General features: G+C 37.1%; 8 protein-coding genes, 1 long non-coding RNA gene and 1 other non-coding gene across 34 annotated transcripts; 7 read left to right on the forward strand and 3 right to left on the reverse strand.

Annotated features, from left to right (window-relative positions):
* The first annotated feature begins 2,482 nt into the window (after positions 1–2,482).
* TDRD12 (tudor domain containing 12) lies at positions 2,483–39,791 on the forward strand. Its single transcript, XM_075161332.1, is given in 33 exon segments — positions 2,483–2,503; positions 3,707–3,868; positions 4,177–4,313; positions 5,767–5,886; positions 7,500–7,555; positions 9,018–9,103; positions 10,243–10,441; positions 11,081–11,157; positions 12,692–12,750; positions 13,512–13,572; positions 14,711–14,815; positions 15,212–15,397; positions 16,071–16,224; positions 18,372–18,499; positions 20,241–20,432; positions 21,468–21,596; positions 23,413–23,530; positions 24,396–24,529; positions 24,621–24,841; positions 25,600–25,699; positions 27,721–27,908; positions 28,224–28,434; positions 28,976–29,068; positions 30,342–30,511; positions 31,175–31,184; positions 31,911–31,938; positions 31,941–31,962; positions 34,658–34,776; positions 35,868–35,913; positions 37,516–37,629; positions 37,715–37,868; positions 37,958–38,024; positions 38,361–39,791. Coding segments are annotated over 33 exon segments (3,753 nt in total). The 3' UTR covers positions 38,447–39,791.
* Positions 39,792–41,872: 2,081 nt separating this feature from the next.
* SLC7A9 (solute carrier family 7 member 9) lies at positions 41,873–53,829 on the reverse strand. Its single transcript, XM_075161333.1, has 12 exons — positions 53,670–53,829; positions 52,295–52,442; positions 51,115–51,357; positions 50,379–50,504; positions 49,951–50,050; positions 48,087–48,131; positions 47,630–47,753; positions 45,558–45,661; positions 44,609–44,705; positions 43,651–43,800; positions 42,956–43,130; positions 41,873–41,984 (listed from the first exon to the last, which is right to left on the reverse strand). The coding sequence occupies exons 1-12, from the start codon at positions 53,766–53,768 to the stop codon at positions 41,920–41,922; spliced, it is 1,476 nt and encodes a 491-aa protein (XP_075017434.1). The 5' UTR covers positions 53,769–53,829; the 3' UTR covers positions 41,873–41,919.
* Positions 53,830–68,110: 14,281 nt separating this feature from the next.
* CEP89 (centrosomal protein 89) lies at positions 68,111–111,583 on the reverse strand. Of its 19 annotated transcripts, none has more exons than XR_012675401.1 (20): positions 111,444–111,568; positions 109,476–109,582; positions 108,040–108,195; positions 107,219–107,420; positions 105,938–106,043; positions 104,299–104,327; positions 103,034–103,088; positions 101,429–101,647; positions 100,903–101,045; positions 100,500–100,550; positions 99,312–99,395; positions 98,252–98,359; positions 94,523–94,634; positions 92,745–92,925; positions 91,667–91,834; positions 90,870–91,011; positions 87,878–87,967; positions 80,942–81,010; positions 74,825–74,994; positions 68,111–68,386 (listed from the first exon to the last, which is right to left on the reverse strand). XR_012675401.1 is itself a non-coding variant. In XM_075161338.1 (20 exons), exons 1-20 carry the CDS (start codon positions 111,480–111,482, stop codon positions 68,149–68,151), a joined length of 2,319 nt encoding a protein of 772 aa, XP_075017439.1. In that variant the 5' UTR covers positions 111,483–111,568; the 3' UTR covers positions 68,111–68,148. The 19 variants fall into 19 exon arrangements, 18 of the variants coding, with proteins under 18 accessions (XP_075017439.1, XP_075017447.1, XP_075017451.1 ...); XM_075161338.1 differs by lacking the exon at positions 80,942–81,010 and having other exon boundaries at positions 107,219–107,319; positions 107,401–107,420; XM_075161346.1 differs by lacking the exon at positions 80,942–81,010 and adding an exon at positions 109,952–110,084 and having other exon boundaries at positions 104,299–104,346; positions 111,444–111,535.
* Positions 83,297–84,022, forward strand: LOC142087274 (E3 ubiquitin-protein ligase RNF182-like). The gene has a single exon (XM_075161360.1). It carries the CDS (start codon positions 83,297–83,299, stop codon positions 84,020–84,022), a length of 726 nt encoding a protein of 241 aa, XP_075017461.1.
* Positions 111,584–111,625: 42 nt separating the features above from the next.
* FAAP24 (FA core complex associated protein 24) lies at positions 111,626–115,349 on the forward strand. Of its 3 annotated transcripts, none has more exons than XM_075161361.1 (5): positions 111,626–111,926; positions 112,553–112,704; positions 113,365–113,504; positions 113,811–113,963; positions 114,622–115,349. In XM_075161361.1, the coding sequence occupies exons 2-5, from the start codon at positions 112,593–112,595 to the stop codon at positions 114,862–114,864; spliced, it is 648 nt and encodes a 215-aa protein (XP_075017462.1). In that variant the 5' UTR covers positions 111,626–111,926; positions 112,553–112,592; the 3' UTR covers positions 114,865–115,349. The 3 variants fall into 3 exon arrangements, with proteins under 3 accessions (XP_075017462.1, XP_075017463.1, XP_075017464.1); XM_075161362.1 differs by having other exon boundaries at positions 111,626–111,886; XM_075161363.1 differs by having other exon boundaries at positions 111,626–111,785.
* Positions 115,350–116,871: 1,522 nt separating this feature from the next.
* On the reverse strand, positions 116,872–147,429 carry RHPN2 (rhophilin Rho GTPase binding protein 2). 4 transcript variants are annotated; one of them, XM_075161358.1, is made up of 16 exons: positions 147,256–147,358; positions 146,626–146,687; positions 136,479–136,594; positions 133,106–133,234; positions 130,094–130,169; positions 128,987–129,064; positions 128,186–128,310; positions 127,083–127,249; positions 124,589–124,776; positions 123,121–123,277; positions 122,553–122,672; positions 122,261–122,455; positions 121,925–122,001; positions 120,988–121,134; positions 119,953–120,108; positions 116,872–118,662 (listed from the first exon to the last, which is right to left on the reverse strand). In XM_075161358.1, exons 3-16 carry the CDS (start codon positions 136,505–136,507, stop codon positions 118,411–118,413), a joined length of 1,896 nt encoding a protein of 631 aa, XP_075017459.1. In that variant the 5' UTR covers positions 136,508–136,594; positions 146,626–146,687; positions 147,256–147,358; the 3' UTR covers positions 116,872–118,410. The 4 variants fall into 4 exon arrangements, with proteins under 4 accessions (XP_075017459.1, XP_075017457.1, XP_075017458.1 ...); XM_075161356.1 differs by lacking the exon at positions 146,626–146,687 and having other exon boundaries at positions 147,256–147,429; XM_075161357.1 differs by lacking the exons at positions 146,626–146,687; positions 147,256–147,358 and adding an exon at positions 146,030–146,582.
* Positions 121,117–130,557, forward strand: LOC142087278 (uncharacterized). The gene is made up of 3 exons (XR_012675402.1): positions 121,117–121,179; positions 128,820–128,886; positions 130,446–130,557. It is a non-coding gene; the product is annotated as an uncharacterized LOC142087278 (long non-coding RNA).
* Positions 147,430–150,227: 2,798 nt separating the features above from the next.
* GPATCH1 (G-patch domain containing 1) lies at positions 150,228–169,904 on the forward strand. Of its 2 annotated transcripts, none has more exons than XM_075161334.1 (21): positions 150,228–150,354; positions 153,840–154,379; positions 155,464–155,598; positions 155,880–155,965; positions 156,393–156,553; positions 156,906–157,003; positions 157,166–157,224; positions 157,561–157,806; positions 158,619–158,766; positions 159,477–159,556; positions 160,602–160,806; positions 161,457–161,744; positions 163,541–163,722; positions 164,013–164,140; positions 164,416–164,549; positions 164,886–165,055; positions 165,737–165,941; positions 167,005–167,115; positions 167,597–167,721; positions 168,241–168,386; positions 169,601–169,904. In XM_075161334.1, exons 1-21 carry the CDS (start codon positions 150,309–150,311, stop codon positions 169,620–169,622), a joined length of 3,315 nt encoding a protein of 1,104 aa, XP_075017435.1. In that variant the 5' UTR covers positions 150,228–150,308; the 3' UTR covers positions 169,623–169,904. The 2 variants fall into 2 exon arrangements, with proteins under 2 accessions (XP_075017435.1, XP_075017436.1); XM_075161335.1 differs by having other exon boundaries at positions 163,544–163,722.
* Positions 169,905–170,856: 952 nt separating this feature from the next.
* On the forward strand, positions 170,857–186,999 carry WDR88 (WD repeat domain 88). Its single transcript, XM_075161365.1, has 11 exons — positions 170,857–170,965; positions 171,627–171,737; positions 175,133–175,218; positions 177,074–177,137; positions 177,606–177,744; positions 178,655–178,784; positions 180,273–180,457; positions 181,862–181,944; positions 184,183–184,251; positions 184,647–184,739; positions 186,203–186,999. The coding sequence occupies exons 1-11, from the start codon at positions 170,858–170,860 to the stop codon at positions 186,338–186,340; spliced, it is 1,206 nt and encodes a 401-aa protein (XP_075017466.1). The 5' UTR covers position 170,857; the 3' UTR covers positions 186,341–186,999.
* A 2,125-nt stretch (positions 187,000–189,124) lies between these two features.
* Positions 189,125–189,198, forward strand: TRNAT-AGU (transfer RNA threonine (anticodon AGU)). The gene has a single exon. It is a non-coding gene; the product is annotated as a tRNA-Thr (tRNA).
* The last annotated feature ends 22,161 nt before the right edge of the window (positions 189,199–211,359 follow it).

Genomic DNA, 211,359 nt, shown 5'->3' on the forward strand with positions numbered 1-211,359 from the left:
AAAGCCTAAATGTACAACAGAGCGAATTAAAAAAAAAGGAAAAAAAGTAGCTGCTGCATCACAGAGATTGAGATGCGAGAGTGAACATTTTCTTTAAGCCCTAAATGCTACGGGACATCTACAACAGCTGTTTTCTGTTGTGGATATGTATATATTCAAGTAGCATAGCTGAACTCCAATAGGGAAGTGCCAGGTGCTCTTTCTCCCCATCTGCTTAATTTTACACACCTTTCAAGAACACGCTCCGCTTCAGACTTTGTGGCCTCCAGGAAAAACGCTTGCCGCAGAAGCCCTGGCTGCTACCGCCTCACGGTGCGGGATGCACCCTGCCTCGCGAAGACACCGCCACAGGAACAACGCCAGCCCGCTGCTTTCCAGCTGCTCCACCACGTTCTTGCCCGGCCCCTTCCCTCCTCAGCCTGAGGCACCACGCGTGCTGCACAGCGAGTCTCGCCCCTCCGGCCCGGGGCAGGAACAGCAGAAAGGCAAGACGCTCATTTACCACAACAATACACTTAGAGTCAAGAACGCGCGCGCCACTACAGTGCTCTAACCCCGCTCCGACGACACGCTTCCTCACCTCCGCCCACAACCCGACGTCTCCTCAGCGCGATGCGCCGCACGCGGAGCAAACACAACGCAGGTCGCGGGGCGCGCACCGCCCAACTGCAGTCTGCGGCCTGCGTACGCATGCGCACTGGGCGGAACTGCGCTTGCGCAAGGGGCGTGATTTTGGGGGCGGGAAGGCGGGCTGTTTCTGGAAGCTTCTAAGGAGAGCAGCAGGGACTTTGTGTAGGGCTGTGTTTAGGAGCCTACGGCCGTGATGATGTTGGTGACTAAGGTTAGGGGCTTTATTTTTATGAGGAAGAGTGTGAAACTACGGCAGAATATGAAGGAAGCTGGGGGGGTAGGGAATAAAGTAGAAAAACCCATAGTTTCTTAACAGTTTCTTGCTTTTTACCGTGCTCTTCTTTCCTTGTACTGTGCCTATTAGATGTGGGTTTTTTAGCTGGAGTAAGACTGACTAGCGGGAGAGAGGCTGGGGTAGCGAGGTCGTTGTTTTTTGTAGAAGTGTTTGTGTCAGACTTGTGTTGCTGGAGTGGCATCCTTTTACCTTCTCCTGTGATGTTTTTCTTAAGGTAGCAGTTACGGATTATATATGTTTTGTCATTTCTTTTAGGTGTTTCTATTGGTTTCATGAGGGGTTTAATGACCTCTTGTATCTTTACAAGGTAAATATCCTTAGCGTTGGGTATAGGATTTGAGCAAACACTTGCGTTATTGCTTAGTTCTTAATAACAAAGTGGGTATGTTGTTATTGGGAATATATTAGGAGAGCTAGCCTTTTATGTGGGTGTGCTTTATCCTTGGTACTGTGATAGGTCATTTATTGGTTTTGTACTTCTCAAACTGAGAGATTAGGAGAGGTTATTTATGCCTTGCACATGTTATTCCTGAAATAAAAGTGTATGTTTTTTAAGTGTCTAAGGCAGCACTATGTATCTCATGTTACGGTATATTACAGTGCAGTGTTAAGAGACTTATGTGTAACCTGGATGGTATGCTTGTGTCATATGATATTAGGTAAGGCTAAAACAGTTTCAGCTGTTTCATTGTGGTTTCAAACTGGTAATAGTTAGTACCATCTCTTAGTAAAGCATGTTGCTAGTTATGACCACAGTGTAGCTGTATTGCTTCCTATTTAGCACTGGCTTGTTCAACACTAGCTTTGGAAGTGGAAGGTCAGTGTTTTGACTTTCTGCTCCCAAAACATTTTACTAGGCACCTACTTCCAGTGTGAATTCTTTTAAGTGGTAAGCTAGATACTGCAGTGATGATATCGTGGTGTGCTGGTTTGTGCCAAAATGAAATGTAAATTACTTCAGTGTGTAGGTAGGTTTTTATTCCGTTGTAATTCCTAGGTATGATACATACTATTGCAGATGAATCTAATGTGAAATACCAGTAAAAATCTCTGTTACGTTAAAATTGTTTGCTAAGGTTGGAACTCTTTTGTGTTAGCTTTGTTTTGTTTTTTTTTTTAAATAATGCAAGCATTTCCCTCTGGTGTTTCTGTCCATTTGGTCATGTAGCTAGATTGTAGCAGCCCTTGTCTTCAATCAGCCTGTTTCTGTTGGCCTTTGAATGTAATACAGGCAGCTGTATGCTGTAAGTAGGTTGAGGATAACGGGTGTGTTTTGGTATGCTAAAAATTGATGTGGTTGCGTGTAAATAAGTATGGATGGCAAATCTTAATTAGGATTTAACATAATGCCTCATTAAGAAGGCTTGTTTGAACCCTTTAATATGGGTAAATCAGTTGCCTAGACTAGTACTCCTGAGACAAGTAGCAAAAATCTATAGGCTTGCGTTAGGTGTACGCTTTTTAGATATGCCTCAAAACAAATGACGACTTTAAAAATGGTTAATCAAATGTTTGTTTTTCTTTTACAATAGTGTTGAGGAAGACTAGCTGACAAACATGGAAGTCTTGGTATTAGAGGTATGCTGGTGTTTTTTAAAGTCTAAAGGATTGCTGTTTGTTTATTTCAGTGCAACTCTCTGGAAGTCAGATTTACAAATGAGATGATGCCTCTGCATTTCCATTTAGCAGCACGTTATTACACATCTGGGGTCATATATGGATTATATACGTTTTGTCATTTCTTTTAGGTGTTTATATTGGTTTCATCTCAAAAGAGGCCAGTAGGGATGCAGCTAAAATCTAAAGTGGAAGATGTGCAACATAATTGTAAATAGAGTGTAGTATAATACTAGGTTCTACCAAATTCCACAAGATCACAGAAAAATTGTTTTCCCAGAGTACAGGCAGGACAGCTGACCCAAGGGATATTCCATACCATATGATGTCATGCTCGGCAATAAAAGCTGTGTGGGGAAGGAGGAAGAAAGGGGGATATCTGTGGTTATCAAATTTGTTTTCCCAAGTCAGCGTTATGTATGATGAAGCCCTGTTTTCCTGTAAATGGCTGAACATCTGCCTGCCAATGCGGAACAGTGAATGCATTCCTTATTTTGCTTTGCTTGCGTGTGCAGCTTTTGCTTTACCTATTAAGCTGTTTTTATATCAACCCATGAGTTTTCTCACTTTTACCCTTCCAATTCACTCAGTCATTCCACTGCAGAGGAGTGAGGGAGCAGCTATGTGGTGTTTAGCTGCATAGTGGGATTAACCCATAACAACTGGGAACCCCAATCAGCTGAAAGACTGGTTTATAAAGGCTGAGTAGAAAGCTATGACCTCATTTTAAAGAAACTGTCTGTCTGGTAGACTCTGAGCATGAAGAAAAGTCCATTGGTGGGGTTTGTTGTGTGTTTTGGGTTTTTTATACATGCTTCTTGAGGACAATATGGAAGTAAAAAGCTTCATGTCTTTGCGCTTTACCCACTGTTTGGTTTAACCAACTTTTTAGATAATGCTTTTAGAATACCCATGCTGTTAATTGCAGTGCTAAAGAAACTTGCAAGCTGAGAAGCCATTTAATGAACTAATGGTCTGAAGTTGGAAGATGTTTTGCTTGTCAATATTCTGTATGCTAAGTATCAGTCACCATAATTTTTAAGGTGCCTCACTAAAGATTTTAAGTTTTATTTTTACATTTGCTGCTCAGATGTTCTTAAAAACATCCTATTGTTTTAGCAGGAACTTATAGTATTTGCTATTGTTATCTACCCCTTGCCCCAGATTGAAGATCCAGGTTGCTTTTGGGTTACTATGAAAGGATGTGGGCCTTACATAGTCGATGAAATAGAATATAAAAACCTGAATGCTGAAATGAATCAGTTCTATGACAAATCTTATAAAGATGTGGATGAAGTAAAACCACTAATGGTGGAAGAAGGCCAGGTAAACTCATTGCTATATTGTGTAGATAGAGAGAAATAATCTGTTATTTGCATTGGTTTGGGGGTGAAGTATCCAAGATATGCATTAATCTTTTTTTAATATTGCTATGTAGAAAAGTAGTTAATGGCATGTATATGGGTTATAGCTTCTTATCTGTAAACTTCGTAACTACATAAGTTGAAATGCTTGCATTTTAAAAAGAAAATGGAGGGCTGTCTAATAAATACTACATTCTTGCCTCTAAAAAAACTTCTTAGTGTAATTTACTCCATTTACAAGAACCTACTGTCTTGTTCTTTCTTTTTCAGATTTATGTGGTTTTCAGTGAGGAACTCAAATGCTGGTGTAGAGCGGTTATTAAGTCAATCATGTACTGTACAGATCATTATCAAACAGAATGTTTTCTTGTGGATTATGCCAAATACATTTTTGTTAAATCAAAGGAGTAAGTGTTTGGGTTTTTTGACACTATAACTGAAATGTATTTGTTAGTTAATGCATACAGATATTATTAATATTTATTTAGACTGAGAGTGACAGGGCTTTGGTTGAATTGAGGTTGGGTCCACAAGAAACTGCTAGCCATATGATAGGCTCTTGCAAGTGTGGATGCAAACCAGGCTTTGTTTTGTGAATTTTTAAAGATGCTTTCTCTTGTAGGTTTTGGGTTTTTTTAAAGATTTGAAATAGAAATAATGTCAGTTTGTTATGATTGAAATGTATGATTGCCAGTTAACATTATTTATATATACTTTCCTCCCTTATTAAGTGATTATATACTAAAAAATTAAAAAATTATAACCAGTGAAGATCATTCACAAAGTGTATATAGAAGCAGAGTTTCAATTGCTGAAACAGCTTTTGATGTCTAAACGCAAATATGTGGGTTTCTTCCCACTGCAGTTTACTCGCTTGTTTACTTTACTAAGAACTGACAGTCTGTCTTGGTATGGTGCAAAACAGGTGAGTTTTCACAGGTTCTGAGTTTTTAATAAAATCACGATGAAACCTACTGTTTCTAAAATCTTGAAATGTGTGTTCTAAAAAAATAACTCTTCCAGCTTTTAGCAAGATTTAAAGTTCAATTCTCTAATAAAATACGCAACTTTGAGTACAAGAAACTTTACCAAATGTTTTTTGTAGTATTCCACAAAATTAAGAGAGCTTATTTAAAATATTTTAAAATAAATCTTACGTTAAATAATGTTTTTAAATTGAATGTTGCTGTATTGGAAAACAACTTGACATGCCCTGAGTTTAAAATATGTTCAACTAGAATTAAATGTGTGATTTGCTGCTTTTTCATTGTAAAAGAAAAAATTGAACAAAAGTGATAAATACATGGATCTTAAAAGCTTGCTATATACGGCATCTTGCTGGTTATTAAAAGTCTCCAACCAAACCAAATGTAAAGGATAAGTTTAACACTCTAGTGATACCTTTATGAAGAATAAATTCTTTTTAGGAAAATAAGTACAAATGCAAATTAGTTTATTGATTAGATTTCCTTCTTGCTGTTGTTAATCGTACCTGGTTTCTCACACAGAAGTAATAACTGCAAAATGGAATATGCACTGCTAGGTGGTATATCTGGTAGCATGAGGGCTAAATATGATGAAAAAGCTTCAAACTGTAGTGGGGAAGGATCAGAAAGATTTCAAGTAAATAGGAACTGTATTCATATCCATAGCGAATCTGTTCACTAATTGCTCCTGGTAGCACCTCTCTTGGAGAGAAAAATAAAACAATGGTTCCAGAGTGTTTCGCAGTGGGAGCGAAACTTTTGGAAGAACTGTGTTGTCAGATGCAGGGTAACGGAAGGATGTGTATGATACCAATGACTGCTGGCAAATAAAATCTGCGCTGTAAAATGAGATTATTTCTGCTTTGTTTTTAAGCATTCGAGTTGCACTGGAAGCATTTATGCAGATCCCATATAGAGCAAAAAAGTGTAGACTGTATCGCACAAAGCCGGTGACGTTGCGTATCGACTTTTGTGAAGATACTGCAAAAATAGTGTAAGTAGAGTTTAATAAATGTATTATATTCATAAATTTCTTAAGTGTGAAGTTCTATTGCAGAAATTTTTTTTAGAAGAGATTATGAAGAACATAGGAAATCAGATTTGGAAAATACTTTCTATTTTGGAGGAGCAATTCTTGAATGGAACTGCTTCTGTAATGATTCTTTCTTAATGATTTGGATTTTATTATTCACCTGTTTGAATCTTTTGATATTTATTTTAAAACCTTTGGAAGTTTAGACAAGTTTCTGGCAGTTCTTGCCCTTTGTGTATCATCTCAGAGCTGTGTTTCTTGATTCCTAGCTCATGAACTTCTTTACTAATCTATCTTTGTGTGCCCTTTCTTGCAGATGCTCATCTTACTCCTGATACTTTTTTTTTTGTGGTAGTTACATGCATAGCTGAACTGAATTTCTATAGCTGTTTATAGGTAGCTTTGTTTTTCCCCATTCTGTCTTTTTTCTTGGTACATCTTGGATTCCTATTGTGCTTTCCTTATATTCATGTCAGTTTTTTCTCACTGCAGTTTTGAAGGACTTGAATAAGATTTTCACTGGGGTCTGGTGGTAAAGAGAAATGCTTTTGTATTTTTGAGTTCAGGATGCTTTTGTCAAAGATCCTGCCACCTTGAGTGGAACATGATTAGATCACTGGGGAATACAGCTCCACAGCAAGAAAGCTACTTTGGTTTGTGTCATTAAAGAATATTGAAAACTATATGTGGTCAAGCGGTGTATTTCTTTTTTTATACTCTGGAAGAAGAAATTAGTATTTGACTTCCAATATTCTGACAGAACAAATATTAGCATAGTTTGAAGAGGAATAGTGTGTATCTCGAGTGGGCCATCATTGCGAATTATCAAAAAAAAAGTAGTAGATTGCTGTATCTTGTTTACGGTGCTCTTCATTTGATTCTTTTTTATTTTATACTTAAAGTCGCAGAAGATGGTAAAGAGTGAACTTGATTTTCTGCTACAGACCTTTGTCTTCAGCGCTTCAGTGTTTGTTAAGTGCTTGTTAAAAATTGCCTAATGCCTATTTAATATGTTCCACAAGTGGATTCTTGCTTTATTTTTGGTTATTCTGTTTCATTTCTAATCATCATATTTTATGTTGGATGTAAGCCACCATACCTTGACAAAGCAATATCCAGTAATTTTTGATCAGTTCATTTTATTGGCCTCAAGTTGCACCAAGGGAGGTTTAGATTGGACATTAGGAAAAATTTCTTTACTGAAAGGGTTGTCAAGCCAGGGAACAGGCTGCCCAGGGAAGTGGTTGAGTCACCATTCCTTGAAATATTTAAAAGACGTGTAGATGAGGCGCTTAGGGACATGGTTTATTGGGCATGGTGGTATTGGGTTGACGGTTGGACTCGATGATCTTAGAGGTCTTTTCCAACTGTAATGATTCTATGATGGGCTGAAACAATATTATCAAGACTGAAATTACATTCTAAGTAGTAAGATTCTGCTAATGGGTCTGGTTGGTGCACTTAAGATTTGGCATGACTTGAAATAATTTCTTTACATGCATCCAAAGTTTTTTCCAAAATTACCATTTTAATTTTTGATGATGTGGGATAACTGGTTGTGCTTATTTCCCTAGACCAGCCAAAAGATGGGATAGTGCTGCTACTCGGTATTTTCAAAACCTTCTCAAAGGTAAATAAAACATCCTGCTAAAATCATGATTGGCACTTCTATTTTGGGAAAAATAAACTGTTAGAGAAATGTAGTACTTGTGTTTATGTATCTGATTATATTTGAGAATGTTGTGTATTAAAGAGAAAGGAGCTATATAAGATTTTTTTTGCATGGACTGACTAAGGCAAAAATATTTGTGGAGCTGCATCTTGAGTACTGTGGGCTTCCATGCTGCATAAATTTTGATAGTTGGCTAGATGGTATCTGGCTCTTGGACAGGCTAAATAAGGTAGCACTCATGTAACATTTGTTTTGAACAGTGGAGCCTTTCTGTGTATTTAGCTTAAATCTTTGAATCTGTATTACAGCTGTAGTTTTGTAGTTTTTTAGAGATGGCAAGATCTGGCTTAGGAGTTTACCCTTCCAGTTGTTTTTTTGATAAGGATGTAAGTACCAGCCCAGAAGAGGAATATTACTGTAGTTGTTAACAAATAGATTGAGCTCCAAGTAGTTATTCAGTAAGCTAGAACTGCCTTTTCTCCAGGTCCTTTCCCATGTTTGCTGTTTCAGTAGGTCATCCAGTCTTTTTCATATCAAGCCTCCTATTTTGATACAAGACAGCTTTTGGTCTTGCTAGAAAAGCAGCTCTTTACTGAGATTTTGTAATCTTCTTGCTTAGATGCTTGTACCTGAAAAACTACCTACCTGCTTACTCAAAGTATAACAAACTCCACATAAAAGGTATTTGGGGAGGAGAGGATGAGTTTATGAAAGCAATAAAGGGTCTTTAGGCTGATAACTTCACACACTAACTGGGACATAGCACTTCTCACAATTTACCTTTTTTTTTTTCCTTTTCTTTCCCCACTCATCTAAGTGTCACTGTGCAAAGTAAAGGTTAGTAGGGACTAACTTAAATTAACATTAAATTTAATTTAATAGATATTCCCAGACTGTACCATAAGTAGCAATAAATACTTTTTTTAATTGCTAGCACGTTGTTAGCGTTTGCAGAAGTGGTGCTTCAGAATTTACTAACGGACTTTTATCAGCTATGTTTGCTTGAATAAAGAGCCTAACCGAGCTATACAAATGTGCAAATAAACTTCTTTCAAGAAAAGTAAATGTCAAATTTGCAAAGTATGCATTTGTACTACAGATTGTCTGAGTCAAAAAGATAAACTAAGACTTCCAGTGTAGAGCTAAGACTTTGTGTGGAGAGGTCATTAATCTGTTTTGGCTCTCAATCTTCTTTCAAAGGCTAAGGACAACTTCATTTTCGTAACTTTTTTTATTGGCATGTACTTTCTTGTTTCATTTAAAAGTTACTAGATTTGTACTAGCTTCTCTAAAGAAATAGGTTACACATCTAATTGTGATTTCTGTTTTTGTCTGTCTTGGAAAGTACAAGTGAAAAATACTGATAATTTGATAAGGGTTTAATCTTTTTACTTGTTCTTGTGTTTATTACTACATTTAGCAACTACCCAAATGAAAGCCAAGTTATGTGCGGTAGAGGATAACACATTTGATGTTTTTCTTTATGTGACAGTAAAAGATGAAAAGGTAAGATACTTTTATATCTACAAACCTACTCACGGACTTTGCTGTGCAAATTACAACTTTGCGATTAGTTTAAGACGGAAAAGCATTACTTGCAAGTGAGTTTTGTAATTTCTGTCAGATACAGTAGAAGCTAAATCATTAGAGGTTTTGTTGAATATTTCTGTTGCTTGTAAACTTCTGGAGGCATTCCAAGAGGCAGAAATCCCATTTTTCTTTATGTGAACCTCTTTTTGGAAGGCATTGACAAGCAAGTGAAGTCCAGCAAGTACTTCAAACGAACAACTATGTGAATTAATTAGTGTGCTTTTGCACCTTTTTGTGGTATCATGCTTAAAGATGTTTCAATGAGGCAGTTGCATAGTAGTATAAAAACAAATAGAACTTGCTTTTGCATAAGACTGAGTCCTCAAACTGTTGAAGGAAAAAAAAAAACACCACAAAACAAAAAAAAACCACACAAACAAAAAACCCCCTCAACAACAAAAAAACAAAACCAAAACAAAAAAAAACCCACAAAACAAAAAACCACAAAACTAGTTCCACTGTCGAAAATGTGTAACTTGTGCTAAATCTCTGCTGTTATGGTACATACAAATGAGTTTATTTGAATACTGCTTCTACTTGGAGTGCTTTAGCAAGGGTTTTAACACTGGAGCTGTGGTCTTTGCCATAGACAATAACTTTGAAGGTACATATTAATTTGAATATTTTCTCTCAGTTCAGACTCCCAATTGGCAATAGTGTCACTGATCTATGAGCCAATGGAGTTTAAGAAGTTTTAGGTTTAATATTACTTTTTTCTGCCAGATTTTGATGCACGCTGAATCAAAAAGAAACCATTTTTTTTTTTAAACTAGCAGGGTTTTTTTAAAATTTTTAGGTCTCATAAAAAAGTTAATTGAGTACAGAATTTTAGGCAGAAGCATGAAACTGACAACTAATTAACACCTGTTCAGAGAACATACAGGAAGATATGAATGACTTTCCTATTCTGGAGTTAATATTCTTCAGAAAGCATTTACTGATACTGCTTATGTCTTACTGCTGTTGTTTAAAGCTTCAAATAAATTATAAACAAGTATGTGGTGGTGTAGCTTATTGCTTGTTGATACTGGTCAATAAAGATCTTGGTTTTGTAGGTATGTGTTAATGATGATCTTGTCTCGAAGAACTTTGCTCGTTTTGAGGAAGCTAAAGAGAATACAGGGAGTTCTGCAGATTATCAGGAGAACCAAACGTCATTAAATGTTGAGTCTCTTCCAGTGAAAATTGTTAATCCTGCACTTGCTTTCAGGACAGTGCTGTTTCAGGAGAAGGTATCAACAAATCTTGAAACAGGTGGGAACCATGTGTGTTGGAAACAATCACACATGCAATGCATCATGTGTCTTTAATTGGATATATTGAACATGAACCTACTGTCTTGGTTCGAATCCAACAATTAGATCAAATTATATCCTTCTAACAAACGATGCTTATGTATCAGACTTTACAAAGACCAGTCAAATCATCAGATGCAGGAATACTGTAAAGCTTTTTGTACTGTGTAAGACAAAGGAAGGCTGAGGGTGAGTTACACAGGCATTTGTTGATATGCTTAATAGCATTAGATATTATTGAAATTACTTGTGGCATTGATCAATGATGCATTACTGGTTTTTTTGAATTTGGAGGGATTTATTTGAACAGAGGTACTTTTAAAACGACCGTTTACTGTGAGTTGTCTCATTTATAGTGATTCAGGTCTGTCTTTTTAAAAGTATGCAACTTTCCATCCTCTGTCCTTGTTCACTCAGTTTGTCTGCATAGTTATCTTTATGTAAAGACAACCAATTTTTTGATTGTTCTTTCTGCCATTGGGAAATGGTATAAGCAACTAAACAAGTCAGTCGCAACCCACTGTAAATAAAAATACTGGCCCTTTATGTGTTCAGATAATCAGAAATGTGTTTTTGCATTTTTTGCTTATCTTTCTAGGTCTTGCTGTTTCCAGTTCCATTCTTGAAGAGACATACCAAAGGTCAAGCACAGATCTAAATGAAAATACTGCGCCTGTAAGTATTACACTTTGTATTAAATTGTCGAAGATGAACTCAATTAAACATACGTAGGACAGATTAGGAATACTGTAGCCATCTAGCTTGTTCTTCTATGTAACATAGATCTGGGGGACTGCGCTAATTCTTCTTCAGTTTCTTTTTTTAAATTGCAGAAAATTTTTTAAAATGTACTACAGTCCTTGAAAGGGTTGTGCCTCCTTTTGCATTCCTTTGCTATGCTTTTATGAAGATGATAGCTGTCTACACTACACAGTTTTCTGAATATATAAAAATGTAAATTTTGTGTTTCCCTGAAAACAGAACAGTCCTTATGCTGTACCATGGTAAACGTTCATTGAAGTGTCTTATTTGTGGAGTTGTCTAATACATTAAATATCTCATCTGGTTTCTTGCTATTTTCTCTTTTTTTGCTTGCTGTTCTTTTCTGAAGCATTTTCAAAAGGTCAGCGCTCATTCTTGAGTGTTAAATTGTGTACTGAATTGCACAGTTGGAGCTGTTACAATGTCCATGGGAGGAAAGGAGAATGAACTGGTAGATTCTAGGCAGATAATCACTGTTGAGTGTATGCAATCTTAGCTTTTTTAAAGAGCCCGTGTGCTGTTCCATGTCCTCTTCAGCCAGATGCTTTAAAGGAGAAATTTGCTTCTGTGATAGCAATGGAACTACTGCTACTGTCAGGTCAGGGGAAAAGAGGAGTTTTACAGAAGTTATTTTTTAGCTCTGCTGAGAATTGAAGGATGACAACCATTCGTGAACCTGAACTGTAATATCTTACTGAAATATTTTGGAAAGAATAATGATGAAGGTAGTAGTGTGGATTGTTACTGAAGCAGAGCAGGATTACCTTTATACCCTTCTGCAAAGAGTCAGCTGAATTACCTTTATCAGCACTTGAGTGATGCAAGTCTGACCAAGTCATGCCTGTTGATTGCTGGTGACTAATGATGAACACTAGAAAATCGCCAGTTCAGAACCAGGCATCTTTGAGGTAACTCTGGATCTAGTATCTGCTACTGGTTACTCCCTTGAGGATTTGCAGTGTTGTTCAATTTAAGTTTATGTGCATTGTCTTTGTAAGTGTGCAGCTGGGTAATCTGTTTTTGTTTTTCCTCCTGTCTGTGGTGTGCAGGCTTTCCGTGATTTTTCTTAATTTTGTTTTAAAAATGAAAATGTTTAAAAACTAATCAGTATGTGTTCATACTAGCTCAGGTCCCCAGTATAGCTTGAGATGTGACCATGAACTAATTTTTCTTTTGTTTGGGTGATGTTCTTGTCGCATGCTTGGTTGTTAGTAAAAAAAAATACTGTTCTGTAACAAGTTAATTTTCTGAAGATCGTTTCATCAAAATTGTTGCCTTATTCAGACAAATTTACAATTTGTACAAAAATTCTCCAAAATATTTGGAGAATCCTTCAGTTAGGTAAGAAAACCACTTCCAACTCAATAGACTAAAGAAATAATTTTTCTAAAATGTTGCTCTTGAACAGTATTTTAGTGCTAAAAATGTGTTTGTTTTTTCTTGATAGATTGTTAAAGCAATTCCAGGTTTGCCTTTCAAGGAAAATACAGCAATTCAGACAGACAGGTATGGTGCTGCATGTTAAATATTTTAAATGGTTATGTAATCAGATAATGAGGAGCTGTAGCATGTTTCCAGTTACTATTCTTGGGCAGCTAAAAGGGCTGATGGTAAGAGAAGATGCATACACGTACTTTTGGGGAAGAAGGGAATTTGAAGCTGCTGATACTTACCCAGACTACAATAAAAATAGCAGTTCTTTCTAAACAATAGCTTGACAACAAGGATGTGATGGGGAAGTATTTTTTCTGCACATGTTAAGTTGCCTTATTTTATTCTTAGTGTGATTTATAGTTTTCAAACTTAATGAAAAATGACTACGAATTGATTTGTGCAATGCTTTTACTATGCTGCGTGTCAGTTGACACCGTATGTAATAAACCCAAGGAGTGTTATTTAATTCAGTTTCCAACTGATGCAAAGATATATTATTTCACTTTTTGAAACTTTAAGAAACCTTTTTCCTACAATCCAGTCTGATTTTCTTCTGAAGTTGAGGGACGTACCAATTATCTTTGTTAAAAAAATTCCTTAGGATTATTTTCAGATACTTAAATGTTATAAAATTTGATATGAAATTTGTTTTCAGAATGGTACTTTTTTATTTCTTCTTTCATGTTTGAGGGTTTTCCTCCTTGGCTTAGGTAATATATTAGAAATATTTTGCAAGTGAATTGCTTCATGATGTTTTAGAAATATTGGTGGTATTTATAATTTACATTTTACTTTTGCATTTATGTTGGCTTTAATATTTGTATGTTTCTCAGGCTTCAGCAGTTCTTAAATTCTGATCCTCTGAAGACACGCATAGTTGAAGATGACCAACAGGTATTTCAAGCATTAACTTTCTTTTAAGTTCTCTTGTGCAAATATATTGTGTGTATGTGGAAGGTTTTGGTAGTTTGGGGACTGCAGTAGTGGTCTTTGTGGAAGGAGGTCACGTCCAGCCACGTCAGCAACAAGACCCACTGCAGGTCAAAGCTGAGCCAGCCAGCAAAGTTGGTGGTGCCTCTGTGAAAACATATTTAAGAAAGGGCAAGGGGAGGGCACAAAAAAAAGAGTGAGAAACAGAGGCAGTGCCAAGGTCAGAGGAGTAGGAGGTGCTCCATGCCGGAGCAGGTGTACCTGAAGGGACTACAGTTTGTGGAGGACCCACACTGGAGCAGAGGAAAGAAGTGAGAGGGAAGGAGCAACAGGGAGAAACTGCTGTGTTCCGACTGCAGTCCCTGCCTTGGGCTGCTCATTGCCTCAATGGTGGGACTGAGTGTACCCTGCACTGATTGTAAGGGGAGAGGAGAGGAGTTTGGAGTGAAGTTAGCCTGGGAGTGGGAGAGGTGTTTTTCTGAAGTATGTACATGTTTGTTTCTTTCTTCGTTTCTGTTTCCCAATAACCAAATCAGTAATCATGTGTATTAATTAGCAACAAATTAAGTTGACCTAAAGTTGAGTCTGATTTGCCTGCATCAGTAATTGTTAAGTAACAACCCTGTCTCTATTTTAACCTGTGGATCTTCTTGCTCACTCTTCCTATTTTTCTCCCCCATCCCTCTGGAAAAGGAGAGTGAGTGAGCAAGTGGCTGTGTGAGTGCTTGGCTATGAGCCAAGGCGAACCCACCACAGCAAATTTTACTAGTCTCTTTTAATTGTATTTTGATTTTGTTGTAGCTGAGTCCTAGCTGTACACAGAACATCTAGTGCATTCTCTTGAGTGGTTTAAGACAGTTGTGTTAAGACAATCTTCATAAATCTTTCTTTAAGAAATACTAATAATGAGTATTTGTCTCACCACTGGTCTGTGAGACTTATAAGTATGTAGGACTCATATTTAAAATGTATTTACAATTTTTTCAGCTATTTTTCATCAAAATACCATTTTTTAAATACAATAAATGCTTTTGAGTCATGTGTAAGCTAGAACCCTTTTATTAAGTATTGCCTTTGTCATCTATTTGTCATATGGTTTCAGAGTTTTCAGAATCTTAGTGAAGAAAGAAACTTTGTCTTTCTTAGCAACAAAATTGAGCCATCGTCAATTCTGGAAACAGCACCACTTTTTGATGGTCTGAAAAAGGTAATGCTAATGTATATATTACATTGAATATCTTTTTAAGGCTAGTATCATACCCCAACTTTAGATACTAAATGTTATAGTAACACTTAATTTTGATTGAGGAATGTCTAGGATGTCATTCATGTGGTTGAAATAAATGAAGCTTCAGAGATATACTGTAAGAATTGTACACATTTCTTCTGGTATATCAGTCACTGCCACAAGTCATGGGATTTGAATTTTAATACAATAATTTAACTCCTCAGCCCAGAAGAACTTTTTCATATTGCGTGTTAAGGACATTTATTGTGTAGTGGGTGAAAAGCTTTTAAATCACTCAGTGTTGTGTTTTGTCTTGTTTTGTTAGTGTTCAAATACACAGTTTTCATGTGGAACTCTTAATTTCTCTTTCTGTAGGAACTTACTCAGAAAAAATTTTTGGGCCCTAACTTCACAGAATCTTACTGTTGGCCGCCAATAGCTCGAGGATGTGATGTAGTTGCCATCTCTGATCAGGGAAATGATCCGTTCTTATATATTCCACCAGTTCTTACATTTCTGCAGTCTGGAAGTTGCTACAAAGCCTTGCCAAACAGGAATGGAGTACGTATATATTAGAGTAGTAACAGGTTTTCTGTTCTAAAGTGCAGATGTAGAATAATGATCCAAAATAGTGGATGTTTAGAATGTATATGTTTAATGTGATCTTAATGTATCTTCACGATGCTTGCCCTCTGCATTGAGGCTTACAGAGATGGACTACATGAATGTGGGAGTCTAAAACTTATTTATCAAGTAATATCTAACAAGTGGTTAATGTCATATCATTTTGATACTTGATGAAGCTTTGTTTTTAAGGGGGTAGTATGTAGTCATTAAATTAAAATTTGTATTAGCTGTTTTAAATATTGTAATTCACTTTCTAACTCGTATTAGATCACAGAAACATAGAATTATCAAGGTTTTAAGGGACCTCTGGACATTGCCTAGTACAACCCCAAGTAAAACAAGATGCTCCTGCTTCTGTTAAATTTTTGGACCTCTTACTGTGTGTTGCTGCATGCATCTTTTTTGTCTCCAGGTAACCTGGTGTATGATTGGGTCTGTAACATCTGTATTTAGGAGGTGATACAGTACTAAAAGCTTCAGTTTTGAAGTACTTAAAGGCCTGTGTTGCAGATTTTGGTTTTGCCCTAAATGCTGTAGTAGTACAATTCTTAAGATTCTGAACTCTTGTCTAATACTACGGTGTAAAATTTTGTACATATGTATGTAGCCTCTAGCGCTTATTTTATGTCCTGGGTGGAAGAAGGCACAACTTGTTTTTGAGCTACTGAAAACATACGAGAGATGCTCCAGGCAGCTTCGTCCAATGTTGATAATACTTGGGCAGAACAAAGAAGAAGCTAGAAGTGTGAAAATCCGAGGATGTAAGAATACTTTCTATCTTCTTAATTATGCTTGAAAACAATGTGGGCTGTCTTAATTGCAAGAAATTGTGAAAGAAGCAATTTATGCTACTTAAGTTTTTTTGTTCTCTAAAGTGATAATTCTGTTTCTTTAATGCTGTAACTCTGTAGTGATACATGAAGCTTCAGTAGTGCTATTTAACCCTGAATGGTATTAAAGCTGTTAAAATATCTACATGTTCAGCATCTTTTTTGTAAGTTCCATAACAGTCATTTTTGAGCCAAATTACTGGTAGGGATTTGCTGAAGATTGTGCTGAATTAGGATTAATCGTACACTTTCTTGATTTAGAACCAGATTTTATAATAGCTTTTTTTGATACATGAGCACCCATTGCTGGAGAGAGGTACTGGGTCTGTCAAGGGATGGAGTTAATTCTCTTCATAGTCTGTATGGTGGTGTGGTTTGGATTTGTAGCTGGAACAGTGTGGATAACGCACTAGTGTTTTGGCTTTTGCTGAGCACCACTGGCACGGCATCAAGAATTCTCTTTTTCCTGGTCTGCCACCCGGTGAGTAGGCCAGGGTTGGGCAAGAAGCTGGGAGGGGACGCAGCCTGGACAGCTGGCCGACAGCTGACCCCAATTGACCAAAGCAATATACAATACTGCATAATGTCATGTTCAGCAATAAAAACTTGAGGGGTGGGGATGATCTGATGAGTGGCTGGGCATCTGTCTGCTTGTGGGATGTTGTCAGTGGTTGCATTTGCATCGCTTCCCCCCCTCCCTCCTTCGCTTATTACACTGTCTTTTTCTCAACCCATGAGTTTCCTCACTTTGGCAGTTCTTCTTCTCCCCCTGTCCCACTGGGGGTAGGGGGAGTGAGTAAGCATCTCTGTGCCTTTTAGCTGCTGGCCGCAGTCGGCCCACCACAGTAATGCATATGTGTATGTTCTAAAAAATATTTTTAATAAATATATAAATATTTCAGGTACATGGTTTTTAAAATTAACAAATACTTGGGGGACATTTACTGCTTATATATGCTTAACACAGTTCTTCTCTACTTTTAATTTTAAAAGAATATTGGAGAAGTGAAGGATTAAAAAGAAGGTAATAGTTATCTGCAGACAAAGCTGCATAAAGGTCCAAGTGAAATTTTAGTTGGAAGTCATTCTTTTATTAAATGGTGGTTTCCAACTTGCTTATTGCAAGAAATTCTAAATAATTTGTGCATTCCATAGAGAAGCAGCATAGAAGTAGTGTAAGAAGTAATACAGGGAGAGTTGCCCTACTTAAGTGTATTTACTTAAACCACTTAGTTTTACTATTCTTGTTTGGTCTTTTTGTTAAGCTTTAATTGATAACTGTATTTTTAAAAGTGTCTGTTTCTGCCAAGGAAACAAGAAATACGGATAAAATGATGAAGGCTTGTGTAAAACTTTCAGTTTCAGAAGTTTGTATTCTTACATCCATCATTCACGTTTAAGAGCCTGGTGGATGAATTCAGATCTTTTATTAGTAGAGCTGTTGGTATCTTTGCACAGATTAAGATTGGTGTGTTTGTATTTATATGTATGTACACACATATATATTCATGTGTATATATGTGTATAGATATCTAAGCTACAATGTGTGCTTTATTCCATTTTTAAAACTGAACTTTTTTAAAGGCTGCTCTTGCACGTAATTAAATATTTACCTTATGTCTATCTGGTTCTGAAGTTCTTATCTCTACTTCCATTACCTTATTGGAAAACGAAATGGCATCCTGCTTTGTAAACTCGTTAACATTCAGACCTTTCACTCTTTCAAAAACTCAGAGTTTTACCCACTCAGGTCTTGAAGATATGCAGGGGTAGAAAAATACAAGCAAACTAAAAATGACTGCTGGCCAGAAGTCAGAAAATGGAATTCAGTATTCTCTATTTAAAAAACAAAAACAAACAACAACAAAAAAAAAACCAAACAAAAACCAAAAAACCAAAAACCAAAAAACCCACACCCAAAACCAACCAAAAAGCCTACCCCAACTTCAAGATGATGCATCTGAAATGCAAATATGGCCTTTTTAATAAAACTACCATGTCCTGTGATGTCTTAGTGTCTTATTAATATTCTTTCAAGTTGGAAGTTAATGTTAACAGTCTCTTCTTCCTATTTGTAGGCGAAGTAATCGTGACTACACCCTATAGCCTCCTGAGACTGTTTGAACATCAGAGTTTATTATTTTGTAGACTTTGCCATCTTGTTCTTGATGAGTTTGAGGTACTGTTCTCTGATGCTACTGAACAGGTAAATGGTCTTGTTCTGTTCTACGCTACTGCTCCATTATGCTGTCTTCCTTTGCTGTGGATGGTTTCCCAAGGACTTGCATTTTTTTTCAACTTGGTAGCAGTAGTTTCAGTGTAGGGGTCTTTAACCTACTTTAAAGACTTGCATCATCTGTCTGTAGGGAACTTCCTTTTCCCTCTTGTCAGTGCTGTTTGAACAGCTTCAGTCCAAGAATCATCTTTATTGGTAAGCTCCTCAGTCTCTGTAGAATGAAAGGCAGAAGCGAATGATCAAATAGTCTTGGAAGCAATCATACAAACTTTCCTTGGGCCGTAATGATAGTGCAGGCAAAAGGAGAAGCTGATCCTAACTCAAAGAATCTTGGAAGAGGAACAGCATTAACTTCCATGTTGACAAGGATGAATGTATTGCATCAGTTTTAAAATGATGACTTATAATTCAAGTTTGAGAAAATTCCATTTTTTTTTATTGCTGCTTTGAAGCTTCATAGGACAGATGCTTTGTGGTAGTATTACAGCACATCACATCATCAGTATGCAAAAACCAGTTTACACACCTTTTTTCACTGCCATAGATTTTTTTTTTAATCATTAACTTATTAATGTTACCTGTTTAAAATTTGGTGATAAGACTAAAGGGCTGAGTTTCTAACCGTGAAAAGCCAGAGAAACTTCTTAATGGAGATAGATTGCCCAATTTGCTATATGTGAAGCTGTAAATGTGCCTTTGTAGCAGCAAATCTCAAGTCATAAATTAGATGAAATGTCGTACTTATCTAGTAGGATACTTTATGCAGTGGGACATACCTTTTTGTCTGTTCAGGCTGTTCCTTCTCTTTTGTTCCTGCACTTCATGAGGCAGAGTGCAGGTGTACCATGTGAAGATTGTCAGAAAATTAGTTTGTAAAATACTGTGCATGTATCTGCCATTTTTGTAGGATCTTCTCAGCTTCTCGAAAGCATCAGTCTTGAATAGAAAAAAGAAGAGATGCTGTTTCAGATGGAAGTGATCATTTGATAATGTTCGGATTATTATAGCTCTCATAAGGCATTATATTACAGAAATGTTTTATTTTTAAAAATACTGCTGTTATGGGTAAGTTTAGTGTCAGGTTGAGAGAGATCTCTTAGAAATTGTGCCAGAGCCCTAAAATATTTCTTAGTATGGTAGTGCTTTGCAAGAAAGCACTGATGTGGTTCCGCAACTGGACTGCTTGTCACTTATGTAAGGTGATGTCATGAGGAATATATTTATTCTGTCTTAGTGGTTTTTATTTTTTACGAATGATTTTATGGCACACCCTCTTTTTTTTCTTTTTTTGGCAAATTATTGTATTGGCAGGTTAGGCTTATCTTCTACTTCCCTCCTAGTTTTTGCTGACTGCTTCTGACCTCTGGATCTACTTTTGCCTAGGCTTAGTATTTTTCAGATTTGAACAGATCCTTTTCCTGAGATTTCCATCTTCTCTGGGCAGAATCCTGCATTACAGTCCTCTGTGTGTGCACATGCTGTTCCTTCATGCTGTCCTGTCACTTTCTTCTTGCTTCAGAAATTTTTCAAATAATAGGGTAAAAGTGCACAAACCAAACACTTTGTTTTGGGATGTAAAATTTATGTTTTGCTGTGGTGGTGTTTTTGTGACTGGAAAAAACAGTGTGCTGAAACAGTGTACTTTTCACTGCTGTTACATACTCATTGGAATAGGATAAGACGATAGAAAAAACTTTTTTTTTCTTCATAGGTTTTTACTATATTAGATTGTTACAAGAAAGCCAGTATTACTGAAGAGTGGGAGTATTCACCGCATCAGATTATTGCTGTAGGAACTCATTGGAATAAACATACAGCACACTTGATAAAGGAGTTCATGAATGATCCTTACGTTGTGATAACAACCATGGAAGAAGCTTCCATCTATGGAAACGTGCAACAGGTAAAAATTTGGGGATGATGTCGCTATTTCTTTACTGAGATATTTTTCTGTTTGTACTGATCAAGGTCAGTATATGTGGCTGCTGATTGTTTATTTTAAGAGGGTAGTGCTACAATCCTAACTCGGACTGTTCAGGTGCACCTCCCATGTATGAACTGAGGCGACTCTTAGAAGAGCTGTGCAAGTTAATCACTGAACGAGCTGAAGGTCTTTTCACCTTGCTTTGTAGGACTGAGGTGAAGATGTTCCCTTGAGTATTTCATTGTTAGTGCAAATGAATCTGCATTTTATGTGAAGTGTTTGCAAATGGTATAGTTTGTGACCAGAATTTTATCAGAGTGTTTTTGCAATTGTTAATTGTGAGTAGCAGAACTGCAAGGTAAGTTATCCCAAGACAGAACTTAATTTGACCTAAAGTTTCCAGAAAGTTACTCCTTTAATTTCCAGTCAATGTGATGTAGCCCTTAAAAATAATACAAAATGTTGTAAGTATGATCTGAATTCTGCTGTGTCTCAAAATGTAATAATTTGGGGATTGAGAATGTTGGGAAATCTCGAAGACTAGGCATTCTGAACATGACACGAAACTGGGAAAAAAAAACCCAATACTTTTTGTGAGAAGTCTAATTAATGGTTTGGCAGGACTGAAAGCGTCAGTGTCTTGATGCTTTAGTTACTAAGAGTATTTCAGGTGGTGCAGTATGCTTTTGGAGTGTGGAGCTTTTTTTAGTGGTACTTGAAAATGCCAAACTTTAAATCACCTAAAATTAAATGAATGAAAAATCTTAACGTGGGATTTTGATTATGTGTTGGATTTTAATTATGCTTCTGAAAGCTGTCCTAAATGTGTACCTTTTGTGAGAGTTGTATTTTCTGCAAGTTTAACGGAAGACCTACCACTTACTGGAGCTACCATTTACTGGATTCTTTTTGGTATTATATAACAATGCTTAGTGCTTATTAAAAGGAAGAATTACATGGTAAAAATGTATAGATTACATGAATTATCAGCCCTCTGCTTTGTATCTACTTTAGGTCGTGCAGCCTTGCACGAACAGCGAGAGAACTGCTGTGTTACTCAAAATACTGGATTTTACCCACAGTCATCTTCAGAAGGTGCTGGTATTCACTAATTCAGTAAATGAAGCAGAAATGGTTCATAAGGTAAGAAGGTATTTAAATTTACATAGATAAGTGCCTTTTTTTAATTGTTAAGGTATGACAAACTAAAATATCTTGGCTTCTGAGAATGAAGAAGGTGTGTGAATTTGGAAGTTAATTATTTCTGCTAAAAATAGCCCCAACCCCGCTCTTCTGCCAACTAGAAGAAAGCCTAACTGACAGGAATGTCTGGCATAGAATGCATTCATTACTAAATTCTTAACTATGTTCTCTCTGTCAGGTTGGAACTTTGAGTTGAATCAAACCGGCTTTTTTCCAGTAAAAGTTCTGTCAGTTTTCTTAATTTTATTTTTTTACTGTTTCCAGGAGTGGTATGGGGGGAGAAATCTTAAGCCACCGTGTTAAGAAGTTCTGTTCTGTTGCTTTCTACTCTGGAGTAGTTGAAATTGTAGAAGGCTGTTTCTCTGATTTGAAAGAAACATTTTCTGTCATCCTGTGAAAGTCTACCAGAATTTAATTAAGCTTCAAGTCATAAGGCATGGGGGGGGAGATAACATGTTTAATATGTATTTTCTTAAAAACTGGCGTAAAACTGCTTCAAAATTATCTGTAATAGAACATGCTCCAGTTTTCCACCTTTTTTGTGGGATTGTATACTCAGCATTTCAGAGGTGGAGACTAAGAAGGAGTTTCCCTGCAGTAGTTCTTTCTTCAGATATTATAGCAATGAGTATATAAAACAACATAGCAATAGAAAAATGTCTTCTGTGCTTTTGTTGTCTTTTTGCTGCTCCTCCAACAGTGCGAAGTAAGAGGAGTGCACTCTGATTTGACTTGGAAGTAAGAGATGGGAAATAGTTCTGTTAAACCTGGATAGGGTGATGTGCATGATGGGGATGATATTGCTAAAGGAGGCAAGCTAGGAGGATATCAGAATTAAAACCTTTAGTGATAGCTTCAAGGATGGGATAGCAAAAGGATGTGTGGCTGGATTGTTCAGATGTCATAGGAAGAGATACGTCAGTCCTGAAACATGGGAATGTATTCCCTTCCAGAAGCCAGAATAGATCCTGTGGTATTTAAAGGATTCTTCTTACGTAAATGTTAGTGTATCTGGAATGTTTAATCTTTGACGATTGTTAATAGAAGCAAATCTGGTTTTGTCTCGTCACTTTCTAACACATTTTCCTTGAATATTTGAGAGTTAAGTTCTTCAAGCATATCAAAACCAACCCCACCACCACTTAAAAGAAGAGTGTTTATTGATGCTAAAGGAGTATTGAAGCTGTTTGTAGTAATCCGTGTGTACACCAACTTCAAATATCTTAAGTGTCTACAAAAATATTTTAAGTGTTAACTTAGTTCATTAGGCATGCCAGTTTACCAAATAACCAAGGTTTTTGTAGTGATTAATATGTGAACCTTGAACTTGACAAATACGTAAAGCCTTTTGAGAATACTGCATTCATGCAAGTTAAGTACGGGTAGATCAGTGAGGGGGGTTTAGTGCCTTTTCTGAGAAACTGAAACTTGAGCCTGCATGTTGTTAGATGATAGAATCGACTTAGAATAGAGAGGACACCTTAATGGTGGGAAAAGCTTCAAATGGAATTTGTACTTTCTTAAACATCTGTTTAATGTATTAATCCATTGGAACCTGAGCTTTATTAGGTTTTTTGTACAGGAAATTAACAAGCTTAATATCCATACTCTCAATTTTCTTTTTTTTTTTCATTAACTCTTTTCCTTGGCTCTGTTTCCAGTAGCTAGGTATGCTAGATACTAGTAAGTTATACTATTTATTAGAGCAGTTATTGCTGTATTGGAAGAATGTATAACTTTTCACTTTGTCATCCAGGCATTGAAGAGCAATTCAATATTTTCCTTGCAAATACATAAAGAGAGCGAGTTTAATTTCAAATATATCCTAGAGCAGTGGACAAAAAAGTATAGTTCTGGCACTCCTGTTGTGTTAGGTGAGTATTTTCTTTTTGTCTAGTTGTGATTCTGTCTTCATGGTGACTCATGTTTTACACTGAATATTTATACTAGGTTATCTCATCACTTCCACAGGGTCAGTTCCCTGTGAATTCTTTCTAGTTATCCCTTTACTTATTAGTGTTACAGCAAGTCTTTTTTTTTTTTTTTTGTGGTGGTGGTGTTGTTCATGGATCCCAGAATTAACTGCTGCAAGGGAAAACCTTACTTATTAGAAGGAACATAAAGGAGTTTGCTTTTTGGTTTTTTTTATGCATTAGTTAAAAGAACTACTAGTACTTTCAGAGAATTTCCTTGATTTCACAATTGTCTCCTACTACAGAGGATATTTTCAGTTTGAAATAATTTAGAAACTCTGAAGACTTACTGTAATCATTTCCCATATGTTCTGGTAGAATTTTATTTTTCAAGTTGTTTGCAGACTCCTACCCAGTTTCAAACTTATTTTTTCCATTTTCTACGTCAAAAGCAAGATTGACGTAATTGCATCTGCTTTGTAGGTTCATACAAAGGAGTTAGCGTTCCTGCATTATTCAAGTGTTTTCTATCTTAGTCCTGTGAAGTATTTGGCTGTGAGCAATTTTGTGATACTGATATGAGATATAGAGTTACACTAGATTATTAGAGACTTAACATGAAATGCTGTTTCTGCCATATTCTTAGGAAGTATATGGACTTGAAGAAATATAATGCCTTATGTAAGTGTATTGGGAAAAGACCTTTTTCTTCATTCTTAAGTCAATGGATGGGGAGAAGGAAACAGGAGTTGCTAATACGATGTAATACTTCACATGCTTGAAGTATTACAGTTATCTGATATGAGTGTATAAACCATGTGCTTAGTTTTAACAGATGACTGTATGCAGTCTTTGGGAATTACAGATGCAACTTGCGTGATACATTTCAGTTTTCCTTCTCCAAGAATCTTTGGACAGCGTCTACGCAGCATGTCTGACAACTTCTGTAATGTGATAAAGGTTTGAGTAAATCTTTAACAAGTTAATATTATGTTTGATTATGAAGTAGTGGATACATAAAAGCTTTTAAAAAAAAAAATATTTTTTTTAGGATTCTTCTGTAGATCAGGAATACACAAAGGCAAGGTCAGTCATTTTGCTAACAGAAAACAGTGCATGTCATGCACTTAGGATCCTGCGCTATTTGCAGCACGCAGAAGCTGAAATTCCACCAGAATTGCATGGTTTTACTTCCAAGATGCTAGAAGCTGAAGAAGATAAGAAATTTTCAAGGCCACTGTGTGCCTATCTTAAAACATTTGGGATTTGCAAGTAAGGAAATACCAAGTTTTCTTGACATCCGTACTGATGTAGCAAGGCATTCTGTGCCCTGAATGATGACTGCTTCTACTTCCTTGATGAATTTTCCTTTGAATACTTTTATTCAAATCAGGTTTTGCTCGTGATTCCCCCCCTACCCTGTTCAGTATTGCATCTGTTTCACTCTTCTTAGGTATTTTTATGAAAACAAAAATATTAACATTGTTATGGAGACCAATCATACATAGTCTGACATAGTAGCATAACTACAACTCCTGCCTAGATGTACTTTAGGGAACTTTAAGCCATTGTTTTGATTAGTATTCTAACCATAATTGCATAAGATTTATGCTGTGCTTTACTCTCTCCCCTGTCGTTTCCTGTCCCTCCAGAGTGGGTAAGTAGATGATGACTTCTGAGCTGTGTGTAACTGGATTGTAAGTAGTACCTGAAGGAGGAAGCTAAAGTGTTCTCAGGTATGAATTCTAGTGTAGATCAGTGTTGTTGCAAGTAACAAAAAATTCAATGTTAGTGTTTGTTTTACTCTGAAACAAGTTCTCTGGTGTTTTTTGTTTTGTTGTACAAACTCTTCCACCAAGAGCTTTTTGCTTGTTTCTGTCTAACCCCGAGAGTCATTGATGCTGTTTGAGACAAATTGAATATTGAGGGCTGATGAAATTTTAGTGTTTAAAGCTGTTGTAAGTCACATCAAAATAGTTTACAACTGAAAACAAAGGACTTTTTTCTAAAACAGTTTTCTTAATACGTAGGAATAGAACAGTGTGTCCAGATCGTCATCAAATTAATTTACAAATAGATGTGCCCCAGAATGTACTAGATAAAATTATACGAACGCCTGGATGTGTGACAGTAAGTTGTTATTACTTACCTTGGTTTTGGGTACCAAGAAGACAGGTCTTAATAGCTACTTAGCATGTTACTTATATTTTTGTATGACATTAATATTACTGTAGTATGTATACTGTACCTCTTGGATATTTGTTATTTTTTAGCTTTTTCTTCTCTCCCTTGCATAAATAAATGTGCCAGATTTTCCCTTAATCCTTAGCTTGAATTGAAATTGTTTTGCAGGTGATTCTGAGTTTACATCAGATTTTCTTCTGCATTGAAGATTCCCGTTGTATGGGAAGAGGGCTTATGTTCTGTTTATTCCTTCCCTCTGTAAATTGAGACCATATACTGAAATTAACAAAGGTTAAAGTTCTTCTAAACTTCAATTATATTTACTATAGAGGAAACACAAATTAATCTCTTGGAGTGAAGAGAAGTTGAAGTGGAAGATAGTGCATGTTTTGTTGGAAGTGAGGATTTTTTCTTAGCTGACACGTTCATGCAAACTTGCTGAAAAATAAGCATATTCTGGCCTTGTCATTTTAAACTTGTATTTTCATTTGCAGTATTCACAGAAAATGGGATACAGCTCCTCCCTTATCTTCTAGATGTAACAGTTATTTCCTACTAAGATGTCAATGCTTTTTGAAAACCATCTTGATAGAGAGTGCTCTTCTAATTGGACTTTTTGTTTTTTAATAGTTTCACAGTCATGAAACCTTCATGCTTACTGGGTTCACTTTGCTATGGTGGTTCTTCACATCCTAGTAACAGTTTGTATCTTCAGCTCCCTTCACCTGGCTTTTCAGTCCCTTCTATACTGGAGTACTGTACAGTCTCTCTATTGTCTCCTTGTTGGACGATGATTGCTGAGGACAAGTGTGTAGACATGGGTGCTTCCTTCCGAAGTTAGCACTTGGATCTAAGAAGTGCTGGATGCCTTCTGTTTGGATGAGCTGCTTCCACCTTCTTCCTGTCCTGTCTTTTCCAGAACTCAGGTGGCTTCAGGTCGTGCAGTTAATGAGTGTAATCTATTCCCAAAAGTCATAGATTGTGAGAATAGAAGATAAGGAGAACTGGGTGGATTCTTTCGTGTCACTCCATTTCTGCCTAATAAATAACCTTGGTTGGTAGGTGTGAGTTCAAACCCTTTGACAACTTACATGTATCCGTTTTTAGCGTCGGATGCATTTGCCGTGTTTAGTGGACAGATTTCATGACACTCCTATTAGAAACTTGCGCTTACCTGTGGTGCACTCAAGACAGCAGTTGTGGCCTCTTCCATTTCCTCATCTACTTCTGCTTCTCCTGACTGCAGAGCCTGGGTGCCTGTCTTACAGATCAGTTACCGCTTTGATAAGTATTCACTTTCTTTTTTGTTTGGAACCCAGTATAATGTTTCCTTCCTTTAAGAACCTCAAGTCACATTGTGCATTTCTAGGATTTTTATTAAGTGGAAATTACCTTTCTGGTCCTCTTACTATCCTATCTGGCCTCTTACACCCAGCGGTATCTCAGTACTTCTGCCTGGCATGACCCTTTGGACAGAATGCACCCAGCATTTTATGCACTGGTGTTGATAGTATATTCGTAGCTTTTCATTTAAGTAATTTTAGTGCAAAAAGAGTGAAGGCCTCGTGCTTCCCCGGTCAGTTCTTCTAAAACCCACTGTAAGGTTGGAGAATAGTTAGAATTAAGTTTCAGTGGTGTGGAATGCCTTAGTGGTTAGTAGCTTGGCAGGTAATAGTATAGATCACTGCTGCTCATTTAAGTGAAATACCACCAACTGAGACCTAACAGTTCTTGCTCTGTAAATTTCTGTACACTGTTGACTGGACTATGGGTAATTACTATTATTCATAAGATTATGAATAATATAGTGATAACTCATAATTTTCTGAAATGTGTGTATGTAGCAGCATCTCTGCCACATCTTTGGGCTGGAAGGAGGTAGGTGATCTTGAATATGAAAACTTACATTGCATTAATTTAAGAAATAATCCAGTCCTCCTTTTTTCTAATGTATTTTATGCTTTCAGATACTGCCTCTCCACATTGTAAATGCAACAAACTACTTCGGTCGAATAGTAGATAAACAAAAGGACCAATATACAATTCTTGCTGAAGAAATTAATAAGTATTTTAAGGAACCTAGTAATAGAATTTCTGTTAAAAACGTGGAAAAGCTAGCATTTTATGCATTATGTGAGAGAACACTTTTTCACAGGTAAAAATGTTGTGTTTTTAAATTATTCATGTGCACTTTTTATACAAAGTAATTTAAAACTTTTACTGTTTAGTTAAAAAAAAAAAAGTCAACCCACCCTCAAAACCAGCACAAAATCACTGCTATTCAAATAATTCTTTAAAAAGCTATCACATACTCTAAGTTACCAAAAGGAAAACAGAATGAGTACCCACACATACAATTAGATATTTTGCTATGAAAATACCTTTTTTTTTAAACAAGAGTAGATTAAAAAACTTTCTACAACTGCTTATATGAATAATAATTCTGTGTTTTCTCTCCTACTGTACGAAGGGTTCAGGTGGTAGAGATTTCCCCAAAAGAGGAGGAAAATTTGTTCCTTAACGTCAAAATTAAATATATAGATGAAGGCAGAACAAGTCAAGTTAAGAGCTATCAGCTGCTTCACTTACCTGCAAGGTTTCAGTGTCTGCCACCTCAGGCTGTGGAATTTGTAGTTTGTAGAGTGAAACCCATTGATAATGAAATTGAATGGAACCCACAGGTAATATTTATCAGGTTTTTCATGGATTTACTTTAAGTTCTTTAATTTCTCTCTGTGTGTTATTTTCTACAAGAAAATAGTTATGAACTGCAAATTCAGTTACTAAATTTCATTGCTTATTAGTATTACCAATAAAAATCTGCTATTGGGCCAGAGTCTTAAGAAGTCAGTTTTCTTGTTTGTTTTCCTACAAAATAATAAAGTGAAATTTATGGGATTTACTTCTCTATAATTTAAATGGCTTCTTCCAGAACAAGTTATTGCTGCTTTTGAATCTGTGCGGAGTAACAGGGGAAGGGCAGCCTCTGTAAATTGACCTGTGTTTGAGTATTCTTCCATTAAGGAAGCTCCTTTCTTAAAGGCTAATACTGTTTTAACCTACAGTAAAGTTGGAATATTTCACTAGTTTACTCAAAACTGGTTTTATTTATTGAATACCCTTTTCATTGTTAAGCTCAGAAGATTGTTTCATTATAATTAAAATAACTATGAAGTTACGTTGGTTTACATCTCAAGCGCAGTGAAAATTTGCTTTTCCTAGGTAACTCATTATATTCGTCACAAAATTAAAGGAAAACTACATGAAGCAAAAATAGTATATACCTTGGGAAATACAACCTGGGTTGACCCAATGGTAGGTATAGAATTGTAGCATTACAAAATATTTGTATCTAAACTTCTTTATAATAAGAGCACCCATTCTTCTCTTTCCTTCTGTCTGTTCCTATTTTAATTTTATTCTAAGTGGTATTCACATAATACTGTTGGCTAATTTACTGTGATGGTGTCTAAGCAGAGTTGACTTCTTAGGTTTTCCTGAAATTAAAATGTTATGGTCAGTGCCATGTTTGTATTGTTCTTCTGTCAGTTCCCTGGCCCATAAGAAAGGCAATACTGGCCCGGACCAAGTATTCCTGTTGGTAGTGCTGACTGGAAGGTGATAGCTAGGGAAAAGTTAGGGAGTGTGTCATCCATGTGATGATGTTTCCGCTGAGTATTCTCCTATTCTCCCAAAACTGTGCAGATAGGAGATTGCCTTAGGGCTGTATTTTATTTGAAAGGCGTTTTTTTTGAAAGGCGGGAATCTATTCTGACGGTTATATCAAAGGACAAAAGAATCAGGTGGCTTTTAAGCCTTTACTAATGGCATGAACAAGCTAATTGCATTTTTGATGTCTGTTAAGAAATAACCTCATTTTATGAGCAAGGAGTTCTGTGAAGAATTGTTACCAAAGGTAGCTCACAAGTTGAGGGAATTTTTTTTTTTATGGTCTGGACAAGTTCATCAGAAGGGCTTCCCTATATCTCAGGATCGTGATGGGCCTCTTGAGGCTGCTTGGTCCTGCCAAAGAGTACAGTAAGTTACTCCTGTGCTTTGGAATGTATCATGCTATGTTTTCCATCCAACCATTCAGTCAGCTGAAAAATAAAGTGGAAAGAGAAAATGATCTGGAAGCAATTCTCCTTAGTAGCTTCCTTTCCCATATGGCATATCCCAACCTTTCTCCAATTTCTATGCTTTTGTTTTCGTTTAGGGTTTTTCTTACCATGCCCCCCCTAGCAGTTTTATTGTTATTTGGGTCTAGAAGTTATTCTAACTATGTGGTGTGTATTTTGGCTGTAATTTGTGTAATCAAGGCTAGGATTATTTACTTTATTACCATCTTGGTTCTGTTGGATGGGACTAGCTACTAGTTACTTGAACCATAATCACAATGAAAAAGATGGTGATGCTCTGAAAACAATTAAACATGGGTAGGTTCTCGTTTGAAAATCAGAGAAAACAAATTGCTTACAGGTATAAATAAACGGGGATATGTTTGAAGTTTTATCTGAAGAACAGCTTAGAGTTGGGGAGAGACCATTTATGAACTATGGTTTCCATTTAGTATGTTTTGTAATTCAAGGTCCAGGTTACCAGGTTTTCAGATTTGAAGATGTCTGTCAATGAATACAACGTTCGATCTGAGATTCTGTCTACGGGTCTGGGAACTGACAATCCAGAACATATAACACAACTTCAGAAGTTGTGCAGACACATGAAGGTATTAAATCATGCAAAAAACTTGGAGCCTTTGTAAGTGTTTACAAATTTTTTTCAGCATATACTTTACTAGGAAAAAATTCCATTATTTGATTTTAACTAGATGTTTTCATGATTAATATTACTGAACATGATTTTCATTTAAACACGAAGACAGTAGTGTTTATGATATGTCTGCTTTCCTTTAACTATTCTTCAGCCACATAAACATCATGGAAAGAAAAATATCAATTCTAGAAAATGTTAAACTAGTATTTGATGCAGATAGTCAAGTTTATCTTAAAAATATGGAGTCTGAATTCAAATTCTGTTTGAATTTGAATTGAATAAAATTTCTTTTATTATGGTCAGTGGCTTTTTTGAACGCTTACCAGTCAGTAAATAGTACCAGTCAGTACAGTAGAGCATATTGTTGGTGTTTGTACAGCTGCAGAGTTCAAGCTGGAAAATTTAAACAGTTATTTTAAAAGGATTAGGGCTATACATTTCATGAGTATGGCTACATGATGTTTTTTGCAGTAACAGCACTGTGTGGTGGTTTTTTTCCTTGCCTTGTAAACTTTTACAACTGAGTGGTGGTAAACTTCGGTGATAAACTGAGTGGTGGTAAACTCCTACAACTGTATATGGTGGAAGGGCACATCTCACTGCGGTCTGTGCCGGATCCTAGGACTCTTGATTTAAAATGCTTATGAGCAAGACATCTGTAGCTTTTTTGTTCTGGCCTCTCTGTGGCACCTTGTTCAGGATTTTGTTTAGCCACTTACTCTTCAGTTTGGAGAGCCATCGTTGAAAAGATAATTTAAATGCTTTTGTCTGACCGACCAACTTTTTTTTAATATTTACAAGGAAGAGAGAAATCTCAAATATTTTCGTTCAGAGAGCAAATATTGCTTCATAAACAAAAAAGTCCCTGAAGTAGCAACATGGGCACTGTATGTGTTATCTCAGGGTTGGGCAAGTTAATTAAGGCTGTTGTTCCTCTGACTTAGCCAGTCAACAAGATGAGGAAGCCTAACCCCCTGCAAAGTCCATTTCCATCTTAGATTGAGGTTCCTGGATTTCTACCTAGATCTGTACCAGAGTTTAATCTTAACCAAAGGATTTGGTTTTTCCCATATTTTGTATAACCTTAAAAATCAGTATTTGAGAACAGCGTTTGCACTGTTGATGCCTGGAAGGCTTTTCTTCTGGTTTTATTACTCACAGAGGACTCTTGGGCTCTGAGGTTTCTGCTACCTCGAGCACAGCCTTTTTGAATTTATTTCTTGTTTCATGCTGTTACTGAACAGGAAGGTTGGTAACCTCCTAATGGTCACCGAAGCATGTAATGCCAGAAACCAGACAACTTTATCGTGGTGCTGTGTGCAACAGTTCCATCTCAAATATCTGTAATGCAACTGCTTGGATTACTTTTTGCGGATTCACTAAGCCTGATACTACTGTTGAAACATTCAGAACTGACTGCAGTCTTTTTTAGTAAGGTACTAGTTAAATAAAGGAGACTCAGAGAACTCCTGTAAGGTGAAGTTAACTGAGTAACTTCATTTGTGTTTTTTGCAGGAATATCTTCTCCCTGTTGTGGAATATGCATATTTACATGCTAGTTATGCAGATTTCAGATGCTCCATTGCAGATTTAAATTTTATAAAAGAAATTTATACTTCTTAGTATGTGGCAGATCACTTTGCCTCCCTTTAATCTGTGCTAGTTCGTCAAGCATTCTGTATTAATCTGTTTTTTCTTTAGGATTTGTGTGTGCAATGTGGTAATATCTTACCTATTGTCTTCATGGCTATGAGTATGGCTCATTGCTTAACAGGTACCCATGATACTTATCATCCTACTTTTCTCTGGTCATGATAATTGCATCAAAGAACGCTTCTGCCCAGTGAAAGACTTTTAGAAAATAACACAAAGATAAAGGCTACTTTCCATGCTATTTTTAAAACAGTCATTTTTCTCTGAAGTACTTGGCGAATTGCCTACATTGCAGAACTCTTGCCCAACAGCAGCAGCCCAAACCACCTCCCATTAGTGCATCAAGCAGCACTCAGTATAGCGGGTAAGTTTTCTGTTCTTGTGCCTCAACCATTCACTTCAATTATATGTCCTTGCTATAGAGTGCTATTCTTTTTGTGATTGTTCATCAATCTCCTTCTTTAAGTTCAAAAGCCAACAAGTTTCTTCAGTTAATTAAATACTCGTGGTTTGTCAAGTGCAGTGCAAGGATCTTACTACCTCTGTGACCAGAATGCAAGCGGTGTTCTACTTCTCCCACAGATATTAACAGTCTTCTAAACCAGTGGACCTTAGCGTATATAGGCTGTACAGCCTTTCAGGCAAGCTTGGCATAGCTAGAATTTTTTATGTTGTAAACAGCACTTGCCAGCAAGACCAAGTTCAATCTTAATTGCCTTAAGAAACATTTTTGTCCCGGAAAGAAAAAGGCTCAAATCTTCATCTCCAAGATGACTTGGTCTATACCATATAAGCGGTATCCTTGCTTTCAGATAATCCATCAGTTATGAATAAAGCCACTCTGTCTCTGGGCCTTCTCTCCACACCTTTTTGATGATAATGGAGGAGGTTGTGGCCCACCTCTAATGCATAGGCATCTCTCTTTTTTACTACCTTGTTGACTGTTCAATAAATGCACAATCAAAGCACTAGATCATTCAGTCTCTTTACATGATCTTTGGATATCGTCCCATGAAGACTTGGCAAATACTCCAGTCATTCCGGATTAATGGTGTTTGAGAAACACAGGCTATCCTTCATTGCAAGTGTTTCCACAGTTCGAGAGGTACTACGCCTAGGCTGAGAAGTGGGGTTCTTTGCAGGAGTTGTTCCTTGTTGCAGAATATGCAGTTACATGTTGGTTGTGTGGATTTTGGGTGCTTCATTGCAGACTTCGTATACAAAGCTTTTGTCTAACTTCATACTCTATTTGCCCAGTTTTCAGGCCCGTACCTTTCAAGTCCTTCTTCAGCTTGTGAGGCACTTTCTTGCTTGGTGGCTGTTTTTTAGGGTTTCTGTGTGGCGCATGAATAATTAAACATTTTTGTAGAACCTTGTTTGCTTTAAGGTAAGGTTAGATTCTTTTGGATTTCGGCTTTCCCAAGCTGTTCAGTAAATCATAGGAGACTTGACTTTTTTAAAAGTGTTTGATTACTTGAAGTCCGTAACTCAGAAATCGTTTCTAAAAAATACTATTAAATTGAACTTTCTGTGCTGTATTTTACCTAGCCTCAAAGAACTGTTTAGTTGGAATTATTTGGAAGAGTTGATAAGCATTTTTTAAAGGCTTAATCTTACTAGTTTACCTCCAAAGTAATTAAGGTGAGCTGTGTCAGTTCTGAATAAAGATGACTGCATAGGTATTTAATACTAAATCTTCAATATGGATTAATTTAAAAGTTAGTGTTTATTTATGCAGTCTGAAGCATTATGTGATGGCTTACTAGACTGGATTCAGTCCTTTTATGCCACTAGGTGTTTGGAGGTAATGGAAGAAAGTGTTTTTCATTTGGACAGATGATGACTCAGTGTTTCAAAAATTATGCAGCGCTGTGTTCTTCTCAATAATGTTTTGACGGAGACTTCCTAGGCTGTTGCAGAATATAGGGTTGTGGTGCCTATCTCTAAACTCTCAAGTAGATTGACTCTGTTGCGATGTTTCCTGAATCTTGAGTCCAGCTAGTGAAGCCCCTAGCTGTACAGCTGGAAAGCCAGGGCTCTCTTACTAATAAGTGAAGAACTTTGACTATTCTGAAATTTTTACTTTTTCCAAGTCGGAATGAAATACGACCAAAAAGCCCACAAACCTACTGGAATTCTTTATGAAAGGGAATAATTTTCTTATCTAGGTCTGTCACACACAGTAAGGCAATAGCTTTTTATAATCCTCTTTTTATAAGAGGAAATGCTGGTACCATCAGAATTTTAAATATTCTCCTAACTTGGATTTCCGTATAAATGCTTCTTATTGAGTTACTGAAGTTCAGCAACCCTGTAGTGAGATTTATGGTTTGCTAGAAGTGCATTTTAGTGTATTTTTTTTCATACATTAAGATGCAAAACTTAACTTCAAAAGGATTTCAAACTATGATTAGGAATCCTTTAAATATTAAACATATTTAAACCATTTCTTTTAAAAATGCCTTTTTCTCGGTTCAGAAGCAAAAAGGAAGATACAGCTGGTCCAGAAAATGCGTCTGATCCACAGAATATGTCAATACAAGAAAATTCTACTGAAAATTGTAATTCTTCTAAAATGACTTTTGGGAATCATCCATGTGGTAAACCTCTTTCATAATTTCCAAAAATTTTAAAACTTCAATTAAAGTTAGGTGCTTAAATGTCAACCTAAAAGTCATTTTACCAAATGCAGACTTCTCTGAGTATACAGAATAGCACCATGTAGTTAATATTTACAATAAGCCACAAATACTTTATAGTTAGCAGCCTGGAGATGCTGTGAGAGTAAGAGAAATTATTATGTCTTGGGAAATATTCTGTCCTTGAGACACTCAGAATTGTTTAGCTCTGAATGCAATGTGTGAGCAGGAAATCTCTCCTGTAGATAGGACGAGCATTTTGCTGTCAAAGGCCATAGGATTTAAGGAAGTTGAAATCTGTTGAAATATGAGGTAAATAACAGCATCATTCTCTGGGAGGCTTTTCTTTTTTTTTTCCTGAGATTCAGGACGGTAGAAAATGGCTACTTTTTTTTTGCCTTTTTAATCTAATGCTCAAGGATGTGGTATTCAGTCAGTAGAGGCTTAAAAACACATGGCTTTGTCACTCATAGAAGGGGGACAGAGGATGATCTGGCAGCAGCTGGCACTTGAGTTTGGAGTAATGAAAGCTGAGTGATTAAAAAGTTGCAGCAGACAAAAGTCAGATAAGATCCTGGAGTGCTTATCATAGAACGCTTTTTTTCCTGGAATAGTAGAGTGACTGTAATGCCATGTTTCAAGTTGTGATGGTAACATCAATATTAGTTGTTTTCATCCCTGAAACTCTTAGTCAGTTACCTAAATAGTCAGTTACCTAAAATGTTTCAGGTTTCAGATCATGTTTTGAAACTGGAAAAACCTTTACCTGACCTGGAAAACTGCATTTTTGGTGGTTTTTAAGATATTTTTTTTTTAATACCAACTACAATACTCTTTTTAGTTAAAATTTTCAGTTGAATTATTAACTTCATGAGATCTTTCCAAATAGGAGATACCCAATATAAATGCCAAATATAGTCTTGCAGTAGTAATTTGATTGCTAGCAAGTTATTTTTATTATGGTACTGGGATATTCTGAAGTATCTGGTTTCTATAACATAGATAAGTATCAAATATCTTTTTGGATTTCTTCTTTTTAGATGGGGTAGGTCAAGCTAAGGAAGCGGAAGACTCTACCCTGCATCAGCATAAATGGTACAAAAATTCAGAGTGATTTGTTCCCATGCCTGCTTTTTTTATGTGAACTGCCAAACAGGATAATCATCCTTACGGAAATTATCTGTTTTGTGAGTAAATAGGTATAATACAGGTAGAATATCACTGTTGAGTTTGAGAGATTACTGTTGCAGTTAGATACATATGTATATACACACATCATCTTGTGAATCCCTTAAGTAATTTAAATTGCTCTTTTGCTTACTCCTGAAAGCTAACACAATCTGTTGAAATTATATAATCTTTGATTAGACACCATAGTGCTAGGAAGTGAATGAAAACAAACACTTTTTCAGTTCACTCCATGGGTATAAAATACCAGCTCTGACTTGCACTTGTCTGGATTATGTTTTAACCAAAGACTATTTGAGGTCTAAATTGTAACTCCTAGCCTTCTGTCTCTGCGTATTGGTATTTAATGAGATGAATCAGTTTTGTGTCTGTCCCCTTAATGCGATTCTGTTCTTGGCGGGGGAAAAAAAAAAAAAAGAAAATCTGATTTTGTTTTGAGAATGTGTCCGCAACACAGAATTATGGCCCAGTGCCTTTTCTTTCTTTTTTTTTTTTCCTTTTTTTTGTTTGTTTGTTTGAAAGTGGATCCGTTATCCTTATTCCTTTGTGGATAGGACAATTTCTGTTGATAAATAATTTGAGAAGCATGCAGTAGAAATGAATGCTGGGTTTGTTTGTGATTATGAGTATGCTGAAGGACATCTCAGGTGTCGTGAGTAAAGTCAGCAGATAGTGGATCCTGAGGAGTTTTTAAATTTCTTACACACTTCCAGACTAGGCAGTGCTTTCCTTTGACTTACTCTTTTTCTTCTACCTATTAATGCTAGTTATGGGTAAATAACATTTTTTGTGAACTACCAGAGGTATTTTGTATTTTAGCCCATTGGAAAAGTTCTTGGTAGAGTGACTGAATCCACATGTATCTCCTACTGCAGCTTGGCTAGCACAGTTTAAGATCTTCTTTATGTAATACATGCTGAGGTATGGCTTAGCAGTTAAATTAATGGGGGTTTGGATATAACTGGGGGTATGATGAGGGGAAGTAACCTGAATGGACAGATACTGCAGTCTGCTAATAGGATTTATCTTTCACTGGTTAAAACCTTTCAGCATTTGGGGGAAGTTTGAGGCATAACAACTATAGAGTAAGCAGTTGAAAACCTTGATGAGAAATGTGTATTTGTGTCTATGGTCAGTTGAAAAGTTTGTCTTTCAGAGGTTGGTCTTGCTGCTGGTACCTTTTCCTCTGTCATTTCAAGATTAGGCTATGATAGCATCCTTAAATGAGGCAGTAAGTTTGATTCCTTTGGATATCAAATTTCATGGAGTGTCTCTCCTTCAAAGACTGAGATCGCAGTGCTTCTATGGAAAGCTTGGCTGACATCTATCACGTGCTTTCCTGACACTGCTATTCAGTGTCAATTATTATGGTTGAGTACAACTACAGATGCTGAAACTCAGCTGGTTTGTAACTAAATGGGAAAATTCTGGCTGTATATGAGACAGCTTGTCTAAAACTCGGGGTTTTTTTCCGTTGGAAAAAATCCAATTAAACTTTCTTTATTTTAGCTTTTATCCAGAAATAAAATGGTTTCAAAATGAAGAGACTGTTACAGTGAAGGTAAAAATAGCAAGTGTAGCTGACTGTAAATGTGAATTCTCTAAAGAGAAGGTCGTTTTCAGGTAGGTTTAAGAAATTTAAGTAAAATAAACATAACATTTGACTGTCAGCTTGCATTTAATTTTTTTAAACTTTTTTGTGATGTAGTGCTTGTTCAGGAGACAAACTTTATTTGGCTGACATGGAGCTGCATCAATATATACTTGCAGAAAAGTCTACGTGTGTGATTAAGGATAAAGAGGCTATTATTGTTCTCGCGAAAGAGAAAAAAGGAGCATGGTGCAAATTATTGAAGAACAAGGTGAAGTGGAAATTAATTTGAGAATTACTGAATGTTCTGAACGTATTCACTGTGCGTCAGTGCAGATATTTCAATGTTTTTGTCAACAGAATCCTCACGTGTCTTTCGATTTTGAACACTGGGAAGATTTTGAACATAAAAGCCCTTTTCCAGTTGGTAAGTAATGAACGAGTCGGTGTTTATAATGCATAAAATTACTAGCTTCCTCATTTTTGAATAGGCTTTATCTGAAATTCTCTGGCTTGCTCAAATTCTCTGAAAACAGGGGAGAGGACCTCTAATAGAAAAATACCCTGCTGCCTATAGTTTGCTATCGGAATAGCACAGACAAACAAAAGTTTGAAATAGTTTTTAGTGTTTTGGTCTAGTTTTTAGTCTAAAGTGAGGGTTTTTTGTTGTTTTGGTTTTTGGTTTATGTTAATACTACCACATATTTGTTCTGAAGCTCTTGTTTTTTCTTTATAAATGTTACACTTTGTTAATTACTTCTAGGTACTAAAAAATTGTATTGCACTGCTGCAGTAACTGAAGAATTGGTTGACTCTTCAGAAGACAGTGGAACAGAAAGTGATGAGTAATTTGGAGACAGATCTTTTTCCTCTGATAAGAATTATGCTTCAAAATAGTGTCTCTTGCATGAGTATTTCCACTAAAATTGATAAAACTAAACATATAAGTTGCAGAACTGTCCTTAATTTTAGGAGGAAAATAGTGAACAAAGTCCTTACCTCTGGGTGCTGAAAATCTGAAGAAATACTCTATAGAAGAACAATATATATGTTTTCCAGTGCCTTCACTTTAAAATTGTTGGCTTTAATGATGATGTGCACATATGTACATGTGCTATCCAAACAGTAAAATCTAAAGATTAAACTTGGGTTGTGAAGCAGTTGAATTTATTAGTAATTACAGAGCTTCTAATTTACTTATCTGAGTGACTTTGCTGTGTTAGCAATAGTAATTAAGTTTCACAAATGCTGATCATCTGTCAATTGTTTCTACCATATCCCTCACATTCATACAGTATCCGTTTGTTGGCAGTCATCACATTGTCAGTTCTGCATCAAGAAATGATGCCTCAACTCCAATGGCAATTTTTGTTACTTGATTGGAAATACATTGACTTGGTATGAAATACTGTACAGTGCAGCTCATTGTAGTAACTAACTGCTGTACAGCTTTTGTGGAACGAGCGCTGTGATAGTAGATTCAGTATTTGTTTTCAGTTTGTCATTTTCACTTTTCATGAATGCTTATTTCATTCCCCCTCACTTATCTAAAACTCTTTTCTCCTTTGCAAATGAACAATAAAATCTTGTCTGTTTAGCCCTAAGGCTTTGCCTTTTAATATACTATTTTTCAGTAAATAATTTTTCACTGCTAAATTTTTGCACATCCAGAACACCTTGCAATGAAGTAATAATGTAAAAGATATTTATAATAAATGAATCTGGTATAGATCTCTTTGCATCTCTAGATTTTAAAGCACACTAGTTTCCCCAACATAACTGTATGGTGATTTAGAATAGAGACTTAACTGTACAGATGTATTTTAAGAAGCCTAAAATTTTGTTGTATTCTTGACTGGGAAGAATATACTTGCTTGTTGGGGATTATTCTTTCAAGAAACATTGGGATGTCTTTACTTCAAGAGTGGGAGGAGGGCTGTATTAATATGTTTACACTGACAGCTACAATTTTTCTAGTATTAGCATATAATAAAGCTGCGTCTTTCTGAATATTTAAGAATATTGATGATGCCAGTGGAAAACTGCTGTATGACAGAAACAGTTGGAATTATTAATGTATGGTAAAAAAATTAGTGCTGTTGGGAACCTGACTATAACTGAGCTTAATTATAACCTTCACCTGAGTACAGGTACTTTCAAAGCTGTAATTGTTGTAAAACTACTTAAGGAAATAACTAATGTAACTGTATTTTGGTCTTGCTCTGCATTGTGAAATTGAAGACTCAATTGAAAAGAGTGATTGGGCAGGATGTTTTCCTTCATGTGTTTTGTTCTTCTTTGACTTGTCTGATATCTAAATATAACGTAAGGCAATTTTTCTGCTGGTAGATAAATCTAGTGGGTTATTTAATAGACACAAATTATCTGTAATTTTGTTTGAAAAGTAAGACATCTTAATATAAGGTAGAAGCAAAAGCTGGTTTTAGCCATACATTCTTAGCAGCCGCCAAGAGCCAGTTTATAAAGAACAGTGTAAAAAATGTAGCAGTACATTCCAAGAATATTCTCTTGGCCTCAAGCAATTTTTGATCAGGGTCTTCATGAGGAAGAGGTTTTCTGTGGAGTTCTTACTTGAAAATTAGTTCAGTTGAATTTTGGAATCTACGTCAACTTCTAACATTTCTCCTGCACTAAGGAAGTCAGTAGTCAAACAACATATTTTGTGAAGAAAGATTTTTCTTTTTCCTGTGTTTTTTAAGCCATCCCTGCTCTGTCTGCTTGACATCCTGTACCCTCAAAGTGTAATAGGAACAGATAGCTTGCTTTTCCCATTTTCTTGTCACTATGGTCCTCTGTCACCTTTTTTCCCCCAGTTGGGTGTCTCTATTTCAGCCTTCAAAATTGTAGTAGATAGTATTTTTGTATAAGGAATTACTCTGTTCCTTTGATCTTTCCCTGAACCTTATAGTTCTTCTGTTTGAAGTGATGTGTATATCAACTGGGATAGGGGAACAGCAGTTGTATTAGTGTGACTGGGACAAAACACTGTGGCAAGTAGGCACTTCGTATGTAATGACATAATTACAATTTTGTTTTGCTCTCCATTGACTTCCTTAGTCATTCTTAACCTTCTTTTTACTTGTTTTACCCTGATTGCACATGGAGCTGATATTTTCATGGATCTGACTATAATCACAAAATCACCTTCAAATTAATCAGAACCCATCACTTTTATATGTACCTTTGGGATTGCTTTTCTATGTAGGTAGCTGCTAAATGAACTATATAGGCACTTAAATTTTATTTATTTCTTTGTAGCTGCAGGATGATAGAAATAGCTTCTTGAGTTGGATTTGCTAGGCTAGTTAGTATGAACTTATGATCTTACGCCAGTTGCTTAATATTCTTGTGTTATATATTTAGGATGAATGTGCTTAAGAGTTGTTGAGAGGACTTGTGGTTTCAGTATAAAGTCTTTCTCAAATTAATCACCTTAACATATTGACAAGTGACTTGATAAAATTCCTTCCTTTATCCATTTGCACTGAGGGAATATATTAGTAAAGAATGTTACCGAGAATCCTTAAGTTTCTTGGGCAAGGGAATAAAAAGCTGCTTACGTCTTATGTTATTGTAGTGTATCTATTTTTTGTATTTTATTTTAAGCAGCTACCAAATGGAGTGTTGATGAAGTTACCTCTGTAAAGTTATATTCATGCTGAGGATAATTTCTGTGGCATTTATTTGCTGTTCTAGAACTTGGATGGTTTTGGAGAAAACGCAGATAGCTGAGAAATTAAGCTTTGATTATCTTATTTTAATTAAAAATAATAATCAGCCTCTTCCTGTCAACTGTGCTTTCCATTTTTACTTGATTCCCACTTCCTGTCTTTAATTTGTTGATAGCTAGTGTTTGGTCTGAGAAACTGAGAATGGACTTAGTCTGGTTTTACGTTATTTCTGTCCTTTTTGCGTGGCCTGTTGAATGTGATGCCGTAAATGATATCTGCTTCGTTCTTTCAGTGGTGTGATCAAAAGCATCTTGACAGTGCTGCTGGTAAGTTTTGCCATCTTCATAATTGAAAAGTACCTCTTGTTTATTTTGAGCAATTTTTTAAATGCAGAAAACAAGATATTGTAACGTATTAGCAAACAATGAAAACAGCTCTGTGGGACACAGTAATCTGGCTCAGAAAACTTTTATTCTTACATATTTAGCATTTTTCAAGTACTAAAGTGTTGCAAAAATAATACACCAGTATGAACATAACAATTTAAAAAGTATAAATGTGTGCCAAACTAAATTGAATGTCCTTCAACCAGTATAGCACTTAAAAACAACCTGGTACATACAAAATATTTTACTCAATAACTTCCTCTGCTGGAACAACTTCCAAAAGCATCTGAAGATGCATGGTGATGGGCTCTGAGGAAAAAAAGTTATTGTTAGAGACTTTATGAGAGAACAGTATTTATGTTCAGACTTATACTATTTTTCTAAGTGAGAAAATTATCCTTGTGAGTAGTTGTCTGTCTTTTCTGTATTCATATCTCAAACTTAAAAAATAGGGGGTGGGAAATAAGAACAATCTTAAGATCCAAGCTACAACATTCCAGGATTTCTAAACTTGCTCTTAGTAGAGTACAATGCTTCTAATTGCATAATTACATAATATTTAATAATCCCAGGGGCAGGAGAGACAAGTGATGGATTTTTTTTTTTTAAATGTCTGTAGAACTACTAATTCTGTCCATTCTGTGTTCTTCAGCTGGTTCCATTTTCCCTTTTAGAAATATCTGTGTATCCTGTTTTCCCTGAGATAGTTGCAAAGAGTTTCTCGAGACGATGCAAAATCATTTTATAAATGGTCACACTGGGTTCTTGCAGCTTTCACTTTACCCAGCAGCATTGTGATTAATTTTGATCTTAATGCTGTTGACATTTTCTTTAGTAAGTATAGCAAAATTGATAACCTGAGCTAAAAGCAGAGTATTTTGTGGTGTAAGACTGTATGTCTGCTAATCTTAAGTTAATGGCTAAAACAATGTTTTGAAATATGAACAATCGAAAAACTAACTTTCCAGATAAAATATTTATGTTCATTTTAAAAGTTAGTTTCTTTGTACTACTACAGTGATGTATTGCTTTTTTTGTGAATTAAGTTTCATTTTTCCTGAAGTCAGATATCACTTTTTTTCACAGGAAGGAGTAAAATACAATCTTTAGTAAAGCTCACTATATGCCCCTCACTATATGTCTGGAAGATTGTCTCCCTTTACGTCCTGCTCATGTGATTTAGATGGGATGGACCATATAATGAGTTTCATTACAGTAATTACTTTAAAGCTTAGCAATGTTCTGTTGAATTTGGAGCTGTCTGTCTGAGGTATACTTACTTGATATTTTTTGGGGCCAGCTGAATTTAAAATGAACGAAAAGTACATAAAATATAAGTCCGCTAAGCATAAATAAAACACAGTACAAATAGGCCAATTCAGGTGCACTGATGATTGGTGCCAGTACCAGTAAAATGGAGACTAACGTCACTATGACTGGAATGATGATGGGTATCTGCAAGATACAAAGCACAACATCACTTGTTCATTCTTCTGCTATTCTTACAGAAATTGCATATATGAAAGAAGAATATTTTCATTGTCTTATACAGTCTGGAATTAGATGGGGCAGTTGAAAGATATTGCAAATTGCAGTGTTAAAATTTGCATTTTAATGAAACTGGGACCTGACTCCAGTGCAATGACCTGGGGTCTTATTTTGGGTACTCTTTCAGTGGTAGTCTGCTGACTGCGGTTTCCCAGCCCTGAAAATGTGGCTTGTGCCTGTAGTCTGTGCAAGTAAAAATAAACATTGTGTAATCTTTTCCCAGCCCTTAGGAGCTTTGTCCTAGTGCAAAACTGGAACAAAGAGAAGAACTACAAATAAATGGCTAGGTTTCAGGTAAGGGGGGGAAAACCCAAACAAACAAGGAGCAGTCTGCCTGAGGTTGTTTAAGTATCCAAATATTTAGGATGAGTTCCTGTTTCACTATTTATGGGAGTGAAGTAAAAGCCATACTGAATGCTGAACTTACCCTGATTGGTCTCCTGAGTTCCTTTCTTGTAAACCTCATAACAATGAGTGCAAGTACGGTTAAACCATAAAATATCCAGACTGCGAAACTAAAATAATTTATGAGTGTGTCAATGTCACCAGGGATAATGTAAATAATAGCAATGGCCCCCTAAAAATGAAAACAAAAATTAGTATAGTCTATTATAAAAGGAGGCTGAATTTTACTTATGTATCAATATGGGCGTATGTTTACGGTATTCCAGAGTGTGATCTGTGAATGATTTTGCTTAAACTTTTAAGTGTATTGCAGCACCTTTAAAGACAGTGTCCACATCCTGCCAACATGTGTTTATTTTTGTGTGCAATCTTAATTCCATTTTAAGCCAAAAGACTTACAAATTGTATGCATTAATCTGTTGTGTTGTTGACTGCGTATCTTGGAGGAAGTGAAGATACTAAATATATTTTTAGGTTATTAAAGTTACTGGGAGTCGACAGAGCAATGGAATTTTGAATGTATCTTGTTTTACCTTGAAGTTAAGATAAATGGGTAAAGTATATAAAAATAACAAGATATTCTAGATTTATTTTAAAATGTATTACTGAATAGAATTGTCTTTAGTGAGATGTAAATGCATTCTTACAGGGACGAAGTAGGGTAGTGATAGCTTTCTTTCAGGCATCCTGTGAAATAAAGGATTTGCCTAATATTAATCATTCATTTAATTTTTTAATTTTGTTTTCATGCTGTGGATTCTTAAAAACATTTAGATTTTAAAATCGAGTTCTGGAGTGAAACTGTTCAAACTGAGAAACTGGGGGGGTTTATATAGTCTTTTTTCCTAATGTGTATTTAGCAATTTTCTTGTCTAGATAGTCAAAGATACGTGTCAAGACTGCTGGTAAGAAATTGCGGAAGCATGTACTACTGGAGAATTTTTGTTGATAATTTTTCTGTACTTAGAATATATACTTACATAAAATATGATAGCAGGTGCTGGTGTTAAATGCTTAACACTAACATAAGATAGCACCTTTAGCATGTGCCCTTCACGACCTGCAACGTAAACAAGTCTGACAAAACAAAAACAAGGCAATCTAGTTAGTGTGGCACCTAGATTTGAAGTGGCATTATTATTTAAAAAAAAAAAAGAGTACCATTCATTTTCAAGTTTGTTTTATTGTGTGGCTACATCTGACTATAATTTCATCAGTATTTCCTTTGATATGCAATGGGATTTAAAGAATATTGTAGTAAACTGAAATAAGGGAACTAACCAGTATTAAAGCAGTGAACTTGAAACTAATTCTGAACCAGTATTAAAGTAGTGAACTTGCAACCAATTTCAGAATCATTAGTTTGCACATTTAATTTAAAATTATTTTGGGGAAAAAAAAGTGAGCTACTGTGTCCCTTTTAATTAAATGTTTCATTTTTAATTTGCTTCATATTAAAAAGCTACATTGACAACCTTCTGTCAAAAAAATTGGTCTTTATAGCCTATCATATTCAGATGGATTTGAAATTTAAAATATTTTAAAATAGTAAAGGGAAGCATTGGACAACTGATAAAGGAATAGGTTCTCTTTCCGATTTTTATCTTTATCATTACTGGTGTAGTTGTGTTCTTACTGGTAATTTTTTTAACTGTTTAATTCTTAGTTTTAAACTTGATGAGAGGTGAAAAAAACCTTTTGTGCTATACCTGCTTTGAATTAAGAATAAGAGACCTTATTTTCTAATTTTTCAAACTTGCAGAGCCACTACTTTTTGAAAATTAAACAATATAGCTAGATTTGCAGGTACTTTTAAATTACACTTTTTATATTTGGATCAGAAGAATCTCTATATCTTTGTGTGTAGATACATAAATTTTTCCATCCTTTAAAAATTTTCATTTTAAGATACTTAGAATGGGAGCTTACCTGCCTGCAGTAAAACAGGTCCCATTGGCAGATCCAATTGTAGAAAAGGCCACAAAGAGAGGAACTATCCAAGAGGCTGGGTAAAGGACTCTATCTCCGAATGTCTGGGATATGGGATTTAAAATGAATCACTTTTGTCATTTTAACTACCATTTGGTATAGTCAGTAATGTTGGAGCCTCTTTAAAAATACAGTAAATGGGGATCTAAGGTATGCTACCAATAAAAACATATGTTGTATAATTTGTGTAGTTATTAAAGAATGCTTTGCCAAATGAAGACCTGGATTAATTCATGAACCACTCTATAAAGAGTGGAACAATATCGTGGTGTTTGAGATGCAGCATCTGTAGGAAACATTGGGAGGCAGATGTAAAGAATATACAGAAATCAAATTCTGTTAAAGACACCTGGTTTGGGGATGTGTCTGCAAAACAAAAAGAAAGATAGCATTGCAGCAGAGAGCCACGCATATACAAGCTGGTTTCTACCTATATAGAAGGAGTAACACTAGTAGCGACAGCATGACAACCTAGGCCTTATGGGTGAACCAGTAAAGGACAAGCTTGCCTACGGTCTTTCACTACACTTCCGTTTTTACCTGTGCCACAGTGTGTTAGTTGTTACTGCAGGATGGCTTAGGTGTAATGTAGGTACATTGATCTACTGTAATTTGAATTAAAACTTTTTTGACAGGTAGGATTGGGGTTTTTAGTTGGGGGGTGGTTAACTCTTTTTAGTAAGTCAAGCTTAAAGAGTTCTGGTTTTGCACAGGTGTAACATCAATGTTCTTTCTTTGTCCAGTAGTGGGACACTCATTAGTGCTAAGTAAGAAGTCTACTTACGGATGTATAGACATCTTATACAGTGCACTCCTTTTGCTGTTTGCTGTGCTGCCTTTGTAGTGCTCAGTGGCAGTTCTGAGATTTTGTTGTTAATTTAGTCTGAGTTTAGTGCTAGCTGATGTGTGGTGTTCACAGATGACAAGTTTAGTGGTGTGCTGAAGAAGACTAGTTCTTAAACAAGATAAAAGGAAGAAATTTTTTATGATGAGGGTGGTGAAACACTGCAACGGGTTGCCCAGAGAGGTGGTAGATGCCCCATCCCTGGAAACATTCAAGGTCAGGTTGGACGGGGCTCTGAGCAACCTGATCTAGTTGAAGATATCCCTGCTCACTGCAGGGGGGTGGACTAGATGACCTTTAAGGTCCCTTCCAACCCAAACTGTTCTATCATTCTAAGATATAACTTGATATACCTTGCTGTACCTCTTGGTGCAAACAAGATGCTGAAATGCACCGAAGTTCTACATTTTAAAATGTTACCTTTTTTAACATTTTTAAGTATTTCTATATTGGTGTACTTCACTGTGCTACACTGCACTTTCTATGCATGTCACATGCTGTTTGTTTTCCGTAAAAACAAACATTAGGAAAAATTGCTGCATGACCTCTCAACAGTTATTTCAGAGACAAACGTTCCATGGAAAATTTACTGAGTGGAACTGAAGGGACAGATGTGTGTGTTAAGATTTTAGAAATTTGTATAATCGTTAATTTTGTCTGTAATAGGATGTCTTGCAATAACATAAAAAGGATATTTCTTAGCTTTATTAAGAAAAAAGGCAAGAGTAAGGAAGAAGTGAATTGTGGACTACTTGATGTTATCTCTAGAATGACAAACTTTGATCTACTGTCATTTTGCATGTGCTTGTTTCTCAGAAATACTGGAAACACTGAAAAGGGCAAAGCAGCAGTCGGATGTTATTTTTCCTTCCGTCTTTTTGGTGCTTTTGGAAAACAGTCAACCTCTGAGCTGTAGTGTTTACAAAATGTTAGCTGAAGACTACATTACTTTCACTTGCTTTTTTTTTTTTCCCCCGTGGGATATGACAGAACTACTGTTTAAGCATTACTGAAATAAATTTTGATTAAGAAATTACAGTAGATAATGGGGAAGAACCTGAGACAGAAATTAATTGTATCTTAAGAAAAATTACAGGTTCCTTTTTGCTCATTACGCTAATGCACACAGCCTTCTTCAGATGCTCTATTATGAAATAAAGTGGCTTACCACAGCAACTGCCTGGGACTGCAGGAGTTCTGTTGAAGTCATTACGGTGAAATATGAAATGTTTATCAGAACGTAACAAACTGTAACCAAGGGGATTCCAATAATTATAGATAGCGGTAGATTTCTAAAGAATGCAAAAGTAAGACTCCATCAGCATTGCTATATCACTGGTAAAGTTGTCATAGAAAACTGTGGACTCTTACTTTTCCCCCTATGCACTTTAGGTGTATTTACATTTCTTTATTGTAGAGCCACGGAAATCAGGGTTTTAAAAAAGGAAAAATACAACTTTATGCAAATTTATGAAGCCTGTAATAAATGCTAATAAGTCTATTAGTGCTCAAACCTTGAATAACCATTACTTTTAAAACCAAACCAAAATACATGCCTGCTTCTACAAAAATGTTAAGTGTTTGATTTCTGTCGTTAGAAACACTGTTTTCCTACATAGTTTTACCTGTAAGGATTTTTAAGTTCTTCTGTGATGTAATTGAGTTGATTCCTGGAAGGAAAGACATGCATACAATGTTATTAGCAGTCAGGTGCTGGAATACTAATATATTATAGTCAGGTGTTATTTCTTGTGTTATTGTTTTTTACCATTTTGGTTAAACAAGCAAAAAGAAAAACAAAAAAAAAAACCCCAAAATGGTGGTACAACCAATCTTTAAGTGGTAAAACTGCAGGACAAAAAACTCTGTAAGCTTATCCAAATGTCAGCCTCTTGATTCACTATCTTTTCCTCCATTATCTTTTCTTCCTCACAGTTTGAGAAGTACCTCTGAGATTTTGAAATGAGATTGTCTTAGTTTGTCTTAGTTCTTGGATAAATCATCCCAGAATAACAGAACAAAAATTGGGCAGACATACATCTCAAATTTACAAGATTGCCTTTGACCTTCAAGCTTTGCAATATCTGAATCTTCTCAAATAAAAGCATAAGCGTACCCATTGCAAGGACTGAAGCAAGTCTGCTAACATTTCACAATTGTTCTGTAAGTCATACTGTTTAGAAAACTGGCAGGAAAATCTTTTTAAGGATCCCACCTGTCAGGATTATAATTTCCAAATACTCATTTTTGCTAGAGCGTGTAAACCAGATTGAAACAAGATTTTTACTCATCCACTTCTGAAAATGTTGGTGTTGGTATATACAGGAGTTCAGGAGTTGGTATATACAGTTCAACAGGCTAATTTTCAAACTTTGGTGCCTAGCAGTTACATATTGAAATAATTATTTAGGCACCAACTTCCCTGCCCCCTTAAAAAATCTAGGTGAATGTCTGAATTAGCAGACTTACACACCTGAGTTGAGATACTCAAGCTTGGAAATAGAACCTGAAAGAGTAATCTATTTAAAATTAAATTCAGTTTTAAGCATCTAAATGGGACTTGCTTTGTCGTAAGTTAAGATTTACATTCCTAACTCCTTCCAAAATACACATCTATATGCAAACTTTTATAGTTTGAACGTTTAAGAATAGCATTAATGGATCAGACCTTGATAATTAGATTTGTGGAACTAATGTTCCCTTTAGTTTCAGGAAGTGAAACGTGTAAACTATTTTCTGGACTGTGGCAGAGATCAAATTAAATATTCCTACCAGTACATAAGTTTATTCTTACAAAAATAATTCTGGAAAGCACTTCTCTGAGTACTAAATATAAATGCTATATGTAGAACATAAATGTAAACCTAAATCCGTCCATATCTGTGATTATTTTCAAATGTAAGTGTTTTCTTAAATCTAACATGGTAGATAATAATGGATAAACAGATGTGGAGATTTAAAATTGAAAGCTGCTCAGGGAAGACGACTTCAATGTTCTTACATTAATTCCAAATGAAACTGAATAAGGAAAAACGTTAAAGTTGAACCTTATGAATTCTGATACTTAATGGTTTTTTAATGTTCTCCTGTGCTATTCAGACACCACTACATATTTCACAGGAATTTGATGGGGTAACCTGTAGGGGCTGTGGGAAGGCTGTTTTGCCTAACGCAATGGAATTAAACTGAATTATATTCTCTTCATTACCACAGTGTCTAAGCACCTTCGGCAGCAAAGCAGTAGCCCTTTCAGGATCTAGTATAGTTTTATTTCCCTAATAAACAGCAACTTGAGGATTGGGGGTTTTGGGGTTGTTTGTTTTTTTTTTTAATCAAACTGGGGTTCTTTTTCCAGAATTCATTAAGAGATTGTTAACAACAAGTCAGATGTTAAGTTTTTCGGATCACATCTTTGAGTTCTACAGAAAGAGAGTAAACCAGTTAAAGGTTGTTAAACTGTAACTGTTAACGCTAGTAAAGATACCTTACCATCCATCGTATGCCCAGAGTCCATTATAAAATGCCAAACTGATAGAACTAACAGAAATTTTACTGTCCTTGAAAGAATCTTGAAAGTTTTCAGTTTTTCCTGCAAATAAGATGTAGATTACTGGTCAGTGTTGAAATTAATTCCTTTCATCCCCACTAGATGAAGAAACATTCCAACATCTGTTTCATGTTTTGAAAGATCTCACTGTTAAAATCAATTAATACCAATTTTTATTACTTGATCTGTAGCGTTGCATTTCCCACCCACCCCGCTTCTCTCAAGGAAAATAGCATACTGCCCAAGAGATCTGAACTAAAACACTGAATAAAGAGAGCTTTATTGTTGTGCCATTTCTGTCAGTGGGAAATTTTTTAATGGCCATAGCAGAAGCTAAAATAATTTTTGCAAGTAAAGTATATTTAATTACCTTGTGCAAGGAGAACAATTCCACTTACAATAATGATTGTGACAATGATCATTTTAGCAGCTGTGAGAAAATTCTGGAGGTAGCTTCCCAGCTTCACACTCAGTGAATTGACTGTTGTAATTATCACTAAAAGAAATAAATTTATGAATTTCTGCATTAAATCTGTCAGAATTGAAAGACAAGTTGCCTCTTAAAACCTTCCCTCCCCCCCCTTATTTACTGTACTGCTTTTTCCTCCCACTGTTTGTCTATATTATTGGTATAGTTTTTTAACATATTATGTTTGGATAACTTCAGAAAGTGAGGAAAAACAGTTTTACAAACTAATTTTGGTAGTATCTTTAACAAGAAAAACATATATTGAAGTTGCACAGCATTCTGATGAATACAAAAATATTATCTCCACACTTAATTTTTCTTCCATTTCTGCTAGACGTAAGCATTCATTCCACAGCTGTATCTGTCTTAGTAAAGAATAAAAGAAACTTAGACTAGGAACAAACCATTTTTAAACCTATCCTTTTTATATGTTGTTGAATTAGTTATTGTGGGAAGGACTTGTCGTACTGTGTTCCAAAGTTTTCTGTTTTCAGTGTAGGGTCGCTTCCTGATGTCTTCATGAAGATTAACCTACTGAAGTCTTACTGTGCTGAAATGCATTCGTTGATGGGGCTGATTGGAAATCACTATGCAATTACAGATCTTGTCTCTGTCTTAAAAAAAGTATGAATCTTACCAATGGCAGCTGCTGCAAGACACTTGATGACAACTTGGGGTGGATCGCAACCCGGATAAAAAGGAGCTGATGCATATTCCGCAAAGCTGAGGCAAATGATTGCAAATGAACTGGGTTTTGTGACAAGTAAGCTTGTCCAAGAAAACAAAAATGCTGGAATTGGGCCAAATGCTTCCATAAGGTAAGGATATTCTGCCCCGGATTTTGTGATCATTGTACCAAGCTCGGCAAAACAGAGTGCCCCTGAATAACAAGAAAAGCACTTACTATTGGTTATTTAGTTCATGCACTTAAAGTATGACTGGCTAGAGCAGATTATCACTTATTTTTACAGGTAGCAAAGTTATGGAAATGGATATATACAACGCTTCATTACTTTTTTCATGTTTAAGTGCATTTTACTGTATATGCAAAATAAAATCGTAATTACTTGTGAGCAATTGAAAAAAAATACTGAAACTATTAAGTTACAGTCCAGAACTTGCTACTATTTGTGTTTAAGACTTCAGCAAATAAAGTACAAACATTCTGGTTTCATATTAGATTTCTTTTTAAGAAACCAACACTCTAAGAAGCATCTAAATGATAACACGCTTGAAAAAAGAATAGACTCGCTGCACAATTTTGAAGTAAAATGTCTATTAAGCTCAGCTTTAAAGTACAGTGGTACTTGTAGATTTATTGCTGTATCTGACATTTTGCTTAAAGGTTTTTTGTGTATGCTGTGTACCTGACACAATGCCCAAAGAATTCCTTTTTGTTTTACTACTTGAAATATTTTGAGGTGCTTAGTGCTAAATTTTCAGATGGTAGAATATTAGATTTACACAATTACAGAAGTTGAAAAATAGCAGAAGTACCTAGCTCACTGCCAGTAAATTTTCACATTTTGCCTGTGATTTAAGTAGAAAAGTATTGTTTATTACAGTTAGTGGATGAAGTAAGCAAAACTAAAACTTGCTTTCAAAATTACCTAAAAATGTGCTTTACAATTTTAAAAACTTAATTTATCTTTTATAAACAGCACATATTTTAAATTTTGCGTGAATGCTGCTATACTCGTCAGGGTCTGACTGATTTTGGTCTAGGTGCTATTAGCCAATTTGTAAAATGATAGTATGCAGAAATAGTAGATACAGAGATTTATAGAAAGATTCAAATTCTTTGTTGACTTATTTACCTAATGTTGCAAGAATTCCACAGGCTGCCCAGATGGTTAAACAAGGACCCACAGCTCCAACGTTGGCAAGAACTGATTTTGGAGAAACAAAGATACCTGAGCCGATAATTGTACCAACAATCATACAGATTCCACTGATGAGGCCCACCTTGAAATAAAAGGAGATATTTTGGTGATTTCTGATAATTCAGTGATTATTTTTCGGTTTAATACAATTATAGTAATTGCCATTACTGATTTATTTTTTCAGCTTTCAACATACAGCTTTTACTAAGTAATATATTAAACTTTGTGAAGTTTCTTTTTTCTTTCCAAGATGCATACACACCCTGTGGCATACTCCTCCTGTTTCCAAAAGTACAGTTATTTGGACTTTGCTCATGTATTTGCTTTAATAAACCATCCTTTGAATTATGTGGGTCTCAAATCTAACCTTGTACGGGTGAACATCCTCTTTCTGCTCTTCGATTAAACTCTGAAATTGTTTTATAAGCACTTGAGGAATTCTGAATTTTCTAAGCTTCAAAAATTTACTTTCTCGGATGGAGTGGGGTTTGTTGGTCGTCCCCGTCCCCCCCCCGTCGTCGTCCCCCGTCCCCCCCCCCCCTTTAAGCAGTTGTTTTCCTCTCCTTGCTTTCAGGTATTTGTGCACAGGAATTATCTTGATACTGCTAGGTGGTGAAAAGATCATTTTCTCCTGACTGTAGTGACCTGCATGTTACATGAAACTGCTAAAACTTGAGAAGTCTTGTAAAAAACCAGTGGCATGGGCTATTTAAATTTTCCTATTATGGCTAGTCTAATAATATCAGTATTTTGCCAGTCTTGGCACCAAACAAAAATCATATAGAGAATCTTCTTCCAGGTTACTAAAATTTAAGAGGAATTCTACTCCCTCCTGAGAGCAAGTGGCATGTCTGTTTTCTAAAGCATCCGTAATTTTCTGGAGGAGACAAATTTTCACTTGTTTTTCTGTACCAGTGGCTATTGTATGGCCATAAACACTAACAAACTTTCAGAAGTAATGAGCTGAACAGCCCACTTCAGCCTCTGAGAAGTACATGTGAAAATAAACAGTAAAGTTTATGAATCGTCTCACTTGATCAACTTTGAAGTTATCAGATAGGAAAATAATTTAAAGACTTAAAAAATACGTATTCTTACCTTTTAATTGCGTCTATATCAGAGCTATTTAACTAGTAATTAGCAGTTTCCTGTAACCAATGTAAATGTAAACCAACCGTCAAGATATTAGTACATCACTGCTAAATTGGGACACAACTGCCGTTTTTGTACGATGATGCATGTGCACAGATACCCCCCTCTGCCAGCCCCTCACGCACACGGACTGAAGGGGGAAAATAAGTTGTTTTGCCTGCTTTTGTAGGTTCGTCGCTTGGGGTTCATGAATGGATTGTCCATCCTCTTTTCCATTGTGCCCTCCTTTTCTTTTCCTCAAGCTTTCTTCACCCATTTGGTTTACTTGTTGAAATCTCTAAGGAAAAAAAACCAAAATATCAGTCTAGCATATTAGTGTTTGCTTGAGTTTTGCTGATATATATGGGTCCAAAATAGTGTAGTTAACTATTGCCAGAAAACATAAACACACACACACACACACTTGCTCACAGGCAAATGACTTCCATCTAATTACCTGCTTGGAGATGAAATCGTCCGCTTCACCTCATCCATCTGACTTGCTGTGGATTTTCCTCGTACCCACCTATGAATGTCTTTGTCTCCTGTGTCAGGTTACATTCAGCTGAGAGGATCTCCTTACTGAAACAATCTAGGTTTTATAGCTCGTCCCTCCTTCGAGTTTCTCCAGAGGTCCAGACAGATTTAATCTGTCTCCCAAAAGCTAGTCTGTGTTCTTATCTAGGAGACCTTCTTTCTCATCTTCGTTAAATTAGGCCTTGTTAATTCCTTGGAGATGCAAGTATCTGCTAAACCAAGTGTTGTCTCCTGTAATTGCCTAATTAGCGGCTCGTTGCCTCAAAGAGTCACCAGTCTTCTCCGTGTTGCCTCAGGGTGAATGTCTTCCACTGAACGTTTTGTTCCGTTTAGAATTGGAATGTGAGCCGTTTGTTTTCTAATTTAAATGTAGGCTTGTGGTTATTGTTGGAAGCATTTTCCTTGTTTCCCATAGTATTGGAATAAAATACAACCTGAGATAGTGAAGGGAATTGATGAGGTTGGGTCCTGATTCTTAAAAGTTGATTCAGTCAGAAGTCTTTTCTCCTCAGACCGTACAGCTATAAGTACTAGAATCTGAATGTTGAAGATCGTTTTGCAGTTTTACAGGCAGTAGTTCAGGAATGCGTCATGTTTAAGCAACTTGGGTAGCATCCAGTAATTCTTGGCTACAAAAATTGTAGTATTTTAAATTGACAGAACAACTATCTCAGTACTGCTGGTCTTCAGAAATATTTGGGCTATAAAGACATCCGGTTTATGTTCTGAATTAAAGATTTTTTTTTTTTTTTTAAGAAATCATCATGAATCCAACTTTTAAGATTAAAGCTACAATAGAAAATTGCCCACGTAAGGAATGTAGGGCTTGGGTCACTTAATTTTTTTTACAGCTTTGTGCCCAACTTCTCTCTTTAAAATCTTGTATTCAGAATGTTTTAATCATCGTCTTTTCGCAATTCATACTTTCACTTACCTTATTTATTTATATTTGTTTGGTGTTAATCAGGCTCCAGGAATCTTTGTATAGTGTATTTATTTCTCCCGTTAGATTTACCAGCCAGTTAGACAGCAAGACATGTCCATGTCTGAAACCAGAATACGCAGAAGCAGCAGCAGCTTAAGTACAGAGGTTATAAAAGGTAATCATTAAACCCATTCTCAGCCAAGAAGCTTTGAGATAGGAACCACAGGTAAACCAATAGTCCAATTAGTTTATCTTTAAAAACAAAAAAAAGTCTTTGTTCCATTCGTGAGAATGTTTGTCCAGTACCTAAGTAGTATATTACATAGTGAGAGTGAACCATAATTTGAAGAGTCTATTTTGATGATTTTATATGAAGTACTTTCTAATTTAGAAATACTTTGGAAAGATAACCTTGAAGTAATTGTGTTGTTATGGGTGCATAAAAAACATCTGTCCAGATGTTAGCTGCATCCTATAAAAATAGTTGATGGTTTTTATTTTGAGAAGGTAGAAAAGTGTGAGCAGAAATCTTTTCTTTGTTTTTCATTAACCTGAAGGCAGCTGAGTGGGCAGCTTGTGTTCCCTTCACTTGCAGTTCCAATTAATTTTTCATTTTTGTAAATGTTTAAAAATTTTGCTCTAGTGAAAAAGGCCATTCTCTATTTCTGTACAGTTGTATATCCAGGGAAGAGGTATTGTTATCCTGAACGCTGAAAAAAGGTAGCTTCTTTTGTTCCTGCTAGTCATCCGTAAAATACTTGCCAAAAAAAACCTTAATCGTGTTTCACTTCATTGTTTTTGGCAATGCAGTTGTACAGCTCCTTTCCTGTATGACATCCAAACCAGTAAGTCTTGATCAACCTGATCTAACTTCAGCTGACTTTTTTCAATATACATCTACTGTTAAAATCTAAAAGACGAACTGGTATTACTCACTGATGTTAAGATTTGTTATTTTGTTAAGATAATGCCTCATGAACAACAGTAGTACAGGATTGGAAATAAGACCAAATTGTTGGACCTAAGATTAAACCAAACTTATCCCAGCATGATTTGACAGTTGTTATTCTTTTTTTTTAAACCTTCCTTTTAAGCATGCAGGCTTGATCAACAGGAATTCCTGTCTTCTGTAATGTTGATGTAAATCTGTGACTAAAAATGGACTCCCAAGAAAATGTGAAACAGACTTACATTGGTTTATATTTGCCATGGTTTGTGATGGTTGAGCCAGACTCTTTGCTGTGAATGTCTTTCTCCAAGATTGAGATTGCAAAGTAATGTCAGTACTGAAAACAAAACTAAAGCTGTATTTTTTTTACTCACTGTCTTACTCTTTCCTTTCTTTGTTTTTCTTGTTTAATTCTCACAGAAATAGGGTTAAGCTTCAAGAGAAGCTCTTCCATCTTAACTAACTTCTTGTACAAAAATTACCCTGTGGACAATGGTTGGGATCATATTATGGGTCTAACTTTGTCCATCAAAATAAAGTAGACACACTTTTCACATCATCTCTAGCCTGGAATTTCCAGACTAACAAAAAAAAAAGGGAAAAAACTTACATAGTTTTGATGAAAAGATAATGGAGTATGTTATCTTTAACTCCATATTAGGTAAAGTTTTGCTTAGGAATTTTTTTAGATTTAGCGTAGGTTATCTTTGAATTTTTTGTGCAGATGTATGTTCTACAGATCTCATGATGTTTTCAGATGTCTTTTCTTTCTGCATCAGACCTATACTCTACTCTGTTTCTGCAGATACAATAAAGGCAACATTGAAAATACGTTATTTGAGTTTTGCCTAAGCAACCAGTTTCTTTAGTCAACCTGGAATGGGTATTTGGAGAGTTCCCATCTATTCAATAGGTGTCTTAAATCTCTGCCAGTGACTTGACCTTAACTAGCCTGGTTTCCATATAAAAATTGAAAAGTATCTTCATTTATTGTCTAGTTTTGTTTTAGGGGTTAATCTTCTTGGGATGCTATAAACTTCTTAAGGATTTGCAATTTTACCGGCAATCCTTCTTTTCCTCAGCCACTTAAGGTAAAATTAAACATTGAGTTCAAGGATTCTACTGTTATTTTCTTGATGGACAAGAGAAATGGCATTTTACAGCAATGGGAAAAGACTCCTTCCCTCTCAAATATATACATCCTTGAAGAGATCAAGGAGTTCAAATTCCAAGGGGCTAGAGAAGCAAACATTCTGTGGGCTGGTCCTGTCTAAACAGTGTAGTTTGAACCTTTTCAAATGCTATTTACCAATTAAATTGTAAAAAGTAATTTTCAACTTTAATTCAGGAAATAGCAAGGGCACAGTGTATAAATACACATTTTATTATCATTAGTCACTAATAATAAAGGTTAATGTTTGTTAGGGTTGGTATTTATTGCTTGCAGTAATGCACATGTTCTGCTTTGACCAATACTTAAGCAAAAAAGGATCATTCTAAGTTACAGATTTTAATTGTAGCTTAGCAGTATCTCAGAATGGGTACTTTCCATTCTAACCTTGCTACCTAGCAGGTTACTTCATTTTAATCAGAGGACTGGTCTGTTTACTTGCACTTGCTCTTCTTTGAATCCTACGATTAATAGATGTGCTGTAAGAAGTGATCTCACTACTGTCATCCTTAAATGCATTTTAATTTTTTTCTGAGTAATTGCAGGCATGCTGCAAGGGGAATATAAGAAAACAGTCTTTTTTTAATAGCGGTGTTGATGCTGGGTTATGCTACTGGATTGCAAGGTCTTTGCATCTTGTGAGAGTCAATAGGAAGAATGAGATGACTATGTAGTTCTTAATGCCCATAGTATATATATGTGGTTTCTAAATACCTGCATTTTTTTCCCTACTTAGTTCTTGGTTACAGTGTAGTTGTGTCTGCCCCTGCGCCAAATGAGGCTGTTGAAAAGATCTTCAGTTTTGCTAAAGGTTTTGCACTAGACCTGCCTGAATAATGCACGCTTTTTAGTAAGACACAGCTGTTCAGAGACTCTTCATAAACTTGTAAATGCTGGGTATGTCATTCTATCCAAAAGATAGCAAAAATTAAGGAGTCTATTCTCAAGGATATTCTAAAGGAATTTTGATGGCCTCTGAAGAAAATTAGCTTGACTATATCGAATTAGTTTTTTTCAAAGCTTTCAGAAGCCAAAGTTTTTAACAGTGTTTGAGAGCCTGATCAGAATTAGTGATTTTCCTAACACGCAGCCAGCTCCTCTTTTTTCTGTTTGAGGAACGGGCGCCTCACTTTGATCTCCTTTTTGAGTCTAAAATTCAGTTGCATTCCACTGATGTTTCAACAAGGAAGGATTACCAGATAACATTGGCTTTGGAAGATTGCATCTTTAGCGTGCCCGTTTCTAGCTGAGGAAGAAAGCAGTGAATACTGAAGTATTCTGCAGAGTTTATGATGTTCTGTGCTACCTACTTTTGAAGTCTCAGTTTAATTTTAAGTTTACCAAAACTAAATATTTGATATGTAAAACAACTTTTAAGTACTACAATACGATATCTTTAGATGTTTCATATCTGAATGCATGTTTATATAGATATGTTGAAATTAATTTAGTACAGCGAATTCAGAGCTAAAAAAATCTGGAGATCTCACTCACTAAGAAACCACACTTTAAAGGTAAAGAAGCTTTCAAAGTGCACCTGCTCTTCTAGATTCAAGCTGACTGACTGTGTAGAATTTTTACTATATTTATTTACATTAGGTTTGCAGAGTAGGATGAGTGCTCAGAGCTCTCCTAAATGGAAGAGCTGTGCCTGGTCAGCCAAGGATTTGTAGTCCCAGAGGAAAAGCTTTTAGAACTCCTGATGCAATGTGCTAGTATATGGCATGAATTTTTCATGGTGAAAAATCTTAGGAGGCTCTCTTCTGAGCTGAAGAGCAATGTTCTGGCTAGAAAGATAACTTGCAAATGGGTGGGGGGAGATTTTCTCACAGGCTAGAAATTAGAAAATGAATGACCCTCAGTTCACAGGACATTAGGGCATACTTATCTTAATGTGTCTGTTGAGTGCCAGAATCTCCCTGGTATTTACACAACAACTGAAGCACAGGGTGTGAGATACTCTGCTCTGACAACAGAGTAAGTAATGCCAATATGTTTTAACAGGAGTTGGAAAATGCATTGGAACTACTGAGGTTTTACTCCAGACTCTCCAGTGGTTTGTTTTGGTTTTGGAAAGGTGGTGGCAGTGTTTGCTTTTTGATTTTATAATAACATTATTTAATCCAAATGTTTTTTTCTAGGGAAGATTATGTTCGGTTATTATGGACAGAATATGCTCTGTAAATTCAGCAATGAAACTTTAACGTGACTACAGTTCCACAAGTTCTGAATTGCTTTCTCAGTTTCTTGATAGGAATTGAAGAACGCTCCATGTTTTTGTGTTGTTTTGTGAAAGGAACCTGAAACTACTTTATTGGTTCAATTTAAAGACTGGAAGATACTGTGAATGGAAGGAAGGTGCGGTGCATCAGAATCAGTATGCTTTGTCAGCAGTGGTTGAGGAAAAATAGTAAGTTGCTAATGTTAGGTGGGTAACAGAAAAAAGATGGATCAGGTAGAGTTTTTGTAGTAGAATAAAATAGCAAAATAATTTATTTAGTATAATATCTGTATTTAGTATAGTATCTATCAAACAAGGCAAAGTGACACGATTAAAAAAATCTCATTAAGTTCTGGGGTTTTAAGGTACAGTTTTCTTCAATACCTGTTTACTAACCAAGCTCATTTACTTGATATGCAAAATTCCAACACATTCACACTTGAGTGTGTTTGGAACTTGTTTCTAAATACAAGGTGATGATTTACTTCGAACAGGATAGTTAATTCTTCATTTCAGCACTTTAGAGATGCATAAAAGTTGTTACCTGTGCAAATAGGAAGAGTATTCTTTTTCTTTGTAGTACTACAGTGCCTAGCAGTAATAGCTGTGACACTGGACTATAAAGGAATGAGTTGCAGTGAGTATGAATTTATCAGTAATTCTGTCAAAATAAACTGGTTTTATTTCTCAAAGTAATAAGCCAAGTGGATAGGGAAGAAACAGTAAAATACATATATCAATTTTGGAAGGGCTTTTATTGGTGACTCTATATTCTCACCAACAAACTGCAGAGGGAAGGTCTAAAAAAAAATAGTTAAAAAGAAAAATCGGTAATAGAGTAGGTGAAGAACTAATTGAAAAACTTAGGCAGACAGAAGCAGTAGGTCACTGTCAGGCTGGGAAAAGGTTTGTTCTGCAGGAGTGTGTCCTGGGTCTGTTCTGTTCAGTGGTTGTGTTTATGTTGCAGCTGGTGGAAAACACTGTGAATGTACAAATTTGTGAACAGTACAAAATAGGGAGGATGATGTAATAGAGTGGGCTGGTGAAGGGCTGGAACGTATTGCCCAAGGAAGTTAGAAGGATTCCTTCATTACGCACCTTTAATGAAAGATCAAACCAGCATCTGCCAGTAGCAGCCCAGTAAATCCTCCTATAAGGGCATTTTTCAGCGATCCTAGATTTTCTGTAGTCTGCTGAAAACTACACCAAGCATGGGCGAGAAATGAGAACAAATAAGCTTCATAAGATATAATAGTTAGAATAATGAAAAGCTTTCGTGGTTGCTTCATTATTGCATATACAAAACATCCTGAAAGCTTTGAATTCATGCTTGTGAACACTGGGCAGGATTCGCAGTATGTGCTTTGGTATGTGCGAAGTGATTTCTATGCAAATCATGCCAGCTGGAGAGAGAAAAGTAGACCTTTGTTTGTCTGTTTGTTTGCTGGAGGAGGTACAGGCTTCAAAGGTTTACAATACCTATATAATGTCCACAAAGTACATGGTAGTACTTTGGAGTTTAGGTAACAAGTTCTACATGAACGTGTGTGACAGAAGCTCTGCAGCCTCTGTCAGCTTCGGGATTTTGAATTTCTTAAGGCAGTTGTTTTACAGTTCAGATTGCGCTTTTGGTACTTTTTCCCAATGCTATTTTCTTCCATGAACTTCATCCCATTACTTAGTATGCCTTGGTTCAAAGGTTACTTGAAGTAATTTATTTCCATCCTTGATGTTAACAGAAAAGGGAAGAATGATTACAAGTTTTGTTTCTTCCTTAGTTTTTACACACTAGTTAGAGAAGAAATCTGTAACTTTGTGTTTCCCAGAAGCTCCCTCTGAAGATGAACCTACAGTAAATGTTGCGAGATTATTAGCTTTCTTGTGGTGTAGCAGTATTGTGATTTTGTATGTAGTAGCAAGGAGTGGAAACAATTAAATTGGTCAATGGCTAGTATTGTATAATATTAGGGCTAGGGAGTTTAAAAAAAAAAATTGTAGTGGGGGAAGTCTTCTTTCACTCTGTGGAGAAAAGATAATCAGATCATGGTAGTTAATTGGGGGTCAACTGCAGCCATGTCTAATACTGTAAGAGACAATATATTTAAAATTCTTAATTCTTGAAGAATTATCTATAGTAAAATGCCCTGTATTGTTTACTTTTTATTCTTTTGCATTGTTTGCTTTCATTATTTATTTCTCAGCTGAACCAAGGTGAATGTGGAGCTTTCTACTGTGTTGGTACAGGTTAGTTGAACAGCCTTTGCAGGTGCTAGCAGAAGGACTTTACCGTGTGTCGGTGCCTGATAAATGTAAATGCAAAAGCAGCAGCCAGCAGGTGTCAAGTACGGTGTTACATGGTGAGCACTTCTTCTCTTAAGTGAAAGCCCAACATCCTTTGCAACCAAAAATTTGCGAAGGTGGTAAGATCGTATGAGATCGGCTACTATCTTGATACTGTAACCGTTGCCCATTTTGCACGCTTTTTCATGCTCTCGGGTTTTTTATAGCAGTACTCAGTTTAGATGCTTTTCATCTCTTCTAAGCGTATCCTGTTCTAAAGAGAAGCTCCAGCGTGCTGGAAGCTGATGGTTTTGGTCTTAAAGATCATTTAATGATTTATGACCACTGTCATAATCTCCGATCATAAGGATCACAGACTTCATGAGGGCAACTTCTTCTCTGAAAACTAAAGCTTTAGATACGAAGTTTGAAAAAGAGCTGAATTCCTACTACTTCTGAAAATGTTTGTGGTTACAATTCATGCATCTTAAAGCAGGGTGACAGCAATCCCGAAGTAAGAGTAGAGTCCTGTTGTTTATGCACTGTACACCTATGACAAAGCCATCAAATATAGTTTTCTCCTGATTTGGTATCTTATCACTCAAGCAGTTCAACATCATAAAAATACTTGTTTCCCTTTGGTAGGGACATGCAGGTTTATTTTGAATGGGTAGGAGTTTCTTTAGTTGCTTTTAGTCATCTTTTGTACCAGGAAAGAAAAAATGTTTGCGATGATGGTAAAAAGTCTGCATCTGCTTCCCTAGCAAATGTAGTGCTGTGAAATACATTTTTCATTGCTGAAGGTTTCTCTGACAAATGTGGTTTTTAAGTTGGCCTTTTAAGTTTTGGTGTGCTAATGCAGAATTGCTTACACTGGCTAATTACAAGGAAGCTCTAGTTCTTGTGTCTGTGCTAAATAGTTCTGGTGAGAACTAGTTCTTTAGGCTTACAGAGCTATCCCTAGTACATTGCTAAAATGCAGGGTACAAGAATTAATTTTCAACTGCTTTTTGTAATGCTGTCTTGATCCCCTGTCCTTTTGACTGTGTTATTTCAGATTATAGAGGCTAACAAATTTTTTCATACCAAAATCTGAGAAATAAGTGTGTGTGCTTCTGCTCAGAATTGCAGAATGATTAAAATCATATGACCAGCAGGGAGGAGAACTAATAAGTGTTAAGTAGCGTTCAGAATACTTGCATGCATGTGTATGCAAAATGATTACCACAGATGGAAAAATTCAGGTAGACCCATCTTTGTAGTGAAAGTGATGCCCTTCTTTTCACCTTTGATCTTCAGACCACAATTAATCCTTAATTAAACATTAGATTGACTTAGATTGGACTACGTGACATCATTCTCTTAAAATAATCTGGACTACGTGACATCATTCTCTTAAAATAATCTGACACTGTTTTGAAGGGAAGAACACGTACCAGCAACTGTTTTTTGTTGGTTCAAGTCCTATCCTAACTCGTCCTGTTTGCTTCTAACTTCTGTAGCACCTCTTCCCTCTCTTCCTGTTGAGTACTGCAGCAGAGTAAGAACAATACGACTCTGGAGAAGACTCGCTGTGCACAAGGTAGCAGTCTGTTAGAACTGGGTTTTTAATATAGCTACAAAAGGAACAGGTAAGGAAGGTAGTCGTGTCTGACAGCTGAAGTAAAGTGGTGTAATACTGTGGTGCCTAGTCACTTCCCGTGAAGTCCTTGGTGGCCACACCCGAGAACTGCTGATCACTCCATTCTTTAACTATTATTTCACACTAGGATGAGATGCATCCATTTCTTTAGACTTGTCTTCCTGATACCCCTTTATTTAATCTGTCCATTTTTCCTGCTCCTTTGATAAAGTAGAACGAGTTTCAGAAAACACTGTGTCTCTTACTTGACTGGAACGTAATTTAAAGTATGTTATAGACTAGACTTTCCAGCACTGGCATCTAATTCACTGATAATGTTACCGTTTTAAAATGTTGTTTCATTGGCAGTGCATCCTTATGGAAATAACTTGTAAGGAGAAATTAATACCAGAGGAGAATGTTGTCTATTCATTCCAAAAGGATGGATCTTGTACTTGCATGATAGCATGTATTTGGTTCTAATAAACAAAAAAAAGTTTTCAATTTTCACATTCTAACCTAATTCTTATCTAACCCATTTAAAACTTTTTTTTCCCCCCTGATTTTGGATGGAACCAAAGTATTCTGTAATTTGTTTTAGTTACCTGACTTGAATCAGGGTTCCTTCTGCTGGATAAATGCCCGTGTTCTATGGCAAATATGCAGAAAAGTATATTCCAAGTATTTTCAGTCTGTGAAATAGAAGGTCTCTGTATGGGAACAGTTAAGTTCAGCCCATCTATCTGCCATTCAGTGTGTTGGTTACATTGCGTCTTTCTGTGGTTCATGGGTTTGTTTACCTAATCCCAGTTGTAATACAAGGTGACATAGTAACTATGTTTACGGGTCTGTTAACCTAGGGACAGGCTGGAGGACCTCTTTTCCCAGTGGCAGAAAAAAGCAGTTTTACTGGACGCACGCAAGCGTATTAACTAAAACTGCACACAGTTCTGGTAAGTGGCAGGAGGAGGTGTTTTCTGGCCAGCTGTCACGATCCTGTGCAACTTCAACCGCCGTTCCCAGGCACTACCAGAACTTCTGTCAGGCCAGCGTGGGCATGAGCCTACTGCCGAGCAGCTTCGGCTGGCAGCAGCTGATGCCGCAGCGATGGTATTGAAGCGTGTGATAAATGGGCTGGGCACCGGCTGGGAGAGGGCACTGCGTTTCCTACTGTGTTTGGAAAGCCTGAGAATCCCGTGTGAAGAAACGCTTTTCTCACTAAATACCTTTTCACTTTCCTAACACCCATTTTCAAATAGCATGTAACTGCATACGATTTGGTCTGTAATGGTAAGCTGAAGTGCTCGATGCTCCTTAACCGTGCTTGGTGCTGGCATCAGGGGTTTAGCACCTTCCCTGGGTGGCGTTTCAAGCAGTTGACTTCAATGTCACGTGTGTATGTTCGGGGGGAGTGTACGTTATGAATTAAAAATGTATGTAATTTTTAAAGACTTTTTTAAAAAAAAAAAAGGTACTGATAAACTCTCTGTAGTGATTACTTGTGGGGTTTGGTTATCAAATAATGCAGTTAAATTCTGCTTGATTGCACCTCCTAGAATTACCTCAGTTTTCAATATTCTGAAGCTGGAAGGAGTAACTGCCAAATACACAAAATGCCTCTAACTGGGTTGGTTTCTAGTGTCTCATTTGCATTTTTTCCCAGTGCTCAAAGAAAATTATTTTTAACTGCTTACTAAGCATAGAAGTGATGGTGATCATCCTTTAAGCTCTTTATGTTACTTCTTCTAGTTTCTTTTAAGACATTGAATTTTTGTTTGGTTATTTTTAGTAGTAGTATTGCTTGCTAAGCAATCTTAACTCTTAAAATTATCAACTTTGATAGTAATTTCAGTGGGATTTTTCTGGGGTTTTTTACTTTGTGTTTAAAAGTTGTGTGTTTTAATAAAAAAATACTTGATTTTTTTCAAAAGAGTATCTATATATGTAATGCCTGTCCTTTTTACATTTTTTTAATCCTAAAATCAGTGGTCTGCAATAAACATAATTTCATGGGTTTTTTTTACATAGAAACATACTAAAAGCAACCATTTTAATGCAAGATGAAAAACACCCAGAGCCTAAGATTTATCTTTCATCGGAAAAAGACTTAAGGGAAAACCAACTCTTTTAGCTCTTCATAAAGTAGAAAATTAGTTTCTTTCCTGTCAGAAGGAATTGGAGAGCAGCACCTGTCTAATCATTAATTCTATTTGTACAATACTTGACACTCTTGCAAATGTGTTTGCTTTTGTAATCTGAAACAATTCCAGGGTTTTACTGTCCAAGAATGCTAAGTGGATGATGTGTACATGTGTATTTAACATATCTTTTAATAGGATTCTTCGGAGTGCCAGAAAAGTGGTCCTGAGCCACAACAGGACTTCTTCATCCACGGGATGTCGTTTCTTAGTTCTCTTGCAAATGCTGTGGAAACTGAGTATGGATAATTTCCCAGGGATTTGATTAAATGTTAGCTCATTTAAAGTTTAACAAAATGTTTTAACGATATGCAAATGAAAAAGCAAGTGTAGCATTTCTGAACATAGTGTTAGAGTGTCACTGTCAAGGTGCTGTCCTTTGAACCATGGGTTAAAACCTACTCTAAAATGGAGCTGTGGAAATGGGAAGCAGGTGTGCCAGAAGTGTAATTCTAAGACATTACCAGTTGACTTAAGTGGAAGAAGAGTTAAGCCAATATTGAGAGAGTTTTGAAAATCTCGCTTCTATTTCTAAGGAATTACCAATATGATAGTTTTTTCCCTGTGAAGTTGTTTATTTTTACAAAATCTTGAGACGTATTCAAAAGGACAATTAAAAACAGAAGAATATGTAAATCATTTACATATGCAGTTCCAAGGTTGCATTTGCATACTCAGAGATGCTTATCTTGAAAATATGACATATAAAATACTTCATTTTCAAAACCTGCCTTCAAAAACATGAAAAACAATGTGGGTATAGCCATGTTTGCCTTACGTTCTTTTAGGATTGTTGTAAGCATACATGCAGATTGGAGCTTGTATGGAAATTAGGGGAGTGTGGTATGTCTATACAGTCTATATATGACTTGTCTGAATAGGTATTTCAGACCTTCCATTTCAAATCAGTTTTTCAAAATTCGAGGAAGACAGGAGACAGGACTGGTTTCGCAACAGACCGCTCCACCACCCCCAAACTCAGCCAAACCAACCCTGACAACTTCACATATAAGTTAAATTATTTAACACTGTGCTTAAAAATGATTTCTGACGTTTTGGTGTTACTGCGAGTCACTGAGTCCTAAAATAATCACGTTGAAAAAGCCAGGAGAACGAAAGAATTTGAAGATGCACCTCTTGTTAAGTCTCTGGGAGGAGACCGTAAAATAGTAGTGCTGGTTTTGTTAGTCAAAGTCTCAATATGGCATGTTGAAGTTTCATCTTGATGAGCTGGTAAGGTTGTTGCACTTGTTTTATTCCCAGCCAAGGACAAGTAATTAAAGTACATATTAAAATCCCATTGATTGTAGGACTCGTATATATTTATGACTTGGCTACCTTGATGTTTTGTCTCTCATCAGGGGGGTATCTCAGTGCACTAAGATGTTGCAAGTGCTTTGAGAGTCTGTAGAGTCTTTGACTTTCCACTGCACTGCAGAAGCTGGCTTTAAAAACAGTACATACACCTAACGCCAAAACCCGTGGTGTGACAGGAGCTGCTCTCCCCACCTCTCCGACGTAACCCTGTTCTGCGAGTCATGGCCTTATCCTGAAGGAAAACGCCTCAGGGAAGCACAAAACTTTCTAGACACGAACCGTATGTATTCTTTTTGGTATTTAACTTTGTTTTCTACTCTTTTTGTTAACTTTGATCAAAGCCAATGAGATCCTTCATTATGTCTAATATTACACAACTATGGTAGTTACAGGTTTTTTGTATTGTTACAGTTTTCTGGTACCATTTAGGCTTTGTTATAGAAATGAAGCAAAAGCAAAAAGCTGATCCAACAAGTTACATGTAAATCCAAAATAAAGTCACTTCATGCCAATACATACTACTCCAATGTTAATGTGCAATATTATGAAAAATCAACGATTACGAATGCTAAGACATACGCGCCATAATAATTTAAAGGCTGGCACTGCTGCAGAGAATGCTCTGGGGAAAAAGAAGTGGCTTCTGAAGCTACTGACTCTGAAGTGGGATGAACAAGGCGATCTGGAGGAGGGCTGCATCCTCTGCTGGCATCTCGTCCCCTTGGCAAAACTGTGGTAGGAACTTGCTGATGCCTGGGCTCCTGTAAATCTACTGGGTGGAGAGTTGTGCCTTCAGGCACCACCGCTCCTCATCAGGACGTGTCTGTCTTGTCTGCTTCACAGTCAAATTTTTCGCTGTCCTTGAGATGACACGATTTTTGGCAGACAATCTGGTATAAGGGCATCTCAGGATGTCAAGATGCTTCGTCACCAGCAACAAGAACAGACAACGCATTTTTTTTCAACTTTGATCATACTCTGTCTATACTTCATTTGGTGATTTGGGGAGAATTTATTGAAATTTGACCTTTTAATTAAAACATATATAATAGAGACACATTATTTACCATATTGGAGGCTTTCTGTCTTGCTGTTCACTTCTTTTGTGGCAAGGTACGTGTCTGGGCTAGAACACCAAGCTTAGCAGTTGTTTATCTTGTTAACTGGATACTTATCTTTTTATGTTAACTTAGAGCTGTACCACGTTTTGCCTTAACAAGGAATAGCCTTTTCTTCAAAAAACAAAGTCATGTTTTAGGCTCGATTTATACTATTGACAGTGCAGCTGGAGAATATGCTGTTGTCATTTTGATGACACTAAAAATACAGTAATTTTGAAGAGGGTAAATGATCATTGCATCTTGCGTTGCTGAAAAAGACGAATTCAGGCACTGAGTTCTCTTTCTTGGATGAGATGCATAATGCATCTGTATTCTTATCACTGAGATTCTTGTTGAATTTCATTTTTAGTAGGGGATGAAAGTTTCACATCACAATAGCTAAAATCATGTCCGTAAACTAGGTCCTTCTGAGAGATTTCATCTAAATGTGGCTCATGAACTGTGACAATATTCCACATGTTGTTCTTTCCCAGGGATTTATGTAAGAGTTCTCTCATTCTCCTGTTTTCTTTGGATGTGGATTCCCAAATGATGTCAAGTTCCCCTTCCACTTTCCTAGAAAAAAAATGGAGAGATCCTAATTTTAAAAACACTTTTCAGCAGTATGTAATTACAGTATGTGGATAAGCAAATTATAAACCATGTATTTAGATGCTTGAAATTATCTCACTGAAATTCATGCCCCTCTTGTTTTTAAAAAAGCTCACTAAATGTAATGCTAGAGAAGATATGTTCAGAAAAAAACTTTTTTTTTGTTGGAGGGGGAGGCAAAGATAGTGAAGGGGAGTCCTTAAGGCATTATAACCTTATGGCCCGATTTCTCTGACTGCCCAAGCATAAATGAATTAATTATTTAATATTTTTCTCAAGAAAAAGGGTTATTTTTCACGTGGCAGCTAAGATCACTTAATAATGCAGTGTATTCCAGCAGCAGACTTTTTAGTAAGTTATATTTGGTGAAGGTTAAGCTCTTGTGTTTCTTCTGACTCGCTTCTAGTATATGTCAAAATACAAAATAATCAGAAACTCAAGATAATTTGAAGTGGAAGGGAAAGCTATTATATAGAAAATGAGCACACAAATCTTAATGTATAGACTTCTCTAACACAGTCACTTCAAGCCACTACCTGAAGCACTTGATAGAGCTAGCCCTTTACACAAATTCTCCTGAATACCAGGTTATAAGAATGAGAAACAAATCAACGCAAAACATAAATGGGTTGAGATTAAATGCTGTCAGGCTACATTTCTGTTGGGCAAAAGGTGTATACTAGAAAATACATAACCAGTACTTCTTACAGTAACACTGAGAATGTTTTTTTTTTTTTTTAAAAAAAAAAGAGTGGTATAAAGTGGCCCAGACATAATACTAGCTCATCTTGTGTTTAACCTTACGACTGGATATATAGATGGAAGATGAAAAAAAACTTACTGAGAAGGCCTTAGGATTATCTTTGTATATATTCCTTGGAATGAACTTTTGGTAGTGGAAGAGATCATTAACCATTAAGAATGAAGGTGAAAGCAGTACAGTTGCTAAGAGTAGCCCAAGACTCTGCTCAAGAACATGAGAAGCCACATTAATGAGCTGGACCTTTCCATTTCTGCCACATCTCTAAAAAGCTGTTGAGAAGGAATCTCTCATTTTTGAAACACCAAAACTGTAGACGACTCTGTTCTCACAAACTCACAAAGTATATTTCTTCCTGAGCCAGTTGTAAGAGTGTCTAATGCTACCAGTTACTCAGTATATGCTTCAAAATGCTTTACAAAGGCAATTACCATTATCATCAGCTTAAATTTTGGGGCATGTGAGGCACAAAGAGTAAAACTACGTGATTGAACTCCCCCAACAAGCCGTCCTAAGTTTCACCCATTGGTTGACTCTGGCCCTTTGTATTGTGATCTTGGAACATTTTCAGCATCTTGCTTTCAAATGAACTTTCATACCTTGATAGAGACAAGCTCCAGTCCTCTGTTGCTGCTTCTCTCCAACTGGAGTCTGCACGCAGTGTGCTCAGCACTCTTATGTTCTACTATTAATATACAAGAGCTTAATCTGGTTTACCCTTATTGTAGTGCAGAACATCACACAGGTTTTATTTCATCTGCTAATTTCTAAAATCAAGACTTCTTTTTTTAAAGATTGTTTCAATGTTAATGCTTGTATGAGGTTGAGGCAGAGAAAATTTGAGGAAGATGAAACCAAAAATCACTGAATTTTAAATTGTAGTTTAACGCTGTCAGCATGCCTGACAAATGGGATGCTCATTTTCAGTCTATATATTCAGTTCAATGGCAACTGCATTGATTTTAGAAAAAATAGTTTGAAGACATTAGTTTTTCAAGTATCCACATGGTTAAAATTACTTCAGTAGCAAGGAAACGGATGCCTTTAGAGGTAGTGGTGTATCTGAACTCCTCGTGGAGGATTAATTTTTAAACAGAGCTGAGAGATGCAGAGTCTGAAAGTGCTCGCTGACTTTGCTTTGGAATGAGTAGTCAAAGAATGTTGTTGTCTAGGAAGCACATTGCAGATGCCCCTGGCTGTGCACGCAGTATTCTGCAGCCAAGGTAAGTCTTTTCAGAGTGGCAGAATGTACTGCTTTTATAGTTCAGCTGTTTTTCAGGTAAGCATCCAAGAAGTAGCAGTTACGACCCAACTGCAGTTAGACAATGGTTTTTGTCTCTGCGGTTTTTTGTTTTAAATCAAAATCTAAAAATACATTCAGCAGAATGGGCTAGGGAGGGGGTGTCTTTATTCCTGCTAGTCACAACCTCCCAGCTGTCTCAGGAACTTGGATTACAGAGCAGCTCGGTTACCATAGCTGCTGATGCGCTGTACTTTTTTCTCAAAAATTTCCTTGCTCCTACTTCACTGGGCAATGGCCCTCACTACCCTTCTCTTACACGTTTCTGGCTCTCACCAGAAATGCCCTCAAGCTCTGCAAAGCATTACTATCCTCCACTGTGACTCCTGTGACATTACCCTGTACAGGTAACAGCCTAATGGGCAACTCTTGCTATTCCACTGTGCTCATGGCAGCTGGTTCAGCTCTTCAAATACAAGTTTTTGTCTCTTGGCGTTTAAAACCAGATACGTACTCAGTATCTAGTACTCCCGTTTCCAGATGTCTTTAGACAAAAAGCATTAAGTTTGTTTCTCATAAATGTAGGCTGTTGTTATTTAAGTAAAAATAAAAATTCCATTCGACCCCTAACCTAGCCAAAATGTAAGGTTTTATATCTTGTTGGGAGTAAGCAAAACGCCAGTGCCGTACTGATGTTTGAGGATGAAAAGTTAACAGAAGCAGATTCTTCTTTTCAAAAGACAGAGCTTTCTGCCCTCACTGAACTCAACTCATTCAGCCTTAATCTCTGAGAATCTTATTTGAGCTGCTGGCTCAAGAATTAATTTTCATCTATCCTGTAACAGTTTATTTAAATAATCCTCGTCACAAAGATCAACAATTTTTATCATGGTTACAATTATATATGTAACCTTACAGGTAAGACAGCTCCTCTCCCTTGCCTGTGCATGGCCGCGAAGCCTTTCTACTGTAGACCCTCTTCTGAGGACAGTCTAAGCCCGTTTCATTACTAAGGCTTTCAAACCCACATTTAACATCCAAAGTACAGCAGCCGTAACTATCTCGAAGTACTGTTCCTCTGCAGAAGACTTATGAAATACGTTGTGACCTAGAAAACTCATAAAGGTAAGTGTCCTGTGAAATAAGACTTGAGGCATTTACGAACCTGGTTTTCTACCTTAGAACCACATAAACAACTTTGTTTATATCTGAAACATGCAATGTATTTCATTTAAGGAAAGGTATGCGGTAATGATAACTCATAAGATTACTCTGTAAACAATAAAAATGTCATTATGATTATCAGCTGCCTGAAGAACAGAAAATGATACTGCTTTCTCATCAGTTGCTTTAGGCAAAAGGTTGCTGTGAATTTCCAATATTCTCTAGCAAAGGCTGCAATTATTGAGAAGGCTCTACAGAGCAGCTTCTATGAAGGCAGAATTTGCATATCTTTAGAAGCTTTAAAAGCTTTTATTTATCAAAAAACAATTATACCTATATGCATTTCTTTTTGAAAACCAAGTGGAAAAATTCTGTTCCCTTGGACGCAATGGGTAAGTAGCGCAAACCCTCATTTTTGTCATCAGGTGAAAGATGATGCAGGAGGGGAGAAAATTTCAAAGGGAAGTCACCTTTGTTATGTTCTATGAAGCCCATGTTAGTTTGGATGTAGACTTGTTAAAAACAGAACGATGAGAGAAGAAACAAAAATGAGGCAGCACATGAGTATCGCTACTAAACAAATGCTACTTTTGAATATGCTGCGATCTGCAGTGACTACCTCTGGGCATGTCGGTGCCATGGTAAGAGGGTCCTGCCCTGCTGTCAGTCGGGTTTGCTATAGTCCTGTTCAGATTAATGAGGTGGGGCTGCTTCTCTCTGATGCAGTGTCTCGCTGAAAGAATGACCTGGAGTGGTATTTTCCCTTGTTTTACAGGAAAACTTACCACCAACAATAGGTATGGTAAACTTTTATGATAAAGAATTTCATGGCAGGAGCTAAGTCAGACTTGCTATGATTTCCTAACTCCACTATTTTAAAACTAAATGCAAAGCAACAGCAATTCTATGAAAAAGTTTTCTGTCTTTACCTACTTACAGTGCTTTTGACTAGACTGTGGTCAGTGCCTTTAAAATAGCTTAATTTGTTTTATAGTCTCCCTAAAGAGAAATTGTAACTTTAATAAAATACAAAATCAGCTATTCATATAGTCAGCTCAATTTTAAATTAAACTGGCTTTCCTACTTAAAATGTGGCATGCTACTTTGATTTTCATTACTTAAAGGCTGAAATTAGAGAATCTAATATACAATTTATTGTATGTGCTTACCTTAATGTTTATACAGGTATTTTGAATTGAAACGTTATCAGCTAGACAGTTTTCTGGACTATAACTTTACTCTGTAAACAGAGCTAGTGGAAATAAATATAAATGTTTGGTACTGTCCTGGCACTAGTGACTTCGGTTGCCAAGCTAGATGACTAGCAACATCTAAACTACAAATAATTTTCCCTTCCTTACTTCTGTGACTGTATGGAGGGAAGGGAGAGAGAAAATAATAAGCCTTATAAAACCAGAAATATACAAAGCTGACCAAAATACATGTTTAATTTCTGGCAGACAGGCATAACAGAGTACATAGTATTTGGATTACCTTGGGAAACTAGTTTATAATACTACAATACTTGAGATGAATACAGAAACATGAGGAAACTAGCTTATATGAACAGTATCAGCCATGGTGTTAGTTGGTTTTACTGATTTTTGTTTTATAAGGATAAAAATACATTCTTTCTTATGTAGGTGTAGAATTCAGCTGACTTCTCAGTGACATTTCATTTTTTTAATCTAAATTTTTTTAATATAGTTATCAAAGGAAAATAGTGGATGATGAGATGAACCAAAATACAATTATTTTTTATTTTCAGAGGTGTGTTCATTATCTTATACTCTAATAAACACTGTTAAGGCTTAATTACCACCAGAAAAAGGCAGTCACTAATTACGCTCATTAATGTTCATTAATGTGGGAGACTACAGAAATGCAAGACATCTCTTTGTGAGGTTCATTTTGTGCTTGTTTCCATAAGCCATTTTTCTTCATCATCATATTGTTAAATGGACTACTATGTTGTAGTTCCAGGTGCAGATCTTGCTTCTTAGAAGTTAGTTGCAAGTATTAATTTTGTGTGCTTACTGAAGAAAAAATTAGTCAATTCAGACTGAAGAGGGAAAAGTGATTTAGTATACTGTATGGAAAGTGTAATTAATTACTTGACACGGCTGTGTTATATCATCTCATTTACCTGCTTTGGGGCTAGAAAAAGAAAAATTTTGAATGATCCATATTATGGGACTTTGAACTATGCTCTATCCTTCTATACATTGAAAAAAACCTCTTTATTTAATTAGCCCTTCTCTACTGTCAAAAAATTGTAACATGAGCCCAGAGGTATGAAAGGCACTTAATTAGTTAAAAATCCTACATAACTATTTCCAGAGAAATGTGGAACACTCAAAATATTGTTTTCTCATGCAAATTTTAGAGATCAGTAGGACGTTCATTGTACAATTCCCAGCTACTCACACCTGTTTAGTAGCACTGTATAAAGTAATTGAGAGGAACTGTGCTGATACAAGGTAGATGATACCAAGCCCTGTTTTTCTATTGTGTTTAATTATTTCACAATGGCAGAGATGACTTGCAAAATGACTGCTTAACTACCTGTCTTCAGTTGTAAAAAGTTTTTCCTGTATGCTGATAACGTGAATGTGCTATGAAGCTTTCCACTACCAGAGGGGAAAAATACCTTTAAAGGACTCTCTATTAAAAGGATATTTCAACACTGAGAGTCATAATCCTGTATAAATCTGTTAAATTATCTTTTTTCTTTTTATTCTGCATGTAGCCAATCTAAGTCACTTATTGACAGAACAGTAAGGTAGATTCAAAAGGAAACCCATCATATGCGTACTCATTAGATTCCTTTAATGTCCTACTATTCTGAAAATTATTGAGGGGTGTGGAGGGGCAAGTGTTGAGTCTTTAGTAGAAGATGTTGTTAAAAAATTAACATCTGTCTATCTTGATGTTTACAGACCCCCCCAAATCGTCAAAGACTAGGCTCAGATTGATATTCCTCTTAAGAAGGAGTCTTAAGAACAGTAGCAGTCATCTAGAATAAATTCCTCCTCCAAACGGTCTTTCTTGGCGCTGGGAATTAAGAGGAGCGTTTCAGCATTCTCAGTGTAGCTAAAACACGAGCGAGACAAGATACCCGGAACACACGATACGAGGCTCTGATGAAACGCAGGAGCTGGCGGCTGTGTGCAGCTGCCTCCCCCAGCCCTTCTACCCGCCAGACCCGACTGGATTCCCCTGCCGGTGCCTGACTGACCTCTTCTGCAGCAGCGCTTCATCCAGGGCTTCCTGCTTGTCTTGCAGCAGGCGCTGGAGGTGCTTCATTTCGTGGTGGTACTGAGCAGTCTTCCCGGCAAATTCTTTCTCCTGCTCAGTCATCTTGAGACTGATATCTCCGAGCTTCCCAGCTGCTTTCTTTTTATATACCTGTACGGGTTAAAGATAATAGGAAAAATGTGATTATAGAAGAAATAAGGACAACTCACTACCAATAAAAGAAATAGCCAGAGATACTAATTTGCACTTTAATCTTTACATCAGTGCTGCCTTGCTTAAATATGTCAGGTAAGTTGCATTATGTTGTTGGTTTTTTTTACCTATTTGTTAATTTGAAGGTATTACACTTGCACTTTGTTCTGCATATAAAACTAGTGTGTACAGTGAATACCATACCATATATTTGTCTTACGAGTGAAAAGAATTAGCTGCAAAAAAAGGGTTTGTTTTCCAAGATGCAAAGCTACGCTTTACAGCAGATGTTGCTTACCACTTGTCCAAAAGTCATATTTATCAACGCTATACCATGAAAAAGTGTTTGTGTTCTGTTAGTTGTTTCATACTAAGAGGAAGAGTGGCTTCATGTTTTAAAATATCTTGCTGCTTCACATAATAATTCCTTCTGTTCAGTGAAGTGCAAGTGATTTTTTGCTTATTAGCAATAATAACCAAATATATTGGTTTAATCTCAAAAACAAGAAATCCTTTTTGTACAAAGTGACTTTGCTTTCTGAAATAACATCCCTGTTAAATTACACATGAGGAATTGAAAAATATGGCTTCTGTATTGCTACACACTTCTATATGCTGCTGCTCTCGACAAAAACAACAGGTATTATTCAATATTAGCTTTTTTCTCATGATTACAACAGAATGCTTAAACTGTTACTGTATCAGCAGAATGTGATGTTTGATATAGGCTACAGGACAGTTTAATGAAGCTTTGAAAATATTGCTATTTATGTCTTGCTAATATAAAGTTTTATCTAAGGTGTTAGCCACTAAGGTTTTACCTTCAACTGAATCAGAGCAGAAAGTCTGATTATGCCTTTTGAAGGAAGAAGGGAAAAAAAAAAAAGGTATTTTTAGGTATGTGCTGCAAGCTATATAACCCTTTCCACAGCTTGTTTCCTTTTTAGCTCTTGTAAAACGTGTCATTTTGGCGTTTCATTTTCTGGAGGTAATAGGATAGTGACAATAATATTTACCTAGAATGTTAGTCATTCAATATTTAAGGCTAACTTCCACGCTTTTTTTCCTAGCTTTTCCTGTCAGGTCTAAGAAAAGAATTAGAAGCCTGCAAGATAACCAGTCACATCACTCAACTTTTTAGATTCCCAAAATGCAGAGCTAGATGCTTGCACTTGTAATGCTACAGGAGGATAAAGGCAAACATGTTTCTTCTGAGCAGAGGCTCGCTTAGAGCTAGCCTGGAGGAGGTGCAGACCACAGGAAAGCAGCTGAACTCTCACCTGTCAGTAAATGCCTCCTCCAGCTCCGGACCTGGAACCCAAAATGATCTCTTTAGGGCAGGTGCCTATAATTAATTTCAGAGAACCAGAACTTCCTCTCTCTTTTAACACATAAGGCTGATAAAGAATGCAGCCAACAGTATTGGTGAAATCCATTTTTTTTTATCTTGTGGTCATTGATCATCCAGCTACTTACTGGGAGGTCTGTGTTTTAAGCTGCACTCTGCCTGAGATGGTTCAAGCCTGTGGCTCCTGCATATCCCATAGCTGCCTCTGTTGGCTTGGCATGCCTGCTCCTCGCTTGCCAACTGAAGCTGTGTCACATGTGCAGAATGGTTGCAAAATCAATGGGGCACAAAGGGCAAAAGTGCACCATTTTCTGACTTAATGATTAGGGCATGAAACTAGATATGAGGGAAACATCGTTCTGATCTTGCTCCTATGACTGATTATAACTAAGCCTATTTAAAATGCATAAGCTACCTCAGCAGAACTTCAGCAGGATGGGTGAAGAGTACCTAGGCTGCCCCATACTTGCCTGTGGGAGCCTGGCCAGGTCGGGGTGGTTCCTGGGCACACTGACGCACGCAGCTGCTGGCAATAACAGATCCTTCACAGCAGGCTACTACCTCTGAATTGCTCAAGACAACCTATTAATTTTCTCTGAAGTGAAGCAGGTAGCAGTAAACAGACTGGTGGAGATGACAATTTTCAGGAAGAGGGTGATAACACGTAGCTGGAAGTGGTAATATTTCCTCTAGCGCTGAGGAGGGTAGCCTGCCCGAGGTCATGGCATCACAGCGTACAGTAAGCACCCAAGATGAGGAATGATCACGGATGTAGCAGCTGGTACCGAAGAGGACATAATTTACACTCATTCTAAAGTAGTTTCAGGAAGGTATACTCCTGGGCACCATAATTCCTTTACACCTCATGTACTGAATTACAAACTGGAAATTGGAGAATTCTGGATAGAGAGCCAAAACATTATTTCTACACACATAGGCTGCTGGCCATGATACATGATGATCTGGTCCCAAGATCCTTGTTGAGGCAACAAAGCTATTTTCTGTCAATCATGTATCGTTTTTCTCCTATCCTTTACTAGTAAAAATTAGTATCGACCCTTCCAAAAGAGATCAGTCAAAGTACCATCTGAAGAAAATTGTCTCGCTGTCTCTAGAAAAAGTGTTACAATTCTCATCCTGACAGAATAGCTCCCTGTAATGGGAGCCCTGATGAAATTTTTACTGGATGCTATGGAGCATTGCCAATTGCCTCCCATGGCAACTAAAAACTTCTAAAAGACATTAATTAAGATCACAGACAATTATCTTCTGGGCTGTGTAACAAGTTGTATATTGGGGGGGGGAAGTCCCCTTTTAGTAGTAGACAAGGACAATGTTTATACCTATAACCTTCCCAGTAAAATTGGATGTGACAGATGAAAAGTGACAGCCTATGTATTCAGAACTTTTAGTGAAAGAATGTCTTTTGTCAGACAGTATTGTGGTGTTAACAGAAAAAAACATTTCCTCACAAATATTAGATTTCTGGCCTGTTAAGGGTTTGTTTCTGTTTCTTAAAACCTCTATTCAGTTTCTGTGAAAAGGATATGAGCAAAATATAGAAACTTTTAAATTCAAAAGCCAACAAAATGAAGAAAATGTTCAGCTGTAGTTGTGATATTATGTGCCACAGTAAATAAGCTTCCTTATTTGCAGATTGATACCAGCACATAGATGAAGGGTAAACAGTTGGGAAATCAATTAAAAAGGGAAAAGCTGTTCATGCTGGGGAAACTTTAAAACTATGTGTCTGAAGGTATGAGATAGTTGTGTGTGTACATGACCTGCTTCGATAAAAAATAATCTAGTATTAGATAAATGGAACTGACTTTGTATTTTAGAGACATAAGATAAAATTGACACAAGAAAAGGAAATTGAAATTTCTATTACTTGAGTCTTACTTTATTCATAACACCATGAACATAAAACACTTTGCAAACTAATCCAATATTGTGAAATAAATTTAAAGCTGGAATTATCTTAGAATTTAGTAGCTCACTAGAGAAACCACTTTATAAAAGATATTTCCTTATTCTTATCTTACTTTATTCTTTAACCTATTCTTATCTTATTCTATTTCTTTAACTTATTTATCTTTAACCTATTTCTATCTTAATTCTCTTCTATGCTAAAGAGGGGTATTATAAAGTATTCTGTTCCCATATAGAACAGAACTTGCATATATACAGGAGAAGCCTCAAGTTTACTTTTTAAATCTTCCCCCTGGTTTTTGAACTTGTAGGTTGAACTTGTCAAATTTTAAAGATCTCTGTAACTACGAAGGCTAGAAACTTCTTTTTAAGAAATTGGGGTTTTCCCTGGTAATAGCAAGCTTTTGAGAGCTGAGGGAAGATTTGGCAATGCTGAATTTCCATTTTCTGAGCAACACAGCAAGCGACTTAGTTTTATTAATTTTACAGAACAGAGCACTGCTACAATAGTAGGACAGATGAGTAACTCAAATATTGGGCTGTAGCATCAAGGCAACATTTAGGAAATATTTGCTCTTGTTACATTGCGGGTTTATCCTAAAAGATTCAAAAGACTTAACCTGAAATTTTAAAAGATACTTAAATCTGTTAATGCTAGATGTTTACTCTTAATTCCATTGCTTTATAACATGCCACCACTCTCCTGGCAGAGATTTTCTAGCCTCCTCCTCTTCAAGTTCTAGTAACAAAGTAACTTGCTAAACTTTCTGATACATGCAGTTTCTTCTACCTCAAGGAGGTACAAGTAGATCTCAGATGTAGTAGGTTACTACTTTGGAAAAAAAAAATCCATAAAAAAATACATAAATTTAATGATCAGCTCTCATGTGCAATCTCTTATTTTAGAGATTACACATCGATAGCAGCAATCAAATCAAATTTCTGTAGTTTTTATTGTACAACTGAAGGGTTGTTAGAAAACAAAACAAAACACACACAAAACACCCCAATTCCATTGCTGTTTGGAATTGTAATTATGCAAAATCCTCCTGTAGAAAACGTGACTTTTTAGTTTGTTGTTGTGACAAATTTAGGCTTTAATCTAACTCAGCACTTTGGTATCTAGTTACTAATTTGGAATTTTCTACATACAGTGTTAAGGTGATTCTAGTTTCTCTGCAAACTATCTATTTTGGCTACCAAGTGTACTTTAGAGGGGCTTAGTGTGATCATCTGTCCTTAATTCAGAAGTTGTCAGTCTAAATTTATTATTTGGCTTGGAAGGCCCCAAAAATATTTTAGCAGGAACCCAGCACTACTTTTTTTAAAGAAGAATCTTTGAGTTCATAAAACTGCTGTCTGTGCCTAAAAAATTTTCCTTTAGGATCTTTGCCTGTGAGTGGTTGTTCTTTTTAGAAGGTTTAAGGAACCAACACACGAAAGTTAAAAAACTAAAATAATCATCCTTGAAGAATAGCATACAGGAAAAAAGAAGTACATTTATCTAAGCTTTCTTTTTTAAGGGCTCATGCCTTTGCTCAACTCTGGAAATAGGTAGGGAAATTCTTAAAAGTTCTAGAGGGGTTAACTTTTTTGCAACTTTGGATGTTTGTTAACCTTTGAGGTTTGTCACCATTATTACATGATTCGGTACTGCCGTTATAGGCCAGGATTATGTCTAGAAAACCAGAGGTCCGCTCTGACTGTGATGGAGAGGGAAAGAGCAAACTATGCTCTTTCTTCTCTGATTCTTTGGAGAATGCACTGAAATAATGCACTCCTCCGTTTCCCATCCACTGCTTAAATGGGATTGACTGAGACAAAAGCCACTTGCTAGAGATGAAAGCATGTTTCTGTGGAGACCAAAGGTGACTTCTAGCTGTTGGTCATCCTCACAGACATCACTCAAGAGTTAAGCACAGTGATTTAGATGAAGCAAGGAGAAATTAATCTGCTGTGATACAGACAGTGTCTGTTGCTAACTAAAGCATATTAGAAAATATCTTTAAAATGAATACACCGAAATAGATTAGCAGGCAGTAGCTTTTAGTAGAGAAGTTTATGATAGTACCCCTTATGCTCAAAACAAGGCACGTGCAGTCACACAGGGTAGGGACTGTGCTATCGTTCTCTCTAGTCTCCTAAGAGGACCTTGTTTCCTGGGTTCGTTACAGAGATCTTGGGAACAGATGATTTTGTAGCGATGATGGAAAGGTAGGTTCTACTCAGCAGGTGGTTCAGAATGCCTGAGATACATGGCCAAAGTTACTGGGGATATTCATTTCTTCTCCAATTTGTAGCAGTACTTTTGTATGAGTGGCAGAGTACACAAATAATCTACCTGGAAGTTCACAGTTATGACTGAGGAGAGAAGTATGAGGAAACTGAACCGCTTCAGACAAAAGCCAGAGAAAATTTGGGCACGTCTCTCTCTCCTGTGCATATAGACCATCTGAGGTGTGTGAAAAGAAAATGTGGGAAGAATACTTGTTTCTAATGATGTTTCCTTATCAGTCAGATGAATGCATTTCCTTTCAATTTTCGTTGTAATTCCTGTTTCTATGCAAACACTGTTAGCTCTGGGGAATAAGCTACCTAGTATACAAAATAGTGACATATACTTACAAGACCCATTTAGGGATACTTTGTATGCTTCAGCTAACATCACAAAGTCTGAAAGGTCTTGAACGTGTCCTGCAATGAATGGAAAATAGGTGTAGCAGTATTATATGCTGTACTACCTGGGCCCTTGCATTTCCCAGTTGGTAGTTTGGGACAAAAATATGGGTGCATATTCTATCAGATGTTATCCTACCAGATAATTAAATAATCTGGAAAAAAGTAGTTCTGTGGGGTTTTTTGTTTGGTTGGTTTTGCTCGAAGTTTTCATGTAAGGAGGAGACAGCCATCTATATTGATGATAACAGTGGGTGGGATGAATAGGTGCAAGAGGGACTTACTTTAACCCCTGTTCCTCTGGCAACTTTGTATGTGATAAAAATCATGGCAGAAGGGTTAATCTGCTATTCTTATGTTCTGATTCAGAGATCTTCCTTTTTTTGATTATGATTACAATCTCTATAAAAGAGAGATAAAATTTGAAAGGTTTGAATACAATTATCTGCTATTATATGATGGTTATGATGCAAAGAATAAATTTGTGCATCTTCTCAAGCGACAGAACTCTCCTCTCCCCCTCCCTCAAGTTCCCCCCTGTGTTAATGAGTGACATCCTGGACCTCCTGAAGTTAGGGGCAGTGCTTCATTAGGTCTATTGTTGTATCCAAGACTGGACCAGGAATGGTTAGAAAATGGTTATGGAAAAATTCCAAGAAGGTGGATCCTTTTCTAGGTAGGCATTGAATGATTGCTTAGAACAAGCCTCAATCCAAGCAGTATCAAATGGCTAGACGGATGTATTATGATGACAAAATGAATATGGCATTAAGAAGAATGTCTTCTAAAGGTTGAATGCAAAAAAAGCCAATAAAACAACCCACCAAAAAAGTAATTCCTATACTAACCTTTCATACTGAAATCGTTTGCGAGGAAAAAAGGAAATAAGATATATTTTAACTTTTTTGTGTGTGTGTACATAAAAGCTGCTCTATACATAGTAATTTGCTGGTTCTGTCTTGCTGTTTAATTCAATAGAATAGAATAGTTCAGTTGGAAGGGACCTATAATGATGACGCAAAAGCAGATCTAAGTGTATCATTTCACTTCAGTCATAAAAAGTTTCATGTGTCAAGGACTCTTACAATTATTGCTGACAGCATATCAACCCCATAAATGCAATATTGATTATACGCGTTTTATAGTTAGTTTCCTTGGCTATATCTTCTCCAGGGACAGGATGCAAATTAGTAAGTACAGTCTTCCATCCTGCCAGAAGGACCATGATTGGATACTGCCAAAACAGGGTACAAAAAAAAAAAAGTAACCAATTCTAATGCTTTCTACTCCAGTCTTATTAAAAAGTACACAGAGCAGATGTTAAATAATTAAACTGCCTTTCACAACTGATGTCTATAGATATAAAAAGAGGAGAAATGCTGCTTTTTATAAATATACAGGAAGATAGATTTACAGAGCCAACCAGAAGAAATTACATACTGAAACTGAAAACATTTTAGTGGGCCAGGCATATGCTTAGAATAATGAAAGCAAGACAGCTAAGCATCTCTTGGATGTTCTGATGTGTTCAAACTTCTCAGTGAAAAGTGAGAAAGACTCAAGTGCACTTTATATTTCTCCCTTGAGTTTTATTCACTTTCACTTGATGTGAAAATAAGGGGCAAATTGCATGTGGTTAAGATCCATCTTTAGGACTGACAGAACCACAGCAGCAGTTTCTTCTGTGGCTGCATTACAAAAACTGCAATGCTGCTTGAATTTTCAAGGGTGCCAAAATGGAAAAATTTAAATTCTAATGAAGTAGAATACTCTCTGGATAGAAAAGCCATGTGTGCAGTGAGACTTAAATAAATCCACGGTCTCCTGATGTTAGACCCAAAGCACCTTTCCCTAAGTCCAGATTAACGTTGATAGGTGACATGGTGACGAAGCACCCTTGTTTCATTCAAATGCACTGGTGTGTGCAACTGGTTTACAGGAATACAGAGAGTAAACTATGCAATGGTTACAGGCATTTCTGAAATACACAGTTCTTAATGTTCAGGAAGTGTTAGCAACAAACCTTCAATGCTTTCTCTACACGAATAACAATTTTGTGCTCTAAATGCAATATGTAGCAAGAGGGTAGGGAAAAAATTAAGGCGAGCCTGTTTGGTAAAGTTGCATGAAAACAAGGGGAGTTACAGTGGGAGATGCTAGATATCTCCCATATAAAGGTTGTTTCTACCTATTTTTACTCAAACCTTATGATTGACAAAATTACTATTAAAGAGAGATTCAGAATCCATGAAACAACTTGTTATAATCTGACTTCTTCTTTTTGACAGTGTGTCTAATTTAAAGATGAATTACACTTGCACTGAAGGAGAGGAAAAAGTGCCCATTGATGAACTGGAGTGCAAAATCTGTTATCAGAGATTTACTGTTCACAGTCGTAAGCCCAAAATCTTGGATTGTCTTCACAGAATTTGTGCTAGATGTTTGACTAAGATACTTCGTATAGGAGACAGATCTTGCTGCGTTAGCTGTCCCTTTTGCCGCCATGAGACAAAGTTGCATGAAGATGAAGTTGAAGGACTCCCCAATGATACAAACATTATGTCCAAGCTCGTATTAAAAGACAAAACAGCATGCAATTCTGACTGTAAAGAAGTAGTTTTAACACCACAAAATTTGGCTTCCTCAAGTTCTTCCCATGGATCATCAAACTGCTTAGTAATTACAATTATGGAAGTACAAAGAGACTCCCCAAGGACTCCCAGTCAAAGTACTGCCTCTGATTATTATGCTGACCATGGCACTGAGTCAGTATCTCTAAGTTCTCAGAGTCAGCTGGACCAAGATCTCTTTTCAAAGCTATGCAAGCATGTACCCAGAATACTGGTATGGCTGCTTGGATTTCTTTACTTTAGTTCCCTCCCTCTTGGGATCTATTTACTAGTGATTCAGAAGGTGACTCTAGGAGTTGTGTGTGTGAGTTTTGTTCCCTCCAGTCTAACTGTATGTCTCCTGTATGGCTTCTGCCAGTGCCTCTGCCATGGAATTTGTGATTGCTCTTCACGAAGCTGATACGCAGTGTTTTATCAATTGGTGAATTTTTAACCGAACCATAAAACAACTTAATTGCAGACTTTATGTACCGTTAAAAATGCGTATAATATAACATACATGTATTTTTGTTACAGCACAATAACTTGTGTGAATACTGGTAAAACGACAACATGGTATTGCTTTGGTGGGGTTTTTTTACTAAAAAGATGGAGGTTACTATCACCTTAGTTCCTTAAGTAACAAACAGTTTTAGACCACCATCTCATTAACTGTGAATAGAACAGATATTTCGAGGTTACTTATTATTTGATAAAAACAGGGTGTGGGTTGTTACTGTTTTTTTTTTTTTAAATACATTGTCACTGTTTTTAAAAACAGATGGAGATCAGAAATGCTCTGTGTATGACCTGTTTAAAAAAAATGAGAGTCCCATTACAAGCTAGTTCAGATTTGAGTCAAATCTTTTCTGATGTCAAAGGGAAATAAAGTTGCATAAAATATTCTGCTCTACAATCAGATTTTTCAGAAAAGTTTTGAGTTATGAGAATTATGACAAAGAAGCTTGTAGCTGAATCTTAAAGGGCCAAGTAAAGAAGTTTTATATTTTTCATGATTCAGTATGCCTGAAAAATTATCTGACATAAACCAAAGTATATAAAAGTAGAAATGAACCTAATTTGTTTTGAAAATTAAAATACCAAAGTAAGTTTTGTTTCCTTAACATAGTTCCTGCGCAAAAATGATTTATTTTTCTGAATATTTGTATTCAACCTATTTGATACTGCTCTACTGTTATTTTCTGAATTTTGTATGGCTGTATTGATAACCTTCAAAACATTTTGCGTAGTGAATGACTTTATAAAGTTTGTTTACAGCAATTGCTAGGTCCCAAACTAAAAATTGGTATTTATAAAGAGAATCACTTTTAATTTGCTACCTAACTTAAGCATACACAGTTTAAAATATGTAATAAAGCTGTGTATATAAACATCTACATGGTTTGGGGTTTTGTTTTAGCAATAACCTGTTATTTAGCTTTAAAGACTTTCACAGTGAATCTATGTTTAATAACAGATCTGCCAGATCTTGATTTATTCTGAGGCTTCTCAATGAAAAACAAACAACACAGGATTTTTGTTCATTTACTTTCTCCAAAAGAGTTCACTAAAAGGAAGAACTCCGGACCGGAAGACCAGATCCACTTTCATGTGCAAAGCACAAATGATGATCTGACTTCAGAGGGAAGTGATCTAAAGGGAATGGAATTGCCAGCTTTTGGAACGACCATTGTCCATAGGGTATGTGCTATATATTTCCAGTGAAGAATGGCTGCCCCACCTAGCCTTCCTTCTTTCCTCCCCTCAATTAACATTGGCAGTGATGTGAAAGAACCCCAGAGAATCTTTTGACACACATAGTGCATCTGATCTGTAACATGGTTTTGGATGAGCCTGTGCCTGCCAAGATATGAGGCAACGAATTTACTAAAAGGTAAGCATAAAATATGTGGTTATGTCTAAAAAGTAGAAAATACAGACTCACATTGTAGGCACTTATAAGTAACTCAAACCTGTAGGCTAGAAGCTTTTTCTCTCATCATAACCCGAGGACTGTATGCTCTAATTCATAGGATACAATTTGTATTTCTTATCTTGTGTCTCACTAAAATAGCTGAAGATGGCTAAAAGACAATGCAAAACACCCTTTCCTAAGATAAGAAATAGTGTAACGCTCACTTTACCAATAGTTATATCACCCTTTCAGAAAAATGAACGCATTTTAAATACCATTATTACTGGAGACAGATTACACCTAAATACCTCAATAAGAGGTTTATCCTGTAACTCAACGTACAGGGCAGTTACCCAATTTGTGATTTCCTGAAGCAGCTGATAGTAGTATTCTTCCAGCTGATACAATCAGACTAAAGAGACCTCTAACATATCTCATTCAACTAAGTATGAAGTTTGTAATCTTAAAGTAAGCTGCTGTTCAAGTTTCACGGTTAGAATTGTGCATGAACTGTGGAGGCAAACATATATCTTCCAAGTGAAGAATCCTTTTGCCTTCCCACGTTCGCTTGAATCTTTATCAGCAGCACCTGAAAAAGCAATGTGTGCAATATGGCCTGTCCTGTTTGAGGAACTGCATTACATATTGGGATTAAAAAAGTCTTGTGACTTAAAGAGAACCAAACTAAGAACTTGACGATGTATTTAGACTTGTGAAAATATTTTTTTTTTTATGTAAAACAAAAGAATCCCCATAACTTTCCATAAGTCACTGAAAAGAACAAATTAATAGAGCTTCTATTTAGAAAAGTGGATTACCTGACTGGAGGTGTTTAAGAAATTAAGGTGTTTTCAGCTAAGAAATAAATGATACTAGCTTTTAGCGAAGTTCAATTAATATGATAACCAAGAAGTAGATGATATTTTAAGGTTTTTTGTGACTGTTTAAGCCCTCCCCTTTACTGACAAAAATTAAGAACAAAAAGGTTTTGTAAGTAGATTAGTCTTACTTTTGCTAAATAGAAACAGCAATATTTAAGAACTTTATTTACAGGCTCTTTTTTCTAATTTCCATTAACAGTTGATGGGTTAAGAAGGATTTTTTTATTTTATTTGGTTTTGCATTTAAAATTCACAGCAATGTACTGTGTGTAAATCTTCTTAATTTTATGCAAGTCTCTTCTCTATCCCTTATAGTAGTCACAGATCTATTAAATTGCAGAAAATATGTATTTAAGAAGAATACAAGCCACTGTCTTGGTAGGGGAGATGTTTTCGAAATTTAGATAGACATGAATGAGGTTGAAAAACGTCTAAAAACTTTTTATAGCTGTATTAGTATAATTAGAGAATTCTTTTCTGGTAGTGTTTCATGCATTTAGTATTTTATGAAGGGTTCCTTACAAATTCTAGCTATTTTTCAGCTTGCTGCTCTCTCTTTACATCTACGATTTGGTTTATTTTCTTTGTTGCTAATTCCTGGGCTGTGTTGATCCTTACAAGGAAAGTGCAGAAGGAGCTGGTCTCCATTAACATAGTGGTGCACATTTGTGTCATCTGATGTAGGAATAACAGTGTAGATCTCAACTGGAAAAGTACAATGTATGGAGACTCTCTGCTTTTGGGTAAACTGCACAAACTTGACTTAGTACAAAATAGCTTTTGAAAGTAATATATATTACTTTCTATATATAGAAACAAATATGCCAGATATCCTTCTCCTTCCTTTTTTGAGTTTACAGTAAAAGCAATTACTGTAGCACCAAAAATGTTAAAACATAAATGTTTCAAATGTATTTCACGCTGTATGCTGTTACACTGCAATTACGCACTATGCTTTGTAATTGTTTAGAGAGTTGTGAAGATAACCTATAATGTATTCTCTAACTAGGCTAGATGTTTGAATATCTGCTGTTTCTAAACCTCCCACCCTATGGCCATATGAGAGTACTTGAGGAAAACTGTACACTCGAGATATGTTTTTCATTCTTCCAAATCTAATTGTAATGGACTTCAAGTTGAAGCATTAGTACAGCCTCAAAAAAGTAGCAGAGAGAATAATTGGGCTACACTACAGAGCAAAAATGAAATACAAATAAGTATAATTTTTAATTATTTTTACAACTAATCATAATTCTTCAGGTACTGATGTAAACGCAATGACCTGGCAGACATGCAATGTACAAAGACAATGAAAAAAGATATTTGTGAAAACTATAATGATGATCTATTTTGCTTTTTAAAAACTCTTTATAAAATCCGTAAGTCTTTCATAAGAACACTGACATAGATGAACTACTGACTTTTCTCATTAAAAAACCAAAACATCGTACATAATATTTAGCTTAGAAATACTGCTTACCTTAACTTTTTCTTCCAATCTTCCTAAGCGTAGGCTGCCTTCTACTATTTTATTGAGAACACCATGATTCTCATTTTCCAAACATTTGGCCTGCAAACATATAGTATACATAACTCAATGTAATCATTACTTTAGACAGGGCAGACAAAATATATACACTGAGGAAGACAAAGCTATTCTCTTTTGAGCTCCCATAGCCTGAAGAAGATTTCCAAGATGGAAAAGATCCTGAAAATTATTCTAATAATGGCTAATTAATAATTTGCCAACTGACTGCGAATACTATCTCACTAACAAAATAATACCTTGAAACAGTTTTATTCTGAAAGGATCATAGCTACTGATACTGTAAACCCAACCAATATATGTATATGTATGTAGGGATCCCATTTGTATGCATGAGACTCATTCTTCTGGGTCAGATTTAGTAGTCTGCTCTCAAAAGAGCCCTTGAAATTGGCAGGGGTTCAGGCAAGGAATCTGACATGTGGCTTATGAAGTGCTTCTGTCTTATGACTGTTTCCATCATTTCATAAGCACTACATTCTCTCTCAAATATAAAAAGTAAACAAAACAAAAACGGCAAAAGCTGTAAAAAATGAAATAATTTTAAAACGATAGGAGGTTTCAACTGTTAAATCCACTGGAAGCATTCAAGAAAGAAATAACCAGGTTTTAGGATCAGCAATGTCTGACCACCTTGAACTACCCATATCACTCCAGAGACACATCTCCTTTCACAGAAGTCAAAATTAACTAGCATTTCTGGAGTCTGTGAGCTTCGTGCTCAGTCAGTGACATTTTGATTTTACTATGTGGTAGCTGAATCATACAATACGATAAAAGAATCATTTTGACAACTGCTAACTCAGGATTACAGTTTATCATCAGTGTTGCGCTATCAAAATTGTTTTAAATAAATTTGTTGCTGCTCTGTTTTACTGGATTTATCAGTAGGCTGTCATTGTTCCTGGAAACAGTAAATTTAAGACTATCCATTTATTTTTGTGGAGATGTGGTTACTACGGATTTTTTTTTTTAATCCTCATTAAGAAGAATATAGGCTAATTTCTTAAGAGTGCTGTACCCTTTCTGTTCGCCCTGTCCTTCTGGATTAAATCTGCATAAAATGAATTTTAACGCCTTAATTCAATTAGTGAATTAAAAAAGAATAAGGCTAGGGTGATAGCAATAGCTGAACTGAGTAAATAAACCTGACATTACTGAATTTTGAGGTGAGGGGAATGATAATACATTTTTAATTATACGTCATGCACAGTACTGGCTCTTCATAATCATTGGGGTCTGGCTCTAATTAATTTTTCTTTGTTTTGTAGGCCTTCCCATTAGACAACCTTATCAGATTACCTGACTACAAGATACCTGCAGTCTAACTTTCTGCCAAGGTACGTCTTAAGTTCAGCGATTAAAAGTAGGAACAGGTTGTTCTGATTCAGCTCTACCAGGCAGCAAAGTAAACTGGATATTTAAAGGTTTTACTGATACTAGACTATTTCAGTAGAAAAGTTTGTCTCAGAGTATCTCTGCTGTCAGCTCAGACACAGTGAATTCAGAAAAAAAAAAAGCAAGACTTGTGCGCTGTTTAATATCTAAGCCACAAAATGGAGAAATAACGGACAGCAAGCATGTATCATCTTCATACACATACACAACAGAACGTGATCCAAAAGGAAGACAGAAATTCTGTTTTGCATGACAGGACTCGCTTCTAACTGCTGGATCAGTTTATACCTGTCTAAAGAAAGACAGACCATAGTTGACTTCATTTCAGGCTGCTTTCTGTGGACCTCTGAGCTTTTTGCACATGCATGAAACTTGATTTTCTAGTGTGTACTTTCAGGTGCAGGTTTCAGAAGGGAAGAACACGATGTCAAATATTGCACACTTGCAAAGATAGGGTTTACACTACCTTGTGGTGATTAAGGTTATGTTAATACATCTTTCCTTCTGAAACAGGCTTTTACTGCTAAAAGTACTCTGAACATCTACTAGAGTATTATTAAGCCAAATGGCACACCTTGTACTTAGCAGTAATTCTGGATCTCTGTGGTATTTCTAATGTGGCATGCTGAATAATTGAAAGTAGATATATCAGAGATTGAGAGATAAGAACCAGTTCCCCTAATTCCTAGGAGACATTTATTATGCCTAGTTTCACAATCCTAAAGTCCAGCTTGCAGTGGACAAGGATTTGAGTTGGGTCACCATTGTTCCTCTTCTAGAATTAGGAATTAACCGCTATAGAATCTTTTTACCCAACACTGATGACAACCTTTGTCTACTACTTGAACAACAGAAGCAAAAGAAGCTTTATTTTAACAAAGTTTTGTGAAATGGTTTCCAGAACCAATTTGAAGATGGAGTACCAATATGTAAAATTGAAATTTTGTCCAAGATCTTGTAAAGGAAACAAAGGAAACAAAGCCCAGTAACTTCCATACCAGACACTTCCACTAAACAGAAGTTGTTCCAAGACTCTCAACCAGCCTGTCAAAATGACTGCTCACCAAAAGGGAGCAATAACGTGCATGTGCTTCCACAGTAGAAGATCCATACAGATCACTTCAAGGATAATAGTTTACCTTTAGATTCAGAAACGCATATTGATTATTTATGATTGTGTGCTATTTTTCAATACATGTAGCTTCAACAATTGAAGCCAATCTCTAAAATCAGATTAAAAAATTCTTTTAAATTTGATATATACCATTGCAGACCCTAATGCTGTCGTGAGTTAAGGCTTAATTATGTTATCTCCAGAAATTAGGGTAGTTGCTTTTAATCACTCTTCTAGAAAATAATCTTTTGCTGCTCCTGTCCTATTTGCAAAAGTCTATTTAAATAGCTAAAACCTTAAACTGAAATTATAGCTTTCTTTTTTGGTAACGCAAATTAACAATAAGTTGTGCTAGTAGGATGATAATTGCGTGAAATATCAATTAAGTCATATTAATTATTTAAAGGTAATTACCAAATAAATGAGATGATCACGTTCCTGAGCGATCTTCTCCACCAAACCAATAAGGTTTGTTAGATAGTGATGGGCTGCAACTTCTTTTTCCATTGCTTCCTCCAACTGCAGTTTCAGAAGACCTATTTTCTTCTTTAATTTCCTATAAAAATTAACAGAAAAAGGAAAATCTTCAGACTGAGAATTAATAATGGCATTAAAAGAACTTGCACTGCATGTACAAATCAACTTGTACAAGTCCCAATCAACCAAATACACTGTTAAAGATGCATTGGCTCAAAATATTTGCAATGCTGAAAGTATAATTTCCCACTTTTTGGGGCTGTTTTTCTTTACAATATGTTGTGTGAAAAACAACAGTAACAATGACTCAAAAGAATTTGTGCAATGGCTACAAGCTCATATTTCTTAAGAAATATAACAATAATACTGTTTTTACTTTTTAAAGTATTGTGAGCCCAACTCTGAACCACTTGGGTGCATGAGAAGGTCTGCAAACAGTGTAATATCCTATTTTTCAGATGAGTAGACAAGTGATTAATTGCTATAGCTAACTACTAGCATTAAAGATATATTCTTAATTTGCGTGCAGACATAGAAACATATAAAGCTTAGCAAAGTTACTTTATGACCAGGCCTTTAAATGTGACAAAGATGTGTTTAGGAAACATGTTTTTTTCTGTAATAGGTAGAAATTACACACTGTGAGATATCAGACAATATTTTTACAGATATTTCTGCTATTATTTTTAGAAATATAAGTATTTCTATGTAAGAAAATGAGAATGTGATATGACCTGTTTGCCTTTTGTGTCATTTCCATCTCAGTCTCCAGGATCTTGTTGTCAGCCATGAAGTTATTTTTCTCTAAAAGCAGTTTCTTGTTTTGAGCTTGCAGTGATGCTATCTTTCCTATTAGATTTTCCACCTCACAGTGCTTTTTCTCCTGCTCCTGTTGTAAATGGCTGCAAAAACCAACAGCGTAGAACAGGCATCATGTATAGACCTGCTTCACTAAAAAGCTAAGTTACGGTAAGATACCCATGCTGAAGGTATGAAAAAGATACATTGAGAATGCTTAATGTTCAGTGGTGACATCAGAGAGCTATTACAATCTCATGACATGTCAAATCATGAATGAAGCATAATACAAAAAAATTATTCAAATAATTCATCCTGACTGCACTTGAAATAGAATTTAAATTATAAAAATATCCTATATAGTCCAAATGTATGCCCCTCCTAAATTTTTTTTTCAAAGAAATTACTAGCAATGCAAAAAAGAAGGTCTGAGAACTTCTCAGGAAGGCAGTGTACCAAGAAACAGTAACTTGCACTATCCTAGGCTTGAAAGCAAACAAATTTACAGAATGTCTTTAGATAAACATTATTTTACAGACTATGCTGCCTGACATCACTTTTGTTTTGTGTTGTTTTGTGTTATTTCCATATTGTAAATACTGGAGAAACGTAGTATTTTTAGTTTCATATTTCCCAAAGACGGGAACAAAAGAGTGAGAACATTTTATATACAGTGTTGATAGAAGTAATTAAATTTGACAAAAATTCTATTTTTAATGCCTTCTCTTTTACTATTTAAAAAGGAACATTTAGCAGTACATAGTCTATAGTAGAAACACTTCTACCGATGTCTCTAGAGCTGGAATTTCCTTCTGTAATTTTAATTGTCTATAAAAAGCGAGACAGTATTTTTGAAATATTTCTTTACCTTTCTTTGTACTTTGGTAGTTACCTTCATAGATTACCAGCATAAGTTTCCACTCGCCTCCTACCTTCAGAGTGATGCATATGCGGATCTGTTCATGTGAATGCTTTCCAGAATTGTTTCTCTGTGCACCATATGTAAACTCATACCTTTTTAATTCATTCACCAAAGCAAAGTGCTCCTCTGCTGCTATTCTGCTATCCAGTTTGGCTTTCAGCTCTTCACAAGTAGAATGTAAAGCTTCCAACTGCTTCTGGTACTCTGCTATCTCTTCTTCTTGACTCTGTTTCTTATCTTCTAAGATTATTATCGTTTTGGTCAATTTTGAAGCTTTTGGGAGGAAAAAAAACAACTGGGTACAGCAGAACTAATTCAATCACCTAGTGAAACTCCAACTAACCTAGTAATACGTTCATTCCTAGTTGTTCATAACATTATGTAACAGTGGATTTGTCAGTTTGTTTTGTATTTTAACAGTTTGGATTTTTTTTTTCCCCTGCCTCAAGCAGTTTGTTTTGGAAAAGTGCCAAAACAACTAGACAACTACTTTTCAGGGCTGTAAGCTATTTGCTCATTGAAATGTCATTTTACTCTGAAAAATCCTCTGATTCAGATTTTACTAATTCAGGAAAAGAACCTAAAATGGAACATGACTTTTGTAGCCTAGTAGATAGCGCACACATCTAGAGATTGCCTAGTTTCTGTTCACTGATCTCTTTCCTCTAGTATGTATTTCAATCACGAGATACACCGCCAAAACAGTCATAAGAACTGAACGGAAGATCAGGGCTCTTGTTTCCTTCTGAGAACTCCAGCAATAGATAACAAAATCTGTCAGCGTTTACTAGGGATGTTCTGACAACTCATACCAGATCAAGCTATTTTGAGATTCGGAAAGAAGAACACCTGATTTGGGAGTATTGTCTGGCCTTTGGCCTGGTACATGATGAGTTGTTATCTTCTGAACACAGATGGATGTAGAGAGATAAAACTCTAAACAAGAAACTCGGAAACTTTAAAAGCAGAAAGGAAAGTATTTATGGAATTAGGTGGCAGATTAATAAAAAATTTAGGAATTGGAGCTTTGCTATATAGGTTCACTTAAGAAAACCATACTCATCAGCGACTTACGTTAATTGCACATAATTAAAAGTTTTTCAGAACATCCTAATCTGTGAATTAAGATTCAATCTTGTTTTTTAAACTTCACTAAGAAATGTTACTTTCAGTTTTGGGATTTTAAACTATAACACGCTTGTTCTCTTTCTAATATCCAGTTAGAAGGCTTATTAACAAGAAATATCCAGAGGAATCTGCTGATGCAAAAAATGACTATCAGAAGAAAAATTAATTTTGGTCAAGAAAAAATATTTACAAGCAAGACAAGGAATATCAAGTGATCTGAATTCAAGCAAACACAAACCTCTGATAAAACAATAGGTAACAGATTATTACTCAAAGATGCATGTAAATTTAAGCAGTATCAAATTATAAAAGTGTAAAATCAAATACTGCTATTGATGATATAATTAAATAATTTTATTAAGCGATAAACAATGGTTACAAAGCAGAAAATGAAAAAACCCTACAAATTCTAAATTGAACATTTAAATAAGCAAATAATACCTCACAAATGCCAACTTTAAGCTGTAAAGTTTAAAGTGCTCTTAAATTATGAAAATGAGTGTATTGCTGTTTAACAGTTCTTGTTACTTTTTCAGAGGAAGCAAGTCAAAATGGAGTATGCTGTATAGCATCAATAGGTGATACTGATGTTTCTTTTCAGTATCAGTTGACATCCAAAGCTTGATCTCGTATTAGCGTTACCTGCACTCAGGAATGCTTTGTAGGCATATATGAAGTTGCAAATAAATCCTAAAACCCCAAAAAACCACACAAAAAAACCCCAAACCCTCAAGCACTTTACCTTCTTGAACATGTTGTCTGTGACTGTCTTTTGTTTTAGCTTGTTGAATTTCGAGTTGCTGCATCAACAATCCATTTTCTTCCAAGACCAGCTTGGCCTGAGTTTGCAGCTGCTGCCTGCAATAACAACTGGCTTATAAATAAAATATAATTCAAATATTAACTTATGTCCAAAGAAAAAACATAATGACTTCCAAAACAGTGTAAACTTATAAAATCATATTTGAACCTCTTTAAAAAAATTAAAAACCCTTATTGAAAGCAATGTCAGAACCCAAGGTAATCTTATTAAGAGACATGAACTCACAACCCTCAATATGTAAGTTATTTTAAATAATGTTTAAAATCTTTGACTAACTAAAGCAAAAATTCCCTATAGAAAGAAGGAAAAATATGTATCTGTGAATTAGAATCATAGCATCATAGAACGGTTGAGGTTGGAAGAAACCTCTGGAGGCCATTTAGTCCAAGCCCCCTGCTCAAGCAGGGGCACCTACAGCCAGCTGCCCAGGAGCATGTCCTGATTGATGGCTTTTGAATATCTCTAGGGATGGAGACTCCACAGCCTCTCTGGACAGCTTGTTGCAGTGCTCACAGTGAAAAACTCTTTCCTTATGTTCAGAGGGAACCTCCTGTGTTCAGTTTGCGCCCATCGCCTCTGTCCTGTCACAGGGCACCACTGAAAAGAGCCTGGCTCTGTCTTTACACCCTCCCTTCAGGCATTTACATAGTGTGATAAGATCCCCCCTGAGCCTTCTCTTTTCTAGGCGAAACAGTCCCAGCTCTCTCAGACTTTTCTCATATTGCAGAATTAAAACTACATAGTGGTGCCAGATGACTTGGAGACAGCTATGTAACCAGTAACTGAAGCAAATTTGTTTTCAAAACATGCAATAAATTCTTGGATAGCATTTGGATCTACTTGGCTTTGATCTCTGGAAAAATACTGCCAGGGTGTTTTATGGGCCTGTAAAGAAGACGGGCATTTAAACTGAACTATCCTGAGCAGCGAACTTAACTCTCTGCTTTTATAACTAGTATTAATTCTGCTTTCAAGAAAACCAATACCAGTCTTTCTGATGTTAACAAAAGCTTAATAAACTATTTGCTGTTCTAATAATAGCGTAAGAAGTTGAGAAGTACAAGTGTCAGATGATACTACATGAATTTAAACCCAAGAGTTGTCATCAATCAATCAGCAAGAATAGCCTAAACCCAAACAAAGTGTAGCAAAATAGACTGTTACCAAGGATTTCTGATGACAGTAACTAACACAATGTATAGTTACTTTGTTCATGTGTGGCCTGACCTAGATAAAAATGCATCCTATTGTGTATAGATCTAGATATGGACAATTTCCCCTACCATCAAATGATATTCTGACTAAAATTTAAGCTGAACCATACAGCTAACAATTGTTGTCTAGCAGCTGAAAAATATAGTCTTAGTCTACCCTGAAGATTTTTGCAAACACAGAAATGGAAGTCAGCTTACACTTGTATCCATGAAAACCTCTGCACACAGGAGCTTGTAAGTTTATCCGATTTATTTAATTTACTGTGAAATGTACTGCAGTGGGTATAGGAGAAGGAAGCAAATGCACATCAGCCACTTACAAACCGGTTAATAGCTAAGATAGAGTTCATATTGTTTAACCGCTTAAGACTCTGCATGTATTCATCTGAACGGACAAATATGAAATGAAAACTGAATGACAAAATACATTTGTTATTTGTGACAGGAAGGTCAGTGCTGATGTAAGATGCTAAGCATTACCAGCTGAAAGAAACAGTGGAAGTTTTTTTCCCATTAAAACTATCTAGGCTGGAGTTAAGGTTGAGAAAATGGATTGTGAATCTTACTGGACAAGTCTTTGAAGTATAACAATTTTAAACAAAAAACAAAATAATTTTCCAGGTAAAACTGCAACTTTCAAATTGATATCACTGAGATCATATTTCATCAACAGGTTTAGGCATAAGGAATGTCTCCCACGCTGCCAAGCTACATCCTCACCCTCAGCTATGCCTGGCACCACGAGGCTACGTTGTGAAACAAAATTTTAAAAATTGCTACAAAAAAGGGATTAGGTTGATCAAGACCAACTCCTTTATGTGCTTGACAGTGCATCCCCATGAGCAGATATGTCAATACAAATAAAGGAGCAATGCACTGCAACACTGAGCATGAAGAAGCCACTGAAGGTACAGAGCAAAAGCTTGGTAATCTGACATCCCTGCCTTGCTGAACCCCAGCCTTAAAAAAAACAGCTCCCAGACAGAGACTATAGACAGCCTGAAACAGCTCAGAGAGATATGAACTTCTCTCATTCATTTGCAGAGAGGCAAAATAAAAAGCAAAGGTGTTAAAAGTTCAGAAACTCTTATTTAAGAAGCTGAAACATCTCTATGAAGAGTGTTTTGGATTTTGTGGACAGCATCCAAGGATGCATAAAATATCCAGAGTATTTTGTTAAAGCACCTATAAAACACTTTGATACCTTTATAACAACCTACTTAACGAAATCTATACAGAAACTACACACTTCTGTAATTCTGCCTTGAGGAGCCTCTCATTGAAAGTCAGTCGATGTTATTGGTTAAATCTGCAGAGAGACTTAAGATTGGAAGAGACAGCTTGAGTCATGAAGTCCTCCTACTGTAGACACTGTGCCATATGATCCCTTCCATACAATCACCACCTGTGTCATGACTGCAGTAAGAATTTTTATGTTCACTACTCACAGTGGACGCTGTTCCCAAAACCTGTTACACTGGTTAGGAATCATCTTCCAACTTCCACTTTAAGTTTGTTTATGGTGAATGAATACCCAGTTGCTGTTCTAATAACACTGCCTTCAGTCCTATAAATGCAGCTTAAGTAGTTCTTTGTATACTCCATGACTCCTGCTCCTGATGTGCTTACAGAAAGCAACATTTTCCTTTCCCAGCCTTTGTTTTGCTAAATGAAAAAGGCCAATCTGTCTAAACTCCAAATAAAAGAGGCCCTCCATTTCCTTGGCTACACCACAAACCCTTTCAGCTTTGTTTCTCTGTACTTAAATATGGATAACTGGGACTCTCCAGAGTTTTCCATATAATTGTGTTGTTATTGCCCAACCTGTACTAGAAGGACCTATTCTAACATACCCCAGGACTATACTGCCTTTTTTTTTTTTTTTTAATATAGCTGTTGCCCTAAAAAGCTTACAACCATCTTGCAATGAACCAGTACGATCAGTCTCTTCTCCATCTCAGTTACCAAGTCATGAATGGCTGACTTTGGTAAATTGTCATTAAGCCTCATATGTATTTTATACTACTTAATTTCATTATGTTTGCATTGTTTCACTTCTCAAGAACATCTAATTCTTCTAATGCCATATTCCAATACCATTTTATATTAATGAAAAACAGAGGTCATTGGCACGTTCCTACTGTTACTAGAAGTGTAAAAGTTAAGTATGTAACCTGCAAGGTCTGGGACAGAATTACATGGGCTTCAGGTGAAAAACTGCACATTCACTATTTAATCTTTACTCCAAAATTATTTCAGGCATTGCAGATCAGCATTGTTCCAACAAGACATAATCATGACCCTATTAACACTTCAACAAAACTTAATTTGCTTGAGGGGAACAAAATTTTTCCTTAAGATCTGTAATCTTAAAAGTTTGCGTGCAACAAGGAAAATAATGAGTAGCTTTTAAATTAATTTCTAGTAATATAACTTGCCATTCTGTAGGGGTAATAAAGTTATTTTTATTTAATTGCTCATGCAGGTCTTCATTCTCCTTCACCAACTCTTCAACTCTTACTTTAAAATTCTTCATATCCTCCTGGAAGACAAAGGACTCCACATAAAATTCTTTAGAGGCAAGTATTTTTTTTTAATTTTTACATCAACAAAAACTTTTATAAATACGCATGCCTGGGTGCCTTCTAATTCTTCTGTTAACAGCATATTATCTCACTACTCATTGATCTTTAATTCAGATGTGCATATTTAACTTCTAAATTGCTTCATCAATCTAGTAATATTTGATTAAAAATAATATAGATATTTGAATTGTGCCACATTTTTACCAAGTGTCATTTGAATTAAGCAAGTTGTAGATCCTTAAAATATGAATTTAAAAAATCGAATTCTGGAAATTACTAGATGATAGTATACATTTTCTGTATGAATGACATGAATTTGAATATAGTAGGACAATACAGTGAATTTACAGTAATATAAAACCCTCAATGTTTTTTGCACATTTTATGCTTAATTTTTCAAAGAAAATAAATTATTTTGAAAAGCTATGGCAGTTCTGCTCTAAAGCAAATCACCATTTTTCAAAGATTCAGTGACAAAAAAGTACTTCTGAAGGGCAAAAAGAGTACCTATTCCTTAACACCCATTCCTCAAATATCTATAAATAAATATTCTTCTACCACAAAATCCACAGGCCTGTAACTGGAAGAGCAGCTATACAGGGCACTGCATCCCCATTATGAATTACAATAGTAAATTCTTTCTACCACTGACTGTGTTTATGGTTTACTCTATTCAGAGAGCACAATTCTTGTACATCTCAGTGTAGTGCCTGCTTCTACATCTGAACAGGCTGACAAAAACAAGCAAGCAAAGTAGGATAAGATAGCACAATAACTATGCATGGAAAAGTAAAACAAAGTCACTTTTAATTTTAGACAGGAAACAGCTTTGACAAATCTCTTTAAAAAATTTCAGTAACTTATTTCTGCTTTAGTGTAGAAGTATATTTTCTTTAAATGGCAACTTGCCTCATGTTCAAGATTTAAATCTTCCTTTTCTCTTATTCTATCCTCATATGCCAACAGAAGAGGTGACAAATACTTCATATCCAACTTAAAAAAAAAAAAAATCAATCCATATAAATTGATTACAAACCATAATCTCATCAATATTTTTTACTTCTTCTCCTGCTATATATCGCTAGTTTTAAAAGCTATTAAGGGTTTTCATATACGCCTTGCAGACAAAAGTGCAGGACTTATACAAGCACACAGACCACCACACGCAAAATGATGCTGCAGAAGCAATTAACAGCACTGCTTTAGGAGCAACCTTTGGAAAGGACAAGGCTGGATATTATACTTGCACACTTCACTAAAAAGCAGCTATTACTTATCAGTATATGTAACACAGCAGAATGTGGATGCAAATGAATACGAAACCAAACTGAAACACTACAGTAAATACAGTTAATAGGAATCAAATCTATCCCACATTCATTAGTAAGTGGGAAAGTAATTTTTACACTCTCAAACCTGCATCTTTAAAACTAAATATATAGTTATGTGATTATAGGTAGAAAGACAGAAGCAGAGGAGGACTTTCCTATTTCTGTATAGTTCTGAATAACAATGAGGAAGGAAAATTTAAGATCTGATTAGCATTTCAAGGGGAAATTGTTTCACATATTACAAATGCATTCAATTTTGCAGACTATTTGCCTTCTCCTTGCCAGAAGTTCATAGGCTACTAGTGGACCCATGACCATTCCTACCATCAGAATAACTGAAATACGCTATTTTCTTTTAGTATAATCTTAAAAATAATCACAACAGAAGATTAACAATTAAGAAGGTTAACAATCAAGCAATAGATCTTGAAGCAAATTATATGGTAGACAATACTAAGTGAAGATGGTATTTATGATTCTCAGGGTAACAGTACTTCTACTTAATTTGCATTCAGTAGTTCAAAGTTGGTGACTGTATGCAGTCTGTAGCTTACTGTAAATTCAACTGCAGCTGCACACATTCATTGCAAGTTCTGCCCTACATCTTTTTATGCAACAAACATAAGTGTTTATAATATTCTACTAGTCTGTCACAGTTCAGCAGAGTAACTAAATAATATCCTGAATATTTTGGTTCCAGTAAAGAAATTCTCCTACTTTACTTACAAAGGAATGAACAGATAAGTGAAAATGTTATTTTACTTACCAGCCATGGTGGTGGTGGTCCTTTCATGGGTAAACTTTTCAGTTTTAGATGCTAAAGGAGATTTTTAAAAAGATACTGAAATTATTCCCTGCTTTTTGAAGCACCAACCACTGTCCACTGCAGTCACAAACAAGCTTATGTTTCTAATTACATGTATTGCATATGTAACACACACTCAACAAAGGCAACAAAATTGGAAGTTCAATATCTTACTAATATAGGAGAAAGTCTAACTTCTTGAAGTTAGATTTAATGATAAATGCTTATTTTAAATTTCAGAAAAAGCCTACACCATTTTAGACTTTGTGGCAGATCTGGAGAAAATAGTCTTAAAAACTCAAAGATTAATGAAAGGACAATGGGACATTTCAGTACAAACTGCCTTTATATCCAAGATTCTCACCTCTTCTTGGGACAATGGCCTGAATTTAGTTTGATAGCGACTTAATTCTACATTTAAACGATGGACCGTCATTTTTAAAGCATCATTTTCATCTACCAGTTCTTGCGCTTGTTGTCTGAGAGAAAGTAATTCTGTAGCCTCCTCTATTAAAACAAATATCCAACAAGAAAGTTCAATCAAAATTCAAGAAATGTTCACAATAATTTGTTAATTGTAAGGAAAAAAAATATCAATAAGCTAGAATCATAAAAGAACTGCTCTCAAAATACTGTAATGGAATAATCCCATGAAAAATTACTAACAAAAACCCATTAAATTTCAAACAACCAAGTAATTTTTTGTCATGATCATGTAAGTATTCCTTGACAAAATTTCTGCAAATGTAGAAAACACTTTTCAGAAACTACTTCTGCATAGACACTTGCTCAAATCAATGAGTTGGAAACCTACTACTGCAGAAATAGGTTGTATGAAATTAGAAAAATCAAACAAGATAACTACAGAATAGCTCATATGTTTCTCCCACCTTCTCTATGTGACTTCTCTGCAGCTTCTTTAAGTCTTCTGTTTTCTTGTTCTAGTCTCTTCAGCTTTAATTGCTTTTCTGCCATTTGCTGTTTTGTTCCCTCCAATTGTTGGACCATAGCCTGGTATGCCTTGTTCAGAGACCAGTTTTCTTTTTTTAGTTCTCTGAACTTTTCTTTAGTCATATTTTCCCGTGTTTGCCTTGCCCGAATAGACACATCTGTAATGCCACAGTACAATGTATTTAAATGGTATTCAGACTTGAATACGAGTTTCAGCAAAATATAATCCATTTTTTCTAATATTAGAATTTCTAATATTATGTATGAGTAATACTTTATACGATAAAAATCAGCTCATGGCTCCCAGAAGATAAGGCCAGAGAGAAAGAAAAAGGTGGATTTGGAAAGAGAGCTATATAGTGGAGTGGCTGCAAGTTCCCATCTTTTCTCTCAGACACTGAAAACACTCTTTCCTTAAAGAGCAAAGAAAGTGTTAGCAGATCTCCCTCTCCCTAGCATGGGTGACTAGAGAGGTGAGACAGAAATATCCACTGCAGTAAGAAAATGTATGTGTCCTGCATGGACTAGTCAGTCCTCTTGCCCCCTTCTTATTTTAATCACCTATGTAATGAAAGCTTTACCTTCCTTCCCACTGAACAGGCTTCGATGATCTGTTACTGAATAGAAGTTACTTAACAGTCCTCACAAAAGTAAAATTTTAGATCATCTGCAAAATTGTGGATATATTGTTGCATCAGTAATAATGGATCACACTTTCAAATTTTTCTTTTCATCTGTATGGGCTAAACAGCTTACCTATTAAAATGAAGGCTGAGATTTTACCCTTACCGTCAGACTTTTAAGAGCCAGCATAATCTAATAGCATACAGGCATGAATATAACTTAGTACAGAACAGTGCCTTAGCATAGGACATATATGAAACCCAAGAATTGGTTTTGAAATACAGAGCTATCTCTGTTATTGATGACATATAACAGCTTCATGTGTTTATGGTCACTGTTAACTTCCTGTGAGAAGGCGTAAGATACTTGGACAGCACAGAAATACACAAAATACACAAAACGCCATGAACTCGTGATAGGCACATATCCCGTCCAGGCAACACACAAAGGTCAGAGGTGCTGTGCCTGGAATTGTTACATGGATACAATAACATATAAATAAAGCACTAGCTAAAGGTAGACCACATATCTCATATCACTGTATACCACTTCAGTTGCGATGGGATACTTAATAATGGTGACATTCTCCAGTGTAAATGAAACTTAAGGGATTGGAGAGTTCCAGTATGACTTTAATTTCATTACATCGTTTCACAATCATTTACTTAAGACTTCAAGTGTCACCCAGATTGGAAAATAAAAACAAGTCTAAAACACCTAACATAAAAAGCCTGGAACTATTGTTTTTATACGTATCACAGAGCACTCGGCACCTTCTCATCTCCGGTACAGGAGAAATACTTTTTTTTTCCCCCACGAATTAGGCTTAGAGAATACAAGCAGGAAAATGTATTTTTAAATACTTATGCATATTATTAAAGTGAAGATTTGTAGTAAAGTCATAGAAAAATCAGAAGTACCTGGGGATGGCGGAGGCTTTTCACATATCAGATTTTCAGCTAATGATTTTTCTTCCTAGCAGAGAAATAAAAAATAAGACAATTTGCTTTAACAGTTATCCTTTCTGAAGTACTTTGAACAGCATCACTGTTGGAGAACTTAAGAAACAGAACTTTTGAAGCAATTTCTTTTAGATCAACAAAATTTAAGGTTAGATTCACTACTGACAATATACGACTTGTTATTTACCCATCTTGACATCATTTCGTCACTTATCACTGCCATCAGTCACTTGTAGACACTTGAAACTTAATATTTTCTTTAGTTGTCAGAGATGTACAGTTCTCAGAACAATTTTATGGCTGACATAAAAGTTACATAAACATAAAGCTTCTTGACCAAACGGGATGGATATTGCTCCCACTTGTTAGTTTGTATAAAATATGACTTTAGAATAGTCAATTAGGATATACAGTCAGTCCCTAACTGAGAATTAGCAAATAAATTAAAATTGTTCTCCCTTTGCTGTTAAAAAAAAAAAAGAGTACCTATTTTTACATTTTCAGAAGGTTCTTTCATCAGGAAAAAACTACAGGCCAAATTTATACTAATATATTTACTTGAGGTGAACATGATTGATATCTCCATGTTTTTATCAAACAGCAGTGAGGTTCTGTAAGGATATGATGGCATGTAATTTGATATACCAAGACACTGATGACTAAATGAGTTAAAACTCAAGAACAATTTCCAAAGAAAACATATGTGGTCAAGAACTTGAAGAAAAAAAGTGATGTTAGCAATGGAAGAACTGACCATTTTTGTAAATAATATTGCAGCAAGTTGATCTGAGAAACTAAACTTTTGGGTATGCTTTCATAAGCTTGAAAAAGAAATTAGATGGGTCCAGCTGGAAAACTAGATAAAAATCTGGTGAAGCCAGGCTCGGAATTTGAAAATTATCAGTAAGACCTATCTCTTGCTATAACATGATGTCTCCCACTCTGTTTCTTTCTTTCGCATCAGGAACAACATATAAGATGTTACATTTAAAAAAAGATACATTTAAAAAAAAAAAAAAAAACAACACAAAAAATGCCCAACTTTTCTATGGCCTATTTACCTACATAGTGGTATTTTTCAAAAGGAATGATTACCCATTCTTCCAAAAGATAAAGATTCCCTAGTGGCAATAAATTAGTTTTAACTGACTGTAAACTATCAGCTCTTTGTAAAAGTCTTTTTTCCAAAATGCATCACAAATTAACCTTCATATAAGTCTTACCTTTAAATTTAAGCCAAGATGTTGGTCTTCTGTTAAAGAAAAAGAGATCTTTCAGTCAATTAAAACCAAAAGTATTTGTTAGTCCATAAATTACAAGGGTTCATATGGATATGTAAGTACACCTATTATATACTGCAAATAAATGTAAGAAAGTCCTCCCAAAACCACAAATTAGGTCACTAACTTTCCATTATCTCTTTCATGGTGTATCAGGATACTGATGTGAGACCTTATTTTACCTCACACTGTATAGATGCAACTATGGAAGAAATGAAGTTGTATTGTTGTCTTCCACTATTCTTTTAGAATTTGACTAAAGGACAAATGAAATATTTTCATTGATTTTACTGGGCTTGAATCCTACTGCATCTCTGAACAAGGCAAGTGCAAATCTTACAGCTTCCAAGATCTGCAGCACTTACTATGTAGAAGAGGGATTAGAAACAGTTTATATATCTCATTCTTTTCAGTTTATTGCATCCACTTCCCAAAGGGTTTTATCAAAGCAACCCATTCTTTCTGGATATTGTTCTCTATAAAGTTTTTCAAATAACTCCACTGAAATAATATTGAAAGAACACTGGGATCCAACATGAATAAAACTTAGAAAGACAGATTTTTCAAAACGGACTCAGTTCTGCTTTCTCTTTCTTATCCAATAGCTTCTAGATTGCTGCCATCCTCTGTAAAAACTGCATTTCGCAGCTCTAGAACAAATTCTGTTTTCCTCTTTTAAAATAATGGACAAGATAATTACACAATAAAAATCCTATGCAGGTAGATTGGTCTTGCTTCTTTGTCATACTTTTTTCTCCATGCTATTCTACTGTTAAAAAGAAAATAGCTTAATGACAGGTCCAGTTATGAACCAAATGTCCCTGATCTAATGAAATTACTTATTGCAAAAAAATTATTTGTGAACCTTAACAGTTCAGAGCTTAGGGTGATAACCTGAGACTGATGATCATGTTCAGGTCTCTATTCTGTCAGAACCTTCCTGTGTGACCTGATGTACAATTTTAAGGCCCAGACCTTAAAAGACGGCAAGAACGATACAACTTTTGTAGAAAGGATAAACAATCCCAGTATCATGCCAGTCGATTATTAAAAAAAAAGTTCTTACTGCTGATTTTCAGACATGACATTTTTTTATCCAAGAAAAATGACTGATTAAAAGTGTTTTCTTCTATCTCTTTAGCTTTTTTAACATTGGTAGTTTCTGCCTTTTTCCATTTTTTGAGCACAGTAACACTCCAATAGCTTCCAGAGTATAAACTGGATTGATTCTGGCACATATATCAACAGAAACATAGTAAAGAATGACTGTACTAGACAATCAAAGAGTTCACAAAACTTTTTTCTTTTTCCCTTCTCTTTTTACACTGGCTGATAGTGAATGTTTAGGAGTTTCAGTTATAAAGTAAATAGAAACCAATCTTCCCTCTTTATGCAGATTTTTACTTTTCTGTAAGTACTAGAAATGGCTAAGTATTTAGTGGCATTCCTTCCATTGCTCTTTTAAAACAAAAAAAAAAAAGGAATCTATCATTATCTTAGTATTAAATTTATTTTACTGAAAAATTATTTTTCCCTATGGTATTAAAAGGTACGGCATTTTGACTAAAGTAAGTTCACTTACCTTCTTTTTGCACGTTTGACTCATCCACCAGCACCTGAAACTCAGTTTCATGAGAAGGCGCCTCTTTCTTGTCAGCGTTAGTACTAGGAGATGGTGGAAACTCTTCCTATGTAAAAATAAGACAGGCCTATCTAAATCATGATAGCATTGTTAAAATAGCCCATGTGTCTTGATATCTGTATAAAATCTTTATTATACTAATGTCCCAGTCACATTCGGAATTGTACTCCAATATTTTAAGATAATAAATTATAAGATATACTTTTTTTGTTTTAGGGCTCTATGTAAAAAAAATCTAAACCTTACAATGATCAACAAGAGGTAGGAAACTATGATAGTCATTTAGTTCACAGGGCCAATGTTCCCTGTCAGCTTATTCAGTCATAAGAGTCTGTCAAATTATCCTACATTTGCTTGTTCTGCGTTGCATCTAAACTTGCTCTTAATAAAAGATCAACCATTTATCAACTATATCACAGCGCTGAGGGATTCATGAATAATTTTAACGTTGTCTCTGCTGTTTTTCCCCTGTTGATGGCATACCAGTGTCCCCACATATTCCACTTGCTCCCTTTTTTTTTCCCCCTCCCCTCCTCTTACTGACTACTCTCTCTTCACCTAGTGGTGTTTTCTGATTTCTTTCACATACATAACATTTTATTGCCTCTTTACTACGCAGTTACTTCTTCCTGTTCGTTAAATTTTTGTATCACGTTGGACAGAGATGCAAACTGAACTTTAAATGTGCCTTAGGAGTATTAACCCGCGCATTGCTGGTTAAGACAATCCAAACCTATAATATGGAAAAATCCACTGGTCTTCAAGGCAACAAGGTAATTTATTTTTTTTATTCTGAATCTCCTTGTCTCTGTATAAGTCACTGCTCATTAGCACAATACTGAATCAATAACTAAGCTTTCATCATTTGTAAAAGTAAAGTTCCTATTGCTTTTAACAAATTATCTACTATATAAGTATCATGCTCAACATAAAACATTGGACATTTTACAAGACTAAATTACGCACAAAAATTATACACAATACCAGGGTTTTCCTAATAAGGAAAGGCTCCTAATAATCAGAGATATGGAATCTGTGAGGATCATCAACAAACCAACCTAACTCGTGTAGGAATAAATGAACGACAAAAAGAAGCACGTGAAATAAAAATTGAATAAATGTCTAAAGAGTAAGAAGAGAATGAAAAGCCTTAGAAATATTTAATATTTGCATTAATATATTAAAACACGGTAAACGAATTAATGCATTTTAAAATCCTACCTTTTTATTTTTGCAGGGAACAGCATAAATAGCATTGGTGCTAAAACTTTCTCCTCTTTTCTCATTACTCTGACAGCTAGACTCTGCCTCTTTATCAGCATCTGAAAGATAGGTATCCATGTCCTCATCCTCACAATAATTGCCTGATATTTCCAGGGACTGTACAGGAGATCTGTCACTACCATCAAGTTTCCAGTTGGGCCTGCAAGTAGAAAGCAGTTTAAAGCCTGTTTCAGGGTTGCTTACTCTTCCAAAAAAACAAACACTAGTAAAGTAGAACCATCAGTGTTAGAATATACACAAGAAGTCCGAACAGCCAACACAGACATCTAAGCTTCTGTTAGCTGCAAACAAGGAATCTAGCCTATGTGTATGCTTTAAAATAGACGATTAACACTGGAGCTACATTTTCTTCTCAAAGAAAATGCCAGGTTAGAGATAGAAGGTTGCTAATTCTACCGAAAGAAGAGTCTGAAATAATTATTTAGCACAATGGAAATATCTGACATGTAATTCAGATGATTCCTCGGTGATCAACTGTTTGTATAATTGATCGTCATTCAGCAGGAATAATACATTTTTACTTGTGACTGCTGTACAGTCCAAATCTCCCTCTCTGAAGATTGTATGCGTGACATCACTTTATGAGAAATGGAATGAGGATTGTAGACACTTCAGACACAATTTATGATGTGATGAGAAAAAAGTAAGTGGCTATAACACCAGGAATTGAATTAGTTTGCAGTAACTTTTTGGTAAAATTATATCATTGACAGATTCTATTTCTAATATAAGATATCAAAATAGAAAGTATACACTACCCCATTCCAAGCTCTGTGACTGTCGCATACGGTTCAAAGCATTCTTGTTCCACGTAGGTGGAATCACTTTCAGAAAGCGATCGCTGCCGAGGCTGAGGAATAGCAACAGTGCGCCCTGTTAGTGTTGTTGCAAGGATAGCTGCTGCTAGAGCAGACCTGGAAGAAAACAGAAAAAAGCAATGAAACAATACTGATGTCTTCTCTGTGCGCCAATTTTGTATTTTTTTCCATTGCAAAATGTCTTCACTATTTAAGCAAAGCAAAATGTTCACAGTTAACAAGCATAAACATCACTGAAAGTGCTAAGGGACTGGTTATAAACCATTAACTCCCAAAGTAAAGCACAAAACTGGGCAAGCTATCATAACACAGCTATCTAAGAGTAAAATACAATACCTATCAGTTTTCCCAAATCACATGCATGAAAATCATGGAATATACCTAGTTACATTCCCAAAATTGACATCGATAATTTACAGTACTTAGCATTCACTTTAGGTATAACAATACTACCTGGTGTTGTGTTGAAAAAGTGTTCCATGTTCTGCTATTTTGTCTCCTAGTTTCCATTATTCCCTACTCTGCACCTTTTACTGATGACTCTGAAGCTGTTAATAAATGTTGGCACATTGCAAACTAGGGCAAGCATAAGTAGATAGAAGTGCCTATTTGTGGGATGCTGTGGAGTATAGAGAAGGATACGATGAAGAGGACAAAACAAGGAGGAACAAAGATTAAAGGAGAGAAATGGTGAGGACTGTAACAGGAATGACAACAACTGGAGGTCAAAAAGGAAGAAGACATGAACTAGGATTAAGTAGGAATGTTACAGACACTAAAAAGACCATAGAAAACAACCAGAATTGAACTAAAGACAGAGAAAACATAAAAGAAAAACTGTAAGAAACTACAAATGAAAAGAAAAATATATTTATATTTTCTCTTTATGTAACTTGCCTATATAGCTAATTCAAATCCAGTCCAATGTGGTTTTACATGCCAGGTTTTTAAGTCCCTGCTTTTTTTAATATGCAATAAAATGGCATATTAGTAACGTTTAATATATGCTTTTCTAATGAGTTAAAGTTTTCTGGCTCTCGGTACTAGTATCACTACAGTCCTACACTCTACTGTAACAGCCAAATTAAAAATGGCCCTAACTTTAAATAGTCCGTTTGTCTTTAATTGACTCAGATTTAGAATAAGTTACATATTCCTAATGGTCATTGTCCTCATTATTTAGCATGCTTAGGAGTGGGAGAAAAATAGGTATCTTTGAAGTTCAATGAAGGGAACTGCCCCAATTAAAAATATATTCTATTTATGAAAAGGTGTATGTAAATACTGCAGCAAGGACATGCAATTCTTCTAATCATGCTTTTCTAGTAAGCTACTGTAGTTGATGAAGCAAAAAAAAAACCAAACTCAAAACCTACCTGGGCCTTTCTGGAGAAGGGTTTGGACTACGAGGGGGAGGGGTGCGGGGAACTGCAGGTTTAGGAGCTATGGTAGCGGCAGGGACCAGGCCATGAGCTATATGTTTCTAAACAATTTAAAATAAAATTAGTTGACAATGACTTTAAGGATCACAATGAAAAAAACACAGAATTGAACATGCACAGAAACTAACAATGCAAAATAATATAAAAAGGAAGAACAATTACGTGCAATTAATGTAAACAGAAGACTTGAAATGGTTCCAAGTTTAACTTTTTAACATGTATGAACAGCTGCTAATGAAGGTTAGAAATGTAATTTACATAAGACCCATGAATGTAGGTTCTCCACCCACTATATCACAATCTGCAAAAACAGAATTTTAACTTACTCAATTCAAGTTTGTTTTTTTCCTGTATATATACAAGAAAAAAGGAGTACTAGAAATTAACTTTTTTCAAAATATTTGAAATACCCTGCTTCAGAGTAACAATATTAGTCCCTCTCTTGTCGAAAGAGTCTGTCAGTCAGAAGTAATCCTCAGACATAGCAATATGAGATGGAAGAAAAAACTATCATTAAACAAGTCTTGCAATCAAAGGTTCAACCTGAATTAAAAAAAAAAAAATCCTAATGTGTTTTTTATCAGCAAACCCAACACTTTTTTTAAAAGGATAACATTAAATACCAGCTCAGAAAAACTGGGACCAGAGTTCCCTGCAAAGAGTACTTTGAATGGAATCACATAATGGTTGAGGCTGGAAGGGAGCTCTGGAGATTATCTAATCCAAGTCCCTGCTCAAAGCAGGGTCAGCTAGAGAGGGTTGCTTGGGATCCTCTCCAGTCAGGTTTTGAGTATCTCCAAAGGTGGAGACTCCACAACCTCCCTGGGCCACCTGTTCCAGTGTTGGACCACCCTCAGAGTATTTTTTTATTATTATTATTATGTTTAAGTTGAATTTTCTGTGTTTGAATTTCTGCCCATTCCCTCTTGTCCTCTCTCTAGGCATCAGAAAATACTATGTCATAATAAAGCCCATCACCTTCACACAGATGTTACTTTTTTATGGAGTAAAACAGGCTAAGTTTCTGCTATTTCAGCCACGAAGTTTTTTTTTGCAATTATTCTTAATTATCCTTTAACAGGATAATGAACAGGTGAACTGGGAAATATTTGTCTGTACCGGAAGCCGCATCAAATAACTAAATGGTGCATTACAAAGACTGTCTTTTTACTCGGTCTTCTCTTGCAAATGCACTGCTCCCTAACTCTGTAAGTCTGTCTGGCATGCACCATTTTGTTTACTAAATGCTGTTGACTGTAGATGTCTTACTATGATTACCAGGGAACACAGCTGAGGTAAAAGGATGCTGTCATTCCACAGTAAAAGTAAGACAACAACAGAAGACGAATACATTCTAACAATAAAAAAACTTCAATTACTTCAACTACGTTAATAATACCCGCAACCATTGCTGACAATCCTGCAACCCTTGGCTGCTCTAAGCGGTCGCTATGAACTTTTATCGCTTCACTTTACGGCAGTGAACGCGTGCTTCCAGGATCACCTCAGCAGGCGTTGGAAGCGAGCGAGCTGCACTTCCACTCCGGGGCGCCAGCCCCCGCCAGTACCCAGAGGCCTCCCTAGAGGGGAAGGGCGCCGGGCCCACCTCCCCCGCCCCGCCAAAGCCGGGTGTTTATCTAGAGAAGACGGGCAGGCTCGGGACTGAGGGAAAGGAGAGCACCAGCACCCGGCCTGCGGACACCTCCTTTTCTTTGCTCAGGATTTATTTTTCTCCCCGTTTTTCACTTCAGTCAAGCTGCTCAGTGATCACCGGCGTCAACCGCAGGGCGCAGCCGCCTTCCCTGGGGCCCTCCGCTCGTCCCACCCGGGCACGGTCCCCGCCTCCCCCGCTGGCCCTGCTTCACGGGGACGGAGACCTGCCCTGGACGGGGCGATACTCACGAAGGGGCCCTTCCGGCCTCTGCTGAAACTAAACGCCATCGGGACCGGACAGGGGATGGGTCTCTGCCGCCGCCTCCCGACTACTTTCTCCCCGCTTCGGACGCTTCTCCCGTCGCGACCCGCCTGGTAACAACGGCGCGGCGGATTTGCTGTGGGTTTGCGCTCCCCCAATCAGCACGTGTCTTACTCACCTCTCCTCCGGCCTTAGCAACCTACCAGTGGCGAGGCCCGCCGCATCCTGCCTCCTCATTCGCTCACGGGCGGCAGAGCTCTCGCTTCCTATTTGCGGTGGCCGCTGTCAGCCAGGCGCGCACTCTGAGGCGGGCTGTTCGTCTGGCAGCGGTGAGGCGACGCCTCTCCTGAGGGGGTGGCGGGGTCTCCTTCCCGGCTCGGCTCCGCTGCGTCCTGTGCGGCCTCCGGAGGAAAGGCTGCGACCCCGAAAGGTCGGGACGCCCGGGACGGAGCTCAGCCTCTTCTGGGCAGGTCAGCGGTGGCCGCCCTTGGCGCCGTCCCCGACTCTTCTCAGAGCGGGCTCCTCGTGAGGGCGGGGCTGCAGGATGTGGCTCAGGGTGGTGGTGGTGGTGGTGGTTGTGGTGGTACCGGCTCGTCTTTGGCTCTTCTTCTTAAGTCGTGCCTTAGCCTCAAAGATTCCCGTTTCCCTCCTAAAGTCAGAACACCGCGTAAAGCTGGCAAACCTGAAAATAATCTCTCCCAGTAGCTACCTTCTAATAACCCGTCTGGAGACTTCTGCCAGCTGAGGGCTGGAGATGCCTCTGGAGTCAGCTTTGTAATCGAAGTAGACTTTCTGCCAGCAGAGGTGGATGAAGGCATAGAAAAGGCACTGTGGGGTTTTTTTTACCATCTGTGTGTCTTAATTCAGGTGTTTTTCAGTTTGCCAAAGTTGGGGGTGGGATTTGCAAGCCAACAGCCTGTGTTCAAGTAAACAGAGTTGCTTACTGATTTTGATATGTTAACCATAACTGTAAGGTAGCTTCGTGGAGGAGACAGTGTCTCTTCCAAAGTATTCCATCTCACAAATTTTAATCATAAACTTAAGTTTGGAATAGGTTTATGAAACGTGTTAATCTCTCTTCCACGTTTCTTCCTAGGGTGTAACGTCTACTGAAGTAAAGATTTAAAGGAGGCCTGATGACAACGAAAGCAAACTTTCCTGTGACAGCAGGATCTATAGTTGTCCCTTATGGGCACGTGGTTGGAAATGAGAAGTGGAGAGGATCAGAGATAGCCCAAAGGCTACAAGGTAAGCACAAACAAATTGGAAGAGGAAAAGCAATTCAGGCAAAACATTCCCCTCTATCACCCAGTACTGCTAAGATTGGCTGGAATTGCTTTTCTCTGTGCCTGACTGGTCCCATATTTGTGGTACAGCCTATGTTAGCAGGCTGAAAATTCCTGTTGGTCTATCATGTATCTACGTGATCAGTTCTGTCATATTTGCATAGATGCTGAGCACTGTAGAGAAGAACCAGAAGTATCTGCTTCTTGGGAACCACAGCGGTGGGGCTATTGTGAATATGGACCTCCACTGAAGTCCCTTGAATTTACATGGATACTGGGACCGTTCTATCATCATGTGGCACAGCAAACTAAATTGAGATGATCCTTTCAGAATAGCATGTGATGTTTTTGTTCAAGTCCAAAGTTTACTGAGAAGCTATAGCACTTTCAAAACTGTAGTTTGAAAGTGCTATTAATTGGCATTACTAAAGGCATCATACGGTACTTTGGATTGCTTGTACCTTGTTTTGCCTAAACAGAAGAAAGGCTTTTAAAGAATATGAAGTTTGTTGTCAAAGTCACTGGGATTACTGACACATTAGGAAGGTTGTGCTGTGAAGTAATTATTAGTATATTTTTTTTTTAACTACTGTATTTTTTCTTTTAACAATCTCACCTTAAGGGAAAATCAGACTCATCTTTGAAGATGACTTGGGACTTGTAGATTTTCATCTTTCAAACAGAACTTGCATTTTATATATTTCTGAAGCAGATTTGGTTGCAGGGGATGAATTCAAACGAAGATTGGTTCGGTTTAGAAATGTAAGTACTACATAAAGAGAAAAGTTTTAAATTGGTATTTGTTTATTCCATGCTTCTGAAAACATTCTTCCTGTGTTATTTTTAAATTCTAGTGGAGCTAAACTTTTGTGATAATTTCCACCTGAAAACTGAAAAATTACGCAGCTGTGTAATAATGCTGTATTAAACCTCAGTACTGTTCCTGCTGTTCTATTCTTCCTCTGATTTGCTTTCAGGCAGCTCGTACTTGACAGAGGTTTGGTCTCTGTTGCATTGCATCAGCTTGTCATTAACAAGGTCTTTTCTTCTTTTTTCCTTTCAATACAGGCCAGCAGTCTTGGGGGAATTGTAATTGTGGAGAGAACCCAAATAAGTGATCAGTACTTCTTAGCAGTGCAAAAGCTTGTTGTGCTAGAACTTGGAATGGTGTTGCTTCCCGTGGCAAATCAAGGAGAAGCTTCTCAACTTATTACTCAGCTAGTAAGTTTCTATGTTAGTAGACAAACATTTACTAAAATATGAGACATGAGGAGAATTACCTGTTCTCCCGCAATCGTCACTTATTTCAGAAGGAATACTTGGGATCATAAAGGAACACAACGTATTTTGTTATTTGAATGTAAGGAATAAATATCCTGCAACAGTGATGTGGTAGTATAGTTCAGTGGAAAGAGGGCTTATTTGGGAACAAAGAAGAAAAGTTGAAGAACATGATACTGGATTTTTTTTTTTAATGTGATCTTGCACTGAGATGCCACTGGATAGCATTAGGCAATCCTCACTTAAGTTCACTGTCAAAACCGACTTGAGATTTTGCTTTGTCTCAGGCTGGAGAAATTGTGTTCCTATGTTGTTTCTCTTTTCCTTTATCCTTTCTCTGATTGCATCAAAAAGATGACCAAATCATTGTTTTAATTCATGGTTGTATTAAGAAACTGTTGGTTTCCTAGTAAGACTTTGTGGATCTGCATCAAAACCCTTGATAAGGGCGCACACTTAAAGCAGGAGCTTGTTTTAAAAGCTTCCTAGTGATTGCGTTGCACTCTTTTGAGATGAGAGAAGCTATTTTAAAAACTAAAAGCAGAGCTCCAGCAGAGGGCACTCAGTGTCACTTATGGGTTTTTTTTTTTTGCTTCAGGTCCGTGAACAAAGTAAGGATCACAACAGTAACCCCTTTCTTCGTAAACAGTGTTCTCAGCTGGCAGAGCCATCAGTGTTTCGGACAGTGCAACAAATTCCAGGAGTTGGGAAAACAAAAGCTCTGCTTTTACTGCAACAGTTTGGAAGCATCCACCAGCTTTGTAATGCATCTGTCAAAGAGCTTGAGCTAGTAGTTGGACAAACGGTAGCACAACAAATTTACAGTTTTTTGTGTTCCTGACATGCATGTGTAGTGCTGTTTTGGAAAACAAAGACTTTTTGTTTGGTTGCTCCTGGTGAATTATAAAATTTTGTTTTTAATGATCACATATTATGTTAATTTCAATAATCCTGGTAACAACTGGAGGGTGTTGACTAATTGTCTAGATATTACTCTGCTGCTGCTTCTTTACAGCTGTTCTGCTCATGCAGACTGAGCTGTGAAAATTGCCTTGGAAAGAGGGCTGTAAAGTGTTTTGCATCCATCTTGTACAAAAAACTGAGAGAAAGCTGTCTCTTTCAGCAGAAAAAAACAGAAAAGCAATTTGCTTGCTTTCTTTTGTCTTCCAGAAATAAACACTACCCACAAAGTGTTATCTTCTCAGTAACTGGAAATGTGAGTTACAGTGCTGTAAAAAAAGTTAGCATACATTGCATTATAGGTAATATCTTTGATTTATAACTTTCTGGAGTTCCTTTAGAAAGTCCTACTGGAATACTTCTTTGACTTTACACTAACTTCTCTGGTTCCTTTTTCAGTTCACAGGGTGTTATCAAATTTATTCCTTTATGTCTAATATCCGAAATCTTGGTTAATTCATGTTGCACTTTTGAATATAAGTTGGGATGATTATAATAAATTAAAATATATTTCAACACATTAATTATAAATTATAATGTATTAATTATAATATCAATTACAATATAATATGTGCTGCAAAGAAAATAATATGGGAAGCTTTGATCAAAATTCATAATTCAACCTGTTCTTCCAGTATTAATCTTTTCAAGAGTTATTTGTAAAGAGGAGGATTGGTTTTCCTGACATATTGCGTTTTATTTTAAATTATATTCTTATCCTATTTAGTAAGGGTAAAATTGCCTTTTACCTTATGCACCCATTAAGGAGGTGTGTGAAAAGCTTCTTTCATACTAATTGGGTTTTGGATCACAGCAGGAAAGCAGTTGAGCAGGATTTTCAACTCCCTTTCGTAAACTGAAGAGAAGTGAATAACAGAACCTTGGCACCTCTGTAACCAATCTCATCCACTGGTTAGCGTGGATAGCAGATAGACCTGTTATTTACATTGATCTCTTAGTTGGGATGAAAATATACTTATAATTTGGCCAGAAATATTTAATTTACTGAATAATAAACATCAGAATTTCCAGAACTACAGAACAAGATACTACTTTCTTACAACTAGGAAATGCTTAAGCTTCTTTATAAATCTGTTTAGATTTTATTCTCTCTCTCTCAGACTTTGGCACTTTGCTATGGAGACTGGATTTCACATCTAAAGGTATGTAGCTGTTGATGTTGCAAGGCAATCACCTTTTTACTACTTCAAATGGACATCTGTTCAGTGCATTAAATGAAGTTCGATTAAAGTAGTAAAATCAGTACTAATGGAGTTACAGGCTGAACTATTAATCTATTGCAAACCTTTATTTTTAGGGCTTTATAGTAGCCCTATACATCCCTGTGGATATAAACTTGTTACAAATATTCCTGGGGTCTGAGCAAAAACGTAACTTGCTGTGAAATTAGTATTTGCCTTAAGTTAGCTGTTGGCAACCATTCGTTGTAGAATGAGTCTTTAGTTAGCTGATGGAAAATGGTAAGTATGTATTTGTATGGTACTTGAGAAGCCTAAACTTTCACTTGAATTGGGGGGGTAGTTAAATAAAAAAAGACCCCCACCCCTACCTTTCCTCAAGAACTAGTGAGCGTGATAATAGGAATGGAAAGGCAGTTAATCATGCAGCTAAGGGGGAAGGAAGACTATCAATCGTAGTAGGCTAAGAGAAATGAAGAGCTGGAAGGGCGATTCATGTAACTTTGCTAAACATTTCATTAGCTGGATAGTAATTTTAGCCACACGTGCAAAGTGAATCTCTTCTGTATGGAATATTGTATGACAGGGTCTTGCGTATTAGTATATGACTGCTGCTGCTTGTGTGTGTAAAAGAAGTGCTACTACAAATACACATAAAGAATAAGTACTAAGGATAGGTGAGTCACAAGTAATTTACAACATTTTTTTATGTAACCTTTATAGGGAAACTCTAGAAATATGTTAACACTCTTTGTAAGGAAGCAAGTTTTAGACTATAATTTGTAAGTTCCTGTATTATACAATATAAAATTTTAAGAAAAACAGTTTCTTAGACCTTTGTAAGCAACGTTACAAAAACATGCAAGAGGTATGCCAGCAGTGAATAGTGAAAACGTGTAAATTATGCTGTATCATCCAACCTGTAGCAGAATCAAAAAGCTACTACTAAATGGCAGCATCTGATTTTTATTCTTAAATAAGTGTCATCAACATATTTACACCTATTACATAACAAACTAAAAATAAATGACAACTTTAAAGTTTACACCCAGACACAAACTTTCCCCTTATTTTAAGTTTTGAGTATCAAACAGCATATATCTACTCTGTAGATGGCAATGTTAACTAACACTACAGTGTTAGCAATTTTCAATTAATTTCAATTTCAGAAAAGAGAAGAATCTCAAAGAAATGCTCACATGGGGGTTTTTTTTTTGTCTCTCTCCTTAATATATATAGCCAATACTTGCTCATGAATTATTCCAAGGGGAAGAAGAGGATTTTATATCTATTTGTTTTTTACTTGGTGTGATAGTAAATAAATATTATTATGCCACTTAAACTCACAAGCTCTTCTTTTCTCTTATTTTAAAGCATCACCACAATTTCTTGATCAATATACTGGAAAATATGTCTGTTTTGAGATTTGTTCCACAGCTATCAATTTTAGCAAGACTAATGAGATACAAGTCATATGGTAAGTAGGTTAAATAATTTCAAGTTTGGAATAAAGCCTGTTTTTAACAATTGAATCAGTAGGCATTTAAAATGTAACCTAGATCAGAAAAAGAGCAGTGTAAAAGCCTTCTGTAGTTCAAAAGATCTTTTGACTTCTAAGCCTTCTAATTCTCTTCCAGAATTAAATTAACTATTCAGTACAATCTGCGTAGTACTCTCAGAAAGAGAATGTCTATGTGTAAAAACCACAACTACATGACACTGCCCTTGGCACAATGCTAGTTTCTCTGAATAACGGTATTCTTTCTCACTTGTGGTTTGTTAAGGTAATTCTTTGAAGTAGTGTTAGGTGATTCATTATTGACTTTAAACTTTTACAGCAAAATCATCCTTTATTTAATGTGTCCCCTATTGTTTTGCATGCAGCATCAAGTTTGTAATAAATAACTCCCACCTATCATAGTTCTAAAAAATTAGTCATGATAGTGTAGTTTGAAATTCCAAAGGAATCCAGTCCTCAGGTAAGCAGTTTCATCATCTACAACTTGTTATTGCATACCTCCCAAACCACTTCATTTTAACCTTCAATTACTTAAGTTTTACAGTTTTTGCCAGCCTCTGACCTTCATAGTGGCTCAATACACAGTAAAAGTCGTCAACGGCATTTGTCTGAATTTATACATACATATATATAAAGATAACATTGATCGACGTTTTTTAATATACATTTTAAAGAAAAATGTCATGTCAACAGATCCTTCTTGAAAGATTCAGTACAATGAACTTTCCGTATTCAGAAGTGTGAAGGGAGAAAGCTTCTTCTTAATCTGAGAACTTCCAGCCACAGCTGAAGGAAGGCAGAGGGTGCTTGCAGCTTTCTGTCTATTTTTAGTTCCCCAACTTAGAAAAGGCAGTTTCAGTGGGGCTTTCTTGGTCTGATCAATCTTATCCTCTTCCATGGCTAAACAGATTAAGGAGTATGTCTTCTGCATTCCCACAGAATAAGTTGCACTCTTACTATGCTGTAGGAAAAAGAGAAGCATTGTAAGAATCAGTCATCCAAAATGGGTCAAAATTTTGAAGATAACAAAAGATTACTGTGCAAATAGTTTTCTAAGGCAGACTACAGCAAGCCTTCTGTGCCGATGATGTAACAACTGAACACAAGGCCCTTCAGAGTGCTGTGATTCTGGTATTTTGCCCATGTAGACTCAAGGGTATACTATGCAAAGCCTAAAGGGACTTGTGAATCTTTTCCATGGGTTGTGTTATAGTTAGCATTTACTGGCTTCTAGCATAACTATACGATACATACACTAACCTCTCTACAAGAAGTATGTAGTTCTTGCACAAATCTCTGAAGAGGAGTCTTTTTGCTGTCTTTGGACAGGTTCCATGTTGATTGCAACTATGACAACAAGAGCTAGGACATTCTTTTGAGATACCTGAAAGGCACAGTCTTCTGTCTTATCTCAGCTATGCCCTGAAGCAATTTGATTATATTAAAGCCTTTTGTTTCTACTAGCAGTTTGGAATGGCAGGTGTGCAATTCCTTATTTTCAATAAGGAAAATCAACTTCTTAAGCAAAACAAGAAAACCTAACAGCAATAAGAGCACCTTGATCACATCTACAACAATACTTCAGTACCTAAGCTTGCCAGGGAACATTAGAAGCATGAAGCAGTGGGTTTAGCTGAACTACAGGTTCTCTCACTACAAATAAGTTTAAGTTATTTAGAGCTTAACATTTTTTAATCTTGTGATCATTTTTCCTTAGTCTAAAGCTTCACAGCAGCTTAGTAACTGACTAGACAGTTAAAGTCCACCAAAATAAAAAAATACATACATTAATCCATGATCTAATATAAAAGTCACAGATCATTTATGTTAACAGTGCATAGAAAATAAGCATATAGTCTTGAATGTTCTATTTCATTCCGTTATTGTTTCATTGTGGCTTTTCCAATGCTGAACAGGGTAGTATTTTCATCCTCTGGGACAAGTTAGGGGAAAATAAAATATGCCCTGGAATTTATAATGCAATTAATCTAAGTAGTTCCACTACAAAAAACCCCACCACCCAACCATTCTTATGCACAGATTAAAGTACACAGATTGTACTTTAGCTTGTTAAATCATGATGATTTAAACAGACTGTTCAGAACTGAACACATGCTTGTATGCTCTATATATTCACTGGTGGAGTGGGATATCTGACTACATGAAAGTAAACGTTAATCAGGGACTGAAGCCAGGAAACAAAAAACTCTCACACATCCAGTCTGCAAAACATATTTGCCTCATTACATACCATAGACGCTGCTGTATCCTGGCAACTGATAACCTCAATCTCAATGGGCTGCTCTCCCACGCTTTTGAATTTTTCCAGCACCTCATTCACTCCAAGCCACTTGCAATCCACGCCACCAACTGAAACAATGTAGTCACCTTCTTTTAGGCCCATTGACTGTCAAAAAAATTTGCACAGTTTATTATCTGGAATTATAAAGATGCACAAAATGTTTTTGTCATCATACAGTATCCGCCCTAAAGGCATTTCCCTCTTAGATGCTATAAAAACATTGTCCAGCCAGACATGTGGAACAAAAGTGTATAGATATCATAGAAACATGTAACTTTTTCAAGTACACAAATTACCTATTTGAGTTACCATTGATAAATGTGATTCTGGTATACTCAAATGTTGGCTCTTTTTATGTCCTTTTCACTTTTCTCCTTAAGTAAATGAGACCTGTTTATTGCTACCCTATCGTCCCCCATGAGATATTTTATCCAGTTTTTAGTTCTGTTTCTTCACTGTTTTTATTTGTATGTCTGTGGTTGCTTCTGCCTTTCTTATAGCGAAACTGTGCTCATCACTGCATGCTGCTTTATCCCTTTGTTTTCTCCCCAAAAAGAACAAGATATTAGAAGCCAATAATATGTTCTTTCCCTTCTTTTTCCTTGGGCACATGCTACCTTGCCTTCCCTTCCTGATCCTCATCCTTATTGTTGTTGCTATTTTCTAAAGCCTTTATCCTTTCTAACTTCCTGAATTAGATGGGGAATAACATTTGCTTTTATTATTTGGGACTTTTTATCTATTAAGTGTGAACAGAGGAAGAAATCAACTGTAGTTTAATGTGATGTCAGGGATACAGATACTCTAACACTTAAGGTGTATACAGCACTGAAAAATGTGTTAAGATTATATGAATCGACTATACTAATGTATAGTACTCAATAAATACTCCATACACCAGTATGAACAAGCTAAAGTTACATTTAAAAGATTGGAATGTTAGAGTCTGGAGATAAATTGTTAATATTGCACCAATGTACTTACTGCTGCAGAACAAACTGGATCAAGACAATAAATCTGTACTGGCGAACCTCCTTTAAGACTGAATCCTAGCTCTCCTGCTTCATGGTGGATGTAAATGGTACGTGGAGCCGTCCATCTCTGCTTGGCTGAGAACACTGTCAGTGGGCCCTGGAGGTAACATAGCAGCAGGCACATTATGGTTTACTGTCATTTGTAAGTAAGCATTTTTATTTTTTTAAGTTATAATGCTTTAAGCTCATCTTACGTAGGTTTTACTCAGGTTAACTTCCAGATAATTCCATTGAAATGGAACAGTGAGATTTATCCCAGAAGTTTAAGGTGTCCCCTGAAGTGCTCAGCCCTACTTCATGACTGTTCAGGTGATACTTCAAACAGAGTGGGATGAGAGCAACTGCCAAGTTGTTATGAGACCTCTGTTAAGGTGTGCAGAATCTTGCGGCTGCAGCAGGCTCTAAGGTCCTATGTTACTCCATTTTGGAGGAGATAAATTGATTTATGAAACATTGCATGTTCTGATCCTAACCGCAACTCCCAGTTCCCTTTGCCCACCAATACACAGAGAGCCACCTGAAAGACTGGCTTTGTAGCATGCAACATTACACATTCTGCATGCCCATCTGCAAGTACTGCATGTTTCTCCCTGCCTTTAAGCTGTATGCAATTATCCATTGAAACTTCAGGGGACTTTTATAAAGGTTATCAGGAATGAATGCTGTGCAAAGCCATATACAAATTGCACTTTTATTCTTTGCTAGTCTCAAGGTGACTTATACCTCTGAAGCTAGGAGTGATCTCTCCAATAACTTCTGAAAAAAACCCAGTTACTACAGGATCATTTTTTCAGGCTAAAATAATTATGTCCCCTCCCTCGTGTTAGGGTGAATTTATACTTGCTAGCAAAATGACAGAGGTTGGTTGGGATTTGCATGTTACGTACCAGCCTGTGAAAGAAGTCTTTAACTTTCACCTTGGAAAACTGAGGAGCAATTGTTTCTATTTTGTGCTCTGTTTTAGCTAAAAAAAAAAAAAAAAAGAAAGAAAAACAAACAAAACCAAATTAATTTTCTCTCAAGTATTAGTTAAAGATATACAAATTTATTTTTCTTGCATTCCAAGCTAGATAGAAATTTCTCCTGAATTCTTACCAGGCTGTAGAAAAACTCATATGCATACATATTATATGTGTATACATATATATAAAATAAAGGCATATTCCCATGAAAGCATATACATGTATGGTTAGAGACCCTTTATTCTAGCTGTGTATACTTACGAAGAATATCTGGAGCCTGGATTAGACTGAGAAAGTCATCTTCCGTCTCTTGCTGAGCATATTTGAGAAGCGAGCGCTTATGTGCAGCTGTCAGAACCTCCTGAAGAACATCAATGTTTCGAAGCTTTTTGCATAGACCACAGACTCTTAGAGCTTCTTCATGGTAAACAATGGCTTTGCGTAAATGTGCTTTCCCTGAAAAAAATTAGAAACTGGTGGTTGTCCTCCACAAACAATAAATAAAAGGTTATTTTCAAGTTGTATCTAGTAGCTGTGTGAAATTGGCAATTACCTAATTGTTTTCTCTGAGCTTTGTCCTTTAAAATCGTGAGAACCATCAGTCCTTCAGGCATGTAGTTGTACAACTGGGACAAGGCTTTCTCCTGCTGATCTTCATTGTCACCAGACTGCACTATAATAATTGACATAGAACATTAACCATTACACATCTCTTAGTGCCCTGTTCCTTCAGGTGTATAGTTGTATAGTTATTACTACCTTCTCTCCAAATGCAGTGAAATATTTTTACATATATATATTGATGGGAATTTCAAGGTTTTAGGACTCTTATCAGTTTTATCATCTGCAGTATGCAAGTAATACTTATATGCCAGAACATATTGACAAGAATTGAACAATTTAATAGCATATAATATTTCTTTTGTTTCTGCAAAAGTTAGTTTATTGAACTTTCATATTCTTCGGTAAAGGACAAAAAAGCATGGCCTCATATCTGAATGGGAAAACGGATTAACATACATTGAAACCCCAAAGCTCCTAGTCTTATTCATTCTTATTCAAATGTTTGTGTGTTTATTATTGTTATTTATACGAATATATAGAAAATGCATGATTCTTACATTCATGGTCACACAGAATGGTGGCAATGAAGTAATGCGCCAGAGCTTTGTAATGGTCTGACTTTATTTGTGCCAGTTTAGACCAGGAATAGGGGATATTCTCTTTCACTGGTTCCTGATTCATTGCAGTGTTAACCAGCATGTAAACCTCTCCCACCTATAATAAAGCACAGAATTGAAGTATGAGAATTTAACATCAGTTATTAGGAGCTCAAGTAAGGGATATTTTATTCAGCCTTAAGATAATTTCATGTGCATCACATCAAAGGAGGGGGGGGGAGATTGTTAGAAAGGGTTGGAAATAAGTTTTGAGAAAATTTGAAATTCCATCTCTGATTTTTCCCTTACAAGAAAAATAAATCAATTTTGTACAAGAACAGATGGACTAAGTCAGTCAATCTATATGGTTTCAGAGTTCAATAAAAACACCATATAATAAATGGGTTTTAATTTACATCTCATCGGGTTAATTCAGCTGAGAAAAAGGGTGAAGCATATTACTTATAGAGTAGGTTTGTGCTTCACTTCTGAAACTGTGGAGTCATATCTAGCCTTAAGTTTGTATGGTCTAGTTAAAACTGGGCTATTATCCTTTATGTAGAGGAAATAAAATAGTTTTTCCAGCAGTGAATGCTGCTTTAATGGATCAAACAACTCCACCTGGCAGAATCAAAAATCTTTCCCCTGCAGCTGATCAATCCTACAGGTAAGTCAGAGTGGCTTTACAGAGTTGGTAGGAAAGGCTTTGCCCGTTCCAATCTAGTATGGAACCGGTATACATCTGCTACTCTGACATGGCTCGGAAAGCATATTCGTATCTTGTTGGAATACTCAATTTTTGATGTCAACAACCTCGATCAAGTATGAACACTGACTTCTGGGGCACAGCATGCCTCTCCATTTTTCAGGCAAGTCCCAAGACAGCTCTGCAGCTACCAGTCTGACTCGGCTTATCAGGGTCCTTCCCCCAGTTACAATTTAGTTATTCTTTTGAACTTAAGCTTTTAGGTTTGCATAACCTCCAGCTGCTGGGAAATAACAGACAGGTTGTGTTCAATACTTAACAGAGAACTACACAAACAACCCTGTCCTTTTGTATGTTGTTCTGTGGACAAGATCTGAACTGTTTGAAAGAGCAATATGATAAATAGCTTGTAAAAAACCTTCGGCCAGTTCACTGCTCAAGTGTTCCAGCATGTTTCTATTAAACTTTATGAATTATGAATTAAAACCAAATCATAACAGTTCTAAAATAATATTTAAATTGCAGCTATTCAAGTTTAAATCTTCTGAAAAGTTGTGATTCTCATTGTAGCTTGTGAGCTGTCCCTTGTTACTTTTGGTTTTCAGTAATAGTACTTAACATTTAGGTTTAATAAATTCTGTTAATATTACCAGAGGTTGTAGCTAGTAACACAGCACTGTAAACAGTTATTTTAAAGACAAAATTTAAAGTCTCATATTTTACCTTGGCAACTTCCTGTGTCATTTTCACTAGTGTGAAAAATTCATTGCGTATTCCAGGAAGACCAATTTGCTCAAAAACACATTCTTGAGCTTGTGCAAGCATCATTTTTACTAGTACGTTCAGCATAGCTGGGCTCATATCATAACTTGGTGTGTGAGTAAAGGTCTCCTTTAAGTAGGCTAGGACTCCTGAAATTACAAAATGGTTTGGTCAGCATTACAAAGAGAGAAACAAGTGAACTTAATTCTAGCATATACCATAATAATTAAGATTGAAAGCATGCTTTCTATATTGCACTATAGCAATCTGAAGGAATTCTTAGTACACATGAAATTAAACTGACCTACAGGTTTTGCTTTGCATTCCCATCAAACATCTCCAGGCACAGTTCTCAAAATTACAATTCAGAGGAGCAACAGAAGCTGCAAGTTTTAAAGTTAATACCTTATAACAGTTCTTGTGATTGACCATAAAGCTGTGCTGAACTGAATGTCACTTGTACATGGGAGTGGTAGGCTAGGGCTTATACATAGGACAAGAAAGAAAAAGAAATCTACGCAACTATAAGTAAGGAGGTAACAGTAGAACCCTTGGATGGAAGGAAAAAACACAAACATAGAAACTTAATTAATTATGAATCTCCTTTTCAGATGCTGCTAAGTGCATTGTGTGTCCCAATGAAAGCTCAGTTCCATCCCTGTAAGTAAGCTAGAACAGTATATTTAATAGGGTAAAATTAGATTCTGCCCTAGACATTTGGTTTCACCAATACATTAATCGTTTCTATCATTTATCAAATTAAAACCAAACACTAACTGTAGTGCAAATATTAAGTAACAGTTTCACGGATGGAAGCATAACCTTCAGCGTGCACGTCATCCAACTGGTTTAGTGAGTTCTACTAGCCTGCTAATTGCTGATAATACTACAAAAGTGTAACGATAAGACCTCTGCTTTTTAAGTGTCCCAGCTTCTGTAATCTTACTTCTTGCCACTACATTCGATTCTGGCCATGTTGTGCTACATTTTCCTACTACCAGTTTCTGAGATTTTTCATTTTTGATGTTACACTTGTATCTTTTAACTTATTAATATGCCCTTACACAAATTTGAATTATGGCCATCTCTGCCTTTTTGCACCAAAAAAACCCAACCCCAAACTTGCCAGGCACATCCCAAGTACTGATGGAGTGCCCTACTGAAAGGAACTGAAAGTGCAGGAGGAAAAAAAAAAATTTTTTTTTTCGTTCTCAACATATTTCTGCTTATGTGGTAAGCACATACACACCAAGAGCTTTATTGAGGATAAACTCTGTGCAACATGTTCCATTCAGCAGATAGAAACGGTTAACACATGCTCTATATCATGTCTCTACCAACATAATGAACAGTGTTACGGAGCCATGCACAGGTACAATGAAATGCCTCCTGAGCACATTACTTCGGGGCCCTGCAAAGGTACTGTGGTAGCAAATGATGCATTTCAATTTGTGAATTAATTGTGTTTTGCAAATACATTGAAGTGAAAAGCAGTGATTTTTTTATTTGCAAAATGGAAGGAACAGCAACAAAATGGAGAAATTTCTCAAGTATTGAAATTTCTTTTAGATGAAATACTAAGGTTGAAAAACAATTTATTTAATAAATGCATGAAGAAATACTATCAAATTTTTTTGATAGCTGTGTATTCAAAAGAGGGGTTTTATGACAATCCAACTCTGTGGTCCACAGTTTGTAGCTGATAAAGCTATCCATACAGTGGAAACCAATAGCCACAGATTGTTAGTGCAGAAATAAATCTTACAGTACATATTAATTACATAGGTCATGTCTTTAAGCATTATGTGTAGCACAGATGACATTTACAAAAAATTGGAAAGTCTACTTGGAAAAAAACCAAAACAAAAGCTTCTATAACATGTTAGTTCAAGGGATATGATTCCCTTTATTAGAATTTTTATTTTTCTTTGCTTGGGACAGAGATTGATTGATTATTTTGAACCTGTTTGCCCTTGGAATATATGGAAGATATGTAGTCAACTTCCAATGGATTGCAAATTTCACCAGAGAACACAGTAAGGTTAATTTTGAAGAGACTATATGGAAAACTAGGTTTTAAGCCCTTTATCAACCCTTTAAATTTTTTCTTGTACAGATTTTACACCAATGTAGCATCACTGAGGTAAAAGCAACTATGTTAGTGAAACAAAGAATGAACAATGAAGCAGTTAACATTAGGGCTATTACTTGGACCTTTGAACTGCAGTTCATTAATCGTTAACCACAGTATTCACTGTCTTTCTCTGCATGTTCAGACTACAGTTCCAGGTTTTGAATTAAAGTTTCAACTCAGCTCTTCATTAGGCTTCTTGAATTTCCCTATTCCTCCTTTTTTGTGTAATGAAGTCAGTGGGAAATGCAGAGAGCTGCAGGATGTCAGGATGAGATTAGGAACATTTGCATAAAGACCTTCCCAATATTTTTAAATTTGTACCTGCAGCTCTCTGAAAAGCATCAACAGCATTTTCAAGTCCAGCCTGGGTCTGACGATTGCATCTTGTTCCAATCTGGGTGTAGAGGGCTCCAATGTTGAATAAAATACTAGCTTTTTCAAGCAACAGATTTTGCTGACACACTGGGACACCTGTGAAGGAATCATACCTTGGGAAACAAATATTAGAAGAAGTGTTAAGATTAGCAGAGTTCATTGAAAGAACAGATATTTTCATTCCGCTTTTCCAAAAGAGCAATGGAATTCTTAATTATTGTTCTGCTACAGTGAAAATGAAGGTGAATAGAAATACCATTATGTACTGCAAGGACAATCTAAGTGCTGCAAGCCAGAGAATGGCTTTATTTGAGGCTTAGTTTTCAGCAGTTTTTACAGCAGCGCTTCCGTAAGCATATTATATCTAACTCAAAAGTGCCTATAAAACGTCACAGAGGCTGAGAGTATAACTGGGGAAGCATCCATATGTGCTGCTATGTTCTCATACTTAGATGTTGCCGAAGATCAACTATTGGCATGGTCAGATCCTCTATAGGTTGTATTTTAAAGTTTCTTCTTGCATTTATGACTAGAAATTTAACAGTTCCTCTTGGCTGCACGGTAGTCAACTTTTTTCATCATAAAAATAAAAATTCTGAATTCAGAGTCAAACTTTGCTCATAGATGTAGTAAACCACTATAATAAATTAAGTCGCTCCTCTCCTCTCTTCTGGCCCAAATGCTCTTCTTAACAAATTGAAGGAGAGGAATTAAGGTCTGACCTATTCCCCATCTGCTTTGTGCACCAAGGTTGAGAGTCCAGGAAACATCTGCAGTTGTCCAAAATGAAGATTATTTTCTCTCTTTTTCCCTTGTGCTAACCTGTAGCCCAAATCATAATCTAGCCAATGGCTTCGCTCTAAGCAGGAAAAGGGTGTATTGTATTCAGGTTTACTCTTAACACAAAAAAAAAAAATTTGACAACACACACTGCAGGGAGTGGGGAGGAGAAACACACTGACATGCTTCAATTTAAACAGAAGACAGTTAATGATTAACAGTGTTCTGAAAAAAAAAGACAAAAAGACAAACATGAACTACACACTTACCATGTAAATAAAACTCCCATGTGCCTGGTGGGTGGGAAAAATCTGTTTTCTACATAACCAAGTTGAAGGAAATAGCTTATCAACATCTCAATGCCAGCTTCATCTCGGCTAGGAGTGCGGCAGGCCTTAAAATACAATAGATTAAAATAAAGTTGAGTTACAGCATGAATACTGAAACACCAAGGATAAAGCTCTGCTTCCTTTGGACTTCTGCATATCATACAAATGTGCGGAATCTGAGAACAGTAAGCTTAAGGTCATATGGATGCATTCCAAATATGAGTTTTTTCAGCTGCAGAGAAGTAGTACATAACCTTTAAGGAAGCAAAGAGGATCTGTTTGGCAAGTCTCAGAGTTAATTAAATAAAGATTGTAGGTATTTTATGAAAGCTGCAAAGAAAGGTTATGTTTCTAGTATAATACAGGAAACAAACAATAGTTAGAAATAACCACCTTCTACTACAATCTTTTGCCAGAGGCATTCACTTCAACACTCTTCCTGCTACATTTAAAACACTTTAAAGTAAAAAAAGCACGTAAGACAAATCTTAGATTTACAAGATTTACAAAGTTGTTTCAATAGCTCAATCACTTTGCATAACTTCATCCTTTTCTTCACTTGTTCTTTACCCAGATTGTAAAGCTCTTGGACGATGGAGATTCATGTTCCATATCTCAGAAATGAAGTCAATAAGAATACGGTAAGTTATAAGTAATGGTGGCATCTTCTGATTCCATACAAATGTTGTTATTTAAAACTGTTGATTAAAAGACCTCATGGTATGCTATACTTGAACTTACTTGTCTCAGATCCATGAGATCTGCTATTTCGTCTTCATACTCAGAACTGTCTTCACTATAATGTTCCAGAATAAAGTCCTAAAAAAAAAAAAGGTAAAAAATTTGAACATCTAAAATTAACCTAAACTATTGATTAATTTTTTTCTGCAGTTGCAAACAGTACAAAATTGATTCAGTTGCGATTTGCATGTTGTCTACTCTCTTCCAGTCAATAGTATAGTAATATATAGCAGTGAGACTACAAAAAGACAATAGAACTAATAATTTGATTTGATATCTGAGACAAGAAATTTCAGTTTGGTGTAAAGGAACCAAACACCTATTACATCAACTCCATTGGGTTTTAAAACAACAACACTTAGTGGTTTTGAAAGGGACAAATGAACCCTGTTAGCTAAAATAACAGGGGAATTGAGTGACCATAAAAACTTGTTAACAGAAAGAGACCGCCAAATTCTTGTCAGCTATATTAGTGCAATTCCACTTAAATTAACAAAGCTGCAATGGCATAAAGTGGTACCATAACCTGACCATGGAGATTAACCTACAGAAGTAAAAGCAGAGACAAATGCTACGGTGATATAAGAGGGTTTACCATGAGGTAAAATCTACATTGCACAATACACAGTAGTCCAAAAAATACAAAAGGTGGCTCAAATAGCCAGCAAAGTATATTAGCTAATAAATAAGCAGTGTTAATGCTGCAACACTGCTTCCCAACTGAGCTAGCTTGGTTAGTGCAAGTTGGAGTATCACTGTGTTATGCTGAGTAAAACCTTCATTACTACTTCCTTTCACACTTAGAGTGGTAATCAATAGTCTTATTGGAACCAAAAACTGTAGAAGGAATTTTTATTCTCTTTGGTTTAACTCTACTGTCTCTAAAGTGGGATTTCTTATTACATCTTCTGACTCCTTGTCCTAGTTAGATATTAGCAACGACCCAAATAATTGGTGGTTAATTTTTAAACATATTGTGATCTCAGTTTTAGGGCAAATGAAACAAAAAATAATTTGTACATAAATTACTTCTGCTTCTTTAACTTCCATTTTAGATTTGTTTATTTCTGTTAACTATTCATTCTGAAATGTGTCTCTGAAGTTTACCTTGAGGGGGAGTGTAAAGTCTACTTCTTTGGTTTCCTTCAGGCCAAGAGGTACCATGGGAATGCTGAAAGTCTTTCTATGGAAAAAACAAAAAGATTCAGAAATATTTGTTTTCTGTTTGTCTGTTGATAAGATAATTACTTTTGTTTCATTTGATGACAGAAAGTTAATATGCTGATGGGTGTTCAGGTAAAAGGTACACAGTTTATAACAGTTCCTTCCTGCCTAAGAAAGTCTGCTTAAAGGCCTGTGACTCCTCAAGAAGAGAGTGAGGAAAGCTACTTGCCTGTGCTTTTTTTTTCCCCCCTTTTTTTTTTTTTTTTTTTTCATTTGAGCCTATTTTTCCTTCAAGGAAAGAAAAGGAGACTTTCAAAGGCTGGCTTACTGCAATTTAGCTCAACCTTTATACACCTGCACAAGTTATATGGACAGAAAACAGCTCCACAGCTGCTAGATCTGCCATGTTAAGAGCTATGGTAAGCCTGAATAGTTAGCATCAGTATTTTACATGCTACCAATGGTTTCATATGTAGAAGTGATGTGTGTCTGACACAGGGAAAAGCAGGGCCAAAGTATACCAACTTTAACAGTGAAAGGTCTGGGAATAGGAAGTCTGAGAACTACTTAGTTTGTACACAATGCTAGGTGTTAACCTCTAAAATATCAAAGGGCAATAAGGATGAGAACTGTGACTTAAAAAAACTGATCCTCAAGAGAATACACGTGTATCACGGACTTAAACCCGGATCATATTAGCAAACACCACTAGCTAATAAGACTATTATGAATTAAAGGGCACCATTTATCCCTCAAAAACTCCATATACTGCTCTTCCACCAAGCATATTACCCAATTATAAAAAAGAAAGATCAGAATTGCTTCTAGATACATAGTTTGTTGAGCAGGTTTAACGGATCAGTATTGGGCAATTGTAAGGTTTATCTGATATTTTCCTTTTTCCTGAAAACAGATTGACTGTCTAATCATTGTTTAGAGCATTCCATTACCAACTACAGAATCCCACGGGTGTGATTCATTTATAGTCTTATCAGCAAAGCCAGCAAAATCACTTTCTTACTGGTGAAAATTCCATCTCGGGAAGGTGGGAATAGGAGTGCAGCTTCCTCAGCAGAGGAAGCGTCCTTAAACTGGTTGGCACGATCCAGAAAGTGGCTCTGCTAGCTTGAAAAGGACTTCCAGGATACAGAGCCAAAACACCACTGCAGGTAGTGCAAATGATCTGATTTCTGATGAAGCTTTTAGAAGAAACCACAACACTTTTACAACAGATTATATCAAGACTTTCCCCAAAAGGAAGTGAGACACATGCAAAAGAAATCCTAACTTACTGATTTAATGAATTCTAGTACCACCCACAGTCCCTGTAGACACCAGCATTTGTCATTCAAAGGAACTGAAATTCTATTTTTTAAGTTTCTAAGGTGCCACACCCATGAAGTCAACATCATGGGAGCATTGAACAGTTACGGAGGTGATCCTGGATTTCCAGAACTGAATAGAAATAACGTCATGCTTCTCAATCTAGCTGAGATGTGTGCAAGTACTAGGAAGGCCAACCCTTCAGATTGGTGTAACACAATATAGTGTAACCTAGTAATGTGGGTGCGACCTCATGTTGATGACTATGTGCACAATAGATTCAGAGAGCAACTATTAATAGCTATTTGCTATTAAAGGCTGGAGAGCAGTTACAGAGGGAGTGAATTATGTTAGCTGACAGAACATAAAAAGCATTTAGAGCTTAGAATGAACAGCATCAGAAAGGTAAAACACCATTCAAAACAGATTGGGGAAGCAGGATCAGGAGAGAATAAAAAGCATACTACTGTCCAGCCACAAGGCTTCTACCTGCCTTGGGGTCTAACATACTGCTCACCCTTCATTGAGAATCCAAATATTTCAAATATTCTTTAGCTAGAAGATGGAATAGTACTTCTGGAGTCTTGCTCTCATTCCCACAGCCATAACTTTCATACTGCTTTCTATGCTCACATGCATCTATAAAGACTGGTAAAATCTTGAACGAAAAACACTTTTGCATCAAATAGTTGTCAAAGTTTGACATGGAGGTGGAGGGCAGAAACTTTAGCACAAGTTTCGTTTTGAGAAAAATAAAGCATAGATATTTTGCATCAGCATTCAGTTGAAAATGTGCTTGGTCCTTCTACATTAAGAATTCCTTGTAGTCCACCTGGAAATTAACACCTAACTGAGAACAGGGCTAAGAGGGACCCAAAATTATACCCCCCTCACATGAAGCGCTTCAATTTGTGTCTTGTGCTGCTAATGTTAATCAAATAGTAAACGTTTAGTTTTAGGAGCAAAAAGACATCTAACTGTTACAGAAATCAGGCAATGAATGATCTTTAACTTTCAAGTTTTCTCTTTGAGGAATTCACTGTAAGTTGAAGTTTAGTGTGCTCTTTAAAGTTGGAAAAATCTCTTGGAACAATTCCAACTTCATCTACTAAAAATTTATCTGTTTTAGCCAGCTAATTTATGGATTTCTATCACTGAAGTGCACTCCTTAAAGATTACCTCAAGTCTGCTCTGAGCTCCAAATCAGTGTTGGACTTCTATTCTCCAGCTAAAGAGAGGACTGTTGTATGCACTGCATTTGAGAACAGATATCACTAAGTTTGCTCACTCCAGAATGCACTGAACCAATTAGCCATTCTAATACTGGAAATTCTGCTAGGTGCCACGTGTCTCCCCATAAAGCCCCAGGAGCTTTCAATTCTTGCAATACTCTCCTCCACGAAGGAACTCCGTATCTAAGGATTAGCGGTACATACCTTTCCCAAGTGAAAGACAAATATGCAGACTAACCCTTAGTCAACAAACCTACCATCAAATATGTTCTCTTCCTATCAAGCTCTCTGTTCTTTCACGTAATTATTGTACAGCATTCACATTCACCTAGAAACAATTTTGTTTTCAGTGGTAAACAGAAGATTTGTTAATAATTGAGTAACTTAGCTTTATACTTACTCTGTATTTTGATAAACTTCCACTGAGATATTAAGTCCTTCCAATTCCTCCTTTAAGATCTGCAGGTCTGAGTTTACAAAACTCAGTTCCAGTAGTACCTGCTCTCGTACTTTGTTGTTGGTGGTTGCTCTGCAGAAAGAAAGAGACATAAAATTTTTTTATTGCTGAGGAAAAAGTTTTGTACATAAGCTTGGTTGACCCCCTTCTAGCATTCTCAGCATTTTTAAGATTTTTTTTTTTATCTCCTTAAGAGATGATACAAGACCTCATGTTTCAGAATTTATTAGGTTTTTCTGTCAAGGGAGAGTCTCGGATAGTTTCCAGATAACAGCATGCAGACATATAGAAGGTTTGCAATGTGCTAAATTTTTTTTCTGTGATTAAGGGTCAGGCTTATTTTCAGATACATTAACCAACAAAACTAAAGCATCTTAAACAGAATCACTATCCTATTTTCGGATTATGTGATCTTTTCCTAGAAGAAGATATGATGATGGAGGTGGGGGAGTCAGGAGATATTTTTTCAAAAGAGACTTCCCCACTTTATAAATTGAATCATGATCTTTTGAGACTTCTGATCTTAAGAATAAAAGAAAACAACTTTCCCATAAAACTGTTACTACAGAATGTTTTACAACCAAATACACAGGTAGAAAGATATTTCTTTTTAATACAATACAATTTTCTCTATAATTTTTTTTTTGTCAGATGCAAATAGGATTTTTTTGTTTGCTTGTTTCCTTTGCCATTTATATATTTACATTACAACGTTTTGAACTGCTAGCATAGTGGATATTTAGGCCCCCAGAGCATTTCTGTGTGATTTCTTATTTGTGTATTTCAGGATATTATATCACTATTTCTGACCTGATTCTCCATACAGTATTACTGTTTTCAAGAGACTTAAACTGTTATCTATAACCAGAGCTATGAGTTTAAGATAAAAGGCCTTGATCCATATCCAGGCTTAAGATACTGTACCCCTATATTAGAGAGTCCAAACCATTAGACAATAACAAACTTATTTTAAGTTTGCAGCATTTGCATTTACCTTTATTTTGAGATAAAATTCACCCTCATAAATATTTATGAGCAACCCTCTCATACATCTAGGCTCCCCTTGGAACAATCCTGTAGTTTTGTGAAGCAGCTTGGTGAAAAACTAGTTATTCCAAGGCTAAAATTCTAAGCTTGTACTTCATATTATAAATATGTGTTATCCGTGAAATTTCTATGCTGTACTTTATTGAATACCTGAGATTGCTTAGATTAAGCAATGTTCACATCTGCTGCCTGCATAACTGGACACAAATATAGGGTGGAGTGGATCTTCCTTGATAAAGGCACCACCACCACCAGTTATGGGCAAACTTTGATGATAGCAGCAATTTAATTACAATGTTATTAAGGCTCCATGTTTGGTCTAGGTCACCATACTCCACAGGATATCTTTCTCAGAAACCCCGACAGTCCATCCAGGTGAACTTCTCTAATATAGCTATTTTGCTCTCAACGTCCATGCCAATTTAGAGTTAATTTGATTAGCTTTTCATGTTGTTGCACTGTAGACATACTTTGTGATGACAAACAGCAAAAGACAGCAACAGGGGCAATGTGATATCCTTGAGATCCACATAACTCTACTCTGAATTCAGTTTTAACTCAGAACTTCCAGAACAAAAGACAATGAAAAGGAGAGGGTGACTTTCAGAAGTTCTAAAAACGTAAGTCTTTGCACTATATGGATCATTTGTTTCAAGCCTAGCATTTACTTTCAGCCAGAAGTAAGGAAACCTGCATTTCCAGTTTTTTCCTTAAGTCCTATTGCAGGAGACTCCTTGTGGACAGCAATTGGTTTGCTTCTTTTAGAACTTGCAGATAGAATCTGAAAACATAAAGCTCATTTATTTATGTTTTTCCTTAGGAGACTGTAAATACATCTAGTCATGTGAACTATCTAGCCGTTAGGTTACTTTTAAAATTGCTTCTTTCAAAGAGTTAGCAAGTTTTAATAGTTTAACAGGTGCAAATTCATTTTAGATTTTTAATAACTTAGAAATAAGTCTGATCCTCTACTCTTCAAATAGGCTCAGTTCCCACTCTTGTCAATAGCAACTTCAGTATTTCCGCAGTTAATATTTGTATCAGGAGCCAAACTTTAGGACACCTTTAGGTTGAACGTTAAAGTAACCAGCGTTCACATTAGATATTACTTGTCTCTTTAGTCTTTCCAAAACACTCCTGAGTTGGCATGCAGAAACATCTACTGAATGAATAGTGTTCAGTTTCAAAAGCAGATATAAGAATTTTGCTATGCATACAAAAGGTAGCAAAAGACCCTAAGTCTTACTCCTTAAGTCAATTACCAGAAAACAAAGCAAAATGTAGTCAGCCATAGAGGCTAAAACTATGTAAGCTTTGAACTTATCACCTCTCTTGCCAAGAGTGGAGATAAAGGCAGGTGACAGGCAAAGGGCAACCTATCAATTAATGGCAAGTTTAAGAAAAGTGAATTTATCCAACCATTTTCACTTCTCTAAGGGAAGTATATTGACTATTTTGTTGTCGGAGACCCATTGTTCCTCCAGTTGCAGAGAAAAAGACACTATAGGAGACTATTGCAGATGAGTATTGGGGAAATTTTCACTTCTGTGTAACAGAGGGATGAATTGTTGGAAAGCTACAGGACTGTTGCTAAGCAGTTAATCACAGGATGTAATAGCCTCAAGACAGGGACAACTTTAGGCTATTCCTATGGGGACAGCCACGTAAGAAACTGTGTCTTAAAGATTTGATGGACAAAATATAATAGATAAAGGGCAAAGTCTCTTCCAGTTACCTCAAACTGTAGGAGAATTTGGTGGCAACTGTAACCCAGCTCAAATTGGATGTGCGCTACTCTGCTACTCCTATATCACAACTACGTGGAATAAATAAAGCAACTGATGGTCCTTTCCACTGCGGAGCACAGATCTAACGGATCTTGGAAAAAGCAACAGCATAGTGCCAATACCTTTATTTGATTTAAGGCGTAAAAAGGACTCATTACAATATTCAGCAAGGTTCACTTGCCATTATCACTAGCCATAAAGCTGATCAAACAGAGCAACATAAGATAGTCTAACATTCAGCTCATTTGCTACAACACAGCAGCTTTGAAAGTGTGCTTTATAGCAGGTAATAATTCTATAGAGCTACAGCATTAAAAAAACTCCAGGGAGATTCACAAAGCATCCAGCAGTAATTTATGCAGCACGTTAGGGGAGCGGTTAGGCAGACTGGGAAAAAGCAATAGCTAAAAGACTTTTAAAAAATTAAAAAAAAAAAAAAATTCGTTGCTCAGGCAAGAGAACTAGGAAGTCATGACACATACCTTAAAAGATTTTCAGCACCAGCTCTCATTCTTACTGCTCTTAAGATCTGTTGGTTTAGGACAGCTCTTTGATTTTGCAGTTTGCTTCGACCAGTCTCAGCAAGAGGATTACATCCCTAGAATTAAGGAAACGAGTTTTTTTGTTGCTATTGGAAGAGAGTCTGAAAAAGGAGTAACACTGAATTTGAATGAACTTTAATGGCATGGGTTCTGTATGAATACAAATTAGCTACATTGACATCAGTGATGAATGACTGACACTGTTTTTTTTCCTCAAACTTGGTTATTAAAAGCGAAAGAGACACCATCACCAAAGCATTTGACATTAAAATTCAGGCAAAAAATATTTGTTTTAAAGCTTATGTACATGTGTGAGCCAGTCTGTTCCCCCCTAGAAGCCTTTTGAAGCTATTTTCCAATTACAGCCAAATTTGACAGTGTTATTAAGTTTCTACGGATTTTGTAAAAACAGTATCAGGCAACGCAATAACTCCTATCAAAGCTTCTACTTAACCTTTGCAAAATATCAGAGTTCCATACTGGGATATATACAACCGTGAAATAAAACTCTAATCAGAAAACAGGCTTTGGTGGCACCACTGCTTACAGTTTTAAGAACCTTTCTAAGGATCTCTGCTCTTGTTCCTTCTGGTGCTTAGACCTTCAGTACACTTCTTACCCCTCTTTCCCTAGGTTCCTCTCTTTACATCTCAAACTTATTCTTGGCACAGTACTGCTTATGTGCACAGCTCTTCTTCACACCCAGGAAATGCTCTCGGATCTTTAAGTCTACCCTGCCCTAACTCAACAGCACCTTTGCATACTGCACCAAAACTGTGAAATATGAATAAGCTTTGTAAGTTATTTCATCTGTATTTGTTCACAGTGTCAGATGCAATGATTTATCTGCCCATTAGTTTTTCTTGTTACCTGTTGGCCAAACAAAGATTATATATTGATAGCTCAGTATCAAGTAAGATGGGAAATGGAATAATATAAGATGGGACAAGATAAGACGGGATATGGAATAATAGAGCTTGACAGGATAAGATGATGATTATACCTTCAGAAACTCATCAAATTAAGCCCTTAAAAAGTAAAGCATGAAATCCAGAATTCACAAGAATGCTCCTGTGTACGTGCGTACCGTACACAAGCAGGAGACTCAAATCACTGCAAACTGTGTTTAAGCAGGACTGAGCCATTGTATTCTGGTGACCACTGTTAAGCTAAAACTGTTATAGATGAATAGGACTGCATGTTTGTCTCTTTTTTTTTTTTTTTTTGAGGGAAACACAATCTTAACACCTTTTTTAAATAGGTTAGAAGTTTCACGTCCCCTTTTTTTATTCTTTGCTCCGCCCCCTCTTTTTTTAAAGTATCAAATGTCTTTGAACATTAATACTCATTTATAGCCAACCAGCACATCCCTGCAGCCTTAACTACTGATTCTGAAGCAAATAAGACCGCTCTATTTTCAGGCTTACCCTTAAATAAAGCATCTCCTTTTGAGTGGCCTTGCTGGGTATCATTACAAAGCTTATCAGGGTCCTACTGGATCATGCATTACACAAGAAGGAGGCTCAGATCTGTCCGATACAAGCCTTCCCTCAAGTACTGCAGCCACTAAATTATGCACTATTTTGGACCTCTTCCTCTTAGTTTTGATTAGAAAAATTTGGTTTTGATATTACAGCATTTAAAGTCTCTAAACAAGCTCTAATTTTGACTGGTCAGGCAATGACATACCAGCACAACAAAAGCAAGTATTTAAATAGAACATGAAGTTCTAATTATCTATTTGAAGTTCAGTTCTTATTTGGGTTGCCAAGTGAAGGCAAATTGACCTGACAATAGAGAAATGAGCTGATCAATCCAGATTACTCTAGTTCAACTGAGAAAGCACATAGCCTAATACTGTTAATTTTAAATCCCTAGTTTGTAAAGTTTGTAATAAATAGGAAAAGTGACAGGACGCTTGTGCAAACATTCAGAAGCACCGTTTGCCAGATAACTTGAAAAAACATGCCACAGTAAATTAGTCTTATTGCAGAATTGTTTCTGCATTGAAATACCAATTACAGCAGAAGCCCAAAACTTGGGTGCGCAATATATACTCTCTTTGTTGAGAAAGCACTAGCAGCAAGCACAATACAGAGAAGATTACTTCTTACTGGAGAGGACATGCACACGTAGCAAATGCATTAATTCCTCTCAGATTGAAAGTCCTTTAACTACCAAATACTTTATGCTCCTTCAGACACATTTATACACAGAGACATAACCAAGGCACTCTTAAGAGGTACAACATGGTCTTGTATCCACAAGTTGCTTTCTGCTCTTAGCCTGTTTCTTTTTCTGGGCTGCCACTGATTTTCCTACTTTGCTTTTTCTTCCCTTTGTGTTGTATAATGTTGCTCTACTATGGGTATTCAAAGTCTTCTCTCCTTCCATTCTATCCATGCCATTTTTCATTGGAACCTTGCCAATTATTTCCTCTTGCTTTTTGCATTCAGTTTGAATACTTGATTCTCATCTTGGGCCTTTCATCTCTATATCCCTATATAGGGCTGTGATGTTTTCTTCCAACTTCTTTCTCAACCACTTAGTCCAAGCATCCTTCCTAAACGTATCCTTGCCTTGCCCTTGTCTTCATTTTCTCTGTAAAGCTGCAGCTTCTTTCCAGAACTCCCTGCCCTTCCTATGTGCCAAACAAGTTTCATGACATCATTCAAATACTTCTTTACAGCTCTACTTCTGGGAAATTTTTCAGGAAGATCAACTGCCTGATTCCCAAGCCCATGAAGCTCAGTATAAGTGGTGTGTTTATTTCAGTGGACCTTTGATCAAGCTCCCGCCCAGAAATCAAACAAGCTCCCATTGAACAATGGGTGCAAAACTGCAATGATCTTAAACTCTGTGCAAAGAGAAAAAACGACAGAAATGTTTATCTGCATTTCAGGACCAACCACTAATCTCTGTATGAAGCTTTAATGCAAAAACAGCCCTGGGGCCTAAGAGGACAAGGCACTGACAGACTGAGGCATCCGTATCACCTCCAGTGTGCCTGGAAGTGCTGCACTTCTGTCTCCTTGATGAAAGGCTTCTTGTGGATAGAGGAGTGTGGATAGGCTCACCTGCTGCAAGTATATACCTCCTATTTACTTCTCAAGTCCTATAAGGAACTCATATTTTACCTTTCGGAAAACGTTGCTTTTTACATCTCCTGCACAGGGGATGGGGCCACTCAGCTAGTTTGTGTTCATTTGCAGGCTTGAACTCTTTATTGTAATTAGGCTGCCAGAAAACTGATGGCTAGAAGTCTGCACAGGGGATAGTGAAAATAACCAATATCTGCAAAAAACCATGGGAAATACACAATGTGGGGAGATTCCCCCTTGTGTAAAGCACAAATTCTGTGTACTAAAAAGTTACTTAGCAGACAGGTCCAAGAAAGTGCTTCATTTTGTTTTCCTCCGTGTAGAAGATCCCTTTCCCAGACAGCATTTGTACTTGGTTCACATTTGGACAATCCCAAGAATGTTAATGTTCAGTTCATTACAATACCTGGCAGCCAAACTTCCCAGCGGTTTCCACACCTACTGTTTCATTTCTTGTCAACAGGATGCTAGATGCTTCATTTAATTACTGTTTATTTCTTCGCCGAGCCAAGACAACTTGGAGAGTGAACTGGATTTTACCCTGGCTTATACACTTATCAGTAAAATTATTAATTAAATAGCAACAAAAGAACAGTTATTACTAAGGAAGTTGCAAAAATGACCAAGAATGGAGTATGATTTAAGCTTTCATTGCATGCGGGGTGGGGGAAGAAAAGACAAGTAAATTGAGTAAATACCCTGTGAAGACAATTCAAATAGTAAACTCAGCTATCAGTTTTAGAGCCTTTTTTCCCCTCAGAGCATAGCTGCACTTCAAAAAGAGGTGTTTAAAGTACTTAAATATTATTATCCTTAGCTCCTGAACCAATAAAAGCTTTTTAAAACCTAAAGTTCAGTTAGCTAGTTACTTTATTTCTTCTTGCTTGGTTGAATAGCATTGTTGAACTGCAGAATCAGGAAGCTGGTATGTTTTTAATATATCATTATCAGAAGCAAGACCTGCACAAGAGTTATAGATTCTTGCCTTATGTTATTTATGTACCTAGTCAGGTAACGACTTGAAAGAAACAGACACTGGTATTAGACAAATAAACATGCACCTCCTTAGGAAGGCTGGCCTGTGCGGGGTTTGATAGCAATCCTCTGGCTAATTAAGGGGGCGTGCTGACAGATTCCAGTTGGATTGCTGCTCATCTCTTGTTAGAACTAATGCCTGAGCTTAGATGGCAGGATATCCCACTGGGTTTTATTTTTAAGTTTATAAACATTATCCCACACACACTTGTTTGGCAAACAGTTGTATTATGAATGCCTGTGGGATCTCAGTATGACGCCGTCTCTGTCAGACCAGGCACAGCCAGCTCAACAGCAGGAGCTCAAGCAGAGCTAGGAAGCGGCCGACTGACTGTTCAAGGACTCAACGTGGGATTTTGGAGAGGTTTTATTCTACAGATTACATGGAGGCAGAGAGGGTAGCTAGGCAAGCCTGCAGTCAGGTACTCCAGGTTAGCTATGGAGGGACAGTATCTTGCCTCTCTACAAGGCCAGTGCTTACCTCCCACCTGAAGGAGCCTTAAAATCCCCCAGTCTAAGGGGTATAGTCAGTGTCTTTGTGATTTTCCAAGTTTAGGCTCTAGGCCTTGAAAAATTACCTACCACAGAGGGAAGTATGGGTCCCAAATAAAGAAGCAGTTGTATTTAATTTGAATGCCAGGAAGTTCTTTCTTCAAGACAGAAGTTATTTTTTCGTATCGGAAATCCAGTTGTGATGGACACAAAAATCATGACTGTTTGCCAAACAACGAGTAATCACAGTAAGCATTTGAAATTAACATAATATGATTTATGAAGTAGTGGTTTGAACTTTTAAGATGAGCCACACACTGTCTGAAGGTGACACAGAGTTGAGACTGGGCGTGCCGTTTTACTTAAAATAAAACATTCCTTTCCAGCCAGTGCAACCTGTGCTGCTTGTCAAGCCCAGTAGTGTACGCAAATGGCCATATCCTCCAGATATTTAAACGTGTATGTAATTTGACTTATGGACATAACTTCTTTGGCTGTAATAGCAATTGTAGTAAACAGCATGATTCACACCAGTATTTCTAGAACTGATCCTAAGTCCTGCTAAATTATTATGTTTATTTCCTTGCCGCCTTCTGCTACTATAATTAAAGTTTCTCTTTGCATGTTTCTACTAGTTCAATTTTGAAATTGTAGCTATATACTTCAAGTCTTTCAATAGTAGAAGTTTTATCTGAGTTAAGAAAAAAAAAGGGGGGGGAGAGGGAGGAGGAATATCCGGTCTTCCAGAGCCTGGTCTACTTGTGCCATGAACAAGTGTTTTACAGTTCTAAGTGCCTGGCCCCAGAGATTAATATAAAGTTTTAGAACTAAATATTGTATTAAATTCCAAATACATATTTTTCTATACAATATTCCATCTTGTCACACCGCTCACTAAGCAAAATGAAAATTAATATTTCATCAGAGATGTCTGTCTCTTGACTAACCAAGTTACAGATGATTCTTAGTTTCACATGAAGGCCTACTTTCAGTTTTAGGTTTTACGCATTTCTATATAATGAGTGGATATGGCATGACGGGGGGTATGAATCATCGCAACATTGTTTCTGTCCCGCCAGACAAGTGGAAGGAGAACAAATAGGCAAATAAATATTCCTGTGTCAACGCTGATGTTGATGGTTGCTTAGCTACTAATGACTGAAAAGAACCACATGAGCTAAACCCCAGTGGAAGCACAGGTGTAGCAGGTTGGTAAACTGATACATTAACCACAGTTGGGGGGGAAGCCCTGCAGAAGAAACCCCAAGAGCTAAGGAGGGGAAGGAGAGAGAGAGAGTTAATTAGGGAAGTGCTGATTCACGAGCTGCTTACCATACCTATCATCATTTTCAGCCTGGTGCTTCATTTATGGAACTGCTTGTTTTCTGTTTTTAGCCTTTTCCCCTGACAGGGAGGACTAATATATGCTGTCTTTCTGAATCATCAGCTTGGTCTATATGATAAGTATCTAGCCTCACAAATGGAAGCAAAGCTTTAAGAAAGGGAAGAGAAAAGATGATAGGCATCTTCATTGAACTGATCAGAATCTAAAGATTCATTAAGCTAGCTGTCCTACTGCTCTGCCTCCATGTAGCACAATGGACTGCTATCCAAAACAACCAAATTGAAGACGGGATGCTTAGTGCTGTACTAACAGATGGACGCTTGGAGAGCTACAGAAGGGGTAACCTTGGAAAACTAACTATGGCTTTTTATTATCATTTATTGCAACTTCTTGACTGATTAGATTAGAGAATTTGAAAAGTTACAGTCTGCGTAAGGTGTTACAAAGCAGTAAACCAAGATGGGAAAGATATAGTAGAAAGAACTTGCTAGATCTCCCTTCCTCGCTCTGCTCCTACCCACTCCCCCCAAACAAACAACCACCAACCCCCCCCCCCCAAAAAAAAAGGGCATAGGCATAGCCCTACTATATATCCAACTATAGCATTGGATCCTGTGACTGGATGAATACTACTTTATAAATATTCCGAGTTCTGTATATTGATGTGTTTTGGGGATATTTACTTTGTGAAAACTTACTGGTTTAGTGGGGTGGTGTGCTGTAATGAAAAAAAGAGAGTTGTTTCTCCCACAAGAATTCACAAGTAACTGAAAAAACAGGAAGAGGCCTGAGAGGCCAAGCAATCCACAGAGCCATGGCAGGCTTAAAGAATAACTTCCCCAGAGGTGGGAGAAGCATCTCGCATAAGCAAAGCGGCACACAAGGACAGACCTGCTTTAATTACTATCAGTCTGTTGAAAAATCCTTCCTGTCTAAATGCCTTGCTCTACTTTTAAAACAAATTGTTCTTTGCTCTTATCATTAGTTTTGTCATTATTTTCTGCTGACCACAGACTCTTTCATAGGGAAGAAAGACCGGGGGCAGAATTTGAATGGACATGTGGGATACGCATGGTTGATTCACAGGTTGCTGCCAGTAATAGCAAAAGAACGTAGAACTCCACACAGAGGAGGTCGAGGCACGAGGCTGACAGTCCAAGAGCAGTCGCACCACCCAGGAGTACAGGTACAGTTTGCCCTGGCAATGTACCATGGAATATACTGAACTAAGTTGTCCGCATGTGATGGTTGAGATAAACAAAACAGTAGCAGAACCAGTTTCCTGGTGCATTATGTTCCCAGAAAATAAAAAGTTCTATACAGAAGCTCCATCTTCTTTTTGATGGAAAGTAAGATGCTTCTTCCACTTTGCCATATCCTCTTCAGGACACCAGCAAGGATTTTTTGTTGTTGTTGTTTGTTTTGTTTTTAAAACTAAAATCCTTCTCAGAAGTTCAGTTGCAGCCAATCAAATGGTTAAAGAGGGTTGTTTTGGAGGGGAGATATAAGGGAATAGGGGCAACATTGACAGAGTTGCATATACCTTGTGTGGCTGCACAGGTAATTTCTTTAAAACTAGATATTTTAAAAAAAAAAAAAAAAAAAAAAGAGGGCAGCATCCCAGCCAGCTCAAAGCATCTTATAGGTTTAAGGAAAATTTAATTTTGCCTATTTAAATATGACAGGCCTTTGCCATAGGGAAAAAAAGAGACAGAGATGGGGTAAGGGAAAGAGGAAAAGCTCCCTACAGAGCAGCTCTGACATCGAAGGGAATGGAGAGAGGGAGTCTGAGAAACAGCACAAGGACTGCAGAAGCTGCCACCCATCACATCTCAGACTCACCTGGCAGTGTCACAACAAGCCTAACTTTCTAGTGTGGCAACAGACGTCAAAGCAGGAAACAGGACTGTGTATGTTTCCCCATTTCTGGCATGGCTCTTTACATAGAGGAAGTCATAGTTTTACAGGGACTCCTCTCTATAGGAAAAAAAAAAGCGCTAACCAAGAATTAAGTTAATAAGTTGTTTTACATATTGCATCTTGGGGATACTGAGGGTTGTTTTCTGGTACGCTCTATTTAAGACTTCGAAAAGCATAATACACAAAAGGGCACTATACAAACTTTGAACATACTTCCCACAGTAATCCATTTATCAAAACAAAATATCAAGAGTCTAAAACAAATGGATATTGTATGGACTGCTCAATTTTTCTCAATTATAAAATTTCATTGTACACAATATTCTTGCAAAGTATGGAAGGCAACCTTATTGTGTAAATAGTGTTTCGATGCCCTTTTGTGAGCAGGACTGATACAAAGCAAGTGTTTTCACCTTGCTCCACAGCTTATAGAATAAAAAGATCAATTAAGTAAACATATTTTGATCTAAAAACATGAGGACTAGCCTTGGAAATTGATGTGATTCTGCACCAACAAAACAGGTAGACCAACCCTCAAATCCTTTCAGGAAAACAAAAAGTAGTGCAACTTAAAAAGGCAGGGGAAAGCGATACAAAGGAACTCAGGGCGGAGGGGAGCCGCGTGGACACACGTGAACAGCTCAATCACTAGTTTCAGTTACATAAAGTCACCTAGCATACCATTCAGATGAACATGTAAGGCCTAAAGATACTATGTCCAAAGTAACTCCTTGGGTTCACAGCTTGTATCTGTTCAAGATTCCAGGAGTGGGATTGTTTCAGTTTTTGGCTGTTTTGGGTTTTTTTTTCCCTCCCCCCTTCTAGAACTACCGAGTCAGAATGAAAGCTCTGATCTTTGAGACCATTCAACTAATGTATAACAAGGAATACTGGTTTCCTGCTTACATCTAACTTTTAGGGACAGAAGGCTTTGAGCACCTAGCCTGATCTGAAGTTTACAACTTTATTAAAGACACTTATGAGCTGGATGAACTTTTCAAAGATCTGAGTGAACAGAGGGAGGAATGTTCCACTGCAACACTGGCTCACCCAGATTTATTTAATATCAGATTCATATCCATTTTCTACTGCTTTAAGACATAAGTAATTCAAAAAGGATGAATGAGAAAGATGTGGGAAAGATGAAAGTGGGAAAGATACTCATGATTAGGTATAAAATCAATTTTAAAGTATTTTCATATATGAGAAAAACTTCATTCCTGTCCAGGATATGGGGTTTACACTAATCAAATGCTGTTTCAATGAACTTAACCCTAACATACAACAATTTAATTGAAAATAAACTCAGTCTTCAGCAAGTCTTGAGTGCAGAAGATATACTCCTCTTATGACTTATGAAGCATAATTGGCTATTAAACTTCAGTTAGTCCCCATCAGTAAAAACAAATAGGTGGAAGAGTTGATGTATCTAACTTAAAGAACTTGACAAGCCAACTTTTTTACTAACATGCCTCGAGGCAGCCTACGAGCATCCCAATACTATAGAAAACATAGCTGCGAAAACACTAAATAATTACAACTTTGCCATGTTTCATGATTTCCTGCTATGGACTACTAAGAAAGAAGTGGTTACTCACCAAATATTATAGTAGGATTACTCAAATGAAGAAACCAGACAAGATTTGGTCAAATTTTTGTTTCAGTCTGCCTAGTTATTCATATGGCAGTACTGGTTCCTTGCAGCACAGCTGGCACAGGTAAAACTTTGCTCTTCTCAGCTGCAAGCTGTTCCTCTGCTAAAGGGCAATACTGTTGCTTAAGATCCTGCAGGCTTACGAATTTGGTGACTACTGGGGGTAAAAACCAAACAGCCTGTAAAGAGGGTAACAGAGCAAAGCATATGTGCCTCCCTACCATGTAATCCAGGTGGTAGCTGAAGTGCATCGTAGGGATATTTTTGGGCAGAGGTGAACAGCAACAACCTGCTGTATGAGGCTTTTTTTTTTTGCCTCCATAGAATAAACAGTTTTTGGTCTTGGATCCAGAATCTACACCGAAACCCCCGTGTACCTACACCCCTATTTGAAGCCCACCAACAGAAGTTACAGGCGTGGAGAACTTAAAAACAGCGAGGGAAGGCTGAATCAAAGCTCCCGAAAACGGCACTTACTGCCCTTTACCTCCGGTGAAGTTCACAGAAGCCCACAGGGCTGCGTTACAGGCGATACTTAACTATAATTACTGTTGTGCTGAAAGAACTCAGGTGCAGGTTATGGCATAAGCCGCCCACTCAGTCTGAAAAGTAATTAGGGCAGATGTTCATTAAAAACTTCCTAACGAGTCTGTTAACTTCATTGCCTTACTCCAGTAAACTTTCTTACAGGTACACAAAGCAATTTACTAGAGAGCGAGCAAGGAGACGAGCTAAGGAGCGAACAGGAAAGAGCGCAGGGGAAAAAAAAAAAGAAAAAAAGAAGGTGGAATTTTGTAGAGGTATGAGTGCTCCTGTCCTGCCAGGTGAAGCCTGGCCCAGGGACAGCGGAAGGTCGCACCGGCAGCAGTCCGGCTGCGGCCGCCCGGGACCCCGCGGAGCGCCCCGCCCGCGCCGCCACCAGCTCAACGCGCACCCCCCAGCCCCTGCCCAGGCAGACGCGCTCAGCCACGCCGAGATCCCCACCTCGCCTCCTCCCGCCCGCCCAGGCAGCTCCCCGCCGCCGCGGACTGCCCAGGGACGGAGCTCACGGCGCTCCGCCAGGAGAAAGAGCCCGCGAGCGGCGGACAGGGGACCGCTAAACCCCGAGTGCCCGCGGGGGGGGGTGGGCACGCAGCCCACCGCCCCCGAGCCGGCCACCGCGCCTCCCACCTTCCGAAAGTAGCCGTCCTCTGCCGGCTCCGCCGCCTGGCAGCCGCGGGGCGGCAGGGCGTCCGTCATCTCCGGGCGAGCCAGCCGACCCTCCGCTGCTGCTGCGAGGCGAGCGCTCCTGCCGGCAGCCGCGACCCTGCGGGAAATGTCGGCGCTGCCCCACGGCGCCGCCTGGCTCCACCTCCGGTGGTGGCAGGGAGGAGCTACCCCGCCCCACAGCGCTGCCCCTCCGCCGCGCTGGCGGCTCGCACCGCCGAGGTCCTTGCGGGGACCCCCGGGTCGCTCCCCGTGGAAGCCCCGCGGCCGGGCAGCCCCCGGCGGGGCGGGTGAGGTGCCCCTCGTCCGGAGACAGGCGGTGGCTGTGACCGACTGGAAGCGGAGCCCGGCGCCCCGCTGCGCGGCGACGGCTGAGCCCGCTCCTCCCCGGCCCTCCGGCTGTGCTCCGCGCTCCGCTGAAGCGTGGCGGAGTCTGGCTGGCCGCCCCGAAGGGACTGCTCGCCTTTTGCCGCTTCCCCACGCTCTCCCCCTGCCGCCGTGCCCGGCGGCGGCCCCCCCTTCCTCTCCCCCCTCCCGGCACCCTAGGGCCTCCGCCAGCTTTCCCTGGGCCCGGTGCCCGCCTCGGGCACATAAGGTTTCCCGCGGGTGGCTGTCCTTCAGCGCGGGGCTCATTCCTCCGGGAGGGGTGCTCCCCAAACCCGGGGGGTGCCCCTCGCAGCGGGGAGCATTTACCGGGAACAGTTCCCGGGGCCCGTACAGCCACATCGCGCCTCAGCGACGGCTTTGGGGCTGCGCGTGGGCCGGCCGGCACGGCTCGAAAACCTGTCCTCCGGCCTGCAGGGAGACCCGAGCTTCCACACCCTTATCTGGGGAACGGCAGGAGCCGGGGGAGAGCCCAGAGCCCGGGGAGCTGGAGGGGCTCCGGCCCTGGCCCCTGATAAGGGCAACAGTATCTCGGTGACAGGCAGGGCTGGCCCCGGCTCCGGGAAACTGCTGTGGGATCGACCTCAGCGTTGCAAAAATCTGCAGTGTTCGCACTGAAAACCTCCTGTCTTCGAAATATTCCGTTGTGTAACCGGTTTTGCAAATGTTGTTATTGGACACTTGTGTAAGGGAAATTGCCAATATTGGTTCCTATTACTAGCCAGGCCTAACCTACACAGTTGTGTGGGCATTTAGCATCTAAAGATGCAATATAGCAAAATACTTACGTCGATATTACCAAACTTGTCTTCCCCTCCTCTCTTCTTTTCTCTTTTTTCATGTCTTAGAAGTATGGTGTAGTAGTGTCAGGAAAAAATCTGCAGAGACAACGTTTCTTTATCAAAGGAAAAATATCTTTGGAATTACATCCTTAACTGAAGCTTTCTTTGAAAACGCCAGTCTCTCCAGAGAGTTATGCAGAGCAGTCCAGTTAAACTGTGTGTCTACTGCCTGTTTTTAAGGAAGAAGACTAGAGTCAGCATCTCAGAAATTTGGATCCAAAGATCTGCTGCTGTCTCTCTCAGTCAGCTGAATTCTGTTCTTCCCGTTTCTCTTCACTCTCATCCCAGCACGTTTTCCTTTTTTTCAATAATTCTAAAGATACTGGATGAATGTATCAAATTATATGTTAAATAGGAATAGGTGAAAGCAAGAAAGTAGTTTAACTTGCTCCAATTTCTATTTCTATTTCAGGGTGTAAAAAACGTTTTAAAATATTTTTTATGCTATTAGAAAATGTACTTACCTGCCAAACTAAAAAGGATTTTAAAATTTAAATCTTGCAAATCAGTGTAAAACTCCAATGCAACACATATAAATTAGTTTGAGTTAGTGAGAGATAAATGAGTAATTTGCCAGTGTAGGCCATGCTGAATCAATCTGGCAATTAAAGTATTAATGTGACCTTCTTGGGAGTTTGCACTGCTTTCACTGGATTTATTGAAAACTGATCTCATTGAAAGGCTACAGCTATTACTCTAAATAAAGTCCTAAGAGTTTGTAGCCAGGCCAAAGGGTCAGACAGTTAACAACATGACGAGTGACTATTATCATCGTTATGTGTAAAACACAAATTTGCAGAAGTTTCTGCACAGTGCAATACCAAAGATAACTTCCAACATATCTTGGTGACAAAATGCAGCCTTTCTTCATTGCTGGTGGATTCTTTGAATAAAACAAAGTCAGCAGTGCTACACACAGCAAATTTCTACAGCAAATTCAGGAGAGTCCAAGCTAGCTCTTACAGGCTTCCTCCACCATCTTTAGTGTCCTGGGTATATCACCTAAAACTCTCACAACTGCCAGATTAGACTGTGCCTTCCCCTTACTTGGATAAAGGGTACTTCACGTGACTGCATTAGGACTGATATCATATTTCTTAAGTAAGTCGCTGTACGTTTGTCTGCATGTGGTGAATATGCTTTTTTGCAAAAGGCACACGTTGATTGTATGGTCTCAGTAGCTAGGGCTGAGCTGTGTAATGACTGGGTGGGAGTGCTCCCTGACCCTGGAATGTAAATTGCAGCTTAGAACATTCCAAAACCTGATCTACCCTCAAAAAAACATGTCCCTGCTCTTCTCACCAGTTGGTTAAACATCTTGTCTCCAGTAGCTTTTTGGTTGCTATTAGAATTCCTAAATAGAGATGGGTTCATACCGCAGACTTTCTCAGTTTCTCACAATTATATTAGTGGGAAGGTTTGGTTTGCTGCATTGTAAAGATTGAGTAATAACAAGCTAGGAGTCTGGAACTCATGCACTCAGAAAAGGGGGTGTATAGATGCAGATGTTTGGTTGATATTTATCTTTAATATTAGAAGAGAGTAAATTCAGTGATCTGGTGCACTGCACGCGTCACTATCTCTGAGAAAGCATCAAATGCTTAAGACCTTGCGTCCAAAGAAAATCAGTATGTTTTGCCTAAAGTATTGAAATTGAAAGCAATGAATCTTATCTCTGCATCAAATCTCTCTCTTTCTTTTACAGAACTCGGTGCTATCTGGCTTTGTGCATCTTCAGAGATAAACCAGCCAGGTGATCCAAACAATGACCACGCTGAAAACAGGCACAGAATGGCAGAATTTGAGTTGTCCCAAATTTTGTCCCACAATAGTAAAGGTAAGAGGGACCAGAATTTGGATAGCCTTACCGTAGACACACAAGATATATATATATATGTGCATGTACACATTATGTGCCATATTTCTGTTATGTTTGTATCATTCCACTTGGACAATCTTGTCCTTCTCCCCCTCCCCCATCTTGAAAAAATATGTGAATATATATGAAATTCCATCTTTACTCTTCTCTTTGGCCACTAGGAAATGGTCTCAGTTTGGGAAATGAATTTCCTGCTGGTACGTGTGTTGATGCACTGTTACATACTGAAGGTACAAATCTGGTTTGACTTAGTAAGGACAGGTGCTGCTCTCTGGAAAGAGAACCTTTGTGATTTTTACAGACCTTGCAGCTACAGGATGGTAATAGGTGCTCAAAGACAGCTTTTGTCCCAGAAAGACCCAGAGGCTTATCAGCAAAAGCACACATGTTAGAATGATACTGTATGAAGGAAGAAGAATGCATCAGCTCCTGCTGTTTCTCAAAGTAGATTCTTGAATTCTGAACCTGACACATGGTTACATATTTCTTCTGCTATTGTTGGTGGCTTTGAATATTAAACTTCTATTCTGAGAGGAAAGACAAAAAGATTTTGTCAGTAACCCTGAGAGCCTGTAGCTTCACAGTTGATGAATTCAACTGCAGAGAGTTAGTCAAGTTAGTATCATCCTTTATTTCTGAAGATTGCTGTTCTTAATGAGCAAATGTCTGGCTACTGTAGGGAAGTTTTAGGTGAGGAGAGAGGAAAAGGGATCATAGGTTGATTCCCCCCCCAACTCTTTCTAAGTATGTATTTGGGGAAAAAAAAAGAGATTGAGAACGGCAAAAAAAGGGCATGGGGGCACAATAGCAATAGTGATGTCAATCTGCTTTGAGACTGTTATAACTTTACAAGATGTAGGATATTTTCAAGTTAGAAAAGTTTGAGAGTAAAGAATGGGAAGGTGTTCTCATAAACGAAAGAAGTTCTTCTGCATTTTATGACAGATTAATTGAAAACTGACCAGACAGGAACTGCAAGTAAGACGTGCCCAGTAGAAGGTTTCCTTACCAATAAATTTACTTAGTGATAGCAAAATGGTATAAAAATGGTGCACAAACTCAGTATAAGGGCTTTGGATGGCCATGATTTCACTGCATTTCACTGGATTTCACTGCTGCTTCTTCAAGTTAACAGTGTGGGGCACGTGTTAACTGCAGCTTTGCTGGTGCTACTGAGAGATCATACTGGAAACAAGACATTGCAGTTTCAGTGGGAATTAAGAACTTGAGGCCAAACATGGGCAAAATCATCACCCCTTTTCCCAGAAAATGCCTTGCCTTTAGCTGAGATCCATAGATGAAAATCTGTGTACTTAAGGACAATATTTGTTATCTGTTTTTTTTTTTGTTCATTGTTTTAAAAAATGAAAATTAGCACTTTGTAGAAGCTAAAACAATACCTCAGGGTCTGTACTTCATGTGTCTGTTTCATCAACTGAGACAGTAGCCATGTGTTGGTAGGAATAATATTCAGGGGAATATTCCCATTGAACACAAGGTAAGGCAGAGGTGAAGTCAAGCTGTCGGTCTCTTTTTGCTGTGTTTTGAAAAATAAAAAGGTAGTGTATTTAATATTGTATTTTTATAATTCCTGTATTTATGTTTTCCTTTTTTCTTTAATATGTTTTTAACACCCCTGTAAATGAATCAAAATTTTGCTTCCTTCTTTTATATATCGATTGTGCTGCTTTTAGTCTGAAGTTCCAGTGACTCACATAACTTAAAACTAATCAACAAGAAGTTATCTATTTGAGGAACTGGTTTTAAAGAATATAACAAAAGATGTAGGAAGACACTTTCATTCTTGATCTTCTTGGTGCACTAATTCAAAAACAGATGTTGAAGACGTATTGGAAAACTAAAGCCTGAAGTCCGTCTATCGCTTAGGGGCTCAATTTTAGCCTTATGTGTACTGGCAACTATTTGAACTTTCATCAAAAATGTTCAATTTTTTTCACCAGCTAAATGACTGTAAAAAATTTATTTTAAACATAAACTATCCAGACCTACTAATATTTTAGTTTTATTACAATTATCAAAAGACACTGGAATTACTGTCTTGTTTAACAGCTACAAATAGCAATTGTCACCTGGTTTAACAATTGTAAACAGGAGTTAGAGTTTACCATGGAGAAGGAAATACCACTGGGATGCAAAAGTAATTCTAATCTGATAAAAGCCTTAAAGGGAAAAAACTTCAATATTTGATTATCCCAACTCTTTGAATATAACAGACAAGACACTCAGAAGATTTCTGTTAACATTGTGCAAAAAAGGTTTATTTAAGCCTGTGTGTTACATCAAAGTCACATAGAATTGACTATTCAGGAACAATTATTTCCTAAACAAAGAGAAACAGCAACAACTCATTTTGCCACTGTATGTTCTAGCTAACTGCTTACTAATTAGTAATGATGAGAAAAGATAATGCATGTAGATAAATGTCTGTGGCTTCTATATTGTTTTTAAGTGAATTAGAGACCTAAATCAAACAGAGTACTCCCTATTTGCATGAAACCGTGTAAATATTTCCTATGGAAACCTGAAACCACATGAAACTCAGGTAGTTTCACTTGGAAAGAAACCAGTTCCGTGTATACAAACAAACACAAATGCTGGGTTAGAGAATACGCCACTAAACTTGCAGAAGTCTTATCTGTTAAGGGCAGGAATTTCTCAAGACTGTGTTGTGATTTATTTTCAGGGATTTCAAGAAACTGGTGATATTTGCTTACAAAAGTTGCAGACTGATAGAATCTATCTTCAGCACAAAATGAAGTGTTTTTTGTTTGGGTTTGTGGTGGTTTGGGTTTTTTTGTTTGTTTGTTTTTTAAATTTATAATATATTGTGCTTGTAGTGAATCTGAGCATTAAGGTAAAATGTAAGCTTGAGAAATCAAATTAATCAAAATCGACATACAAGTTTCTCATGGATAACACTGTAGAAAGCCACAAAATTAAAATCCAAATTTTGAACACTTGGGTCTTACCGGTGAATACTTATTGACTCTTATGTGGTCTTTGTATAAAATATATTCAAAGTTTCTCTCATAATACAAGACTCCCCAAAGAGGTGCAAAGATACCTGAAAGTGTAGAGGGATAAAGCTCTTTTAGTAATGATATGAATGCAGAGACTCCTGCATCCCTGTGCACATTCTTTTTTAATAGCTCGTAAAGCAACGTGGTTAACCAAATTTTGCCATATTATCTGCTAAAGACTGTAATTCAATTAAATCCACACCTCCTTTGATCATATTGATTCAGGGTGGAGTTCACTTTACACCTTGATTCAAGTAAAATCTGTTTCACAGAATTTTTGCTGTCCTTTTCCTAGCCCTTAGTCCTGAGCTGTTTTGCGAGTGGGCCTGATCTGGTGCTTTACATGTTTCGAGGTAGTTGATCGAATGGCCGTTGATTATCAAGTGTTTGTTTATCTTCTAGCATTATCAATTTTTAAAGACATCAAACATCATTTCGGACCACTAATTTGGAGGAGCGCACGGCAGCATTTTCCACATTTCTTCACAGAGTTCTCCGGGCTGGCCGGAGTCACTGAAAATGCCGGGATCTGTAACCTCTTAAACCGACGCCGGTTGCGCTGCGGGACCCCGCGCGGCCCGGGACGCTGGCCGCCCCGCTTCACCGTAGCTCCCCGCAGGAAATGCTCTCCGCGACGGGGACCGAGAGGGGTCCTTGCTGCCGCGCTGGGCTCGGCGGCCAGGCGCGCTGCCTCGGCTGGGGGCTGGCGCGGAGCAAACGCGGTCTCTGAAGGGAGGTCCGGGCACGCGGCGGCGCCGAAGCTCCCCCTCCTCCAGCCGCCGGGCCCGCCCAGAGCAGGCGGTGGCGCTCCGCCTCCCTCACGTGACGCAGCTTTGTCCTGCGCGAGCCACCGTCGCGGCAAGATGGCGGCGGCCGAGTCCAGTGATAGCGAGGAGGAGGACCTGGCGAGCTATGGGACCGCGCTGCATCCCCTGCAGGAGGGTAAGGGACCCCCAGGGAGCTCGCCTGCTCCTCCTGGGTACCTCCGTCATGCGTTGTGGCGGGCGCTGGGGAGCAGCGCGGGCCGGGAGGCAGCCCGGCGTGAGGCGCTGGGGCCGGGGTGTCCCGGAGGGCCCGCCAGCCTGGTTCGGTTCGGCTCGGCTCGGCTCGGTCCGGGGCTGCTGTCCGCCTCCTTACGGCCTTCACTTCGGGGAACCGGTGGCGTGAGGGCCTAGCGCAGACCTGCCTCCCGCTTCTGCTGCCGTGGGGCGTAGGGCCTGCCTTGGCAGCCGTGCTGGCCTGCGAGAGGGGTGCTGGCGCTGGCCCTGGGCGAGGGGCCACGGGGTGAAACAGGGAACGGAAGGCAGGTTTCCCGCGACAGGAATGTACAAAGGCCCTCCCAGCACTACACCGGCTTTCCGGCATGCGGGTGTGGGCCTGGGGTACCTCAGGGTTTGTGCCGGCACTGCTGTGGTGGGAGCTGGGAAGTCTTTCTTTCTGTCCTTTCCCCAAACCTCAAAAAAAAGTAGCGTTCAAACATAACAGCTCAAGCGTATGCAGTTATACTAATGTGAACGTCCTACACTTATATTCGTGAGACGGACTCCACATCGTCCAACTTCTGCCAGTCCTGAGTCTGTGCCACTTAATTCATAGAAATATTGTTAAGAAGGTGTAAATGTTTACGTCAAAGTGGATAGCTTTTGTGTTTTGTTTCTGTTTTGGACACTTCTGATGTGGTGTAATTTCTCAAGACAATTACTTAAGTGATGAAATCCTGTTAAGGGTCTTGCATACTTAACAACTAAAAGTGTCCTTTCACGGGAAAAAAAAAACATTCTTGGAACTCGTTAGAATTTAGGATTTCTATCTATTTCTAACTTCATGCTTTTACTTTAGCAGTGTACATCAACAGTGTAATTTAAAGTAGGGTGGGAATAAATGTAAACTGCTGATGCTTTCCAGTTCAGGGTGGCTACTGTTTGATCCAGTTCTTAATTGCGAGGAAAAAATGTCGTCCGGAGCAAGTGGAGAGTCCATTCTTTATGCAGTGTTGTGACATAGTTTCTGATTTATCTGATTGTAGGTGATCGAATTAAAAAGCCAGTTCCTCTTCAAGAACAGACTGTTAAAGATGCAAAGGGACGATATCAGCGTTTCCATGGAGCATTTACTGGTGGTTTCTCTGCTGGTTACTTTAACACTGTTGGCACAAAGGAAGGTAAGGTATTTTTGTGTCTTCCTGGAAGGGTTAATTGATGACCATAATTTAATGTTAGTGAAAACAAAGTAACTTGTCATTAAGCATTTTTTGTGCTATTCGTTATACTGTAAATAGTTGAAACGGTATTGTTGAAGTTATTTCCCCTTGAGTTTTTGGACTGCAGTTTTATAGATGTTCCCTTGACGTATCCTTAAGGTGTAAGGTGAAATGTTTGAATTGTTTTCAAATATTATGTTGCAGTTTACAGTACCTTACTTAGATATTTACTTTCTTTAAAGGATGGACTCCTTCAGCTTTTGTATCATCACGGCAGAAGAGAGCAGACAGAACCATTCTTGGACCAGAAGACTTCATGGATGAAGAGGTAAATTTAGAAAGGAATACAGATCTTTTGGAAGTAGTTGCCATGACAGCAGGTTTTTCAGGCAATGAAATCTTGTAAAGAACTTAAACAGCAAAAATGGAAGTAACTTTAAAATTATATACAGTGTTATACTGCTAGGTCCTATAGGATGTTTTGTAGATTCACTTAGGAATCTCCTGTGGTCTCAACATTAAAAAAAAACCAGAACTCAACCCTTTCACTTTCTTTATCAGAAAATACAAATACTTTTGAAGCTGTTTAAAATATGACCATTCAGATTATTGAAAAAGCAACCATATAAATGGCTTGAAAAAATTAGCTAATATGAGGGTCATAGCCCGTTTTCTTTCCTTTACCATTACAGTAAGTAAGCATCTGAGGAAGACATTTTTAATCTAAATTTTTCCATTTTGTCTATATTTTCCAGGATCTTAGTGAATTTGGGATAGCACCAAAAGATATTACAACCACAGATGATTTTGCATCCAAAGCTAAAGACAGAATAAAAGAGAAAGCTAGACAGATTGCAGGAGTAGTTGCTGCCATTCCAGGAACCACCGCATTTGATGATTTAATAGGACCATCAAAGTAAGTAAATTTAAATAAAGGTTAACCAAACAATTCCTTTCACTTAGAAGTGTTGTATTGGTTAGAAAAGTAAAGTTTGACCACAGTAATCCATGAAAAAGACTGGAAGATCTGCAGTGTTACACTTTCTAAGTGGCTTCCACCTGGATTTTTGTTTCATATGTGCAAACTTGTACCAGGTAAACTTTTACAAACTGGGATGTAGTATATATGCAAATGTTGATACATTCAGATCTGATTTTAAAGTGGGGTATAAAAACATAATTTCGAATGGTCTATATATATATTATTTCTCAATAAATATTAAAAATGTGGTTTGAGGTAATTTTTTTTCCTTTTGTTTTCTTCTTAGAATAACAATTGGGGTTGAACTGTTACGAAAAATGGGCTGGAAAGAAGGACAAGGAATTGGACCGCGAGTCAAAAGAAAGCCACGCAGGCAGAAACCTGGTAAGTTCAGTGAAGTTCCTGAACTCATTCATGAAAGTTAGCATTCATAGACTGATTAGAAAGTTCATTTTAAAACCTCCTTTTATTTGGTCTGTTTCTTTAATCTTAGAGAAATTTAATAAAGAATTGTAATGTAATAGGATGCTGTTATGTCTCTTACAGACCCTGCAGTGAAAGTATATGGTTGTGCATTACCACCTGGACTGTCTGAGGGTTCTGAGGTATTGAACAGGCAAAGGTTGTTTGTTGACTTTTGTAAGAATGTGTGCTAACACATTTTAAAAGAAAAATTCTTTGATGTCTTTGAACAGTATTTTAACATGCAGTTCCAAGTTTTGTTAAAAGTATTCATAAATACTTATGCTTATTGTGAAGAAAGGTTTTAATGTAACTAAATTTATTCTTTTGCTACCTAAGTATGTGTAGTTCATACATATTTTCATATATAATTTAGGAAATGCAAACTTGCCTAGTCTCATGTTAACTAAATGTTGTAAAAGCTCAACATCCAAAACTTTTAGTCATATTTGCTGTTATATACTTTTATTTTGTACAAGGATGAAGAGGATGAATACCAGCCAGAGAATGTGACATTTGCGCCAAAAGATGTAATGCCTGTAGATTTGACTCCAAAAGAGAATGTCCATGGACTTGGCTATAAGGGTTTGGACCCCTCACAAGCTTTGTTTGGTGTATCTGGAAGAGAACACCTGAATCTTTTCACAGGTGGTTCTGAAGACACAAGCAATTTACTTGGTGATCTGAGACACAGTAAAGGAAGAAAACTAGGTATTACGGGTCAGGTAAGGACATTTTTTAATGCATTCTATTATTAGTGGAGTAAAAACTAAATAAATTTTGTTTTTTCTTCTGTGGAAGGCACCCAGTCATTGTAGGGCTATTGTAAGAAATCTTAAGTGTGGTTTGAGAACAGGAATTTTTTTTTTTAACTTAGTACGAAGGTGTGGGCAAATCCTTAGAACTCTTAAATGCTTTCACTTATTGATATTGTTAAAGAGAACTATAAAATACCACACTCTGAATAGTTGGGTGGAGAAAATTCTTGTGTGACTTTGATTAGAGAAAGTTAATATCCAGTATGTTTTTCATTTACATTTTTTTTTGTCAATTTTACTTTCAGTAATGTTGAATCTGTCAGCTAGAGAGGTTTTGCTTCCCTCCATGGTATTTGTTGTTCTTATGCAGAAGCACCGTCAATTTATATTTCTGGGAATTATACTTGTTTAATTTTCATGCCAACTTACATTTTTTTCCTTTTGAGAACTTAACCTGCTGTTAGTCAGACTGCAGATATTACCTTATGGAATTAAGCTGCTGTCCTCATTCTGTACGGACCAAACTCACTATTCTTCCCTGCTAAGGCAGTGGAATATGTTTGCTTTTGTGTTCGGTGAGGTTTTTTTTTTTCTTTCACTAGTTGGTAGCACTTTTTTTTTGTGAAGCTGTATATTTTTCCCAGTATATATATGTATACTGGACATCTTATATAATATAGATGGATAGATATACATGTAGATGTGTTCTGACATATGACTTAAAAGTATTATTTTTACACTTTTGAATTCTCATTATTTTTATTTAAAATATATTTTAGGCTTTTGGTGTAGGAGCCTTAGAGGAAGAAGATGATGATATTTATGCAACTGAAACACTGTCAAAATATGATACAGTTCTAAAAGATGAAGAACCTGGAGATGGCTTGTATGGCTGGACAGCGCCTAAGCAGTATAAGTCCAAAAAAAGTAAGAACTGTAGTTCTATGTGTAGCCTTTATTTTGCAAATATTTTAATTTTCAGTGGACTAGTATCTTCTAGCTCTGATATCTGAAACTTCATCTAGTCTTCTTTCTGTATTGAAGTGTCCAAATCTGGAAATAATTTCCACAGTCCTTCACTAACCCCAGTGTAGTTTAAACCCCCAAATTATGTTTTTAAAAGGACAATATGTGCTGCTTTGTGAGATACAGCATTCAATTCCACTGAAGGAAACGACTGATTGTGAATCATGGCTACAAAATCTGACCCAATGCTTGTGAAGAGAATTTTTTTTTATATACTTGTGTATTTTCAAATAACACTTGTAAATTTTATCTTGATACCACTTTATTTTTAGTGCAGCTCTTAAGTGCATGAAATACTGTAGTGATTTCTAGAGTACCTGTTGATGTTAGTTGTACAAAATTAATGGCACTTATGATGTTAGCTGTGCACAGTAGTGATACCGTTGCCTCACTATTAGCCATGTTCATCTTTCAGCAATCTCTCTGGTAGTAGTTTTTTAGCTGTATAATATAATCCAGATTCAGAACGCTTAAGTTTAAATGAAAGGCAGTGAAGACAAAGAACTACAATTATGCTTCATGAAATATATTGAAAAATAGAAAATATTGGGAAAAAATGCTTTTTGCCAAACATGTTTTAAATATTGACCAACCCTATGGTCATTTTGTAGGGTCTGAAAGAGAAGTTAAATATATAGGCAAGATCTTGGATGGTTTTTCCTTGGCATCAAAATCTTCAACTCCAAGCAAGGTAAGCAGATACTGATATTGTATTATCAATAAGAATAACATCAGCAAATTGACATGAGCTGTATGGACTTTACTGTTGCTCAATGTTTTTTATGTTCTTAGAAATAAAAGTTCTGGTCAGCAAATAAAGGTTGCTGAATGAGCAAAATTACAGCTATTCAATACAAACCTAAAATTTGTCAGACTACTGGATGAATTTAAACTTTGCCTGTGTACTGGCTTTGAACAAATGCTTTCCACACTGTCCATTGTTATTTGGCATAAAGGTGGAGGAATGGTTTGATTTAACTTTGAAATAAAAAGATGTACATCTTTTGCTTCTAGATCTTTCAGATGTAATATCCAGTTTTCTGTAAAAATCAGGCCCCATGCTTCAGCTACTTCATTATTTTGGTGACAAGTTAATTTGTTAGCCCTATTCTCAGGTTTGCATCATTTATGCCATATATATTTGCATAAATTAGAATGACAAACAGAATTGTGTGACATGGTCCTTTTTCTAATGAAGAAAAAGGAAGAACATTTGCGTGGTATATAAAATTGCATCGTATAGGAGGCACAGCAGGGATAACCTTTAAAGTAACAGAGCTTGAAGGAAGAACGTGGGGGAAAAGGACTTTGAAAGACATTAAAATACAGTAAGCACAGATGTACTCAGTAGTTCAATTAATTGATTAAATTATGTGACTTCTGTTTTTAAAAAAAATTAATTATTAAGCAACACCAAGAACACTTTCTCAAATAAAAGCAATGCATATTAAGACTCTTGTTAATTTTGCTGCAGCTTGATGTGCATGTTTTCCTATTTTTTGTAATCATTACATATTAACAATATAACAGTTTGTTCCCATAGTTTGTATTACGATGCCATTTACTGACTGGGTCTAAAACAATTAGTAGCTTGTAATAACCGTTTCTACTGCCAAGATGTAAATTGAGGAATTTTTAGATTGAGGTGATTTTTTTCTGAAACACATTTTTAAGTGTTAAATATGAAGTTGTATCTCTCTCTTAGTGGATTTTTGTTTTGTTGTCCCCCCACCAAGATTTATCCACCACCTGACCTGCCACGAAATTACAGACCAGTCCATTACTTTCGACCTGTGATAGCAGCTGGGAATGAAAACTACCATTTACGGAAGGCATTAGAGGAATCGACTGGAAAACTTGAGAGTGATACGACACAACAAAGCAGGCACGCTTTGAATGCATCTCAGAGGAGGGAACGACTAGGAGAGACTGGTCTAAAAGGTATTGATGTATGTGACCACACCTTTGCTTGTGTTTCAGGTCCCCTGTTTGTTTATGTAACAGTAAAAGTTTGGTCTAGCCTTGAACACTATTTTCTAATACAAACATACTAAATCTACTTGGCTTAGCTAGACTACCTTATCATTGTTCAGTTTCATCTCAACAGATGAATTGTTGACATATCTGCCTGTATTTTCATTTACTTAAATCTTTTAAACATGAAAAGTATGTGTGGGATTGTGTTTTGTTGTGTTGTTTTGTTTTCTTTTTTCTTTTTTTTTTCTGGCCTTAATATGAATTCGGAATATAGTAGGCTGTGAGTTTTTTTTTTTTCCCCCTGTAAAAAGGGGTTTCACTGAAATATATGCAAATTCACTAAAAAGGTAATTTTTAAATGTGGTTTGCATTTATACCTATAATAGTAAAGTTTATAAAGTAATATGTAAATATGTGGTAAATAGCATAAAAGATGCAATAGTGGCCAATTTTTTATCTGCCATCTCTGCCATTATACTGTTTATTGCTGCTTAAGAGCATTTTCTCTGAATATATATGCATAGCGGTAGGATTTTTCCCTCCACTAAAGTGGCAGAAATAGTGGTAGTAATTTTTCATTTCTATTTATCTCTTACTGCTTTTTTTGGTTTTAGGTCCAGCTCCTTCTGTTTTGGAATATCTGTCTGAGAAAGATAGAGAAAGACTCAAAGAAGTGAAACAAGCATCTGAACAACAAATGAAAGCAAAAATATTGCCTCAGCAATCACGAAATAGCAGATTCCAGCCAGCCTCCCCAGATGATGCTTCTCACAAATGGCAAATGTTGTTGGGGGGGCAGTTAGCAAATGCCGGTTCTAGTGACTTCAAACCATTTGCCAGAAATCCAGAAAAACAAAAAAGATATGAAAGTTTTGTGAAAAGTCTTAAACAAGGAGAAAAAGGTAACTGATTAATCGGTAAGGTAACAGATTAATCCTGACATTTTAATTTTTATCTGAAAAAATATTTCTTGATTTCTTTTTTTTCTTTTCTTTTTTCCCCTTTTTTGTCATGATGCATTTTATGTTCACTGTGAGTTCTCTTCCTGAATTTCACAACATTCCTGTCTCTACTTCTTTTTAGGGCCATATTAAAAAAAATTTTTACTGATATTTAATTGTGTGACTTCAGGAAAAGTGCTCAGTAATTTTAAGTGTCAGGAAGACTTGATTTTAGGCATTACATTTCAAACTTTTGTGCTCTATCAGAAGTGAAGTTCTCCAGGATATTCTACTTAACTGCCTGTATTTCTGGGTTTCCCTTCTTTCATTTGCCAGACTTCAGCTTTGGCCAGTACCATAAACTATGCATGGAACAAGCATTTTCCTTTAGTTTGTTTCTCTTTGAGGAGTAAAACTGACAGATCCTATAAAGGCAGAAAGATTATCGGGTCACAGTAGAACGGCAGTTTTTTGTCTTTTCCCACACAAGACAGGAAAAATCAAAAGAAAACCCATAACCTGCACTTCCAGAGGAGTTAAGGACCCGAGAGTGAATGAAGTAGTTTACACTTGTCGAAGCTTGTATTACGTGTCCTTTGGATACTCAAACTGCCATTGTCACTTATGTTTTTCTCAGAAAAATTTGTGGCTGTAAAATCATAGCATACAGGCAGAGCAAAAAAACCCAACCCCCTTCATCTGCTCTTTTTATGCTGTTTCAGTCTCCTTCCATTTTGTTTAGGTTTTTGCTATTAAATGATACTGATGTTAAACCAGGTACTTAACAATGCATTGTGGTGAGTTCCCCAGTACTGTGGTTTTTCTGTAAAGTATAAAAAGCTGAAATCTGATCTAGGGAGATCAGCAGCAGCAGGTGAATCTAGATTGTCTTAAAATAAAAAAATAAGGGTTGGTTTGTTTTTAAATTTTAAAATATAAAGGGGCTATTGGGGAAGAAGAAAAAGGGCACCAGCAAAGTTTTGCAGAGGAAAGAGTATCGTGTCAGGTAGAAAACCTAGTTTTGTTATTTTAGGATTTTTTAAAATAATCCCTTTCACTATATGAAAAAAGATTTCCTGGTCAGTAGCCTCTTCTGGTTACCGCATTGGGACAGACTACTTGAACTTTGAACCCATAGTTCCTCCATTCAGATCTGGGTTTTTCCCCGTGTAAAATTGAGTAACCTCTTATGACTTGTAAGTGCCTCCTTAGCCATAATAATGAAAATGCAGAAATATTTAAATAACTTGACTGACGAAGATTCTGTTTGTAAGAGTGTCTTTGCTTGGCTGGTGTTATTTCTTATTCCTTCTGGGAGCAAATTTGAACCTATTGCTTTAAACAGGGTCTGCATTGTTTACAAAAACCTGTGTCCAAATTCTATACTTATCAGTGGGCACCAGAAAGCTCCCTGAAGTTACCAAAGCCTGGTCAGGCTTATTTACTGGTTAACTTTTTTTGTTCTGTGTTTTAGTTATTTGATAAAGCTTTGGATTATGTTTTCTGTTTTAAACACTTATTAAATCCATTAAGTATTTTGAACATTCCTTAGAGGGCAGTGAGTAAGGAGTCAGCATTACAAGTAAAATTATTTAAAAAAATGTCTTGCATTTGGAAAATGATTAATACTATCCTTAAACTAAATACTCATTAAATACTTGCAAGGATGTTTGCTTATTACCTTATTTTTTGTTTGAAAAGCATCAGACTTAAGTAAGCTGTAATCTCTGCTAAGCATTTCTCTCCTTATCTTATAGTAGATACATTGGAGCATTATTTAGACCCGAGTATGACAGAATGGGAGCGAGGAAGAGAACAAGAGGAGTTCTTCCGTGCAGCAATGTTCTACAAATCCTCAAATTCAACATTGTCATCCAGGTTTACCCGGGCCAAATATGAAGATGATGTTGACAAAGTTGAAGTTCCTCGGGACCAAGAGGTATATACTGTTTACAATCTTCTAGCACATTGGAGCTGCAGTTGCTGCCTTAACCCTGACTTTCAAAATTCTTTTTCTTTAAAGCTCTTTTGTAGATATAATGTCAATGTTTTGTTGCCCTTCTGTTTAGCAAACTTTTGAAAACACTCACTGCACATAAAGCAGTGATTTGTTAAACTACACTTAAATATTTATGTTTCTGTCCTGTTCTTAAGTCTTACAACAGTAATAGTCAATTTAGTAAGTTGTTAACTTATTTAGCAGCTATAAATGTTTGACTTTTTTTTCAGAATGATATTGATGATAAGGAAACTGCTGTGAAGATGAAGATGTTTGGCAAACTCACAAGAGACAAGTTTGAATGGCATCCTGAAAAGCTGTTGTGTAAAAGATTTAATGTTCCTGATCCATATCCTGAGTAAGATGATTGATACTAATATTTTCAACACTTTTTGAAAATTCTGGGTTTTTCATATACTTGTGGAAAATCTGGCTTGATGTTTTCTTTTTGTGTCATAATAGATGTAATATAGAACTGCCTAATGTTTTTATTTGCCTCATTAAACATGGTGAGCTCTGGCAAAATAGTATGCATTTTAAGGACTACTGTACGTGTTTCAGCTTGTTGTAGATAATTTGAGGCCTTTTCTCTGCTGAAAACAATAATCAACAAACAATTCTATTTCCCTCTAGTTCTTCCATTGTTGGGTTACCAAAAGTGAAACGAGACAAGTATTCTGTGTTTAATTTCTTAACTCTGCCTGAGCCCACCACATCTGTAACTCAAGCAACAAATGAAAAAATCCAACAGAATAACAGTCTCAACAGTAAGTTTGTTGTCACTCTATTCATTTAGCTATAAATGAGATAATAGTATAGAAAAAGCATATCTTTATCATGGAGAACTTCTCCACCTGATTTTTTTTTAATTAAAAAAATCCAAACAAACAAATTGAAAATAAATTCAGTGACAAAAAAACTGAAGTCAGTGATATTATGCTAATTTCTTCTACCTAGAAGACCTTTATAGGTCAGATACTCATTAGAAAGATTTTAAAAATGTCAAACTATACTGAAGAGGCAGAGTAATTTAAAATCAAGTAGGCCATGAAATGCAGGATAATTTGGCATGCAACTGATTTGAATGTTTGGGATGTTTTTAGAAGCAAAGAAACCTTCAAGATGGGATGTGTCAGATAAAGAGAAGGAGAAAAAAGATTCTATCAGTGAATTCATTAGTCTTGCTAGATCAAAAGCTGATGTTCAGCAGCAGCCACCAGTGCCAGCAACAGAAGTATGTGGAACTGGGTCGAGTGAAACTCTTCCCACTGAGGTGAGTTTACAACGGTGTTTGAACTTAAAGGGGAATAGCTGTAAACCTTCACAAGCCTGAAATAAGGTTGGGTAATGTATGAATTGATTTAATACAGATCAGTTTGCAGAAGAGCCAACTCAGGATAAGCAAGGATGTGAGATTATACTTTGAAGAATTTTGCAGTTATAACTTTGAGATGTAAAACACTTACAGCATACAAGGACATCAATTATGACTATACTTGAAGTAGCAGCTTAAGAGAAGATAAAATGTAACTCAGCAGTCTGGGAGTTAAATTCAGTCACTCACAGGCACAGAATTTTTTTTTTTTCCCCTGCTTTGAATGGAGGAAGGTGCATACTTTGGGGAGAAGGGCGATGTCTTCCTTTTGCTTGAATTTAGTAGTGTATAATTTAAGTTTGAATTAATGAATTAGAATTTATAATATCTGGAGATTTATTTTCAACTGCCTGCGTAGCACAAATTGCACTACCCTTTACAGGACATTGACTTAGTTTAGCAGCATTTCAGGGTTTTACTATTTTCGACTAGCAGTTCCTAAGATTGTATATTTCACAGCTATTGTGATATTTGAGTGTTTTGTAAATACACATCAGCATGTTTGAAGTTGTTGTATCAAAGAGAGATTGTTAGTTTCTTTAGTGTTTAAATACAGTTTGTTATGATGCTGTTTTGCAGGTAGCTGATGAAGATAAGGATCAGGAAGAAGAAAGCAGACCATCCATGGACTTATTTAAGGCCATCTTTGTGAGTTCCTCAGATGAAAAATCATCTTCCTCTGAAGAAGAGAGTGATGAAGAACAGCAACCAACTACGTCGGTAATAGATTCAGAAACCACCAAGCAAGTTGATCTACCAGACAGTTCTTTATCTAATGTGCAAGGTAGTACTTAGTGGATGTGCATTTTTATAAATATCTTGTAAAAGCTTCATTTGTGAATCAAATACTCCAGAACTGCTAGGACAGTGCTCTTGTGCAGATCATCTGGCATTGGTGGAGCTGGTCATGTAGAAAATGTGAATAATCATCACTGAATAAGGCCTTGCGTGTTATAGCGTTACTTACGTTGCCATGTGTCTTGCATAGATTTAACAAACAAACTGCCCTATGGCGTACGCTTCTTAAACGGTGAGGAGGAAGAAAACATTTAACGTTAGAGCATACTTCACTGAGAAATACAGGGAAACTTTTATACCTATGATAAATTGTAAGATAGGTTGATAAATTATGACTGTCTTGTGGTGGATATTTGACAAATTCAGAAATAAATAACTTGCATTTCTTTGTTAATTAAATTCACTCTCTAAATACTGACATTCCAGTAAAATATAATGTTGGAATAATTTTACTAAGACATCAAAAAGTTGCATTTTGTTTGTATTCTAGTTATAAAGTTGCCAGAATACTTCCACAAGAGAGGGAGAAGACCAATCGTTTACTCTACTTCTTAGTAAAATTGAATAAGCGAGCTGTAAAAAGTTCCTGTATTTTCAGAATGTCATTAAATTAACAAAATGTACAATATACTTAACTTACAATGGAAGTACTTCGTCCACTTACTGTCACAGTTCTGTTAACATCTAACTTCTAGTGTTTATTAACTTTATACATCTCGTGGAGTCTTTTATTCATTCTAAGTAATGGAAAAGTAGTACTGCATTACTAAATGAAAGCAAACACGTGCACTGATATTAATTTAATTAGTAATTGTATGGTGTAAAAGGTAAATTTTGATTAAAAATAAAAAAAACCCAAACAGTATGTTGACATGTTTGAGAATGTCAGCTATCCGGTTAGCCAAAGCAGTCCACAGAGGTAGAGGATGCTGATCAATTTGCTTTCTTAGAGGTTTTTAGAAAGCCTCCTTTGACTTCATTCAGCACTTCTTCGAAAAAGTGTTACCTTATTTTCTTTCCAAATAAAGAAGTTTTTGTTTTTTTCATAGAGAATGTGGTTGCTACAGCTGATCCTGGCGTTTCTTTGTTGCCTACTTCAAAGCAGGAACTGGATGCAACACAGGAATTTGGACCAAAGTTGCCTCCAGCTTTTTCTTCTGGTAGGTTCTGTAGACTTCTAGTGTGTAAATTCTGCATATTGAAGTTGTATGTAAGATATACGATATTTCTCTTTAAAAAACGTTTGTGAATAGGCTTTACCTCTTAAATGCCAAACTGGCATTTATGTTATGTCAAACTGGCATCAGCAAATGCTTTGTTATCATGCTGTGATCCGCTAGCAGGAACCTCTTTGTCTGTGTACCAACTTTGTTGTAGCTCTATAGAGGCAATGATTGAAAAATTGTAGTGAAAATACAGGACCAGCCTTGCAATTTCTTTTAATAACAGATTGCAGAGGCATTTAATTACAATAGGAAGGTTGCAGTTAGGAGTTTTAGACATTTCATTTCCATTTGAAAGCTTAGGGTTTGGGGGGTTTTTTTAACTATCCTATTAGATTAAAAGTAATATAGAATTTAATAATAAAATTACCTTTTTTTGGTCATTTTTTTTTGTTTCCGCATTTGCTTTGCGCTTTAGGCCCTACTTGGCAACAAGAACCAGTGGTGCCAGCAAGTTTTCCTGGGCCTAGTAGGAAAGAAAAACATAGGAAGAACAGAGAGAAACACAAGACTAAGAGAGAACACAAACACAAAAAGGAAAAGGTATTTAATTTAAATAAACAGTTGATTCATTCTTTGATCTGCCAGTGAAAATTTTTTATTATTTATGCTAGGTTGTAGAAAATAGATATGCTGGGAATAGAACTTAAGCAACTGAGTTTCTCAGATTTCTTGAAACCTGAACTTCAGAAAATTATCCAACTCGGGTGCTGCTTTTTCCATATATACAATGTCATTAGAGATACAGTATTGTGGGTAGTTTAATATTGTATGCTGAAGATGTCAGGCATATTCTGAGAACTGCATATAATTCATGGCTTGTATACAAATAATAATAATGAAATTTCTATTTTAGGGGGGGTTGAGTGCTTGGGATGAAATGGGTGACTTTGGTATATTTTTTTTATCTCAGTCTGAGTAGTGGAAAAGAGTCATTGTTAAGTGTTCTGTTTCAGTTAAGCTTGGAGTCTACACTGAAATCAACTTTTTGCTGTTACTGCCTTTCAAAAGAACCCAAGTCTTTCACAATGAATTAAGGGTTTATTTCTCTTCTCTTTACAGAAAAAGAAACATAAGAAACAGAAAAACAAAGGAAAACACAAGAATAAAAAATCAGAAAAAGACAGCAGCTCAGACACTGCAGATAGCAGTGACAGCCTTAGTGATACAGATACCACAGGCTTGTCACCTAAGGAACTTCTAAGAAGGTAAACAAAGTTTACTTAAACACTTGCAAATTTTGCAGCGAATAACCAAAACCTCAATTTATGAGTTGTCATTCTAGTGAACCTATTTGCAGCAAACATGGATCAGTCTCTTTATGAATATAAAATACTGCTCAGTTTTTTTAATGAAGTGATGAAAGATTACAAATATAAGCTAAAGGGTAATTAATTTTAGGATAGAAGCCTCTTAAGGTAAAGGAGACTAAAATACACAGCTCAGCTAGTTAGTGGAGGTTATCGTTAAAGATGACTGATATTTTTGGAAGATATTTTGAATGGGAATTAAAAATTGAACAAGTGCAGGTGATGATTCATATTTCTGTTGCTTTGTCTACTTCTCTTTACTTGAAAACACTGGAAGCAACATTGTTTGCTTCAGAATGTTTTGAGTCTGCTTCCGTTTATTGATAATTAGCGAAAGATCCGATTCAAATAGATCCATTGTGTGGCATTGATGCTTAAGATCTGTGTGTGAGCAAGAGCAGTGAGGCAAGCAGAACAATGTTTGAGTCATATACATGTCTGCTAAATTTAGACTTGTGCTGTTACATTTTTATAAACTAGAGACTTGAACATAGTGCCAACAGAAATGTGAAAATTGAAAAAGAACGATTTGCAATTTCATTTTGCTCACACACTTGAAGTAAAGTACAAACAAAAGTAACTGTCTCTAGTTCAGAGCATAGTCAATTTTAAGTGCATCCCATGTGGAACAGTCATGCGTTGGCTTCTGTTTAGCATCTCTAACTAGCTGAAGGAGAGGTCTCAAGGTAATTGTTGAAATACCACATCCAGTTGGCAAAATGATTGGGGTCTAGGTATTTAGTGGAATAGACACGTATCAATGGAAAGGCTGGCATTCAAAAGGCCTCTGCTTTCCATTCCTGTGGAACTGAGCTTCAGTTACGTACTGGCATTTTCTTACTAAATCAAACTGCTTCTCCTTTGATTTCTAAATAGCTACAGTATGTGTTTATGCATTTTGCACAAAATAGTTAGACTTCTTTGTGCAACCAGTTATTTTGGAAGTCTTCGCATTTGCATGTCTCTCTTTACATCACTGAGAAAATATTTTTATCTCACATAACTCAGATCTCTCTCTTAAACTAAGGTTTGAGAAACTGCTCAAGTAATTAAATGTTCTTAATGTTGCATGTTACTGTTCAGTCTGACCTCTTTTTCTTTCTCCCTTTTAGATTAAAACAACTTCAGTATTGAAGAGGTAGCTTGTTTCCTTCGGTGCTGTGTGACTTGATATCAAATTTTTGATCTCCTCCATGATGGTAGATCAATCATGTATACTTTGAAGCACTGTAGATACTGTATTCATATTGAATTTGTTTGAAAGTAAATGTGCATATGTTTATTTTGTGATGCTTCGTATGTTTAAAATGTATGGATTATGGAATGTTGAAAAGACCCCTTTCTGGGCAGCATAATCTGAAATACTTTAATTAACGTGAAACAAGATATTTTAATAAACTTAAGTATTGCAAATCACTTTTGTATAGCAAGTCATTGCCTAAGACCTCTAAAATGCTGGAGAGTAAGTTTCAGTCTGAATTAAGTTAGGAAGTTAAAAACTAAAGCAATGTAAAATTTGTATTGGGTGCAAGTATTTTCAATGAGTCTAATGCAGAATTTCACATTGCAGTTTTGCAGTATGTGGCTGTACTTGGAGTTATTTTTACATCTCCAAATTTTGTATAGCATTTACCATAGTAGATCTAAAGCAATAAACTGTCATTTTGACACAAATTATTAAGGCTAATGTACGAAGAGATTAGTATTATAATTATAATGTGCCTTATTTTATGTAGTTACAATGAAAACTGTTTATACCACTTTTGTTTCATGCAGTACATTTAAAAAGCAATTGTCATCTTGTAGAATTATTTTAATATAAACTTTGAAATAATACTGAACTGCTTTTTGAATGATCAGGCTGTTAAAATAGACCCACAGAACTTCCCTTTCCAGGTGCACAGGGAAACCAAAAATATTCCTGCTTAAACTTTTGAACAAAAACCTTGAACTGGAATTCGCTGTTGTAGATGGCAGTTCTCTGGGGCCTGACAATGTATTCTTCGGTATCCAGAGCTTTGTGACAGCTCTTGGTGAGAGCAAAGTGATAGAACAGTCTTGTGTTGGCACAGATTGTGCGGTTTTAAATGTAAAGTCAACACGAGAACTTGAGCGATGGACGGAAAAATAAGGAATTGGGCCTTGAGGTTGCCTCCGTTACAGGAAAAAAGTAAACCCGACAACGGCATTGCGCGGCAGTTGCTCGGAGTGTGTCCCCTGTTAGCGTCAAAGCTCTTGCGGCGGGAGCAGCAGCGCAGCCGCCGTGGGGGCGAGCCCGCGTCCGCGCCCCTCCCGCGGCGGCGGCCGGGGGGGCCCGGGGCCGCCGCCGCCTGAGGGAGCGCGCGGGGAGCGCGGCGCGCGCGGGGCCGATGGCGGCGGGGAGCAGCCGTGGGGACCCCTTGGCCCTGGGGCCGCCGCCGGAGCCGAAGCCTTCCTCGGCGGAGCGTCGCTGGGGCGACCATGAGCCGCCGGCGGAGGTAGGTCGGAGAGAGAGGTCCCGGCCTTGGCGGGCGGGGAGGGCTGGGGCAGGCCGGGCTCCTGCGCGGGGGCAGTCGGGGGCTGCTGGAAGCTGAGGGTGGAAAGCTCCCTGTCACTTTAGGTGTGGTTAATGCTCGCGGCAGCTGGTTTTTGTTAGCTCTGTTCACACAAGCGCATGCTGGACAGTCGCGAGCAAACTCCTAAATGACTGAAGAAAAGCCTTTTCAAAATATCTTTGACAAAATTGTAACGGTCTTGACTAAAATGTGTGGCCTAAGAGCTTGATGTGCAGCCCATGGATGGGCCAGAGTCAAGGAAACAAGTATTTGAAAGATTTGAGAGAGACTTCATGAGATTTAAAGATAAATATTACTTTGCGTGAGAGGAAGAAGAATTGGGAAACAAAACCAAACCAAACCTCCTTCCCCTCCAGAAAAATAAAAATAAGATCCACATCCGTCAACCTTTCTTTCTCAACCGGATTTGGTAAATCTGCTCCAAGCTAGTACCAAGGAGAGGATGTGAACTCTTCTCACAGAAGTGGAACTTAAAATTCTTGTTCTCCTCCGGTTCTTGCTTTCATACTCCCCCTCGTGGACTAAGCTGTCAAAAATAATTTCAAGGAAAAATATTCCTAAACTTTGCTCTGTTGCTTTACAGATCCAATTTAAAATTCTGAGAGGACACAGTGATACTGTGAGCTCCTGCCACTTTTGCTTTGAAGACACAAAACTACTTTCATGCTCTTACGATAGAACAGTGAAGCTCTGGGTATGTTATGAATGCAGCAACAACGAATTAAAAAAAACATCTTAAAGCTGAAATCAAAACAAGGAATGTTGTACAGGCATGAAGGTTGACTGAATCATCGAGCCTTCTGAAGATATTTTACTGAAGTTTAAAAATAGCAACTGTAAATGTTTTTGCAGTCACAGATAAATAGTGAACCTCCTATTTCATACTTGGAACATATTCTTTGACCCTTGTAAGCATATGTAGCATACACTGAATCAGAGCTCTAGGTTATTAATATTTTAAAACTGCAAGTTGATACACAAAGCTTACTTTTTCTCCTGAAAGTTCCTTTTTCTGACTTGTTTATATATATGGCTGTTTGTGGAGGAGACATAGAAGTTAGGGATCACACAGTTGTTATCAGCATGGCCATGGTGTTGTCATACTTGTCACATGCTTTTGCCTTTTACTTAAATCTTGATTTGCACCCTTTATTTTCTTGCTTCTCCAAGTTTTGTGCAGTTAGCTGGAGCTTCCCTAAAATTCTAGCCACCCTGGGCAGGGCAACGGCGAGATCTGAACTGGAGAAGTGTACAGGTTCTGGGTGATCAAATCTAAATTTAGTCTAAAAGATAGCTTGGAGACATATAGTTATGTGAGCCCTTGAATTTTATGCAAGCGAATGACAATGTAGCTGTGCTAAATAGATTGCAGGCATTGAGATCTGGCATATATTAAACAGTCATGACGATTCAAGAATGGGTAGTGAGTTACAGTAATCCCCTAATATGATGCGAATACAGATGAAGTAATTTTATAAAGGATCTAAAGTGTTGACTTCTTACCAACGCAGTTTCTACCATAATCCAAACCTTTTTCAAATGCACTGAAAAAACCCAAGAACTCCAAAAGTGTAAAAAGTCCAGGCAATTTTCAGGTTAGCACCATTATGTTATTGAAGAGCTGTGGATGGCTATATCCGAGAAATCAGGAAGTCTAGAATCAAAAAAGTCCTGTCTTTAATGATCAGTTCCAAAGTAAATAAACATGTGGAGATCTTAAGCAAATATTGCAGATAGGAGAAACAAAAATAGGTGTATCTCAGCATGTTAGTCATGACATTTACAGTTTAATAGGTGTCAGATTGACAGTTCCAAACTTTCCTGCTTTGTCTGAACTCAGAACTGGAGCTTGTATTTTTCTATCTTTAGCGAAATGTTATTCAGCTGTCTTACATGTAAGTAAACTGAAATCAAGATCCGAAAATAAGAAGATAATCCATTAATTTTTTTAAGCACAGTAGATCATGAATGTTTTTTTTTGCTGGAAAGGCTACAATGTGTCACTTGCCTGAAGTGTGGAAGGATTAGTCTGTCTAAGAAATTTTATCTTTATAATTTTTATCTAAGAAAGATTCATTCAACACTTGTTCAGCGATACTTACTTTTCAGAATCTATCTCAAAGTATTTGCCTGAGTATTGGGAACTTTCTGATAGCAATGTATAGGCAAGATTATGTTTGTTTATTTTGATAAGCTTAATTTTGTCTGGACAAGCCTAATTTCCTCCTCTGCAGGAACAGCTGAAGCAATTAGAATTCAGGAGAGTACGGAGGACTTGGTCACGGGGGGCTAGACCAACCATGACAATTTCACTTCAGAGTTCTCTTTTTTTCTTTTGAAAGAGTAGATATCAAATGATTGAGTGTACTGAGAAAGCATTTGAAGTTCCTCTTGAGAACAGACAGCACCTCACTGACAGTCCACACATCTTTTGGAAAACAAAGATTAATAGGGCGCACAGCAAAGACTAGAGAAGTCTAGAAGGGCAGTTGTGACTGCAAGGCTTTTTTGATTCAGAAAAGTAGAAGAACATATGGTAGCTTTGATCTATATTTTTTTTTTCCCTTCAGTCTTAGAGACATTCCTAATGATTCTAGTGTCAGTTGTTAGGCCTGTAGTGCATTAACACACATTCAGATATAAATGAAAAAGTGAAAAATAAATTTACCGTCACTCCAGTTTTGTCTGTTATCTAGAGCTGCCAAGTTAGCAGGATAGCTCCTTCAAGTGAAAGTCCTTGAAAGGAAGCAGCTCTAGATCTGAGACTTGACAGTTGATGCTAAAAAAGGGGAGGAGTAGTCAGGAGAGCAAGATTTTATTCTCATATTGAAGACAAATCAAAGAACATATACACAATGAAGGGAGTTTGTTGCCTGCTTCCAGACTGATTCTGAAACCTCTTGGTACTTACGCAAACAAAAATCTAATTGAAATGATTGGGTTAATCATGGAAGTAGAAGATTATTTACCTAGGTGAAGGTATGATGACTGATCCTGTGATACTTTGGCCTGTGAGTTACTCTCAGTAATGTCAGTAGTCGTCCTGGTTTTTTTGGTCTTGATGTTTACATCAGGCACCATGATCCATTTGTAAAACTTGATTCATATTTTTATTTGTATTACTAAAGAACTTCAAGGCTTTACTCATGGGTTAGGACTGCTTTATGCTTTGAACATTATACACGTATGACAAAAAGAATAGTCCCTTCCTGAAATCACTTAAAACTTTCTGTGTAACAGACTAAGTAAATAGAAGATGATGGAGTAATATAAATGAACCAGTAATGCAGTACGTATGGGTCATCATCTCAGCACTTCAGCAATCTGTTGATTGCTGTTGTAGGAATCGCAAACCAGAAATTTATGAGGGATTTTGTATTATGAGAGAGGCTTCCAATTATTTATACGTGACTTCTTCAAAACATGAAGGACAGCAAAGGGGAACTCATAAATTTTGGAAATCTGACAACTGAGTGACAAAGGCTGGCATCAAAGGTAGGGCAGAAGGGAGATGATGTCTGGGGATAAATCTCAAAGAGCTTTGTATTTGAAGACAAGAGGCTTCTATTTGTGACTGAGAATGAGGAATCAATGAAGGAACACAGAGGGAATGACATAATACGGACAGTAAAGGGAAATCTGTGGAAAAGCATTGCACATGGATACAAGCAGGGGAGACTGCATTTGTGAAGAAAATGATGTTGCAATAATTGATAACACGGATGGCAGGCCTTGAGAGTGAGAGTTTTAACTATGTGAATGAAAATACTAGTTTATGAAGAAAGACTTGCCAGGATTTAGGTGTGGACATGGATGTGAGAGTCTAAGGAGAACTCTTTTCAAGAAATTTCAGGTGAAAACTATTGTGATGGGAAGGAGATAAATAGAAGTCTGGGTGCGATATATGAAGAACTCTGTCTCAGTTAGTCTTGAAATGAAAAGAAGGAATAGAGAGTGAGATTGTAAGAGTAAAGTAAGACTAACTTTACTGATTTCACAAGTTTTGTTTTCCCCTATTGTGTGATGCTTTGTATTTTTTTACAATTTAACAAACCACTTCTTAATTAAACTCATTTGGATTTATTCAAGGATGTTGAGAAAGGTTTTCCTATTCAAGTTTTTGAAGAACACACCGCCCCAATTTCGGAGTGCAACTTGACTCCTGATAACAGAAGGTGATGATTTTCTATCTTAATTTATTAAAAAAAAAAAAGATGGTTTCTGTGATTTCAAGGTTCAATTTCAGTGCATGTGGAAACACTTAGTACAAAATTTAGAACAAATAAGTTACTTTTTCAATCCTTCCTATGGTTTCCTAACTTGTACTACATCGAAGTCAAACTTCTTTTGCTTACCTTTGTGCTCCACGATAAGTAATTCTGTTATAATTTTGTCTTACATCTCCCTTCCTCCATACACTCTTCCTACTTCCGTCCTTGCACTTTCATTTATGCTGTCCATACTCTGCTAGCAGACTGTTTACTGCCAGGCTCCTTCATCCACGTGAACTACCATAAATCTCACCTTGTTCTCACCTACAATTTGTACAGGAGCTCTTAAATCTTTTCTGTTTTGCATATGATCTCTGCTGAATTAAACAGGAATCTTTTTATTCTCTTAAATGCATGTTGGAATAGCCTGATAAATTATGGCCTCTTTTAGGGCAAAGGACTTGTCTAATATTGTTTTTGAGTTATATGGGGCTGGAAGTCTATCTTTGCCATATGTTATGAAAGGGGTATATAAATATATATCACTTGTATAAAAGAACAACATTGAATTAGCCAAGGTTCAGGGGTTCATCTGTCAGTGAGATTTATACCTTCATAAAAGTTTTCTTCTGTCTGTATTGTTTATTAATATTCTATAGCCTTTCCATTAAGCCTGTCTTGTCAATTAAAGAAGAAATGCATCTTAATTCAGTGTCAATCTGTGGGCATAATAATTAAAACAACTGCAGCATATATTAACATTCAGTTAAGCAGGTCATGCAGTGCCTCCAGGGGTACCATTTCTGGCATATTTTATCATTAAGTCATAGTTTAAATCAATTTTTATCAGATTGTAGAGTTGACTGATTAATTTTTTGATCACTGAATAGTACACATGCTATGCTGCCTACTGCAATTGTGTATATTTTTGAAAATTGCTAAACAGCAAGTAAAATACCATCATGTTTGGCTCTGGAAACCACTTTCCAATCAAAAATGCTACCAGTTCATAAACTTCATGTGGTCTTTTGCGTTACGTGTTTCTGTTTACGAGCAGAGATTGTGTTGGCTGTGGGAAGTATACACATACGGAGAAAATAAAAAGATTTTAATAATCTAATTGTGTTTTTAGTTGTTAGAATCTTAATGCATCGGGTTTCTTGGGCAAAATACATAAAAGTGACAATTTATGAATTTTATGAAAATAAAAAGCCACAATGGTACTAAAAACATTTGTCATATCCAGTGACATTCAGTATAAATATTACTTTAGATGTTTGGGAATATTTTAATAAAACTGTGTGAGAGGAAAAATTTTGACCTCCCATTTCATGGAAACCTGCCAGTTTTAGTAAACTTTATTGAATAGCTATGTTGTCTAATGTGGCTTTGTGTTTGTGCAGAGCAGCGTTTGTGGTAGAGGGTTACCCAGCAACATAACCACTGAAAATCCAAAAAACCCTACTGACAAGAACACTTCAAATTCATTAAAGAAAAGATATCATAATGGCTTTAAAATTATTCTAATGTTAGAAATAATTAAATAACTTGTAATTGATAAAATGAAACTGAATTGACTGCTTGCACTGAAAATTACATACCTGGCATTTTTGTTACTAGTTTCTATCTGAAATATAAATGATCCTTTTTTTCAACTAAGCTATGCAATAATTTTTGCCGTGGCCTTCAAAAATCTATTTTAAATTAGTGAGTGTAAGGATGTCAAATCATTGTCAGAATTAAATGTTGTAATTTATTTTTTAAATACCTTCTTTTAAGTGAAAATATTGATTGCTCTTTCCGCTAACATCATTTTTAGAGTGGTAACATCATCATATGATAACACTGTCAAGGCTTGGGATATGGAAACAGGAAAAATTCTTGTATGTATCCTTTTGAATGCATCTTGCAGAAGGTACAACTGTAAAATTCAGATTTATTGCTTTGTTATTGATAAATAAGAAAACAAAACATGCTTTGTTCTCACAATACAATATAGTTAGGGTAGGTAGGCTTGATTTTTAGTCCTAGTTTTGGTACTGATAATGGTTTGATCGTGGGTAAGTTTCTTGATGTTATTTCAGATACAAATGGGTATGATGATAATAACCTGTCTCAGAAGGTACATTTAAGACTGATTAAATTAACATTTTAGGATTTGAACAGGGTGGCCTTGTTTAATTTTAAGTTTATTGCTAATGCAAAGATAGAAAAATTGGATATAAAGACATCTGTCAGCTTTCACCAAAACAAAGTAATATCAAAAGCCTTCTTTTTGAACCTGCTTACAGATTATAGAAAGTCTATGTAACCCTCAAGCATGTTTCTAAAACCTTTTATTTTCTCTTTAGTGGACAGTAGAACATGAAGGCATTGTAACGTCATGTAATATTTCTTGTGATGGGAGATATGTGGTATCTGGTTCAGACAAAGAAAATACTATATATGTTTTTGATGCAATAAGTGCAACTGTAGTGGCACATATCCAAGGTAAGACTTAAGACTTTTACATCTTTTTTATGCAGCTCTTGAATTCTTCTTATTTCTTACAAACCATTGAGAAAATTCATTAATTCAGTTCAGTTCAAATATCCTTACTTGAGAAAGGTAAAAGAAACTTATCTGTAAGTCATTAAACCCAGTATCTTTCAGAATAGGCATATAAAAAGGAAATAATGGGCCAAAATTAGACCAACAGTGATTCTTTTTTGAAGCATGATTTCCCTTTGAAGGTAATTTCACTAGTGAGACCTCGGTCCCGTGCGGCTTCCACTCAGGACTGCAGGTCAGGGAGTTTGCCATTCCTGCAGAATCAAATTCTAAATATATGAGCAGTCTTACAAATGTTAAATTAGCATATGGTTAACGTGAGTCACAGCCTGATGGTAAAATAATTTGTGTTTAAAAATAAAAAGTGCAACAGTTCTGTTAGGTCTCTGTTAGGTGACAGTATCAGGACATATTTTGTTTACATTATTTTAATGGAGCTATTTGCATTCTTAAAGTATAATTACCTGGTTAAGTGCTCCCTAAGAGTCTGAGTAATTAACTGTCATTGGCATTATAGGGCCACACTTCTGGACTTATTTTCAGGAATGAAGCAGAGAAAGAAGTTACTACAGGGCAGCATGTGAATTTATGTTAACTTTGTATGTTGAGTGCCAGGGTACAGGTTCATATTCGTACTCTCTGCAGTAACTATGAGGCCTCTCTTTCATTGAGAGGTAGGTGAGGAGGTGTCCTAGCCAGTGAAACAGCAACTTGGAAATTACAGTGTTTTGGAAATAGACTGATGCATAGATGCTATGGGTAGTTCTGCCTTTCAGACCTGTGTTCTGAGATCCAGATTTAATTATTCAAAATAACTAATAGTCTCACTTGATTTTTTTTTTTTGTATAGGTCATCACAAAAGTACAATCACAAGATGTTGTTTTGACCCTGATAACCAAAGAGTGACTTCAGTATCATACGATAAGACCATAAAGCTATGGGATATGATAACACGATCTACCTCAATTACAATTAATGAGTAAGAAACAATACTATAGTTAATTGTGCATGGCATTATTTGCGTCTTTCACAATTATCAGTGAGATTTATGCCAAGATTTGTACTAGAGAAAATGAACAATAATTGTTGAACTAAATAAAGTAATACAAAGACAAAATTGATACTGATATAATTCTGATATAATACTGATATAATATACAAATACTGATCAGGCAGTATGCATATTAAATAATTGATTAAACACTGTAACACTCCTACAAAAGGCAGTGATGACAGCATTGTTTCCTATAGAGACTGTTATAATCCTTTTATTTTCTTGATGATTTCTTCAATTTGTGAAGATAATTTTGAATTTTAATCTTCTTCCTTAAATAACGGCAGACCGTCTTTGGCTTCATTTTGTATCAGTACTCTTTATCTCATTATCTACATTGTTAATGGAAGTATGAAATGGGACTGGATTCAGGACAGATGCTGTGGACCCCAGCTCAATATGTACTTTCGCTTTCACAGTGAATCAATTATGGCCACTCCCTGAATACAGAGATCGTTTTTCCAGATCATTTTTCCTTATATGCTTTTGTACAAGGTCATTCCCAGTGCCAGAAGCCTTGCTCAGTATAATCTCCTGAGCCTTCACGTGCTAAACTCTTTTATCTCTCACTGAAGTCAGTAAAACAGTAAAAACATTATGTCAATTTAGGATATTGTTATGATTTTAAGAAGGAACAATAGAGATGTCAAATCAACTGTTAAAAATATCAATGGCTTTAAATAAACTCAACCAATTTAGCTTTGAATTCTTAAAACAATAATCAGAGAGAGAGTCTGCCTTTAAACACTGTAATAAAATTGTCTTTGAGGGATTAGGAATTACTTTGGATGGGAAATTCAGTCTGCAACATTGTAATGTTTCTTTTAAATTGCAGTGACTACCGCATTGTTTCCTGTAAGAGATGCTCATAATCCTTTCCCCACTGTAGATTTCAGGAAGCACTAAAGTCCTCACCCAGGAACGTCCAAATTTCTTTTCTGATGGGTATCACTGCTTCCAAAATCAGACTTCAGTCTGGAATTGTTTAATATTTTTCCTCTGAATGTTTGAGTTGAAATTTACATGTAGAGATAGATGCATGCTATTTATTTAATGAAAACTATGTGGCTTTTTTTGGTAACTTATTTTTAGTAAAATGTGTTTGTGTTGTAGCTGCTGAACAATTTCTTGTTAAGCTGCATTCGACAGAAAAATAGCTGGTCACTTGTCACTTAACAGCTAGGGTTCAATCCTGCAAAATGACCTAATCCAATAAGGGATTTAAGCATGTGCTGGCTGTGAGGTTGTAAGCAGCTCCAGAGATTACAGAACTATTCCTATGGTTAAAATTCAGAATATGCTTATGGTGCTTTACTGGATGGAGACAGGGTGCTCAATGTTGCAGGATGCTCTTTGAGAGATTTGTAATGGTTACAAAAGCTTACTCTTCCAGTGTTTTTCATCGTGTTTCAGGGCACACAGCAACGCTATCTCAGATTGCTGCTTTACCTCTGATGGTCATTACTTGTGCACAGCATCCTGGGACAAAAGCTTAAAAATATGGGACATAAAGACAGGAGAATTTCGGTGTCATGAACCCGTTTCCTGGAACCAAGGACATGAAGGTTCTGTTAGTTCCTGCCTTTTTAGCCAAGATGGTGAGTTATCTTAATACTAGTGCATGATGTATCTCAATACCTATGTATAGGACATCTCAGACGAACCACGAGTGACCACTCTAATCATGTAGGTAATTAATTAATCATTTCCAAGATAACATGTTTAATTATGAGAAAATGATGTCCATGTAAATAAGTAAATTGAAGTTGATGGTCTGTGTTCTGTCTTAACCAGGCAACTGGCACACTTGCTTAATTGATACACCCATCAAGAGATATAATAAAAAGATCATAGTGGAGTAAAAGCACAATAATATGTTAGAAGATTAGCACTTGTGGATATTCTCCTAACATTAGTTAGTTGAAAAAACATGTTCAGTAAATACTGTACTGATCTGTAATAGTTAGGAAAATGTGTATGCCTTTGTTAGTACCCCCAAAAGTAATGTTAGTTCACAGCCCGAACAACATATGCTAGTAATGTACTTCTGAAAAACTTCATGGATGTTCTCAGCTACACTGAATGGAGCACATAAACTACCATGTTCAAAGTAGGTGATATTTATGAGTTCTAGCAAGACAATTTGGCACCTGGAACTTGATGTCTCCTTGATGCTTGGATGAACAGAAGAATAGAAGAAACAGACTCCCCGGTGGAGTTTGTATCTGAGTGGAGGTAGTGGGGAGCTATTTCTTACTGCCCTAGTTACATTACTTTCACTAGATCATAGACAACAACTAGTCCACCACAACATGAAATTAGTGTTACTGCAAATGGCTACTGCACTGAAACAGCATCTCTTCTCTTCAGTGGGATGGACTAACACGAATTTCTGTACATTGTGATCTAATTGGCTGTTTTCTTTTGCAACTTCACATCTGAATACAGTAAAGATGTAAAGTAAAGTAAAGATGACTTCTGAACTGCTGACAGTAGATTGATGTGCAGTCATACTCATACAGTGCCTTTCTGAGTTAGGCAACTCAATAAATAGCAACTCTGTGGGGAAAAAATGTGCCTGTGGCTTGAAGACATGCAAATGCTGATAGGCCTATGAATATTGGAATCTGAAAGCATGCTTTCCACACTAAACTCTACTTTTTTGTTTTTATTCACAGTTGACCTAACAATTCTGAAAGTATTCTCTATATTTTAATTTTTAAACAAGGTATCTCCTTAATTTTCGAAGTCGACAAAACTTTCATGTATGTTTTTTTCCACTCAGTTGTCTGTTTGCTAAATGTATGTATTAATATTTACAAAACTGAGAACATTAACAACAAGTAGCTGAAAGGAACTTCTGCTATCTTGTTAAGGCATGACTAATAGCTCATTATTCAATTTTTTTTATAAAGTCTGACTTTAAAGTTAGAAGGAGCCTCTTTTATTAGTCTGTATGTCAAAGCAAAGATAAAATATAGTATTCTGATTTTATATTTCAGCATCACTTGTTGTGTCTGGCGGATATGACAAAACTATAGCTATATGGGATACAGAGGCAGGCTATAAAAAGCTAAGCTTAAAGGTACTGAGCTCTTATTTGGTCACTAGCTTGATGAGAAGGTGTAGAATGTATTGCTGGTTTAAAAGCATTGTATATTTCATTATCTGACAAGTACCCTTGCCCGACCTTTTTAGATAGAGGCAGGAATATATCCTGGATTTGTGTGATTTAATTTCCTAGAACAGTATATTCTTATACAATCAGCTACAAAGATATTACCTTTGTCGAGTCAGTAATAAGCTATGACATTTCTCTTTTTATGAACAAGCTCATTTAAGAATTATATTGAATGGAATTGTACCTATGTTTTAGGAGGGAGTTTCTTCCAGCAAGTAACAAGAGCCTGGATAGTGCATATATTCATTTTGAAATGCTGCAGTCTTGTTTATCTGTATGTTTACATGCTTGCTTATGTCCACAGAAAATAGTACATTAAAAGGGAAGCATTCAAAAAAAATGTAAGTATTGGTGTTGAGGTTGTCAAGCTTAGCTCAGTCCCTAGGTTACATACTTTACATTACTGCTTATAGTGACGGGGATGTGCTCCACCATGTTACAGTACTTTTTAGGACGGACAATTCTGTAAATGAGTTAGCTGTTCAGTATTTAGCTATCCCTCCTTAGAGCTGGGCCTCCTCTTTTCTTCCATATCCATGGTAATACTACCCAAGATTTGAGGCGGTAAGTAATACCTGCATAAAATAAAAAAAAAAAAGTCCAACGCTCATTAGGCGTTTTTTGTGCCATCATGACTTTATTTTTTGCAAACATACCATATTGTATCACGATGCTTTTAATTCGTTTGTTATTTTAGCGGAAGCAATCCACATGACTTGAACTAATGATCAGATGTGGGTCAAAGAAAAGGATTAACAGTATTCATGAAGTTACGTGTATGCGTTTTACAAATCTTAATTTCACAGAAGTCAAGCAATGTCAGACTTAGGAAAAAGCCAAGGTTGCAAATCTATCTTAAGAAAATATGATTTTAATGGACTTTTTTACTTACTGCATATGCTATTCAAGGCTTAGTTAAAACACTCATGAACAAACCCACCTGGAAGATCTCAGAAAAGACCACTTTCCTTCAAAATCTTGGGCTTAAAAATAGCTTTCAACTGCTATTGCGTTCAAGATAGCATCTTCACATAGAGAGCTCATAAGCCTGTGCCTCACACCCGTTACCTTAAATGTAAGCTACCTACCCTCCGGAACTGGAACTGTACCGATTAATCCTTTTGAGCAGTAACATTACACATTCTCCTCCAGCATCGGTGCTTTACATAATACAGCTACTGCAAATTTCCCAGTTCACAGCAATCACTGTAACTACCTCAGTTTCCCATAAAAAAGAAGGCATCTGTTTAAATGCTAATATCTTTTAACTATGGAGAATTCCAGTTTAGTATCCGTGCCTTGGTATAATTACATTCTGGGCTCATAACTAAATTTAAAAATGTTTTAAAGATTCTGCTATAATAAACCATGTTTTATGTATACATGTTTGACTACTCTGTGCTGGAAAAATATATGTTCATCTTTTTATTGTATTTCTCAGGTGTGGCATTTGTCTATCAAAATGACATCATGCCTTCCTAAACTCTAGGAATTTTATCTATTAATACCATTCATGTTTGAATAAACTCCCTAGCTGGAATAAATAATTCATTTTAGATTTTAACCTGTTTCTATTCTTATGCCAACTTAATGCTGTTAACCTCAAATCAGCTGTGCTGCTGTTGTCAGAACGAGGATATCCAATACAGCTGTTTGACTTGGCATGCTTTCAGAATTGGTTTCCTTCCCTTAAATGAGGGGAAGCTGCTGTCTGTTCCCACAGCTCTTCCCTCCATTATCACGTGATAAAGCCTCAAGATTTCTTTTTTTAGGTCATGAGTATTAGAAGTCAATTCTCTCTTTACAATTCTTTATTAAACTGTGTAAAAAATAGGAAAGACCTACACTTAAATGGAACTTAAACTTATGGTAACTGTGTAGCTGTCATTCTTCTGAGTGCTACAACTGGTAGCACTGGTGGTCTGGTTACCAGAGATCATAACAGCCACTGCTTTCAGGTATATGTAGGAAAGTATGAACTTCATAACAATATTTTTTTCTTGTCTGGACATGAGGCAGTCTAGATAAGAATTTTCTCACTGCATTGCAAAATCGATTTAGGGTACAAATAGGTTTTTTTAATATAATAAAAATAATAAAGTTTTTTCTTTGTGTTAATAGTTAAATTTTGCTTTACTGTAGGGTCATTGGGACTGGGTGACAGATGTTGCGATTAGCAAAAACAACAAATGGATTCTTTCAGCCTCAAAGGTAATCACTAATTCCTGATGTGGTTTCAGGAGCTAACTTAGAAATGGATGCGAAGATTTCATCCCTTGTTTTCAGCTTTTTTTTTTTGATGAAATTTAACAATGGTGAAGTTGTTCATGAAAGTGCTAAGTTGTAATCAGTATTTACAGAAGTAATTACAGAAAATCTTTAAAAGAATTTGATAAGTATGTTTATTTTTGGTTATTTTAAAATGTGCAGGCAGTTTTAAGATTGCTAAAGATTGTTTCCATAGACATGATATTTAAATGTGAGAGTTTAGCTCTCATACTGAGAGGGTTCATTTGATGAGATGAGATTTCATCCTTATGTAAATGATGTAAATCACTCTTTTGGTAATCTGCAAATACATCAAAATAATTGCATCTTTTTGTCAGGATTCTACTCTGAGATTGTGGAATATTGAAAAAATGGATCATATTCCTTCAGTGATAGAAAGCAGAAAAGCAAGAGGCTCAAAAATTGCTCAGGTTCTATCACTTTGTTTTTTAACCACATCTCTTACTTTATTCAGAAAGAAAATTTGAATGTTAAACAAAAGCTGTTATATTTCTAGACTGAAAACACAAATTGATTGTATTTGTTCTCTATTTGCAAAGATTGTCAAATCCTTTTTTGGAAGTGGGATGTAGTAATAACAGTTCTTTTTAAAACTGATTTTGGTAAGGACACCAGTTTTCATACACAGGTGCATTTTTGTTTTTAGAAAACAGAGCCACGTATGTGTACTTCTAAAAATAAATATATTTTGGTTTTCTACACCTGATGCTTCTGCAGAGTAATTGGCCACTTATATAGGACTATTACTAAACCAAGGCAGGTAATATTCCTGTGCTCCTGGACATAAATCAGCTTATACAAATTCTGAGGAGTGTCTTTTTAAAGCTGAGACTGTCTGTATTCTGACTCCTAAAACATGAATTATAAATAGATGTTAAGAAAGAAGAACATTAACAAGCTTAATGCTATTGAAACATGCTTTTTACTACAGTCCCTCAATTGGTTTTGGTAGTGGATTTGCAAGATCTTGTGTATATTTTTCTCCGTGTCAATAACCATCAAGTGAAACTGCATGAAAAAGAACTAACTTTTTTTATTATTTCTATAATATTTTTATTAGGCTTTCTTGTTGAATAGCAGGTATTCGAGAGCAGTGTGCAGCTTTTTAAGCTTTTAAATAAGTTATATAAATGTGCCAGCAGTGAAAATGTGTACATTCCTAAAAGTATCAATTAACAGAAATTTGAGAATATGGTTAAAATTGGTACAGAAAAGGATTTTTTTTGGTGCATTTTAGCAATACTTAAAGCATACCAAACAGTTAGAAAAATGTCTCAAATTTTTTGTAGTTTCACAAGTAGTGAATTGGGAATCAATGTTATGTTAACTCTGATAGAAGTGGGTGAAACTTCATGAGTATTTGTGTAGTCAGCAGAAAAACTTCTTTGTACTGACTATAGCGGGTTAATATTTTATCTAAAGTTATTGTTATGTATCAATTTTCCTTTCTTTTTTTATTTTTCTTTCTACATTTCTCCTTTAGTCAGATAATGGTCAGGTGAAAAAAAAAAGTAAACAAAAAAAGCCCCAAACCACCTAGTGATTATCACCAAGACAGAACAGCTAAAAACTGGATACCCATCAAGCCGCCCAAAAAATAAAGTATGATACTGTATTAGTTGAAAAAAAAAAATCAGAGTTCACATAAAATATAGTTTTATTCAGGAAAAAAAACTGCAAACCATTCGTCAGAGGAGTGAATTTTGAGCAGCACTATCTGTGTCAAGTTTACGACAGCTGTACGCACTCAGTGCATCTGAAAAATCAGGCCTAGATATATGTGGGTATATAGAGCTGTACCTTCATGAGTGAAACAATGCACATCTGTCACAGATGATTAACTGAAATGCCATTTTTCTTATATTTACACCAGTGTGAAGAATGTGAAAAATCTTTCTTACGCCTGCAGTGTAGTGACTCTGAAATGATATCCAAGTGTGTATTCTGTCGTCTGTCTTCTCCAGTGAGAAAAATTTTGCCATTGCCACCTTCTGTTTCTCCTGATCTTTAAATTAATCTAGCAGTCTTGGGATGTTAACACATTTAAATATAAATGGAGTGTCTGTACATCTTTATGTAATACACATATAAAGCTAAGACTTTCCTCTAACCTTGCTCTACTGTAGTATTCTGTATGAAGAATAATAAAATACATTGTACTAACCCATTAAATAGCTGTGATGTATCAGGTAAAGAATAAAATCCCCAGAAGTAGAAATCTTACTGATGCTGCATGGTACTAGAGAATAAAATTACTTACTTGTTCTTTGAATACAGTAGTTCCAAGTTCAATTTACTAAAGAAAATATGTGGATATGTAAATTATCGACAGGTTTCCTTCAGTTCTTTAGATAAACCATTCTTCTTTACGATGGCAAGCAAAGAATCTTTGCTGTCAGTGGACATCAGAAAGAGTTTTTTGAGTAAGACCAAACTTTTTTCTAACTTTTTTCTAACTTGTTGCCATACCACTTACAAAAAAATTTGTAAAGGAGCTTTCAGGCATTGAGAGAAAGTTGTGGTTCATGTCTGACCTGATGCAGCACAAATTAGTTCTGTGTAATAAAGGCTCCCCTCAGCAAGGAGCATGGCATTTTTTCTACCTTTTCTTAGGAGCAACCCTGAGAGGATTATATCTATTCAGTATATGTGAGAATGTCAATTAATAAAAGATTAAGTGTTTCAAAATGTTTGGAAAGCTTATTCCTAAAAATAGTGTTTTCAACCTTTTCAACATTGCTTTCTAAAAGGAACTTAAAGTGGGGAAAATAGTGGGAACTGGGCATGTGACAGCCTGGAATGCAGTCAAGCTGTGGAATACAAAGAAATCTAGGTAGGTAGATTTTTTCCCTTGTTTAAATTATGTGAATTGTGTAGCAACAATTACACTTGAACCCAAGGTTAAATGAAAAATATTTCTAGGGAATAGTATGTTTTGTACATATTTATGGCTTTGAATAAGTATTAGGTGATAAATTGCATTATTTCTCAGCATTCTTTTCCCCTATTCACTCCTTAATTAAATATTACTGTTTTGTTACAGGGGCTAAAAGAAAACGCTGTGTCTATGCTTCTTATGTTTTTTTTTAAAACAGATCACATAAAATATGCACGGTTTATAGCTGAATTAATTTGGCTTTAATGTAGTTAGTAATACTGAGCTAATTTCTGTATGTTAGAAAAGATTAGTCCTAGAATAATTAATGTTATATTAGAATTGAAAGTGTTCTTTGTTTCTTTCTTTACCCTTTTCAGCTGGAAAAATCAAAGCTCCAATTTTTTCTGCTGAAACAGGAAAAAAAGCAGTTGCTCTATAGAGGCTTGGTTCATTTTGCATTAGTAATGTGAATAGGTCGGAAATTTTCTTTTGAATGAATCCTCTTTCTGTTTCCCAAATTGAGAAAAAGAAGGAAAAATGAATTCTTACATTCTGGTTTTGAGAAAATGAGTAAGTTTTACTACTTATTGCTGTTTTCTGTCCATTACCGTCACCTGTTTAGTGCTGGGGTGCCATGTGAATCAGCTTGTCTTCAGCCCTGAACTGAGCTCACCTGCAGCAGGAGGCTCGTATTTGTATGCAGCGTAGGTTGCGCAGAGAATGTGGTGATTACAGACAATTCATAAGATGGAGATTTATCTGCATTTTTTCTGGCTCTTGTACCCCTGTAGTTTGACTAATTCACTCAGTCCCCGTTCTAACCTGATGAGAAAATTGTAAGACTGTTTTAGCCCAAGTCAGTGTGGCTGCCCTTCTGTAGGAGTTATTTGAAGAATAACATCTGTCATTTGGCTGTAAATATGCCTTAGGTGCCTGTTAAATTGCCAAAGCAATCTCTATGTTTTGCAGATTCTGATTACACTCCAGGCCTGTCATCAGGTCTATTCATGAAGATGGTCCTTTCCCGGTACCCGTGGGATGTGGGCCAGGCTCCGTGTTCGTTCATGGCTCGTTCCTACCCGGTAGCACCATCTGTTCCTTGGTGTGGCGCGTCCTTTGCTGCCCTGTGCAGGTAACAGGCTACAGGGCTGGGGCCCTGAGGGAGGGCGTTTTACTGCTGGCAGCATCAGTTCTGTGTGAAGAATTCTAATTAGCTCTGTAGAAAACTACCCAAATCACTTCTTCTGATTATTTAGCTTGTACGAACATGTGCGTGTTTGGTCAGGCACTCTAGTGTTATGTGTGTGCACAGATCATAAACCACATAAGCAGTGTGTGCATATGCATATTGTAGTTTAATTTTTGCATCATTATAGATGATTGCAGCATGTAATTGAGGCCTGATCTTCCCGTGGTATCTTCTGCTGTGAGCTTTGGGCAAGGGAGACAGGGTGGGATAGGGCAGGACTGGAGCCTAACTGTGAGCAATCTTGCCTAAATATTTTTTTGAAATGCTTACATTTATGTATTTTCCTTCAGTCTTTACATGTGTTGTGCCAAAACAAATGCTAACGTGTGTGTGCAATGTACAGTCACGCACAGAGAAGGGACTCTGGCAGAGCAGCGGCCGCAGCCGTTCTTTTTCCGGCTCTCCGCGGCCGCAGCACAAGGCGCTGTTCGCCCGCCTGAGCTGCGGCTGCGTGTCGGAACCTTGGCAGGAGCTGAGCTGGCAGCGGGACTGAGCCGGCTCCCTGATTCTGCCGGCCTGCGAGGGCAGTTCCGGGCGGCGCGGGGCCGCGCTGGCAGCGGGGCCGGGGCGGGTTGCGGCGGTGGTGCTGGCGGAGATCGCGGGCTCCGCAACCGCGGCCGCTACGGGGCCGGTGTATTGGGGCGGCGCGGAGGCTGAGCCTATCGCCCGGCGCCGTGGCTTAGTTGGTTAAAGCGCCTGTCTAGTAAACAGGAGATCCTGGGTTCGAATCCCAGCGGTGCCTGTGCGGGAGGGGGCCCGCCTTTTGCGGGGCGGCGGGACGGGCCCGCTGGGCGCTGCGGGGACGGGACGGGGGGGGGCTGCGCGGGGGCCGCCTGTGCCGCCGCAACGGGAGGGGGAACCGGGCTGCAGCTCTGCCGCAATTAGGAGGAAAAGATCCATTATATTTATAAAAATGAAGACGTCGCAATTCAGGCTGCATGCGCATTGCCCGCCCCCAGCTCGGCAGGCCCCTGGGCTTACATCCCCACCCCCGGGGTTTTATTCATATAGAGCCAAGAAAGTGCCCCTCTCAGATTTCTTTTTTTCTTGTCACCAGATCTTCAATAGCCTCTCAGTTAGGTAAACGAAGCTATTCTTTCCTTCTTTTTTTCCTCTTACAGTTTGAGTGCATGTTGTCTAGGGGTCTGATGCTGAGGCTTTTGTCACCCATCAGTACTGAGACCTACCTTTCACTTCTTGCTTGTGTTGCATGAAGTCTGGCTTTTCCAACTGAAAGTTGTAATAAGTGCTCTCTGCTGCTCTCCATGTAATTAGTGACACAGCAGAGGAACAGAAGGTTTTCCTAGACATCTTTAAAAATCAAAGGCCAAATCCTGCCCCATTAGGCTTGTGAATAAGGTTCAGTGAAATTGTTCCACATTTGTGTTACTGTAAACAGAGGCAGAATCCATCCTCAGATCTGAAGACAAAAGGCTTAAAACCCATTAATACAAGTCCCAGCCTAGCAGCCGTATCCTTGGGCGTTTTTTGGGGCTCACCCAGCAGTGATGGGAGTAAATGGATTCACAGGCATATTTGGAGGGTCAGGTTTTCAGGACTCAGATCTGCGGCCAAATCGCAGCTGTCAGTAGCCCCAAATGCAATGTGTAAGTCTAATGTTCAGGGTGACCATCTTTGGTTATAACATTCACTTGCAGGAATCTTTCTTTGAGTAGTATTTACTGTAAAAATGTAACATAGATAATATTTGATATGTGATAAATATAAGTAAACCATAATTGCAAGTTGCAATATGTTTTTTAAAAATTATGAGTATCTTGGGATTAACCTCCCATAGATTGTCATTGTCTAAAAGAAAACAAAAAGAACTAGAGTTTAAGACAATTGGAAAGTGCAAATTAAGGAAGATTTGGGGAAAAGAAGCTGCAGTTAATGTCAGCAAGGTCCCCTGCTGCTCCTCAAGCAGTGGCAGTTTGGACCCTGCAGGAAACAGGAATTTTGAAAATAAAAATCTTGTGAGGATGTTTCTGTTCCTCTCACCTTTATGGCTGATGCAAAATCACGTAACTTTCTAGCACTGATTTTGAGCCACAGATGAGGTTCAGTGTCCACGGGCCTGGGAAATTTTAGTATCAAGAAAACCCAGTTTAGTGTCAAATAAATCCCGCAGTCGTGAACAGTGACACCACGGGACCAAACTCCACTCTGGAGGAAGGGGTTGGCTGGGGCGCCTGCCGCTGCGCTGGGTGGTGTGTAGCGGAGAGGCATGTCCGCGTCCTCCCTGTCTCCCTGCGCATGGACCCCACAGCCTCTCCTCTGGATTTGGCTGTTGGGATAGTGCTCGCTGGACTTCGCAGCTTTTTGGTGCATTAGCAGAATAGTGCCTGAAATGAAGAACAAAGAAAAACACATACTGTTTGTAACCAGACAGACTTGTTCTCAGCTCTTGCACAGTAGGGAGAGACGACTTAAGAGTTCTTTATTCTGGTTATTTGTATGTACTGTTACCCTGCTAGTTTCTGTTCTTTAGCTTGTAGATGAGAACTGCCAATGTTAATGAGTATCTAGGTGTTTGTATCAAAATCATTAACACTCTTTTTTGATGCATCAGCAGGAATGGCATGATGAGCCAGCCAGGATGGCACCGGAGTGGGCTGGTCACTGTGTACTTCAACATGGGCACCCTAAAAAAAGCCTCAAAACGTTTGAGGAAGGAGGGCAAAATTGGAATCTGAGTTGGTTCATGAGCACAGACCTGATTCGTCTGGATTCTGTAAGAGTGACTCTGAATTTTTATATATTAGTCACAAACATGGACCCCTGGCTTCTGTAACAGATTTTTAGGATGATCTGCATACTTACATGGGAAGTAATATTTTAAGCCAATATTTAAGCAAATTGAGTGAACTGTGGCATATTTTTTTTTGCATAGATTTAATGATATATAAATACATCATGTAAGTTGCTTGTTGTGGTTCATACTCGCATGTTTTAAATATGTATTCAGGAAATCCCTTCATCTGAGCACTGAGCTTCCACTGACTGCCCAGAGGGTATGGGTGAAGGGCCTGCTGTGCTGGACAATTTACTGTATTTCTTATTTAGGTAACAACATTAATAAGAAATTCAACAATGTGAAATTCACTTAGATGTGCCTGTTCTGCTGACAGTAACAAGATCTCAGTGTTCAGTTACTTCCAAGATTTGCTACCAGCCTGTTCCTTGCAGAGGGGCTTTGGATACTTTCAGACTCTAGTATGTCAACCTAAAAAGGTGTAAGTCCATCTGCTTTCCTCATTCACTTTTTCCAACATTTTGCACTACCTTTTGTCCTTTGTGTACAATTGCAAGGAGGAAGGGTAAGTGCTGTCTACAGAGCATGCAAAATTCAACTGTCTCCAAAAAGACTGAGGTTATTTTACTGTCCCCAACAGGAAATATGGGTAGATTCCGGTTCATAAATGGAAGCGGTGCCTATGCCTGTTGAAATTGGTCTCGATTTTGGCTGAGCGCTACATCACATGCCAAAAAGATTCTCTATTATTTATCATGTGAAATTCTACAGATAGGTTTCTAAGGTAGTTCAAAACTACTAAACAAATCACTAATGCTTAAACTAAATGTGCATGTTGAGTGTGTATGGTGTTTTGGTTTTGTTTTTTTTTTTTTTTACATATACATGTGGGAATAGGCCAGATGAAGGCCACTTAAATCTAAAATAAGATTGTAGCTATAGATTTGTCAATAGTGTTAAAACTGCATTAAAGCCTATATGTGGTTTGCCAGGTAGCAGGTAGTAACAGCTGTCTTTGTATAAATATTTGCATTTTTGTTTTTAATGTGATCTGAATAAGCTTCCTTCTCCCACTCCCCACGCAAATGTTACAATCAGTGAAGTAAAGCGGTTGTACTCTGTATATAATCATGTCATCAACTGCTCTAAAATACAGCAAGTGGTGCTCATACACTGGCCCTTACACTACTGGTATTTGCAATTTTGTATTTGAAAATACACGTATAATCAAGCATGACCTGTTTAATTCCCAACAAGCAAGAGAGAGCCTGGTCAGACTGGCCTCGCGCATTGAGAGACTTGCTCTTTGCTCTTCAGCTGCTCTTTGGCTCTGGACACACTGCTCTTAATTTTTGATCTCTTTTGCGATCTGCAAAATTATAATAATACTTACTGATCTCACAGAGTTGCTGGGAAAGTTAATTAATGTTGTATGAAGCACTTTGAGCTTTTGGCTAAAATCAATATTATTAAAGCCATGTTTTTACTTTTCTTCTCGGTAAGTTCAGTCTTTCTGCAGTTAGGTCGTGCTGGTACTAAGCCTCTTCAATAGTGCTGGCAATGTTCACAGGTGCATTTGGACTGTTTCTGGGAAAAGGGGCCTGACTGACTTCATCTCATTGATGGGGTAGAAAATAAACTTGCAGATAAAACTTTTGAAGGATTTAAGTAAAGGTGTTCCTTGAAAATTTAGTATGTAGGACTGGTTTAGTCTTTTTGTTGAAGGTGCTTATTAGCTATTCAGATTATTTTATGTTTACCTACAGAAATATATGTAATACATGTTTTTACAGGGCAGTATTTTTCTGTCAGGATACTTTTCCTTTTTTAATCTCTGAAAATATTGCAACATTTTACATGAAGGTGTGTGATTATTATATCAATATATGATTGATATTGCCTGAGGAGAGGTAAGTGTAATAGGTAGCTTATGACGAGTATTTAGAAAATACTTTAAGATTTTTCTAATTGTAAAAAATGCTATTTTTTTAATGCCAAACCCAAACAAGTGGCCACAATCTGTAAGAAAGGATGCATACTGTATTTCTTATCACATGTTCCCATAATGACTGCCTCCTTCAGATGGAACAAATTAACACCTGGTAAAGACAGGGAATCCTTGCCAGTTAAGTATGATAAACTATAAGCTTTTGTAAAAGCACATTTTAGGAGCTCACATATGACCCTGACCAATTCATGCGATAGAGACAAATCCCTAGAATTGTTAATTGTGCTCTGGTCCTTTTATCCACAGAGCATAGTGTGTTCAGCATTTTTAGAGTTGTAATGAATCTCTGAAATCCTATTAAGGTGGAACCAAATAATAATTTAATTGCCAATAGCAAGTATACTCATTTATTATTTAAGCTGGGAGAGCAAATCCACCTGCCTTTGAAAATTTGGGTTGAAGTAAACAGTATAAGTTCTTGAGCAGTAACTGTTTGGGTCGTCTCTGTGGACATTACAAATAGGTAATTTAACAATTATTTTCTCTAATGGTTCCTAGAAGGCACTGTGTTTTCTTAATCATTACTCATGTTTACCTTAATTTTCTAGCTTTTGTGGGCAAGAACAAAATATGTGAGAGACGGATTCACGAACAGGTCAGGAGGCTCCGGATTGTTCACACGCAGTCTGTAACCAAAGCCCCATGTAAGTAGTACAGTGCAGTCTCAATCTTGGCAAAAAGATTTTCAGTTTAGAAAGGCAGAGTTTTTATAATTAAATATGTTGCCTCTGTATATTCAGTGGCTCTTTATATGACACCTGCCTTTGACTTGCTCTTGTATGTATTAAATACTAAACACGCAAAATACATGCCAAAAGAACTCGGTCAGGTGACTCCAGCGTGAACCAGGTATAGCAGAGCTCTGGCCTGAACCTGCTTAATGGTTTTCCTGTGACATTCTCATGTGTTACGAGTTGAAAGTAAAGCCTTGCCTTCAATTAGTCTAATAAAACACTTTCCATCTGAGTAGAAAAGACCATCAGGCTTTTATGAAAGCCTTAAAAATTAACTTTGGATGAATAAATAAAATATCTTTTTATGTATGTAATTGCAAGAGAATTTTGTCTTCTAGCAGCTTTTCATGCTTTATCCCAGTGGTGGTGAATTTACTGAGGTGACAAAGCGAGAAACAAGGAATCTGACTGCCTATATATTCACAAATAAAGTATGTTTCCTTTTGTTTTCTGACAGCAGCTACATCACTGGAAAATGTGTTCTAAAGAGAATATTTATTTTTTAAACAGGAGACTAAACTATTGAAATAACACTGCTTTATAGAGCTCTGGATTGGGCCAAGTGACTTTTAAAGCCCAGGATCTACATTTTGAGAGGTGTCAGCTTAGATTCTAGCTTTGTTCTCAGCTGCTGCTGCTGCAGGTTTTCCCTTTTGGTGTCTGACATAATTTGAACACTTAATATTTGACTTGCATGTATAAGGTGTACACCAGTGGTGGAAAAAGATGATATATTGGCATACTTCATTTGACTTAACCACAGCATATGCAGTACCTCTGAGGAGCTGTAGGGTAATAAATTTAAGTTATCCTGGTAAGTATATTTTTAATAATCTTTTACCTTAGACAGTTGGCAAAAACTCCAAAATTTGTCCCCATTATTGATTTGTAGCCAAATTAGGAGCACAAAACTAACCTGTTTTTGAGAATCTGCTGCTGAGATTCTATCAAGGTGCTATAGAAGCATAACACGTGAAGTAATATCTCAACAGCTTAGCATTTATATAAAAATAATGTGAAATGGTGAAATAAAAAGCCAGTGTCTGACATTTTAAAGAATTCTCAAAGTGGCAGGAATTTCTTCAGAAGATCTTTAACTCCTGTGCTGTTGTAACTAATATTAATTTTCCTAGGAGTTTCGTAACCAGCTTGTTCTGTGAAATTGTATCCAGAACTTACCACAGTCATGGTGGCTCTGTGATACTGACTCAATGAAGTTAAGTGTGTTAAGTATCACTTAGCGTAAGAAAATAACTATACTCAAATTGAATCAGACCAAAGGTGCGTCTAGCCCAGTGTCCTCTGTATAGCCGTGGCCAATAGCACATGTCTAGGGCAGAACATAAGCATAGGGCAAACATGCAGTGATATTTTGCCAGAATACCCTACTAGCCTCTGGTGATTTCCAGCTCAGGGTCTTGAACTCTCACATACAGACCTGATCAAATTCGATTTTTCATTTCTCCATGTCTGTGAATTGGAAAAAGTGAAGTGACTCCTGCAGGCAAATGTGCATATTGGAGACATCTTTATTATAGGGACAGTTGCCTAAAGAAGGAAAATATTAGAGGCAGTCAAATGTTTAGTGGCTGTTTATTGCAGCAGTGACTATAGGCTTAGGGGAAGATATTTTCCAGTTTGCCTGTGAGCTGGCATCGCTGCGTGCACATTATTCACAAAGATTTGGGTGAAAACATTTGATGAACACATCGAGTGAAGCCACGTTGCCTGTTAACCCCAGTTTGTAAGACTGCCGTTTTGTATTTCCTGACATGCTGTTCTGTGATCTGTCATGCTTTGACAGGCATGTCCGGTGGCACAGTGACATGCCTGTGTGATGTGATGTGACGTATGTGTCATGAAAGGCTTTGCCAGAGTGTAATATGTCAGCTCTGAACTTTGGGGGGCGGGACATGACTGTTTGGGATACTGTAGTCTGCATATTGGAAAACAAAGACATTTTCCAGTTATTGCTTTGCTGCTTGTAGAAAATATTGGGATGGATGGTTTGATTTGTAATTTGCAGAAATGATACCTGTTACTTGTAGGCTTGTTGTAAGATTTTCATTGTCTGTTCTTACAAAATAAGACCCTTTAATGTCATTGCTTATTGAGAAGAAAGCGACTAGCCCCCATCACCCAGCAGATCAGTCCCTCATGTATTCTGCTATTGGTATTTACTGTCCAGACCTTTATGGAGGTAAAACCGGCCTGTAAACTCAGAGATAGATATCCCATAGAGGGTCACTTAAAAGACAGAAAACACAACAGAGAGCAGCAGCAGAGAGAGTAAGAGACGGGCACTGAGCAGTTTAGATTCTTCCCATTTAGGACCTGTGTTGCTCCATTCTCCAGTCAACCCAGCGTATAAGTACACCTGATTAGGGAAAAAAAATCATATGTTTTTAAAAGCTTGGCTGTATTTCAGTTCAGAGTAAAAACCAAGATTCTTCAAGCAGGGAGGCAGGCTAGCTAAAAAACTGCAAGTTGTGTGCCTTCCTGTAGCAAAATGGAGAATTCTTCATCCAAAAGGCTGAAATCCATGGCCGCAAAACGTGGGGTTCTGTGGGACCAGTGGGAGAAGTGAGGCAGTTTTGGAGATGTTCTTTGATCACTCGGAAAAATGTTATTTTATTAGCTATGCTTGGATCATGTTCAGAAGCTTACTTTCATAGAATCATAGAATCATTAAGGTTGGAAAAGACCTCTAAGATCATCGAGTCCAACCGTCAACCCAACACACCATGCCCACTACACCATGTCCCTAAGCGCCTCATCTACACGTCTTTTAAATACCTCCAGGGATGGTGACTCCACCACTTCCCTGGGCAGCCTGTTCCAAGGCCTGACCACTCTTTCAGTAAAGAAATTTCTCCTAATGTTCAATCTAAACCTCCCTTGGTGCAACTTGAGGCCATTTCCTCTTGTCCTATCGCTTGTTCCTTGGGAGAAGAGACCAACACCCACCTCGCTACAACCTCCTTTCAGGTAGTTGTAGAGCGCGATGCGGTCTCCCCTCAGCCTCCTCTTCTCCAGGCTAAACAACCCCAGTTCCCTCAGCCGCTCCTCATAAGACTTGTGCTCTGGGCCCTTCACCAGCTTCATTGCCCTTCTCTGGACATGCCCCAGCACCTCCATGTCCTTCTTGTAGTGAGGGGCCCAAAACTGAACACAGTATTCGAGGTGCGGCCTCACCAGTGCCGAGTACAGGGGCACGACCACCTCCCTGCTCCTGCTGGCCACACTATTTCTGATACAGGCCAGGATGCCGTTGGCCTTCTTGGCCACCTGAGCACACTGCTGGCTCATGTTCAGCCGGCTGTCAGCCAGCACCCCCAGGTCCTTTTCCTCTGGGCAGCTTTCCAGCCACTCTTCCCCAAGCCTGTAGCGTTGCCTGGGGTTGTTGTGGCCGAAGTGCAGGACCCGGCACTTGGCCTTGTTGAACCTCATACAGTTGGCCTCGGCCCATCGATCCAGCCTGTCCAGGTCCCTCTGCAGAGCCTTCCCACCCTCGAGCAGATCAACACTCCCGCCCAGCTTGGTGTCGTCTGCAAACTGACTGAGGGAGCACTCGATCCCCTCGTCCAGATCATTGATAAAGATATTGAACAGGACCGGCCCCAGTACTGAGCCCTGGGGAACACCGCTCGTGACCGGCCGCCAACTGGATTTAACTCCGTTCACCACAACTCTCTGGGCTCGGCCGTCCAGCCAGTTTTTTACCCAGCGAAGAGTGCACCTGTCTAGGCCGTGAGCCGCCAGCTTCTCTAGGAGAATGCTGTGGGAGACAGTGTCAAAGGCCTTACTGAAGTCCAAGTAGACCACATCCACTGCCTTTCCCTCATCCACTAGGCGGGTCACCTGGTCATAGAAGGAGATCAGGTTGGTCAAGCAGGACCTGTCTTCCATGAACCCGTGCTGGCTGGGCCTGATCCCCCGGTTGTCACCTTTCTTGAAGGTGTTTTCATTTCTCATGTTTTAAATGTATATTGCCTATCTTGGCAATTTGGATTTGTTTTATTTGATGGTGAAGCCATTACAATTGAGTTTCTTTTCAGCTTAACCTTCTACTTCTATTCCAATAGGGTATAAATGGATTAACAAATGTGTATACATAAAAATTAATTTTTATATCTTGGTTTTGTGTAGGAGTAGTATAGATTTGAAAGCTATGCAGCCTGACGTCACAGGAGACCCGTGTCCTAAGTGTGATCCAAGTAGTGTGAAAATGGACTGAAATACCTGCCTGTAAAAATGTTGCCTAAAACCTATTACATGTATATAGCCTTATTGTTCATTTCGAGAACTGTTTTAAAAACAATTCCCTTGAGCAAAGGGCAAGTGTTGTTAACACCTATGAAATAAAATCTACAATGTTAAGGCCTCCTACATGTAACATTCCTTTTCAGCCAGAGAGTCTTTCAATCCTCAAATGAGTTGAAATTTAGTATATTTTGAAGGTATTTATTAATGGCTGTGGTCTCTGCTCAGCCTCTGTACATCTCTTTCATTATGGTTAAGGTAGTGAGGTGCAGACGGACCTGTGGAACCCGCAGCACAGTCCCTGCAGGTGAGTGCTTTGCTCTGGGTTCATCTGCATGAGCCTTGTTCCAGGACATTGCTTTTCTAATCCTGGAGATGTAAGATTGCACAGCTGCACGGGCACACGCTACTGCTAACGTGGTTGTGGGAACTTCTGTTTCATGCATTGGAAGGGCCAGCATGCAAGTTATAATGCATTCAGCAACAACAGAAAAGCCAGCAACTTATCTCTGTTTTAAGTCATTTGAAAGACAACGCCTGAGGTATATGAAACAGGGAGGCATCTGTCCTTCCTTCTTGCAACAGGTCTTTTCTTTACTTCAAAAAACTGTAGTTAAGCTATAATTAAGGTTTAAATATACAAGGATATTTTTAATATTAGTTGGTGAGGTAATCAAGAATTGACCTCACTGACGTCAATGGCAAAATTCCCACTGACTGTGCTGTAGTCAGGTTTTCATTCAATAAAAAGATAATAACGAATCTGATTCATAATGAAGAGAGGAAAATATGAATCAACCCAAGCTGTGTGGGTAGAGTTTTTCTTGTGTTATTAACTGTGCAGTGCCATCAAAACAACAAGGTCTGTCCTTATCTGCAGTAGTATTTATGATTATTCTTTACTTACATAAGACTAAACACAATTAGCCCTCACGTTATTCCTGCCAAAATATGTGTTGAGCTCTCATTGTCAACGGAAACTCGAGTGTTGAGTTTTTCTGAAAATCTCTTGATGATATTTTAACACAAGAAGTATTTTGAAATTGATATCTGAATTACAGCTTTTTTGTGACATAAAGGTTGATTAGGTATTCTTTCTGGAGGTTTTTTTAAACAAATGTGCTTTTTAGTATGTATACTATATACATTAAAAATCTTTCTCTTTTTTTCTCCCGTGACAGCAAAATGTAATGGTCGAAACTATCGTAAGAGCAATAATATTTCATTTGACATATCTCACTGAATGAACATACTAGAACATCATAGCCCAGAAATAATTTATTACAGTGTCCCTAATCATTATGGATTTGGGTTAATATTTGGAAAAATGTCTGATATAAACTATTCAATTAACTTCATATGTTTATTTCTGATTAATTATATTATATCTAGTGCTTTTCTGTTAGAATAAATACTTACTGTCAGTAACAGAAGTTGTCAAATTACATATTAAGTCAGTTCTGTTTGGCCAGCCCTAAGTGGCTATTATGTTCAGCACTAGACTTAATTTTTTTTTTTTTTATTAACATTTTAATTTGCATGTCATTTTCAGGCAAAACAGAAGCACTCAGTTTTTTCTGTGGTATGGATTATGCTCTTTTATTCAGTGCTTCTCATGGTCATTTGGGTTATCTTTATATAATAAATATGCATTGATGCATTATCTTAATTGAGCAGGGTACCAATATCCTATTATTTCCCTACCTTTAAAGCAACCCAAACCCAATCCTTGTACAGTATTATCTATATTAGCTGAGTTCTAAAGTTTGTTCTTTTGTTTTCTCATAGAATGTCCTTTAAAGTGTAAGAGCTGTGCGTCCGTAATCATTGTAACTGCACACGTGTGTGAAGATTGGGATTATGCAGACTGTTCAGGTACCATTATCACATGACATCCTTTTCTTTTGCCTGAAAAAATTTATCCAAGGTATTTCTAGCAAATTCCTTAAACGAAAGTAGAGTATGTAAGGGTTTGCATATTGAATGAAAAAAAAAAAAAGCTCAAGATTTTTACTTCTCCACTCTAACCATCTGAAAAGATATACAGGTCTCTGTGTCCTGCAGTTCTTTGACTACCCAGAAAAATAAACTATTTGGTGAATAGTTAACTTGGGGCACTTGGTCAAATTGCCTTGCCTTGGTTGCCATGGCCAAATTCTGCCCCTGTTCTAAGAGAGCAAGAACAGGGTGAACTTCATGTGCTCCTTGAATATTGTTTCCCATGAGGTCAATTGCCATTTCTTCTGGCAGTCTCTCTGGCTGCTGTCTGTGAAAACAGAACCTGGAAGATTAGGGGAGAATTAATGAATTGGTAGTTGCAAACACAAATTTTGAATGATTAGAGCCCGAGGCTGCTATGAGTTAGCATATCTCTTAAAAAGGTGCTAGTAAGACCCATAACACTGTAGTTTAGTGTTACATGACTAGAAGTAAGAGAAGGATTTAGTAACTTCTTTTGATACCATCTTGTTGAATCTCTGACTTAATAATTTCCAATGATTTCACATAATTTGATTATGCAGCTGCTGCTGGTTTCCATATTTCAGCAATTCTGAACACGGGGCCCGCAGGAGAGCGTAAAAATAGATTTGGGGCTGTCTTGGCACCGCTGGCTTTAGGCCTGCCTGACACTGATCATAGCTAATTTGACTGCAGAGCTCGTGGTTGGTACTGTACAATCTGAATTTGATCCAGATCTTTGCTCTGTGTCTGTTCTCCCCTGTGAAGAACTTTGGGAAGAATACTCAGTAATGACCCCTGGAGTGAAAATTGCCTTTAAGGAAGAGAGCATACTTTATTCAGTAAACACAAATATTTCTGAAACAAAGTTATATTGTGGTAATATTAAAATTGTGAATGCTTGCACATCAAGATTTATGTATTGCTAATGTTTTTTGCATTAACTTTTTGTCCCCTGAACTCTGGATGTTATGGAGCTTTGCAGAAATTCTAACGAGCCCTTCTGTGCTGGAATGCATCAAGTAAATTGCCCGCAAATACAGCTAGACTTGTGTCGAGCTAAATGTGGGCACTGCAGTGAGTAATTGTAATTGTTTCCAACTGGGATTACTGTACTTTCAGTAAATCTATAGACATGGGATGAAATATTTAAAATTGCTTGGCAGTTAAATATTTGCTAGTGTGCCTCGCTTTTGAGAAATAGGAAACCTTTGTGATTCATGTCTCTATCGTTGCAATCAATGGGCACTGCTTTGCCATTAAGTTCAGTGAATGTAGGATTGAGAACAAATGAACTAATCAGAATACAAAAGTTCTTTGCAATAGGGGAGACAAGAAGAATTGAATTTGTGATTGCTACACCTATGGCTGTGGAAATGGATCGATGCCATGTTGGCTAATGAAACAATGGTATTAAATATTATCTCTTTGGATGACTATTTTTTTTCAAGCTAGTACAAAGCCATTTTTATGTATTTTTTTTGTAGTTAGAGTAGAAGAGCATAGCATAAATAAGATAAAAAAATAACAATTATCGTAATTACTGTCACTTATGAAAGTTGACAAGTTACTGTAGCAGATTAATATTTTTAAATGCATAGGTTTTCCTAAGTTGCATGGAAATCATATGTGAGCTACCATATTTTTAGTACTCAACAACATGAATGCATAAAAATATTTTTGTTCATTTGTTCCAAGATGGTCTGTGAATAATGATAGATTCATAAACGCTAATTACAGTGAACTCCCAAAGCAACTGGTTGGTTGAGTTAGTAACTGAAAAATCAACACAACCTCTCTATAAGTGATTCTGACAAAGTGAATACAAATTTAAGTATAAATAAATACTTATTCTTTTATTCAAATAGGTTTTAAAACTGATTTAATCTTCACAGCACCTCCCCACACATGGACAAACGAAAGAATATGCTGCCATGGGAAAAAGGGCTATAATGAATGATATTTGAACACTGATAGCTGTAAATGCATATGCCAATCTGGGTATCATGGGAATTTCTGTGGTATGTATATTGCATAACCTTAAACTCCTCTCAAATCTGTACAAGATCAAAGTACTCTTCTGTTAGCTACTTTTAATTTAGAATTTGTGACCCTGCTGGTTCTGTCTACCAGCTTGACTGCTTTCTGTTTAAGAGAATTCATAAACGTGTAACATATAAATTTAGAGAAACCCATGTATAAATTACTTTTTATTATTGTAGCCTGTTGCCGTATCCTACCTCCCCAGCCCCTCCAGCCCCTTATGGAACATCTGTTTACTTTGAGATTTCCCAGACTGAGAACTCTGTACAGAAATGATATGCTTAGAAAAGGTAAAATCACCTTCACATAATTCTGATTTTAAGTAGGTACCATTTTGTAACATTCCTGTTCATCTGCCTACTATTCCAGATACTGGTGCATATTATCTTAAGTTGTTCTATTGCATTTTTTTTTTCAATTTTATTTCCTTATTTCTGTTAAAATAATATTTTTCATTAATTTAGTTCGCTTCTCTGTCTGGCACCTTCATCTCCCACTCAATTAAAGGAGTAACTGGAATGTTTTGACAGCCACATAAATATTCTGGGAAGGGATGACATCTCGGGGCAGTAGTGCATGCAACCATGCTACCGTTGCCCTCAAGGATAAATAAACAAATGTCAGCTCAGGGGAGTACCATTGATCCTGTGTGAGAGGCTGATGCATATGAAAGAGGATCTCGGATGACTTTACCTTCAGAAAAAGGGAAGTGCAAGGGCAGGAATTTTCTCATATTTTCCTTGACTTTGTCTTTCAATTTTTGACAAATATTTTACTGCCTCTGTTTGGCATCGTATTTACATATGATGTATTATAACAATGTGTACAGTTACATAGTCCAGGTCTTAAATCATGTGAAGAATTTCTCAAAAATCTCTTGAAAGCTCTGTGAAAACAAGTACCTATGCTCTCTTAAAACAGTTCTGATCCTCTAAATCACTAAGTATCCTCATACTCTTTCTTTTTTTTTTTTCCTCCCCCTCCCCACCCCCCACCCCCCCCGGCACACTTGTAGACTATGTGTGTATGAATCCACAGGGCTGCTGTCTTGTTCATTCAGCTACTGTATTATGATGTGGTTCTTGCACAATTGTTGCAATGATTTTCCCTTCACATTCTTCAGCCCATTTACCACAGGCTATTCTTTTATTTACATGCTTTGGGCAGAACATACAGCTGGCATCCATAGCTATGCTGCACAGGCTGAGTCATAGTTAAAGGGTATATTGGATTACGGGGTTTTCCTTATGCAAAAGAAAATCTTGACTTTTCATGGTTTTAAGCTCCATTAAATATTGAGGCAGCTTTGATTCTTCTGCAAATCTCTGACATGAGTTTTGTTCAATGGTTTATGCTTATCCTCTTTTTTTTTGTTTTCTTCGTCTCTTTCAGTAATGTGGTCTGAATTAGCATGCTGCTTTGTCAAAATGTTATTTGGTTTTATATTAATCAGAGTTCACTTGCATGCTTCAGACAACTTTTACTTTTTAGAGATTTTGTACACTGTTCAGTACTAAAAAATAGCCTAAGCAGCAAGGAACAGAGATGAAATCATTACACCTTCAGGGCAGGTATAATTTCCTATCTGTAGCTACTAGCCCACCATCCCTGCTGACATGCTTCCAGTTTTTGTTTGGGACACTGTTTACACAATAAATACACATTCTTGCTGCTGCTGCTAACAATTGGTAGAATCACTAAGGTGCCAGAGAGACAGTGTTTGTTTATTCAGTGTGACACAGCAAAGAGAGCAGAGCTTTTTGTATCACGGAAACATACCTCAAGACTTACTAGCGATGGATTTGACATGTCCTGTATCCCTTTCAAGGTAAGTATGGGCACAGAGTCTGTGTAATGATCTGACATTCACATGTGAGCACATGTTGGTATTTCTGTTTCCTGGTGCTTTAAACTTGCTTTGGCTTTTAGTGAAATTAGCTAAACAGATTATTGTCCTGACGAGCCAATACATTGTCACCCTTATGTCCTTGTTAATACAATACTATGAGTCTGGCTGTATTATCCCTGTGAAAAATAGGGAGAATTTTGTAGGTGAGCTCATGCGTTCCTTTACATCCTTTCTCGTTCTTCCTGTGGAACAGCCTCACTGATGCATAGTTCCAAATTTTTGCTGTGTTTTCTGTCTATGCATGTTAAGAAGAGCTTTGCAATCATTTGGGAAATAAGCTGTAATTTGCTCTTTTATGAACCCAAAAATCACTGTGCTATGAATATGTATTGAGAACTCAAAGAAAAAAATGTGGAAGAATTGTTAGTAATAATGATTTTAGCTGATTCCAAGGACATTCTCATACCGTAAAATCATTAGGACTTTTAAAACTACGTGGGGTGTTGGAGTGAATAAGAAATGCAATGCTTTGTGCAGAATGGGTTTAACAGAAATTTATACTCAGAAACATGCCACTGGAACTTTAAAAATATAACTATAGTAGATAAATAAGGGAAATGAAGCCTTAAGTCAGTGTTAGCGACAACCCCTGGGACAGGTGGAACACAAGTTACATTCTCTAGGACCAAATAAAGCATCTAAGGAGGTATCTGGGCCAAATTTTAATGAAAAAGAGTAGCCATAGCAGCTACATTTTAGGTATTGGTAACACAATGAGTAGTAGAAAAAAATAGAAAAATTATTTATTTGTCAATGAAACATGAGAAGCCTGATTATCCTTACCCTCTGTTGTGCTTTTCCTGCTGAACTGGTAATTGGATGTAAGTAAAATGGCAGTCTATAGTAAGTATACTGGATAGTATAGACTATAACTATATCGGTTTACAGTGGAATTGCTGCAGTGCTCAGAGTCCAGTTCAGAACTGTACTGTGGGTATTGCAGTGATTTTTACCCCAGCGCTTGCAGGTGGCACTGGCAGAGCACCAGCTCCGAGTTACTTGCCACATTCCCTCGAATGCCAGCTTGCTGAACGTCATGCTCTGGCTAATTTATATCAGTCTGAAGTCTTTGCACAAGTTTCCCAGTCATAAGAATGGATGGAAGACAGCTCTAAATATTGTTAGTGTTCCCAACCAATGGGTAATGTTACACCAGAGAGCATTTTCTAGGCTGGCAGTGGGAACACTACAGGGTAGCGTGACAGGGGAGCTGCTCTGCAGCCTCTCCATCTGCGTTGCAGTTGTGTCCAGCCCTTCTCCACACAGTACAAAAGCCAGTCTCTGAACTCATTTGAAGGTGTCTGTTCAGTCCTAATTATATGTTTTGCTTTTCCATGTATGCTCAATTTTAGATATGCCTGATTGAATGCAACACCTTATTTAATTTCTATTCTTTTTTGTTTTTAAACAGAATTAGAGGTTGGAAGCACATTCCTGAGCAACCTCATGTGGCTATTTTCATATGCTCTGATAAAAATATGCATACTGAGCAAAGAAAATATTTGTTCTCTCCCTAGGAGATAGTTTTAATGCATATTCACTGTGTTCATCCTGTGACTTAGAAGAGGAGCTTTCATGTTTCTAATTCCAATCTGTTCGATCTCCTACTTAAATTCTAAAATAAGTCTGTAGTAATTCATGCAGCTAGTGTATGTTTGGCTAAGAATGTACTGATAGTTTGTTTCATTTTCTTCTGTAGAAAAGAAGTAAAATAATAAAGACAACTTCAGGTCTTACTGAGCCCGTTATTTCCCTGAATTTCTGTATGTGAAGGGGAATCTGAAAACACGTTCATACACCTGAAACATGATTCAGCCTTATTTTGGCATTGCTCTTCTATCATTTACAACCAGAAGAGACTCACTTCTGAATTACTTCAGCCCTCATTTACCAAAGATTTTGTATGTCAAGAATAGTAAATCCTTTAATGACTGCAGCTACCAGAAAGAGTAAGCCCCTAACATAAGCAAAGCATAAACGTATTTATCATAAACTAAATTAAATCATCCAAACTCAGCTCATCAATAGATATGAAGCAATGGGCAGAAGAGAGAAATCAATTTAGCATCTTAGTAGAGCAGGGGACTCACTATTCTCTTGCAGTGCTTTTCCAGTACGCAGATAATAAAAACTAGCATCACTACAGTTTAAATCAATCCAAATACAGTTATTAAATGATAAAGTCACCGGGGAGGAAGAAGGCGTGGTGTGGTGTTGAAATAGCCTTTTATTGTGCAGTCACAAGTGAAATAAATTTGTAGGAACTCATTGTATTTGTGTAAGTTGCAGAACCTCTGTGCAACGTGGCGGGACTGGGAAGGTGCCCAAAGGATCCCAGGAACCAGAGCCGGGCAGTGTGCTGCAGGCAACGAGGTGTGAATATTGGCAGGTGATAGACGAGAGCCTCATGAAACAATTGACATAATTGCTGGCATAAAACAGTGCCATGAGATTATACTTTTAAAACTGAGTCACGCTGGAAATATTTAAAGGCAAAACTAAGAGAGAAATGAAAGGGTGCTGGTCTTGGCCCGCAAGCAAAGCAAAATAAGGAGTTCATTCACTCCTTCCCATCGGCAGGCAGGTGTTCAGCCATCTCCAGGAAAGCAGGGCACCATCACGCGTAACGGTTACTTGGGAAGACAAACGCCATCACTCCGAATGTCCCCCCCTTTCCTTCTTCTTCCCCCAGCTTTATATGCTGAGCATGACGTCATATGGTATAGAATACCCCATTGGTCAGTTGGGGTCAGCTGTCCCGGCTGTGTCCCCTCCCAGCTTCTTGTGCACCCCCAGCCTCCTCGCTGGGGCGAGGAAGCAGGAAAGGCCTTGTAAGCCGTGTGTAAGCACGGCTCAGCAGTAACGAAAACATCCCTGTGCTATCAACACAGTTTCCAGCACAAATCCAAAACACAGCCCCATACCAGCTACTGTGAAGAAAATGAACTCTATCCCAGCCAAACCCAGCACACTTTTTCAGATGTCCAGAATGACTTGCTGTCCAGTGGAGCTTATTGATAAAGTGCAACTTAACGATTTTGATGATGAACCCTGATAAACTTCCTCAAATTATTTCCGTAAGGATTAGAAACAAAGACAGTTCTAATCCTCTTCTGTAATTATGCTGCACGCTTCAAAACTCTGATCTCAATAACACTGTTGAATAAAAACAAGACCTAATTTACTTAATGGAGCAGGTTATGTAGACCTTCCGTTTTCCTAAGAGAGCTAAGTTATAAGTATAAAATATTAAGATGCAATTAATGCTGCCTTGATACTAGTTACAAAGGCAACTGAATCCTTTCAAGAGAGAATGATTTTATTTTATTTTTCAAGCAATTACCATAATGTAATTGCTACTCATCATCTGGTCTGCTTGACACAAATTCAGGATTTCATTGAATATTCAGAGTGTCACAGAGAAATAGCACAGCTTTGCACTCTCTTTGGAAAAATGCCTATATTGGTGATCTTATTATAGTATTTCTCCATCAAACAATTTGGATTCGCTTTCCTGTAATACCAAGTTGCTTATATTTATTCCCATCACATTTCATAAAATGAAGGTGAATTACAACAGGGTTTTTTCAGCTCTTCACAGAATACATGAATAACAAATTCCTAAAGAAGAGTAAGGAAAATAGTTCACTGTGAAGTTTAACAGTGATCTGTAATGGATCAAGACAGGAATAGAGTTAAAGTCAGTGCAACAATACCCTTGAGAATTTTCTCCCCTTTCAGGGAGAGTGTAGTTGTCACTAAATGTAAACCTTATTAAATCCAGGCTGATAGTGTTGTATGGTGGTGCAATATGAACCTTGCAAAAATAAAACTGGTGGTAAACTATGTGAGATTGAGACAAATAATGCGTGTTACCACACCTAATGTTTTCTAACCATCTTTTCTTTTATGACAGGTTTCAAAAGAGAACAGTGGTCATTAAAATACACGGGATTGCAGACTTGCATATCTACACAACTCTTTATTGCTACCTTTGCATTGAAACCAATTGATGGTGAAAAAGAGAGAAATGCATAGAAAGAACTTGTGGAACAGGTAAATTATTATAGTCTTAGTTTAAAGAAATCTCAACCAAATTAATCCAAAGAAAGAGATGCTTATAAAAGAAGCATAAGCTTTTATGAGTTACAAAAATTAGATACAGAGGGAATTGATGTGGAAAATGCAATAAAATTATACAGAGTCAGACGAAGACAGAGATTACTCACATGGACAGGATAAGGTTCCAAGTTATTTTAACATTCTTAGTACTAATATCGATGAAATCCATAATCTCTTTGTCAACACTGCTTATCATTTTATGATGTCTTCATCTTTTTACTGGGTATTTTAAAAAATAACTTGTAATATCATTTGATTACAATTGGTAAAACTTAATCTGAACTTTATTTTGGTGGTGTTACATGATTTTTTTGTGATCCAATTCTGTCAAAAGCATTAAAATGAACGAATGTGCCTATAGCTCCAGCATATATAATGTATAACTTCTACTAATGAAATTTCCTAGAGCCATCTCCGTATCACATGTTCTGAAACGAGATACAAAGGCTTGACACCTGGCTTGCAACAATGGTTTAGCTTGGTGTAACTCTTAAAGTAATTTTAAAATGATCTGCAAATCATCCTGAAGTAGAACCCCTAGAATGGGTTCTGCTGGTTATGCTTTCAAGGTGTTTTTGTGGATGTTGTAATATGATCATGTATTCCCCTATGCCAGTAGATGCTGGAGCATACGTATATGTAATTTCATATATAACTTTCTAATTTGTACATATATTTCTGTGAACACAAAAGCGTGTGACTGAAAATCCGGACTCAGAATTTTAAGTTAGTCTTACATGAACACTGAAGTAAGGATTAATTCTTAAACTGAGTGGATTTTATCTTAACAAGAAGTTAGTGGCGTGGATAGAATCTGCTAAAAAAGAATGTGTGCATCTGTCACTTTGCTTTCAGTCCTATATAGTCTACTGTTTCAGTGAGATGCAAGGATATGATTTAATGGAAATGAGAGATGCACTTTACTCACAATTATCATAAAAAAGGTTAATGTGGAATGTAGAGGTGACTAGATACATTATTTTGTTACAATAATAGACTCACTGAGGAAAAAACTCTTCTATGCCGCATTCCATTATTGCTGTTACAGACCCGTAATTTGAAGATTACTGCTCAAAAACCCAGACGAAATGACTTTACAATCACGGGCCCATTAAAGGTTTAAGAATTGTCTGGTTAGATTAGGAAGAATTTAGTTGTGGAAAATGTTGTGTGATTTATTATGCTGCTTAAAAAGCACACAGATACATGTACTTGTAAAGCAGGCAGCATCTGCAGAACAGCCAGGTCCCCTCCGTGCTGCGTGCAGGGCCTTCTCACCTACGGGTAAACGTTGTTTGTATTGATCTGCTTATTTTTTCTACATCTTTAGCATAGTAGAAGTATTTGTTTTAACATCCAGTTCTCTCATCCCAAGTAGACAAGATGTGATACTATTGATCCTCAGGCCAATCATCCATTAGGCATCCATTAAGATCCAGAGTGATAGACAAATGTGAATTACAATTATTATAATTCCATCAAAGGGCTGCTAAGATAAGGCACAAGTCTGTAGCTCAGTGAGGATAAGGATCACCCGAACCCCTGAGATATTACTGTAGCCACACTTCATATTGTTGAAATAAAAAGGCCTAAAGCAGTATCTTAGTGTGCTGAGAGATGTCCTTTGGTGAACTGTGGTGCTTCGAGGCATTAAAGCCCTTAGCCCTCTGTTTCACCATTCTGCCAGAGTTTTTCACTATCAAATAAGAATCAACAAAAGGGAACCTGAGTCTGTGCTTCGACTTTAGTGTGCTTTCTACATCCACCGCGATCTGCTTCCCGTAGACACTCCAGAAAGCATCTGTCATCACCATTGCCCTAGAACACTTTCAGCCTGGCCTGGCATTTTCTCATCCATTTCTGCCTTTTCTTTCTTACCTGGTGTTTCTTTCCCATGTTATAATTTGGTCTTTTTCTCTATTTCCCTGGCCAAATCTGACTCTGAAACTTTCTTCTGAGTGGATTAATTTTAAACAAGATATGGTGCCATGAGAGTAGCTCTGTGGAGTGGTTTTATTGTAGACACATTTGAAAGTATTTGTTTAACGGAACTGTGTTTAAAATTACACTCATGAGCTTATGGGCAAATGAGGATCATAGTTCTAATTAATATTTTTAAACTGCACGGCACCCCAGGCAAATTAAGTATGCTTTTCTCTCATATTTTAACCGTATAAACAGACATTGAGAATTGTGCAGCTGTTTTCCTTGATGGGGCACGTGTAATTAACAAGTATCTGAAACATCTGTCCAAATGTGCACCTGGGTGCGCATCAAGTGGGCCTTTGGTATGAGAGACCTGACGATGTACGCAACTGGGCGAGTCACCTGTCGTGGGCTTGGGAAACCCAGCTCCCCCCACAGCCACTCGCTTCCCTCCCCGCACACACTTTTGTTATTACACAAGCTTATTAGCATTCTTGCATGTGCTTATTTTTAACCTGTTTTTGGGCAGTACCTGATCTAAACCTGACTCTTAAGGTGACAATCAGAAGTTTGAAACAGCACAAAGCTTTCAATATAGCATAGCAACTGCAATTTATGTTGTTGCATCTCTTTAGTGAGAATCTTACTCGAGGTGTGTGTGCTGCTAACAGGTGATGATGTTCACTGTTAGCAAACGCCTCAGCTTTACCTCGGCATCCCAGTTCCTCCTACTGCCGTCTCTTGCTTTTCTTACTCTTCCCCAGGAACGTCGCCCTTTCAATACGATCACTCCACCAGGTCTAGTCAGAGTGAAGAGCTGAACCTGGGCCCATCGATGACAGAATAACTGAGTCCCTGTTCTTGTAACTGAATTGCACCTACCGCAACTCGCCCTGGAGGGCATGCAGCCGGCGCTTGTGAGTTCCTCTGTGTGCGCCATTAACATAGTTAGACCTTAATGCTGGATGGAGACCCCTTAAACATGAATTTTACTTGGGAATTGCATCCCTTTCGGGGGAAACTGGGTACAGTAACATATGCTGTTGATTGTTTTGTGATGTTGATTTTACCAATCAGTGTTTAATTTAGTGATTGGAGAGTTTCTGTTGTAAATAGCCACAGACTGCACATCTGGTATCTCTCTTGTGATACAGCCGCAGAATGCAAAGATGAAATTTTTTTAA

Source organism: Calonectris borealis, chromosome 12 (genome assembly GCF_964195595.1).
Source record: "Calonectris borealis chromosome 12, bCalBor7.hap1.2, whole genome shotgun sequence".
NCBI lineage: Eukaryota > Metazoa > Chordata > Aves > Procellariiformes > Procellariidae > Calonectris > Calonectris borealis.

What these genes read in the sequence shown, in the direction of transcription:
- LOC142087274 (XM_075161360.1), top strand. Translation starts at nt 83,297, where the DNA reads ATGAATTACACTTGCACTGAAGGAGAGGAAAAAGTGCCCATTGATGAA.
- RHPN2 (XM_075161356.1), bottom strand. Translation starts at nt 147,324, where the DNA reads ATGACGGACGCCCTGCCGCCCCGCGGCTGCCAGGCGGCGGAGCCGGCA. An exon ending in TGCTTTTCAGAGAGCTGCAG is followed by an intron (nt 124,777 to 127,082) that starts GTACAAATTTAA and finishes TTGTAATTTCAG; the next exon opens with GAGTCCTAGCCTACTTAAAG. An exon ending in TGACACAGGAAGTTGCCAAG is followed by an intron (nt 123,278 to 124,588) that starts GTAAAATATGAG and finishes GCTTTATTATAG; the next exon opens with GTGGGAGAGGTTTACATGCT.
- SLC7A9 (XM_075161333.1), bottom strand. Translation starts at nt 53,768, where the DNA reads ATGGGTGAAGAAAGCTTGAGGAAAAGAAAAGGAGGGCACAATGGAAAA. An exon ending in CACCTGCTATCATATTTTAT is followed by an intron (nt 43,801 to 44,608) that starts GTAAGTATATAT and finishes TTTCATTTTTAG; the next exon opens with GGGGCCATTGCTATTATTTA. An exon ending in CTGGCCCCAAAAAATATCAA is followed by an intron (nt 41,985 to 42,955) that starts GTAAGTATACCT and finishes TTTTTTCCTCAG; the next exon opens with AGCCCATCACCATGCATCTT.
- FAAP24 (XM_075161361.1), top strand. Translation starts at nt 112,593, where the DNA reads ATGACAACGAAAGCAAACTTTCCTGTGACAGCAGGATCTATAGTTGTC. An exon ending in GATAGCCCAAAGGCTACAAG is followed by an intron (nt 112,705 to 113,364) that starts GTAAGCACAAAC and finishes TCTCACCTTAAG; the next exon opens with GGAAAATCAGACTCATCTTT. An exon ending in CTCAACTTATTACTCAGCTA is followed by an intron (nt 113,964 to 114,621) that starts GTAAGTTTCTAT and finishes TTTTTGCTTCAG; the next exon opens with GTCCGTGAACAAAGTAAGGA.
- CEP89 (XM_075161336.1), bottom strand. Translation starts at nt 111,482, where the DNA reads ATGGCGTTTAGTTTCAGCAGAGGCCGGAAGGGCCCCTTC. An exon ending in AGAGAAGTCACATAGAGAAG is followed by an intron (nt 101,046 to 101,428) that starts GTGGGAGAAACA and finishes TTGTTTTAATAG; the next exon opens with AGGAGGCTACAGAATTACTT. An exon ending in CAGACAACATGTTCAAGAAG is followed by an intron (nt 92,926 to 94,522) that starts GTAAAGTGCTTG and finishes TCCTCCCAAAAG; the next exon opens with CTTCAAAATTGACCAAAACG.
- GPATCH1 (XM_075161334.1), top strand. Translation starts at nt 150,309, where the DNA reads ATGGCAGAATTTGAGTTGTCCCAAATTTTGTCCCACAATAGTAAAG. An exon ending in GATTTAATAGGACCATCAAA is followed by an intron (nt 156,554 to 156,905) that starts GTAAGTAAATTT and finishes TTTTCTTCTTAG; the next exon opens with AATAACAATTGGGGTTGAAC. An exon ending in ACAAACACAAAAAGGAAAAG is followed by an intron (nt 167,722 to 168,240) that starts GTATTTAATTTA and finishes TTCTCTTTACAG; the next exon opens with AAAAAGAAACATAAGAAACA.
- WDR88 (XM_075161365.1), top strand. Translation starts at nt 170,858, where the DNA reads ATGGCGGCGGGGAGCAGCCGTGGGGACCCCTTGGCCCTGGGGCCGCCG. An exon ending in ACCTCAATTACAATTAATGA is followed by an intron (nt 178,785 to 180,272) that starts GTAAGAAACAAT and finishes ATCGTGTTTCAG; the next exon opens with GGCACACAGCAACGCTATCT. An exon ending in GAGGCTCAAAAATTGCTCAG is followed by an intron (nt 184,740 to 186,202) that starts GTTCTATCACTT and finishes TATTTACACCAG; the next exon opens with TGTGAAGAATGTGAAAAATC.